Raw genomic sequence first — 288358 nt, 5'->3', positions numbered from 1 at the left:
AAAGGATTATCTTATCTTATCTTATCTTATTAAAATGCAGGTGAACTCTGTGATTGACCCTGTGTCTCGTGCCTCCTCCAGAGCTCCCCCTGGTGTCCTTCCTGCAGAAGTCTCCCTCGGCCCCCGTCACCTGCCACGCCACAGGCTTCTACCCCGACAGAGCCATGCTGTTCTGGACCAAAGACGGAGCCGAGCTGCACGAGGGCGTGGACCCCGGGGAGATGCTGCCCAACCACGACGGAACTTTCCACATGAGTGTGGACCTGGACGTGTCCTCTGTCCCACCTGAGGACTGGGGCCGCTACGAGTGCATGTTTCAGCTGTCCGGAGTGCCAGACATCCCCAACACGCTGCACCCGGACAAGATCAGGACCAACGGTGAGCACTTTAATGTCACACACAGGCTCCAATCATGCAGTCACAACAGAAGCTTTAGCTTGTAGTCAATTTAAATCTTTTCTGGCCCAAAATGATCAGATTCTAAACAATCGACAATGAAAAACAAAAACAATTGGTCCATCTCTAAATAGAAGGTACTTTATGACACAGAATAATAGTAGTTTCATGAATGTTACTTTGTGGTCTTATTCTAGTTGTGATAAAGCTCAAGAACATTCTAAAACTATTCAGGAAAGGTCTATTATGTGTTTTATTCTTTATTCTTTTTATCAGTATCGATACTTGCTCGATTGAGTATCTAGTTTCAAGCTGTAGTTTTTTATACTTTTGACATCTTTAACACAGTGACAAATCTTTTCTCATTAAATCATGAACAAATAAATGTGTTGTGACTAGATATTTAAGTGTGAATGACAGTTTAGTTTGATAGTTTGATTTTGTTCTTTATTTGAACAGCTAAGAAGCACACGGGCTTCATCGCAGGTGCAGCCACACTTCTTGGTGTTGCACTTTTGGGCGCTGTTGGATTTGCCGTGTACAGATGTCACAAAGGTAAGATGAAATGTAATTATTTATATGAAAATAGTTCAAAAGGCTCCAATTGAAAATACTTAACATGTCACTGTCTTCTTTTCCAGCCAAGACCGTCACGCCTCGTAAGTAACACATTCTAACGTCTTTTACATGGATGCGGCGTAATATTTCCACTGCCTGTTTTATCGTACATAAAGTCCCACACACGACACATTTAGCTTTAAAACCAGGCGACAGGAGCCGACCATCACAACTCTTTTTAATTCCCTCGCTCTGTTCATCTGTGTCGTCTTTGGAGCACTTTTTGCAGTGTTGGAGACGCTCTGGACCAGAAGCTCTCACGAGTCCAAACTCTTCAAATACTCGTCAATATCAAGTTCAGGACAAAATGTTCACTTCATGACAATAACAGAGGCTTGGATGAAGAGCTCGTTTGTACTTCACAACAGTGGTTATATTAATACGCCTCATCTGTATTTATTACTGACACAGAAATGTTGCTAGGATCAATGTAACGGTGTGAAATGTCCATCTTCATTTCAGCTCCCAGTGAAGCAGGGGCTGAAAGACAATTGGTTCAAGGTGAGAAAATATAAGCTGACGTTTCTCTGCTTTGTGTGACAGAGGAGCTGATGCTGTGATTAGATCAGGCTTTTGGACTTTAATTCAAACCTTTGAAATCCAACGTGACAAAGGGAAATGCAAAAGGAGAAACCTCTATAAATGTACACACAGAGGGCATCGCTCTTAGAATGAACTCAACATGAACTTTGGAGACAAACAGAAGTTGATTTGATGTTACACTTTTTTACTGAACCCAAATTGAGCCTTTAAAACATGAACATGACAAAACAGGCGCTTTATGTGAGCGTGTTCATGGGTTTGTGTGTTTTACTCCCGACATTGACGTGGGAAACACATATTTACTTTGCAATAGGATCATTATTGTAGTAAAGTAGTAGTGTAACTAACAAATATTTAGTGTATTTGTACAATGAGACTATTTTGATACATTATCAATCAAAAAAAGGTTGAAGAATTGTGACTGAAACTTCTAGAAAGATAATATTGTTTGTTTTATTGTTGAAAATCAAAGTTTTAGACATTTTGATGTAATCATGCCGTTCTAAACAGGTCTTTGTGTTTTAGAGTCTGTATAGTCCAGATAACGATTCACAAACACGACTATGATTTGACTAAAGTAGAGTTGTTGTTTTTGTTTTTCAGAGGTGGAACAACCACTGAATCCTAAACCAGAGTGACACGTGTGAGCCGCTTTCATCTGAAAAGAGGAGCATTTTGTCTCAAGGTTCAATGTTTTTGGCTTTTGTCCTGAACCGTTTGTGGCTTGTTTTCCACTTTTAACGTGAGTTTGTTTGACGAGAGTGGACCCCGGGGGCCCCTCCCCCACCAGGGAGGCTCCATTGTCTCCAAAAATTCTACTTTCAGCAAAGGCTGAAGCGAACATCTTCATCAAAGAATGCATAAGTCAACGGGCCTTGGACTCATCAAACTCTTCGAACCTGCACAAGGATCAGCACCACAGACAGCTCCAAGGACCCAAAGAGCTCCAAGGACCCAAAAAGCTCTGAGAAGGCCGTGATCCACACCGGAGCCTTCCTTGGACACGTGAGGGCTGATACTGGCAGAGTGGCATTAAAGTCAGGTTCCCTTGGATTATTCTACTAGAATTAATCAAAACTTAATTCATAATACCAGCATTTCTTTTAACTAAGTTGAGCCCAGGCACAGCCTGTGTAACAAAACATGTAATTAATTGCTTTTATATCTTCTATGCTATCTATTAAACCACACAAAATCATCTTGGTTTATTGGTACACCTTTGTATTGATCTTTATAGAATTATAATTGTCAGTCAATGAATCGTGTTCTCCCTTTCAGAGAATGAGACTGAGTAGGTATTAATGTTTTGCTGAACTAGCTTCAGCAAAACATTAATATATTAAGTATACAAGAGTGAAACATCAGCGTGAACTTTGAATCTGCAGCAAATTGTCTCGTTGGCTTTGATTTTAAGTTTTAGTGAGATACTAATCTGATTTTATACTTTAATTTGATTTGAGTACAACAAACATCTAAAAAAAAAAATAATTCATACAGTCCCACTAAAACCTAAACCAGATCAAGAACGATATATTCATTACAAAATATATAATAAATAAAACTCGATATTGCAACAAACTATAAAAGAATGGAAATTAAACAATTAAAAAACGGTACAAATCTTGATAAAATGTGAATACGACACCACCCTCATCGGGCTCATCTTGGACGGGGTTGAGTCTGTCTACAGGAGGGAGGTGGTCCGGCTGGTGTCCTGGTGCAGCGGTGACAACCTGGAGCTCAACGCCAAGAAAACAGTGGAGATGATCGTGGACTTCAGGAAAGTCAAAGCCCCCCAGACCCCCCTCACCATCTCAGACTCCCCCATCACCACCATGGACTCCCTTCACTTTCTCAGCATCATCATCACCCGGGACCTCAAATGGGGGCCCACCATCAGCTCCCTCACCGGGAAGGCCCAGCAGAGGATGTACTTCATGCGGCAGCTGAGGAAAGCCAGCGGAGATGATGGTGCAGTTCTACACAGCCATCATTGAGTCCATCCTCACCTCCTCCATCACCGTGTGGTACGCTGGAGTCACAGCCAGGGACAAACAGAGACTACAGCGCATTGTGTGCTCTGCTGAGAAGGTGACCGGCCGCAAACTCCCATCTCTCCAGAGCTCTGGGACGTGCAGGTCGGATCACAGCCGACCCTTCTCACCCTGCACACGGACTATTTGAGCCACTCCCCTCAGGCAGGAGGCCACTCCCCTCAGGCAGGAGGCCACTCCCCTTAGGCCCTCAGGAGGCTACGGTCCATCCGGACCAGAACCTCCCGTCATAAGAACAGTTTCTTTCCCTCTTCCGTTGGACTCATGAACACTGCCTAAGCACCTTGTACTCACTGCACTGTTCACTTCTATTGCACTACTTAACTTTATATTTTATACTTTATTTAGAATGTACATATCATGCCGTTTCTGTATAAAGTGTTCAATGTTTGTTGTCTGTGTTGCACCGAACCACCAGGACAAGTTCCTGTGTTTGTGAATTTTTGTTCATCGACAAATGGCAATAAACCTTATTCTGAATCTGATTCTGAATAGTTACAGTATGTAGTTATTTGTTCCTCAAATTGATTTACAAATTGAATACAAACTTATAATGTGTTTGGCTAATGCTATATTCATATCTCTGCTACTATCTGGAAACTCATTTGTCATTCATCACTTTTGGATCAATTAAATCAACGATGGAAAGATTTATCAGTATAATTTTGTGTTAAATTAAATTGTGAATGACACTACTGTACATGAAGTTATATTTTTATATTAATACCAATGTTTATTTATACTGTTAATTCTAACTTTCAATTTGTGTAAATAGTTTGTTTCTAAAGATGGGCTTTTATAATGCTTTTTCAGCTGCTTTAATGAATACTTCATAAATACTCTGAAGATGTACTTTGGATTTAATTTAATAATTTAAAGTTTCAAATGTTTTAATTGTAGCCGTTACTTGATTGTCCGCGTTATTGCCCACAATGTATTAGTTTAGAGGCCATTTAGAGGTTGTTTTTCTTTTGGATGTGACGAACAAGCACAGGATTAAAACTTAATGAAACTTTAACGTAATATCTAATTGTGTAATTGTTCTTCTGGAAATATTCAAAGTTAGAACATTGAGTATCGTCTATAGCTAAAAATAGAAAGAAATTGAGAGAAAAAGAGTGGATTAAATATAAGTGGAACTGAAACGCCCAAGTGTAATCACGAAATCAAGAGCATAAAGTGGTATTTTATTTATTTATTCTGCCGTTGTGTGGTTCTTTTACGTTTTGTGTAATATTTGAACCTCCGACAAGACATTTACAGGTACAGTTTACCACATTCCTAATGCAATTTTAAAATATAGTTTTAATATTGTTATCGAGTGCAAAAAAATATTAAGATTTTCCTTTTTGTCAATATTGCCCTCCTCTAATTCACACTTGCACAATCGCCACATCAAACTGGGACTAAAACTAAACCAGGACTAAACTAAATCTACATAAGGACTCAAACTGGACCAAAAAGTGTAAACGCAGGCAAAGTTAGTTTTATTGTTCAAATGGCCCGCTTTGCCTTTGTTCTAATACATCAGAATTCCTTTTTGTTGGATTGCAATGATCGTCTCATTTACATTTGAAAGTCATTTACATGAAGGATCCACTGCAGTCACACTCACACGTGTGTGTTTTGTTAGTGCACAGTAAAAGTACTTCTTTTAATACAGAGTTTAAGGTGAGTTCACACTTGTCATGCTTTGGTCCTGTTTTGAGCCCCCAATTTAGTCCTGATATAGACTTGGCCATGTTCTAGTCTCGGTTTAGCCCTGGTCTAGTCCTGGTTCAGATCCTGGTTTAGTCCCGGGTAAGAATCTTGTGTTTAGAAGGTAGCTTTTTAAAAAACAGGTTTTTCTTGTTCTTGTTGACTAATTGAAGTTATATAAAATTACATGATCACAAAATCATTGTAATACAATAAACCCATGATCATATGAAGAAGGGGGAATAAGATTACATTCTCAATATATTATTGTTCAATTACTAATCCAAAAATATGTCCAAAATGACTTGAATCCAGCAGTTTAGCATTTACTTGTCACAAAACATTTGTAATTTTGCATTTTCAGTATAAACCTTTTAACATATGTTAACAAAATAATATAAGCCTTTATTTGTCCCACAATGGGGAAATTCCACTGTTGCAACACAAAGTAGGCACAGAAGTAAACAATAAAGAACAGATAACTTATAAAAACACTCTTATAGAAAAACATCTTATACTATATAATAATAACAATGGTGACACTCTTATTTACAGCTGTTATATGGACAGAGAATATTGGGGGGGAAAGTATTGCAATGAATATGACAGTATTGCACATGATTATGAAGAGTGACACATGTTCACTGTAATAACATTAACATTGTGTGACTGAGGAAGAACAAATGATCTTTTACAATAAAGATGTAGCACACTTGAATTATGAGGCTCGAAGTGTAGTTTCAGTCACATTTATTTCTGTAACAAGACAAAACATCTCCCAATGTGCGTGTCATGCTCTGTTTTGATACAGGAAACAATTTTCTACTTTTTAACAACGAACATAGCCACAAATAATATGAAATTAAAAGAAAATATAATATACATAAATAAACCTGGGACATAAATGTGTTTGTTCTTTTAGGACGTTTTAGATTGAACAAAAGTGTAATTTTGTACTCTCCTTGTAAATCCCCTTGTTTCTACTAGCATACTACTGTTAGCATAGCACAAAGTTACTACAAAACAACAACCAGGCTTCAACATCATAATCTTAAAGACACTTTCGGCCTGAACTGTCACACTATTGCCCTCTCAAAGTTCACAGTTCTTAGCAGTGCTTAAGTTCATATCAAAAAATAAAATCCACATCACAGTTCCGCCGTAAGCGGTCAAAAAACGGTGTGTTGCCCGTATGACAACCTGATGGCAACTTGTCCCCAGCACCGAGGTTCACACCTAAATACCATTTCCACATGACGCCACAGCGCCCCTTTGTGGCCGCTCCCAACACTACATCAATAAGAGGTTTTGGAACTAAGTGCTAGCAGGAGTTAGCATGACTAAACTTATTACAGATCAAAACAAAAATAATGAAAGTCTAGCTTACACTTACAAATGTTTTAACGAAAGTCATAATATGTGGACTTTATATTTGTCAGTTTTATGTTTGGTGCGACTGTACCAACCTGAAATAACACAAAATGAGCTGCTGCAGATGAACAGAAGAAGAAGCCAGACTCCAAACAGTCTCACTGCGGCTGGCTCCACCAAGTGGCGAAAATCTGTATTACAAAAACACTATTACTACACATGAACAAATCACGTAAATAAAACTGTGAACACACATTGTGAGCTCACATTGTGGGAGTGACACACTTACACAGTTCTGGTGCTTCAGTCCTTTCCTCTTTAACAGCTTTTACCTCCTGCGTCATTATTTTGTTACATATTTTCTTACTGTTACTTTTCAATCACTAGCTGTTATTGAGACATAATCTTGTCATGATTTGTAAAATGTGCTCTAATTTCTATGTATTTTCATTTAATGTGTTCTTGTCTCAGCAGTGACACTGTTGTCTGAAGTTCAGGGGGTAATAATGTACAACTCTTCAATTCATACAGATTGTGATGTAATATAGTTCAGATGATGAGACATAATAATTGGAGATTGTAAATAAATTGCATTCTTGAGATTTGTGTTTTTATTCTTTATTCTCTAAACCTTTTCCCTCCACATATTTTCCATGTTTCTTGTCATGTTTCTTGTCTGATATTATTGTTTTGCCTGTAATCTTTTAGGTCTTTTATTTCAGATTTTAATATTTTAAAACAGATCACATTTTAGCTACCAGCATCATCATGTTTTTAGATCATTTTAATCATGACTGTTTTTAAGTGTGTAGTTGATATGGTGTTATGATCTAAACTGTTGCCTCACAGTGAAGCGTTCCTCCTCCACCCTCCAGCACTCGACTGGTGCTCCACTTCCAGCTCTAATCAATGTCTCATTCCACTGCTCTTCTTGGCACTTGATGCTGTTCTTTGGTGCTCAACACAAATCCGGCTTGAGTGTTTCAAATGTCTTTTTACAGTAGAAGAAATACCAGAAGGTGCATTACAAACAATATTCTCTGGTTTTCCCTCTACTGAAAAGACATTGTTTTAAAGAGCTATATTTGACTAAGAGGTGCTTTTATCACAGAGGTGTATTTCTTCCTTCTCAAGTCCCTGTGAGCACTTGCTAGGGTGAACTCTAGAGGGCAGCAAAGCCTTTTCAAAGTGTGATGTACAGACAAGCCACGCACTCTCACTTCCACCCAGTCCCCCAAGCGCTGTAAAACATTGCTGCATTTACATGTGTTGACCAGCAGAGGGGGACAGACCTGCTAAAGTCCTATGGGGAAAGTTGATGTGCAGTGCTGGTGTTGCTCCTACACACACTATGGTGCTCTCCTGGCACACTTGAGCTCTGCGTGGTGCTGTCATCTTTTAACGCAGAGTCAGAAAAGCCGACCTACAGATGCGTGTGACAAACATGGCGGCAAGTGCATTAGAGGATCAACACATTCATTCATATTTTTAATTAGGGCTGAGCAAAAAAAAAAAAAGAAGCAATTCAAGATTTCCCCCCCTCATATTGATCTACCACAATTTTTTAGTGGATTTTATTTTCTACACCAAACATAGATAAAAATGGCTTTCAATATTACTTACCGGAAACATAAACAATACAGACTTTTAATCAGTGCTTTTAAACACAAATTGATTGACATTTTTCTTCCTGAACTCTTGCTTTTACTGAGGATTGTAGACGTCTCAATTACAATTCCATCGATCGATTTCAAATGCTCAGCTCTACTTTTACTATGGGTTTGTCATCATCACCATAATGCACTTGCCTCTTGTTTATCTGTCGGTCTGTTTCAAAGCTTCTACTCCGACCGTGTGATTTCAAATGCTCTTGTGAGAACAGCTGTGACACTTTGTACTGAGATCAAGGGAAAGTTACTGTATGTTACGAAAGTCGGCGCCAAAAGGCAGTGAATCGTGTGTGTGTGTGTGTGTCTGTGTCTGTGTCTGTGTCTGTGTGTGTGTGTGTGTGTGTGTGTGTGTGTGTGTGTGTGTGTGTGTGTGTGTGTGTGTGTGTGTGTGTGTGTGTGTGTCTGTGTCTGTGTCTGTGTCTGTGTGTGTGTGTGTCTGTGTCTGTGTCTGTCTGTGTCTGTGTCTGTGTGTGTGTGTGTGTGTGTGTGTGTGTGTGTGTGTGTGTGTGTGTGTCTGTGTCTGTGTCTGTGTCTGTGTGTGTGTGTGTCTGTGTCTGTGTCTGTGTGTGTGTGTGTCTGTGTCTGTGTCTGTGTCTGTGTGTGTGTGTGTGTGTGTGTGTGTGTGTGTCTGTGTCTGTGTGTGTGTGTGTGTGTGTGTGTGTGTCTGTGTCTGTGTCTGTGTGTGTGTGTGTGTGTGTGCGTGTGCGTGTGCGTGTGCGTGTGTGTGTGAGCCTATGTGTTCAATCTAGTTTAGAGTCACTGCATTTTCTCATTTTCATTTTCAGACATACGTAGGACACTGTGCTTAAGTCTTCCAGGTCGTCAAAGAAGGATTTAAGACAAATGTTTAAAAATAGAATGAGATACAATGAAAAATCTATCAAAGCTGTAAGTAGATGTCTGTTAAGGCTCTTCTTCTATCACACAAGCGTAATGGCAGAAATTAAACTGTTAATTTGTACTTTTAGCAATCGGTTTTATTAAATTGTTATTAGATTTGAAATACATTTGAATTAAATTAAATTATCTTTAGTGAAGACAGTTAAGAGCGTGAGTTTGTTTGTGGGAAAGTATTAAAAAAGTCAGGTGATCTTTCAGGACGAACAGCTTTCTTTCCCCCAACGACTTCAACACGCTCTTGACCTTTGCACAGTGCAGTAGATATTGTTCTTGAACGTGAGAATGAGGAAGTTGCCGTGGACTCTTTGCTGTTGAAGGTTGTTTAGATCTCGCCCAATTGTTTTTTGTTGGTCCGGTCCGGGCACTTTGGGGTTTCCAGCGCTCTACCTCACGCTGTAGAGACACTGGTCACAATAATCACAGCTACTGACGCAAACCTTCTTTCAGTCATGTCCTCCAAATCGCCACACTCATTTGAAACTTTTATTTTTTAGTTTTTTTTTACTCTTTATTTATTATGACATGGTGATGATAATGATTGTCTTGTTATGTTTTTTCATTTTTATACAGCTAATACAAATTGTACATAGAAAAGATTTATAAAAGCACTTTTAATCTTGATTTTAATGGAAAATGAAAGAGCCGATATTTGACAACTTGAAGCCTATTTTTTTTGTTTTTGTTATTTCTGTTATTATTTTCTCAAGAGAGAGATACAAATGTAAATATTAAAATATTTAGGTAAGATTATTTAACTGGTGATGATAGTAACTAAACCATGAATAATTAGGGGTATTGGCAGCCGTTGACCATTATTAATAATTCTCTGTTTTTTATTGCACCCCTTGTCAGCATGACCACGCCCCCTTCACTGTCCTGATACAAAATGTGCCGCCCCATTCCTGTCACTGTAAAGGTCACTTATTATACTTCACAACTTTAATGCTTTTTAGTGATTTGTTTGTTTTGTACAATGTATTCAGTGGTAAAATGTAGAGATGATTGAGGTCGACAAAGTGCGGGCGCAATTTTCCACGGCTTTCTGTTTACAAAGGGTGTAAGAAACTGGTGCTTTTTCCTATTTCACTTTGGAACTAGACATGGGACAGTATTGAAATGTAGTTCCACGATTATCCAAAAATAACTGTGATAAATGATAATGTTCCGATTCATTATTAAAATTATGCTGGTTTACAAAAGGAAATGACTGTAACACATAAAGTACTTAAAGGAATAATAATGAATAAGTTCTGTGTATAGTTGAATTGTAAGTGAAAACGACTATGATCTAGTAGAGAACATGATGGATAAGTTGCTTTTTCTGCACTATCTGGTGGTATAAGTGTGATTATCTTTGTTGGTGAGTATCACGATTATAAAAAATGATTATTAACTTCCTTTTTAATCACAATTAACAATATTATTGTTTATTTGTGGTTGGTTAATCGGAATATAACAACCAGTAAATCCCACGTGCACCAGTAGCCATGTGATATCGTCCCACATTGCAGCTTTACGTCTTGGTTTGAAATTTAAGATGTAACAAAGTTGCAAAGAAATTTCATCAAAAGTATAACAGATGACCTTTACAACCATGCTCCATTATCAGACTTAATATACATTTTTAAACACATCTTCCGCTATCAATTGTTAACTTATTCGAGCTGATCTTTTTGCATCACATTCATACAACGTGCCAATTGTTTAATGAATCTGTTCTAGCTTCACAATTAACCAGAACTTTGGATATTTTCAACATAAACTCGACACTTTCCAATCATGCAAATTGAGCTCACGATGTTCAGTGACACTTGTTTTTACCCACAATGCATCAGTATACATTACAAAATCATGGGTGCTGATATTACTGATGAGGAAACGTTTCAAATCGTTCAATATTTGTTCTTACGTAGAAGGGTCTGGTGCTATATGACGCTACAGTTTAAAATTCACTGTGTATATTTCAAAAAGTAAGGAATAAATAACAACAACAAAATACCATAAATATTTTTCTGAGCGCTGAGAATGTCAGAAAATTATACTTTTTGGGCCAGTTTTCTGAACAGGAAGCTACGCCATGGTGCTGAATTTGTAAAAAGTCCTTTGTTACAACGCTACAAATCATCTTTTATTTGCATTTAAGGGGGATATCAGTAGAAAGATACTGTACTTGAAGACATTTAAACTAGGAAAATACATATATGAAGACTGTTATGTTTTGGATGGCTCTAGAAACCTCATTGCTCTGTTGTACATTGTCCCGCTCCCCAAATGCTATTTACAATAACATCAATACTGCCTCCCCAAGCTGTTTCCATAGAAATGCACTTGTACATTTTGCCTTTTTCACTCACTTTCACTGATCATTTTTGTATCTTAGATTAAATCTTTAAACTCTAAACCTGACTTGAGACCCATAAAAAGTGGTGAACGTAAACAACAGGCAGCTACATTTGTTTTTGAGTTTTAGGGTTTGTTTTTCATGTCAAGGATGCAGTATGTAAAAAAAAAGTGGTTCTGTTCAGTCTCTCTCTTTGTAGCTGTTTGGTGTAACATGTGAATACATAGTGTATGTGGTGAAAAGCCCACAATATTGTTTTATGTTGCAGGATAAATAAAAATGTTGAAGTGAAAACTGCTCTTGTGACTTTTTTTTTTTTACAGTAGATTTACATAATTTCAAACAAGTCCAAAATTATTGAAAGTTTCCTGTCTCTATTGAGATATTGTTTTCCCTGGAAGGTTTCAGTTTGATATTAAACTTCTCTCTCTTCCATTAATTCTAATAATATATATTTATTGCAGGGTTGCCACTCCACAGATCTGACCTGTAACTTCACCTGCTTGTCTTCATGGAGGTCACTTTTCATGGTAAAACAAAGACATCTCCATTGAGACAAGCAGGTCACAAACATCAGAAAAGTGACATAATGTAGCTTTAACAAATATGATTCAAAGTCGAGATAAGACAACATGAGTCAAATGCATTTAAAAGCAATTTGAAACCATTAGTACATCAATAATGTGCAAATGTGTGTCAGATTCTGCATTTTGTTTAAAGTAATATTGCGTCATTCAATATTTGTTTTGCTGACTTAGTTGTTTGTACAGAATATATGAGTCTTGTAAATGTAAGTGTCAGTGATGATGGACAGGGACTGAAAATTGCTGATGTGAAAAAGTGAATGTTCTGTAATAATAAGAGAAACAGAAGCTGATATTTGACCTCCACTGGTTTTGTTGTGACGCCACAAAGTGAAACAGCTTCAGGACGCCTAATAACACTGGAATAATGCTGACGACACACGCAGTTTACAGATCATTTTAGGCTGAATCTACAACAATAAGTGAAAGAAGAACATCAACATAAATGCAAGAATTTTACAAATAAGTCTATATTCTTAGTATGTATGAAACACCAGAGCCAAGCTTTTAAACTGCAAAAACTCCTACATTTATCATCTTTTTAATCAGCTGTCAAGTCTATATTTTGTTGGTAATACTATACATTTCTGTGGAGTTAGAGGGGAGTTTCTGGTGTTGATTAATCTGAATTATAGGATACAATTTAATTTATTGCTTTGTTACTTCGGTCTGTACTTAGATTTAACCTTGTTAGTATTCATGGAGTCAATTTTAGGCCCGTTTTAATTACATTTTAAACCTATTTTGGTCTAGATAAAGGCTAAATATAGTGTAAACTGTCCTACTACCTTGAAGCAGACCTCGGTTTAATTTAGTCAATAAGGAAGTGAAGTCGAAAGAAAGAACTAAAATGCAAGAAATACACGGGTTTAAGCTAATTGTGTGTATTCTGATGTGTTTCTTGTAGAGTTATGTTATATCTCTGGTATTTAATCACTTTATCATTAAAAAACAACATTATTCTTGTTTTGTGGCGATTTATTTTACTTTCGTTTTCGCTTCACAGCCTGTGTCACTTACGTTCACCTAATGACAAGTGACGCTCAAGCTCAGTCTGAATTCTCATTGGTTCAATGATCATCACGTGACCATCCCATCTAAAGGTCCAGCCCACTGACGAAAAGTCTGAGGAATAAAGTCTGGCGGTAATGCAACAATTGGATGCCAACCGCCATAAAACAACAACAACAACAACAACAACAACAACAACAACTGTGGTTTAAACACGTGCGTCTGTCACGCCCCTCGACATTACACTTCCTCCTTTCAGGAGATAAACACCTCTGAAAACTTCTTCTACAATGTTCGTCATAAACATTGTAGTTTTGGTCTCTCTTCTTGGAGCAGTCTTGATTATAAACGAGGCAGAATCAAGTGAGTAAACTCATTTATCTAGTGTTTTTGTTTTGTTTATAATGTGACAGATCCTACACAGGCCGAGTTAAATCATTCTGGACAACTTTCTCTTTCTATAATAAATGCTGTAATAATTGGACATATATTTGTAAACTGTTTGTCTTTATTCTTATTCACTGATCAACATGTTCAAACTCATATCAATGTTCGTTTTAATTGTTTATTTTGCCCTTGGTTCTTTTTCTTATAGTCGAATTCAACTGAAACAAGATAATTTCACACATTTTTGTCCTTGAAATACACAGATATATATATGTGACATGAGCGGTACATAGCAGTGCTTAAAATAGTGGAATCAACAACGCCACCCAGGGAATGGGGCCCTGGGACCACAAATGGAACTACAAATTGAACTAAAAGCCGCGCTGGTCTGGACAATGAGAGAGAGGTGGATTTATTTACAGAAAACAATTATTTTATTTAAATATTACAAAAGTTAAAATTTACAAGTTTAGACAAAGTAGTGAATGGGACAGGCACACATGTAAATCAACAAAACGAATTAAACAAAATTCAAATAAAGCAAATAAACACCATGCAAAACAGAACAAAATCAAACAAAGCAACAAAATTCATAATAAAACACATGCAACACACAGGCGGGACTTACCCAGATTGTTATTTGTGATTTCCCTTTTTGTTTAATGTGCGTGGTGCCTATGCCCATGAATTTATAACAGTCTAATTTGAGTGATTAAAACGGTGGTTAATGACAAGGGGTAAATGTATTTTAATAAAGGATAAAAACAACGGCCTCCCCACAGGAGGTGGCAGCCTGAAGGGCCTAAAATGACACACGGGCATTAATAAAAACAACACATAGGCTACTGTGTAGATTGGTCTTACCTGTCGGGCAGAGGAGTGCGCACCCACGAGCAGCAAAGGGGAAGAGCCGCATTACCTGCGGCGTGATCCAACAGCCCAGGGTCTGTGTCAGAGCAATTAATGAGCCGCGGCCCCTAAATCAACGCACCAGCGGGACAACTGTATACTCACCGGAAGAGAGCCCCAAGACCACCCAAGCGTGCCCAAGGCACACGCCCTCCCGACACGGAGGGGGAATGGGCGCAGTAGCGCCAGGCGGGCACAGCCCTGAGTGGGAGATGGAGTTCAACGGGGGCAAAACTTAAAACGCACGAGAAGCCATGGAGACCAACCTGGTTAACACTGCCAACGCGCACACCAGATTGGATACGTCTGCCCCAATCCGCTCCAGCTGTGGCACCACGCTGCCACCGCAAAGCCCACTAGAGAGAGACAGGTAGGTGTGCACGCTGCGCGTACCCTTATTTGAGGGTAGCGTGCACACCGCCCCCAACGAGGGGGGATGATGACGCGTGCCTGTGATAATGACGCGGTCTTGTGAACACCCCCGTCAGTTTGGAGATTCGAGGAAAGGCGATAGTCTGTACTATAGCTAAACACTGCGGGAATCAATCAAAAAAACTCCCTGGGTACATATATGAAGCACAAATAGCAATGTAAGAAGGTTAAAAGCTCTGAAAAGTCGATTTTGCATGTTATGGGACCTTTAAAGTGGCCACCACCTCGACTTGTCACATATATTTAAAGTAAAGGTCTGTGGAGAAGCAAACAAGCACATCGTTTTGTGACTTTCGTTTTCGCAGTTTTTTTAGTTTGTTTTTTCCTAACGACAGATGACGTCTTGATGTCTGATTGGTTTAAAGATTATATTAGACAACTTTGAGTAGAAAAAGCTTAACTATATTAAAATGACTTAGAATAACCAGTATTTATTTTGAGATCCACGTTTGAAGTAAGTTTAGGGACTGTTGCTGTTTCTCCTCGTGTTCTTCGTTTCTTTATTTCTCATTGGGACAAACAAATGTAATAACCTCTCTCAGATGTCTTCAGTCATTCTTTGTTTTTCACACTAAAGTCTGAGTCAGTTTCCCTCTCCAGTGTCACTGTGACCTCGGCCGACTCCAGAGCAGGACCAGACTCAGTTAGAAAAGATTTGAATTCAACTAAATGGACTTTTGACTTGGATTTGACTCAGACTTTATTTGAACTCAGATTTGCAGTGCTGAGGACACAACTCGGACTAGACTCACGTGACCTGGACTTGAACATTCAGTTTGATCACAATTCACTTATATCTTTATTTTAAGGCTAAATCCATTTGCTCAACAATGTTTTAGTTTGTAATCGCTCAGTGTTGCATTTTAAGCCGTTGTAGAGGATTTGAGCCTGATCACATTTAGGTTTAGGTCAAATTAAATAAAATAATAACATGTTTGTCAATCAGATTATATAATGAACATATTCTCCAGGAAAATGATCTGTTTCACTTTTATTTTCTCTGTTGTATTTTTGTCTGAGTCTTTACCTGACGACTCCTGACGCAGAGGCTCAGTCTGATTCTGACTGGTTTAAATGTCATTTTATAAACATGAATCAAATATTTAAAGAGAACAAAACTATCATTTCAGATCCACATTTGAAATAAGACATGGGACTTAACGCTCTTAATGTTTAGCCTTGTTTTTTTTCTTTTATTTCAATGGCAACTTTAAAAACATTAAAACAAATCTGTGTGTGATTCACTCAAATCCATAAAAGAGATTTTTATGGATTTGAGAAATAAACGTGCTTCGGAGCCGTTACTGCCAAGCACCTGTTTGTATTAAGACGCGTGAAGACAAATCTTTAATAAAAGAGATTTTTATGGATTTGGATTTTTTTTTTTAATTCAAAACGGAAAAACAAAAGAGTGAAATATTCATGATTTAAAACCATGTATTTCTTTAAATGTTTTAAAGTTGTTTTGAAATGATTTAAACTATTTTGTTGATTATTATTTAAATCTAATTGACTTAAAAAAAAAATTTTTATCAAAAGCAGCGTTCGGTTAATTTAAAGCAGAAAATTATAAAACTACATTTATTATTATTTGTTGTTGGAAAAATCTATTGTGTTCATTTGTGATGTGTAAGATTAGTTTTATTCATCATTTTCCACTAAAATTACAATGTTTTTCTTCCACAGTGACTCACTCTCTGATGTATTTTCGTACTTCTTCAAATGATGTGAAAAACTTCCCAGAGTACATTGATGTTGGTTATGTGAACGGGCTTGAGATCGTTCATTATGACAGTGACACAAAGAAATGTGAGCCCAAACAGAAGTGGATGGAGAAGATCACAGAGGACGACCCTCAGTTCTGGGACACACAGACTCAGATCAGTTTGAATCAAGAGCAGTTTGTCAAAGTCAACACTGACACAGTGAGACGGCGCCTCAACCAGACTGAAGGTTTGTCTGATCTCACTTTTTACTCCTCGTCTTGTGAAATTTCCTGTGAAAACACCACATTTATGTTTATTATATTCCTACAGTTTTATATGAGATATATTTTTTCAACTACATTTTGTACATGAGAAAACACATTTGTTCAGCTTGTGCTCTTTGACTAAATATTCATCATTTTAAAATAACTCTGAAGACATTATTAAACAAGACTTTATTATAGTTTTATGTCCAACAACAGAAAATGTTAAAATAAGATGTGAATATAAACCTCATGTTTCTGTTTCAGGCTCTCACATTCACCAGAGGATGGCCGGCTGTGAATGGAACGATGAGACAAATGAAATAAATGGATATTATCAGTTTGGTTTTGATGGAGAAGACTTTATCACCTTTGACCTGAAGACTGAGACTTTTGTGGCTCCAAGACCAGAAGCCGTCATCACCAAACACAAGTGGGAGAGGTTTGGAGAGGCTGCTCGATATAAACACTACATCACCCACAAGTGTGTTGAGTATCTGAAGAAATACCTGCGAAATGGACAGAGCGTTCTCCAGAGGAAAGGTGACATGTTTCAAATATCAACTTCAGACTAAAACAACTGTGGAGCAGGAATCTGTTCAATAGAAGAATCTGTTTTATTCACTATTAAAATTTACAATAATTACAAATATACAGTTAATTCTGGTCATTATGACACAGTATGTGCTTTAATCATATTTATAAAACGTGAGTTTAAATAATCTAATGTATTTTATTGCAAACACATTCAACACCAATGTTTTCTAAACTCTAGATTTGATCGTTTAATGATTGAGCTGCAGTTTAGAAGTGGCTGATATAAAAATTAAATGTTGAAATAGTTTTGTAAAATTAAGAACATTAATTATGTTTCATGTAATAATAACACTAAATCTGATATTTGTTTAAACTGTTGTTAATCTTATCTCTGCACTTTTGTGGTTAATTTAACATCTACTTTTACATTTAATAATTATTAATAATTTTATTTTGTGCAAATTTAACACATTTTTATTGTTAAAAAAATGAGATTATTTCTTAGATGAATGTTATCAACTCTTTTAAATTTATTATTGGTGTGAAATAAACTCTTAAATCAATTAACCTGAATAAAAAATAAATGTAATTATTGCTCAGTGGAGGTAGAAAAGAGCAATATAAATATTAAAAGTTTGTGAACAAAAACAGACTAAATTCAGTAATTGAGGCTAAAGTGATGACGCGTGCCTGTGGTTATGACGCGGTCTTGTACCCACCCCCCGTCAGTTTGGAGATTCGAGGAAAGGAGATTGTCTGTAATATAGCTAAAGACTGCGAGAATCAATCAAAAAACACTCTGGGTACATATATGAAGCACAAATAGCAATGTAAGAAGGTTAAAAGCTCTGAAAAGTCGATTTTGCATGTTATGGGACCTTTAAAATGCAGGTGAACTCTGTGATTGAACCTGTGTCTCGTGCCTCCTCCAGAGCTCCCCCTGGTGTCCTTCCTGCAGAAGTCTCCCTCGGCCCCCGTCACCTGCCACGCCACAGGCTTCTACCCCGACAGAGCCATGCTGTTCTGGACCAAAGACGGAGCCGAGCTGCACGAGGGCGTGGACCCCGGGGAGATGCTGCCCAACCACGACGGAACTTTCCAGATGAGTGTGGACCTGGACGTGTCCTCTGTCCCACCTGAGGACTGGGGCCGCTACGAGTGCATGTTTCAGCTGTCCGGAGTGCCAGACATCCCCAACACGCTGCACCCGGACAAGATCAGGACCAACGGTGAGCACTTTAATGTCACACACAGGCTCCAATCATGCAGTCACAACAGAAGCTTTAGCTTGTAGTCAATTTAAATCTTTTCTGGCCCAAAATGATCAGATTCTAAACAATCGACGATAAAAAACAAAAACATTGGTCCATCTCTAAATAGAAGGTACTTTTTGACACAGAATAATAGTAGTTTCATGAATGTTACTTTGTGGTCTTATTCTAGTTGTGATAAAGCTCAAGGACATTCTAAAACTATTCAGGAAAGGTCTATTATGTGTTTTATTCTTTATTCTTTTTATCAGTATCGATACTTGCTCGATTGAGTATCTAGTTTCGAGCTGTAGTTTTTTATACTTTTGACATCTTTAATACAGTGACAAATCTTTTCCCATTAAATCATGAACAAATAAATGTGTTGTGACTAGATATTTAAGTCTGAATGACAGTTTAGTTTGATAGTTTGATTTTGTTCTTTATTTGAACAGCTAAGAAGCACACGGGCTTCATCGCAGGTGCAGCCACACTTCTTGGTGTTGCTATCTTGGGCGCTGTCGCCTTTGCCGTGTACAGATGGCGCAAAGGTGAGATGAAATGTCATTATTTATATGAAAATAGTTTAAATTAGGCTCCAATTGATAAAACTTAACATTTCACGGTCTTCTTTTCCAGCCAAGACCGTCACGCCTCGTAAGTAACACATTCTAACGTCTTTTACATGGATGCGGCGTAATATTTCCACTGCCTGTTTTATCGTACATAAAGTCCCACACACGACACATTTAGCTTTAAAACCAGGCGACAGGAGCCGACCATCACAACTCTTTTTAATTCCCTCGCTCTGTTCATCTGTGTCGTCTTTGGAGCACTTTTTGCAGTGTTGGAGACGCTCTGGACCAGAAGCTCTCACGAGTCCAAACTCTTCAAATACTCGTCAATATCAAGTTCAGGACAAAATGTTCACTTCATGACAATAACAGAGGCTTGGATGAAGAGCTCGTTTGTACTTCACAACAGTGGTTATATTAATACGCCTCATCTGTATTTATTAATGACACAGAAATGTTGCTAGGATCAATGTAACGGTGTGAAATGTCCATCTTCATTTCAGCTCCCAGTGAAGCAGGGGCTGAAAGACAATTGGTTCAAGGTGAGAAAATATAAGCTGACGTTTCTCTGCTTTGTGTGACAGAGGAGCTGATGCTGTGATTAGATCAGGCTTTTGGACTTTAATCCAAACCTTTGAAATCCAAGGTGACAAAGGGAAATGCAAAAGGAGAAACCTCTATAAATGTACACACAGAGAAGATGATGTTACACTTTTTTACTGAACCCAAATCGAGCCTTTAAAACATGAACATGACAAAACAGGTGCTTTATGTGAGCGTGTTCATGGGTTTGTGTGTTTTACTCCCGACATTGACGTGGGAAACACATATTTACTTTGCAATAGGATCATTATTGTAGTAAAGTAGTAGTGTAACTAACAAATATTTAGTGTATTTGTACAATGAGACTATTTTAATACATTATCAATCAAAAAAAGGTTGAAGAATTGTGACTGAAACTTCTAGAAAGAGAATATTGTTTGTTTTATTGTTGAAAATCAAATAGTTTTAGACATGTTGATGTAATAATGCCGTTCTAAACAGGTCTTTGTGTTTTAGAGTCTGTATAGTCCAGATAACGATTCACAAACACGACTATGATTTGACTAAAGTAGAGTTGTTGTTTTTGTTTTTCAGAGGTGGAACAACCACTGAATCCTAAACCAGAGTGACACGTGTGAGCCGCTTTCATCTGAAAAGAGGAGCATTTTGTCTCAAGGTTCAATGTTTTTTGGCTTTTGTCCTGAACAGTTTGTGGCTTGTTTTCCACTTTTAACGTGAGTTTGTTTGACGAGAGTGAAACATCAGCGTGAACATTGAATCTGCAGCAAATTGTCTCGTTGGCTTTGATCACGTTTGTGTCTTTAAGATCGCTCTTCTTAAATCATGTGCTGCAAATGTTTGAAGAACTGAAGTCACTGAGTCGTCACATCAAGTCTTTGGTTCTTTTCTTGTTTTTAAAGTGACGCGTTTAAAAATCCACTTCAACGTGCATTATTTTAAGTATTAGTGAGATATTAATCTGATTTAATATTTTAATTGTATTTGAGCACAACAAACATCTAAAAAAAACTATTTTTTTTTCATTCAGTTCCACTAAAACTTAAAGGCGGTATCGACGATTTTTTGGCGATTTGAGAACGCAGGCGGAAGTGCGCATGCGCACTCCCCCGTGCGGACTGATACAACACACATGTGCGTTTGTTTATTAGCGCAACGGAGCGCATCGCATCTCTCGTCTCCCGTAGATTTCTGTCCACTTCTGCGTCAGCTCGAAATGTCTTTCTCCGTCTTCATTTTGCCCCGTACACTGAGGGAACTATATTATGATAGATCCATGCGCTTAGGCACGCGGAAACGTGGGGACGAGCCTGACGCGGCTGCAGGTGAGCGGTAGGTGCGTTTTATGATTGATACGTGGCAGGACAAATGATTTATCCACGCCACGAGGAAATATGATAAAAAATTTGTTGAAAAAAATCGTCCATACCACCTTTAATTCAGATCAAGAATGATATTTTCATGTGTTAATCTTTACTAAATAAATAATAAATAAATACAACTGGATATTGATCTTTCAGGAGCAACAAACTATAGAAACATTAAAAAAACAGCACAAATCTTGATAAAATGTGAAAAGTTATGAATTTGTTTCTCAAATTGATTCACAAATTCAGACTTCCTATAAGTGATCTGTTCTTCTGTATCTACCTCTGTATCTACCTGCGTTGCACCAATGAAATTTCCCCATGTGGGACAATAAAGGAATATCTTATCTTATCTTATAATGTGTTTGGCTAATGCTATATTCATATCTCTGCTACTATCTGGAAACTCATTTGTCATTTATCACTTTTGGATCAGTTAAATCAACGATGGAAATATTTATCAGTATAATTTTGTGTTAAATTAAATTGTGAATGACACTACTGTACATGAAGTTATATTTTTATGTTAACAATGTTTATTTATACTGTTGATTCCCACTTTCCAGTGTAAATAGTTTGTTTATAAAGATGGGCTTTTATAATGCTTTTTCAGCTGCTTTAAGGAATACTTCATTAATACTCTGAAGATGTACTTTGGATTTGCTTTAAATAAAAATGACATATAAAAATAGTAGTACTTGTATTTTTTACACATTTTATCTTGCGCTCACATTAGTTCAGGACAACTGGATCCACAGAGACTTTTGAGGATGAGAAAAGTGAAAAGTCGTTGGTTCAATTCTTGTTCACATCATTTGGCAAAGCACGACATTCACATTAACGTCCTGAATGTGTAACAGTTTTATGTCTGGATAAGTCTGATTGTAACTGTGACTTTTAAGTGTCTCAAAAAGCATTAAATATATAAAACAATCCTGTATTATTAAATGTAAACAGTACATACATAAACCATCAATATTTACCTCTTCAAAATCCATCTTTTAGGCCCATAATTGGCTGCAACATCTAGAAAATAACCTTTCATTTAGTTACATCAGTTTATAACAATATGTAAGTTTAGTAAATAAGCACTTTGTGTCAAACAGATAAATGAGTTCTTGAAATGTGTCCTTCCACTAGAGACTTGTTGCTTCCATGGTTTGTCAGATCGAAGCAAACTTTCTGAGAAACTTGACTTCCAGTTTGACTCGAGTCCCAAAACCGGGCTTGGACTTTGCCTTGGACCTTTGGAGTCTCTTCTGTGAACTGTGCAGTGACGCTGGCCGGAGCAGACACTGATTTCACTCCTAAAACACAAAAAGAACACGTTTTAAGATATTTTCTCACAGCGACGCTTTGGAACATGTCAAAAGCAGAATGACCAAATCGAGAAAACAATCAATGATCTCGACTGACTCAACTTTGTCATCATATTGAAGAGTAGTTGGACTAATCTTGTACTAAGTTTATGACATGAACACAATGTAAGTAGAAATGACATCACTAGTGAAGCCTAAATGTTTTATATACATTTAAAAACAGCGTCTTGTGGGATCTTAAAATATACTTTTGGTTTTGTTCTAATCCATTCCACATCCTTCATTTAGTCGTAAACCTGTCGTAACTTCTTTAGTGCTTTGGCAGCATCTAGAGGAGACTTTGAGAACTGCAGCTTTGTCAGGACGAACAGCTCAATTTGACTCTTTATACATTTATCCAGTTTCTTTGCACCGATGTTGGTTGTGTCAGTGTTAAACGTGGAGTCTTAGAAGGTGTTCCTCCACAAAGTGTGTTTAAAGTGTTTAACGCACAGATCCGAGTTGTTTAATGCGTTTATTCCACGGCCACAAACTGAAACATGTGTGAATCTGAAAAGCCTGTTCACCGTCTGTAAATGTGAGAGATATTAGTCATTTCAGTGTTTTACCTGAAGCTAGTCCCTCACAGCAGATGAGCATATGTTTACCCGTTGCTATGGTGATGGCCACAGTGCAGTGAGATAGAATGTGTTTTAACTGTCACAGAACTAGTACAACCTGAACGCAGGGCAGTTTGTGTCAGAATTCTCACTGAGCGTGGTGTAAAGAACATTTATGCTTCGTGGTTGTATTTTCTTTGTTGACGCTACATTTGACGTGATCGGTGAAAACCCAGAACAAATGTGGAGTTTCAGTGTTTCTCACCTCGATGCTTTTCAAGTTCAGCCAAACAGACCGACAGCGTCCAAAGTCGTGGCGTTATCAGCGAGTTGAATCCACAAAGAGCAGAGACGAGCCGCCGCAGAGAGAAGTCAGAGGAAGGCATCATGGGAAATGTGGGCCCCGTGAGCTCGACCTGCTTTGGCCCCAGCTTTACGTCTGTGGAAGGTGCAGTACAACCTGTGTTACTGAAGTACAAGTACAGACACAGGAGCAAGCAAACACTCACATACAAGTAAAAGTAGCACGTACAGAAATCTACTGCAGTAAAAGTATTGAAGGACATGTTTAAATGTACTTTAAGAGTAAAAAGTATTTCACACAGGTTATGAGAAATGAAGCCTGCGTAAGTTCACCTGGAAGACCTAACCTAAATCTGCATCGGCCTCCATGGAAGGACCCCTCTCCCCAGCGCCATCATCGCACTCAAGCGGGCGTCCGCCTGTCCGTCTGTGAGAGTCAGATCCCTCACTTCACCATGGACTCTTCCAGGTTTCTGCGCTTATCCCAAAGAGGTTATGCAGTTTTTCCCGGCCAAGAAGGATGGTAAAAGGACGGGGGACGTCCGCGTCATGGCCCCTACACCTGCTCCTCATCCCCAATCAACGCTCTCAGTCACTCCTCCCCGCTCCAATCAACGCAGAGGCGGCAGCATTTAAGCGCTCAGGTTGATGGCTCAGTCGCTTCAAACCGTATCTGCGACCCACCACCTCCCCTCCTCCTCCTCTGCATCCTAATCATCCTCTCTACCTTCTCTCCATATCTACCACCACCAGTCTCCAGGCTCCGGAGGGAAGGTATCTAATTCAATCAAATCATGGAGTGCCCATGATCGCTACGCCTTCCACCGGGGTCTGAGCGCCAAATAAACTTTGCAATAAAGTCCGCTAAAACATCTTTTCTGCTTTTGTGTCTGAGTCTCTCCAGGGTGAACTGTTAAAACGTTACATGTGTCGATTTAGATGAAGAATTGTGCTGATTTTTGGTTCCAACTCCAATCAATTTCTTAATTTGTCTTACTACTACTACGAACTACTCAAACCATATGGAGTACTTTTTACTTTTTGGTCCAGTTCAAACATGTAGTGCAGTAGAAAGTACAGATCCTGCTCTCAAATGTAGTAAAGTAAATGTAAAAAGTATCCGCTGTAAAATGTACTCGAGTAAAATACAGATACCTAAAAAGTTAACTTAAACACAGTATTTTCATTTGTTTGTACTTTTCTTTACTTTCCACCACTGGGAATGTTGAACGGACCAATTAACTTCATGATTTACTCCACCAGCAGCACAAAGACACTACAGGACAAAGCCAGCCTCACTTCCGCTCAGAGAGACAGATGAAGTGTCTCCGTGTGTCTTGTTTTTGGACAGTAGAGTCAGGACGCTCTCCCAGACGAGGCTCTGGTTTCGGGACGTAGCGGAGAGACCAATGTCCACCTCAACTCCTGCGCTCACGTCTCTGTAGACCAAGACTGAGGCCCGCACCCGGAACGGACCCTTCTTCAGCTCATCGATGGGCTGCAGAGTTCGAATGGACTGACGCACCCGAACCAGACCTCGGACAGAAATGATATCCCAGTGTTTGAATTGAAAATCACAATTGTCATTCTGGAGATATGCAAAGTTATATTGTTTAAATATTGTTTGGTGCAAAAATGATCAATATTGCCCTGCCCTAATTCACACTGCACAAGCACCGCATCAAAACCAGGACTAAACTCAGAACTAAACTAATTGGTGTTAAGAAGAGATGATTTTACCTGCAGGGCTGAGTTTAAAGTGTTTGTCGGTCAGGAGCGTCAGCAGCAGTTTGAAGCACAAGGTCTCGGGGAAGCACAAGGGTAAGTCTCTGTATTCACTGTCAGGATAATCCCAGCCGTAACCAGCCACAGAGCAGAACCTCCTCAACTGCTGAGCGTCCAGCCTGGAAAAACGCCAATCGTAATCTTAAGAAACACACACGTCAAGTCTAAACCAGGACAAAGCCAGGAAAACACCTCTAATAAAACATAAACTGTCATATTAGTCTTTTTCAAAAACAATAGTATCCTGTGTTGCTTATGTCACATATCATTAGAATAGTCCTCAGTGTCATGGATCATAAAGCAGTCGTCTGGTTTAAGGGGAAGGACTGTTCTGATATTTGAACAGTTTGTTTACATTAGCAACCAGAATCAAGATGGCCGCGGGAGCGTACAGGTCACGTGTCTGGCTGGAACCGATTATGCAGGTGAATTCATTACATATTCTAAACATACAGAAACTAGCCTTAATTTATTATTAAAAGTCATAAGTGTTGTCAAATGCATTGAGGTGCAACAAGGAGACATAGAGTACTTTATAAATCAACGCAATGAAGTTTGTGTTTACTGTGTCACTTGTAGACTCACCTGCAGCTGTGCACACTGTACTCCAGAGCCGTTTCATCCGTGCACGACCCACTCAAACACCGGGATAAATACCTGATGAGAAGGTAGGCAAAACTCGGCTGTCTGTTGCTATGAAACTCCTTAGTTCTTAATGAACAATACGAGCAGTAAATCTTTGCATAAAGTAAGTAAATCGTGCACAGAGAGAGCGACGCAGCCACGTGACTCTGCGTGTTCCCCATGACGTAAAACAGCCTAAAGTGAAATCGTATATTCAAGATAAAGGTACAAATCTACAAAATGAAAGCTACAATAGCGCCAAAAGCACACTGTCAAGTTTGTAAACACACTCTTCTTCACTTTGCTTATAACTTCAAAGCACATTACTGCCTCCTGGTGGTGAAGCAGTTGAAGTGAAGGCACATATTGAATACTCTGCCTCTTCTTTTAACTTCTCACAGTATTTTGGCCTTGAACTGGGATCTGCTCAACTACTGTAGCTCTTTTTAATTACTTATCATGTTTCCATAGACATAGATTGCCTCTTAACCAAGTTACAATTGACATTTGGGGTTCTGTTTGTGTCAAAAATATGCACCCTTTTGTCTATGGTCAGTTGTTTTTTTGTGTTTGGTCAGTTGCTTTTAAATAAATAAATCTGCTATGTGTCATGGTCACCGTCTGTCTGGTGATGTATAGTTTGTCTTGTTTTACTCACGGTGTTTCTGTCTCTGCTCCTCTTGGTTCTCCCCGTCCCTTCTTGTTCTTCTCCCTGGTTACCGCCCCTTTGTGTCTCAGCTCATCACAGGCTTCCACACCTGTGAGTGGGTTCAGAGCTGTATCTGCTTGTCAATCACTGGGTGTGGTATATACATGGATCTATTATATTATCGGCTTGGGTATATAAGAGTTTGGTTTCCTCTGTTCTGGGCGAGATTGTCTGCGTTACTTGGTCGGCCCCAGCTATCGAGCCCTTATCGAGGTTTTGAGACTGACTCTGTATTTTGCTTACTCCTCGTGATTCCTGTCTGCCGTCGTCGACCCTGGACCGTCCTAACATTACCCTTTCGCATATTCTCTGATATTGCCGTTTGCCCATGTACCGAACCTGGAAAGGATTTATGACTACGACTCGCCTGCTCTCTGACACCGCTGTATGCTGGACCTGACCACCGCTGGCAGTATCTCCGCTTGTCGTCTTGACACCAGTGACTTTATACTTACTGTTTGTACTATTAAAGTCTGTTATAGCTATATGGCTATTCACATACCTTCTTTCTTCCCCTCCCCTCTCCTTTCTCTCTGTCTTTCTCTCCCTTTTTATTTATTTTTTTACCGTATAGCGTTAAACACATATTTTGAAAACTTACAACTACAGTAGGTGATGGTAAATGCCCCTTTTCAGTTGTCTGCCAACCGCCATTAAAACTAACACAACAACAACAATCCATCAATGTGCCGAAATGGACATTTGTGGCGATAAAGTCTGGTGATTTAATTCTCATCCAATAAATTCCATAAGCAGTTAAATTAATTCAGTCTCCATCCAGTAATGCCTTTCACTGGCTGCACTTTAAGAGCTTGTCAAAGCCTCTCAAAGAGCTTCACAACAAGTCATGATTCATTGACTCCACACTGGGTGGTGGCAACAACAGAATTTGCTCTGAGCGGGACACCAACGTTCTAAGTTTCCTGTTTTTCTTTATTTTTCTGGCCTGAAGGCTGGACAGGACAGAGGGGGTTGAGGCATTCAGTAACACCACACATACGCAACAACACCTTAAACCATCTTAAACAACACCTTAAACCATCTTAAACAACACCCTAAACCACCTTAAACTACACCTTAAACCACCTTAAACTACACCTTAAACCACCTTAAACTACACCTTAAACCACTTTAAACAACACCTTAAACCACCTTAAACTACACCTTAAACCACTTTAAACAACACCTTAAACCATCTTAAACAACACCCTAAACCACCTTAAACTACACCTTAAACCACCTTAAACTACACCTTAAAACACCTTAAACTACACCTTAAACCACTTTAAACTACACCACCGGCGAGCACTGGTGGTTTAACTCTAATGCCATAGATTGCAACATGCCCAACGTTAAAAATGTAACACGGTGGGGCTTTAAACAACACTGTAAATTTGGTGCGTGATAAAATAGCTATTTAAATCATTACAAAACTATGCTGTTTCTGTACAATTTCCCTTGATATCAGCTTTTTTATTTCCCAGTTAGTGTCATCAATCAGTTTGAGTATGGACTTCATCAGTTTGTATCAGTATTGTCACAATGTTGAAACTTCCACAATATCCAAAACCACAATGATGAGCAACAAAAAATGATAGTAGATTACTTTCTTTATGTTCCCATACTGTCTTCTATCAGGATCTCATTTCAATACTAGTTTAGTTATAAATTAGTATCTGATCGGTTATACTTTGACATTCCTAGTTTGTTATCTGAACTATTTTGACAGCAGATGGCGCTCTCACCTCATGGATCTCACACTGTAAATCCATTGAGGGCCTGCTCTGGGGTTGACAGAAGTCTTCAGTTATAAATACTTAATGCTTTACCACTGTAGAAGCAGCGCCAACCAAATACAACAGCTCAATAGTGTCGGACACTGCTGTGGTGTTGGCTTTCTGTGATTAATGCGATCTATACAGCTGCGGCAACAACACTATCTGACATGGAAAGTACACCTAAAGTTCATTTCAATTTGTCAAAGTTATTAGGCTCATACCTTAAATGTAGGCTATAGTACCAACAATAGTTTAAGGTTTAAAACAATTACAGGGAGCATAGAAGTATGAAATTAAAGTATGGTAAATTGCTGTATAACCTTTCCCATACATTTATGCTCAGATAGTTATATATTTATTAAAATGGATAAGCCATACACCCATGTTAACATTCAGAAGAGATGTGTTTTTTGCGAATACCATAAAGAGCCATTGGTACCAGATCTGAAATGAATGGATGTCATTTTATATAACAAGCCTATAATGATTAGATTTTAATAACAGTCCTATTTCTTTCATGCATTCTTTAGTTCATTTGCAAATCTGGAAATATAGAAGTCATAAAAATAGGTGAAGTGTGTAAAGAAATATGTTTTTCTTCTACAGACATCACTTCATGAGTATTTATGCCATTTACATTTCCTTGTTATATCAAACAATGTCAAATATAACCTTTTTTATGCACCAAATTATGCACTCATTTTTCCCCAGTCTCTTCTTTTTCCTGTGCACACGCCCACCGCTCTTTACATGACTGCAGTGCTTCTGACTTTAGCGTTTGTGGGGGCATCTTACCCTTGGTGCAGTGTGCATCAGGCTTGGACACTCAGCATTATCCACACACTACGCTAGTGTCATGCGGTACTGGCCTCTCTGTTACACACACACACACACACAGTCACACATAATTGTCCACAAACGGGCCGGGTCAGACACATTTTTGGCTGAGTGTCTCGGCTGATGCTCCAGAACTGCAGGGCTGTGGGACATCTGCAATGCAGGAGTCTAAATATAGCGCAGGAATAAGAGGGGGACAGGGGGAGACACAGAGGGGTGGAAGGATGAGAGAGGACAAGAAAGACAAGCGATAACATGCATTGTTCATATGTGAATAGCATGTTTATAACTGTAGTTTACATGTAATTGTAGTAAAATGTTTCCCTTTTTTACTCAAGTTTTGCCCCATGTTATAAGTCTGTAGAGGTTACAAGAGCTCAAGCAGACATCGTAGGTCTGTGGGGTGGGGGATGTTGACAAAAATCATGATATTCAACAATGCATGAGGAATGTGCTAAAATGAGCTCATAAATGTCTTGATTAAGGTTCAAATCTAGTGCAAAATGTGAATGTATCATAAAATGAACCATAAAAGTGCAGCAATGTCACTTTATACCCTTTTTATGGGGGATTACACTTGAGGTTTCAGCTCATTTTATATTTTAATCTACTCTTTTTAATGTCATTTTAATAGTTTTATTTATAGACGACATACTTGATATTCTAAATGGGCATTTCTCCAGAATAACAATTGTGAGGTTGACCATTTTTCGATATATTCCCCACCTTTAGTAGACCTATATACATTTTTGCTCACATTAAAGGGGATCTCTATTTGAAAGTGTTTGATTATTACACAAATCTTTTTCAGTTCAGCATTACACATATTCCCATCTTGTTTTGTTTTTTACACTATCTTATCATTTCTATGTACCAGAAAACCTTTCTAACATACAAGCTCCCAAATCGCAGACCAAAATAGGCAACATGGCCAGAGGAGGGCAGTAGCGTGTCAGGGATTTGGCTTTTTTAAACAGAAACACGGACAAAACTGCACAACATAGACTTTGTAGAAGAGAGAAAACCACAGTGAATATATTTTCTTTGATCAAACCTTTTCTGTTTTTTGGGGATGTTCACACTTGAAAACTATTCCAGCAATTGGGGATTTTGACAGCTATCCACAAGATTGACTCTATCCATTATTCATCCCATCTCCAGTACATTCTACACTTGCTTCATTGCAGGTTGTACAGTAAATCAATGGTACATGCTAAAGTGTAAGTGGGAAAGGGTCTGATGCATGCGTAATCTATAGATTGGTTACAAATCCACATCGGAAGCTAAATATCTTGTAAGGGCAAAGTGTTACTACGGTTGGATACACTGAAGCAAAAAGGAACTCGCAGTGAAACTAGGATGCCAAGAGTTCCATCAGAATGTCACTGCCTCTTCAGTTTCAAACATATGACAAGGCCGTTAACCGCGCATTAGCATCCTTTCGTCGTATCCAATTAAAACGAGAGAATTTCATTACTCCGTCCCGGCAAAAACAAAGTCGGGAGGCTGTTAAAAGCTGCGATTGAGTAGTTATTGCTTTATCTCTGAGCGTCTCGCGGGGAAGCTCAATTATGTATGCGCCTCCACCACAACAACGCAATGTGCTGACAGTGGAGCTCAGCACTAATCCGAGCCAAGGACGCGTGGTGTGTGCTGCACAGGCCAAAGGCTGCAGAATGGGGGGGATTGATTGCGCACAGAATTTTCAATAAATCTGGCCCCTGACACCCGGGACGTCCGACAGCACAGCACAAGGCTCAGGTCCAGTCATAAGTCTCGCATGTCGAAGGCAGACTAAAAAGCATCCATCACAGAGAGCTCAGAGCTGCACCCATAAGGCTACAGGCGCGAGGACCTAGATGAGTTGTACTGAACATGTTCCGTGTGTTGTTATTGGGTGTGGCATATCATAATATAGACTGTTCTTTACTGTCTGCGCGCATCGTTTGACTCACCGCAATAATTATGTTTGAAAATTACCTGCGTTCACGTTATCGTTTGTCGCTCAAGTGCAGACATATTGAAGGAAGCGTTCAGTTAAGCTGCTCCCACAGCTTGGAACACTCTTCAAACTGAAATTAAACTTTGTGAGCAGGTTTCTTCGAAGGGTGTTTTTCAATAAAAAAAAAATCTTTAAGCTGACTGAGAATCATTTGAACCTAGCTTTTAAATGTAGTTTAAATGTTTTATTATTTTTTTTTTGTATAATGAGTGAATAGTATGAATAGTGTGCTGCAGTCCACTTTAGCTCAGGTCATCTGTGAAAAAGAGATTTCGATTTTGTTTTACTACCTAGTTAAAAGAGGTTAGTAAATAGAAATTAAATCAAATGTAAATACAATTTTACTTTTTTGAGCTCCGTCGTCAAACGTTATCTCTAATTTATGCATCTGTTAACGTCTGATGCCTCTTTGTGAGTCTAAGGATGTATAAACCTGGACAAGATGAGGATTAAACCAGGACTAGAAGAGATCCCCAAACAAGTCTACATCAGGACTAAACTGGACTCAGACCAGGACTAAACTTTGCCAAGTGTGAGCAGAACACATCCTTCCTTGTTCTTACTTCGCCCACTGTTCTCATCTCCACCTACTCCAGTAAACACTGACCAATCAGGACCAATCCTCTAACAGCGCGTTCACAGACTTGTCGTTATTCGGTTCTAAATTGAGTCCATTTTAGGGTTCGTTCACACATGTACTTGTCTGGTCCTGTTTGTTTAATTCTTATGTAGACTTGATTTAAAGATTAAAGATTTTGTTGCCTCTAGTCTTTATTGACAGGAAAGTTCTGTTTTAATCCTGGTTCAGCCCTGGTTTTGTCCATGTTTAGTTCCAGACTAAAGTTTAGTTTTGTTTAGCTGTGCTTATGACTGAAAGGATTTTCTTTGCACTCTTCTCTTTTATGCCTTAAACCTTTTTGTGATTTCTGTCATTTCTTTGTGATTTGAATGCATTGTGTTCTTGTTGTGTGAGGCTCTTTGAATTGCCTTGTGTATGAAATGTACACAAATAAACTTGCCTTGCCTAAAGTCAAATTTCTCATACGGTGTTAGTGCCAGTGTGAACGCAGCCTTAGCCCTGATGTGGACTTGGTTTGGTACAGTCCTAATCCTGGTTTAGTCCTGATAAAGGGGTGGAAAGTAACTAATCACAATATTCACGTACTGTAATTGAGTACATTTTTTGAGCAATTGTATTTTTTGGAATAGATTTTTAAACATGTTCTTGTACTCGAATAAAAGTTTATTATCAATTTGTAATTAGTTACCTTTCAAAACCACGTGAGTACTGCTGTATTTGCTCTTTCCACAGCGAACACACAGAACACTGCATCGACTCCTCTGTCTGTGAATTGTGATTTAATACAAATTAATTCAGTTTAAACATTTAATGTATTTTTAAAATACTGAAAAAGTAGTAACAAGGGCTCTGAGCAGTATTTTTCATGTGTACGTTTTACTTTTACTACAAATTTGGCAGCTTTTACTTGAGTACAAATTGTCAGTACTCTTTCCACCACAGTCTTGATTTAGTCCAGGTTTAGTTTCAGGTACTTTAACTGTACTGTACCATAAATCAGTTCTTTATTCATCTTAGCAATGTAAACCCTGTGAATGAGGATTGTTAGTCATACTGTATATATATATATATATATATATATATATATATATATATATATATATATATATATATATATTATTACAGTGCACAGTCTGGATTTGTAGTCTGCCCATGTTGCATATCCATGGGAGTGATGAAAAAACATTATTAGCCTTAGTTATTAAACTACTTAAAACAGGACATTATATCTTTTTGAATGGGAAAACGTTCTCAAGAGTTTGCAGGAAGCGGGGAAACCCACAAATACACTGGGATAAACATTGAATATTTTGTCAGTCCAATTCCTCACTCAATTCACACACTGCATTTAGTTTTGCCGTGTCACCCTCCACCTTCCTCCTCCAACTACAGTCGCTTTCTCATTTGGAGCAAACCGACATTTGTCTTGGGCCGGTTTCCTCCGCCTCCCTGACAGAGTTATTGATTGTGTGTTAGTGCTGATAATGTCTTTGCCACTGTGCTGCGTGCCCCCCCAAACACACACCGACAGAGAGAGGAGGGGCAGGGGCAGCAAAAACAAAACTGGCCCGGGCTGTGATGAAGCTCCTGTAGGTGGCTCGGCACTGGACACCCCTCATCCATCTTGTGCGGGGACCGTCGCTCACCTGGGACCAGCCTGACACGGGGCAAAGAGATGAGTCGATAACTACGGCCGCCAGCGATTACACAGGCCCGCAGCGAAGGGGCCCACACTGTTCTGCATATACTGCTACTACTACTGCAGCAGAGGGGCGCGGCTTGGGCTGGTCACTGTCCTATTTTGATAAGACGACTACAGAATTCAACTACATTTTGAACGCAAAAGGCTGCATACAGTTTAACAAACAGAAATACATGTGTTGGTCAGAATAGTTTGTATCTCTTTGCAATGGGTGTAGTAATATTGAGATGTCTTAAACAAACATTATTTATTTAGTATTGAACTATAACAAAAGTAGATCATAATTTTACATTTTAAACCGCAATATTGGTCTAAAACGGCTTGGTAGAAACAGTTTCATTGACTTCCTGTTCAAAACCGCAGAACTGATAATGACATTTCACTGAAACAAGCAGCAGATTTTAATTTACATTTTAATTTGACATTTTAGAACCCACATGTATCACTCGGAGTCTTCAGTTTTCAAATGATCGCAACTAAGTACAGGGTTGTGGGCAGGGGTAGGTGAAAAAAGAAACGCCATAAAAGTACATTTGAGCTGCTTGCATAGGTTTTGTAAATAAATTACTAGAAATTAAGAAAAGGAATAATAAATATGATTACCATAAAAAATAGCCTCAAAATATATTATTATTATTGTATTGGAATACTAGGGCTTTTAAATACCATACGTTAATATTTTTGCAGTATCTGCCTTTTATTTTGGACGTCGCAAGTGTAATCTTTCATGTCTTTTGATTTTCTTTTTAATTGTCACATTTATCTAGAAAACAGGTGAAAACACTGTTGTTGCTGGCAGTAAGTGCATTTTACTGAAATGATCAGGACAAATACGATAAAGGTGGATGGACTTTAAAAACACATATAACTGAACATGATCATAATCTTCAAATGGTCAATAACAATACAACCATTACAAGTGTTTCATCCGGACAGCAGAGATGAGGCTCAGAAATCCATATGTTGTAAATGTGTGTTTTTGCTGTGACACACTGTATTGCATCTTTACCCTTGGTATCTCTTTCTCGATGTAACTGTAACCCTTTCATAATCCCACCACCACAAAGCCACTCATGAAGCAGCTGAAATGATGCATGTGCCCTTTACTGTTCTGGGACGTCCTGCGCTTGCACAGACAAGCATTAAACGTCTTTTTATTCTTCCCTCGAGGCTGCGCTGGCAAGGCTGGGATATTACTTCATACATCAGCTCACTTAAATGCGCAGTAAGATGGAGTGCAGCCCGCTGCAGCGGAGCCTATTAAAGTACTGCATGTTGACATATGGAGGCCTTGTAAATCAGGTCTGAAATTATGTGAGAAACATAAACATTGTGTTTATTATATGATCTAAACACACACTTTGACAGTTTTTCCTCATTTACATGTATTTTACTGCCCATTTAACGCATCATTTGCTGCTTGCCTTACGCCGGGAGATTTCCATTGAATTAACCCACTCATGCAGCTGATATTATGCTGAATAATTATTATTCATTCAAATAAAAGCCATTAAGAGCTAAAAAGCTGATGCTGATTAAAAAACTGTATTGTTGGCATGGTTATCAGCTTATGGTGTATGGTTTCCATAGAGAGAACAGGTTTTGTCCATATCTGCACTAGACTGCATGTAAATTTGGCTTGTGTTATATTATATGTCAGTGTTTCCCCACCAGGGGTACGCAAGCTCTTACTGGGGGAACTTGAAATTATCTTTAAAAAGAAACTATAGAATGCTTTTTGCAGTGCTTTTCACATCCTTAAAGGTTGAATGGACAATTTTTTTGGCATAAATCTGAGTCTTATTTCCTTGTGGCGTGGACTGCCAATTAGCCCTGCTAAGTATCAATCATAAAACGCACCTACCGCTCACCTGCAGCCGCGTGCGGCTCGTCCCACATTTTCGCGTGTCTAAGCGCATTGATCTATCATAATATAGTTCCCTCAGTGTACGGGGCAAAATGAAGACGGAGAAAGACTGTTCGTGCTGACTCTGAAGAGACGGAACTCTACGGGGACGAGAGATGTGATGTGATCCGTTGCGCTAATAAACAAACGCACGTGTGTGTTGTATCAGTCCGCACGGGGAAGTGCACATGCGCACTTCAGCCTGCGTTCTCAAATCGCCGAAAAATCGTCCATTGCGCCTTTAAATAAGAACGTTTTAAAGGATAATATTAGTATATAAATAAAACAAGAAAATATAATGGTAATGATTGACAATGTAATAAACTGACATATTGTGTGCTTGTGATTCTTTAGTGAGTATAAGTCAAGAGTGTGAGAGGGTTCTTGTTGGGAACCACTGTTATATATCACTAAGCAGTTCATTTACGTGTTGTTTCATTCATACAATTCACACACGGGTCTCACAGGAGAGTGGATACACAAGCCTCAAGAAAAGCACTATTCAAGATTCATGTGTTTAAAGTACAATGATAATGAAGATTATTTAAAAATCTCATAGTTATTTGGTCTTGTGAGATCAATTCCCAGACTTTAAACATTTCCTGAATACTTCTCAGTGCTCGACACTCCCATTTCACACCATTTACTGTCCTGTGAAGTAATTTAAATAACGACAATAAAGTAGATCAAACAAGAAAATTGGCTACTTTTGCATCTGCCCCAGTGGCTTTTTAATATTTTAAAGTCTTACATTACATTCTATCATAACTTGAACATGCAAATGAAGACACCACGGCATGTATTTGGTTAATAAATGTCTTTATTTGGCTTTGAGACTCAGACTGCGTGATAGAGCAGCACAAACAGATCACAGTAGTTTTAGCAGGAATGGTTCAGTGTCAGTGCTCCTCGTCTACCTCTCCCCTTTTTTATTATTAAAACAACGGACGAAAACTTTGTGTAGTGGTCTTTGTCTGCAGCAAATGGTTAAGGCAAGATTTATAATTCACACAAGCAAAAATCTAGTCCATCCAAGAATCAGGCCATGCATTCAACGCCCGTCGACCGGTTCATTCGTCACCGTTAAAAGGGGGAGTGTTGTGTGTGTGTGTTGCGACGCGGTGAGCGCGATTAGCCCTTAGTTGTGACTCCATCTGTTATATTTAGCCGTGAACTTGGTGCATTTAGACCAACCTGACACAAACACATGATGGGCTCGTGTCAGTGTCACCGCCAGACGCTGCGACACTCACGGGCCGCGTTCTCCTTCACCTCCGGCCAAACGAGCAGCCTTGACTCCTTGCACAACACCGCCGTAGATCCTCTGCTATAATTTAACGGCACATTCTGACTCCGGCCGTAGCCGTCTTTTACGATATATTAAGATTTACAATCATTTAAATCAGTGTTTCATCTCTTTTCTTTATTTAGAGTCGGGTTTATTCATATTTCTTTCCTCTTTTGGGTAAAATCTTGGTTAGAGCTTCTGTAGAAATGATGTAGTCCTGTTATAGACCTGGTTTAGGGCTCATTTAGACCTGGAATAGTCCTAGTTTAGTCCTAGTTTAAATCTGGTGGTATTCAGAAACAGGGCCGTCTCTAGAGGGGTCTGGGGGGCCTTTGTCAAAGAGATGAATTATTTTAAAATGCTTGTTTTGTAGTGTAATTTAATATTTAAGAGGAAACATTGGCTTTTTATAACTGCTGTTTCTTTTCCAAGATGTTTGTTAAAGGCGTTCATGTCTTCTTGGGCCCTCGACGACTTGGGGCCCTTAGCAATTGCCTGGTTTGACACCTCATTGTGGCGGCACTGCTCGGAGTTTTTACAGTAAAACGTTTGAGAACGATGATTCAAACAAATAGGAAGTAGAAGTGAAATAGGTATTTTCATACTTCATATTTTCCTCAGTCAAATGTTTCGAGCATTTAATCTTTGTAACTGCAAGACTTCACAATATAAAATGCTTGAAATATTTCACTTTGATTAAATGTAATAATCCTCAAAATAAAACGGGTAAATTCTCCTCAATATTTCGCTTCTCCGCCCAGTCACTGACATTAGAAGTTGTTTTCCTTTTGCCTAAAAACCCTTTTATGTAACGTGATGCTAGTGGCTTATGCTAATGTACTGAAATGCAGCTTGTAGTGTTTAAATTTAAGTACATGGGAAAGTCACGGTGACAAATGAACCAATCAAGGGGAGGGATAATAATTCATTTTCCAAAAACATATACTATATTCAGCAGCAGCGATTTCTATTTAAACTCTTTATATTTGATCATTCCCAGAGATGCACCACCCGCGGTTTCCAGCCAATGAAAACCCCGCCCTCCCCGTTACAGTATATTTCCCCCGTCAGTATATATACATGAATCCGTCAACATTATTGCCGTGCCGTGACGCTACAGTGACAAATTAAAAAGTGCTCAAAATGGCAGCGTACATTACTCTTGTGTCGTGGTGGGACTGAAGCGTTCGCGAGAGAGAGAGAAAGCCGTTTCGAAAACCCCACTTGACCTCAGCTAAATATCAGGAATGAGCTGGTGCCTGTTACTCCCAAAACCCGTCTCGTGTGTAAAAATCAAAATAGCACCGTTCGAGTTGGCTGTGTCTTTTGTTGAGGAGTTTAAGTGTGCGTTTCTTTCTTTTTCTTCGTCTGTGCTGAATATTGGTGCTTTCAATGGTTGATTGTACAGTTCATGCTTGGCTCAATTTCAATGCAAGTAAGTGTCTGTGTGTGTGTGTGTGTTTGTGTGGGGGAAAGCAGTGACAAAATCATTTCTTGTACGTTAAGAAGATTTCTGAACAGGATTATAGTATTGCAGTTGTCCTCTGGAGTCAAAATGGCACCAGTCGTTATTTTTACGCAGTCTTAATTGTACGTTTTACTTTGATCCAACTTGTCCTTGATGTCTCCCACTTTACAAATCAAAACCTCAGAGAACAACTGGAATATTCACCCAGATCAAAAAACGGGATTTAAAACGTAGCAGGTATGAAAGGATTCAAACTCTTGCCGATTCTAAATTTCCACCAAAAACAAAAGACAAATCTAGTCTTAACTTTCAATAACTGCCTCTATAACGTCAATATTTCTGTGTTTAATGACGGGAAATGCATGTCAGTGTGTAGCTTTGGGACAGTGGATTGGTTGGGATAAGCTGTGGGCTGTGGTCGCCTGGGCAACAGCGGAACGGGACGAAAGAGCGAGTCGTTTTGATGGTTTCAAGGCTCTGATCGTGGGTAATTCTGTGTCTGCTACGATGAACACGAATGCGTTAGTGCTGAATGCGTTAGTCGTGATTTTCGTCAATATTTAAATGATACTGAAGCAATGTGTTCTGGCTGAGTAACTTTGTATTGCTGTTTTTGATGACGGTGACACACATTTTAGCAGTGCTGTAAATCCTTTGGTCGTTTAGTCAATTAATCGCCTTTGTCGAGTTTTATTTGATTCAGATTAAAAGGATTTCCGCGGGACGACAACAACAATGAGAAGATATGCCGTGAGATTTTGGATTTAATCTGAATTTCTATACATTTAACGTTTAAATACACTGTTTTCTAGTACGTTTCTGTATAAATAGTCGTTTTTGCGTGGTCTCCCGTGCAGTCTGGGTCAGATACACGGAGATATTCAATAGCTTTCTAGCTTTTTCCCCTTTTAGTCGACTACAGCCCTACATTTTAGTCTTTGAAATGCCATGAATGCTGAAATTCACCAATCTGGATGTTTAAAGCGACATTATGTAACACCTTAAACATGATTGATTTGGGAAAATGATAGAGGAGTAGTGCAATCCTTTACTAGCTTGAGCTTTGTTGCACTCAGGCCACAGCGTGAGTCTCAAGATATGTGTTCAAAAGGTGTTGTGTATTCATGAAGCCAAATGTGAATTGTGTTGTTACGTAATGTGGCGTTTCTTTGTATGTCTAATCCCTCCACTCTTTGGTCCCGCTCACATGCGCTGACCACCACAGCCTGAACATGTGTGACGTGGTCAGTTTAGTTTTTGCTGGTCTTGGAGCTGGCGCTATCCTTGGAACTATCCTTCTCATTTTTCTTCTCGTCCTTCTCCTTGTCTTGTTTGTCATCCCTATTCTTTCCTTTCTTATCCTGCTGCTGCTTCTCCTCATCCTCTTCCTCCTCATCGTCTCCTCCCTCATCGTCTCCTCCCTCCTCATCGTCTCCTCCCTCCTCGTCTCCTCCCTCCTCATCGTCTCCCTCTTCCTCCTCCTTCTCCTCGTCTTCCTCCGCCTCGTCGGCATCCTCCTCGGGTTTGGACCTCCTGTAGGCGCCCAGGGTGTAGCTGCGGGGCGACATGTAGGAGAAGCCGGCGTATCCCGCCTGCACCGCCGAGCTGCCCACCGAGCTGAGGCGGCACTCCTCGCCCTCCAGCAGCTTCCTGTTTCGACACACGCAAACGTTTTATTTAGTGCGACAGCAGATAACGGTTGATTTAGTAGTCAACCAGTCAAACCATTATTTTTTACCAAATAAGTGTTGAAATGTGGTGACTGAAGACTTAAAGATAGAGAACACACTGAGAAAACAAGTGAAAAAGTGCTTAGATTAAGTATTATGTATCAGAATTAGAGTATATTTTGCCAATGAAACAAGCATAAATAGTATTGTTTTACTAAAAATAAGGAAACAACAAGCATTTTCTCACTTGAAATGTGAGAAAAAAGCTCCTGCTCTTGAAATAAGACAAAAACAAAACTACTTTTTATTGGCAAATTGTGTTTTAAGACAGACAAAATATACTCAAACACAGACAAATATTACTGTACTTAATTCAAACACTTTTAATACCAGAACTTATTTAAGATTGTATTTCTTCCAGTGTATAATTATTGTAATAAAATGTATGTTCAAGTGAAAATGTTTGACATTTTGATTTACTAATGCTGCTGTCTTTGTTATAAAAAGGTATTTTCATGTGTGTTTAGAGTGTGTATCATCCACATAAGGATTAAGATAATCAAAATATGACTGATTACTTTTTATAGTCATAATTAGTCAATTAATCACTGTAACACAAACATTTAGCAAAGCATCTGATGTTGTATCATTCCAGACGTCAACACAAATCAGAAAATGTATCAGGAATAAAGGAGGTACTGGCCATGCCTTTTAAATATTATAGAGTAAATAATATAACAAGATACATCTGGAAAAGCAAATTTCACAAAATATCTAATGCTTAAAAATCATTATATTTATCCAATCAACAACCTGTGAGAAACTATATCTCCCAAGCAGAGCCATAAAGTCATAGATTATAAGCTACTAAACTCAACTAAATGGTTTACTGCTTTTCTTTTGTTTATATTTTCTTTGGTGAGTTCTATAAATGTATTTAACTGTAGTATTCTTGTCCCATGTTTGCTGTGTGTTCCGTGTCACCTGTAGGCTGCGATCTCGATGTCCAGAGCCATCTTGACGTTGAGCAGGTCCTGGTACTCGCGCAGGTGGTGGGACATCTCTCCTTTAGTGGTGCGCAGAGCCGACTCCAGGTGCTGGATTGTGTCCTGCACAAACCGGTAACACCAGGTAAGGAATCTGAAGAGAACTTTAACTCTGGGTTTAGAGCTTAACACACGTCATAACTTTGGCCAGACAGTTATTTCTTGATTAAACTTCATAGTTTCTAATATTCTAATTAGATTTAAGTCTATTTTCATTGGTTATTCATCTTGATCTGCTGTTCTACAACCTTGCATAGCAACACTGGAGTTTCATTGTTGGACAAAACATGGTTCTCTTATCTGAGGTTGAGGTCAGTCTTTCTCGTCCCCATAGGGAGATCTGTTCTCTGCATCTGACCCATCCCCCATCCTTCAACCAGTACAAAGTGTCAGGAGCGGTGAGCGCCCAGTGCAGCGCTGGGACCCCTCAGTGCTGGGACCCCTCAGCGCTGGGACCCCTCAGCGCTGGGACCTGGAGGTAGTGTTGGTCAGGACCACCTGCTGCATGTTTTGGGTTATTTTATCTTATTGCTCTGACCAATTGCAGGAAGAACTTAGTTAGAACTAACCAAATGTATCATTCATTTAGGGACGGAGTTACTTTGATTCTGATTCTGCTCCAAATTCAAAATGTGCTCCTCTGTGAGTTGTATGCCGTTATTACGCTTGATTAACATCTTCTTCTAACATCTTGATTAACATCTTCTTGCTCCCTGTGAGACCTGTTATTGAACTAAACTCTATAGTGTCTTGATTCTGTCTCCACGTATGGCCTCCTTCCCTCACCTGCAGGTCTCCGATCTCCTGGTTGTGGCGATCCTCCATCTCAGAGATCTGCCTCTCCAGCGCCTCATTGTGGCTCCTCAGAGCCTCGATCTCCAGGGTGCGTGCCTGGACCTGGCGGCGGTACTCGGTCAGCTCCTCTTTAGAGTGTTTGATGGCGTCCTGGTTACGGACCGCCGCCTCTGAGACCGTGGTGATCTTGGAGCGGTACCAGTCCTCGGCCTGGGCCTGGTTTCGGGCCGAGAGGTTCTCGTACTGAGAGCGGATGTCCTTCAGAGCAGCCGCCAGGTCCGGTTTGGCCATGTCCATCTCCACCGACACCTGCAGGGGGAAACAGAGAGCAGGAGAGCAGTTTAGGAGGGGAAGGTTCCAGGTTCAAGTCCTGGACTGGGAAAGGCCTTCTGTGAGGAGTTTGCATGTTCTCTGTGTCTCTTATCACTTAAAAAAGCATAAAAAGAAATGGAACCATAAACAATAATGTTGCTAATCATGATAAAAAAGGAAAATAATAAAAATAATCATTCGTGGTACATTTTGTATAATCGTGTATTGCCACCAAAGTGACTTATTCTCTTCTAGACCATTGTTGTTTTTATTTATAGTAAAGTATTAGTTGTTTAATAGGGAACTTATTAATTATAAGAAATAAGAAAGTACCTGGCTCGTGTGGCCATGTGAGTACAAAACCATCAGATCATTTGAGTAATTATCTGTAACCAACACATGTTATCATGTTGTACCTAAAGTCGATGTGATCCCTCATTAGTCCATGTGCAGTGATGAGCAGCTGCTTATGAGGCCTTTGAAGTTATAGTAGTGACACTGTATCACTGAGCAATACACTTCACCTGCCTTGTCCATTTCAGATTTATATTACGGTGTAGATTTGAAAAGACCTCATTAAAAACGTATATCATTGAAAATCCCTCTGACCACTTGACTTTATTGATCATTGCGTCTTACTGGCTCCATAACCTGAATCTGCAACTTCTCACGGCGAGGACTGCGGCCCATAAACATGAGTAAAGCGACACTCTTGACGGCTGAGAGGAACCATCTATTCCCCACGGCGTGCGCGTCCCTCCCCCTCGCTTCGATCGCCGTGCCGTTGCCGTTGCCGTTTGCATTTATGTATAAGGTGTGGCGTGTCCGGCCCTGATGATGATGAAGAAGAAGCAGCTGCTGAATCAGGCCTCCTGGTGCCGCTCTGTCAATCGCTTACAAGGCAATTCTAATCCCCGAAGGCGGACAAGCAAGAGGACGCCCGGGAGGAATCTACCCGGCAACCGCTGCTTTGTACAGCAATCACTTCTCACCGCACACAATTGATTTGATGTCCATCGGAGTTGCAGTTTTGTTTGTTTGTTTCCTTGTAAAAAGAGACGATGATTAGATATAAAACATTTGATATTGACTTTATGCCAGACTAAATTAGGCTTAAATTATTTGAGACGGCCAGAAAGGAAATGAGATCAAATAAAGAGTTACAAGGGTCAATAATGGGCCATATCATGTTATGTGTAGAAGGTTACACATCCAGGAAACTGTCATGACGGAGAATTGGGGGTACAAGCAGGTTCAGTGGGCTCGGGACAGCCACACCCTAAAGAGCTACACCCCGGGCCCCCTCTTTTTCAAGGTTCAAATGTGGCTTCATTTTCATGCTTTTGTGTGAAACTAAAAGTGCAACCTTCAATCCTGCCCTACAATCCTGGATATTGATTATCTAACTTTTTCACACTCGTATGATGTGACGCCTCCAGATTGTTCAAAAACACATGAGAAAAGTATTCAGCAGCAGCACAACAGCAGAGAATGTTGTGTTTAAAAGATCTAAAAAAATAAACCTTTGAGGTCGTTTCAATGGCGCATCAATAAAAAGCTCTCCATCTTCTCACTGTGAAATAAAGTTACAGCTCTGCAAAGACCACGCCCCTAATGCGCACCCCATATTCTCTGCCACATTAATAAACCAAGGGATTTTTAGCTGCGTCAAAGTTGCTCATCCATTGCGTATTGTTACCACGGCAACAGGCAGACGCAGAGCGAGTCTCACAACTTAATTTGACTAAAGATGCATAAGATGAGCTGTTGTTGAGAGCAGACTCAGGCTGGAGGCTGCGGGACGTGCGTGGGAGTGAGAGGCGCGCGCTGCCGCAGAGCAGGAGCACGAGGCGCTGCTGCAGTGCCATTCATTATCAGGCATTATCCGCGCGCAGCAGGAGCTCAGAGCCAGAGTCATGTAACTGCTACTTTGTTCATTTGTTTCTATTGGTTAACATTATTACTCTGCTAAAAAAGCCCATGTCTGCCCCTGGGACTGATCAGATAAGTTAGAATAACTTTGAAATAGCAGAGGAGAGTGACAGGTGCGTGTTTGTGCGCGTGCAGTACCTGCGTGGCCTGCAGTGACGCCTGCATCTCTAGCAGCTCCTCCTCGTGCACTTTCCTGAGGAAGGAGATCTCATCCAGCAGAGCCTCCACTTTCTTCTCCAGCTCCAGACGCGAGAGCGTGGCATCGTCCACGTCCTTCCGGTAGCCTTTGAGCACGTTCTCAGCCTCCTCGCGCAGCCGGTTCTCCTCATCCAGCTTCTCTCGCGAGCGCTCCAGCGCATCATTCATCTGCACGCAGTCCACGTGCATCTGGCTCTTCTCGTGCGTCAGCTCCTCCACACGCGCCCGGAGATCACGGATCTCCTGCTCGTAGAGCTCGTGCAGGCGCGAGGGCTCATTGTGGCGCTGCCGCAGCAGCGTCACCTCCGCCTCGAGCACGCGGTTGTGCTGCTCGAGGCTGTGCACCTTCTCGATGAACGTCACGAAGCGGTCGTTGAGCCCCTGCAGCTGCTCCTTCTCGTTGGTGCGGACGATTTTCAGCTCGTTGGTCACCGCCGTGGAGGCGCACAGCTCCAGAGGCTCGTGCATGGCCAGGTTCATGCGGGGAGCAGCGCTCCTGCGGACCCCGGAGGAGGAGGACATGGACGGAGAGCTGTACCGGTGATGGGAGCTGCGGAGTCCCGAGGAGTGAGCACGGGACGGGCTGGCCATCGACATGCGTCCGGAGCGCGGAGCATCGCCGAAGATCTTCCGGTACGAGCTGGAGCTGTACACGTCACTGGAGAAACTCATGGTCCTGAACGGGGCAGAGTGCGCGAGGAGCTGGACACGAGAAGAGTGAGGAGACAAAGTCAGATGCGCGTGCTCCCTGCCAGGACAGGTGCATTTATACAGCACGCGCCTCGCATCATCTGACGCAGGACCAACTCAGAGGGAGGGGGGGGGGGGGGGGACCTGCGGATTTGGCACAAACACCCCCAGCACCACACCCCCGCGTGAGGGGGACGAGCCCCTCATGCAGAACCTCTGTGTCCAATGGACCCAGCCCCACTCTGTCCCGCCTCACGACTCACAACAAGCCTTAGTTTAGGTGCAATAAGGACTGTCCACATCAGTGTTAAACCGCAGCATCCTTCACCGGGACAAGTCTGGAGCGTGTGTAAACTCCCGTGTCACTGCTGCAGCTGCACGAGGTCAATAAAACTGTGCACGTGCTGCTGCGGTTTGGGGCTCCGGGCTCCGCAGGATCTGAATAAACGTGATGGTGCAGTAATCACAGCTGAGGGCTGGTGCTTTTTCACGTCGTTCATAAACAACACAAACTGAACAGACCATTACAGTTTAGACCCTTCACTTTCCCCATGTTTGGAGCCGCGGCCCTGATCCTCGTGGGCGCCTCTGAAGGACGGGACAGGCGGGGGTCTGGAGCTGTGCCCGTCCCGGTGCAGCCTCCGCGGTTTGCAGCGGATTTAAGAGTGTGGCATCATCACTGTCTTTGTGCGACCAAAGTGCTGCAGTTACCAACCACAGTTTGACAGTCTGTAATCTCTCCTTATGGGTGTAACTATCTGTCTGAAGAGTCATTTACATGTTTTATGAAGCCCAGATTCCCAGGTTTTCACACGTTCACCTCTTTTATTTTGTATATACTTTACATACATTACTTGGATATTTGAACCACTGATTATGTGAGCATTACATTTGATTAAAACAAGCCTTTCCCCCCCGTATATTCTACTAATACAGGCCCACCCTTTTAGGCACAGTATTTACACAGAACTACCATTACTCTCCACCGGAGGGCGCTAAAGCCTCGACAAATCACCTGTTTCCGAAGCAGAACATTAGATCCACATTTTCTCTGCATCAATTTTTTTGAACATTTGTACAACAACAAAATGATTAGATCTGAGTAAAATATATACATTATACAACCAAATACAGGCAATGGCAATGAACATTGTTCTGACTTGGATCTATTATCTTCAATTAATCTCCTCAGGGTCGTTTTATTCCGTAACTCACGAATAAATTCCCCAGTAGACCTACACCATAAATAAATAAATAAGACCACATCAAAATGGTCATATTTAGGTGTAGTTTGCTCCTCATTAGCCTAAAGAGCAAAAGAAGTTTACAACAGGCTTTAGATATTTAACCGTACAAGCTTTGACCCACTGTGGACTTGGATATGAATCGTAAGACTAATAAAGAATAGTTTTATATGTATGGGTTTTAAAAAGACGTATAGGTCTAACTTATGCTTTAGAGTTTGAAAATAGCCAGTACCTTATTAAACATTCCTTTCTTTAATCATACATGCACAAAATACAGCATTTTCTACAGCTTAGAGTCCAACTGTGTGACTAAGTAAATACAATGTTGATCATGTGTTACACAGTGTGAATATATTTCTGCTCCTCACTCTTTCGGCCATTTTGTCTGCAGCAGCTATAAAAGAAGACAGCAAAATGTGACTCAGCAACTACAAAGTCACAGAGACACCAGTTTGTGTTGCCTTCTATTCTGCTACTTGTAACTGTAGAAATCAACAAGCATAAGATCTGCTTTTTTCATACATTCTGCGGTAGGCCAATACATTTTATTTTTATAGTTATTATCATTGAATTTTAGTGGTGGAAGAAGTAGCCTACTCAATTTTGTACTTAAGAAAAACTACAGCTACAGGAGCAAAAAGTCAAAGCATTGAAGTACATTTTGAAAAGTAGAGTAAGAGTAAAAAGTAAGCATATTTCACAAAGATCTTTGAAATCTATTTAAGGGTAAATGATGATGATCGGGATAAAGAATAGTCCTGATTTTTTTACTCAGTCAATTTGTCAGTGTTTCTAGACTTAAAAAAAAAAAAAAAAGACAAAGTATATTTTTTGTTTGCTCAAAGCCAGGACTTGAACTCAAAACCTTTAGTCCTCATGTCATCATGAAAGTGCAAAAAATAACCCCTCAAACAGAAACGACTTTTGACTTTTCAGTCCAGTCAAAAATGTAGTAGAAAGTGCAGATCCAGCTCTCAAATGAAGTCAAAGTCAAATAAATCAACAGCAAAATTTACTTAGGTAAAAAAAAACAGATACCAAAAATATTTACTTTTAAATTGGACAATTCACCAACTCATCACGGTCAGTAAAGTATCCTATGTATTGGTGTAAAGTAACAGTAATACAAATATTGTACTCCACTAAATTGTTTTAACTAGAAGTAAAGAGTACTTTCTATGGTATCTTATGGTTTGAGGTTTATTTCTTTTAGCACGTTCATGGTGACATCCTGACTAAAGGATTTGAGTTAAAGTTCCAGCTTCGAGCAATAATTAAAAATAAAATAAAAATGACTTGATAAATGATTCAATTTCTATGGTAGTCAAAAATCATCACAATTATTTAGATTAAAACACTATATTTAAATATAATACTTTAGTAAGTACTTATTTAAGTACTTCTTTACTTTTACTTTAGTAGACTTTTTTTGGTTTTTAAGACACATTTACTTTTCCTTGAGTTATTATTTTGCTCAAGTATCTGCATTTAGTAACACACTTCTCCACCACGGCCTAAATGTAGGGGGCCTATAATACTATTTTATTTTATTTTTTTGCAAGATTTGAATAGTGAACAAATCCTTAAGAAAAACATTGTGGTTGTCTATATCACTCTCCAATTCAAAACATACCAAACCGTTCCTGTACCAGATCTGACCACTAGAGGTTGTTATTGGCCTTTTATCCTGCAGAACTTCTCATCAATGGAAGAAAACCTAAATGAAGCAACAGTGGGAAAATACAAAGATCTTGAAGTCATTTTACAACTATTCATTTATAGCTCTCGTTAATCTCACAGCAAGAATGTCCTCTTTTTTTGTTAATATGTTCCCCAGTTTGTGTCCTGTCCTCCTGATGCTCTGCTGTCCTCCTTACATCCTCCTCATCCCTAGTAACACCCACAGGTAAGTTCTTCTGTTCTACTGCTTTCAACTGCACACAGAAATGGGACTCATTTAGGAAAAAGTCCACACTAAATTGGGATGAATTGCTGGACTAAACACTATAAATAAACCAGAGCTAAACTAAGACTAGCCTGGCCCTAAACCAGGTTCATACACACTGAATCCATGTGTGTGTGCTCTTGTTTGTTCAGTGGCAGGTGGCAGATGGCAGGAGGATTGTGGTCTCGGGGGGAAGTGCCCATCTCTTCTGATCACTTTATCCAAGAGGCAGAACAAAGAGAGCAGGAGAGGCCTGGGTGTGACACTGAGAGAGGGGCACCCAGGCTGGAGTAACACCCGTCAGATCAAAGAACCTCAGGCAAAAGAGGAGAGGAGAGGAGCAGCTTGTACGACACACACGAGGGAATGCATGAGTGATGGCATGAGGATGTGCAAAGACAACACTAGACACACTCAAGACAAAATGAAAAAAAAAGAACTCTTCAGGCATTACGCACTCAAGCAAGAGACCTGTAAAATATAAGCTCCTTCTCTGGTTGCAGATGCTCGGGGCTGACAAGTTTGACACCCAAGCCAAAACCATTGAACCACAGCCGTCTCCAACAGTGATGTCTGTAACCAAGTGCATGAGGCAGAGAATACATATCCACTCTGTGTCAAATCCAGTGTAGTGTTGTGGTTAATCAAATCATTTGCACTTTCATGAGAACTGAACTTCTGATGTGACGAAATATCAGCGGCGAGTAGTATTCAGTTACATTTACTTGAGTAACTTAATTTAAAAAAAGTACTTCCTGGAGTAACATTTAGGAGTAACACTGTACTTTCACTCCTACTAGAGTAATATTTTTTTGTCATTTCAGTTCCTCTTCACACTATGAGTAAATCTACAAGAGATGAAAGCTTTAAGTTGAGAACATGAAATGATTTGTAGATTTGAATTTCTTGCTCCTCCTTCAGACATGATTTACTTTAGCTCAGGAAAATTCCAGATTTTGTGCAGTATTTCATATTTTGTTCTTCAAATGTTACATCCAGACAGTTACTCTTCCTTGAGTACATGTTTTGGCTGCTCGACCTCTGACATGATCCGTTCCTGCTCCAACAGCAGTGGTGTGAGAGCAGGTCTGTAGAGGACATCGTGTCTAAGAGCGGACAATGAAAACATGATAGTGGTTGAGTTTCTTCTTTACATACATTACATATTAATAACGTTTGATAAAGCAATTGTCAAATGCTGGCCTACGTCCTTCAGGACTCCAGGTTTCTCCAGAGCATGAGCCTAGTTGAAGTTCAAGGGGACAGATCAGAGCACATGTCCCTACACTGTGCACCTTAACCCTGATGTTATTCTTCCTGTTAAAATGTTGATGGACAAGATGGCTGCCCTGATCAACCTGTTACACAGAAAGAGTCTTGGATCTTTCATGTCGGCACGCCCTTCCCCCTTCAGCTCCAGAGGATGCTTTCAAGACACCCAACCCCCTTTGCTGGTGCCTCTGTGTGCTGGTTATGGAGCTGAAGTCAGATGGCCATTTGATCGTATAAAACCAGGATTAGTCTGTAAAATACTGGCCAGGACTCATCCCCCGCTGAGGCTTTCCTTTATTTGATGTGTAGAAAGCAGCTATTACTATCTCTCCCTGCGCTGCATTATCAAATATAGCTCTTTTGTGTTAGACCAGTGGGCTGAAATTCCAGCTTAGAACCATCATTTGTCCTTAGCAAATGTAATTATAATGCAAACACAAATGACACAGGCGGCTGGTAAACAAGGGTTTCAAATGTTTATTTCTGTAATGTGACTGGCAAGTATATAAAATGCATTCTTTCTTGCATTCAACAATTTGTTTCCAATGTGTTTTAGTTCAACCCATGACATTTTTAGTTTAATCCGTTCTTAAAAAATAAGTGCTTAAAACGTCCACCTTTGAGTTATTATTGTTCAACAATAACATACAGACATTTGGATCATTGTGGTGCGTCTATGACGGTATTAGTGGTATGAAGCTGTGTAATGCACCACGCCTGAGACAAGATGAAAGCCATGTTCATACAAGCTCGATTTAAAAATAAATAAAGTTTAGACAATGTGTCCGATGTAAATAAACATTAGAAACTAACAGTAACATAGAAGTATATTTGATTTCCAAGAACAATAACGTTACATCAAATGTCGCAATATAAACTAAACTAATACTTTTATCGCCACATTATTGTTTTGTATCACGAATACATTTCTTTTCAATAATTCAATTCCAATGCCAGAAATGCTCATATTGTTCTGATAATGGGTAAATAAGAGTTTTTGACAAACATAAGCACAATTCAAACTTGTGTTCATAGGTTTTAAATTGGCTTAAGGCATTATAAACAGCCACTTTGTGTTATTACGGTATGCTACGCAAATAAAGAAAAGCTTTAAAAACACAAGATGCCCTGATGCTTAAGAAGTGCGTCTGTAAGTGCCTGTGTCTTAAGCTTGTTCGTTGTTAGAAGTTTCCACAAAGGGGCAGATGTTGACAGCTCGTCTGTGCAGTGGGGGCTAAACCCGGAGCAAAGTGGTACAGTTTGTAAGTCGGATTTGTTTTCCGTGCCTTTCCCACGGCTGAGAATATGAACTGCTGGTGAAACGCAGAACAAAACTAAAATAGGACATGGTTAATATGGCATTATTGGTTGATATTGTAGTGTTCAAATCCACCCAGAGGCCTGTTCGGAGTCTCTGTGACGTCAAGTGCTCCACGACGCTAAACTGTACCAGGTTGCTTGGCGAGAACCGGTCTTTTTTTAATTCTTATTTTTTTTCTAACGTCCCTATTTTGTGCCTGCGCTTTCGTAGCTCAGGCGGCACGAGTGGGAGGAACGACCACGCACACACGCTCAACACTTTCATTCACGCGGGCGGAAGACGAGACTGCAGATGGACAAACCGAAACCCCACGCACAGTGCTTTATACATGACGCAATAAGCTTTATACGTTTTTTTTTTGCATTTTCAAACCAAAAAAAAAAATCATAATATATTCTTGTTTAAATTTTTACCCTACCCTTTATTTTTCCACATTTTTCTCTTTTTTTTCCCACCCCTGAACGTATCTCTCTGAGGACAGTGACGAAACAGGCAAGAAATGTGATCTCTTTGAAGACACCTGCCCACTCGCATCAATACAGTTTCGCCTCTAGTGTTAGGCTACACACTTTAACAACAAAAAAGCAGCAAATTCACCCTAAACTAAACAATCCTATTTATATAGATTCTGATATAATAAATATTTTGTCTTTTTTTTTTTTGGCGTATCATCTTCATGCGCTTACAAAGACCGGCTAACGTTGGACATTTGAGGTCGACGTTGGAAGTCTACCTCCGACACAATCATAATATTTGAAGCACCTTCTCCGTCTGCGTCACCAGCTCGTCTCCTTCTCTTTTGTATTTTTTAAACTCACATTTTACAGCTTTTTTTTGTGTCTTGTTTTGTTTTTTGCCCCACTCGATTAGAGACAGGAGACGTTTCGAAAAAGAAAACCAATCAACCACAAAGAAAACAATATATTTCTTCTGTAAATAGGAGCACCATGTTGAATCGTGAACATATAGCAAAGCCAGGAGGCACAATTGTAGACTAAATAATCCACTTGGCTGTGCAAACATACAAAGAACATTTAGAAAAACCTCTCAACAACCACACAAGAACATAAGTTATAAGACTAATTAAATAGATATCTTCTATATATTTAGTGTTGCTAATAAATACATTTGTTGATAGACATAGAGATCTCTCTTTCTTCCAACTATTTACATTAAAAGTTTCTCTTTTGCTAAAACAATAAATAGCTATCATGAAGGCAAGTCATGGATGGATAGAATATGACATCCGCGGAGGCTTATTTTTTGTTGAAAAACGCAAAACGGATTATTTCACGGCGTCGTTTGCGCGTTCGCTCCGTAAAGCCCGGTTATTTGTCTGTCCCGCCGCTCGCCGACTCGCTTCAGGCAGAAAGTACATCCAACATGAGCGATAATGCACCTGCCTTCTACTATGAAACAAGCCAAAAGATTTGACAAGCGCTATGAGACGGCGCACTAGCATGGCATGGTTTAGTTTGTGTACGAGACGAGCGCAAAGTAAAGAGGACGCGATAAGACTTTTAGCATTCTCCCTCGCTTTTGTCTCATCCACATTAATTCGCGTTTTCCTTCGCCCATTGAAAGCGTCGATATCACCGCAGCCCGATGGCAGACAAACCCGTTGGCTTTCTGAATCGAGTCGTGCGTTGAATCGTACGCGACCGTTGGCGTCGGTTGCGTTCCACAAATCGCAGCTCGAGCGAGGGGGAAAACGATGCCACGCTAAACTGCGTCGCACTTGCGCTCTGAACCCCGGCTTTAGTGGAATGTTTCTCTTGACGTTTGTCGTACGCGCCGTCACCGCTAGAGGCCGAGAGGCGAGCGAGGACGTACGGTACACTCGGGGTTATCGGATGAGCGCCACAGTCTTCAGAGAGAGGAGAATACAATAAAATCTACCCCGAAAACCCAAGCCCCTTCACAATCTCATGCTGCACAACTATTTTTAAAACTTTTTCGTGGTTTTTTCGTAGTTTTTTTTTTTTTGCTTTTGAATAGCTGGTGTGGACATTTACAAGGAGGGTCAGGAGACACTTTGGGCGCCCGAGTTGCCGGGCTTTTGTACCCGGGGCGTATTGCTGTCAACAGTCTAGCTTATTGTCAACACGAGACTCACACAACGATGACGCCTGCGAATGCCGACAACATTTTGGGGCAGTAAAAGATGACGTTTTACAAAAGCTGAAGTGCAAAAGTCCCGCGCGGAGATGTTGTCTGCGAGTTAACTTTGGGAAAGCTGTCTCGGGGATCTGATCTCAATCAGCGTGTGTGTGTGTGTGTGTGTGTGTGCGCGTTTACGCTCCGGGGTGAATCTCATAAGTGCTTCCCACGGACGGCTCTTGAGGCGTAGAAAAAGAGGCAGTGGGACATTGTGTGGTAACATTCTCTGGCTGGAAAGTTGTGTTTTCGGACAAATAGACGGTTGGACGGACGCGGGGAGAGCGAGGGCGGGAGATGTGACCGACGTCTTTGAGCGAGCGGGCGACACCGTGCGAAACTTAACGTGGCAGGCGTTTCGAAAGTATGGATGGAAGTCTGTGTGCGGACTTGAGGGGTCGAGGGGCACACGTGGTCGGCCCTGGAGGGAGGCAGGGTACGAGACGAGGGCGAAAGAGCGGGACGTTGTTGTTGTTGGCTTTTTTTTGTCGTTTTATTTGTGGGAGGGGGGAGGAGCTCGGTTTGGGGGATTAGGAGGCGAGCAGGATCGGCTTGAGCCTCTCCTGAGCGTTCTGCAGGTGGGGCAGGCTGGCGCTGGAGTAGCCCTCGTCACTGCAGCTGCTCCGGAGGCTGCCCCGCTCGTCCCCTGAGTCACTCACGCTCGAGGTGCTCCACTCCAGGTCACCCAGCAGGAAGTCCGTGCCCTCCACGTCCACATCCAGGTCCTCTGCGCGGGGGGAGAACACACCGGGGTTAGAATCAGGGTCGTTTAATACATAGACCTGTCACTGTAATTACTGTATCGACTTATCGTACAATATATCAAATATTTATCGTTGGCAATGTTTTTTTGCACTTAAAAAAAAATAAACATTTGAGCTGTGGAGAGTAAAATAAGTAACTTCAATTATGGACAACTTATTATTGACTACCGTATTTTCCGGACTATAAATTGCACCCTTTTTCATAGTTTCGCCGGGGTGCGACTTATACTTATATTTATACTTATATATTTATACTTACACTCCGGAGCGACTTATATGTGATATTATTTGTTATTTTCACACTTGCAAACGCATGTTATACTCCAGTGTAACATGCGTTGTTTTTTTTCTTCTCTATTATGCATTTTTTGGTTAGTGCAACTTATAGTCCGGAAAATACGGTAACCACTTGTGGGTTTTATTGTGCTATTCACTCATTGCATGTTTTCATTACGATATGGTTCTTACTGTAATAATAGTGTGTCACTGGTATAAAGTAGTTTCAATATAATCGTTTATGGAGATATTTTCTGTAGCAATATATCGTGCTTCAAAATGTGTTCAATATCCTGATACTAATGGACTAAATTGGACAAAACTGGTCATGAAGTGTTATAGAATCATCTTGGCCAAGTATAGACCCCAATAGCTGTCATCAGAACGGTCGAAACACTCATCAAATCTAAATGTTAATGACTATGGGTTGGTGCTTACTAAAAAGTAAGCACCAATTTAGATTTTTCCAGGGTTGAAATGTCTGGTAAAAACAAGTAAATGTCGCTACCGGGCCAAACCTTTACTAGAATAGAGACTTGTGGTGACAGATAGTATATTTAATGAGCCGAAATGATGTGCTGAGATCAAGAATGAGCAAAAACCCACATGTAAATTGACTTTGACTCATGAATATCCCACAATGAGAGTACCAGCTCCACCCTTTCAACGCCTACGAGCTAAAAGAGGAACTGTGTGGGAGGAACCAGTGCCAGTGCATCTGTTTCAATGTTTAGATAACACAGAATGCCTGAGAATGCCTCGCCTCGTCTTGTCTTGAAATGTTTGGGTAACTGTGGTTAATGAAAAAGTCTTTTGTTTCCATAGTGACAGTTATGTAAAGTGACAGCTTCATTAAAGGACAAAAGGCTGTTTTTGAGCAACACTTTCTCCATCACTCTGGACCCCAAGGTGTTTCCATGGGAACCAAAGGTCTAAGTGTGAACAATTTGGGCTTTTCTTGTCTTAAAGTTACTCTTCAGTCTTTTAAAACCTGCCTTGGTTTGACCCTAAATACAATAAAGTCTAAATCCTTGAGTTTTTCCACCAGAACCTGTAAAATAGTTTATATAATAGTTAGTTCTTATTTATTTATCTAAACAAACTATACTCTTTTGAATAATATTTTAGAATTTCTGAAATGCCATATGGTTAAGCCTGAATCAGTTTCACCCTAGTAACTGGACTGTAGTCAATAGATTTGGTCAAGGGGGATAAAGATGTGACTGAGAAGGATTAACAGGTGGAATGTGTTAAAAGCAGAAACAAAAGCAAAGAGTCTGAAATCTAAAGTATTGTGACTGTAAAACGGAGCCATGAAACCTGTAAACTCCAGGATTAGCTGAGCGAGTTTAGAAACCTCCTTACTGGGGAATAACATGTTCTTCAGCCTCTTTCCCTCCCTCCCTGTGTGTGTGTGTACGCATGTGTGTGTGCGTGTGTGTGTGTACGCATGTGTGTGTGCGTGTGTAAGGGATTATTCCTCACATTGTGGAGACTAAAATCTGTGTACAAATTCAATTCATGGGAACCTTTTGCACATCTCGCTCCCATTAGGTAAATCCTTCATTATTAGATCAATAACTTGGTTTAAAGTTAAGAGAAATTAAAGTTTATGCTGGGGTTACGCATTATCATAGAAAATGATTCAAAGGTAGTCAGTGCTTTAAAATTCAAGATGTTTCGATTTCCATCCAAAAGGTTTAGGGTTCAAAGGCAGGTTAGTTTAAGGTGAGCCTCCTCCCTGAGGGCAGGGCTTTATCAGAGCAGCATAAAGTGCAGTTTCTTAGATCAGATTTGGAGATTGAATTGAAATGGAAGTCGAAACCTCTCAATGAGGATTTCTTCACAAACTGCCACTTGAGCGATGTAAAACTATGATATACATTTACCACAGAACTATCCCACCCAACGAATGAATAAATAGAAAAAACACGAGAACCCTGTCCTCTGCACTTAAGGTCAGTGTGTCTCACCCTGGTCGGAGTCGGACTTTTCGGAGGCCGGGGTGGAGCCGGTGCTGTCCATGCGTGTCCGCTCCACCCCCAGCTGCTCCAGGCGTCTCCTCAGGTGTCGCTGCTCTCGCTGGAGCTGCTCTAAAGTGTGCTGTGCTCGCCGATCGCTCTCCTCCAACCTCTGCACACACAGTTCAAACAGGATATTTACACTCAAGTCAAACCTAAAGCTTCATATGAAAAGAGTCATGTTTTGCTTTTTCAGGTCCTCAACATAAATAGCTCATCATTTTATATTTTGTTCATTGTAAACTGCAACATTGATGTAAAACGACAAGTAATGGAAACCGGTTCATTGACTTCCTGTTCAAAACGGCAGAATCTTCATAGTGATGAGCCCCGCCTTTTCATCGTAGCATTTCACTCTAACAAGCAGCAGATCTTCATTTACATGTTTTTATTTTTGAAAAGTGGCAGGATTATTTTCAGTACAGGGATGTAGGCGGGGACAGGAATACAGGAGTACTCAAACATTCAGGAATCAAAATTAAACGTAAAACATACGATGAAGAAACACCGTTGTAACATGATCAAAAGCTCATTAAAGTCAATTTAGCATTATATGTCCCCTTTAAAGCTGTTTTTAAAACTATTCCACTGCAATTACCATGAAAGGCACAGGCCACATGAAGTCACTGGCACATGAGGTAATTCCATCTCTCCCGTGACTGTAGGAATGGCACAGAAAACTGCAGCACAAATATGTAAAATGGGGAAAACTGAGTTTGTTTGCTTTGCTGTATAGACCCTGCAAAGGAACAGCCTGTGCGGTTCACACACCATGTCACGAAGCATGCCAAGCAAAGCAAGAGATTCTGATAAAGGATTGTGCTGTAGAAACTCCAATCAAGTGCTTAACCTTCCCTGTGAACTTTATGTATTTTTGATTGATTAAAGCTGGAGCTTGAACTCAAAACCTTTAGAATGAGTCAAAAATAACTTCTAAAACCATATGAAAAGTACTTTCTACTTTTCAGTCCAGTACAACAATATAGTGGAGTAGAAAGTACAGATACTTCCTGTCAAATGTCGTGAAGTAAAAGTGAAAAGTATCTCCTGTAAATTCTACTTAAGTAAATTACTTTTACGTTGTACTTTGTTACTTTCCATGTTATCGGAGAAAGTACATGGCAATTGTTCATAGTTTCTTCCTCCTTACAAACAAACAAATGTCCGATAAAGAACGCTCCGTGTCCAGATGCTTAACAGCTCTGACCACGTTCCAGACAGACTGATGACACTCATCACTCACACTTCCCACGCTCGGCCTGATATGGACGTGCCGTGGCGTGTCCAAGTGCGCTCCTCACCTTGATGTGGTCTTTGGCCTTCATGAGCAGGCTCAGCGTGGTGTGCCGGCTCGCGTCTGGTCCCAACGGAACGAGAGATTTCAATCTCTCTAAACACAGCCGTAGTTGTGCTCGTCTGTGGTGGGAATGAAAAGAGAGAGAGAATCAAAGCGTGAATTTAGGAGGCAATTTTGTGCTCGTCATTCACAATTGTCTCATAATATATTAATTTTCTTCTACTGCGTGTCCTGCTTCAGCATCTCTTCCATCTCCTCCCACAGTCCAAAGTCTAGTCTAAAGTCTGAATTTATTTTAGTTGTAACATTATTAAACAATTAAATGTCTTTTAATTGGTGTGGTGGTGAAAATGATGGAGATCGAATGTTTTCCCTCTTAATATGATTCATTATTATCAATGTTATTCTTATTTTATATATTTCTCCACACACATTGCACATACTCAACCACAAATCTCTACCCATTATGTTTTTTGTCTGATTGTGTTAAGTATTATTCACAATTATTGTTGCATGACACGGTTGTCTCGGTTTGTTTTGTACGGCATTGTTTAATTTTTAATAAAATAAATATACATATGAATTTACAGTATCAAGTTTTCAGCTGATATATTTTTATGTACTAATATAATAAAATAACTATTGAATAGGTAATAAATGGACTTTGCTTTGATAAACTGGCTCTGCTCTGCTCTGCACCTCAGCCTCAGCTGACCTTTGTTATCTTATTCAAATAAAGATCATTTGAATTTAAATAAACTGGAAGATACACACATGACATGGGAACTATCTGTGCTGACTTTCCAGATTTTTTCCAAACAACATTATTGAATCAGAGTTAGAACATTTCAATGTTGCCACACAACAATAAACTTTAAAGAGCAGGGACTTAGATACGGGCAAGAAACAGGTCCTAAACGTTTGTGAATATGGTATTATTAAGTGTGTACCGACAGAAATGAATATCTTGATATGTTTTTTGAGTATCTCAATAACAATAGTCAGATGATATTAAGTCAAACCAAGAGACATTTGTTAAAATTTGTCTTTAAACTTATTAATTGAGGTTTAATCATCAGAAGTAAATCACAGAAGTGCAGAAATATCACCTACACTGCTATATGAAAGTTTACAACATAACTTTTGTCAGCTCTTTTTGTAGCATTTCTAATATAAATACTCAATATTTAAAGTTGCAGATCTTCAAAACAACACAATATTATCTACATTTTCTCCCCCTCCAGTATTATCTAAAACAAAGCAAACATTAATAACAACTCATATGTTTTCTGTTAGCAGTCATCACGTCACAACCCTGAAGTGTTTAGTTCAATATTTAACGGGCCAGAGTTCTCTTCTCCTCTGGCCGTCCTCGTGCTGCAGGTTTATGGTAGCTTTGGCAGCTGTTTGGATTCGAGGTGGGCGTCTGTGAGCACTTGACCTGCTGTTACACAACACCCTCCTGGGCGGCTCGGTGCGTACGTGTCTGAGCCCGGGGAGGGTGGGCGTGTGCTTTCACTGGTTTTGGGGCCGGCAGCAGCAGCTTCAGCGTATTCTGTTCTGGTGCGGAAGTGATGCATTCAAATGTGTGGAGAGATTCATTTGACTGCGCTCATCCCTTTAGACGCGGCCAAAAGTTTTCAACAAGGCCAAAATCAGGACTTCATATTAACAGAATCAATAGGGATGTCACGATATAAAGTGTAGTGTAATCTTCGAAGCAAAGGTATGTTATTTAATTCAGGTTTTATGTCACTTGGATCTCGATAATGATGTTTACAGAAACGTTTAAACATATTTCAGATGGATTGTCAATATAAATATTATCAGAAAATTGTAAATCAGGGCACAATAAAAAAAAAAAAAAAACTGTTCCCAACCATCAGGACTAGGTCAAATCTAGGCCAAAAACTGAACTAACCTTTAACTAAACCAGGACTTCATCAACCCAGAGTATAGTGTAATACGTTGAACAAACATGCATCAATTATAACGATAATAACAAGGGCAAATGCAGGACTTAAAGTATATTTTGGCAAGATATTGTGTTTCCCTGATACAAATATCCTCTTCCAATTTGTATGTTTGAAGATCCCGCGATGCACGCACATATTCAAAGCAGTAACACGGCGCTCTAGCTCAGACAGTCCAAAGGGCATGCAGATTGTCATTACATAACATGGAAATGCCCAGGTCTGTTCTGGCATAATGAGGATCATTGGGGAGAGACGTTGTTTGTTAAACACTGAGGATGAACAAAGCAGGTCACATGAGGTTTGACCGATAAAACAGAAGCAAAGCAATCTAACGCTCCAGGTCAGACGTTGTATGTTTGTTCCTTGAGCGCGCTACAAGAGCCGCAGCACACGTCTTACAGTGTAACCCAGTTCACGTCTCCTGAGGAGACATAAGGCAGCCGCCCTGCTCCGCCCATTCCCCCCCGTTTCTACGCTGTCACTCAGCAGCTCGGGCATTCAAACTGAAAAAACATTTATTATTATGAAGCAAGTTTACTTCTGATTCTTGCTTTTTGTGCAGAGTAAGAGCATAAGGTGGAATGAGATAATTGTCTTTCTTTAAATTCTCTATAGGCCTAACATTAAATTAAATTAAATCAAATTCTAAATACATTTAATAGAAGGCAAAGAAAATGCATAAGCCTAAAATAAACCAATTGACAATAAACCCCAGTCAAACTAGGCTTTATAAATAGTAGGCATATACATTATGAGCTTCCACCAAAGCAGCACCTACTGCAGAATGTCATTAAAATCTACAAACTAAATTATAATATCATGCTGGTAGTTTAGGAGAGATGCAAAATAAGAATATTGAGAATACAGTCTCCCAAACAAGGGTAAAAAGTGACATTTCTGCCCTGTTAAACCTGCTCTTTAAAGACATTTAGAACCACATTTGGCACATTCCTGATACATCGTTACAATATCATCTGAATATTGTTCTGCATCAAGAACAATCGCAAACACCTCTGTAACAGGTTACTCAGGTCCAAGATCAGGTCAGTGCAGTGTCAACAGGGGCGTGTACTATCGCTTCAGCCTGTAAAACAACTGGGCCACATTTCACAGATTCTACATTTGTGTCAGCAGAAATGTCAAAAAAACACTCGTGACTCGTGTGTAACCTCCAGCGGCTCCTCTCTAGCCTCTCACCTACTAAAACATCCAAGGTCAGCAGACTAAGGGAGCAGCAGGCGGCCTCCTGCGTACCTCGGGACATGACCTTTGAACCCTGAGAGTAACAGTGTACAGCCAAAGCTAGCAGAAACACGGCAAAGGTGGGGCTCATTAGACAGACATGCACACGTACAAAGTAGTGATAAGGCGAGCTAAAAGTAGAACATTATTTAACTTGATGTGTATGTTTATTTTTTTTTAAACTTTAATATGTTCCTAGGGCGCCTTTTTACATCTGGCACGGCGACTACTGATGAAAATAAGCCCAAATCGGCAAACTCTGGCACATTTGCATTGATTGTGATGTTGATTGATTTGCACTGTCCTTTTTTAAATAAACAAATATATGCAAATACAGTATCACTGCACTGAAGAACACAGCAGAAATGTGACTATTTGACATTACTGAATAAGAGAGCAATGTAGAGAAATTCAGTTGTGCGTTTACAGCTGAATGGACGACATTTGGGGGGAACAAAACCTTACACTGAGCTTCTGCGACGTCATTCACTTTCAACAGTTTGTGGAGCTCAACGGCCATTTCAAAGTTTAGTTTAGTTTTTGCCATAGGCTTTCAGAAAAATGCATATATTAAAGGCGTGGCAGAGGCTGACTGGCTATGGTGACTAACACGGTTGTTTTTAGTCATAAAAAACACATGTAAAACTTGATAAACCGCTAAGTTATTAAAATATTTAGCAGAATTTTAAGTTTCTGAAACAGATTTTAAATAGTTTATAGCAGGGTATTCTCTTTGTTACCACATTTCTGGAAAGTGTAAGGGAAACATTTATTTAATTTACTTTTCATCGAGCGGTGGGCCGTCACAATTGAGCTCCAGTCCTTTCCAGCTTTGTTGTCAACAAATAACAACAACTAAGAGCTTTGGCGGTGCACAAACTGGACAATAGCCTAATGCTGACTAGAATTCTGGAGATACTTGTGAATATTTTCAAACGAACAAACACTAATCGCCTGTTCCAAATGTTTGAATTTGCCTTTGATCGCTGCTATTTTGCATTTTTTTGCATTTAGAGGGAACGGCTTCATAGCTTCAAGAAGAAAAATGGGTTATTCTAGACTTCAAAGCGAATAATTCATGCAGTATTAGTGAATGTATTTTATTTGAGATATATTGAAGAGTCCTTTGTGTAAATGCGATCGCTCTGAGGGCCGGAGTTTTCACAAATCTGCAATGTTTAATATTGGATTGGCGTCTTTATTACACAGCGACAAGCTACGTTTTCATTGAATATGGGAAATGGAGTTTCTTTGGGGACAGGAGGCTGTAAAATATGTATAATTACATACATTTACTTTAGTGTTTGACAGAGATGTCCCAGAAAAGCACTAAAAGTCATCTTCAAAGTTGTAAACAGGAAGTTGGATTTCTTCTGCTGTGTAGTGCAGTGCATCTTTAGAGAACACCACCATTATTATTATTATTTGGCTGTGGCTGATAAATAATTTGTTGCACGATTGCCTAAACCTACAGATATATATTTTTAGCCTAGTTGTTTAAAGTTGTTGAAAAAGACAAGTCTGGTGAGGACAAACATGCAAATGGGCACACAGAGACTGGACACACACAAAAAAAAACGTCTGTCATCCTAAAATCGTCCGGTATTTGCCCCTTACCAACACTATATATCGCAACATGCCCAAGTGTGTCCTGCCGCTTTTCACAGCTACGATGGTTTCACCTGATCATGTTACGTCCAAACGCAGATCAAATTTAGCGTGAATGCAACGTTTTCCTGACCAGTGTTGCTGTGTAAACAGAGTCCAACGCTGCTTTTTCTTGTGTTAAGTCGAGCAGAAGCGGGACGAGGGGGAGGGGTGGTTGCTGTTGGCTTTGCTGTGAATACTTTGGGTCTCCTCTGAGTCATTTACTACTACGCCATCGGACTTGGTGGTGGGAGAGAAACTGGCAGGAAAAGCGGGCGATGCGTCTGGAGTTGTGGCACGGCAGGTTCTGGACCAGAGTCGAGCTCTGAGGCTTTGTAAAGAAGTGTGATGCGCGCGGAGCTGGATCCCCCGGTGCCATGTATTATTCAAACAGGGCTAGTTTGGATCAGCTAGCACGGGGTGGTGGCTTCGAGCGGCAGGGAACAAAGACGAGAACGAATTTGACTTGTGGCACTTGAACCAGAGACTTATTAGAGACTGAAACATGTACAAGTCCAAGTAGAGGTGAGCAGAGGCCGGGAATCACCTTACGGCATCAAGATTTTGCTGTACGTGCGATAAACGATATATTGCACGTGATATTCTGTGATATGTCACTATTTTTTAAGATCCAAATGCATTTTACAAACAGTATTTCTTTTTAACAACAGTATTTATTTTTTAAATGACTACCTGCACAAACCTAATATGAAATACGCCCATTTAAATCATCAAAATCATCAATATGTCTAATATTTTGCATGAACACTTTTCCTTTCTGTAAAGATTCGACCAAATTGTAGTGCTGTCACAAAATAATGTAGTAAAATACACAACAACAAATAAAATACTCATGGCGATATATTGAAATAGCAGCAGATTATATCAATACTGTATCACAGAATTAAGTCTCACAATATAGCAATATTTTGATATTTTAGCAAAGGCCTAGTGGGCAATATTTCAAGATTTGGATAATCTTGTAAATGTTGTTTTGAAGCATATGGTTTATGGTAAAAATGCCACAAAAAGAGCTGACTGGGAAAAAAATGCTTTGTTATAAACGTTCACAGGAGTAAAAGGTGATATTTCTGCACTTTTGTGATTCATTTAAGAGACATTGCATTTGTCTGATACTTTCATCTCAACAAATACGTTCAAAGACATTTCTGTTGATCATCAATCATATTGTCTGAAACTCGTTATTGGGAGAACTATATCATCATTCATTTTTGTTTTATACGCCCATCCCCAGGTCCAAACTATTAACTGTAGCTGCCATGTTTATATGAAGTTTATATGTATCAGAACAAATGTAGTGAAGGTGTATGACTAGGGTCGGGCGATATTGACAAAAAACAATAACAATGCATGAGGGATGTGCCAAACTGTACTTGTCTTGGTAGAGGATCAAATATCGCACAAAACGTGAATCAACCATAACATGAAAAAAATTGCAGAAATATTACTTTAAATGTTCTTGATTTGAAGATTACACTAGACATTTTTGTTTTCTTTCTAATCAGCTCTACTTCCTGTGAATTTAACCATTTAAATCCTAGACGATACACTCAATGTTTGAATTTTGCAGAATAATTTTCATATTTTTTACACATCTAGGGCTGACAAAGCTGTGGCAGGTCAGTGTTTTAAGCTGTGCAGAGGGAGAAGGACTAAATATAAGAGGTCTTCAACAAAAACATGATTAAAATGAAGGTCAGAAATCCCATAAAGAGTCATTTAATCTCGGATTGGTGCTACAAAGTTCAACAGGGCACTTTTATATATCTGGATTAGCTCTCCATAGCAACCACTAAACTGTTGTTCTGATTGTTTTGGTGCGTTTCTTGACTTCTTCCTGGTAATTACTTCTTCCCCCTGAATTGTTTGAACGATGTGACGGTAGGAGCATTAAGTTTGACGCGTTACAGATTGCGCTCGCGTGTTTACACTTAGGACAACTCTATCAATCGTATTATTCACAGTGAAATGCCTGCACTGGTGTTTTGAAGCCGTTTTTGGCACAGATTACTTTTCCCGTGCCAAGTCGGATTTATCCCGTCAGATAATTCTGGTCCCTTCGACTCAAATTACAGCGAGTGGATTGACGTTGGTCTCGGTTATGTAATTATAATATCAGTGACACGAGCAGCTTGTAATCACTTGTCATTACTTCCTTACAGTAAAGCGTTTTTAAATTATTGTATAGATGGTTATGAACAGTGCACGTCATCTCCGCCCAGGCCTCCGGCGCTTTCTCTGTCCTTTTCCATCAACGTGTTACATTATCAATTTGTTAACTTTAGATTTCAAAGCAAGTTTTAATGTTGAACTGTGGAAAATAATGAAATAATTCCCCAAAGCTGACATTTATATTTTTTTCAAGTTTTAAGTTTCAAGTCATATTTTTTTTTACACAAGAGGAGGAACTGGACCTCCTCTGGACTTTGGATCTGGATTATACTTGGTCTTAACTTGGTTTGGACTTGGTCTGGACTGAACTTGATGAAAAGAAATAAAAATACGAAGGACTTAAAACTTTTCTCATTTTTTTGTGGTCATTTTTCAAAGATTATGGACCTTTTTGGCTACATACATTACATAAACTCAACAAAATAGTCTCTCTACAATGAGTATGGGCTTTGATCCACCATTGTTGTCATGCTTTCTTATAAAATGATGTATTATTTTCCCCAATAGAGATACTCATGTCACTACATACCTGTTTTTTTCCATTTCATTGTGCGAAGACCTGTGGAGACAAGCGAAAAACACATGTTAAGTTTAAAGGGCAAATAACATTTAATGATAGAGCACTGTACAAGGCATTAACAATGACAGGTCCCCAATGCCGCAGTCCAAGGCTCGACTGCAGGGGAAAAAACAGCGTGGGAGTGAGTGAACAGAAGGCCTGACCAAATGAAAATACACATTTTTACAAATATCATCGAAGCGAGAAGCAGCAATAGTCGAGCAGGAGGTGTGGGCTTTTTAAGAGCAGGAGGATCGTATGAGGCTTGTGCTCCAAGGGTAAACATAGTAACAGTAACTAGAAACAGCACAGGCGCCTCAAGTCCAGTCATTATCCACTGGACTTTATTCACATGTTCTTTCGTTCCAGTGCTTAGTGTCTTGGATTGACCCATAATGTCCAAATACAAGACATTCAGAACAAACTATGTAAAGGAAATGTCATCTGAAATGTAGACATTTAGTGTGTCTGTTTGAAGAATATAATACCATATAATGCCGTCAGTGACATAACACAGGCCTGAAGTGAAAAACTGGGTCAAGTGCAGTTTTTGGACGTTGGTTGTGTGTGAATCGGGGCAGGTGGGCTGTGGCCGGGGCAAAACCCAGAAAAGAGGATCCCCTCTCCTTCACCTCACTGTGACCGCCTCTAATCTTAGCTCCTGTCCGGATGGCTGTGCTCGGTCACCGTCTCGGCAGGACACGCCCCCTTTTCTGGACCACGACCCAAGCTCTTGTGCCATAACGTTATACGGTTATCAATACTAATTCTCTAGTCTAGACTAGAGATGTTCTGAATTATTTTTAAAACTTTAAAATCCAGCACAACAGACTTGCATGAAATTAGAACAGACTGATTCATTGATTGATTATTTGTTTCAAGCTAATTAACAAAATATATATTTTTTACAATAGCAAATTATTAGTTTTTACATTGTCAAATATGTATTAACCTTTATTTAAACTGAAAAAAATCCATTGAGATTAAAACCTTTTTCGAGAGTGCCCTGGAGGACAGTGGTAAAGGTTTCAAAGGGAGTGATCTTAACTCGGTTTAAAAAATGAAGATGTTCGACCTTGATCCAAAAGTCATTTTCAATCTGATGGAGTTGGTTTGAGCAGCAGCATTTATATCATACTCTCCGGAGCTCAGATTGGTCCTGCCCAAAGGGAGGAGTTATAACTGAACCCTGCCCTAAAATTAGGCATGGAAACTTTGGGACGGAAGTCGAAACGTCTTGATTTCTAAAACAGAGATGGCCATCTTTGGATCCTTTTCTACAGTGAACATGAGGGATTACTTTGACTTTGCATTGACAAATTACCAAATATTTTTGAATGAGTCATTTCTAATTCAGAAAACTCTCAGCACGTGCATTGAAGAATCCATATTACGTTCTGAATATTGTCTTCACTGGTGACAAATTTTGATTTAAGAAGTCACAAGTTAGTATAGAGTATTTGTGGTGGTCTCAAACCTGGACAAACTCAGACTTTAGGCTCCAGAAGAGCATTAGGCAGAGAGCAATTACTAGACAAGAGTCAGAGGCTTTAGTGTCCTGACCCCAAAGGGGAAAAGCCAAAAGTACAGAAGATTATCCTGGCAGATGTTCTTTGAAAGCTATGGTAAAGCTTCTGGCAAACTATTTTTGGAACTGAGCAGCCATTTGACAACCAAACTTTCCAGACACATTTTTGAAGCACTACTGCTAAAGAAGAACATTTATATTCCAACCTTTTTCAACATTATGGGAAGAACAGCAACCAGGAAATAAGAGAAGATTTTGACAAGATTTTCATTCTCAATAGTCCATAGAATAAATGTTGTAAATAGATTCTATGCAGATGTTGTTGTGTGTCTTGGGACGACCTGTTATTTTAGCCGTCTCTTGGAGGGCTCTGGAGCTGGGCACATTGAGCCCGGGTGCATTCCTGTTTGGGTCAGACACTGGTGACATAACAGAGCAGTGACATGATCCACTGGCCTGACTAAACCTCAGCCTGTGGTGCCAGAGTATGACTGATATGGTTAATGATAGGGAGGGTCTAATATGTTTACATTAAGCACAGATAATACATTTACTGTGAGATTAAGTATTCACACAAAAGCAAAGCACAATGTAGTAGTGCTTTGCTTTTGTGGAAAGGCCAAGTTGCAGAAAATAGGCTTTTAGGATGGACAGATTATAAACTAAAACTACTAAATGGAAAAATAATTTAAAAAAAACAACTCTTACTAATCATTTCTAACGTTACTGCATTTCACAAAAAACATAGTCATAATTTAGAGCTGGAGCTTATTTTCCTCAAACAAACATATTACAAACTATTGACATCTGTCCAGACGCTGTGGTCAAACAAACAGTTGCATGGAAACAGCAGAGGTCACCTGCTGCACTATTGTTTGACCATCTATTTAAGGAGATCTTTCTTCTGATTAAATCCAGTGAGTTACTTGGAAAAGGCTGTTGGTTGTAAAAGAGAGAGAACAACCATGTTATTAACTCTACCAGTGATGTAAACGCCTCTAAGTGCTTTAAGCCAATGAGTCTTTGATTAAACAGGAGGGTTGAGTCCTAATTGTGAGGGGCGGGAGCATTTTAACCTTGAATTAATTAAATGAATTAATTGAAATAATTGAATTTAATTGGTTGTTCTCCGTTTTTGTAGTTGCCGCTGTAAATTAACTAAGAATAATAGGAAGTTTGATGAATAATGAATAATAATAATAATGACCAACTAAGATAAACCTGGGTGCAATGGAGTCACGCAATATTGAAATTGAACAAAAGTAGATTTTAAACTATAAACGACACGGAGCTCAGCAATTATTCTAGAGGTACATTTCTTGTTAATTTAGGCCATAGAGATTTGGAACAATTCAAATATTAAGAGTGAAAAGGCACGGCGGAGCCCAGGACGCTCTGTGCTAACAAATGTCTATGACGTTGTTGTTTTCAGTCCAAAAAACACATATAAAGTTTTGCAAACAAATTTCAAACCAAATTACAGGTCTTACGGGTGTTTTTTCTAAATCTCAAGGAGAAAAAATAATGGAAAATTTACTTCCAGAAGCAAGATGTTAAGTCCTGCAAAGTAGATATTATTGTAATGTTTAAATATGCTTTTTGACAACATAATTTCAGCTTTATCGCACCAAAAATACAGCAATCCTGTCTCATAAATATTAGTCAAGTCAAAAATAAATTAAAGTAGGATAAACCAAGACAAAATCAATGCTAATTTAGTATGAATAAGGAAAATCATGAATACAATTAGCCTGTTTATTTGATTTTGTTCAGCAGCCAATGGCCTCTGAGAGCTGCAGGGGGCGCGTGGTGCAAAAGTGAACAAAACTGAGGCAAGAAGTCATTTTAGAATTATAATGAAAGTTTACCAGGGTGTCTGGGTGATACTAACCTTCATATCAATTTAATTTATTTCTCTCATTCAATCAGAGATGAAACCTTGATATTATTGAGTTGGGATGCAACCTATTTCCAACAGGTCACACTAACGGTTCACCTTGAAACAGACTTAATAAAAAATGCCTCATGGGAAATATAATTGAGCGGTTTTGTATGTGGTTTTACCAATTATATTAAAATTAACTTGAATCGACCAGGTAATTCCAGATGAGGAAGGTAGTGCAATTATGAAACTGTAGCCTGTTTATGATAGCCTCAGTAAAAGGCACAAGGCAGCCGCCTGGGGTTTGCAAAAAGGCACCTGAAGGACTCTATAGACCCAGAGAAACCCACAACTCTGTTCTGATGTAACAAAGATTGATCTCTTTGGCTTGAACAGCAAGCGTCATGACTGGAGGAAACCAGGCCCCGCTTATCACCTGACCAGCACCAACCTTACAGTGAAGCATGATGATGGTGGAGGCAGCATCATGTGTGGAGATGTTCTACAGCACCGGGAACTGGAAGACTAGTCAGGATCCGATAACAAATGAGTAGCTACAGAACAACTCTGTGAATGTCCTTGAGTGGCCCAGCCAGAGCCCAGACTTGAACCCAATTTTAACATCTCTGAAGAGATCAGAAAATGGCTGTGAACCAATGCTCATCATCCAACTTGAACGAGCTTGAGATGTTCAGCAAAGAAGAATGAGAGAAACTGCCCTTAAATAGGTGTGCCAAGCTTGTAGTGTCATACTCAAAAAGACTTGAGGCTGTGATTAGTGCCAAAGAAGCTTCAACAAAGTATTGAGCAAAGGCTGTGAATACTTATGTGCAAGTGCTTTGATCTTTTTATTCTAACTTTTAAAATAACTTAGCAAATAATTCAAACAGCCTTCTTTCACGTTGACAAAATGGGAAAAAAGTGAGTATACTTTCCGGAACAACAGAGCAGGTGTGGCGTGCGGCAGGTGAGCTACACTACACATATGGCTTTGTCACGGGGCCAGGACTGCACGATTCCTTATACATTTCATTACCGCTTTTGTTATCAGCTAAATCCATGAGTAAACACTGACAATACGACAACGTCCCAAGCCTGCTTCTTTGCCATTTGTCTGCCGCTTTGATGCATTGAAGTAAACAATGCAGTGAAGGCCTCCATTTTCCCTGCTCTACACATATGACAGGATGTGATTTCTGTGGAGCGCTGCCAGTACGAGCACGCACACGCATGCAGGAGCGAGTGGGGGAGGTCCCTTCATCTGTGTAATGGAGGAGCTGCTGGTTCTTCTCTCCAAACCATTGCCAAGAGCAGGAAGGGGGTGGAGGAGGGGGAAAAGAGCGAGGCGAGTAACACGGGGGAGGGGAGCGTCACTATAGCTCCACTGATGGCGTCGGTGCTGGCATCACGACGACTCAACCCGCCCCAAGAGCATCGCACGCTATTAGGGAAACACAGACCTCACACTTCATACTAGGAGACACACCACTGCCCCACATTTGAGGTTTACAGCTAAAGGAACAAGGGTCTGCAGCAAGTAATCGACTAATCTGGACTGATAGAAAATAAGAATCGTTATCTTATCCATATTTAAACCTCTTTTTGTGTCAGTGTACGATAGAAATAATTGTTTGACAAGTCGACCAATCGCAAAAAGAATCACTAAGTCTGTCACTAAAGATTATTTTAGTAGTCGACTAGTCAGTTATTCTTTTTAAATTAATGGTCGACTAGTCAATCGATCATTTCTCATTTCTGAGACTTTGTATTACTGCATTATCAACCAAATGAAGGTTGAAACATGAACTACTTTCGACTGCAGGTTAGATCTGATATTTCTTTCTTTTTTTTGCCCAATTGTGACCTGGATCTGATCTTTTTTAAGGGACAGTGTGAACAGCCCAGGCCACTTCCATAATGTGGTACCAAATCTGATTCCAATCTGATCTGTAGTACTGTGACTAAGTGACTGCAGTCTGAACGCAGGTCGCATAAATCTGACTTCTACTGCGCTGAAATGAAACAAGAGACACCCTTTTTTTCAATTAGAAAAGACGGGAATTAAACTTATTAAAATTTCTTTTCTTTTTTTTCTTTTTTTTTAAAGAGTATTCATGGCTTCATGGATTTCAGCTACATTTTGAGGACTTCTCACCATTCAGAAGATATTATATTTTCATTCAAATTGTTTATTTCTAAAGGCAACGGTCCTAATTTCTCATCATTCTTAAACTCATGGACAGAAGCGTTTGACTAGTTCTAAAATGTGTGCATGCATTTTGATTCATTTAAACACATTTGCGATTGGAAAAAAAAAAAAACATTTCCCCTTGATCTCGTGTTGGATCACAAAAGCTGAAAATGTGTCGATAAAATGCGGTCGCTGCATTTTTCACGAAGCGAGCAACATTGCAGAAGCACAAGCAGCACTAACCTTACGCTACTGTGGACATAACGGCTTACTATGAGGAAGTGTGGCTGCTGTCCGTGAATAGTAATGAGGAGGAAAGTGCGAGCGCGGCGTGAACGGCGGTGGAGTGGTCATTCAGTCAAACGGTGCATCAAACAAGGTCAATCTCACTGCGGTACGGTATTGGACAGTTTGCACGCACAGATCGGACCGCGCAGGTATAAACGCAGGTCGAAAACACAACACTGACTGAGCGTAAACATATATAACTTTAAGAGACGAACTGAGTGTAAGTGTGCGCGCTTACGGCAAGAAAGAAAATAGGTGAAGAATAAACATGGCGGCACTTCAAAGGCATTCAAAATTGTTCTATATATTTACACGGTTTAGACAATATGGTGAATGTTGTGTGCAAAATTTGAATGTCGAGTTTATCGCTTATAGGGAAAAAAGGCACAAAAAGAGCCAAAAATAAATGAAAACGCTATGTTGTAAACTTTCAGTAAAAGATGATATTTTACAGACATTTCACCTTTGTCTCATCACTAAACCTCTACCTAAAGCGGTTTAAAGTTGAATTGACATTGCTATTTACCTACCTGCGTTGCATAGATTAAATTTCCCCATGTGGGACAATAAAGGAATATCTTATCTTATCTATTATAATCGGGATACTAAAAAAAGTTACATTTAGGGTTAAATATATCAAATCGTGTTGTTATTGTCCTAGTTCAAACCCAATGCAATTTTAAATAGAGATTGGCCAAATGATCTGGGGTTGTATTTTGTGATGTTTATTTATTTTTATTTTTTTTCCCGGTCGTACGTAAAGATATTAAGGACATTTTAGCAATTTGCAAGATTTATCACTTGATTTTTGGACAGTGGATCTGTTTAATTTTTGATTTAATGTTTTTTTTTTTTATAGTGGCCAAATGTAGATAAGCCTTACATGAGATACAATTTTAGATGTATAGATATATTTGGTGTATAAGGGTGTGGTGAGTGGTGGCATTGGGAATACAAATTTAAAAAAACAGAATAGTAGAAAAAGGGTTCATGGGAAGGAAAGTCCAGTGGCTGGTTCGCTCTCCTTGACTTCACTTCCGTGTCCTTTACTCGACTGAGGTTTCCACGGGAATAAAGAACGTCACCCCCATCTCTTTGTATGATCTATTGTTTAGGCACATTTACATTGCATAATAACAAACGTGGGCGAGATCGACATCCTGACCAACCTGCTGGATGTGGCAGAGTGAACGATACTCGTGGAGCCGGCTTTATTAAAACAAATGAATGTCTCTGTGCCCGTGCCTTAACCACAAAGTCGCTCATATTTTCTGGCGGCACCACTCACTCACCCACGTAACGGCAAAAAACGGTTTTATTTCATTACCAATTGTGGAATTACGAATTTTAGCTGAAAAAACTGTTTGCTTTTGCTACTGAAAGCTGAAAAAGACGTTTTCGCCATCAATTCAACAGTAAATGGGAACGTCTCTTACTACAATCAGTAATAAGGATGGTAATACCTCATTATTGATATTATTTATGCAATATTCAAATGTATTGTTCATTATAGGCGTACTATGCAAGTTTTCGAATGATGGGTTAGGTATAAACTTATTTATTTATCTTGTATTTATTCAATTCAAGATTTTATGGTCAAAAATATACTTGATTTGATTGTTCCACCTGCTCTTCTCCTGGAAAATTGCTCAGTTTTATGAACTTCTGTTGACATTCCAGGCAAAACTATAAGGACTCCATGGAGAATAGACAGTTTCAGACCCTCAAACTAAAATCATGTAGAAGTCTGTATCAAAGCAGCGTTTTCAACCTTTTTTGAAGTCAAGGCCCATTATTTTGGTTGAAAATATATCATGACAAGCCACCACTAATACATTACCAAACCAGACCAAAAGAAACGTGCTATATAACGCAGCAAATACTGTCGTTGCCACTGTCTGGTTCTATAAATTCGACAATTGTGCGTTCTTATTTGGTACAAAAGTTTGCGCCGGGCACTCCAAAACGTCAAATTATTCAATAACTCCATGTGTGCATCCGTTAGTTCAAATTGGACACCATCTCAAGGCACGCTTTTTGAAAATCAGGTGTCGACAGGTAAAACTTGTGCATAATACATGTTAAGTATGTTCTGGTACAACATGCAGACGACGTCCTTGAGTGTCTATATTTACGTATGGGGCATATGTGAACATTGGGTGCTGCACACGGGGTAAGTCGAGGTAACCGACCTATATATAAAGCTATTTTAGGCAGGTTCACCTTAACTGCAAAATACATCCTGACTGACTAATCTCCAGAGCAGGCACGACCAGTCTAACAAACACCAACGTCTACTGGAGTGGTGGACTGTAGTGAATGATAGTTTAAGTGACACAAACTGGTTTGGATTATACGATAAAAGATAATTAGTGTTCTAGTTAAGTTCTATAGTCATCTGGTACATTTCCCCGCCCATGAATGAACAGGATATTTTTTTATCATCAATGACATTTTTATGACCTCCAATAATCCACCGCATACGATCATTAGTGATGCTAATCTTGACCCAGGGCACCAGCAACATGTGATTGTGGTTGTAGTTTTGGTTTCCTTTTTGGCCTTTATGATTCTTATGGAAATTGTCTTGATAGGGAGGGGGGTCGGGTTTGGCTGTGTGATAAATGAATTGTCACTCTAAAAGAACTTACTTATATTGTAATATGTATCTTTGTATTGATAATATGCTCTTGTTGTACAGTCCAGTCTTGCTAGAGGATGTATGCACTCGATACGCTGACGGAGTCTTGATGCAAAAATGCTCCAACCTGATGCTTATTTGCTGCACAAAACATAAAAGGTATCTCCAAACACACAAAGAATGTTTCAAAGTAAAAAAAAAGGAAAATGCATTAAAGAAATGTACCTGCTACTTGTGTTTTTCTTGCTTTTGCTTTTCCTTTTCAAGCTGTCCCTCTCTTGACTGCTGCTGAAGGGTGGGATTGAGGCATAGCCATGTTCCGCTGCAGACAGATAAACAACACACACAGCGGTCACATGTTGGCATGTTTAAATGTAAACCATGGGGAAAAAGGTGGTGACAGTGATCTTATGGAGTACGGTTATGCTCCGATCTAAGCGGGGCAGCGTCTGAACCGGTCTCTATACATTTATGCTGTAGTTCTCCCCTCTGCCTGGACAATGATGTCATCTTGAACTGAAATAAACCCGCTACGGAACCACAACAGAGGGGAAAGGAGGGGCTCCCATAAAACAATGTCTCCTGCAGCTAAAACATATGTGCATTATCGTTTTGTTTGAGGAAAACCTTCATAATTAGTTTGCATACGTGCAGTTATATGAGTTTTTTGCACATTTGGAAAGGGAAGTGCATTGTGCAGCACTATTGTGAAACCCCTTTAGTGCTATTTTTAATGCAAACCACACCAAATGAACAGAACAATCGTGCCAAATGTAGCCTTTGAACTGGAGGTGTCATGACACAGTAAGGAAGACTGTGCTGCAATTACAACACATCAATATTAATAGAGATGGGGTAAAGACTTAATTGAAGAGATGGGCAACCACAATGTAGTGTTCTATTCATCTCAAATCAAATTAAATGCTTTGAAATACAAAAGCAAAGGGCAAGATGCATTTTAGAAGGACCACAAACACTGGTGGACACGTTAAGAAAGTCTAGAAAATCCCCCATGGAGGAGAAAATGACAATATTGTAATAACCAAAGCAAAAACTAGTTATTAAACCTAGAATTGCACGGAAACGGTCAGGTATTCGGTGTGGTCTGCAGGCTTCCTACACACAAATGTCTGCCATATGTGCAGAAACTCACCTCTTTCCCTGCGGTCAAGGTATTCAGCTGCTTCAATCAACATCTGCAGCATTTCGACCGCCGCCATTTTCAACAATAACACTGATTATAATGAAACAATCCGAGGTGGAGGGGATCCCGTGGTGCGGACACAAGCTGCTCCGGCACTGGCTTCCCTCTGGCTTCCTCGACTCAGGTGGCTTGCTTTTTCTCGGCGTTTGCAGAGTCGAGGATGAGCACACAAAAAAACCGGGCTAGTATTTAAAAGTTCAATGCCTCCACAGACACAAGTGGTCTTCAAAAGCTCTCCTTCGAAAACAGACGCTTCGTGTGGGGCAGTCGCAAAATCCCAATTAGCACGGTTTGTTTTGACCCTTGACGACCAAAAAACAATATGAATCGTTTAGTGGCAGTGCGAGTTAGAGCTTGTCATGAAATAAAAATAGTTGTCAAAAAAGTAAGGATAGGCAAGGTTGAATTGGATGAACACAGTGGCGAGATTAACAGGAAAATTGTCACTGAGTCGGTTGTTTGTCAATAAAGCAGGCTTGCAAAGTAGTCAGGCTGTCTTTTTTCCGTTGACAAAGACTTGCCTTTAGTGAAACTGGTGGGTTAAAAAATGGCGAGAAATGAGGAACAGCGAGTGTTTATCAAACTGCTTCCAAATAGTGGCTTGTTGATCTGGACGATAGCAGCTAACTACTGTACCACAAAGCTCCTGGTAAGAGGGTTCCGATTGGATACTGGACATAACTACTCGAGCGCTCATTGGCTGGCCGTCGTGTCAATCACAAGCGGGGGGCTGAGTGTTGCTGCAACTGAAGTCCGCGGTCCACCATTTGGGATCCAGAAAAGTCGCGTTAAAATACACAATTCACGTCAAAACTTACAGAAATCGCGGGATGCGTGGGAATAGGCGATTGCACGTGACATGGTAACAATTCTAGAGACGTGTGTAAACGTTAGGTTTCAAGACTGCGCGTGCGGATTAAGAGTTTAGGGCTGGTTAGTAACATAATTAGGCAAAAGATGCAAACGGAGGCAGTAAAATAATAAAGACATTCGTTGCTTCTTGATTAATAAACCAGCCGTGTGTGTAAACGTGCGTAGTATACACATTTCAGCGTCGCGCCATTCAATCAAAGCGTTTTAATAATAACACAGTACACATTTATTGCAGTATAAGAAAATACTCGGTGCTGCGCGGACCCAAAATGGAGTCCCTTTTCTCTGCCACACGGTCGCACGCGCTGATTGGTTGCTTGCTCGTGACTTCCACAGCCATTGGTCACCAGTTCCACGAGCTTATGTGACAACGCCCGCTCGTGACAGCTGACACGCCCTCCTGGCCATGCTGCTTCGCGGTGTATGAGGGCGATTGGCTGCTGGGCTGTTGTTTGTCTGTTGTTTGCGCAGCGATTGGCCAAATTCACATGCTCGCTTCTCATTGGACGGTGGCTCACCCAATCATGCACATAACCCCGAAAACGCATGCGTCCCAAGCAAAGAGCCATGGGAAACGTGATACTTCTCCAGGTTTAGAAGTATTTTATGAAGACTATTTGAATATTGATGCAGATATGTGTTGTGGATTTATTTAAGTAGGTCTACAACTACTGAACTTGCTATAGTAGTTACAAGTTATGATTTGTTTAAATGTTAGGCTGCAGGAAGTGTATTATATTTGGGCCATTTGTCAGGCAATTATCAATTACAGCCCTGCCCAGGGACTACAGTTGCTCCAACCTGGTACAATGCATATTTCCTTTGACGGTAAATGCATAATGTGCACTGTGCCCAGCTCATTAAAATAATTTAACTCAACTATGTAGAAATGTGCAGCACAGCAGAATAATAAAGAAAAGCCATATTCAACTCAAAAAAACATGTTTATTTGAACATATTTGACATTTAACAGCTATGCACTACTTCAAACGGTAAATAACTCACTCAAGTTAGGACTGAAGTTAATTGCAAGCATCGTATTTACACCAAAAGCTTAGAACCAATGCATTAAAACACAAAACATATAATTAGAATAGTAGAACAATGTCCACACAAGTGAGGCTGAACATGGGTTTGTTAGTCCGGCCGCACGTGTTGTTGATGAAGTCTCATGCGATAAAGTCCAGTGGTCTGTTGAATCCCCCTTTCCTGTTCATGTACTGCCTGCAAAAAATATATATATATATAAGAAAACATTACATCACTGTTACCCTCGCAACACTTGCCGATTACATCACCGAGGGCCAATGGGAGCGCGAGGAAGCCTGCATAGAAACACCTGCAGAGGTGATTGGCTGCAATAACACAACTTAATGCATCAAGTGTCCTGTGTGAGATGACCGTTTTTCAGGGCTCGGTCCACACGTTCCATCAGCACCGTCACGCAGACGTCCGCCACAGAAAAAAGCATTTTGATTTCCACATCTGTCAAAAATACTTTAAAAAAATTGTCTAAAATAAGACGTCGACTAATGACTCAAAGCGAATGACACATGCATAGCCACATTGAGCCCAAACTGTGACAAAACCTGGAGTCACCGTAATCAGAAATAACAGGCAAAACTGAAAACTGAACATTTGAGTGACGCCAATAAGATCATTCATGTCGACTCATCGTCACGTCGTCTCTGCTCTGGTCTCAGGGTAATTAGGAGTTTAAAGCAGAAACAAAAGGCAGATATTTAACTAAAAGAAGGTGACACTGATCCTTACGAAGGTTTTAAAAGGATATTTTGGCATGAATACAATCCAAAACAATCCAATGATCGGCCCTCGCCACGCCGCAAGAGGAGGGGGCGCTAACGCGCCCCAATTGTCCTTTTATTACGCCTACTGCTGAATCTGTGACGCTGTCACATCTTCTCCCCTTTGTTTTACCATCAAAAAGCAATTTTATTTTGAATTCTTGGCAAAATGTGCGGCTTTGCCGCACAGACACCGTGACTCCTTGAATAAAAATGTGGATAACTTTTGATGGCCCACACCTGAAGATGAGTCTCACCAAATTTCCCATTGATAGGGCTGACGTCCTGGGAGGAGTTGGTGAAAGTATAAAGTGTAAACATGTTCTGGTGATTTCCCCATTGGAATAACATGGAAGGTTTCGGTCATCGTTACGGCAAAGCCATAACAATTATGACATGGGTCTCATTGATTTTTTTGATGGGGATGCCAAAATTGAGTTGTGTGTCAAATTTCATATAATTTCGCAAAACTAAACATTTAAACTCCATACAAAATCTGTAGGGGGCGCTGTGGCACCAAATTAATTTATTTCACTTCAAGTAGGTTTAGGGCAAAGAGTTTAACAACTGATTCTAATTTGACGCAATTTGGACTTTATCTGCGCAAACAGCAGAAATGTTAAATTTGGGAGATTTCTGAAATTCTAGCTAAAGTTTGCGGCTTCGCTGCTCAGAGACCGTGACAGGTATCAATGTAATTTGAATAACTTTTGATGTCCCACTCCTCAGTACCATTTTCACCAAATTTCAGCTTTTTAGGGCCAACGCCCTGGGAGGAGTTCGTAAAAGTAAGACGTTTGGAAAAACTCTGAGTCATGCTTAGCCATTTTTGAACCAATATGGCCGACATTTGGTTGGGCGGACGGCGTTGCCGTAATAATATTTTTTACTTCTCTTGTCACCATCTACCTCTGCGCCAAATTTCATGATGGGGTCAATTCCTATCTCTCAATGCATTTTTGGTACATTTGGGGGCGCTGACGTGCCAATTTGTTTTATTTTAGAAAAGGGAAATAGCTAGAATGTAGAGAGGTACGATTTTTAGAGGTGAGCAAATTTTTGTGACTTTTCGTCAATGTTCACTGGGTGAAAAATAGGGGGGTTGGTCCCGAGAAGAAAGAAGAAGAAAGAATAATATTCCGATGCGAAAACAATGTTTCCCATTTTTCAAATATCATAAACTATACATTTTCGGAAAGCGCTCGCGCTTTCCTACCTCATGGTGTGGGTCCCTGGTCACTGACGGGTACTTTCGTTAATTTTGAGTGGGCTCCGCCCACTTTGTGTTTTTGGCCATCAATACAGTAATAATGTTCAATTTTTGCATTACATGCTTATATGCACGGAACATGCAAGAGATGGGGAACGTATTCGTGAGCTACTTAGCGCAAATGAGTGCTTTATATGGATGACGACCGTCGTCATCCCAATTTAAAGTGCACGTTTAGTGCGCACTTTTGCACGGGCTTCGCCCGTTTACAACGGTAATGTTCCATTTTCCTACTACTAATTAGTATGCACGGGGCGTGCATGAGTGGAGGAGTGCGTTAGTGAGTGTTTGTAAGTGGGCGAGCGCGTCGCGCTCGATTTCGCAGCCGTGCTTCGCACGGCCTTACAAGATTAATAGGCCTCTCGCCAGCTTGTGGCGCTCGGGCCTAACAAGACCATATAATGGTAGTATAATGGTAAAGGGGCACTTAAACACAATATAGAGTGTGAAACAAAGCTCAGAGGATACGCAAGAGTAAAAAGGAATGACTGATTTCACTGTTGACGTGTACAACGATGTAAATAAAGCGTATTAGATGAAACCTGTCTGTGCATTGCTAAGTTTAGGCACAAATCTGTAATGGTTAAGGTTAGGAAAAGGGCACGGGCTCATCTTTAATGAACAAAATTTAAAAACGTTCGTGACGTTACGTAAAGAAACAGGAAATCACTTTTGGCAGTTGTTCTCTATCATTAGGGAACTGTGGATGTTTGGGTCAACAGGTTCAGACAGGGACGTTTTCAGGCACAGAGTCTGCATTTTCATGGCCGTGGCCATGGAATATAACAAGTATTCAAGTTACCAGAAGTATTTTCCTGCTCTTGGCCCCATTTCATGTTGTAATGTTCCGTTCAATAAAGGCAATAGACCAAAAATAAACTATCAACAAAATGGAATGAAAATGTCCCACCTGTATTTTCTCTTCATGGAGACATTCACAGCGAAAGCATTTACAGATGAATCCTTAAGCCTCTTGCCCTGTGAACACACAAAAAGAAAATAGTTTACATCCACTTGGCACAAAATTGCCTTTCGAGTTGGCAAAATTATCCAATCCAATAATAGAATGTCCTAAGCAAAGAACAAAATATCCCGTCTCATTAGAAGTGTTCTGAAATTGATCACACATTTGACTGCCATCCAGGCACAAGGAGTCTGCCCTCTAGTGGTCATCCGCATAGAGCCGCAGTTATATTCATACCTTTTGGTTTACACCGTGCAAAATCCAATTTAGTCATAATTAGGACCAGATTTAGGTCTAGTTTCAAAGACAAGCAAGGTTTATATGAATATGTTTAAACTTTTGTTGTTAATTTGGCTTTTATAAATTTTGGCTCATTCAGACGGTTGCAAGAAATGTTGTCTGTAACTGACAAAGTAATACAAACTTATCAGCCTGGATTTAGAAATGGGATTTAGTATGAACAGAACTAGAGATCCATTTCACTGGATATTTTTGACCTGGTGTACAATGTGTACAATAAGTTCAAGTTTGCAGTGCCCCCCCCCCTTGTGGACAATTGTCTTACTTTGGTGGAATCAAATGATCCAAAGCCCATCAATTTCATCATCTCGATCTCATCTTCGGTTTTACCTTCCATGTCCTCGGCTGTCGACAGACAAACAAATGCGTTTCAAACACAGGTCAAAGCAGTTCTGGATACAAACACAGACAGAGGCGCTGCACCTGAGATCTGAATGGGCTTGGGTTGTTTTTCCTTGGACTCTTTTTCTTTCTGTCTCGAAGGAGAGAGGGAGGCAGAGCGATGGCGTCGAGGAGGGCTCCTGCAGATGAGACCAGAGGTTTTAAAAAGAGCCTTTATGCATTCGAATACAATTTGGTAACAGAGGTCAGCTGTTTAAGTGTGGTCTGTGTAATACTGATGCTGCGGTCACCCGGAGCACTCTTCAATCCTGTAATTTAGCCATTTAATAGGGTTTCTTTCATTTTCTTCCTTTGTTCCACTACTGCACACTAACATTTTAGACAGCTTCAGGTTTCAGAGGTTACTTTAAAAGAGGTTTAGATTACTTAGGCCAAATTCATGCTGAAGAAGTGGGAACGGCACAAAATATCACCCACCAACAAGAATCGCACAAAATCAAAGCATCAGACAATAGCCCCTAAACACAAAGGAGCTTCACTAATTCATGCAGGAGATTATACTGCAGATCCGGTGAGACTTCTGCAGTCCCGAAAAGACGTGCTGTCCAGGTTTTGGTTAATGTATGAATGGAAAATCTATGCTTCTAGCCAGTTAATTTGAGCATTGTATAACTAAAAAGGAAAGTCTATGGCACTGGTATTGAGTACTGTATGTGCACTTGCAATGTGTCCAAACTGGCCAATCTTGACAAAAGTTTATATCCCGAGTACCCTGATAATGATAGTCAGAAAATGTTGTCAATAAGTTGAGATTTAATTATGAATGTGAAATCGATCACAAAAGTGCAGAATTATCCCCTTTTTGTTTACAGCACAACCCATTTTCTTTCATTTTTATTTTTAAATTAGTGCTTTTTGTAGCTAGAAACAATACACTCCATATTCAAATCTTCCAATTTACCTTCACGATATTATCTATATTTGTATACATTGCCCCCTCAATATATAACCACATCCTTTGAGGTTTTATTCTAATGTACTGGTCCTTTTCTCTTCTTTGAGCTGGATTGTTCTTTAAAGCTTAAATACGGCCTTGTGTTTACCTGGATCTCCTCCGGTGTGGGGACCGGGAGCGGCTCCTCCTCCGCTCTCGGTCTCTTGAGCGGGATCGTTCTCTCTCCCGCCGCCTTCTTTCTCTCTCCCGAGAGCCGGAGCGCGACCGTCTCCTCTCTGATGTTTAACAAGTAAAAAACAACACACATTATTATTATGGTCCCATTTAAGTCTGCAGTAACGCCAAAGAAAGCAAATATACAGTGATAATCCACTGGTTTAAAATATGGCGTTTCCGTTTCTTGACTTCACTTAGATTTGTGTGTTGAGGGAACAAGCCGCCATTAGCCCCTAATTTGAAATGAAACAACTTGCATTTTGGAATTAGTAGCCATTATCCCACTCTGAGTGAGATTGTCATGTGACCGTTGGCTGTGAGGGGCAAGACTGGGCAAACTGCTCTCCATCACCCACTCCATACGCATTTGCACACAACAGTATCAAGAACTAACTCCTTATAATCCCCCCAAAATATCTTTAAAAAATACTGTTATTCAGAGTTTTTGTTACTACTTATTAATTAGGAATACATTTTGTGGAGCTGGAGCTACAGAAAAAAAAAAACAATGTTTCTCATAAAGTAGTATTACATATGTACTTGTTTCATCAAAAGGTTCCTGGTCTGACTGAACGGTACAGTCTTCAGAACCAGTGCTAAAAAAAGTCACCGGAGTGTGGCCCCAGTCCCTAGTTCCAACTCACTCACTGGTTCTTTCAGTGTGAAAACCACCGGTAGAAGAGCAAGAGTGAAAGAGACAGCAGCACATTTCAACAGTACAACTCGCCCTTTTGAAACATCCCTTTTACGTACATTGCGTACATGTTTAAAAATTCCTACCGCTGGGGGATAAAAAAGAACAGGGCTTACGCATGGTCAAATCTCATATCATATAAGACTTTGAGGTATCTAATCGTCATCATATTTTCTTGGTGTTGTTTGCTGGAAGGATTCTTTTTGGAACAAAAGGCTTTCGGTGCCTTCATGACGACGACGAACAAACTGCTGTGAAGCTTTTCTCACCTCGTCTTGGCGGAGTTCGGCTCCTGCTTCTCCCCATGCTTCGTAAACGCGTCTCACGAACCTACAGTACGTCAAAAAGTCTTCAAAAATAACAGAGTTTATAGAGAAGGCGGCTCGCAGAGTTTTCTTCGCGTCAACGCCACAAAAAATCCTCTGTTGTCTTCACGGACGTAATATTTCCGGTGAATATATGTGAACTTCCGGTTCGTGGTTACTGAAACAGCGTGTCCTACCGGCCACAAGCCAGAACTGCTCATCCATATTCTGTATCCAGAAAAGTTTGAGAGCTTCTCAAACTTTTTCTGCTCTAAATTAAGCAACATAGTATAGTTACACAAACACATGTATTGCTTGCGAAAACTCGATTTATGTGTTTTTAATACATTTTTTAAAATACATTTTAAACATGTCAACACTACAGGAGTGTAATTTTATTATCGTGCATGTTTTGATTTTCTTTTATTCCAAAAAGTGGCCACTTTTATCCGACTTCACCCTATTTCATTTCTGCATTGAGATTGGTATTTTTATAATGCAAATTTTGTTTTATTGTTTTATCTGTTCTATTACCCACAAACTCGCTGACTGCATCACCAGACCACCTGCTGATTGGCCAGAGCTCAGAGAATAAATGGATTGTGGTGTACAAATTAATTCAATTTTCAAACACTTTTAAAATACTGATCTAAAATTGCATTAGAATCCAATATCCATAGACACTTAACTAAATCTATTTAAATACCACAATCCTGTCAATGAGATTTCTGACTCTAGTATTTTGAAATCAAACTTGAGCTTTAATGACTGGTACATGGAAACCTTCAACACTCCCATTAACATTGCTAACAAAAATAAATAAACTCATGAGCAAACATCACACTTCAGCATTTCATAAACAGACATTGGTAAAATAGATAAGAGGTATGAGAGGTATTTTGCACACAGACATTGGAAGTAAAATCAGTGGAATGTTTGGAACAGTGTGTAGTATCTTCTATTACCGTAACTGCATTGACAAGCGTCAAGATCTCTTCGCCGTACTTTTGGTTAGCACTGATAGCGTGAAGTGATTTAGTGAGAGTGTTATTTGTAGGCAAGGCAATCAGGCATAACATTAGGACCTCTAGTCTTTCCCCATCTCATCAAATTTAGACCACCGCGGACCCGGAACACTCCACAGACTGAGAGGATCTGTGTTGAGTCATAATTAGGGATGTCAAGAATATTCAGGTCACAATATAATCGCAAGAACTAAAACGTAATAATCAGTGACAATTTTGGGAGCAAAATGTTGTCTTTTTAATACAATCCATCGTCCAAAAGTGCTTTATATCTGGCTGTTTTTGTTGGATCAACTTTATTTTGTCATTCAGTAAGTGATATTTCATAAAGCTGAGCGAATAGTAACTTGTTAGACCACGGGAACGAAAGAAAACTTAAGATTTTACTGCTATTTGGTCATGATCTCAGTAGTGAAGATTGTTTCTCACAATAATCACACATTCAGAACCGCGACATCCCTGGTCGGAATATTAAACCTGATTTACCTTACATTTCCCTGCTGTAAAAACATCGATAGCTGAATTTTCCCACACAATTGGCGTTCAAATTGAAAAAAGCACAATCAGTAGCTAGGAGTCCAGGCAGTTACACACCTGCAACATCTATTATCGACCCAAATTATGACAAAGATGGAAATACAATGTCAATATACATTACGTGAGTGGTTATTCGTGTGTGAACGGGTGCATAATTCAATGTCGTCCTGGAGATTTGGTTAAAAAAAAAGAAAATGTGATAAGTGCACAGGATCATATTAGCAATCCCAAATTCTAAAACAAAAACACTAGTAATGGCTATACAGTGACCAAAGCAAGACTGACTGCGAGGTGAAGTGGTGCGTTGGATTAATGTACAGCCTTGGTCAAATACTATGAAATGAAACCGATTTATTTAGCGTCCAAGAGTGTTACAGTTAATTCTGCACGAGTGGATTTGGATGCAGCATCGGCTCGAACGGTAAATAAATGTTTCACACTCGTATTCGACCAAGTGGCCGCGTCAGACGCCATCTCAGCTCTCGGCTTTTTCCTTTTGCTTTTTGCTCTTTTTCAGGAAGGACGGCGGCTTGAACTTCTTCTTCTTCTTGGAGGGGGACTTGGACGGCGACCCCTCGGGCGTGTTGCCCTGCAGTTTGGCGGGTGGCGAGGCGGGTGCCGTGGACGTGTCGTTGGTCGTCAGCTCCTTCATGCCCTTCTCCAGCTCCTCCGTCGTCTGCTTCTCCTCCTCGCCGCCATTCTGGAGCACCGCGTCGTCGGTCTTGGGCTCTTCTGAAGGGGAACAGAGCACGGAGGTCAAATGTGCAGCAGCGTTTTAAATTTCATTACTTTGAAGGTTTTGAAAGCAATTTGTAGAGGCAAATAGATCAAATCAGCCTGATAGCTTTGAATTCAAACAGTAAAATAGATGAGAAACACATGCAACAAAAGGATGAATTTATAGACCCTTTAAAATTGTTAAAACATTCTGAAGTTTGGAAGAAAGGGGAGACAACTGGAGGCACAAGTGAAGAGGAACATAATGTGAATTTCAATAGGGAAACTGGGATTAAGCTCAGATTATCGAAAAATATGACAAATTAAGATACATGTGTAACATCAGAGCCTGGTCTAGACACATTTACTATTGAATTTTACATTTTTGTTAATTTTATAGATTATGATGCACACCATATTTGATAAAGGCAAAATACACAATTTTAAGTTTTACTGGGGAAAAAAAGTCTTTCATTGTATCTAAACTCTCTATACTAATACAACATAATCACAAATGACAAACACAAACTGACAAATACAAACTGATCCATAGAGAAACAACCTACTGCTAACTGACTTTGAAAATTCTAAATTTTTGATTATTTTTTATTATAAAGATTTCAAGCATTCGCATTTAGACCTGATGATCTGTGAAATGTTTTAAAGTCTATTTCACTTTTCCCCACAGTCGTCTTCAGTGGACGGATCATTTTAAAGGGTCTATTGTCTTTGTGTGAAGCAGTTATTTTGTCCATCACACTTCCAATAGTTTAAGATAATCACACAATACAAATATAATTAAAAAAGGGTTCAAATAGACTTGAGTTATCCTTGCTTGAAGGCATGCTGTAGAGACACATGCTGGCCAAAGGGGGCGCTCTGCCTGGCCTCACCTGACAGAGGGGAGTGGCTGGGGGAGAGCACCTTTGTGGGGGAAGTGGCAGGGGAAGACTCCACATCCTCCCCTGAACTCACACGGGACAGAGACAGACAGAGACAGACAGAGACAGTGACTGGACGTGAAAGTGGAAGTGAAAGGTTCACTGGGTTTGGGGTTAGTTTAGTGACAGAGACGATTGACAACACATGACGTGCACACAAACATAACCGAACCCTGATTTAGAAGACAAATAACACTGAACAGCAGACGAGTCAACAAACGAGACTGTTCCAGGCTCACTAGCACAAATAGACACTTGATATTTACTTCCACATGAATTAAAAGTAACCAAGGGCCAAAACCTCTTTTACGCCAGACAAATGTGACCAACTTTCCCGTCAAACTGATCCATTTTAAATTCATGTGTAGGGTATAATAGCAGTATAAAACATAAAGATATTTAACAGACAATAATCATTTCTGGGATAAGATAATACAGATAAACTATTATTACTACAGTGTATCTTATTACTTCACTTTATCTTATTATTGCTACAACAATAAGATAAGCTGTAGTAATAATTCAGATAAACTGTAGTAAAAGTACTAGTTTGTTTATTAGCAATTAGCACGCTGCAGCTACTGGGGACGTATACATCTTTAGTGGTAGTATTATTATTTGTGTTGTTGTTGTTGTTGTTGTCGTTGTCGTTACCGTTGGTGCCTGAGTGCTGCTTCTTCTGCACCTCTTGGCGATACTCCTCCAGCGCTGTATCTGTGAGCTCGTTAAAGGGGTTTGGAGGCTCAGGCTCAGGAGGAAGCACCGGCGGACTCACTGGAGACTACGACACGACAAGCAAACGTCATTAATGATGGCATTCTTTAACACACTTTTACACTGAAAGTAAAACATTTAATTTCATGTTGCACAGATTCAGTCTTTACGGTTCAACCTGTAAAACCCATCAATACCAATGTAAGGAATGAATTTCGATATTAAACTAAAATAATGTAGCCCACTCAGTTTCTGGAGCATGAACAGAATAGATTGAGGAAACGCAGAGCGTGCATTGACCACATTTAGTTTCTGTCCTCTGAGCAACACTAAAGAAAGGCAAAAGTACCTTTTCCTGAATATACAGGGGGTCACAAACATGGACTCATTCATCAAGGGGGTGACACGTCCCTTCCAATTTTGAAAATTAGTGATAATTTCTCACAGCAGCTGTTCGTCACAATTAAATCTGACCTTCTCTCAGCGGCTGCTGTTTCCCTGTCTGTCTGATACATTTGCTGATAGTGCAAACTGTCACCAAACTTTAAAGTTAACTCTGAGATCCCACTCTGCACACTTGCTCACATCAGTCTGACATGACCCTGTTCAGTGCAACATTTGCCTTTATCTCTCCTGAATCTCACTACGGCCAAAACATCACCCAATGCAATATGTTTCACGTTAGGTGCAAAACGTCTTTCCACCCAAGAGCAAGGAGAAACTTATTTTCTTATTGGTCTGTGCACTATTTATGTCTTTATTTTCTTATTGGTCTGTGCACTATTTATGTCTTTATTTTCTTATTGGTCTGTGCACTACTTATGTCTTATTTTCTCACATAAAAGACAACACGACTGATCCGGTCTAGACAGGACAACGCTCAAGTCCGCCTTTTTGGGACCTAGGTTATAGAACATTAGCAAATATTCTATATTTCTACATTTTAATATTATACATCTATTTGTCTTTTTCTTTCAGGTTTCTGAGTTTACCCTTTTGTAATAAATAATGCATGAGAAAAGGTTTTCTCTGATCCACAGGAGGATTTACCGGAGGACTGTTTTCATTTATGACGCCGGCGAGGACCAGGGACTGTGGGCCTGCTGTCTTCATGTCCTGACGATTCTGTTGTCGAATCTGTGGGAAATTGGAGGAAAGAGATAAATGGGACAGAATAGAACAAAACCTAAACACAATCATTTACTGACCTTGTTTCGTGTCTCAATCACCTCCCGTGGGTTAGTGAAAAGAGGCACAAATTGGTTGGGGTTTTCGATTTTGATGGACGTGCTTCCGGCTTGGTCAACCTCAACTGTTTTCATCCACTATGAAGAAGGATTTTGGATTAAGGCTACAAAAGTCATTGGAATTTCAACATACAGAGTAAAAAGATAATAAGGCTAAAAAGACTGATTGTGCATGTTATAATAGTATCCTGAAATATGATTTTGTGGTACATTTTTAAAGTATCTTGGTACAACAAGCATTACTGCCAATTACTTTATTGTTTATGACACTGTTATTGGAGTGCTGCTTTTGGCCAGTAGGGGGCAACAAGTGCACTGCAGTGTTGCACTGTGGGCTTCCCCTGCAATGCAGAGAGGAGAGTCTGGGCCCATCTGAAATTCAAAGGCAAAGTCAGGCCCTGCCTACTCATGTAGCTCAGTGTTTGTGACAGAGGAAACTCAGAGCAGCAAAAACAAGCACCTGTCTGTTTATGAATGTATAAAATATCACAGATTAGCAGTACTGGTATGCTTCAGAAGTACATTTGTACTTTTAGTCATACGTTAAACACTGATATGATTTTTACGTGTTTAAAAACAGATTGTAATGTGCTTGATTGTTAAAGGAAAATATGTAACAGTAATTATTTTACTAATAACAGGACTTGGACTATGGATCTCACAATTCAGGTACATTTAATAGTCAAATCAGGCCTCTGCTTCTCTGGAGGGATCAAATGTCCCTGATATTTCCCCCCCTGTCCCATGGGTCTATGGATGGAAACTAGCTATGCACTAAATCCGGTGTATTTACAGCATTAGCTGTTTTTTAATACATGCTGTCCCATAAAAGAAGGTTAAATGCAACTGTCACTCACTCAGCACATTAAAGCACGTGTTGTCTTCATCTAACAAAGTATTTTATCAATTCAATTCATTAAGCAGTGAAAGGATTGACAGCACTTCAGTGGGTCACTCGAATTTCACATTGTCATATGGAAAATCAATGTAATGTGAATATCAATGATGATGTTCCAAAGGGTTTGGAAGAGATAGGAAAATTTAGTTAAGATAAAGAGTGTCTGCAGAGCCGCAGCGCGCGGCCGAAAAAGCTGTTATTGAAGATGAATTAAAGATGTTATTTTTGTGCCGGCCGCGCCTGAAACTGCGCCGCTATTTGACCGCGTTTTAGCGCCGTTTTAGACCGCGCCGGGTTAAGGTTAGGGTTAAGGTTAAGGTTAGGGTTAGGGTTAGGGTTCGGGTTAGGGTTAGGGTTTGGGTTAGCCATGAGGCTATAACGGGCTATAAGGGAAATGCCGCGGTCCCTGAAACTGCGCGGCCATTTGCCCGCGCCTAGGCTCTACAGCCACGGCCTAAATTTAAACATTACTTTAACAGTAGAAGTGTGTGACACTACTGACTAGGTACAACATGTGTTAACAAACTGGAGACATCTGTAAATACTGTCTATTAGAACAGTGGTTCCCAAATTCGGGGTCACGAGGCATGAGCTGGGGGTCGCATAATGACTTGGAAGAAGACTGTATTTAATGTATTTTTTTTAATAAAAAAAACGTTTATTTTAGTCTAATTAAAGGCGCAATGGACGATTTTTTGGCAATTTGAGAACGCAGGCAGAAGTGCGCATGCGCACTTGGTAGGTGTGTTTTATGATTGATATGTGGCAGGACTAATCGGCAGTCCACGACACGAGGAAATAAGACTCAGATTTGGGTAAAAAAAATCGTCCATTCAACCTTTAAGTCAAATTACTTAATAAGCCTCTAAAAACAATTAAACCTGATTTGAAATGTTTTGCAAATTGAAATGATCACAGGCATCTATTGAGTTTAGCAGTGGGGGTCCCAGATTGGTTGCACGGTTATGTAGGTGGTCCCGGCCTGAAAAGTTTGTGAAGCCTTGCATTAGAACAGCAGCAGCCTCTGCGCCTCACCAGGGTGCGCTGGTGTCCGGGACTGGCCTGCTCCTGGTTGACCTTCTGGTAGGTGTTGGGAGTGTTGAGCCAGCGCGTCCTCTCCTGCTGCTGCTTGTTGATAAAAGGGTGCTGCCTCAAAGCAGGGTGGCCCCCATCTTCATCGAACGGGTAAAAAGCTGTGACTGTGGGGGGAACCTCCACGTCTCGGCGCATCCGGGACCGCTCCAGCAGCAGAGGGAAGCGGTAAGCGTAGCCTGTACGGTAGCCCTGGAGGAACACATGACAACAAACCATCATTTAGTGCAGAGGGTACCAAACAGGAGGCACGAGCTGGGGTTTTTATTATGACACAATATTTAATGCATTTTTAATACACCATAGTATGTTTTAGTGAAATCACGTCAAATAACAGGAAGAAGTGGGTAGTACCAGTTGCATTTACCTAACCCTAACCCTAACCCAATAATGTTTCTAAGAAATTGCACTTCTTGTAGTAAATTTCAAAACCCAATACTTGATTAAAATTTTCATTGACATCTTCCCTCTGAGTAAATCTACAAATGACACTTTGAAGTGAAATCAAGCTTTATATTGACAGTATGAGGGTTTGTGTTTCTTGCACAGAAATGATTTAATCAATCTGTTGAAAATACCATATTCTGAGCTTTATTCCACATTTGTCCTTCACATCACATAAACCTCAGGAGTTTCATCCAAACAATTACTCTTATTTAAATAATAGTTTCCTCAATACCTTTTTACTCTTGAGAATTTTTTTGGACACTGCTTTGTAATTTCAATTTAGTAAGATTATTTAAATGAAGTAACTTTATTCTTACTTGATAATAAGGCAGTCAAAAAGAATAATTAAACCTGATTTTAAATGTTTATCACAGATGACAATTTCAATTAGCAGTGGGGGTCCCGGCTCAGTTGCGCGGTTTTTGTTTTTGGAGTCCTGGCCTTTGGGAACCCCTGATATATTGTGCAGGGACCAAGCCACTTTGCTTTAATAGATCATGTACTGACAAAATATGCAGTGATGCGCAAACTGATTTAACATTACATCCATTAATCCAGGATTGGGACAGACAGAGTTTATTGCCCGTGGCTCCATTTTGGCTGGACTGATTTCTGAATTGTAATTTAATTTTAAGTATAATTCGGGTTTGTAAATGTTCGGATCAAGAAAAAACAAAATAATGGTTTTGCATTGTATTCTCTCTGTTCATTTCCTGCCGACGCCTTCACTCTACATCGTAACCACAGAAAGGCTTTTATGTGTTTAATGTGAAAGTCCAAATGGGAAACATCAGCTGATCTCTCTCAGGCCTGTGTGAGTCAGCAAACCCATTAAACCCCAGCCACGCAGGCCTGCCTCTAATGTGTGCCCCTCACGGTTTCCTTTTGAAAGCTGCAAAGTTCTATAGTGTTTTAACAGCTCCTTTTATAGTGTTAATGTATCAATGTGAACTATGTTGCAACATCACTTCAGATTGCACATATTTGACATAAAAATCTGAAAAGTTGATGGAGACAACTTCACATTTCTTGCTTCATGAAATTACTGAAACGTCTAAACTAAGGCTTGGAACTAGTTATCAACCAATCCTTCTGTACAATCTGCCAAAATTGTGTTAAGATTTTAAAGTTTGATGTGTAAGGGACTGAGAAAGATTAATTGAACAGTCTTTGAAGTTTACACTGTCCAATATACATAAATCTATGGATGCAAGTTGATCAAACAGTAAAACATCTTTAGCTGCAGATTGTTTCCCAGTGAAAGCTTATAAGTTCAGAGAGCAAAGTCAAGTTTTGTGTCTGGCTTTAAAGCTTCAATTATGCCTCACCAGGTTGTCCAGGGTCCTCATCAGGGCCTCAAACTCGTGCTCGCCAGTGCGACTCTTGCTCATGGGGCCAAAGGTGGACCCGGCCCAGCCCACGGTCCCGGCCGGAGCAGGTCTGTGGGTGCTCCGGTCCAACAGGATCAGGTTCTGCTCCCCGTTAGAGCAACACAACGCCGACACCTGCCAGAAGACAAGGCACAGAGGATGATGCCGTGGATGTGCTGTGGTACAAATGGACACCAAGGCATTTCTATGTCACGTAATAATTGTAGTGTTTTGTAGATATTATAAATAAGATTCCTTTTCCTGGTTGTACACATGATCGACTGTGGTTGAAACATGGTGTAGTGGTTGTAGTAGATTGTGTACAAACGTGTGTTTCAAGACAAACTGCAGAGAATATGCAAAGCTGACTGCGTGTCTCTAGTGAATACGGAGGATACTGTGACAATGATAAATGTTGGAGTGTGCAGCTCCCGATTCACTTTTTCTTTTAGACTGATGACTCCACATTTTGAATGAGCAATTTGGCGTTGGCCCTGGAGTTTCTCTGCAGTGCAGCCTTTTCCTCTGCAGTTCAGTCCAAACACACAATCTGAATTGACTTCATTTAACACGGACCACTCCTTCTCACACCGTCACATGCTCAACCACAGCACTTCACTTAAAGGGACTTTATATCTGACAGTGTCAATGCCAACTCAAACGGCATTGGGACGAACATTTCCTGCTTTTATTTATCAACCAAGCAGAAATAAATAAAATAAGGCATCAATTATTATAGATTAGCCATGAAATTTGTGTTAAAAATACATAAGGTTTAACTAAATTAAATGTAGAATAAACCTAAAGAAGACTTTTTGAAAGAGATTACACAAATCATTAAATACACCATGTACTCTCTCAGAATAAATATTATTCTTAGATCATTTGTCATGTTGTAAAGGTTGTACAAACAAATCAAATATAAAGCTGCTTATAATTTACTGTATGTAAAGTGACTTAAATATTATGTATTTGTCTGGTATATTTTATTTATGAAACTCGTGGAATGCAATTCTGATCTAAAACAAAAACGAGCCTGCTGATTTTATGGTTAAATTGTTTGAAGCTGATTTACTCCGGCCCCTTTAGAAAAACAGGCCAATGGCCCCGCTCAAGGAGAGCTGCATTTCATAGTAATAAGCAGTGGCTTCTTTTTCCATTTGGGCAAAAATGGGTTTGCACATTTTTCTTTTCTTGCATGTTTGTCACACTTAACAGTAACAACTGCTATCAAGCATTTACAATAACTTGAAATGAGTCTATTATAGCCGTGTGGAGGAATACTGGCCCACTCATCTCAGCATCTCAATAGGATTGAGGACAGGACTTTGTCTAGGATACTCTAAAGTCTTCATTTTGTTTTTTCTTCAGACATTCAGAAGTGGACTTGCTGGTGTTTTGGATCATTGTCCTGCTGCAGAATCCAAGTTTGCTTTAGGTCATGAACAGAGGACTGGACATTCCCCTTCAGGGTTATAAGATAAGATAAGATAAGATATTCCTTTATTGTCCCACATGGGGAAATTTCATTGGTGCAACGCAGGTAGATACAAAGGTAGATACAGAAGAACAGATCACTTATAGGAAGTCTGAAAAACACTTTCAGTAGAAGATCTCCTATAAATAAATAAAAACTCCCATAGACAAATAAATAAATAAATACCATTGCATGTGATCACGACAGTAATTGCACATGAATATGTGTCACGACAGCACATAGATTGCACATGAATTTCACAGTAATTGCACATGAATTCCAACAGCAATTGCACATGTGACAGAATTGCACATCAGTATTAGGTTAGGTCAGTATTGCGAGTGTTCAGTACTAACAGTTTTTGTTATAAAGTCTGACAGCAGCAGGAAGGAAAGACCTACGGAACCTTTCCTTCACACATCGAGGGTGGATCAGTCTCTCACTGAAGCTGCTCTCCAGAGCGGAGAGAGTGTCCTGCAGGGGGTGAGACTCATGGTCCAGCATAGATGTGAATCTAGCCAGGACCCTCCTGTCCCCCACCTCCTGCACCGAGTCCAGAGCACAGCCCAGGACGGAGCTGGACTTCTTGATGACTCTGTCCAGCCTCTTCCTCTCCCTCTCTGTGATGCTGCTGCTCCAGCAGGCCACACCATACAGGAGGGCCGATGCCACCACAGAGTCGTAGAAGGTCTTCAGGAGTGGCCCTGTCACTCCAAAAGACCTGAGTCTCCTCAGGAGGTAGAGCCGACTCTGGCTCTTCCTGTACAGTGCGTCTGTGTTATGAGTCCAGTCCAGTTTGTGGTTCAGATGAACACCCAGGTACTTGTATGAGTCCACTCTCTCAATGTCCCGTCCCTGGATGTTCACTGGTGAGGGGGCAGTGGGGTGGCGTCTGCGGAAATCCACCACCATCTCCTTGGTCTTCCCCGCGTTGATGAGGAGGTGGTTCCGCTGACACCAGTCCACAAAGTCCTGCTTCAGTCCTCTGTACTCCGCATCATCGTCGTCCGTGATGAGTCCGATGATGGCAGAGTCGTCAGAGAACTTCTGCAGGACACAGCTGTCCGTGTCATGTCTGAAGTCTGCAGTGTAAAGGGTGAAGAGAAAGGGCGCGAGGACAGTGCCCTGGGGCGCCCCCACACTGCAGGTCCGAGTGTCAGACACACAGTTCCGGGCTCTCACAAACTGGGGTCGGTCTGTGAGGTAGTCCAGGATCCACTCTGCCAGGTCATACTCCACACCAGCCGTCTCCAGCTTGTCCCTCAGGAGCAGCGGCTGGATGGTGTTGAAGGCGCTGGAAAGATCGAAGAACAGAATCCTCACAGAGCTGCCAGGCTTTTCCAGGTGAGAGAGAGCGCGGTGCAGCAGGGAGATGACGGCGTCCTCCACTCCGATGCCAGACCGATATGCAAACTGCAGCGGGTCCATGGCTGAACTCACGGTGGAGCGGAGGTGGTCCAGGACTAGCCGCTCCAGTGTCTTCATCAGGTGGGACGTGAGAGCCACTGGCCTGAAGCTGTTGAGGTCTTTGGGGCGCGGTGTCTTAGGCACAGGTACCAGACAGGAGGTCTTCCAGACCTGTGGTACCACCCTCAGCTTCAGGCTCATGTTGAAGACATGCTCCATAACTCCACACAGTTCATCTGCGCAGGACTTAAGGAGCCTGGGGCTGATGCCATCAGGTCCTGCTGCCTTCCTCACTTTAATCCTCTTCAGCTCACTCCTCACCTGTGCTGCTGTGACAGTCAGTGGTTGGCAGGGGGACCGTGTGCTGGGGGGATGGGTGAGTCCAGGCGAAGTGGGGAGCTGATGGTCCGGGGCAGATAAGCGAAGAGGAACAGATGCAGGGCATTGTCCAGCTGTGGAAGAGGGAGCATGCAGCTGTGCAGGGGGAGGGGCGGGTGACTGATCAAACCTCAAGAAGTGAGCATTTAAATCATTCACCCACTGTAGATCCCCCTCTGTCTGGGCAGGGGGGATTTTGAAGCCCGAGATGGTTTTCAGGCTCCTCCACACTCCCTGAATGTTCTTTTGCTGCAGCTGCTCCTTCATCCTCCTCTTGTAGCCGGCCTCAGCCTGCCTGATCTTCCTCCTCAGCTCCTTCTGCACAGTCCTCAGCTCCTCCTTGTTCCCTGACCTGAAGGCTCTCTTCTTCTCCTTCAGCAGAGCCTTCAGTTCACGGTTAATCCATGGATTGTTGTTTGGAAAACACCGCACCCTCCGGGAGGGAACAATGTTCTCAAAACAGAAGTTGATGTAGTCCGTGATGCACTCTGTGATGGTGTTGATGTCCTCCCCATGTGGGTCATAAAGCTCAGTCCAGACAGTGGTGCTGAAGCAGTCCCTCAGAGCCTCCTCGCTCTCAGCAGACCACATCCTCACCTCACGGGACACCACAGGCTGCCTGCGCACGATGGGTTCATACACAGGCCTCAGATGTACAAGGTTGTGGTCCGAGCTGCCCAGGGGAGGGAGGGGGGAAGAAGAATAAGCCTCCTTGGTGTTGGCAAAAAACAAGTCCAATGTTCTATTCTCTCTGGTGGGGCAGGTAACCGGCAAGGTTATCGTTTGGTCGACAGCAGAATTCATGGTTCCAGTTACCACAGCAGGTCCAGAGGCAGCAAAACAGCTCCAGACTATCACACCAGCCCCATCACCATATTTTACTGTTGGTATGATGATGTTGCTACTTTTAAATGTGTCACTTTTATGCCAGATGTAAGTCTTGGGGATCATCAAGAAAAATTGAGACGAGCCTTGAGTTATTTTTGCTCAGCAGTGATTTTCGTCTTGGAACTCTGCCATGCGGGCCATTTGCCCAGTGTCTTTCTTTTGGCAGAGTCATGAACAATGACCTAAGCTGAGGCAAGTGAGGCCTGCATTTCTCTGAACATTGTTGTGGGCTCTTTTGTGGCCTCTTGGATTAGTTGTCGATGTGCTCTTGGGGTAATTTTGGTCGGCCGGCCACTCCTGTGAAGGTTCACCACGGTTCCATGTTTTCACCATTTGTGGATAATGGCTCTCACTGTGGTTCGCCGGAGTCCCAAAGCTTTAGAAATGGCGTTATAATCGTTTCCAGATTGATGGCTCTCAATTACTTTCTTTTGGATTTGTTCCTGACATTTTTGGGGATCTAAGCATGAGATCAAGCATTTGAGGATCTTTTGGTCGTTTTGTCAGGCAGGTCCTATTTGAGTAATTTCTTAAGTGTGGCAGTAATCAGGTCTGGGTGTGGCTAGAGAAATTGAACTCTGGTGTGACAAACCACAGTTAATGTTTTAACACGCAATATATTTGATGATCTGAAATGTTTAAGTGTGACAAGCAAAACAATTAGAAATCAGAAGAAAAAACTAATGTAGTATGGGATGGTGGGAGAAAATGGAAATGTTTGCAATGACATCACTCCCACAGAATCAAGATTACTCAAACATGACATGACAAACATGAATCACTCCAAAGTTGTAACTAAAGTGGCATTTTGCATAATATGTCTCCCAGGGCATAAAGGTAAACTACGTCTATACCAAGTTTAACCTCTTTCTAACCTCTTCTACCAACACACACAGACACTTACTACTTTCACACATCGCATATTGTCTGCAAACGTGACATTCACTTCCATTCCATTAGCAATATGGATCATAACAAGTCTCACCTGTATTTGACACGCTGCCTGTATGTGATAGATAGAGTAGAACGCCTCCTCCACAGTCTCCCCCAGAGCCACGATACCATGGTTTCTCAGCACAAGCACCTAAAATACACCGTTGGAGCTGTGTAAATGAAACAAGTCTTATTTTAGCTACATACATTTTTTTGTACTCACTTTGCAGGTGGGTCCCAGGCTTTTCTGCAGCTCTACTCGTTCCTCCTCCTGCTCCATGATCCCATTGTAATCGTAATAAGCCACTTCCCCGACCAACAGGGCCTCGTGAGAAAGCGGCAGCAGCCCCGACTTCATGTTAGAAACCTGGACACATGTAACAATCGGGCGCTATAGTTTTGATATTTTAGTTCCATTATTGTGACACTTGTATCCTGTACTTTAAAATAATAATACAAGCAAATGAAATGTGACTAGGGAAAGATACATAGGACTTAATAGTTTAGTATTATCAAAGTTTTGTTGTAGTTAAAAAAAAATCAATAAGGGCATGTTCTCACTTGTGTTGCTAATCCGTCAAAAATAATGTTAAAGGGGTTGATAATACTTAAAAATGATTTGTTTCATTTGGTGCAATAACACATCTCCGCCAACAAGTAACCCTAACCCCCAAAGAGATACGAGATCCAGAAAAACACAACGGAGGTCAAGAAACGCATGCTACACTGAGAGAAAAGCGCATATTGTGTGTTCTGGGTTTGTTTGTGTGTTGCTCATCTTGGAAGTAATTGAGAGCTCATTTTTGCAAACCAAAGTGTCTTGGACTGGTGTGAACAAATAAGGATTCAAATTCCGACTATTCAAACTACAAATTTGACATTAGTTGTTTGCAATGAAATAGTCGGAATTTGAATTTATTACCAACAGGCAATCCTTAATACACAATTCTCGCTGCGTTTCTTCTGCAAATGTGTGGATCTTAACTCACGGCGGCTGTGGCTGGAGTCTGAAGGTGCAGCAGACAGCGGACGTCGGGTCGAGCCGAGTAAATAGCCGAGTGAAGGCTGAATTTCTCCAAATCCACATCAAGGTTTGTACTGCCCCTCTCCACCACCTCGCCCAAAAGGTTCACTTTCACCTAGGAACAACGTTAGATCTATTCATTGAAAACATCACATCATTTGAACACAATCCTATCAATACATGGATGAGTATGTTCTGTGAAAGGAGTGGCACTTACCAGACTGGAGCCGGTCACTTCACTGTAGGCGAGACCATCGGGGAGCACCAGGAAGTGTTCCTGCTCCTTACTTACACGCAGCTGGAATGACAAAGACAGACAGGTGATTTTTTTCTACATTGTTTCATTCAATCCAATAGCAGTGTTATATTAAAAAACATACAAAATCGTTCAAAAAACATACGTTTCGGTGACTCATGAGTGCTGCCTCTGCCTGTTACTGCTCTCACATAATCGTCCTACACGTTCTACTGCCCCTTCGCCACACACGCACTAAGCCAAGTATGTGTGTGTTGTGTTTTTCCACGTTTGATTTTTGCCGTTATTTCAGTCCAAATGGTATGAAAATGGTGTAGTACTGGAATAATATTATTAAGGTACATTCAAATATATAGTGCTCCAGTTGGACTGACTAAAGCAGGCTACAAATCTGAGCCCTTGGCCTTTTCAACCCTCACCACTAACTCACTCACATGCCACATTCATACTAGGCAAAGGGGAAAACGTGTCTTGCCTAAGGACACAACTGCAGTATGCAATTGTTTGAGCAGAAAGTGTTTTCCAGACACTGAGCTACTGCTGGCTCACTAAGAAGCTTGGTATTCTCTCCCACGGGTCTCCCCTCCAGGCCTAAACCTGCTCAGCTTCCAAGATCAGAGAGAGAACGTATGGATGGTTTTCTCAAATTCGGCAGTCCAAATACATTGACTTCTAAAAGTGAAAGGTTTAAAATCTCGGTTGCTTCTAAAGGAAGGATGATGACACTAACCGTGAGGCAGGTGTGGCGCAGCTGTGCCCAGCCGTAGAGGTCGAACAGTCGATGCACAGAAGCCAGTTTACACCTCATCAGTCGCTCCCCCTTCACCAGCCGCCCGGGCTCCCAGCTCTGCAGGTCGTTTACGGCCGTCACCATCATCATGTCTGAACAAAGATGACATATGTTAGAGAAGGTTTCCAAAGCAGCAGTGTGTAAGGTTCCTGGTTCCTGGTACGCACCACCTGCATGTCTCCATGGAGATAGAACATTAAACACAAACTTTGGAACATGGAGATGGATTGTTTGATGTAAATCTTCTGTAAATCTAAATAAGAACACCTCCATGGAAACAAGCAGCGGAGAATGAGTATGTTTTTTTTGCTTTAAAAACACCCATCATGACATAAATGCCCATTTCCATGCCAACGCCATTATTTCAGTCTATATTTTTGACTGACACCTTCCATGGTGGGGCTTTAAACCATACTGACTTGTTTTTAATAATAGCATTGCTCAAGAATTGACCTGAACCTGTATATCCAGTTCAAAACCACAAAAAACAGCACACCATGAAAACATAAACTGGGACTTTGGGATTTGCTTTAAATAAAGTTTGGGCCAGAATATTTAGAACATTTGACCCTGGAAAAATCTATGGAGCAGACAGTCCAGATAAAAGGGACTTTTTAACTTATCCAACTGGGATTAAAGAAGCATTCATAAACTCTATAGCAACTTTCCCCGATCAATTATAACCACCACAGAATATACCGTTTACATAACACAGTGGCTTTAATTGTGGCCATCATAACCTCTTTATGACAATCATGTAATTGAAAAATGCTCACTAATCTGTCAGATTTATGTCAGCTTTAACTTCATGAACTAAAGCAAAACAATTAGCTGTTTAATCCTAAACACAGGTAAAATAAAACATACATTTATGATAAGTTAGTAATAAAATTTGCCATGAATGAAAATGAATAACAAAAACGACTATTTAAGCCATATTAGTCTTTAGTTTTGTCACGCATAACCAAGCGAGCGCGAGCACATACGTGTAAAAAGTGTTGGGTTTGGGTGAGGCAAATCACATTGAAGATCATTTCAATCAGGGTTACTCTCTATGTGTCCGAATAATGAGATAATGCACTTTTACACTATAGATACTTTCAGCATCAGTATGAGTGCGTGACGTACTGTTGGGAGCCACAGGCAGACTGGAGGGAGATCCATGTGAGGACATGTAGTCTGCCAGTTGCTTCAGAGCCCAAAGGTTTGACGAGCTGCCCCCCTTCTTCATCTGCTCCTGGATCAGCCCATCCAACTCCTCTTTGAATGACTGTAGATGGGAAAAAGAGTGAATGATAGATACAAATCAGAAGGATTTTATTTGTGTTAGTAATTGCCTCTAACTGGAGCTATAGCAGGAATTAAGGGCCAGATTTACTCAAGGCTCACACAGAGACATAAAAGAGTTAGTTCTCTAGATAACAAGTGGATTAGTTGTCAGTGTAATCCCTCATTCGTCCAGGAGGGTTCCATTGTAGAAAAAGATTGAGTTGTAGTCATCTGGACTGTCGAAACGTTTTGTTTTTCCTAAAAACAGAGTCTAGATGACTACAACTCAATCTTTTTCTACGAGTGGATTAATTATCACATATTTACCCTCTATATGGAACAAAAAAAAATCAAATCACAATTACAGGTTAGATATTTTTCTCTAAATGGTTGAGCCTTGTAAGTGTAGTGTTCCACAAGTAAATTATATCACCTTTGATCTAATTAATTCTGAGGTCAATTTTTTTGGACATGTTTTTCATACTTAATGCCCTGTGAAGCCACTGCTTTGCCTTGTCTGCAACACTGAACTTACTGTGCCTTATAATTGACGATGTCCACATACTTCACAATGACATTAATGTATACAGTACAGAGCAGAGGGTAATAAATATGTCGACTCACTGGGCTCTGGAGCAGAGTGGACATACGTTTCTTCAGATGGGGGCCGGTGTCGGACTGTGGAGACTGTATAGCCTCGGGGACCCCATCACTGGGGCTCATCTGCACCGGAGTGCTCTTAGGCGTGGGAGACTTACTCATCTTCTACTGGTCTAAGTGAGCGTCTGATGCCGTAGAAAATGGGAGATCTACGGAGGAAAGACAGTCACGATTAGACAGAGAACAGGCAGGGAGAACAACCCAAACGGCTTTGCATTAAAGTGCCTCTATTGTAGGGCTGGGTTTCCTACTTCACGATACAATATGTATCTCAACACATGCAAATACCTAAAAAAATGTGTCCTAAAAGTTTACTAAATGTATGATTTTGTTATGTAGAATAGCAAGATTAATTTCAATTTTATATCAGAACACATTTGTTTTATGAATATAAGTCATTTTTTCAGCTCAGCAGGTTCAGACATAATGCAGTCGTCAGCAGGATAAAAAGTGTATTACTCATCAATTTATAATGAATTTATGTTGTTCAAAAGTCTCACAATACAGCGATTTGTATCTATACGTGTTTTGTCCATCGCAATATCAATATTAATGTCAGATCAATATTTTTAATAAAACCCTAGTATGTTATTAGTCTTACTTTTTTAAACTACTTTTGGCCCCTTGAGTCTAGGTATTTCCTGTACAGTATAACTATAATATAACTTGACCTTTAAAAGAAAAATGATAAAGCACTAAACACATGGCTTACACTAAAGCAATAAAACTAGCGTTCAAATTAAAATCAGAACTTGCAGAGAACAACAACATCATTACGTTGCACAGAAAGAAAAAGAAGAGACAACACAAACGGCCTTGCTTCAAACATGAGGTGAATATGAAATATAATCTTTTGACATCTACAATCTGACAACCAAACCACCCTTTAGTCCATGGTGTATCAAGTTGCACTGCATTTATTCACCTCCCAAAACAAGGACAGCATCCTTGTTTCACACAGACTCACATATCACCCATACCACCCATTTTATTTAAACTAAAATACATGTAGTCCTACCTCCCTTCACATTGTAGTCGCTGTGTCCTTCTGGTCCAGAGCAAACCTAATCAAAAGCATTGGTTCTAATGGCTACAAGCAAACAACTCAGACAGGAAGTTGTCCAGTGATCCGTGCTGGTAATAGGAGAAAGAAAACTGGGTTACCGTAAGCGCCTAAACCACTCCCAGAGAGACTCAAGACGACCACACGCACATGAACGTAACTGCAGCGTGAAGATAAGGGCCGTGAATGCGCCACGCCCTTCAATTTACATCGTATGAGCAGACGTATTGAACTAAGACGCAACAGAGAGAGCTCGTAGAATCAATACTGCTGTGCAGCCAGTTTCAGAAATGTTTAGTTCAAATGGAAAAGTATTTGCATTAAATTAAACTCTACTCATATGGCTTTGTGTGAATCTAACATGATGTCATTACTGAGTTAAAATGACAAAAATTTGGATTATCTTGATTTAATTTGACAAGTTTACTAGCCCTGGATCATTTGACTTGTTTATTGCATTCATTGTTTCTTATTCAAGGTAAAGTGATCAGTATTTTACCCTGGTGGATCATTTAGCTTGAATAAGGGGGGAAATGGACCTAGTCATCTATTGTTGGAGCTCTACTCCAACAATAAACTAGAATAGTCCCCTCAATTAAGAGCATCCCCCAGAGAGAAGGCCCTTCTCTGGGCTCGATGTCAGCAGCTGTGGCCCTGTCCTCCAGAGACACCCAGACCAATCCAAACCAAGACACAAGAATACTGCTGGTGTTTAACATAAATAAATGATTCTTATTTCTGTTTATTAGTTAGTCTACAAACATTAGCTTGCTTGGGCTGACTGATTCTTGTGTTTTTAATTTTGCACATTGTGGAAAGACTGCTGAACTGTAAGAATGAGTAGCAAAGGTGACAGAAGTTAGCAGCTGTTATTTAATCATTTGGTGCTGGTCTAAACTGAAGTAAACACTGTGCATGTGTAGTTAGCCATGACCACAGCCAGTTCAAAGTGAAACAGGGGAGAGTCTGTGTGCAGGAACTGAGGACAACAGGAAAGTGGAACTAAAGTGCATTGATTTTCTCTGGCTCCACTTTCATCCTTCGCTGTGTTCAGTATAGTTCATTTGAGGCTGAACAAGATTATATATTATATGTGATCTAAAAACTCAATATTTTCACACAGCAAATTTTGAATACAAATTTGACAGAAAATCAATCCTGAAATATATTTTTTTGCATATATTTGTAAACTATTTGGGCATAATGAAGCTTTTTTCAGATTTTCTGACCCAAACGGTTTAAAGGAGAGAGAGACATTCGGCAAATAGTTGAGGTCAGGAGGCACAAGGGTTTGCAAAGCCATTGTGCACTTTAATGCATTGTTGCCACAAAGCCTAAGTAGCAACAACCATGTGCAATGTCTAAAACCACAACAACCTCTGTCCGAAGAACAACTTTGTTAAAAAAAATAATGATATCATTTTAGAAAAATAATAATGACCTGATCAATTCATAAGCCTGGTTTAAGTCCCATTTAGACGCAGCAATAACCCTATGACAATCAATGAATGTTAGTCGTGCTTCTGCTCTGCCACATATGGTTTGGCTGCAGCCTGTAAACGAGACGCTGAGCTCTATTTACTGCCGCTAACACGATCACAAAACTCGGCATAGTGTTGTTTATTGTCAGGTGATAATGCACAGATCCAGCACTGTCCATTTCACCCTAAACGCCACATACGCGCTCGCGGCCCTCGAGCTCTGCCTGGCTGCCTAGCAACACTTGAACGCGCAGCAGCATCAGCACCAGCAGCGGCAGCGCGGGGCACATCGGCTCATGTCCACCCGCAAAACTGCACAGGCCATTTCATCATCACCAGCAGCACCATCACCAGCATCACCAGCATCACCAGCACCACCAGCACCACCAGCATCACCATCACCAGCAGCACCAGCAGCACCAGCATCACCAGCATCACCAGCACCACCAGCACCACCAGCATCACCATCACCAGCAGCACCAGCAGCACCAGCAGCACCAGCACCACCAGCACCACCAGCATCACCATCACCAGCAGCACCAGCAGCACCAGCAGCACCAGCAGCAGGAGGATAGCGCAGAACAATGCATCTATCCTCGGGCAAACGTTTACATAAAACCCACCCAACCACGACGCACAAAAGATGGCTTTTAAAAGGGGGGACGTCACAGTTGAGATGCTAACATTATATGCCACCAGCGACCGACAAAAGGCAGGATTATGATGGAAAGCTATAAATAGCTGCAGTCAACGTGAGCATATAAGGGTCCGTCCCTTTAAACAACCCAAAAATACTAGTCTAGGCATTATAAACCACCGCATCATCGCTCAAATGCATTAGTATCCTTAATAGAAAACAGAGATTTGCTCAAATGTATTGTGTCCAGGACAGGCGACACACACATGCGTGAGAGACGCGTCTTTGTCGTGTAGCATAGCCTGGTGGTGCTTTTCATGGTCAACGACAGCGCATACAAGCAGAAGCAGCTCTCACCTCAGCGCATCCCCGGGAGCGTGCCTTGTGTGCGGGGAGCACCACACCCACAGCCACCCCCTGACTCTGGTCCGGCCTCAACGAACGTCAACCGAAAAACACTTAGAGGGGCCAGTAGTCTTGGTTTGTTGTTTAATTTCGAAGGGCCAAACCAAAACACGTCAAGTGCCGTTTTGGTGCGTGCGCGTCTTTGGGTCGGCCCCCGCGAGGCAGGACCACGCCTGTCCGGAGAGGGAGCGGCACCACGAGCGGCAGATGATGGGGAGAGGACCATGGGAGAGGACCATGGGAGAGGACTGCTGATGCTAGCCCCGAGGAAAACAGGACTTCTTTAAGAATATGTTCGGTTTGAAGATTAGTGAAAAGAAAGACTGCTTTGCTGCTGGCGCCATTTTATGTTGCAATAAAGAAAGCCCTAGAAAATCCAGCAGAATGATGTGTTCTACGCGACCTATGGGCTCAGCTGTGTGTATAACAGCCACAAGCCTACATGTAATTAATATTTTGTATAATTGTATAATTTCAGCAGTAGTTTTAGCAAAACATTTCATACAAATGCTATATTTTTTATATATTTTTTAATATTTTTACAGACCCCTTCAAGCTCAGATTGAGTCCTCTACATAGGCACACATAGGCAATGTTTGTAGGCCTTCAAATAAAGTGTAGATCGTCAAAGTAGGCTACTTTTAGCACAGGGCATGGTAACACAACTTGTGACCAGTAGATGGCACTACATTACAACCTTTATAATGCCTGGATTTGGCAGACTACTCAAAATAATAATAATAATAATACCAATGTCAAACATATATACTTTTACGACTATCATAGGTTTATCATTTAATCGGAAAATTGGAGTGCCGAAGGAAACCTACTCAAAAACAAGGAGAAACATTAAAAACAGGGTTAGGGTTTGGGGTTGGGGTTAGGGGTTAGGGTTGGGGTTAGGGGTTAGGGGTTAGGGTTAGGGGTTAGGGTTAGGGTTGGGGTTGGGGTTTAGGGTTAGGGGTTGGGGTTAGAGGTTGGGGTTGGGGTTGGGGTTGGGGTTGGGGTTGGGGTTAGGGGTTAGGGGTTGGGGTTAGGGTTGGGGTTAGGGGTTAGGGGTTGGGGTTAGGGGTTTGGGTTAGGGGTTAGGGGTTAGGGGTTAGGGGTTGGGGTTGGGGTTAGGGTTAGGGGTTAGGGGTTAGGGGTTAGGGTTAGGGGTTAGGGTTAGGGGTTAGGGGTTGGGGTTTTTCATTATATGTATTTTCATTTATTTCAATAACAAATTACCATGATGACGATCAATAACAATGTTAGTGTCTCTAACTGCTGGGTGGTGGACGTTTTTTCGGAAGTCTAGTTTCTGGGCTCCAGAATTGAGGTAACGGTCTGTGTATAACTGCACATGCCACTCAGCTACCGTGTCACCTGTGCCCAGATATGTGCAAGCTCGAACTTCAACATGGGGACAGATGAAATCATGTGCATGGGATTTTTTACTTCCGATAACTGGAAATCCTTAAAAGTTAATAGTACTGGGGGAAAAAAAAACAAAAAAAAAAAACAGTACCCTCAAGGTAACCTGATGAATCAATGAACCACTTTGAAACTCTGGCTTCGGTGTGGAGTGTACTTTTGGTTGCAGTAAAAATGGCAATCTCAAACACATTAACGACAGGGAAGGAGCCAACGATCAAGGACTGGCCTGAAATCACTTTAGACATGAACTTACACAGGGACAAATTTGACATCTGTTGGCTCTGGCTTGAACACTTCCCCTGTGTGGAGCAGTGCAGGGTTCAAACTAAAGCTCATCAGAGAGAGAGCGGCGTGTTTTAAACTCACAAGTGTAACTGGGAAGAGTTTTGTTGTTTTGAGCTGTAACTCTGCAGTTGTTTCTGCTGCATTAGCGCGTGGTCCTTCGTGCTCTTTCACACGACAAACTCTGCTTCAAAGTCACAAAAAGAGTTTAAAATATGCCACTCGCTCCTTTGTTGTGCTTTGAAACAGCCAGAACATCCATGGAAACAGCACGGAGGACCACGATGGATGTGAAATAGACACAAATGAATTCATTCTGACAAGTTAATTAGTCCTTCTTTTATATTTTATATATTCTTTATATTCAGACATACAGGCATGAGTGCTTTCGACTCGAACACAAACAGCACATATTCAACTTTTATTCTACACATTTTATTTTGCCGTTATTTTTATCTTACAGTATTTAGCATTACCTATACTATTTTTTTTTAAATATTCTTTGTATACATTGTTATGTCATATTTAGTTAAAAACAAGCATATTCATCTTTGCTCTCTTAATGTTATCAATGTGGCTTTTGGTGGCAACGTTTTTTCATATTTTTTTTTTATGGAGCCTCTTTATACGTTTGAATCTTGCCACTTGTACCATTGACTTCCTCCAGCTGAATCTGAAACTTTTAACCTGGGGCTCTATGGATGATTTGCATAATTACCATGATGTATAATGGAGATAATTGACACAGATGCTCTGGCTCTTCAATGGAGCACAGTCGCACCAATTGTTGCTCTGACACACTCACCCTCTCTTATCCGTGCATATCTTCCCCGTTGATTGTTACTTTTCTCTTGTAGAAAAGCAGACGTCTCGATGACAGGAAATGTCAACTAAGATGTACAATACAATTCCATGAGTGAGGAATATCTTTCTGTTTGAGCAGTTAGGATTTCCCATTAAGGGCACAATTTACTGAACGTTTGCACAAATAGTGGAGTCCGTGCATAGAGTATTGATGACACAGGACGACGAAATGCCACCTACTGGAAGCCGCGAGGGAGGATGACTGGAAAGGCTAATTGAAGTGGAGGCACAAAACTTGACTATGGAGAATTTTACTGGTTTGAGGCGGTAACTGTGTGGGGCCGATTCCTGTCAGAGAATAAGGCTTTGGAGAAGGGATGCCTTGTGATGAAAATGATTGGTAATAAAACTCCATTATATGTGTTTGTATGTTGTCTGAAATAAAGAAAAAAAGAAACAATGTCTCATCTGTGGAACCTAAGCATCATTAATTGTATTCTCTTTTCTTATGTGGTAAAAAGAGTCAGGCACATGTTCCAGAGAAGATAAGTAAAACTCAAAGTATGTGTGAATAACACTAAACCACAGAGCACAGAAGTCCCACAAATACATGTATACTACTGCCTCAACCAGTTTAAATATCCGTAGGGTCAGTCAAACATTGTCTCCACTTCAGTTTTAGACCTTTGAACATGATATATTCTTTTGATTTCTTCAATCGTCATAATCATACTCTATCGAAAATAAATCTAAAATAAGGATTGATCATTTAGAAACCTTTTCCAACTATTTTGTACAAGCAGAGAAGCTCGCAGGTTTGACTTCCAGACTGGGCCTTCCTGTGTGCTTTCCCCCCTCATCAACCTAAAACATGCCCAATCATTTTCTTCCTCCAGCTACAGTAGTCCTCACACAGACTAGCACAAAGATCTGGGCATGGGGCGCTGTGACTCCCACTGCAGGAGATGCCCCAGCAGTATTGAAGGATGGGTCAGATTTTATGATTTATGTCTGTCTTTTTATATTGCAATGTTATGACTCACTATTAGTCTGAGACCTCTGGTATGCATTAAACATTTTGCATAATTAGTGAAATGTTTGCTGTTGTGAATATCAGATTGTAATGAATGTCAAGGTAGTCAAGGTCTTTGAACACATCTGGTAACTATCGCGAGACCGAGGTATGGGATGTTGACAGAACCTTCCGTTGTCGACTTCAGTTGCTGTGTAATAAAGACACCAGTGTTCGTGTATTGTTAACCCTTTATTTTGAGATGTCACACACACACAGAGCTGAACAACAAGTAATGTTAACTTGTGGTGGCTTTATGGATAAATGATCAGGTATGTCGGCTTGATAGAAATGTTGATCAGGCTTAATTCTGTCCTTGTCATGTCCTGGTGTCAAACAACAGTGAGTTTTCCTACTAATCTGAGCGGGACCACCGTGACCCTCTGTAGAGAAATGGACTTGACCAGAGCCAGAGATTCCTTCCCTCTGAGTTTGACAGAATCTTTGAATGGTTGCACCATGAAATCCTGAATGATTAAATAGATATTTTTAATATTAAGTTTTATCAGAAACTTCCTCTGCTATACAGATGACACACAGCTGCACATATCAATGACGCCTAATACGACCGTTCAAGTAGAGAGACTTAGTGCCTGCGTGAAAGATATATAAATGTTGACGTCAGTTTAATATCGGCTTCTTACCCCGGAAAAATCAGATGTTATTGTTTTAGGCCCTAAACATCTGCGAGACACTTAACAAACTAGCAAGATTCAAGTGGATTTACATGAAGATGGGTACGCGCTGGAGACCAGGACGGACATAGATGAGCTGGTAAGTAGCAGGCAGGCAAACGACTGGACTCGCTCAAGAAGTGACACGCAGACTGGCAAGGAGTTTCTGTGGAGCTGCTGCCGATTGTTGATTGCAGCCCGATGTGAGGAGCTTCTGGTGCCACAGGTTGCCACGCCCAGAAATGAGGGAACACAGACACAAAAGGGGAGGGGGAGAAAAGGGAGAGGGACTGCAGACTGTGAACAGTCCAACATCATGGAATTTATTAATTTATCCATTCGATTGAGGTCCACAGACAACCATAACAAAAACCTTTGTATGCAACCATTTTAAAAATCAAGAAGACATGTTAATTGTAAGAGAGAAAAGCCATATCTGAGTCTCTTCACTGTGAATAATTAAATTACAGAGGCAGTGGAGACAGGTCGACTGAATGAGCTAACATTTGATCAAATTGTTTGCTATTGATTGCTGTTTGTAATTATAGTGTTACATTCTGAATTTAAAAGCACTGATTGACCATTGTTCATTGGCACTGCTATGAATGTCAAGCCTCCTCTTTGTCAGAGGGGTAAACATGTTTTATTCTAATATGAACTGATTTGATCAGCTGCTCCACATTCTGCTTCTGTAAAACTAACTCGGATGCCGAGATTGTAAAAGAATATAGTTTTACAGAAAACATAACAATAAACAATAATGAAAATTCTAAAACAACTTTAAAATAGGCTAATCTAGCAAAAATATTCTAATGTAACTATCATAAAAAAATAAAGAGGGGAAAAAATGACACAATGAAAAATATATTTTTATTTCATTGTCTACAGGTCAAATATTTCTGAACTACAAAAAAGCTTTGTGAACACGTGAAGAAAATACACAATAAATATTGATCCCAAAAACTAGGTTGGTTTTGTATAGGTCTTGTATGTGTATTGTAAGTCAAAATAGCAATTGTCGGTTGTCAGGAATCAGTCTAAACTCTGGGTTCCCAGACGAAACATTTGTTGGTCAAATCTGTCTTCTTTTTTTTTTTTAAACTCAGGAGACAAGAATAAGATTCTTGTTTAAATCTCATTCTAGTTTGATTTTTTGTTCATGTGTTTCTCCTTTGTATGTCCTAAAAATGTTCTTTGATCAATAAGATGAGTAAGAAAGAAATCATACATTAGACACTTTAGAGAAACTATTGGCAGCATGGAGACAAAAACTACTGTGACTAGTGGCAGCTGGTGATGCAAAATATGTTTTGGGAATATTTCACATTGATTGTATAAATACATATTTTAAAAACACATTTACAACTGAATTTATTAAATAAACACACTTAATTCCACTTTTGGTAATGATAATACAATGATACCATTTGTGAGAAAATACATTTGACATAAAATTACATTTTACACTTTATAAAATATCAGATTGAAAAGAGCAAAACAAAAATCTCAGTGATACTGTAACTTATAGTGCATAATAACAATTACTACATTAAGAGGAAATAAAAACACAAACAATTGTTGGTGTTTCATAAAACAGCTTCTAAGTGGCATTAGTTACCCTGAACTACATGTGTAACATTTTACATTTTTATATTTAATCATCACAGACATTATTGCTATATGGAAAGTTGTTCTTAAAGACAAGTCATTTATAGCATTCTTTCATGAGTTTTCTAATAATCAAACCATATTTTTATTAATAGAAGCCTCATCCAGGTAATAAACTAAACACTCAAGTCAAGGTAACGGAGCACAGAGTTTGACACATCACATGTTTCATCGACTTGGATTGATAAGAAATCAGTTGCTTTCACTTCACCACGAACATAGCCAGCAAACAAGTCGAGATCGTCTGTAGAAGCAGTTTTAAAAAGTAACCACATACATAAACACATAAAATCATTACCCGAACGAAGGAAAACATAGGGGTCTCCGAAGAACACAGTTAGACGTAATAAAAATATAATAATACATACAAATATGGTGCAAAACAAACAAACAAGGACTTACATCATCCACTCTCTATAGGTCGTTGCTCAAGCCATGGCCTGATTGCCTTCTTTAGGAAATCAGTCCCGCTGACATCACCCTGCCCAACAAAGAAAATAGCACCAATCAGCATTTTCAAACAAGTGGTTGCAGAGGGCACTTGAGTTTGATAGAGACCTGACGAAGCGTGTACTTATACCATCAGTATCCTGCAGAACAGAGATAAGCAGTCAGATGTACTCTGTCGCCGCTTTCCTTACAATAAACACACTGTTTTGTGCAAGAATCTAAACATTTCATGTTCTTGTGTTCAAGCTGCTCTGGAAGCCTAGTTTGCAACAGCAGCAATATCAGCATTGAGAAGACTGTAATTCTTGAATCAGGTGCTTTCCCTATAAACAACAGTGATAAATATATTGCAACAATTAACCTACCAAGCTACAGTAAAGTATTCAGCCTTAGTCTGTAGAGTGAACCGTCATGGAAATGGAACCCTCATAGAAATGGACTCAACCAGAGCAGTGTTATTTACCAGTTATTTACCAGTTATTGTTATTTGCCAACCTCTGAGTTTGACACGTACATTTTTTACCTGTGTGTACAGCACAGACACAATGAAATATAAAATCAAATAGTGAAATTAATATATACCGGTACATATATTTTAATGAAACAAGTCAGTGTAATCCCTCATTCGTCCAGGAGTGTTCCATTGTACAAAAATATTCAGTTGTAGTCTTTTGGACATTTGGACTCTCATCCAAGAGAATGACTCGGTTTTTTTTCTCATCTTGTCCAGATGACTACAACAGAAGATTTCTCTACATATATTTCTTTAAATGTTTAATCTAAGTATGTATTGGAACATGTATATATGTGTTCGTATATTTAAATCTTTTTTGACACATTTAATGATTTAAGTCTACTTGTACTTGCTCATTCATAAAGCTGGAATAACTGGTTGTTTTGACCTTACCATGTTTTGGGGAGCATCTGTCACTTTCCTCAGAAGCGTCATCCAAATGCTTTGACTTGTGACTTATCATCCCTATTGACCTTATTCCACCCCGCCCGCTAAAATATGCTATAAAGTAGATTTATTTGTGTAAAATTTCCAACGCGACCATGTGACCAACAAGTCAACAATGCACAGATTCCCTGGGCGGCCTGAAAATGACTTAATACTCTATGTAGAACTTAATTTCTCTCAATGTTGGCAGCCCTATGAGTGTGGGCTTCCGGAACAAGGTGAATAGAGAAACAGTACGAGCAGTCCGTAAAACTACAACAGTCATTAAAGATGTCCATCATCCCTCTCATCGTACATTCTCTCTCATGCCCTCTGTAAAAGGTATCGGAGCATCTTTTTTCCACAAGCTGATCGACTTCCAAACAAACTATGTCCCCCTGTGTTTTCAAACACAGAAAAATGAACTCATAGAACTCTGAGTTCTATTTCATCTCTACTGACCGCCAGAGGTGGAACAGAAAGCACTGGATTATCATCCTTGCTCAAACACAGGTCGAGAATTAATAACAGTTAAAAGTAAGTGTGTGTCTTTTAGAATGTTATGTCATTCTGAGGTGAACTCGTCACTCCCCAGAGATTTATTGTTTTTTAGTCTTTTGATTGCACTTTGAATTTCAGTACTTGTTATTTCAGCAACTAAGTTTTTTGTTTTGCTCTATGGTCATGGTAAATTGAGAGTGTCCAAAAAAGGTTGCATTTCTTCTTCTTTGTTTCCTGATATGTTGGTAAAATGTTTTGTAGAAGGATCGTACAACAGACAAAGTAAGGGCCAACCCAAATTAAAAAAATGTGGGACACCACGAGAATAAACTCATAATTTTATGAGATTAAAATCGAAGCCAGAAAAAAGTCCTACATTTAAGAGATTAAACTTGTAATCTAACGAGAATAAACTCATAATTTAACAAGAATAAAGTCATACATTTATGAGAATAAAGTCGTAGTTAAGGGGCCGTTGTCAATGTGAAGTGAGCAGTTTGCTTTTGCAACCACGGCCAAGACGCAAAAGAACGGGCTTGGATGAGTTGACAGCTTAGAACTACATAAAAGCCTGCAATAGATGTTAAAGTGTTTCCTGGCCTTTAAAACGATGTCTTACGTGTGTGTTTATTACAAGACAAGACACTGTCATTTAGCAGCACCTTTCTTGTTACGCATCATTCACAAACTGTTGGATAAAGCCTTTACTTTCTCCATGGTGTAGCCGTAGTGCATCATCGGTTCAAACACGTGCCACAGCCGTCCACAGACAGGAGGAGGAGCCTTCACACATGTTCTGCTCCTCTTGTTTCTTTACGTGGGCACTTTGTGCACAATCACTTTTCTTACATGCTCATTGTGGATTTTACTACAGCCCCCGGAGCGGCCTTAGGAGCCGTGCGCTCTGGGAAGCTAAAGTTGTATGCACCGATTCTAACCTTTTTGTCATCCCTTGGACAAACTCAAGTAAAACACACAGAACACATAAGAGCTGTTTGGAGATTGCGCTCCCACTCAGCTCCTCCTGTCTGTTCCTTGGATCATGTTTGGCACAGCCAAAAAGCGATTTTTACGTACTTACCATCATCCATACAACTCATTCTACCTCTTACAACCGACTAACACAACTACAGCCTGACACACCCATGTAGCCCAGGCTGATGACTACAATGAGAGGCTCCTATAAAGACATATCGTGCTTATGGCCATGGCATGAGCGCAGCTCCAACAACACAAGTGCACCCAACACTGCGAGGCACTGGCTGCACAGTGCGCACAGCTTCACAAGAAGGATATGGGGGCACTGCATGGGAGAAATGATCGTTTGTGTCTAAAAGGCCCGCCTTATAAAGGTCAACATCTATTGTGGGCTTTTAACTTTTAACTCATCCAAGTCAAGCGCCATTTGCGTCCTGGCCATTATGCTGAAAGTGAAACACTTATTTTACACTGACTTTATTCTCATAATATTATGATTTTATTCTTGTAAAATTATGTTTTTTAATTTCATAAAATCATGACTTTAATCTTGTAATATTAATATTTCTATGACTTCGACTTTTGTCTAGAAAAATTACGACTTAAATGTCAAAATGTTATGAGTTTATTCTTGTAAATATAGGACTTTTTTCTAGCTTCGACATTAATCTCATAAGATTATGACTTTAATGTCTAAATTTTATTACTTTAATCTCGTAGTGCGCGCAATTTTTTTTCTTCGCGTTGGCCCTTATGTTCCGTTGTATGATCGTATTAAGTCTTGCTTGACTAAAATGACCTAAGTCTGCCTATCTCATATTTTATTTAGCTAATAATGTTGAACCGTTTTTCCCCCAATTTTTTTATTTAATCTTTTAAAAATCTTAAAACACATAACAAAAAACAACAACACATAAAATGGAAATGGAAAATTAATTAAATCAAAGCCACCCCAAGTAACTGCTAGTGCAGAGTTTGGCAAATGGATTAATTTGTTTTTTTTCATTTTTAAATAAACCATATTCAAAAAGTCATTTCTCAAACTTGTATGGAAAACTACACTACATTGAAGGACCATGAAAACTACTTTTGATCACACCTGACCATTTACGCCAGGGGTGTCCAAACTGTGGCCCGGGGGCCGAATGCAAAACTCAGACCAATTTTTGTTGGCCCTCAGACTTCCTCCTAAATTGGCCCAAACAACAAAAGTAGTACTTTTTACTGTAAAATTTGGAAAATTCAAACATGTTTATGTTATATTAACCTAATAATAATGTTCCAAGTCTTAATAAAGGTGTGGAGGCTCATCAAAACAATATCAAAAATTTCGAAGGGTTCACTTCATTGTCGGGTTGTCTGTGGCCCTCTGCTCCATACAAGTTTAAAAATGTGGTCCTTGGTGAAAAAAGTTTGGACATCCCTGATTTACGCAAACAGGGCTGTGGCACGTACGCACTGCAGCCAGTCTGCATTGAGAAACAATCTGATGTCACGCGTTCAATAGTGTGATTATGCATATCCGGAGGCTGCACTCTTGTGAACTGCACTTGGATGCCCCGCACTCAGACGCCCGTTCTTCTTTTGCTTGATGCTTAGTGATTAGTGATAAAACGTATCTTCAGGGCAGACGGCAATGTGTCAATGTCAGTGGGGTTAAATCTAGTCTGTGTTAGGACCACTGTGGCCTGCTATGTCTGCTGCCAGGGTGTCATCCACGTGTCTGCCAAAACCTCAACTCTGGCAAAACAGAGGTTGACACAGGCTCTGCTCAACATTCTTTTGATAACTATTTCAATGTATGCATTAATTATGAGACAAAATATTTAGGAGTCATAATTGATAGCAATCTAAAGTTTCAAAGCCAGGTCAAGAGTGTTCGCAAATAGGTTAAACTAAACTTGAACTATTTTGTTTTTCTCAGAAAGGAGCTGCTCTGTTACATCTACATGCCGTGATAGTCTCACATCTCTCTTCCTGTCTCACCTCATGGTCACAGACCTCGCCCTCGACACTTAAGTCATGTACATGAGGTGGCATCATTGTGATATCATCTTAAAACAGGATCTTTTCACAGCTGAAAATGTTGTAAATTTTAGCAAATTGAAACGTTTGACAAATCAGACACCAGAGCCTCTATCAGTGAAGACTGTGTAATCCCATAGTTTAGAACATCTTTTGGAGAGTCCGGTTTTTCTTTCATTTGATCCAGCCAGTGGAAATCTCTTCACTGACTTGAAACTGACCTGAACATCTTCAGCAGACGTCTGAAACTGCGGCTGAAATCAGGACAGATTTTTACACATGCAAATATGAGTGAAATTCATGTTGTTATATTGCATACCCACAGTACTCTTACTAATTGGGTGCCAGCAGATGTATCTGCAGGCACCATATGTTCTTGTTTATAATGTTTTTGTACTGAATTGTTTTAACAGCCTCCAGGTGGTAGACTGGTGTTGAAAATTAGCGTTTTTGCTATAACGCTTGAAACAATGCATCTGGTTCCACATGAACCACATGAACAGACTGCAGTGGATTGGAGTTTGTGTAACAGGCAATCTGCAAGTAACCCACACAGGTCCCAAACCACACCAGCACTGGAGTCAGTGTACACAAGAAATCTACTGCTCTGCACATGCACACGGCTCTGTCATACAGGTCATGGTCAGGACACGATCAGGACACGGGGCAATGTTCTGCTGAGGGAAATTTTAATTTCTCCAGGTTAATAGGTCAGGTCTACACAAATTAAAAACTGTAAGGGTCCATAAACCTATGTTTTAATAAGATGAAAGAAAATGCTATCAAAAATCAAGATGAATAAATTTGTGATCATGTTATTCCCCATATCGCCCAAATCTATTCCTATGGCCCAGCACTCTATCTAAGTGACTGAATACTTTGTAGAAATAGGCATATTAAGCCCAATGCATAACACATTTGTTATGTTGGTGGAGTAGAGGAAATACAGAAGCTTAGTAGGTACAAACCCATATGAGCTGTAATGGTGCCCTTTACAGATGAGGCGTATACCAGCGTTATAAAATGTCAGGTGTGTCAATAGTAAGTTTTTACATTTTTATTTACAGTTGTCTCCCTCAACACTCAATAAATATTACATCTCTTATAACAATTGAGAACATTTCTGTAAATAAGCACACCTGTATCACACTTCTTCTTAACTTAAGTTTAAATCAGCAGCTGGTAGTATCAAAATATCTAAAATATGTAACAGTTTTAACGATATTTGTTATTTTGACTCTTATGTTATTTAAATTCGGCTCATGACATGGGTAGTTACATTGCATTGTTCACTCTAGTACAGGTCTTTGTTGGTACAGCCAAATGCGGTGCCCTCTACAGATGAAGCACGTCGTCTGCTCCAGTTCTCTTGGTTCTCTCCCCCATGGTCTCTCCCCCTCCTCACTCCAGTATAAGAAGAGCAGCTCCACGGCCACTCATTGCTAGTTTGTCTGTGCTACGGTCAGTAATAGTTTTGGTCATTTAGTCATGGAGAGATGCAGCAAAGTATTATGTATATTACATATTTAAACTAATAATAATATAACATAATTCAGAACAAATTATATTGTTTTTAGGCAAACAATTATTGAATACATTTGACATAATTGACTGATTGCCAGCCCATAATGGACCAGACTCTGAAGTATAGTTAACCTGTATGTTTGCTGTTCAAAAGTGACAAATAAACCGGCTTATAATGCTTTTATAATGGTTTGGACATGTGTAAATTTGACTGCAAGGCCTAAACCTGGACAATGCCTCAGTGGCCTTTTGTTTAGTTTAAGTTAGTATGAGTTAGTTATGTTTGTTTTCTGGACAAATAGCCACTCCAGTTCATTTGAATGCTAATCCTTTCCCGCACCGAAATGCCAAACACAAATTTATTATATTTGTATTACATTCATACTGAACAAAACTTTTTCAGACGTATAAAGTCTAGAAACGCTCATGCGGGCGCCATGGAGACGCCCGGAAAGACCGAGGGGCGTCAGAGTGCGGGGCATCTCAGTGCGGCTCATGAGCGCGCAGGCTCCGGGTCTGCGCACTCTCCCTGCTCCACGCAGTGACGAACAACAGGAACTAGTGAAACTTTCCTGCTGCACAGTATTCCGCCTTTTTTGGACAACTTCGGCATATTTTTTATTTGATTTCAAAATTGACATTGATGTTATACACGGCGTGGAATACTCTTCTCCGATAGTCGTGAGGTAGTGAAGCGTAAACAGAAACTACATTTGCGATAGAAAATGTCATCCCCAGCTGCGTCCTGTCTCCTGGCTAACTACTCCATTGAGCTCCACGATGTGCAAGTTCATAAAGTGAGTGATCATTTACTGCATTTGAATATAAGGGAAAAGGCCTTGATGCTGTTATAATTGTTGTATATGTTTTGTCTTCAAACAAACAGAAGAGAAAGGCAGTCAACCTTCAGAGCTAGCATGGTGGTAATGTCATGTTTTTATACTAACACTGGGAAGTCTTCGCGTACGTGGGTCGTTTCATGCGAAAGGAACGATTCTGCTAAAAGTTGCGGAGTTGGATTAAAGTTGGATTAAAAGGTGTCGTTTGCTTGAGGTTGTGGCTAAAAGTACATAAAAATACACGCAATATACTCAAAAGTAAATATTGTGTCTCTCTTCCTCTCGTTTTAAAAGTAGGCCTAACAATATTAACAGATGAGTATCAGTGCGGTGTTTTTAGGCCTATGATAATGGCCAAGAAAATTACAAAATGAATAGTTTATGTCTAAAAAGGATCTCCAGCAAAATACCCGACTTCCTGGTTGGACAGTAGATGTGACATAGGTAATTCCATAACTATTACCTAGTAACCATAGTGTAGTATGTATTGCTGTCCTATTATTTGGTCTTTTTGACATATCCACTGTATTAATTGTTGTTTTGTTATTAATCCAATTTAACATTGCGCTTAGTGAAATCTGATCTGTTCAAAGCCCTTCCATGGCTATAAACATTGTGATACAGGTTGTATCTGTCCCTATCAAATAAACACTGAATAAATAAACAAAGTCCATATAAATAACACAATAGAAACAATTTGACAAAAATAATAATACATGATGATACCTGTAGCAGGTGGATGGCTTTGCGCTCACTTTGTGCATGCGTTAGAGGAGCTTCTTAACCCTTGTCATGCCAAAATCAAAAGTATAGTGTCTAGACCAGACTCGGAGAGACTTATCCATGCGTTTGTCTCCAGTAGATTAGACTGTAATGGCCTGCTCACTGGCCTCTCCAAACGAGCTGTAAAACAGCTGCAGTACATCCAGAACGCTGCTGCTCGGGTCCTGACTAGAACCAGGAAGTACCATCACATTAGTCCTGTTCTCAGGTCTCTGCACTGGCTCCTGTGGCTCAGAGAATAGACTTTAAAGCAGCTCTGGACCGGCCTCCTGCTGGTGCCAGAGTCAGGACTAAACATGGACCGGCCTCCTGCTGGTGCCAGAGTCAGGATTAAACATGGACCGGCCTCCTGCTGGTGCCAGAGTCAGGATTAAACATGGACCGGCCTCCTGCTGGTGCCAGAGTCAGGATTAAACATGGACCGGCCTCCTGATGGTGCCAGAGTCAGGACTAAACATGGACCGGCCTCTTGATGGTGCCAGAGTCAGGATTAAACATGGACCGGCCTCCTGCTGGTGCCAGAGTCAGGATTAAACATGGACCGGCCTCCTGCTGGTGCCAGAGTCAGGACTAAACATGGGGAATCTGCATTTCAGTTTTACACAGCTAAAATCTGGAAGTCTTTCTGAAGATGTGAGACAGGCCTCTACTCCGGCAATGTTCAAATCCAAGCAAAAAAATGTTTTGTATGTGTGCATATGACTGAAATTAAAGGCGGTATGGACGATTTTTCGGCGATTTGAGAACGCAGGCGGAAGTGCACATGCGCCCTGCCCCGTGTGGACCGATACAAAACACACGTGCGTTTGTTTATTAGCGCAACGGAGCGCATCGCATCGCTCGTCTCCCGTAGATTTCTGTCCACTTCTGCGTCAGCTCGAACTGTCTTTCTCCGTCTTCATTTTGCCCCGTACACTGAGGGAACTATATTATGATAGATCCATGCGCTTAGGCACGCGGAAACGTGGGGACGAGCCTGACGCGGCTGCAGGTGAGCGGTAGGTGCGTTTTATGATTGATACGTGGCAGGACAAATGATTTATCCACGCCACGAGGAAATATGATAAAAAATTTGCTGAAAAAAATCGTCCATACCACCTTTAATTAATTAGCGCTCTCCTCTTTTATGCCCTAAATATTTTAATGCATTTTTTTCTGTTGTGTGAAGTACTTTGAATTGTCTTGTGTGCAATTCAAATTTGAATTGTGCTATTCAAATAAACTTGCCTTGTTAGAACAATTTTATTTATTTATTAATATTAAAAATAATGTATTTAATTTTTTTCGTGAAAGGGTTCTTTTATTTTTATTTTTATAAATGACCAAAGATAAATAATACCTTTTGAATAGGGCTGCACAATAATATCGGTAATCGATAATTATCGGTAGGTAATGGTAAATTATGACGTCACACCGATAATTATATTTTCCACCGATAATTTGATCCTATAATTATAAACCCAAAATACATAGATTCAGCCACTTTTCCTCAAAGTTTTCTCTCCTTACAGTCTGAGCCCGGCTCCGTCCCCTTCACCAGCTACGTATACGTATACGTATGCATGTGTGCATGCATGCACGCATGCACGCACACATGCATGCACACAATGCACACACACATGCACACATGCACGCACGCACACTAGAGATGCACCGATTCCAAAATTCTTGGCCGATACCGATTTCCGGTTTTTAAGGAGGTCTGACCTGCCAAAACCGATTTTTCCGATACCGATTTTCTATCTAGCACTGATTTTCCCACAAACTACCCAGTATTATATGAAAAGGTTGCATGTATACAGGACACACGTTTTATAATATAAAATGTAATTTATTTTGTGGAAATCAAATGAACTATTTTCATATAGTAATTTATACATTTGTAATTTTACACATTCTTTTGAATGAGCTGGAACCTTCTGCAGGAGAGGAAGCAGGTGGAACATGAGGAGGGTCAGTCCCAGAGCGCTGCCAGGGGCAGGGGCAACAGGGGCAGGAGCAGGAGCAGCAGGGGCAGGGGCAGGGGCTACAGGAGCAGGGGCAACAGGGAGGGCTGAAGTCAAATCCAGATCTTAAAGAACAGCAGTTATATTTCGGCCCAGTACATTTACTGCAATATTATTCAAACTTTTACTATTATAAAAACAGTATAGTAAATGAGGCACATATGTTGCCAATATCATTTTCCAGTTTCATCAGCTCTTTGATAACTTCACACGCTCACTAGAAGCACAATGAGCTGTGCACTATAGATTCTAGAGCACAGCTGATTGTGTAAACATTTCTTTGAGGCTGTGGGACAGTTAAATAGTCCTGACATTAGATTGTAGTCACTCATTTCACTGTTCGAGTCAGTAATTTAAGTTTTGTATCCACGTAATGTGATCTCAAATGCATCAAAGTATTTTTAAAGTCTCATTTCAGGTGGATGAGATCTCTTGTTAGTATTAGCTTCTTCTGGCCCCTTCATGTAATGTGTCCCTACTCTTCTGTAGATAACTCTGAATTAACACATTAACTCGTCAAACACAAACCAGCGCAAATTATTTTGACCGCATCAACTATCAACACGTAGATTTTAATCGTCTCAAAGTTGTAATAACTTACCCCACAGTCCAGTCTCCTCTGATCCTCCTCCAGGCTCGCGCCTTCTTGTGTTCCACCAAAGTTGAACAAATCTGAACTTTTCTGCGACGAACAATTTTAACGCTTTGAAGCTTATGCCTGTCAAAGCGTCTAGAGCGGAAAACACCAAAACGCACCCGCGTTTCCCGCGGCGAAAAAGCAGGAATCGCGCCGCGGGAAACGCATGAAGTGTTCGACACACGTTTACATAGACTTTAATGTAAACTGGACACTTTGGCCGCCGCGCTCTGAAAGAGTCTTGTAGTTTTTAGCTGTTTTGCTCTGGGCGCGTTGAGCTGCTACGCACCGCGCATGCGCGCATGCGGGTCAGTTTGGATCGGCCGAAAACCGGCAATTACGACATGGACCGGCCGGTCACCGATTCTGGCCGATTCGACCTAAAACCGGCTTTTTTAATCGCCGGCCGATTGATCGGTGCATCTCTAATATATAGAAATAATATATATATACAGAACTATATACTAACTAATATGGCCTGGAGAAGAGTGGGGGACACATAGGAAAAAGGAGTCCATTTCTCCTGCAGAAGATGCAGCTCCAATGGTTCCAGATTGAAATCAAATGAACCATTTTCATATAGTAATTTATACATTTGTAATTTTACACATTCTTTTGAATGAGCTGGAACCCTCTGCAGGAGAGGAAGCAGATGGAACATGAGGAGGGTCAGCCCCAGAGCGCTGCCAGCACCTCCCTCTCAAAGCTGGAGGACTCTGGCTCCAGGACCTCTTCCTTGTGGGCCTACAAAAAAAAAAAACACACATTGCAATTTAGATGACACAGGCTAAAAAACAAATTGTAATCCAACCAAATGCTTTTACACACCTGTGGGTGCAGCAGAAGGGCCAGCATCCCCTGAAGGAGCAGGAGCAGCAGGGGCAGGAGCAACAGGGGCAGGAGCAGGAGCAACAGGAGCAGGAGCAGCAGGCAGGTCTGAAGGCAAATCCAGATCTTCAAAAAGAACATTATACAGCAGTTATATTTTAGCTCATTTACTGCAATATTATTCAAACTTTTACTATTATAATACAGTATATTAAATGAGGCACATATGTTGCCAATATCATTTTCCAGTTTCATCAGCTCTTTGATAACTTCACACACTCACTAGAAGCACAATGAGCTGAGCACTATAGATTCTAGAGCACGCATGCACGCACACATGCATGCACACAATACACACGCACGCATGCACGCACACATGCATGCACACAATACACACACACATGCACGCAGGCACACATGCATGCACACAATGCACACACACGTGCACACGTGCACGCACGCACACACGCACGCATACACGCACACATGCACGCACACATGCACGCACACATGCACGCACACATAGAACAGCCTAGAGAGGGACAAAAACATCAATGAAGACAACTGTGCAATTGTGACATTGTCAGAAAGTCTCATTGAAATGAATGAAATTAAATGAGTAATAATATAAAGATACCATTTGTGGGGGGAGGGGTGTTGTAGGCGGAAAGGCAGAAGGACAAATGTAGACTGAAAGCTGGGCTTACACTGTGCAATTTTAGATGATTTTAGATGATTCTAAATTACTTCAAATCTCATACTGTGTAAGAAACATGCAAACCCCACACAGAAAGGCTGGGTCCACCGTAAATCGAATTCTCGCTGTGAGTTTGAATCCATATTCATGCATTAGCATGCTTGGTGCATGAATATTCTGTAAATCAAGCCTTGAGGTTATGCTGGGGGGCTTTAAGACTTCCCTTGCTACTGCAATTTAGGTTGAGATGGGAGAGTTGCCTTTTTATTTGAGACATATACAAGTCATGTTGAGTACTGGACAAACATACAGGGACATGGGGAGTGCCATCCTACAGTTAAAACACTCTTGCCATGTTGGGAAAGTGGAAAGGCAAAGACATCCTGACCACCTATCACTGCAGTTTATACTGTACAAATGATGGCAATTTTGATGGCATTTTCAGTAGAGATCAACTGATATATGGAAAAAGTCCGCATATCGGCCATCGGCTGTAATTTTGTCACCAAGGCCGATTTTGATCAGGCACTTCTTGGGCGGCGATAGAAGGACCCCTCCTTCAGATCCATGCTTGGCTTCCGCACAGCGCAGTAGCGCCGTGGAGGTGTTGGAGAAGGCTGGGCTCGACAAACGGTAAGATCCCTTTCTCCCTTTAACTTTAAGCTAAAGTTTACAGCGTGGATTACAGCGTCTGACTATTACATACTGCTTTCCACTCATGACTCCTGAGATTGTAAACTTAAAAAGATGTTTCACTTATGTAATTGTGAAGCTGCCTTTATCAGCGTGTTGTATACTGTTAATGAATAAACATTTTAGGAATAAAATAGATATTAGGAATAAGTGCAAATGAATTAAATGCATAATATTGTTTTTACAATTTTACTAGTTTGTGTTCTCTTTGAAAGGGAAATACTGTTAAATGTTTGTTTTTGTCAATAATTAACATTTTATTATTTCTTGCAGGCAATGGCTGCACAAAAATCCAATATGGGACTACTTCAGCAGGCTACATCAGGGAATGCAAAGTGTAATATTTGTAAAAATGTTGTGGGGAATCAGACATGTAGAATTATTTAAACGTCCATAATCTTCAAATATTGCTAAAATAAGCATTTAATATTGTTTTTGTGATTTTATGTTATTTATAAAGTAGTGTTTTAGTTTGGATTAAAAAAAATGATTATACTAATGGTGAAGCTTAAACCAGGCAAGTACTTTGTTTGTTCTGAGTGATCTACCGCTGCTCAAAAATACATTTTTATGTGTCTTTAAATTGCACTGTCAAAATATATGTAATTTGCCTGCATCTTTTGTAATGTCATATTTTAATTGAACTTTGACATTTTAATACTTGTTACATTACAGTTGTTTATTTACTTACTATTTACTATTTACCAAAAAATCTGCTTCGGCCATAGAAAACCAATACCGGTCGACCTCTAGTTTTCAATGGGTAGAAGAGGAGAGAGTGGAGGAAGCCCTTATTTCATCGAAGTGTATAAAATTTGTTTGCTTACTTGCAAATATTTGTCAAATATATGTGGGTGTATCAGCGTAGCTGCGGCGCTGGGATGAAGGGCAGTTTTGGGCGCAACACAAGCAACCAATACAGTATTGAGAATGTACTGAATCTACTGATGTTATATTGTGAAACACACACTGTACCGCAGTTGTACTATATACGTAACTACTGTCAAACAACACAGCATTTATAATTGTGTGTAATATTAAACAAACTTTTAATAGGCTGGCTCAATAAACATATTCTAAAACTAAATAACCTATCCATCACACAACACCACATAAGAGATAGTCAAATACTGGATGTGTCAAATCATGTGTTTTCTTAGACCCATTGTTGGGTTAGGAGGATTATTCATGGGTGTTTATTTTTCACTTTTTTATTATTTAATTTTAATTTTATTTTTTTTTCAAAATGAATAAAAACATAAAACATCTAGAACAAAATAACAAACAGGGCAAGACCAGAAATAAACAAATGAATCAGAATTTAGGAGGGTGTGATATTGAGCTGAAATAAAGTATTTCTTTAGACCCCAACCACCTTTCTTTTGGTAGTTGTAGGGTCTTAAATCGGATATATATATATTATTTTACCATGCCATATAAATCTAGCGATTGTTATTCTACTTGCCAAATAGCCAGTTGAGAATAGAAATTGGAGTCTGGAATTGATAGAGAAATTTGGTTCATTTAAATTAATTAATCCTCTGTTTTAGACCAAAATATGGTGTAAGGTTCCATTTTTCTTTATAGAAGGTATAGTTTTTCTCTAAAATTGTTGACAGGCGTTTTTCTTTCTAAAAGTTCTGCTTGAACCCTTACTGTGTCAGTGAGAGCACCCAGTTTTAGAGAGAAGTAAGACATGCAGCAAATGATCAGAGCCGGGATTCAACCTCACAATGCTGTGGCAACACAGAGCCTGGCATTTGTGCTGCCACCTTAACTACTCAACAACATGACATTATTTTAACTCTCTATCAATCAACAGTTTTTGTGTGGGCCACAGCACTCCTGCACCGTGAAAGCTTATGGATCAACATTTTGATCAATCCCCACAACTGCAAGTCACAGTAAATAACTAGCCCTATTTAACAGGGCATTTGGACACCCATTAAGTTAATATTCATAGTAAGCATTTGACTATTATTTGTCAAGGCCTTGTCCTATACAGTTCCATTTCTAATCTAAATACATTGCAGTGTAACTCTTTGCTATTTCAGGTGGATGAGTACCTGCAGAACCTGCAGCTCACCGATGAGGCACTAATGGATTTGTCGATGCGTTTTCGCCGAGAGATGGACAAAGGGCTGTATCGAGATACTAACCCCACAGCGGCTGTCAAGATGCTGCCCACGTTCATTTGCTCCACACCCGATGGAACAGGTAATTAACCTTTCATTCTGAAAAATGTGTAGTCATCATGTTTTTTTTCTAAAACCGAAGCAGTGCTTGTAGATACTTAAGTCTTGCAGAAGGTATATGATGTGCCCTGGGCAACAGCAGGAGAGAGGAGACTAATAGTGTAGCTGTGCAGAGTGGGCCGTTTGAACATGGGAGTGTCGGCCGAAACTGCCAAGCTATTTCGTGCCGTGGCTCCTGAAACTGCTGGGCTATTTGACCACGCCGGGTTAGGGTCAGGGTTTGGGTTTGGGTTTGGGTTAGGGTTTGGGTTAGGGTTAGGGTTAAGATTAGGGTTAGGGTTAGCCATGAGGCTATGGCCGTGCCGCGGCTCCTGAACCTGTTGAGCTATTTCACCACGCCGCGGCTCTGTTGCCACGGCTTTTTAACACATTAAGTCTTAATGAAGATAAGTCTGTTATCTTAAGTTCGGGAGCAGGACCACACCCCCTTCCACGTCCCTTCCGGCGGCCACAGTATTTAAACAGGCCAATCAATTACACCTGCGTTCGTTACTTCATGCGTTGCAAGATTTACCCTCTGAAGCACCAAAACAAACTTTCGACTCACCATGGATCTACTGAGCCTTCTTCCTTCCGACGAGGACCTGATCAGCCCATCCCAGGCTTCGCCTCCACCATCCCAGGAGACCTCCACCGGGGCGCATTTCGGGCTACCACCTCGCCGCCCTCGGTCCCGGAGCCGTTCACCCAGGCGCAGTTCTCGTTTACGTTCCGTTATTTCTTTTCCCGTTTCGCCTTCCTCTCCTTTGTCCCAACCCAGTACACCCAGTAGATTCATTACCAGACTCCATCCTCGTTCAAAAGGCAAAGCACCAGCCAGTAGACGGGCGTCCCGACACGGATCCCCACCTACCAGCACCTACTCCAGATCCCTCCGCTCTCCCGGGTCCTCCACGCGGCCTCGCCGCTCTCCGGAGGCCCTTATCCGGCCCCGATCCTCGCCCCAAACACGTCCAATACGGACTCGGCGCTCCTCTCCGCCTAGACCATCCGAATGGACAGTGGCAGGTCTCCAGCGAGCGTTCAAAAATAAGGGCATCATATTCCACCGCACCGACAACAAGAGCACGCTATTTAACCTGCTCTTTGACCAGCACAACACTCCAGCGCACGCCCGCTCTAACCGCGCCGTTCCGAGGTCAGGAAGCGGTGCGCGCTCCGCTCCTCCAACTCACGGCAAAGGTGCCGCAGGTTCTTCCAGAAGAGTGAGTCTTTCTTTCACGTTTGCTTGTCCTGCACCGGGCTGCGCTTCAAAGTTCTATACTTTCCTTCATAGTTTAATAGTTCAACAATTTACTTTTCACCGTGCTCACTTCTAAAAGCACTAGTTGCCCGATCACCAATTTCTTATTTTTCTGCCCCGGGCACTCCTCTAAGGACACGTTTAATAATGGGTACTCGTCAATCGATCATATTAATATACCACATACGCATAATTGACGAGATTCCTCAACAAATAATAAATGATAAAAAATAAATAAATAAATAAATAAATAAATAATTAAATTAAAAAAAAAAAAAATTCTAATATACAAATAAATATTAAACTCCTCCCCTTTCCCCCTCATTCCTTTTCAACCCCGTCCTTTACCCTGGCTCTCGCTCACCCGCGCTCTCTTTCTCCCCCTCCCTCCTTCTCCCTCCCTCTCGCTGGATTCATGCGAGGCCCCACTCTTATCCAGCGAAAGGTTGCAATTTTCTCTTCCTGGATCACTAGGCCTCACTTTTTCTCTCATTTATTCCTAAACAAGTAAGTATGTCTCTTCTTCATGCCCCCTCTTTCTTGCTCGCTCTCTACCCCCTCATGCTCTCTCCCCCAGGCACCGGGATGCCAGATCTCCTCCTCGTCCCCCCCCTAACCGTGAACTCTACATTTACTAAATACCTCTCCCTCAGGCACCGGGATGCCAGATCTCCTTTTCGCCCTTCCCCCTAACAATGAACACTACCTTTTACTAAACATCTCTCTACCTCATGCCAGTTCTCCTATTTCCCCCATCTCTAATCCCCCCCTCGGCACCGGGATGCCAGGTCTACCTTCTTTCCCCCCTCGGCACCGGGATGCCAGGTCTACTTTCTTTCCCCCCTCGGCACCGGGATGCCAGGTCTACTTTCTTTCCCCCCTCGGCACCGGGATGCCAGGTCTACTTTCTTTCCCCCCCTCGGCACCGGGATGCCAGGTCTACTTTCTTTCCCCCCTCGGCACCGGGATGCCAGGTCTAACTTCTTTTCCCCCTCGGCACCGGGATGCCAGGTCTACTTTCTTTCCCCCCTCGGCACCGGGATGCCAGGTCTACTTTCTTTCCCCCCTCGGCACCGGGATGCCAGGTCTACTTTCTTTCCCCCCTCGGCACCGGGATGCCAGGTCTACCTTCTTTCCCCCCTCTGCACCGGGATGCCAGGTCTACTTTCTTTCCCCCCTCGGCACCGGGATGCCAGGTCTACTTTCTTTCCCCCCTCGGCACCGGGATGCCAGGTCTACTTTCTTTCCCCCCTCGGCACCGGGATGCCAGGTCTACTTTCTTTCCCCCCGCTTTACCGGGATGCCAGGTCTACCTTCTTTCCCCCCTCGGCACCGGGATGCCAGGTCTACTTTCTTTCCCCCCTCGGCACCGGGATGCCAGGTCTACTTTCTTTCCCCCCTCGGCACCGGGATGCCAGGTCTACTTTCTTTCCCCCCCTCGGCACCGGGATGCCAGGTCTACTTTCTTTCCCCCCTCGGCACCGGGATGCCAGGTCTAACTTCTTTTCCCCCTCGGCACCGGGATGCCAGGTCTACTTTCTTTCCCCCCTCGGCACCGGGATGCCAGGTCTACTTTCTTTCCCCCCTCGGCACCGGGATGCCAGGTCTACTTTCTTTCCCCCCTCGGCACCGGGATGCCAGGTCTACCTTCTTTCCCCCCTCTGCACCGGGATGCCAGGTCTACTTTCTTTCCCCCCTCGGCACCGGGATGCCAGGTCTACTTTCTTTCCCCCCTCGGCACCGGGATGCCAGGTCTACTTTCTTTCCCCCCTCGGCACCGGGATGCCAGGTCTACTTTCTTTCCCCCCGCGGCACCGGGATGCCAGGTCTACTTTCTTTCCCCCTTCGGCACCGGGATGCCAGGTCTACTTCATTTCCCCCTTCGGCACCGGGATGCCAGTTCTACTTCTTTCCCCCTTCGGCACCGGGATGCCAGTTCTACTTCTTTCCCCCTTCGGCACCGGGATGCCAGTTCTACTTTCTTTCCCCCCTCGGCACCGGGATGCCAGTTCTACTTTCTTCCCCCCTCGGCACCGGGATGCCATGTCTCCTCCTTCCTTCCCCCCACCCCATCCCCGGGCACCGAGATGCCAGCTCCCACACTTCCCTCCGGGCACTGGGACGTCCAATTCCTTTCATCCTTCCTAAACACCACCATGTCTCATTCGCAGACGCCCCACGCCCGTTCCCCAGGGAAGTCCGTCGCTCCAGACTCACCTACGCGAAATCGCTTTCCCGCTGGGACATCTACTTCCAGGAGGCCACCTTCCCATCCCCATGGTTCGAGTAGCCAGCCAGGAGTGGTTCCATTCCAACCTTCCCCGGCTCACGCTAAAAGTTCCCAAGAGCCTCTCATTCATCAGCATTCCACTTCCGGTACCATAGATTACTCAGTGGTCCCAACTTCCCAACCCCCCGCGCCGGATGCCCTACCCTCCGTGGCCGCGCCACAAACCACGTCATTTCCGGCTTGGGCTTTGCCCTCCGTGTCCTGGGCCCCACCTTCGACGTCGTCAGCCCGGCCCCACAGCACAGCCCAGGTCTCAGCTACGGTGTCGATCCCACCTTCGCAGCTAGCAAACTCATTCATGCCCCAGGTCAGCCACCAGCAAGCAACGCTCTCCTTTACATTTCCAAACCCCAGCTATCCCTTTCAGGGACTGATCGGCACAGTTCCCGGTCCAGCCCAATTCACTCTGGCATCAGCCATTCCTCCGACCTCCGTTCCAGCACCGAAACCTTCATCCATCCCCAGCAACATCAGACAGCAGATCATTGCAGGTAAATACGTGGACCTGGCTGAACTCCTTCGTCCTCCCTCCCTCAGGGCTGGCATGCCCCGCGTCATCGAAAGCCACGACGGGCTCTACGTCATGCGCGACCCTATCCCCTCGCGTTCTAAAGAACTCACCCCCCTCGAATTCGCGTTTGCCTTCAGCCTGTTTAGAGACATAATCTGCTCCATGTATCCCAATCGCCGTGAAGAATTCGACTCTTACATGACCCTGATCCTAGATCTGGCCATCAGATTCAGTGGCCCAGGGTTCTATCAGTATCACATCCTTTTCTCCTCCCAAGCCGCTGCCCGACTTCAGCAATTCAATCAAAACACATTCTGGGGGAGTCTTGATCAGGAACTTTATTGCAGGATTTTTGCATCTCGAGCTTCAGTTTGCTGCAGCTTCTGCGGCGCCCCATCCCACCCGGCCACCGCCTGCGTCTTCCCAGCCAGAAGGCCTCCAACCCAGGCTCAGGCCCCGGCTCCGGTCCGTCCAGCCACTCAACCAGTTCCGATCCCACCAATGTCTGCAAAAATTCCAATTCCCCAAGGCGTCGACAAGAGAGGCCGTCCCATCATGCTTCAGGGCGGCAAAGCGATATGCAACAATTTCAACGCCTCTCGTTGCACCCTATCCCAATGCAGACTCCTGCATACCTGCTCCTTCTGTGGCGGAGGGCACTCTCGTTCGGCGTGCCCCCACAACCCAACATCATGACTATGCAAAGTTTCCACACCCATTCAGATTCCCGCCTTGTCCAAGGCACTACAGGATCATCCAGACCCAGAATTTGTCAGATTCCTCATCACCGGATTCTCCGAGGGTTTCCGGCCCGGCCTTATTTCTCTTCCATCCACTTCCTTCACCTGCAAAAACCTGCAGTCAGCCCTGAAGGAACCAGGAGTCGTGGATTCTCTCCTCGCTAAAGAGGTAAAAGATGGCCACATGATTGGCCCCTTTACAAATCCTCCATTCTCACCCTTCAGGATCAGTCCCATCGGCATAGCAACTATAAAATACTCTGGCAAAAAAACGCTTAATAATTGATCTCTCAGCTCCCCACGGCTGTCACATCCCCAGCATCAATAGCCTCATTCCAAGCGACGAGTTTGCACTCAAGTACGCCACTATCGACCACGCCATATCTCTAATAAAACTGGCCGGCCACGCTGCCTGGCTATCCAAGGCCGACATCACAAACGCTTTCAAAGTGCTCCCCATCCACCCAGATTTCTGGCGTTTCTTCGGCGTCTGCTGGAAAGGTGCCTTTTACTTTGCTGTCCGTCTCACCTTCGGATGTAAAAGCAGCCCCAAACTGTTCGACTGCCTATCCGAAGCCCTCTGCTGGATCCTCCTTAACAAACATGATGTACCATTCCTGGTTCACCTTCTTGACGACTTTCTGCTCGTCTCGCCAATCTCGTCCCCTCCGGCACGCGACCTGTTGACTCTAAAAAACGTCTTCTCGTCCCTCGGGGTTCCCCTGTCGGAAGAGAAGACCCTGGGTCCTTCCACCTCCCTAGAGTTCCCCGGCATTACCCTCAACACAGTCAAATACCAAGCTTCCCTCCCAACAGAGAAGCTGAACCGGATCTCCCTCCTCCTCAGTAACTTCCTCGTCGCCATTTCATGCTCGAAACGGCAGCTCCTCTCACTCCTTGGTCATCTCAACTTCGCCATGCGCATCATTCCTCAAGGACGAGCATTCATTTCCCACCTGTTGACACTAGCATCTTCCGTTAAATCCCTCCACAGCGTAATCATCCTAAGCAAGTCGGTCAAGTCAGAGCTTCGATTCTGGCACTTGCTACTTTCCAACTGGAATGGTATCACGCTTTTCTATCGGGACATCATTTCAGCCCCATTAGACATCTCTCTCTTTACAGATGCTGCACCATCAGCAGGCTTTGGGGGTTATTACCTGGGCAGGTGGTTCTCAGCCCCCTGGCCCAATGAGTTTCTCGATTTCATTCATAAGTCCGGTCCATCCTCCTCCGCCTTATTCGAGATCTATCCCGTTGTCATTGCCACTCTTCTCTGGGGCCCCGAGTGGACTTCCACGTGCGTGGCTATTCAATCCGACAATCTCGCAGTCGTTGACATCATCAACAAAGGCAGAAGCAATGCACTTCCCATCATGCCTTTCGTCCGCCGCCTCACCTGGTTGTCCATCAAGCACCAATTCATCGTCAGAGCGAAATACATTCCCGGTTACCTTAATTCTGTTGCCGATTCTCTCTCCCGTTTTGCTTTTCAGAAATTCAGGACATTGGCTCCCGAGGCAGACCCCCTACCGATTCCTGTCCCTCCATTTTCAGCCACCACATTCCACACATGAACCCCGCTCTGGCCGACCTCCTCTTCATCTCCCGATCTGCTATCCTGCACAGCTTCACTCCCAGAACGTTGTCTTCCTACTGGACCGCCTGGAACAGCTTCTGTTCCTTTCACAACTACTTTAACCTGCCTTTCACCTCTCTTGACATTCTCTCATTAACCAATTACATCTCGTTTGCTTTCACCTATCTTACTCTAACCCCTGGTACCATCAAAGCTTACCTGAGCGGCATCAACTTCTTCTCCAGGTTGCTCTCAGGCTGCTCTCTTCCCGTTCCGGTTTTCACACAAGCCATGATGGTCATCAAAGGCTTGCAGAGTCGCCCAATGATCCGCAGGATGCTCCCCCTCACGTCAGATCTCCTTCTTCGATGTCTCGTCACCATCAGATCCAACCTCCTGCACCCTCACATCACCCGCACCCTAGAAGCGATGTTCCTTCTCGCTTTCTTTGGTTTTCTCCGTTGCTCAGAGTTCGCACCCTCTACCTCAATCCACGACCCTTCTCGTCACCCTTGCATCAAGGATCTCCAACTAGCATCCAGCGACTGCTTAGTTTTCCACCTCAAACAGAGCAAGACCAACCACAGCGGTAACTCAACCCCAATTTTCCTATTTAAACTCAACTCCGTCTTGAGCCCCTTCGAAGTCCTTCTAGACTTCATCTCGTACCAGTCTATGCACGGCGCCTCTCCTCACGACCCGCTCTTCACAACCGAACTTGGCCAAATCGCGACCAGGTCTTGGTTCATTCCATTCTTCAAACTTATTCTTACTAGGTCCAACATCTGCCCCAACTTCTTTTCCGGACATTCATTCCGCATCGATGCTGCTACTTCTGCCTCCAGTCGCGGAGTTCCCGACCGCTTCATCAAAACCATGGGACGTTGGTCCTCCACGGCGTTCGAAATCTACACCAGACATAACCTCAGCGACCTTCAGTCCGCTCAATCAGCGCTTCTTCCATAGGCTTCTTTTGGGGTTCAAAGGCCCGGGAGCCTACAGCCCTCATCTACCGAAGCCCCAAAACGGCATCCATTGCTTATACATACTTATTATTCATTTTCGTTCTTCAATAAATCTGTTGCATCAAACATGGGGTTGTGGTCCTTGCTAGTGAAATGAAGATAAGTCTGTTATCTTAAGTTCGGGAGCAGGACCACACCCCCTTCCACGTCCCTTCCGGCGGCCACAGTATTTAAACAGGCCAATCAATTACACCTGCGTTCGTTACTTCATGCCCCTCCCTCCCACCCCTTCTAAATCTTCTGCTTATCTTTCAGACAGGGGGTTCAAAGGCCCGGGAGCCTACAGCCATCATCTACCGAAGCCCCAAAACGGCATCCATTGCTTATACATACTTATTATTCATTTTCGTTCTTCAATAAATCTGTTGCATCAAACATGGGGTTGTGGTCCTTGCTAGTGAAATGAAGATAAGTCTGTTATCTTAAGTTCGGGAGCAGGACCACACCCCCTTCCACGTCCCTTCCGGCGGCCACAGTATTTAAACAGGCCAATCAATTACACCTGCGTTCGTTACTTCATGCCCCTCCCTCCCACCCCTTCTAAATCTTCTGCTTATCTTTCAGACAGGGGGTTCAAAGGCCCGGGAGCCTACAGCCCTCATCTACCGAAGCCCCAAAACGGCATCCATTGCTTATACATACTTATTATTCATTTTCGTTCTTCAATAAATGTGTTGCATCAAACATGGGGTTGTGGTCCTTGCTAGTGAAGTACATTTTGTTATATGGACAGGAAATATTGCACCAGTGATGATTGACAATATGTTACAGTATTGCACATGATTATGAGAGCTGAATGACACATGTTCAGGACACATGTTCTAACAGTGTACATTGTAGAGTCTGACAGCAGCAGGAAGGAAAGACCTGTGAAACCTCTCCTTCACACAGAGAGGGTGGATTAGTGTCAAGAAATTACACATGAATCAATGCTATTCCTTAACAGTCAGAGAACATAATTCAACTTAGAATATTAAACAACACAGAAACGTCAGTCTTTTGTGTGGCTTGCAAGGAAGAGGAAGGCTTAGCCGAGGCATTTTTATTAGAATCACACATAAAAAAGGCGGGTCACATTTCTCATTGGTCAGCTTCACATCAAGGCACTTGTCTTTTACGACTGTCTTTGGTATTGTCTTTAGAGATAAAAGCCTTGGTGAATGTTCTACCCATCTGGTCCCTGGGGACCATCTGGGAGGAACGTTCCTCACAGCTGCTTTTACAACATCTTCACACCTGTCATTAGAAATACATGCCTTTCCCTCCCCTCAGGCTAATGATGTAGATAACTTTTAACACACAAATATAATCATATATTTACATTTTATCACAATTAGTCTGTCACTGAAGCTGCTCTCCAAAGCGGCCCCTGCAGCTTGGAACCCCTTACAGTTGGAGTTGAGATTGCATGAAATGTTCACAATTAGGTTTTTTTGTTAGATTAAAAAAAACAAAGAGATCAAAATCTATAAAAAATTGTCTGCGCTTTTAAATGCATTTTTGTTACTTATAGTAATATAATGTTTTAAAATGTGTGTTCTGTTAAGTCTTTAGTTTGCATTAGGTAAAATCTAATATAAAGAAAAAAAATATTTCAATTTTAATGTGGTTTTCAACTCAGAAACTAAAATGTCCTGGCTCTTGTAGAGAGTATTGGGAGGATTTAGACAATGATTCATATAAGTGCACTATACTGAACATTTTCAGAGGCTCTGAAAATGTCTAAAGTGTAAGTGTCTCACAAATTGAAATTATTGTTGGTTTTTGACCGCAATAAGTATTAACTGCCCTGGTTAGAGGTAAGAAGTCTTCAGAGTGACCAGACTCAACGCGCCCATTCTGAAAAGCAAGTGAAATAAGATGGAAGTGGTCAGAGAGGGTTTAAGAAACTTAATTTATTAAAAGCAAACATTCTGTTTTTCTTAGGAACAGTTCAGAATATGAAAAATAATAATTAGATAAAGCTTTAGCTGTGCTGTTTGCAGCTGCAAGTCATTATATCAAAAGTATTTTATCTAATTTAAGCCACGTACTTTTGAGCCACATTTTATAAAAAAATATATAACCTCTTGCTTTAATTGAAAATCCAGATTTGCGAAACGTTTTAATTTGGAAATGTAAGCGTCCAGATTCTACATACACAATAATAAGGAAGAAGATAGTGAAACCTGTCCACACTGTCCACACACGGCCGGGCTCAGAAGCATGCGCCTCATGGAAGGCGCATGTAATGAAGCCTCTCTGAGTGAACTTTTACTGCGGTTTTAGAATGAATCTGTGAGCCTAAAACACGCTTCAGAAATACATCTCATACATTATCAAGAATATGGAAGCACTGAGCACATGGTCAGGGTGTTTTATTTGTTATAAACAGAGGGAGAGAGAGTGACATATCATTTGCATTGCACCAGCTCAGTGTGTGTGTGTGTGTGTGTGTGTGAGCAGCTGCTGGGCAAACATCTGAACATTTTGACATTCTTATTCAACAAAATATTGTTCGATATTGGATTCAAACGAAAAGTGGGTTTATAATACATACCAGATGATTGACAGGTGAGGCCCTGCCTCCCCTGAATGCAGGTCCCTGCACATAGTGTATGTGCAATACTGTACATATACAGTAATAACTAATAAAGGTTTTAGATGATACCCAGCTTGTATGGTGTGGTTCTATTTTTTTATTTTTTTTCCCAGAACAAGGCGAGTTTCTGTCACTGGATCTTGGAGGTGCAAACTTCAGAGTGTTGTTGGTCAAGGTGGTGTCGGGTGAAAATCGCAGAGTCGAGATGAAAAATGAGATTTTTGTCATTCCTGAAGATGTCATGAGAGGCACTGGCTCCGAGGTAACTCCAGTATCCGTGTTTTTAAACTTTCAGAATTTACCAAGTTTCAAGTCTCTGACTGCAAGTCCAAGTTAAGTCTCAAGTTAGGGGTTCCCAAACTTTTCAGTGCAATCAATCCGGGACCCTCACTGCAAAATGAAATTGCATCTGATTCAGTTTTTATTTATGCTTTTTAGATGACCTAACATACATTTGTGGTTTGTTCAATAGCTTTTTTAAATATTGGAGCACTGTTTCTATCTTAACATTGCCTAGGACACTCTTACACTCATTATTTTTTACAGCTTTTTTTTCCTTATTAATACTTGTTTTGACTTCCTTATTATGTGGGGATTATTTTTCTAAGAAATGTAAAATGTAATTTTTTCCACCACATTATTGATGCAAAGAGGTCAGTTAATCCGTTATTGTTTCAGTTGCTTCCTCCAGCTCGAGGCTGTGGAAAATGCTCTCAGTGTCGAGTGAACCTAAATTTATGGTTTTGGAGATAGTTTGATGGTTTTGAAAGCAAGTGAAGAAGAGCGCTGGATGTGAGCAGCCTGCCACATCATATGTTTGAGTGCTGGTCTCCACAGTTTCTGTCCTCTCTCTCATCCGTATTTCAAGCATGGCTTTTGTTCTATCCATTTGTGAGCTGGAACAAAGGATTCCATAGAAGGCAATGTTCTATCCACAATTAATTGTATTTATAGATGCTTTATAGAGGCTGGAGTTTCGAAATTTGGAGTTCTTAAAATTACTTACCGGTATAGCGATTTTAGGCCTGCAGAATCTGGGCTCCCTGAGAACCTACACCTGTTTGTGGGCAGTAGTTTTCCAATCTTTGGTTTGGATGCCCTTTTAGGATTATTATGGTTTGCTGTTGCAGTTACTTAATAAGGTATGAATAAAATGTTTAAATAAAATGTTAAAAAGGTAAAAGGTGCAAATGAACAAGTTTTCCATGCATATTAATTACCTGTGTTGCATGTTAACTATTTAACAACATTCATGTGGTTGTTCATGCTGATGTTATAAAAAAAAAAAGAAATGTAAGTATTTGCTGATTAATCACAATTGGCATGCCCTTAACGTCAGTGTTAGTATCGACTTTAAAAAACAGTATAACGGTATACAAATATGTTAATTTATCTTGCAGCAGATAAACAATTGTCAAATGCATTAAGTTAACTTTTTGTGTGAATGTATCCATCTCTTTAGTGAGTCTTGGTTTGTAATCCATATCTGATCATTTTTGTGCAGTTTTTTGACCACATTGCCTCCTGCCTGGCACAGTTCGTGGAGAAAATGGGCATAAAAGAAAAAAAGCTCCCTCTGGGCTTCACCTTTTCTTTTCCCTGCCAGCAAACTAAACTGGACGAGGTGAGTGAAACGGGCACACAGACTGCAGAAACATTAGGTGTGGCAGTATATTTGGTTGTTTGATTTACAGTACATGCTACTAACTTACTGCGTATTTGTCAGTGTTTGTCACGCTTAAGCCACCCACAAACATCACATTTCCATGAGGGGAAAGTCATCAAAAATAATACATTTGGTAATTTCCAGTTAAACCAATTTCCGTAGTGCAGCCGTTTAAGTTTTTTTTGTGGGAGATTTTAAGGCATTTAACTGTGAATGATGGATTGATATTTTACAATGAGTTAGGAGATGTGAAATTCAGTGGCGGCTGATGGTGCAAAATATAGGGGGGGCTATTTGACTTTATTTTTTTTTCATGTCCAAAATTGAATATTTTACATTGACTGTATAAATACATATTTTAAATACGAATTGTGTGTTTACGAATTACGTAAACACACTTTATTTTTTATATTGATGTTGGAATTCATGTGCAATTCATGTGCAATTACTGTGAAATTCATGTGCAATCTATGTGCTGTCGTGACTTTCTGTGGCTGTCTGTTCTTCTGTATCTACCTCTGTATCTACCTGCGTTGCACCAATGAAATTTACCCATGTCCAAACTAGGACCCGGGGCCACAAACAATTCATCGCAATCACAAGCATTTTATTCAGAGGAATATTCAATTTCTATAATGGTGATTGAAGAGTTCACTGCATTATGTAGAATATACAATAGAAGAAGAATATAAGGCACTATATGTTCTTGTATTTCACGTATTTTTTATTATTATACTTTCCATGATTTTCAATTTTGCCAGTTTCAACTCCAGTTTAGAGAGAGAGAGAGAGAGAGAGAGAGAGAGAGATGGGGAGATGGGGAGATGGGGAGAGGGAGAGACGCAGACACTCCAGCAATGGCTTCAGCCATTGCAGATTTTCTAGTTCTGACAATGTCTTGTTTTTGCAGGCCATCCTCATGTCATGGACAAAAGGCTTCAAACCAACTGGAGTGGAGGGGAAGGAGGTGGTCAGCCTACTGAGAAAAGCTATCAATAAAAGAGGAGTAAGTGCCAGTGATCCATTCATTCATTCATTCATTTATGTTGAATATTATTTGACCGGTTTAGAGAAGTGTTGTTTGATCCGAGTTTCCAGTGGCCACTTAGACCTAACCCCTCTGCAAGAATAAAATAAAAAACAAACAAACATAAATGCAACCACAAATAGTGACCTCAATGATTCACAGTGGCCTAATTGCTAAGCAAGATGGATGGACATTTGATAACTCTATAGTGTGCTATAGTGTGGCCATAGCTGCTTATGAATGCCCAATCTTGTCAGATCTTGTAGGCAGCACAGCAGGGTGCCACATGTAAACTGTAGTTGTGTCCTTAGGCCCACATTGCCTAGTATGAATCTAGTGTGTGTGGTCAGAGGGGTCAATGGCCTGGATTGGCAGCCTCGCTTCTGTCAGATTTCCCCAGCACAGATTTCCCACAGAAGCTTGTGCTTTGTGGATAAACATGAAATAGCATACATTTTCTTATCCAGAGTACCCATTTGGTCAATTTTTAAGACCCTTTTAAATTTTTTTTATTGGGATACATTTCGTAATGAGGGAATTGTAGCGGAATATATAAGTGTCGGTATACGTATCGTATCATAACCCCTGTATCGGGATACGTATCGTATCATGACCCCTGTATCGGGATACGTATCGTATCATAACCCCTGTATCGGGATACGTATCGTATCATGATCCCTGTATCGGGATACGTATCGTATCATGACCCCTGTATCGGGATACGTATCGTATCATGACCCCTGTATCGGGATACGTATCGTATCATGACCCCTGTATCGGGATACATATCGTATCATGACCCCTGTATCGGGATACGTATCGTATCATGTATCGGGATACGTATTGTATCATGACCCCTTGTATCATGACCCCTGTAAGACATTAGTTTGTAAAACATTGTGTGTGGGACAGTGATGCTGGTGTTTTGAGCGGTGGCTCTACATTTTGCATTTTGTCACTCCGTGTCATCGCGGACTTTCTGTTTCACATCAGATTATGATAACACGGTCGCGGCCCTCCTGCTGTTCCCATAGATGTATTGGCCGTTTCAAGGCACCACAGAGGAGCGTGTGTGGCATGTTTGAAACGTACGAGTGTGACTGGGATGCAGAGTGTGGAGCGGGGGTCCGCGGTGAGGACGCGGGTGCTGGGGCGGCGTGCGGAGCTCGTTGTGGTGGTTAGAGTGGCAGCTCGCGGCACCGAGCTCTTTACACAACAAAACTCTTCCCGGTCGCACCTATAATACATCCATGGGTCGCACTCATGAGTTGAAAACACGCCGCTCTCTCTGTTGTGCTTCAGCTGCTTCAGGAAGAAGCTCCGTGGGAAACAAAAGCGCCACTAGCCGTTCCGTGCGCTCCGCGCGCCACAGATTCACGTGTTTTTAATGAAATATGTAAATTAAACAAAGCATCAAAGCAATAAAATAATAATCAAAGCTTTTTTGTAATCGAATTATTCGATTAACTCGAATAATCGTTGCAGCCCTACACCACAAAGCTTCTTTCAGCCCATTTTCAAACCAACCCATCTTCTTGCTAAAAACTCTTCAATTAAGTGGTTTGTTTATGACTTTAAGGTAAAGGTGGACAGTCGATTGTAAACCCAAATCCGAGTGCCCTCTTTACTGATGCTGTCTTTTGTGGTATTGCGGTTTGGTTTCACCTTTGTAATGCTCCTTGCTCCTTGCTTTTTCACTACATGAATCGAATATGTACAACATACTCTGTTTTAATGTGTGACTCTTGTCCTTGGGATGTTTCTGCCTTGGTGTGTTTCTGTCTTGCCGTGTTTTATAGATTCATAGTACACAGGAAGGTCATTTTGGGATAGACCTTCCTTCTTGATTCTGTTTCCCTTTTGTCCTGTTTTGGCTCTTTTAGCATTTTAAGAGCCTATTTAGGACATTTAGTGACTTAGAGGGCATCGTGTTGTGATCTTTTTGCTTTCCTGTGAAAAAATATATTGTCAATGTAGAAACCAAGGGGAGGTGTACAGGATGGCCAGTATGGCCATTATTCAGGCTGAGAAATAGATTTTCAAAGTTAGGGGCCAGGGGGCCCCCTAGGTAAAAAAGTTAGGGGCCCCCCAGCAATTTCAGGGGCCCACAAGCACGCGCGGCATCGCGGCGTCATAAGAAGAAGATGAATTTGTTGTTTTAAACCTGGTAATTAGCATGTAAAACAATTTGAAGTACTTTTATCTTTTATTTGATATGAAGAGCACAAATACTGAATACAAAATAGACGGGCCCCCGTCTATTTCGCGGCCTGTTATTGTACAGTGTGTACAATGTAATATAATTAAGATTTAAGTTGCAATTACATTTTTTCACCATACAAGTAATGTGAAAAAAATGAATAAACCTACATTTGTTATTACCTTTATTATCGTTTGTTATTATCTTCACGTTTCTTAATTTAAAAAATAGCATAGAACACCACAGAACATAACACGACCAGAGAGTGAAAATAAAAATAATAATAAGTAGACTTCAACCAAACATGAATAGAAATGAAATCACGAGTCAATCAAGTCACGAGTGAATTTGCCACGCACATATTTAATTCAAATATATTTTAAGAACAACTTTGTAATTTATGGGTCCTTTGACTTAGAAAAAAGACTGGATTAAAGTTACAGCCTGTTCTTTTAGAATTTAGCAGCAGAAAGCCTCTTTCTTCCCGTTTCTGAAAAGGGATGGCAGAGTCAACTCTCAATATCAGCAGACTGCCATTGGTGCTTTTAGCTGATATCTATATTACTCATTGACTAGAATATCGGTCGATACTGAGTGTGCGGTCTTCGCCCCAAGCTACTGTCTTTGCAAGGCTAGACTGCGAGAAGATAATGATCTTTGATTGGTCTATGACAGGGGTATTCAATTAAAAGTCACTGAGGTCCAGTTATTAAATTCTGTTCAAGTAGAAGGTCCGAACCAAAGTAAAGCTTGTGTCGACATTTTCATCTGGTTTCAACAATACTTATTGTTCATTTCCAATGGAAATTAACTGGGTGCATAACTATCTCTTTTACCATAAATAAAAGTAGTCCCAGGCAAATAAATTCAAGGCCTTTATTTCAGATTAAAGAAAACAGAAACCTCAGAAAAAAAAGTGCAAAGTGGAATAACTAATTGTTCTCTTAAATAATACAAACTAAAATGTGCCAACAGAGCATTGACTTAACATTCTCTCATATTTGTTCTTAAAATAAGGAGGTCTCAGCCCCAAAAAAATGAAGGCCTACTTTTCCAGAAAAAAAGTCCACATCTTCAGAAAATAAGTGGCTTTTTAGGGGGAGAAATGCAAACAGAACTGAGTCTATTCTCTGAACTTTTCTCTTTTAATTCTTTTTCTTTTACTTTTCTTATAGGGTCCTGGACCCTACCTTTAATGAGAAAAATGAGCATGTGGCTGACCTGCCAGTAATTTAAATCTTGGTTGGAATGAAGTTAGTGCCATTCTCAGGCTCATATCTAGGTGTTCATTGTTGAGCCTAGAACGGTACTTGTTTTTGACAATGTTCATAGTGCAAAAAGCTGACTCACAGCTGTAAGTCCATCCAAACATAGTCAAGGTGTACAGTGCTACTTTGGTTAGACCAGGGAACACACTCTCAGAAACAGTCTGTTACCAGAAAGTAGCAGGTCAGTTGTCTCACAATGCTCTCTTAATGCAGCATTTCCCTCAGATCAATGAGCTCAAGCTGTAGAGATCCTGCATGTGCCACTTGAATGTCTGAGTCGCTTCCTTCCAAAATCCTGAATTAACAGGAGGAGGAGCTGCCCAAAACTTCATTAGTGATATTGCACGATTTACAATAATCAAAATGGTGAAGGTATATGTGGCAGATGAGTGCAGCAACCGGGAAGATAAACGGAGAGAAGTTCTATCGGAAACCAAGAAACCCGGAAAGAAGAGCGCAGGAGTAGTAGACCCTTTGTTGATCTGAAGTTCTATCGTTTGTCACTCACTCGCGCAGCAGAGGGAACTCTAGCCTTGCAAAGACAGTAGCTTGGGCCGAGGACAGCACACTGAGACTGGACAGATATATTGGTGAATCCCCTTTATAAAGTCTTACTTTTGTTACCAAGTATTGAACAGTTTGTCTCTGTTGGTGCAGGATTTTGACATTGACATTGTAGCAGTAATCAACGACACAGTGGGAACCATGATGACCTGTGGCTATGATGACCAACACTGTGAGATTGGGCTCATTGTAGGTAAGTGAACATCACAAGTCACTACACGAGCAATCAACACTTGCAATTTTGCCAAAGATAATTCAGGTACTCCATAATTACAAGTGCTAATCAAAAAGAAGCTCTTAACAGTTAGAAATAAAACCAAATGTAAACATAAAACCAATATGAAAAAGTTACTCTAAACAAAACCAGTCTCTAAACTAAGTCACAAAAGACTATGTGTGTCACTCAAATAAACGATCACACCACTAAATTTGAGAGACACAGCGCTCATGTGGCATGCTGTTCACTGATTCCAGGTGTGGCAGCTGCAGGTGGAGTGCTAGGGTTTCCCAGACTCTAGTACGCTGTCTCAATTCAGGGTCTGCAGGCTCCGGACCCAGCCGATGGAGGTTGGTCTTCCGAGTAGCCTCCGTAGATCGCAAAGGCCGTGTCGAAATGGGACAGGCCTAGCCCACGGACACGCTTCGTCACTTAGCAACCAAGACTCGCTGCTTATGTTAACGCCACGCAAATTATGCACATGGAGCTATTAAAAAGAGCACGCACCAAGAACCATCTCAATTAATCCTTCACTGTTTGTTTCATTGCAGCCATTTGCTAAAAATCAAAAAAGTTAATTTTATTTATCATTAATCTTTACTCAGAATCCCATCTTGACAGAAAATACAGAAATGTAAACATTTTTTTTTTACAAATGTATTAAAAGAGAAACACTGAAATATTACATGGTCATAAGTATTTAAGTCACATGCTGTCCATTTCTTCTGATCCTCCTTGAGATGGTTCTACTCCTTCATTGGAGTCGAGCTGTGTTTAATTAAACTGATTTGGTCTTGATTAGGAAAGGCACACACCTGTCTATACCTTAGAGCTCACAGTGCACGTCAGAGCAAATGAGAATCATGAGGTTGAAGGAACTGCCCAAGGAGCTCAGAAACAGAATTGTGGCAAGGCACAGAATTTCTGCAGCACTCAAGGTTCCTATGAACACAGTGCGGCTTCCATAACCCTTTAATGGAGGAAGTTTGGAACGACCAGTCTCTTTCTAGACCTGGCCTGCCAAACTGAGCAATCGTGGGAGAAGAGCCTTGGTGAGAGAGGTAAAGAAGAACTCAAAGATCACTGTGGCTGAGCTCCAGAGATGCATTAAGGAGATGTGAGAAAGTTTCACATATCAGCGATCACCCTCCACCAGTCGGGGCTTTATGGCAGACTGGCCGGACGAAAGCCTCTTCTCAGTGGGACTCCCAGACGTTGAGAAATAATATTCTCTGGTCTAATGAGACCAAGATTGAACCTTTTGTGTTAAGTCCAAGCGGTATGTGTGGAGAAAACCAGGCACTGCTCATCACTTGCCCAATACAATCCCAACAGTGAAACATGGTGGTGGCAGCATCATGCTCGGGGGTGTTTTTCAGCTGCAGGGACAGGATGACTGGTTGCAATTGAAGGAAAGCTTAATGCGGCCAAGAACAGAGATATCCTGGAAGAAAAGAAGCTCAGACTGGGTAGAAGGTCCACCTTTCAACAAGACAATGACCCTAAGCACACATCTAAAATAACAAACGAGTGGCTTGAGAACAACTCTGTGATCATTCTTGATTGGCACAGCCAGAGCCCTGACCTAAACCCAATTGAGCATCTCTGGAGAGACCTGAAAATGGCCTGAAAATCATCATCCGACCTGACGGAACTGGAGGGGATCTGCAAGGAAGAATGGCACAGGATCCCCAAATCCAAGTGTGAAAAACTTGTTGCATCATTCCCAAGAAGACTGGTGGCTGTACTAGCTCAAAAGGGTGACTCTACTCAATACTGAGCAAAGGGTCTGAATACTTATGACCATGTGATATTTCAGTTTTTCTGTGTGTACATTAATGAGAACAAAAATGCATTTTCTTCATTTCAGCAAATGGCTGCAGTGAAACAAAGGAGTGAACAATTGAAAGGGGTCTGATTACTTTCCGTGCCCACTGTACACTAATCCACTGGCTATGTGACTGAACTAAAATCAATAAATTAAAGATAGGCTTATGCACTTGGATTCTCTAAATGCTTATGAATGAAGGGTATTAAAGCAAAAGTAAACTTGAGATTGAATGTGATGTAAATTATTGTGTCTTATTGCTTTAAGGCACAGGGACCAATGCCTGTTACATGGAGCAGATGCGGCACCTGGAGGTTTTGGATGGAGATGAGGGCCGCATGTGCGTGAATACTGAGTGGGGAGCGTTCGGAGACGACGGGGTCCTGGACGACCTGAGGACTGACATTGACCGAGAGATCGACGCTGGGTCCCTCAACCCCGGACAACAGCTGTGAGCAGGGGCAGGCTGGGGATAAAAAGTTGCCTGGGACCAGGACTTGAATCAAGGTTCAATCAGAAAGGGCACAAACCTACACCAAATTATTATACAAATCCTTGCTCATAATATGCTCAAAAACCTAAATCAAAATTGAAAAAACCTTTTAAATAAGGCCAAAAAATAAAAACTTGTGTGTTTCCCGTAACATTGAAAAAAAAATCCAGGTAGGTAGGTCAGATTTTTTTTATTTATTTTGAATATATTTTAGAATTCTTGCACAGGTTTTGCAGACAGTTTTCTTTAATCAGAAGTGAGCGCTTCGCATTTGTGTGGCCGTATTGGTATGCAGATATTGAATAAAATTGTTCTCTACATCTATACTAGTTCAACCACAGGAAAATAGCCATTAGCAGACAACTTTTTAGTAATTACCTGTTGTGGTCCGCGCCGTAGTACGCGGCGCTAGGGTATTTTTCGACAGCTATTTTTCGACAGTCATGCTAAATAACTTCACCGCTGAAACACCGGGCGTGCATTTCGCCCCCGCCATGGCAGCCAGTCTGCACGCTGCCCAAATATGAGCGTCGGCAAACGGTTGCGCCCGTAGATAAAACGTAACCTATCAAAAGTGCGTTGATTTCCGATTTCCCACAGCTTTTGGATTCGCTCTCGCAATTTGACATTCTCAAAACGTATGGCCAGTAAATATGCAATAACATGTTTAAGGTCGGGTTTTCATTATTTTGACCACACAAACTATATTCTTCTTGGCCTAAGATGAACTATTCTAGGGCTGCAACGATTACTCAAGTAAATAGAGTAATTAATACACTTTTTAATTGTCATATTTTATTAAAAAGGGGTGAATCTTTTCACACGGAGCAGGTCCACGTGGGACCTGCAGAAACTAAAGCACACTATAGCGTGTTTTAAACTCACAAGTGTGACTGGGAAGAGTTTTGTTGTGTGAAAGAGCACAGTGTTTTGAGCTGAAACTACTACTACTGTAACTAACTCCGTGTGCCGTTCACTTTAGCCTCCGTGTCGTCACCCCGTCATCACGGATATGCTGTTTCATACAACAAACTCTGCAAAATGACTTCAGAGTTACAGCTCAAAACAACAGGCATCACTGGCCTCACTCAACATCAAGTTTTCCAAACAAGTTTCTTATTTTAAGTTATGTGACATACACGCAAATTAATTCATAGCTACTTTAACTGTTTACAAACAGTCTGCTGACAAGTTAATTAGTCCTTTTATATATTCTTTATATATTCTTTATATACAAACAGAACAGTTTGGACTGGTGAAGTGAAATGTTGCCGTCTTGGGGACATACTTTTTTTTTTATTTTAAGCAAAAACTCCTTATTTATTACTGTGAACTATAATGTTTATTAAAGATAATGATAATATGCTTTTCAATTGTTTTATGGAATGTACAAAAAAATTACCGATTACTTGATTAATCAATGAAAAGAATTGATGGATTACTTGATTACTAAAATAATAATAATCTTTTTGTGAACCTTCTTTTTGAGTTTTGTTTTTTGCTTTGAATGACCTTTGGAGGGTTTTTACTTGATTTAAGCACTCATACTGGCTGTGTGTATATATATATATATATATATATATATATATATATATATACACACATATACACACACTGGATTATAAGGCACACTGTAGTTTTTGAGAAAATTAAAGGCTTTTAAGTGCGCCTTATAGTGCGGAAAATACGGTAGTAGGTGGGTCTCTGCCAATGAAGAAACTGCCAGCCCATCCAATCATGGTCAGTTTACTAGAAAACAGTTGTTTGTTGTTTTTGTTATTAATCTGTTTAACAAAAAAATAAACGTGTTGTACTTTACAGTACATTACTATGACGGAGTTATAACCACCCCCCCCCCCAAAAAAATGCGGGGCGCTACGAGTATAAAGTCATAATCTTATGAGATTAAAGTCGAAGCCAGAAAAAAGTTGCAAATTAAAGAGAATAAATGTATAATTTAACAAGATCAAACTCGTAATCTAACGAGAATAAACTCTGTCTTTTTTTTGTCTTTTGTACACTAAATAAATACCCAGTATGCTTTATTTGTCAGGTTTGAGAAGATGATCAGTGGTATGTACATGGGGGAGCTGGTGCGCCTCATCCTGGTGAAAATGACCAGACAGGGGCTCCTGTTTCAGGGCAGAGGAACTCCAGAGCTCTTCACCATGGGAAACTTCAAAACCAGCTACGTGTACGCCATTGAGAATGAGTGGTCAGTGTGTTATTGATTTGCTTCAGATCAATGTAGTTTGATTCTTATAACTAAGTCTCATGGTGACACTAAGTTATAACGCTGTGTATCCCTTTTTATAAAAATGTGTTGATGACTCAACGATTATCAGATCGTTGTTTTGTTTTTGTTCAATTTAATATTGTGCATGTAGCCCTCAAATATTCTGTTATTGCAGATTTTAGATGATGTTTTAAGGAAATATACATGTATTTTTGTATTATTATTTTTATGGATCAGGGAAGTTCTTCCTTTGAAGTCAAGTCCAGGTTTTCTTCTCTCTCTGTGTCTCTTGCAGTGAGGAAGAGGGTCTGGCAGAGACAGAGAGGGTCTTGCGAGATTTTGGTTTGGACCCCACTGTTGAAGATTGCATTGGGACTCAGCGCGTCTGTGAGATTGTCTCCACACGAGCGGCACATTTGGTTGCTGCCACTCTGGCCTCCATCCTGCGGCAAATACGAGACAACAAGGCCGCAGAAAAACTGAGAACTACCGTTGGAGTGGATGGATCTGTGTACAAGAATCATCCGCAGTAAGAGACACTAATTAATATCGTGGAGACATAAACAATTGAATAATAAAGAATATAGCAAATAGTCCTGAATTTACAATTGCTGCTACAGGAGAAAAGTCATCCAGTCTATTATGAGGTAGTGATTCGGGCTCGATGAGATTTTTGACTGCAGTGGAACATAAATTTGCACGTCATCAGCAAAGCAATGGAACAAGATATTGCATTTTCTAAAGAGTTCATTCCACTATTCTACCACGAAAAAAACCAATACAATTGTCTTCAGTGGGACTTAATAACATCTGCCCAGCCAAGGGACTACAGGCGGAAACCAACACTTTAGCTATAACCTGGTACAATGTATCTCTCCTGAAAAGGTTAATGTATATGGTGCACTGAGTCGCTGTCTCAAATAAATAAACTAACTTAACAAATAAATGCCTAGGCCTAGGATGGAACCCTGAGGTACACCACGGTTCAGTGAACCAGTTAAGTTCCTAGCCTTTAACACCAACAGACAGTTCTAGTCGAGACAATAGAATATTCAATTCAGATTATTTTTGTAACGCTCGAAATCACAGCAGTTGCCTCAAAGGGGGACATTGAAAACAGATTAAACAATGTTCTTAGGAATTTAGCAATGTACCAAATCCCCCTGTCCATAGACCCTCCTTCTCACCAAAGAAAAACTACCAAACCTCCTTGGGGAAAAAGAAGGGGTTTGACAGTGAAGGAGTTTCACAGTGAAGGAGCAATCCATATGCGCAGGTTGGCATGTGGCTGAAACAGCTCAGAAGGAAGTGAAAGAAGGAGAAAATATTATGTGAACAGTAATGAACAGACTACAAGTAAAATATTAACTATTGTTGCTAGGAAAAGTAGTCTTTATCAGAGGATAGTGTTCAAGCTGCCATACTTCCTCCAGCATAGTTGCTCCTAGGGCAGCGTAGCTGGGAAACTGTAGGTTTTTATTTCTGTTCCTAACTGCCTGCCTGCCTCATAATCGATTTAAAAAAGGAACGTTTTTAAGCCTGGTCTTTAAATTAAGAGATTGTATCAGCCTCAGGAGAGGTGGGGGGTCGCATCCAGCTGCATGAGTGTTTAAATGGGGCAGGCTGTGCGCTGATTGGGAGCAGAGGAGGTGCGCCGTGCCGCGGGAAGGAGTAACTTGGGTGTGTTGATTGAGGTTTGAGCACAGGTGTGCCCTGGTGTAGCGCTGGACGAGGATTGGGTGGAGTTAGGTCTCCCAGGTTGAATTCATGCCGGCTTCATTGCAATTGGATCTTGAGACGATTCATGAATGTATATATATATATATATATATATATATATATATATGAAACCACTATATATATATATATATAGTGGTTTCAGCTTGTCTGAATATTGAATACTACAGTGTCTCTTGCAACCAATCTTTTTGAAATCCTGTTAAAACCCTGATTTGGTTCTGCCTGTATGATTTTAAAGGAGACTGTTGGTTTTGTGTTTAATTAGTCTCAGTATGTGAGTCTGCCATGGTTTATCCATTGGGAACATTTAGGAATCCGTAAAATCAGATCACTCACATCAGATGTAACAGTTTACACGCCATTTTAATAATCTGAGAAGTCAAGAAATCAGAAAATTACAACTGTTTAGTCTTGATTATTTTTCTTTCTTGGGGTTCAGACGATCTTATGGTATTTTTGCACAGTGGCATAATCAACATTCTAGTTTTTTTTCCCACCTGAGGTTTGCTAGACGACTCCACAAGATGGTCCGCCGACTCGTGCCTGATGTGGACATGCGTTTCCTCCAGTCCCAGGATGGCAGTGGTAAAGGGGCGGCGATGGTGACTGCTGTGGCGTACCGTTTGGCAGTACAGCAAGCCGAACGAAAACGCATCTTGGACAGTCTGCGTTTGAGCCACGAGCAGCTGCTGGAGGTGAAGGAGCGAATGAGTAACGCCATGTTGAAAGGACTGTCCAGAGAAACGCATCAACAAGCCAGTGTTAGGATGTTGCCCTCCTTTGTCCGCTCCACACCCAACGGGACAGGTGCAGACATGATTTAGGTCTTTCCTGGGATGCTTTATATTACGTCTAAAAATAAGTTCATTCAATGGATGTTGATATTGATATATTTATATATTGATATAATGGATGATATGTTATCTTCTATGTCTTCTTCAGAGCATGGTGATTTCTTGGCTTTGGATCTTGGCGGCTCTAGTTTTCGTGTATTGTTGATCCGAGTACGAGCAGGTGCAAAGCACAATGTCGAAATTAACCAAAAAATATACTGCATACCACAGGAGATCATGCAAGGCACTGGTGACGAGGTAACATGTTCATTATTCAGTCAAGCTAAATCAGGAGATTTGGTAAACCTTATGTTTTTTCATAATTGTTTTTAGCTTTTCAACCACATTGTATCTTGCATGGCTGACTTCCTGGAGTACAAGGGGATGAAGGGGGTGTCTTTGCCTCTTGGATTTACCTTCTCCTTTCCTTGTTATCAAAACAAATTGGATGAGGTAATTAAATACAATACATTACTAATGCTTTTGTAACCATTTATGAAAATATAGTTGAAGAAGTTTTTATACCAATTGTAGCAATCATTTGATACAGAGGAACTACTTTTCTTAACAGGTGTGTGTGCTTGTGTGTATACACACACACACACACACACACACACACACTTTATATAATATATATATAATGTATATAAAGGAACAAATTTCACAAACATAGGAATTTGCTTTTGCTTTGGTGATAAGGTGGTATGTATGAATGGAGTGACTTGTGTTGTATTCACCTTATACTTTTGGCCTGAAGAAGAACTTATTTTCTCTCATGGTCGACAGATTTATGTTAACCAATACAACCGGAATAAGGATTATGTAGAATGGCGGTGCCCAGGGGAGCTTCTGGAAAAAGCTGAATAGGGCCGTGCTTGCAGATAGTGTTCACATACTAAGCTGATGTTTGACCTTTCACTTATTTGAACAATACACTTTACTCAGCCCAATTCATTGTTTCCTCTGCTTCGACTTATTGTCCTTTTTTTCTCAGGGTATTCTTCTGAAATGGACAAAAGGGTTTAAAGCCAGTGGATGTGAGGGTCAAAATGTGGTTACATTACTGAAAGAAGCAGTTCGCCGGAGACGAGTATGTCAAACACTTTCTGTCTATATATTCTTAAAATGTTTGACCTCGAGGTCTGACTTTTTCTGTACAAAAATCTCATTAAATGTATCGTATTTTACTGATTGTACCAACGGTCCAAAAAATTAATGACCTAACTCACCTTAATGCTGTTTTTCAGTACCAGTCTGCCAAACCATGCCACCAAGGAAAACTAATTTTATAAAAGATTTATAAAAGAGAGAGCGCTGGAAAAACATATGTTCCTTGTAGACACATACAATTCAGCACATAAATTCTCCACATCATACTGAACAAAAAAGCCAATGATGATATATCTCTAAATCCGACCGTGCAGTTTGTGACAATGTCAGAAATTGTCTCACTGAAATGAGTGGAGTAGTTATCCATTGATACTGTTTTTGAGGGAAGGGGTGGGGTGTTTTTCCTGGAAAGATGCTCTTTGAGCACTGCACTGCTGCTGTTTCAGGGCTCAGATTCAGGATTTCACTTGTATAGCGGTGCTGCTAAACAATCCGTTAATTGCATAGCAAAACACGAAAATGACTAACAATATTTTCCAATATTATCATTTATTTAAATGTATTTGTAAACATTCTATTAAAGAAAACTCTTAACAAATTAACTTTTAAACACTTTTAAAACATTTTTTCTTTAAATAAAACTTGCAAATAAAATTAATTGTTGTTGTATCTGTGACGCTAACTTTACCGCACGTGGCTCCTCCCGCTTTCAGACTCGCGATCTGAGGCAGCAGCGGGACTTGTCATGTCAACACAGCGTCATGTGTCATGCCGTTATTGACGATCGATTGACGAGTGATCAGTACTTTTAGGCGCTTTGGTTATACAATTGAACACACATTTTTGTATTGCAAAAGCTGCGATACAAAAACACTTTTTTCTGACGAACGCATCGCATTTGAGAGAAATTGCGTCGCATTTTGCGATGCGATACCGCTTATTCTGAACCCTGTGTTTACACTCATGCTGATCTTCCTATAGTGAGGCTGAGCTACATCTTCCAGACACATCGAGATGAACCTCAAATTTAATTAATCGATTAAATTGATTTATCGCCCAGCCCTAGTAACGCAGATAGAGAAAAAATTAAGATGAGTGGACTGACAGTGGTAGGGATGCAACGATACCAGTATCAGACTTCTTCTTGTACTCATCAATTTGGTGGCAATATCAAGAACCGCTACCACTTAAACCAGGAGTGTCCAAACTTTTTTCAACAAGGGCCGCATTTTGAAACTTAAACGGGGCAGAGGGCCACAAACAACCTGACAATGTCGAATTTGTTGAATGACATAGTGAATCATTTGAAATTTTGCATTTGACGTAATTTCGATGAGCCTCCACACCTTTAATTAGACTTGGAACTTTAATATTAGATTGGTATAGCATCAATATGCCTGCATTTTCACAATTTTACAGTAAAAAGTACTACTTTTTGTTGTTTGGGCCAACATAGCAGCTGGAGGGCCAACAAAATTGGTCTGAGGGCCGCATTTGGCCCCCGGGCCCTAGTTTGGACATGCCTGACTTAAACGCTCCAAGCATAAAAAGTCAAGATTTCAAGTCTGTTTTTAAATCACATCATCATTAGACAACTTTCAAATACTTATACAGTAAATCTAAAACCAATTGACAATGTTGAGAAAGTCACAAATCTTGGAGTCATCCTAGACATTCATTTAACATTTGAAGTGCATTTGTATTAATATGTATATGGACTAATTTGAAATATTTCCGTTTTTGATAAGACAATGTATTTAAGACCATTTATGCTGTCATTGTCATTGTGGTTTGATCCAATGATCCTCTCCCACTACTAATACAGTATCAGGGTTTGGCCTCATGGCAGGCAGTCGACCACTAAAAGTGTAGCCTCTTTGTACAAACAAACTGTACAGGCCTTATTTTGCCCCTGGTCTTAGTGTTAACATGGGCGTTGTGGAGCTAATTTCCTGACATCTTGCATCGGCGCAATTGATGACAGCACAGGGCGTGGAATTGAGCGGTGAACATGCCAAAATATGCGAAAGGCCAGAATCATAATTAATCAACTTCAAAACTAGTGTACTGGAGTTATTTATACCCATACAGGCTGAGAAATAGATTTTCAAAGTTAGGGGCCAGGCCAGCCCTATCTAAAAAGTTAGGGGCCCCCCAGCAATTTCAGGGGCCCACAAGCGCGCGCGGCATCGCGGCGTCATAAGAACAAGATTAATTTGTTGTTTTAAACCTTGTTATTAGCATGTAAAACAATTTAAAATACTTTTATCTTTTATTTGATATGAAGGAAGAGCACAAATACTGAATTCCTATAAACCAGAGATCATGATCTTTCAATACTGATTAATTCAATATAATAATGTTTCTTAGATACAAAATAAATACTGTTTACAGCATTTGACACAAGGAGATCTTGTGGAATATATAAAATCACAGCCTACAAAATAGACTACTAACATATACATTGCCCCGATGCTAACAACTCCAATTGGGCGGGCCCTTGGATACTTCCACATTGATATTGTCCCTAATGTGCAAAACTACAGCTATTGTTGCAAACAACTTTAAAGGTCCCATAACATGCAAAATTGACTTTTCAGAGCTTTTATCCTTCTTACATTGCTATTTGTATTTGAGTGTTTTTTTTTATTGATTCCCGCAGTGTTTAGCTATATTACAGACTATCTCCTTTCCTCGAATCTCCAAACTGACAGGCGGTGGGGCAAGACCGCGTCATTATAGTTTATTCTACAGCGTGCGCAGAACAGATTTTTTTTTTTAGATAGATAGATAGATCCGTTCTGCGCACGCTGTAGAATAAACACCAGATTTATTTAGTCTCAAAGTAGTGTTGATCTGAAGTTCTATCGTTTCTCACTCAGTCGCGCGGAGCAGACAGCTGTGGGGCACACACTACGTCACGGGTGGGCGGGGCACACACGCGCTCTGAGACTACGTCACGGGTTGGGCAGGGGAGCCAGATCGCTCTTCGCAAGGGTGGGGGCGAATATCAAACCAAGCCGTTTGCATTTCCGGGTTGGTGAGGGGGTTCAAGGTCAGGGTGATATTTCTTAACTATTATGTTAAGGGTGTTGCACAACCCTTATTATTATTATTATCAATTATACACTTAGGATAGACTACGAAACGTGAAAAAAAGCATGTTATGGCACCTTTAAAAAGACTGAATTGTGGAGTAGATTGACGCCCGCCAACCTAGATATCACTTTTGGTGCAAAATTAGACCGGGCATTTCCGAGTACAACCGAACGCGACCGAACGCAGCGGCCAATCAGATGCCCGCTTCCATCGAAATTAGATCACGGACATCGCTCGGCCAATGAGAAACGAGAATACTGCGAAGTGGCGTGTCTGTCAAAACGAAACTTAAACAATGAAAATGCCCCAAATATGGCCAAATTACTAGTTAAATCTTGATTTTTTTTTTTCGAGAAATTTTGATACAGGGGCACGGCGGGCCCCCTCCTACTTCAAACCCCCGGGCCCGCCGGCGATTTGAGGGCTTACGGGCCCCGTCTATTTCGCAGCCTGCCATATGGACGAGATACGTTTTCTCCCACTCACGTAAACAGCTCTGTGCCGTGCCGTGATGCTCTCAGCTCTTAAAGTTATTTGCTGGAACGCTCCACCTTGAGTGTTGGACACCTGGTACTGTGCGGTCTGGACCAGACTGGACTGTGCAGACTTGTATGAGCTCAGAATAGCTAGGAATGTCTATTTGGGAAACTGGATAACTCCCCACCGTCACCATCACATTCACTTGACCCGCACACTTTATGAGCACATGTGCTCATAAAGTCTCATCATATTATGATGAGACCACAGTGGGTTGTGTCCACGCGCCCTCCGGACCACCTAGCATCCCACCGAGCACTCAGATCTCCAGCTTTGCATAACGGCGTGGTGCAAAGCACAGAATGCACCGAAGTCTGTGCACACATGGGATCATTCGCTCCCGTTGCTCTGCTGCTGCCTGCCCTCGTTTATGGATCAATTTTCAATTCAAGTCAATTTTATAAACAGAGACGTGCACCTGTGGGTTTTGGTTTAGTCTTGGTTTAGTCTAGACACCCCTCCTTTTTTTTTTTTTTTTTTTTTTTTTGTATTATTTATTACTTATTTGTTATTTTGCTTCTGTTTGTTTTGTACTCTGTGCAGCACTTTGGAGACTTTGTACAATAGCTTTAACCTACCACTCAGAGATGAGGCTAAATTGTTGAAAGTACATTCTACAGCCTACATTTACCAGCACACACTGTTGAGAGAGTGAAAGAGGTTAACCAGGAATAATAATTAGCTCTTAATTATAATTTTGTGAAACAACCGTCATTCTTATGAAAGACTTATGCATAAACAATTATCATAACACACAGCTTTGGTGGAGACACTGAATTGATTATTATTTGCCTGCTTTTATTGTTTTTTTTAGGAATTTGATTTGAGTTTTGTGGCAGTGGTGAATGACACAGTTGGGACAATGATGACCTGTGGCTATGAGGACCCCCAATGTGAAGTGGGGCTTATTGTGGGTAAGTCTCTCAGAAAACAATCCACATACAATACCACATGCAGCTATTAATTTATTTCCTGCCCGAGAAGGAGGGTCTAAGGGCAGGGGACCCTGGGACATTGCCAAATCTCTACGAACATTGTTTAATCCGTTTTTCACTGTCACCCTCCAAGACAACCACTGTTGTGATTTTGGGCGTTACAAAAATAATTTGAATTGAATTGAATTCAGCTAGTTTAGTATCTTACCTGTGTAGCCAACTGGGTAGCCGACTGGCAAACATCTGCACCGAGTTGTGTAAATGGATGAACTGAGTCACAGGCAGGGTTTGGAATTCAGGAAGAGATTAACTGTGAATTGAAACACAAAAATATCAGTCACCACAAGCCTCATATAGTCTCCCCTCTGCTTGAGTCATAGCAATGTGTGCTATTACGTGTCATTACATGTGTTATTAAGTTGTAATATTTATTCTATACCATATTCTATACTTAGTGTGATTGTATAGTTTACATTTTTAACTGGTAAATCCACCTTAAATACAATTTAATATTATCTAAATGACAATGTACAAAAAAAGATAGATACGAGGTATATGGATAACCACATATTATCAACAATATAATCCCCCCATGCCTGTCTGAATCACAAACATATCAGCATCAAGCCACTCTAGGAACACATTGTCTCACACATCTGCAGGAGAATAATAAAGCACGCCACCAGAGACCATACTTGCTAATACTAGCTCTATTTGCATATCATTTCACACATGCATTCACAAGGACAATGTGAAAGAGCCCATGGGAGGAAGCAAGATTTAGATGCATTTATATAAATATATATTATGCCTAATTAATATATTTGATTGGAGACAGATCCAACACAAAATCTTCCTCTGTTACATATTCCTTGTGTTCCAGGGAAGCATAAAGTGTGTGTGTGTGTGTGTGTGTCACTTGGGGTAATAATTAGTTCAGCATCGTTAAACAGTTAAATTGCCCATATCATGCAAAATCGACTTTTCAGAGCTTTTAACCTTCTTACAGTGCTATTGGTGCCTCATATATGTGCCCAAAGTGTTTTTTGGATTGATTCCTGCAATCTTTAACTAGAGAACAGTCTCTATCCTTCCCCTCGGATGAGCAGTTGAACAGGGCCTACTCACACCGGGTGAGTTGCGCAGCACGTTTCAGCCCCTCCTCCAGGAAGCACTCTGTACCTGTAACGGAGTGCTGTACCTGTGTGTGTGTGTGTGTGTGTGTATGTAATTATATATATATATATATATATATATATATATATATATATATATATATATATATATATATATATAAAAACATGATTAACATACATCAGGCTTAAAATAGTAGTGTGTATTGAAAACTGAGGACTGGAATGATAAAAACATGGCTGATGACGGTGTGAGGATTTATATACAGACATGAGCCATCGTGGATTACCACCCAAGGATGTCGAGTGCGGGATGTTGGGTGTTTTGTACTCTCAGGAGTCTAGAGTAGTTTTAACTTGGCTTAAAAAAATGATCTAGGACAGGTCTGATCTAATTTATTCCCCCTAAAATGTACCTAGATTTGACCATATATGCTCTCATACAGGTACAGGAACAAATGTCTGTTACATGGAGGAGATGAGGAACATTCAGCGCATTGAGGGAGACGAGGGCCTTATGTGTGTGAACATGGAGTGGGGCGCCTTCGGGGAAAATGGGGAGCTGGACGATTTTTGCACCGACTTTGATCGTATTGTAGATGAAACCTCGACCACACCTGGAAAACAGAGGTAAGCTTCCGGGACAGTACACTAATAATGACAAAAATAGCGTGCACACACACACACCCACTCACCCACACAGCAGCCCAAAGCTTCCTTAGTAACAGTTTTAAAACCTATACATGCACTGAAGTCTTAGGACTAAAGGCCAATTCATAGCAAGCAAGAAGTTTGTTTTTGTTCTCAAGGTAGCAAAAAACAAGAAAAGATTGCGAGGCACGGAAGGACAGCCGCAAGCAACTTCTCCTCCACATTGTCCCACTCACATAAACTTTAGATGAAGAATGGATACTTTGGTCCAGTCATTGCAGTTAGGACAGAATCAGAATGTGCTTGGCCTGGAGGAGGCGAGAGACACAGAGAGGAAGGGTATGTCGAAATGGTCAAGACGATGCACCATCCAGCCAAGTGGGAAGCACAAGAGCGAAAAGAGAGCAGGAGTCGCACTGCATGGCATTTTGTTCCTGTGACATTAAGGGTGTTACTCTATGCACATTTTTCAGATTCCCTGCTTTTAAAAGGGACAAAATAATAATTTAAATTTTCTTTAACCCCAATTGTTATTAAATCTGCATTACATTACGACAACAAAGAACTTATTGTTACAACATTGTGACAATTCATGTTTACAACTTTAACTTAAATAAGTTAGTTTTGAACATAGTTTTGAACAGATATAATAAAGTTCACAAGGCAGCATCATTTGGTTAGATATGTTTTAGTGACACATTAACACAAGGAAAAATAACTTTTGCGTAACCATTTGAAAGCAGGATGTCAGTTGTCAAAATGTATGTGTGTGGAGCACATACATTGAACAATGAACAATGAAACTAAATGATGATAAAAGTCTCATGCAATAATATATTACCCTTTGTTTACAGCACACATTGGCTATGCCATTATTTCAATAAGCTTCTGCACTGTCAAGAGAATAATTTCATTCCAGAGTTGCATTATTTCAAGCTCCTGTATTGATGATCATGTGATCACTATGTAAAGCCTTCTCCAGTTCATTCCAAAGATTCTCAATGCGGTTCAGATTCTTTGTAGATTAGTTTCTGCTTCTCCTTAGATCTCTTCTTTGTTGGGATGGGATATATTTTCCATGACCACAGGATTTGTCTTGCTATTTCAGAAATGAGAAGCCACTCACTGTATCAGTTGGGTTTAAACACCGTATTGCTGTAAGACCCATGCAGCAGTTATTTAACAGGTAACCCATACCAATTTGCTTAGTTGAATCCAGGTGTTGACTTTTTTTGTTTAGTTGGGACAGTCAGTATATCTTCATTGTTTGTAGAAGAGGACTATTCCAGATTTGGGAAACACAGGGTATCTTTGACCTTAAACTATTAAACTATTAATTAAAACATATTTCTTTCTATTTTATGGGTTTTCATTTTTTGGGGGGTTTATTAGAAGTCGCATTCTAGTCAGAACTTAAACAGTATGTATTGTTGTTATGTCCTCTTTCCCATCCGGCCCCTGTGGGCTTAGATCAGACTTCGTCAAACTACGGCCCGTGGGCTACATCCGCGTGAGGCCAATCATAAACTCATAAACAACATAAATTAAACGAACATATCTTTTTTTTAAACTTTTATTTTGAAATTTGAAGTTTGATTTTGAAAAGCGTTACGTCACGTTACATTTGTAAGCACATATGTGCATGTGAGAGTGACTGTAAACAGCGGCAATTGATCCTGTCTAGGTCACCCTCAAGATATCGGCTCACGCTAAGAAAAGAAAAGTTGATAACAAATGCCATGTTTTTAAGAAGACATGGACTGCGAAGTATTTCTTTAATACTTTCTTTTTTTTAGAAGTTAAAGGTAAAGCAGTGTGCTTGATCTGTGGCACAGAGGTCGCTGTGTTTAAAGGTTATAATTTGAATCGCCACTACACGGGCAAACATGAAGATAAATACAGAAATCTGTCTGATGAAGAGTGTGCAAGGGAGTCTGATGCATTGCTAGCAAAACTACAAACCCAACAAGGACTTTATACCAAACTTCATACCCCCAGAGATGCAGCCCTTAGGACAAATTATGTAATTTCTCACAAAATTGCCAGAAAAAGTAAGCCGTTTTCTGACGGAGAGTTTATTAAAGTGGTGTTTATTGGAGTCATCTGCGCTCATATGCCCGGAGAAAAAGGGAGAGCATTTGAGAGCGTTTCACTCTCCCAACGCACTGAAACGAGGCGGATTGAGGACACATTGCGGGAAACTTAGGGCTTCAGCTGAAGAACAGAGGGACCGACTTTGAGTTTTTCTCTGGCTTTGGATGAGAGCTGCGATGTACGTGACACTGCCCAGCTACTCATCTTCTTACGTGGGATAACAGCAGACTTTCAAATTCCGGAGGAGTTGGCAGCCATGCAGTCGATGAAAGAGACAACCACTGATAATGTTCAGATAATTCATAATTTGTTCAGAGAGGTAAATGCCTGTTTGGACTGAAATGGGACAAGCTTGCAGGTGTGACAATAGATGGTTGTTTGTTGTTTTTCATTGTTTGTCGAGATTAACAATTTAAAAATGGCTTATGGCTGTTTCAATAATTTATTTTGTTTTCTTATTTGACCTATACACCACAATTTCACATAACCTAATATAAATATTTACAGAGTACTTTATTCTTCTGATTATCAGTACCAGCTATTCAAAATATTTAATTTAGAGCATTTTACAATGGAAGACAGTTGGTGGCCCTCTGACACAATTCAGGTTTCTCATGTGGCCCCTGGTAGAAATTAATTGCCCACCCCTGACTTAGATGAACCCCGCCAGGGACTGGACTCTGCGCGGCTGCAGGTGGCCCCCCCCTCTGGTGCTGAGCTACCTTTTCGCATTGTTAGCTTGTATGGAGCAACGCCTCCCTGGCCTTGTTCCAGGTTTAGCAGCATGGGTCAGTGAAACTAGTCTGTCTGCACCATAACCGGAAGTCCGTTAGCAACTATTTAACATCTAAAATAAATTGCCAAAATCAGAGACATAGTGTCTAAAACATATTTGGAGAGACTTATCCATGCGTTTGTCTCCAGTAGATTAGACTACTGTAACGGCCTGCTCACTGGCCTCTCCAAACGAGCTGTAAAACAGCTGCAGTACATCCAGAACGCTGCTGCTCGGGTCCTGACTAGAACCAGGAAGTACCATCACATTAGTCCTATTCTCAGGTCTCTGCACTGGCTCCTGTGGCTCAGAGAATAGACTTTAAAGCAGCTCTGCTTGTGTACAAGTCTCTGCATGGCCTGCTGGTGCCCAGAGTCAGGACTAAACATGGACCGGCCTCCTGCTTGTGCCAGAGTCAGGACTAAACATGGACCGGCCTCCTGCTGGTGCCCAGAGTCAGGACTAAACATGGACCGGCCTCCTGCTGGTGCCCAGAGTCAGGACTAAACATGGACCGACCTCCTGCTGGCAGTGTTGGGAAAGTTCACTTTCTACATGAACTAGTTCAGTTCATAGTTCATACATTTTAAAATGAACCAGTTCAGTTCATAGTTCATAATTCAAAATTTCACAGCTCCAAAAATGAACTAGTTCAGTTCTTTTTTCAATATTATGCAATAATTGTTCTAAATTATTTCCACAGCCCATATACAACCACAGGCAGCAATTATTTTATTAGTTTATTGCTGAAAATATGTGTCAGATTTCATCTTCATATCCAATTTTGAACCCTTACACAACCAGGATTTACATTGACATTGAAGGGACATATGTAGGTGGTACCTACATATCATTGACCAGTTCACTCGATTTAGTGCAGGAAGTGTCCTGACCACCAAGAGATCCTCTGAGATCATTAAACATTTTATTCATGATTGGATCAGTGTGCACGGCCCACCACGAAAGTTGTTCAGTGACAATGGTGGGGAGTTTAATAATGAAGAAGTGAGAGACATGGCTGAAAACTTTAATATTGAAGTAAAAACCACACCAGCATACAGCCCCTGGAGTAATGGGCTGTTAGAACGGCACAACCAAACTTTAACAGAGATCATACTCAAGGTGAAAACTACTACTAGATGTGACTGGAGCACTGCCATGGACTGGGCTCTTATGGCAAAGAACTGTATGCAAAGTGTCCATGGTTACAGCCCACATCAGCTTGTGTTTGGGCAGAATCCTAACCTACCTTCGGTGTTGATTGACAGACCACCTGCTCTAGAGGGCACCACTGAAAGTGAGTGGGTTGCCAAACACATTTCAACTCTGCACACTGCAAGGAAGGCCTTTACAGAAGCAGAATGCTCCGAACGAATACGGAGAGCGAAGAAACAGATACGTCACAAAGAAACAGATATGTCACAACGATGAGAGGTATGAACAGGGAGACAAAGTGTTTTACAAACGTGTGGACTGTCCAGAGTGGAAAGGGCCTGCGGTGGTCATTGGGCAGGACGGTGCTGTTATTTTTGTTAGACACGGTGGCACCTGTGTCAGAGTTCACCGACTTAGGCTGAGGAAAGCCAATCAGGAACATGAGGAACCTCAGACCAGCTGTGATAAAGAAAACAATGAGGACGAACAACACTCATATGACATAAATGAGGATACCGAAGAGACAAATGCTGAAAACAATGACAATGATCCTCCACCCGCTCATGAATATGCTGGGGCAGAGAGACGGGGTGCTGAAAATATAAAGACTGGCCAAATTGTTACATTCAGAAACGCAGAGAGTGGTGTTTCACGTACTGCTAAAGTGTTAGGACGTGCTGGAAAAGCCACCGGAAAATATAAGGACTGGTATATCTTTGAGCTGCTTGAGCCTGCTGAGGTGGCGGGAAACAATGAAGCAGTGAATCTGTTACAGCTGGAAGATCTTCAAGTCCAGGTTCAGGCTCCTGGTGGTGACACATGCGAGGATGTTTTTGTCACTAAGGATTTGTCATTTGATGAAGCCAAGTTCAATGAAATGAAAAGTTGGATACAAAACGACGTGTTTGAGGAAGTTGAGGACAAAGGAGAAAAGTGCATTTCCACTCGGTGGGTGTGCACTCTAAAAGAGACTGAGAACGGATTACTACCAAAAGCCAGGCTTGTTGCGCGAGGATTTGAGGAGCTACAAGTTTCTGAGCAACAAAAGGACTCTCCAACCTGTGCTTCAGAGTCCCTGAGGCTCTTAGTGGCAGTTAGTTGTCAGAAACAATGGCAACTTCGTTCAATGGACATAAAATCTGCCTTCTTACTGACTGGACTGGAACTATCTAGAGACATTTTCATCAGACCTCCTCCAGAAGCTAATAGCACTGGTGTACTTTGGAAACTGCGAAAATGTGTGTATGGTCTAGCTGATGCCTCACTCTATTGGTATAACCGAGTGAAAAGCATAATGATTGAAGCAGGAGCTGTCATATCTAAAGTTGACCCTGCAGTTTTCTACTGGTTAGATGAGGACAAAAATGTAACTGGTGTACTAGCTTGTCATGTTGATGATTTCATTTGGGGAGGTACACAAACGTTTTCTATGACTGTCATGCCTCATCTCAGATCAAAGTTCAATGTTGGTCGTGAAGCTCAGGATAGCTTTTCTTATGTGGGTGTGGAGTTGGTTACTTTGGGTAAAAAAAGGTACAAATACACCAAGAGACATACATTCAACATTTACATCCCATACCTCTCACACCCTCACGGGCAGCAGAGACAGGCTCACCCCTCACTGAAGCAGAACAAGATCAGCTCAGATCTAAGATAGGGCAACTTCTGTGGGTTGCCAGACATAGCAGACCTGATGCCATGTTTGATGCAAGTAACTTAGCATCAAATCTTAACATTCTACTGTACAGACTATTAATGAAGCAAACAGAGTTGTGTGCAAACTGAAGGCTAAGTCTGTTGAGTTGAATTTCCAGCATCTTGGTAAAGACAGTAACTTAAAATTGGTTACTTTCACTGATGCATCTTTTGGTAATCTGTCAGATGGAGGAACTCAAGGTGGGCACTTTATTGTTTTGATGGGTGACAATGGATGTTTTTCTCCTATCTCATGGCAGTCAAAGAGAATCAAGAGAATTGTTAGAAGTACACTTGCAGGTGAAACTCTAGCAATGTCAGAGGGAATTGACAATGCTATTTTTCTTTCAACATTGTTCTCTGAACTTAATGCAGGTAGCACTGAACATCCTGTACCAATAATCTGTGTCACTGATAACTTTTCTCTTGTTGATGCACTGAAGTCTACCAAGTTTGTCACAGAAAAACGACTGCGTTTAGAAATCAGTTCAATCAAAGAACTGATTCAAACTGAAAAGGTCCTTCAAGTGTTGTGGTCTGAAACTAAAGAGCAGCTTGCAGACTGCCTTACTAAAAAGGGAGCTTCCTCGGCCATGCTTCTTAAAGGCGGTATGGACGATTTTTCGGCGATTTGAGAACGCAGGCGGAAGTGCGCATGCGCACTCCCCCGTGCGGACCGATACAACACACACGTGCGTTTGTTTATTAGCGCAACGGAGCGCATCGCATCGCTCGTCTCCCGTAGATTTCTGTCCACTTCTGCGTCAGCTCGAACTGTCTTTCTCCGTCTTCATTTTGCCCCGTACAGAGGGAACTATATTATGATAGATCCATGCGCTTAGGCACGCGGAAACGTGGGGACGAGCCTGACGCGGCTGCAGGTGAGCGGTAGGTGCGTTTTATGATTGATACGTGGCAGGACAAATGATTTATCCACGCCACGTGGAAATATGATAAAAAATTTGCTGAAAAGAATCGTCCATACCACCTTTAAGGCTCTCCATGAAGGACATTGGACTGTTAAATAACTGTTCAACAACACTTACACTCATGTTATGTTGTGTTGCTGTGTGTTTTTTTGTTTTTATAAAGAGAGTGAGTTTGTTAGTTTCTTAAGTTTCACTTCTCTAAGTTTCACGTCTCATGCCTGACAGCTAGGGGGCGATACTGTTCTGTTTACCTGTTATACGTGTCTGGGTGGGACCGAGGGAGACTTGGTTGTGTGGCTAACGTGAACGTGGTGTTCACGAAATAAAAAAACAAAAAAACAAAGTGGAGTTATTATTTGGAATAACAGGACAGACTTCCCCCATGTGCTGTCCATTCAGCCCACACATATTCAACCCCCCCATATTCTCAAAACATGAGGGAAAACTTGCTGGGCAAAGTTTGCACAGAAATGTTACATTGTTCCCATCCTCACCGACCTTATCATAAAACTCATGTAACTGGTCGTAGGGCAACTCCTGCTGCTCTGTTGACCACACGTTGCGGTCGCGTCAATGCTGCTTTTTGTTTTGATGCAAATGCGCAGTGCGGTGCGACACGTGAAATCTCTGTCTGCGCTATCGGCCTCTACAACTTCGGAGCTCTCACACTTGCCAGAAATAGCCTCTTTTTGGGCAACTTAACAGTGTGTTTTTCGCTTGGAAGTCTCTAGAAATCTGACACCTTATTGAACGAAAATAAAAAGAACAAATTTTGCCGTTCACAGACACCAGTTTCGTTCTTCACCAGTAATACCGTTCGTTCAGTTCACGTTCACCAAAATTAAGAATGCGTTCATGAACTTTCGTTCAATGAACGCGTTCAGGTACAACACTGCCTGCTGGTGCCAGTGTCAGGACTAAACATGGACCGGCCTCCTGCTGGTGCCAGAGTCAGGACTAAACATGGACCGGCCTCCTGCTGGTGCCAGAGTCAGGACTAAACATGGACCGGCCTCCTGCTGGTGCCAGACTCGGGACTAAACATGGGGAATCTGCGTTTGAGTTTTATACAGCTAAAATCTGGAACTGTCTTCCTGAAGATGTGAGACAGGCCTCTATTCCGACAATGTTCAAAGCTAAAAACTGTTTTTGTTTTGCTGTGCATATGACGGAAAGGAATTTATTCATACTCTTCTCTTTTATGTCTTTGTCTTGTGATTTTAATGATTTTTGTCATGTTGTGTGAAGCACTTTGAATTGCCTTGAGTACAAATTGCGCTCTACTGAGAAGCAACATATTTGGGTGGTTCTGTTTTACATTCTCCGTCTTTTTTTCTCATTTTATGAAAATTATAATGATACAATTTAAATGAATAAAACTAAGGTTGAAGTAAGTTGTAAACTTTTGATGGGAAATGTGAATTAAAAAAAATGCACTATATCAGCCATAATATGGTTGATATATATTCACCCAGACTTACTTCCTCTTTGGCTTCAGTGACATGACTTGCTGCCAGATTTTTCCTAAAGCTCTTGTCAGAATGTCCACATTTGCCAATGTTTGCACATTGGCAGGGCTTTGCTTTTGTCAACCCAGGGCTAATTCTTTGTTGATATTATGTTAAATAGGTCGGCGAGCCACACATTGGGCCTTGGGCATTTTGAATAAATGCTATAGTTCATGGTAATATAGTTCATGGTAATAGTTCATGCTGGACCATGAGTGTCACCCCCTGCAGCACACTCTGTCCGCTCTGGAGAGCAGCTTCAGTGACGGACTGATCCACCCTCGCTGTGTGAAGGAGACGTTTCCTTCCTGCTGCTGTCAGACTTTACAACAAACACTGTTAGCCCTGAACATGTGTCACTCAGCTCTGTGTGTTCATTCAGCACATGAATATGTGTCATATTCATGTGCAATACTTGGACATAATGTTAATCATCTTGGTGCAATATTCTCTGTCCATATAAACGGCTATAAATCAGAATGTTACTATTGTTATTATTATTTTTTATTAAGAGTTTTATAAGAGATTTTCTATAAGAGTGTTTTTTAAAGTTTTTTTTTATTATTTACTTCTGAACCTAATTTGTGTCGCATCATTGGAATTTCCCCACTGAGGGACAAATAAAGGCTTATCTTAATAAGCAAATAAAATATAAGGAGCTTCTACTAAAAATAACACCTTGTTCTTAATTTCAAGAACTTCAAGAACAATTATTTCATTTCTATAGACAGACACACCAATCCAAAACTCTATAGTGAGTGTATATGCCACATTAAGACTTAAAGATAATTTACACTTAATGAACTGCTGATGCAATGGGAAGGGATCTATGTTTGTAACTTAACAGTTACAAAAGAAACAAAAACAACTTTGCATTATTTTTTTTCAGATAGAATCTTAGAAATGTCTGTCTTGTAAATATTAGGGCAGGGGTGGCCAACCAGTCAGAGACTAAGAGCCACATTTTTTACTGTGTTACCGCAAAGAGCCACATCATACACATGGCACACATGAACATCACCCCATCCCTTCCTCTTACACACACCTCTGCTCAGCCAAATTATTATTATTATTAACAATATCATGTCACACACCAACATGATAATGACAGAAATTGACTCGTACAGTACTAAGACCACAAGCCAGTCATTTTCAACAATGAACATTGTGTGCACTGTCTCACACATACAAACTCTCAGTTCAACAAAGTCCACAAACAAAAACAATAATTTACAATAGTGTTTTCCACTTACTGTGCATGTTGCTTAGTGCGACTTCTGGCATTCCTTGCCTTGAACAATCCTCTTCAAATCTGGCTTGTATTCCGTTGTTGCCACTCGAAGCAATTCTTTCACATGGGTGTCAGTCAGAACAGATCGATGCTTTGATTTCAGGTGTTTCAGGGTAGAAAACATAGACTCGCAGACGTATGTCTACCCAAACATTGACAGTATCTTAAGAGCAGCCCGTTTGACATTGGGGTATTTTTCCATTGGCACACTTTTCCAGAACTCAATGGTCTCTTCCCTTAAAGCATTCCTCCTCACAAAGATCGATCATCTCCAACTCAGCCGCAGCCTCATCTATGACTAGCGGGGCTTTCAAACAGTCCGTCTCCGCATTAAATGGGTCGACGAGGAACGTAATCTGTGGCCTTTTCAGTTGTAGATCACGGAACCGGATGACAAAGTTTTCGTGCAGGTTTTCAACCAGTGTTGCATATCTGGCTATTTGCTCGGCGCTGGTGACTTGCCCACTGGCTTTTAGCAGAGTGGGAAAATGCGTTAAATCTCCCTTTTGAATATGCGCCTTGAACAGCTTCAGTTTGTTGATAAACGCAAACACACTTTGCACCAGGTCAGGCAGCATTTTTAACTTACCCTGCAGGGTCAGGTTCAGTCTGTCCAAGTGACACAGCATGTCGACCAAAAAGGCCAGATCCATAATCCACTCCACGTCCGAGAGCTGGGCATAGTCCTTGTCCTTCTCTTCCATGAACAGTTTCATTGCATCCAAGAGCTCAAAGAAGCGAGCGAGCACCTTGCCTTTTGACAGCCACCTCACAGTGCAGTGCAGCGGCAGGTCACCTGGAAGTCCTTGGTCCAGCTCAGCGATGAGATTCAATGATTTAGACGCGAGTTGCTCCCTGTGGATGATGCAGTGGAAATTCCAAAACTCTGGAAACGTTTGGTCAGCTTTGCACAGCCCCACAAGTCCGTTCACAGATCCGATCATGGCTGGCGCTCCATCCGTGGCTATTGCAGTTAGCTTCGGTATGGGTAGATTTGCTTTCGCAAATGCAGCTGTAACACTAATTTAGGAGCTTATTTATTAGGCTGAGTATGAGCATTAATTAGTATTTATAAGGCTAAGTATGAGCAAGAAGTATGAAACGCATGTGAATGTCAGATGAAACTAAGATCGCCCACAGGAGCTTGTGGGGAATGAAAAAGTAATAACACAGAAGGACGTTAAATTATAAATTGTATTAATATAAATAAATTACAAAAAGGTTTTTCCAGCAAAAGTTCAGTTCCTTTGTGTTAAAGTCTTAAGTTCAGTTTGTTCAGTTCGAAATTATATATTCCGAGTGAAAGGCAAAAAAATAATCCAACTTAGGGTGTCCGTATCCGGGGGGAAAATAAAGAATGATCCTACCAGATTCCAGTGGTGGGCCGTCAGGGCAAGCAAGGCCTTCTCTGCTGGCCTAAACATAATCAGAATATGATTAAAATATATATAATATATATATATATATATATATATATATTTTTTTTTTTTTCCCCCACAAATATGTATTACATTATCCCCCAAAGTAAGAGTTATACTCTTCATTTCATGGCTTTCCTCTTGGTTGCACTGCTTCTGCCCCAGGTTGAGATTTGGAGGCTGGTCTTTATGTTAGATCTTTTATCCAATCATATTCAGCCATCATGTGTTGCCAGGGTTCTAAAATCTGCAGAGGCCTTCATACTCAACATAGCTGTGCTTGTAGCTTAAAGCGAATGGAAATGAAAATGATGTGTCAACTAATCAGCTTCAGAGTTGGCTCTTATGCGTCTGCTGCTGTTGCTCAGGAGCCATCTAGCAGGTGCATCACCGCACGTCTTTTGATTGGATCATCAATATTGAGAAGCAGGTCCAATGGGCGGGGCAATGCGAAACCTCACAAACTCTGATGGAAGAAACTGCATTTGACAGACACATTAATCCGTGTATTACTAAGCTGTTTTTTCAACCCACAATGTGGAAGGAGGACAATATATCGATATAATTATAATGCCTTTCTCAAGACGAACTTTTCAAGAAAAGTTAGACATTGTAAGGAGAGGTCGTCCTACGCCGACGCTGTTACAGGCGGGTTTGTTCCCCACTTTCAGAGTTTGGACATGGCGCGTTGAAAACGCGGTGAAAACGAGCGGAGAACGGCGTGGAGAACGCGTGGACATTTGCTGGAAAATGCACGGACACCCGCGTGAAGAACGCACGGAGCGGACACCCGCGTGAAGAACGCGCGGAGCGGACACCCGCGTGAAGAACGCGCGGAGCGGACACCCGCGTGAAGAACGCGAAGAACGCGCGGAGCGGACACCCGCGTGAAGAACGCGAAGAACGCGCGGAGCGGACACCCGCTTAAAGAACGCGCGGAGCGGACACCCGCGTGAAGAACCCTCGGAGCGGACACCCGTGTTAAGCACGCGCGGAGCGGACACCCGCGTGAAGAACGCGCGGAGCGGACACCCGCGTGAAGAACGCGCGGAGCGGACACCCGCGTGAAGCACGCGCGGAGCGGAAAGCACGCGCGGAGCGGACATCCGCGTTAAGCACGCGCGGAGCGGACACCCGCGTTAAGCACTCACGGAGCGGACACCCGCGTTAAGCACTCACGGAGCGGACACCCGCGTTAAGCACTCACGGAGCGGACACCCGCGTTAAGCACTCACGGAGAACGATGTGGAGAACACACGGACATCGGCACAGAGAAGGTGCGGCAACACCTGTTAAAACTGCGTTTCTGTCTAAATGTAGTGTCTAGAGCCATGGCATCATAATGATGGTAATAAGAGGTGGATTTATTCGGGTGGGACTGTGTATGACCTCATTGAAGGCCCAAGCCCCAGACCCACGGCCTGCCACTGCCAGATTCCAGTTCAATTGGGTCGCTCGCCACCTCTTGCAGAGGTAAGAAATCAGGGGGTGTCAGGGGGGAAAAAAACCTGACCTACAAAAACTGCAAGAGGCCGCCTACCATCAAACCATGTGCATGAGCATGCTACAGCCCCGCTGCTACACGTGCGTTTGTTTATTAGCGCGACGGATTGCATCGCATCTCTCATCTCCGCAAATTTCCGTCTCTTCTGAGCTCAAACAGTCTTTCTCTGTGTCAGGGAATTAGACATACACCAGATGCTATTCCTTAACACATAGAGAACACAATTCAACTTAGAATATGAAACGACACAAAAATATCAGACATTTGTATGGCATGCATGGGAGAAAACGCGGGGACTGTGTCAGCCAAGCCGTTGTAAGGAGCCTGGCAGACCCTCCTGCGTCTCACCCCCGCGTCTCACTCTGTTTTTTCCCATGCTGGTTGGTTTTATTAGATATTCTGGAATAGGCGGGTCACATTTCTCATTGGTCAGCCTCACATCAAGGCACTTGGTATTTTTCCGTAGAGATCAAGCCTTGGGTAAACATTACCCAGACTCCTCTGGGTTATCACCCCCCCTAGGGTAAACATCCTTTGGACCATCTTTACGACCCCTTCACAAATGCAGTTTGTCAAACACCCGTTCTTCTCTTAGTCTAATGATGCAGATAAAATATCACTATTATGCAGATAAAATACATCACAGAAATATACTCATATATTCACATTTTATCACATTTCCCTCCTGTTTATCAAAGCATTAGTCTACTGTCTCATATGCCAAACACATTATTATTTTCAGTTTACAACATGTCTTTCATATTGGTGTTAAAATGACACTTTTACACACAAAAAGTGATGCACAGTTCTCAACATTGAACACACTTCTTTTCTCTCGGCCCACAACATTTCTACAGCATTACTGTCCTAAATTTTGAGTCAGATTGGTCAATTTCTGTAATTTGACAAACAGACAATTTATCTTATAGAAGTACAAGCGGAAGGCCCTCAAACCCGCTGCTCTCTGGTCAGTCAGTTCTCGTCAGGGACCTCTCTGGACACCCCAATAGAATCAAATACGTAGTATCAGGTGCTACTGGAACCAGATTGTCCACTAACCTCTCGACCTTGACCCTGCGGTATGGTTCTGGGTGATGCTGATCTTTGTTATGACCATGGCTGGCCACAAAAGGGATACATAGGCACAACGTCCCACAAGTGTCCCCACATCACCATACGTCCTCTCTTGGTTTCTTAAGAGACCTTCTTCCGCTGCTTGCTTCGGTCACACCTATGACACATATGAACTGGTACATTTCCCATCTCAATTCATACTCTCATTAACATTACATGTAGTTATGTTGTAGCAGATAAAAAAAACTCTCTTAGTTAGTGCAAACAACTGTGGCTGTATAATATGCCATTGTGTTTCTTCAGCTACTGTCATGTCAATTATACATTGTACATTAAACATTTCACATTACACATTTCATAACCTTTCATGTTGATCACTTATTTTCTTCCCTTTATTTTCCATTTACCGGTACACACAGTTGTGTATGTTGATCGATTGTCCCGATTGTCCCGATTGTCCCGATTGTCCCGATTGTCCGGTGCATAATACAGGTGTTCAGCACCCATATTACCGTCATCACTGTGATGATGATAACTGTTGATTCTTTTTCGCAGAGTATGGTACTCTGCGCACCGTAGCCTCTGGCTCTCGTTCATCGTAGCAGAGTATCGTACTCTACCGTAGACTCTGGACAAAACTCATACAAACGAAGTCCTGCGTTTGCGATGTTATGGATCTGCCGCTGTGTTGTCCAGACATTTCTCTCACTTTCCCATGAGAGCACCCATGTTCTCGTCCCTCCAATGGTCGGTGTGAGGACGACACGGTGTGGCTCCGTCCACTTTGCTCGTCCACCTGGCTCGTCTCTGTAAACACCACATCTCCAACACGTTCTCTGCTGCGGTGATAAACAAAGTCTTTTCGACAATTCAGTCTATTTCAAACAGTTTTCTTGTTTACATTTTGATTCGGAATATTTGTTTACACGTACATCCCCCTTTTGATAAATGGCCTTGCCCATTTCTCAAACTTCTACATTTAAACAAAATTCAATAATCCAGATAGTTTACAACGTTCACTAATCCAAGATGTAATCAAGGAGGAGATGGAATTGCGTCCGTCACTCCACTCCGCAATGTCACCTCTTGACCTTTCACAGTTCAGTGGTCACATCCCTGGCTGAGCCCCCCCTTCCACGGCGCTGGGCCCCCACCCTGTGTGTCTGTAATCCGACACTGCCAAACCTATCTGTTTTACCACCATTTGTTTCAAACTCTAAATGTTTCAAACTCTAAATGTTTCAAACTCTAAAAGTCTCAAACTCTAAATGTTTCAACCTCTAAAAGTCTGGTGTCCACGTGTGTGCGCGCATATGTATGTATGTATGTATGTATGTATGTGTGTGTGTGTGTGATTCAAATACATCAAACAATAATAATTATCTCAATAATTCCCCCGTTGAGCTGGCCATAAGGGTCAGTTCACAACTTAGAGTATTAACATCAAATTTCACATCTCCTCTGTGGGTGTGGCCTGAATAAAATCACCCATCTAATGTAATATGTCCTAATCTTCTATATGTGCTTCAGGTGAGTTTCAAACTCAATCTCTCACACCTGCTCATGTGGTGCTTTACAAACATTGTGTATTAGTTTGTTCTAGCAAGTCTATATGTGTATAACAATCAAAATTATTCTAAACCTTCCCCTTGTACATAAGGCACATCATTTTATCAGTCTAACCATCTCTTGCCTCCGTCCTGAGTCCTATAATGTTTAAGTCCTATTATCACTGGTTTTCATAACATCTATAGCGTCTAAATTTAGATGATATTGTCTAATTTAAATCTATTCAATTCTTGATTGAATCTCAACAATCCTTCAGGTATTTCAAATTCAAAACTCAAATTCTTTCCCTGTTAATGTTACTTTTCCTATTCATCATCATCATTCAACCCTCCCCCTGAGGTGTTGCTGTTAGTGTCCATGTGATCCGTAAAGATAACAACATCTGCTCCATCCTGAGTCCTCTCCAGATTATTTGCCAGTCAATAGCCCCTTATCTCTGACTATCTTTTATGACTTGGTGTCGTTTGCCTTTAGTTAATGACCCATTCATGTCTTTCCTGGGTGGGCATTGGACGTCACTATTTAACTTATTCCCTCACTTACGTCTACATCGCAATACGAGGTTTCCTCATGATAATACAAATAAATAAGTTACTGATATAACTTTTACTATCACTTTACTTACTGCCCGTTCTACTCCTATGTCCAAAAACATCAGTAGTCATTCATTTACCCACATTATCACTTCCAGGCCTGTGCCTGTATTTGATCCTAAATTTAAAAACACTTCTGTCTTTTCGCCCTGTACTTTCATCTAGTCATGCATTAAGTCCAAAAAGATAATTTTCGTCAAGTCCAATAATAAAACAAAACAAAACGTAGGTTTGTTCTGTGCACTCAAAAAACACGACTTTTGTCTTCTATGTCGGGGACAGGAAGTGTCCTGTCTGTGATCACATTCCCCAAAAATATTGGCCATCTATAAAAATCTGAATTCATCTTCATCTCCTATCAAGTTTAATACAATCTTTATAATTGATTGTTGTCAATCAAACAAAACCCTTAAAATTTGTTCTACAGAGCTCTCAATAACTAAAATTTAAAACCAGCTGAGTTTAGTTTTACTAATTTCATCAGTTCAGAGCGTCCTCTGAGCTGCTTTCTTCCCATTCTCCTGTCTTGTTGATCCCCCTTATCTCCCCCTCTCTGCCACGTCATCTGAGCATGCTGGAAGTCTCCCTCCAAAATCCTCTTATGACTTTTCCTTTGTCTTTTTACAGTTTGGGGTGATAATTTTGGCATTATTTGGTCTCGGTCGTCTGAGAGAAATGCTACTTGCTTTACAGTCACGGTCAATGTCAAGCTTCTAGAGAAATTCCTTATTAGATTCCTCCGAACATAAACGTGGTGTTTAAGATTCACCCATAACTGCAAATTTTAGATCTCTCAGAATAACGCCTTGTGACCCTTGTATGATTAATTGTGATTCTTACACTCGTTAGTGAATCACTTATTAATCCTCATTCACACATTCACACTTCTCTCTTACTTACTTCGCTCGTGCACAGCGCTTACATTCACACATATTTCCTCAGTAATATTAAACTGGGTATTTCCTCAGTAATACCTAAACTGGGTATTTCCTCAGTAATACCTAAACTGCGTATTTCCTCAGTAATATGAAACTGGGTATTTCCTCAGTAATACCTAACTGCCTTGCTTTATGTGAGAAACTTATCTCGTCCATAAGCCTACAATATTTTTCCAGTAAATATCAAACTAATGCATAAAAACGTTTTATGGCTAACTCTTTTTCACACACAAAATTTTGTCTGACCTTCTTTGTCGCCTGTGTTCTCCTGCTGCTTCGAAACGACGCGCTCTCCTCGCGGAGACTGAGGTGCGATGGGCGGCCACGGGAAAAGTGGACTTCTTTCTGCTGTGCACAGACTTCACCGATTCACCCGTCAATCTCCGCGAAGGGCAGCTTGTCGTCCGGCTCGATAGGACCAGAAAATGTCAGGGAATTAGACATACACCAGATGCTATTCCTTAACACATAGAGAACACAATTCAACTTAGAATATGAAACGACACAAAAATATCAGACATTTGTATGGCATGCATGGGAGAAAACGCGGGGACTGTGTCAGCCAGGCCGTTGTAAGGAGCCTGGCTGACCCTCCTGCGTCTCACCCCCGCGTCTCACCCTGTTTTTTCCCATGCTGGTTGGTTTTATTAGATATTCTGGAATAGGCGGGTCACATTTCTCATTGGTCAGCCTCACATCAAGGCACTTGGTATTTTTCCGTAGAGATCAAGCCTTGGGTAAACACTACCCAGACTCCTCTGGGTTATCACCCCCCCAGGGTAAACATCCTTTGGACCATCTTTACGACCCCTTCACAAATGCAGTTTGTCAAACACCCGTTCTTCTCTTAGACTAATGATGCAGATAAAATATCACTATTATGCAGATAAAATACATCACAGAAATATACTCATATATTCACATTTTATCACACTCTGTCGTCCCTCAGCCATTTTGGAGCTATGCTGAAGGAACTCGCTGCTAGCTTCGCTAAACACACACCGGCATATCACCCCCATGCGCAGCCAGGAAAACGTGCTGATATCCTGGGAACGTGGCTGCAGGTGTGCACGCAGCACGCAGCACGCAGGGAATAACTGACATGTGGGAGAACTACTCGGCTGTCCACACCACGAGGAAATGAGACTCTGATCAACCTTTAAACCTCTGGGCGAATTTAGTTTAATCATTGCGCTCCTCAGTGCTCTTCCACACAATAAAACTCCGTTCCATAGACACGTGAGAGTTTAAAACAGACGGCTTTTTCCTCTGTTGATCTTTAGTTGCTGCAGGCGCAGCATGAAAACAAGCCACAAGTAGTTCCATGCGCTCTGTGAACCACATATTCTGAGGCGCCACAGATTCAGATGCAGACTTTTAACACAAATTAATTTCAACATGTATGATTGTAGTAAGCATTTAAAAAAACAACATTTCATTGGAGTCTTTCACCCTACCAGCTGTTAACGGTCTGTGGACATCACAATAGCAATTGTGCACTGCTCCGTGCACAGAAAATTTGCACTGAGTACAAATTGAAAATGAATTAACAAAAACAGACATTACAAAAGGGATGTCAAGACTAAACATATTTTCTATTACCGTGATTATTATTAAATGTCTTCAGGCGCTAAGCGGGTCACTGGATGTGTGTGCGTACATGTGTGTGTATGAACAGAGGCCAGTGTGTTAACAAGACGTATGGAGTATGACGTATGACGCATGGGTACAGTTGTTTTATGCCCGCTGCTTTATGAGTTTATACAGAGCAGAGTGAGGCCCGTACCGCTGACAGAGCTGGCGCGCAAAGTGGCCGCGGAGCGTAAGCTGAAAGTGGAGCCACGGAACGCACAGGCTCAAAGGAGGAGGATAGAGAGGAGAAGAGGAGGAGGCAAGTAGTGCCAAAGTGTAATCTTACCTGTAAATGCTGTTTTCTTCTTCACAAACCTCTTTACGTAAGCCAAAGGAAAGTAACTTTCTCAATGTTTCAAGCCCCGCCCCTGAGTGTTACCATTGAGCTCATCTAAATAGGTACAACGAGGGAAGAGTTTTTTGTTTTTGTTTTTATTTTAGATTTTTAAATTATTACTGCAATTTGATTATTTTGATAAGCCATGTAAGTTGGATGCTGGCGTGACCATAGTGCACACGTCTGATGTTGCTCACAATGGTCCAAGGGATTGCTCAAGGAGTTTGTGTGTTTGCTCAGACACATGAAGAATTAGAGGGAACATCGGTCACATTAAGTACATGTGCATGGCTCGACTTGGCCCAGGGTGAAGAGGGTACTGAAAAAGTTTTGGGGTCGGAGGTGGTAGCGCCGAGTGGGAATGCGTGACAGCAGAGATGTATTACGCCTAGTGGAGCAAAGTACTGTAGTACTAATGGAAAGGGCTTTTAGCCGGCCCAGCGAAATTGACCGACAATCATAATTCTATAAAGATCAATACAAAGGCTCTATAAACCAGGATGATTTTGTGTGGTTTAATAAACAAAGATATAAAATCAATTAACCTGTTACCATCCACCTATTTCACCCTGTGCACAATGGTTGGACATACCCAAATGGCATTGCTTATTAAAAGAGGATCTTATGTTCCACATGCAAGTGTGATGCATCCTTAGAAAGCTTAGGCCTTCTAGTTTCTGCAGATGAACACTGTCAGGGCTTCAGAACTTACACTACAGAAGCCCAAACATAAACAAAAAATCCTTTTTTAGTCTCGCCTGAATATTGTCAATTTGTAATGGTCCTGATACCTATTATAACTGCTAAAAACAATATTTGTGAAAATGTGTAAATATAAGTTTACCCATGAATTTCCCATATAGAGGTTTAAAAAAAAAAACTAATATTTTTATTTTATTTTTGTATTGGTATCATAATACATATATCTAACAAAATGCACGTCCAAAAGGCTAATAAAATCAGAAAACGTTATGCGCAAAATCCTGCCGAGAAATCTGGCTCTTTACAGCCTTCCCGGAGCCTTACGCACGATAATACAGAAGATTCTGTGTCAATAAGACCTTTGTCCCGCCCACCATTCTAAAGTTATTCTTATTGGCTAGAATAATATGTCAATCAAAGTCTGCTACGTCACTAGCATGCGGCGCTATTTAGATGTAAACAGAGGAATCCATGTGCGTCGCAAGCGGCGCATTTATTTTTGCGGAGGCTGCAGCAAACAAAACCGTGAAAAATTGGATTGGAGACCGTGGATGGTCTCATTCTGTAGGTAACAGTCTGAAGAAAAAGATCGATGCCAAACATTATCTTATAAGTTAAACAGGTCATTTGTTATGGACGAAGAAAAGTTTGTTTACTTGACAATATCTCGAAATCGGATAACTTCAGGAAACATACAAGTGGATATTGTTTTTCAATGATTCCTTACGAACAGACGGACAGACTAGTACAAGGATGTACAGAATTAAAGCCTTTTCGTCCGTCATAAACAGCAAACAGGTAGTACATGCGTTTGTAAAAGTTGAGACTTTCTCACAAACTATTGACAATTGCTTCTTGGGGCATACTATTCAATGTAAATCAATGACATTATTCGTTTTGTTTTGCGAAAATAAGCTTTAAAATGGTGTACGGCTTGCTGGTATTGACCACGGAAATAAAAGTGATGATGTAAGAGAATATTTGAGATATAGAAAATGCTCGCCGGCGAGCAGGTGGGTGGTAACAGGTTAATGACACATTTGGTTTACAGGCTGTGCCTGGGCTCAACTTAGTTAAAAGAAATGCTGGTATTAAGAATTAGGTTTTGATTGGTTTTGGGGAATAATTCAAGGGGACCTGACTTTAATGCCACTCTGTAAATATCAGCCACTCTCAGGTCTCACGTGTCCAAGGAAGATGTGGAGCAAGGCCTCCCACGTCTTTGCGTCCTTGGAGCTGTCCGGGACGCTGATGCTTGAGCAGATTTAGCATTCGAAGAGTTTGATGAGTCCCGGGTCCGTTGAATTGTGCATTTTTCGATGAAGATGTTCAGTTTGTTTGGTGAAAGCAGAGTTTGTAAGACAATACAGCCTCCCTGGTGGGGGAGGGGCCCCTGCGGGGGTCCCCGACCTGGTGTGTCGTCCTGGCAGGTCACGTGCCGACGGGAGGAAGTGAGGGAGCAGAACTGAGTCTACTCTTTTATTGACCTGGGAGGAGTGGCCTTAGTGGGAGTGGCTTTAACTCTTGATCAAGTTATTCTCAGTTTGGGCAAATTTAACTCAGATCACACAGTCAGCATTAAGTCGGTTTAGATGTGAAATATAGTCATTAAGAAACTTAATCCTGAGCAATGTCTCTTATCAGATTCAGGGGGAAGACGGTGTCCTGTCCGTGGGGGGGTCGTTCCTTTACACCCAACACTATGCTTTGATTTCTGCAACAGTGTGTTGAGCTGTAAAAAGGTGCTGTCTTTCAAAGGTCTTTTGGGACATATGGGTCCCCTACTGTTGGGGCTGATGACCCAACAGTAATTAAAACACTGTAAACAAGGAAAGGAAGACAAGACAGATTAATATATTTTACTCGCGAGGAGAACGGTCAAGGATAAACGACTCAGTCACAATAAGCGACCAGGGTCAGATCCCTGCTCGTTCTGAGCTCCTTTGGCCGTTCTCACCGCATTTATTGAAACTTCTTCACGCCCATAGTTACATAAAACAAGTTGCCCGAGCCTGAGGGGAGGGGGGATAAACGCTAAGGCAACTTGGAACATAAGATTAAAAATAAAAGACATCAGACATATAATGAGCAAAAGGGAAAGGGAGTGAAACTTGGGATTCCCGTTTCCCGTTCACTCCTAAAACCGTGATTCCGCTGCAGATGTTCACATCACTCAGGGCAGGTCGACCTTGAGCGTTACTGGAGACAACTCTGTTTCTCAAAAAACACATCATTAATACAGTTCATTTCACGACACAGTATAATAAGAGTAAAATAATAGAAGATAATTATATACATTTTTCTAACATTTCCCTCCTGTTTATCGATATTATTTTGCTCATCTATTAACCACTTCTTGTTAGGATTTTCGGTTACAGAATCATCATGTCTTACACCCAGAGGTTACGTTAGTTTTAGACTGAAGGAGAGTTTTCTTCTTCAAACATGGCAATGAGGTCCTCCTCGAGGCCCTCAATGTCACCTGCTAGCAAAGGCATCAACGCCTGCCCACTTGTGGGGTCAGGAGTGATAGCAGTGGTGATTAATCTATTTAGCAAGGCTCGAATACACGGAATGCAACAACATCCACACAAGGTGAGCAGGGCCGCAAATATAGCGACAGACAAAAGCAGAGAAGTTATTACACTTTTCCATCTTCCGAACACGTTCAGCCAACCATCCCACATTGATGAATCAATTCCAGATTGGTCTTTCATGCGTCTGTTCATTGTACGCAGACCGTCAAGTGCCTGTGTGAGTTTTCCCCTTGGAGCAGTGTTGTTTGGGATAAACGTACAGCACTTGGTATTGAATAAAGCGCACACCCCATACCTTTCCGCTAGGATCATATCGAGCGCTATTCTGTTCTGAAAAGCCATCAGGGAAGTGGCGGCTAACTGTTCATGTACAGCCTGTAGACTGGCTTCGGTGTAGTTTCCCAGCTTTTGCACGTTGTAATGGATGAAGTTTATTCTATCAACATTCTTGTTAGGAGTTATAGGAAATAGAGCCGATATTATAGGAATATTCTCAAATCCTGCCGTTACTTGATCAGCTAATTTATATTCATCTGGGACACCTCGAGGAACACCTATTGCGTCTATATAAGTTGGATCATCGTCGCTGTGCCATGGCATGTAAGATACTGATCTTCTCTCTCTCTTCCAAGTTTCAGGAATGAAATTTTGATGCATCTCCCATATTTCTGCAGCCGAGGATGGGATAACTGATATCGGTAACAACAATGATATCAGTGCACACGTTCCAGTTGTGTTTCTAGGCAGTCTGTCATATATTTTATCTGCACCGCACCACCACCATACGTCAGCTCTGGATTTTGGTGAAAACCTGTGATGCGGTGATGTCCTTCTGGCACAGATGACCTCCCCTACCCCTAGCCTCCTCTACCCCATTGCCTACACTTCTACCCCCTGTTACATCCCCATCTTTTTCTCTCTACTTCTTCTGTCTTGTTCATTTTATCTGTATATTAATGTGTATTGTACGTGTTGTCCCCCCTGTCTGTAAATACCCCCCTTTTTTATTATGTTCAGCGTCTTTGGGTCACTAAAAAGCGCTATATAAATAAAAGTTATTATTATTATATTATTATTATTATTAGATAAACTGGTATATCTCCCAACTGGTGCTTTTGATCCATTCAATATATATATTGTCAAACAGCGGTTTTATCTTTTCTGGGGAGGTCAGCGGGTGAATTTTGTCCCATTTTGAGCAGTTTTTGCTTGGATTGTCATTAGTCAATGTGTACCATTATCAGATCTTATAATTTCAGGAATTCCATATCTTGGGATTATGTCTTTGCATATTGCTTCTGCTACCGTTAAAGCGTCTGTTTTTTTTGTTGGAAATATTTCTGTCCATTACAGAATACATCTATTATCACTAAAGCATATTTTATTCCTTCACTGTTATTTAGTTGTGTACATAGTCCATTTGAATTTCCTGGAATGGGTAGGTAGGTGGAGGAAATTTTCCTCTTTTTGGCCTTAGATTTCCTTGTGAGTTGTGTTTTGCACAAATTAAACAGCAAATTAAAATTTTGAGTAATTATTGAATCCATACGTAGTATATGTCTTCTTTATTGTAGATACCATCCCTCCTGTTGAGACATGTGACTTACCATGGCTCAATATAGCTGCGTATCTAAATACATTTTTTGGTAGTATTATTTCGTAGTTGTGATTGCGTAACCTGTTTGCGTTTTACTATATATATATATATATATATATATATATAATCACATGAGTCTGGATTCTTAACCTGTTACCACCCACCTGTCCGCCGGCGAGCATTTTCTATATCTCAAATATTCTCTTACATCACTTTTATTTCCGTGGTCAATACCAGCAAGCCATATATAATTTTAAAGCTTATTTTCTCAACAAAACGAATATGTCATTGATTCCATTGAATAATATGCCCCAAGAAGCAATTGCCAATAGTTTGTGAGAAAGTCTAAACTTTTACAAACGCATGTCCTACCTGTTTGCTGTTTATGACGGACGAAACGGCTTTAATTCTGTACATCCTTGTACTCAGTCTGTCCGTAAGGAATCATTGAAAAACAATATCCACTTGTATTTTTCCTGAAGTTATCCGATTTCGAGATATTGTCAAGTAAACAAACTTTTCTTCGTTCCTCGCGAGAATGCGCTTGTCCGGCACATTTCTCCGTCCATAACAAATGACCTGTTTGACCTATAAAATAATGTTGGGTATCCTTCTGTTCTTCAGGCTGTTACCTACAGAATGAGACCATCCACGATTTTTTCTGTCCACGGGTTTTGTTTGCTACAGCCTCCGCAAAAAAAAAATGCGCCCCTTGCGACGCACATGGATTAGTCTGTTTACATCTAAATTGCGCCGCATGCAAGTGACGTAGCAGACTTTGATTGACATATTATTCTAGCCAATAAGAATAGCTTTAGAATGGTGCGCGGGACAAAGGTCTTATTGACACAGAATCTTCTGTATTATCGTGCGTAAGGCTCCGGGAAGGCTGTAAAGAGCCAGATTTCTCGGCAGGATTTTGTTTTCTGATTTTATTAGCCTTTTGGACGTGCATTTTGTTAGATATATGTATTATTATACCAATACAAAAATAAAATAAAAATATTGTAATTTTTTTTTTTTTTTTTTTTTTTTTTAACCTCTATATGGGAAATTCATGGGTAAACTCATATTTACACATTTTCACATATATTGTTTTTAGCAGTTATAATTGCTATTAGTGGCCTACAAAACATCAAAATGTATGTTTTATGATCATAGAGGAGCTAAAATTGTAATAAAACAGTTTGGCACAGTTGGCACATATTTGGATCACTTGTTCCGAATATACTTTTTGATACAAAAAGGTCAACAGCACCAAAATGCCTGTTCCTAGAGATCTGAAACTTTACACAGTTGTTGTCAACAAGATAAACATAATGTACAGTGAACAGCATATGCACACAATGAAGTATGTCATGCCTAGGACCATTACAAATTAACAATATTCAGACTAAAAAAGGATGTTTTGTTTATGTTTGGGCTTCTGTAGTGTAAGTTCTGAAGCCCTGACAGTGTTCATCTGCAGAAACTAGAAGGCCTAAGCTTTCTAATGATGCATCACACTTGCATGTGGAACATAAGATCCTCTTTTAATAAGCAATGCCATTTGGGTATGTCCAACCATTGTGCACAGGGCGAAAATAGGTGGATGGTAACAGGTTCTTCTTTTTATTAAATAAATATTTATGTTTTATCTATTTATTCATGTATTTATTTGTTCATTTATTTTGAATCTTGTATTTATTTCAGTTGTTTGTTGTTTTATGTTGCACTGAATCATCAAAGTAAGTTCCTATGTTTGTGAATTCAATTCAATTTATTTACCTACAATGCCATTACCGGTAATTATTTGAACTATCAGAGTTGGGCAATACATTTTTTCATTTCGTATTTTCGTCTGCACTAAATATGGGGAAACCGCGTTTCATTTTTATGCAGATAAAATCTGAACATGTGAGACAGGCCTCTACTCTAACAAGGTTAAAATCCAGGCTAAAAATGATTTTGTTTAGCTGTGCATATGACTGAAAGGATTTTATTTACACTCTTCTCTTTCATATTTTTAACTGTTTTGTGATTTTAATGCATTTTCTCCTGCTATATGTAGCACTTTGAATTGCCTTGTGTACAAATTGTGCTCTACAAATAAACTTGCCATACCTTACTGCCCCCTAATAATACGGTATTACCAGTGGTGAACCGGGACCTGTGCCAACTGCTCCTATTTACAGATCTTTAGGCTGATAGATACCAAAGCATCTATATATATATATGGACACACATGACAATCCAATTAAATGCATTTAAAACATGCACAGTAGTGGCGCACAGTCAGGGAAAGCAGTGATTGACCAATAAAATAAAAAATTGTGTCACAACTATATTTAAAGTTCACAAACCGACTTAAAAAACTAGCTTTTAAAGACTAGTCTTTGTTTGTAGCTCTGTTCCTGTTTCTAATGATGAGACCAGTGCCTCTAAATCTTTTTCTGGTGTGCCCCCTCTTAGAGGATAGAGAAATTATCTATGGCCCCCACATCCTCGAGATATTATATTGGTATTATAACTACAATAGAAAATTATTTAATTTATTTTTTACCATACAAATACCTGAATTAAAGGCGGCAAAGGCTAAAGGAGACCTGCAGTACAAAGGCAAATGAGTCTTCTTCGCCATGGACGTTCCATATGAGATGCGTCAGCAGCGAGAAGAGTTTCGTCACATTTGTGAAGAATTCAGAAAGAGAAGGCTTGGACTGGTTTTCATTCCCAGGGACCCTTCTGGTAACTTTCGAAGGTAAAAAGTACATGCTCAGAATACCAGGAGAGTAAATGAAAACAGAAGAAAATGCAAAACACAGAGAACTAAACAGCGATAAGAGATGGAGCTACCAGCATGGGGTATGTTAGTTCACACTGTGGTCACATTGTGATACATTTCTGTTGATTTGAAGAGACTGATGATTGTGATGTGAAATGTTTGTTTTTGACATCAGACATTGTGCTCCATGTTGGCTGTTTGCTTTAGTGCATAAACTCTTTGACTTGTTGCATTCACTCATTTGAGTGCCAAATATGGGAGAGTGGATTCGTGAAAAAATTGAAACTAAATAATACATGTGGAGGGCAGCGGGGTGGACGTGGTTGTCAGGGGAGGCGGTGTGTTCAGTTCTCGGGCCCTTAATTAGGAATGGTCTTCTCCCAACTTCTCAATCATGTTTGTGATTGGGTTTTTGGTTCGGTGCACTTTTTTTCTTTTAGCATGAACCCCTTTGTTAGTCTTTTGTTTTATGTGTTTGTTTGTTTGTTTGTCGAAAAAATTATATGGCAAAATCAATACAATTAACCCAACGGCAAAAAAACACATGGGAAAGAGAGGGTATTTATGTTTTGGCTGACGATGAATGGGAGAATAAGTTTTTTATCCAAGTGGAAATTCCCTCTAAATGTTTGGGGGGAATTATGTTCTTCTTCGTAACACCATGTTCAAGTAACTGTTGGAGATCTGGTCATGTTCTGTTTGTTTTTGTATTTGTTTATTTTGAAAAACTTAAAAGGAAGTTGCCTAATTTTCTATAAATGTATAAATGCATTTTAGTGCCAGTGTCATTGTCAATGATATACGCTTTTGACTCTTTGAATCTTTCATTGGCTTGTGCATGAAGCCATGAACTTGCCATGAATGACATTTGCTCTGCAAACAGCCTCCCTCTCAGTGCCCTCTGCTCCTCTCCTCTACGCCCCCCTCCTAATGGTCACACCCCACACGTTGAAAAGCTCTGGATTAGATGCTTTAGTGTATTTTTCGCCTTCTCAGAAAGACTACCTCTTTCGTCAGACATATGGATGTGCAACGCGGACTTGTCTCTATAGTAACAAAGTCTGATGCTGTGGTCCTGTCAGAGGGTTTATAGTGGACCTAAAAATCAATATTGAACTATATATATATATATATATATATATATATATATATATATATATATATATATATATATATATATATATATATATATATATATATATATATATATATATATATATATATATATATATATATCAAGACATGATGTTACATGTCACAGTTGTCTTCCAACCACTGGGAGACACTGACCTCTGGAGTCTTAGTTGAGACATATAAACACATAGATGTCCCCAGGTGAGGTATTTACATGGTATGTAATGGTCTTAACATGCTTTCTGTGATTATCCATCTGTAACTCACTCTCCACTTTGTGTTAATTATTGATTTATTTTTGCGAGACTTGGCTGATTCCCCTTAAGGAATTAATGGAACAGGAAGTGGAGCCCTGCATTTTTAAGGCAAAAAGGGCTTGTTGTAGGCATATTTTTAGCCAAATTTTATTATTTTATTATTATGTTTTAGCAATTAATTTGTCATTGACATTCTAAAAATAAATATTTCTTTATGTCTTAAAGGCTATGGGCCTGTCTCTGAAAACATGCAGTTTGGTCTGTACATGGTCCCTGATCAGTGTTGTTTCCTAATAAGTCTATAATAGAAACAAAGGTGAAGATAACCATAGGTTGTAGGCTAACATTGTTGGCTGTTTATTGGGGATATTTAACTCTACACTTGTCAAACAAGACAAGAAAATGAGATTCTAAATGTGCCTCATTAGTGCTGCTCATGGATTGTCGCATCTGAGCTACACACTCATTGCCAAACCTGTCCCACCTCTGACTGACATTCTACTTGCAATGCTGGATGTCAACCACCTGTGCCAGACATAATGGATCCGGCCCATTCTGGTGTGCTATGTGGGTAAACTGTGTCAGTTCTATATTATGTCCAAACCAATCCCAACTCATGAAATGGCCACCTAGTGCAACTCTGAAAATGGTTTGTTCTTAACCTTCTCAAACTTTAAACCTATTTTGTCATTCTTTCACACAGGTATGAGAAGATGATCAGCGGCATGTACCTGGGAGAGATTGTGAGGAATGTTTTGATAGAGCTTACAACAAAAGGGTTGCTGTACCGCGGAAAGGTCTTGGAGCGGCTAAAGACACGTGGCATCTTTGAGACCAAGTTTCTGGCTCAGATTGAAAGGTACACAATATGTTTGAATTGTTGAAATGTTAGTAGCTTATTTCATAGCATTTAAATCCAGTGCTACCGCAGTCATTTCCATGAGTGGTCAGAGTGCAATGGAATCTGGAAGCTTTCAATAGGACATACCCTGAAAGTTTTAAAAGTTTAAGACTTTAATTTCAGGACATAACCGACCCAGCCAACTATGGACCTATATGTTTAATTAATGTAGATTGTAAAATACAAAATTACTGGCATCAAGATTTGAGATTGTGTTGCCACAAATTATTCACAATGATTAAGCATTTTTCAAAAACAGATTCTCAGCCAATAATATTAGACGACTGTTGCATCTTTGTTTGATGCAATTCAAGTCGGTGTAATGATCAATGTATATCAAATGCCAAGTATATTTTATATGTAAAACCAAGACCTTTAGGATATGGACTCTCTTTGTAATATGGATGTTGTTGATAATGGAATAATTATGAACTATGGAAGGTAAATTCAGTATATCTTTAATATTTACTTTGCAAATGTATATAATACCAGGCAGTACTTGCTACATCCAATTAGAGAGGGATACGGATCACTAGGCCTGTCACAATAATTACTATTTTGGCTCCTCATTTAATTGGGAAAAAAAAGGTACAATAAAATGTTGTGTTTAGCTTCACGTTTGATTTTGATTACGAAACAAAGGAAGCAAAGGAAGCCACTGAGCCACGGCTGAAGAAGGCTCACTGTGCGTCCTCGCATGTTATCACACCGTGTCGAACTGCTCTCTATTCACAAGTAAATCTAACTGGTAGAGAAAATGTGGTTGCCATGAGGCCCACCATTACCATGTCTATGGCTCTCTCTCTGTCTCTCTCTCTGTGTGTCTCTCTCTCTCTCTCTCTCTCTCTCTCTCCCTCTCTCCCTCTCTCCCTCTCTCTCTCTCTCTCCCTCTCCATTTTTAATAACAAAATGAAAGCCCATACCCTCCTTGGGTTTGCATGTTGAATATAGTCTGTATTGTGTGCAATCAATGCTCTGAATGCCCATTGTGTGCCTTTTTTGTGCATTTATGCAGCGATCGTTTGGCCATGCGACAGGTGCGCTCCATCCTGCAGCATCTGGGGCTGACCGGGTCTACCTGCGACGACAGTCTTCTGGTGAAAGAGGTGTGCACAGTTGTAGCTCGGAGGGCGGCTCAGCTCTGCGGCGCCGGACTTGCTGCCGTTGTTGAGAAAATACGAGAAAACAGAAACCTAAACCAACTTTCCGTCACCGTGGGAGTGGACGGCACGCTGTACAAGACACATCCACAGTAAGTGGAAGGGAATGGACCTGGACTGTCAGTATCTCATACAATTTGTACAAAAGTAAATGCTTCAGCACTAAGGACATTTTTGTAAGATGCTATTAGCTCAATGCATTTCCTATTATGATCTATAATTAGACCTATGCAGCTGGACAGACTGAGACAGAAGCAGGCGTCGGTTTGTCTGGCGGTCGGCTCCTTTGAGCGTGGTTGCAGATGCAGATCGTCATTTTATTAATTGTAAATTGCGGCCAGCTCGTCACAGGGTTAACACAGAGACAAACGTTCACTCTCACATTCATTCACTAGTTGCCAATTTTACCTAACACATGCATGTCTTTGGACGGTGGGAGGAAGCCGGAGAACCCAGAGAGAACCCATGGTAACACAGAACATGCAGACTCCAGTGAACTGACCGCTCCGTCTTCTGGGCTCTACCACAGCTTTAATCGCTTTAACCGCAGCCGTGGCATGAGGTGTGTGACTCGCTGAGCCGAATTTGAGAACACAGGCGATTTGAGAACACAGGCGGAAGTGCGCATGCGCACTCCCCCGTGCGGACTGATACAACACACACGTGTTTGTTTATTAGCGCGATGGATCGCATCTCTCGTCTCCCGTAGATTTCAGTCCACTTCTGCGTCAGCTTGAACAGTCTTTCTCCGTCTTAATTTTGTCCCGTACACTGAGGGAACTATATTATGATAGATCAATGCGCTTAGACACCAGGAAACGTGGGACGAGCCACACGCAGCTGCAGGTGAGCGGTAGGTGCGTTTTATGATTGATATGATTGCGTTTTAAACTCCACGAGGAAATAAGACTCAGATTTGGAACAAAAAAATCGTCCATTCAACCTTTAATAGCAACTCTGACTATTTACATCAAATTTATGCATTAAACAAAACAAATGGGCAATATATAACGATAGCAAGAGCATGGAAGTCATCTGCAAAAATCAAATTAGCTAAATAAATGTTTTTGTTTTATTTCGCCTACAATTTACTATTGAACATTGAATAAAAACGGCATATGCCTTTGCCATTTCTGCTCTTAATTTATTGGTGTGATAAAATGTGAATATATGAGTATATTTCTGTGATGTATTTTATCTGCATAATAGTGATATTTTATCTGCATCATTAGTCTAAGAGAAGAACGGGTGTGTGACAAACTGCATTTGTTTGTGAAGGTATCATAAAGATGGGCCAAAGAATGTTGCCCCGGGGGGGGGGGAGTTGCACCCCCCTTGCAGGCTTTATCTCTACGGAAAAATACCAAGTGCCTTGATGTGAGGCTGACCAATGAGAAATGTGACCCGCCTATTCCAGAATATCTAATAAAACCAACTAGCATGGGAAAAAACGGTGTGAGACGCGGGGGTGAGACGCAGGAGGGTCAGCCAGGCTCCTTACAACGGCCTGGCTGACACAGTCCCCGCGTTTTCTCCCATGCATGCCACACAAATGTCTGATGTTTCTGTGTCGTTTAATATTCTAAGTTGAATTGTGTTCTCAATGTGTTAAGGAATAGCATCGGTGTATGTCTCCATCCCAGGACATTTTCTGGTCCTATCGAGCCGGACGACAAGCTGCCCTTCGCGGAGATTGACGGGTGAATCGGTGAAGTCTGTGCACAGCAGAAAGAAGTCCACTTTTCCCGTGGCCGCCCATCGCACCTCAGTCTCCGCGAGGAGAGCACGTCGTTTCGAAGCAGCAGGAGAACACAGGCGACAAAGAAGGTCAGACAAAAATTTTGTGTGTGAAAAAGAGTTAGCCATAAAACGTTTTTATGCATTAGTTTGATATTTACTGGAAAAATATTGTAGGCTTATGGACGAGATAAGTTTCTCACATAAAGCAAGGCAGTTAGGTATTACTGAGGAAATACCCAGTTTCATATTACTGAGGAAATACGCAGTTTAGGTATTACTGAGGAAATACCCAGTTTAGGTATTACTGAGGAAATACCCAGTTTAATATTACTGAGGAAATATGTGTGAATGTAAGCGCTGTGCACGAGCAAAGTAAGTAAGAGGGAAGTGTGAATGTGTGAATGAGGATTAATAGTGATTAACTAACGAGTGTGAGAATCACAATTAATCATACAAGGGTCACAAGGCGTTATTCTGAGAGATCTAAAATTTGCAGTCACGGGTGAATCTTAAACACCACGTTTATGTCCGGAGGAATCTAATAAGGAATTTTCTCTAGAAGCTTGACATTGACCGTGACTGTAAAGCAAGTAGCATTTCTCTCAGACGACCGAGACCACATAATGCCAGAATTATCACCCCAAACTGTAAAAAGACAAAGGAAAAGTCATAAGAGGATTTTGGAGGGAGAATTCCAGTGTGCTCAGATGACGTGGCAGAGAGGGGGAGATAAGGGGGATCAACAAGACAGGAGAATGGGAAGAAAGCAGCTCAGAGGACGCTCTGAACTGATGAAATAAGTAAAACTAAACTCAGCTGGTTTTAAATTTTAGTATTTGAACAAATTTAAGGGTTTTGTTTGATTGACAACAATCAATTATAAAGATTGTATTAAACTTGATAAGAGATGAAGATTAATTCAGATTTTCATAGATGGCCAATTTTTTGGGGAATGTGATCACAGACAGGACACTTCCTGTCCCCGACATAGAAGACAAAAGTTGTGTTTTTACGGTATTGTGTTTTTTGTGTGCACCAAACAAAGCCACGTTTTGTTTTGTTTTATTTTTGGACTTGACAAAATTATCTTTTGGACTTATTATGTAACCATAATGCATGACTAGATGAAAGTACAGGACGAAAAGACAGAAGTGTTTTTAAATTTAGGATCAAATACAGGCACAGGCCTGGGAAGTGATAATATGGGTAAATGGGTGACTACTGATGTTTTTGGACATAGGAGTAGAATGAGTAGTAAGTAAAGTGATAGTAAAAGTTATATCAGTAACTTATTTATTTGTATTATCATGAGGAAACCTCGTATTGCATGTAAACGTAAGTGAGGGAATAAGTTAAATAGTGACGTCCGATGTCCTCCTTGGAAAGACATGAATGGGTCATTAACTAAAGGCAAACGACACCAAGTCATAAAGGATAGATTTAAATAAGACAATATCATCTAAATTTAGACGCTATAGAAGTTATGAAAACCAGTGATAACAGGAACTTAACATTACAGGACTCAGGACGGAGTCAGGACGGACCCGGGGGGAGGAGTGTAATGCAGAAGAATACATTTTATGAGACCCGCAGATTACCTGAAGATAGTGAAAACTAAACAGGGGGATGGGTAATCAATGCATGAGTTTAGAAGCAGAATGACAGGGATATTTTAAAGATAACTAACTGGAATCCCAGGGGATGCAGCGTCTGATACTTATATCAGCAGCAAAGAGAAAGTAAAAGCAGGTTACAAGTGAGGGTAAGAGTAAGTGAAAAGAGAGAAAGAAAAAGCAGGTTTAGAAATTTGGAAATGGGTGTTTCCTCCGTTGCGAGAGGAAGATAGAGAGAGAGACAAGGGGAAAAAAGGGTTGATACAAAATGATGTGCCTTATAACCAAGGGGAAGGTTTAGGATCGTTTTGATTGTTAATACACATATAGACTTGTTAGAACAAACTAATACACAATGTTTGTAAAGCACCACATGAGCAGGTGTGAGAGATTGAGTTTGAAACTCACCTGAAGCACATATAGAAGATTAGAACATATTACATTAGATGGGTGACTTTATTCAGGCCACACCCACAGAGGAGATGTGAAATTTGATGTTAATTATGTGAAGGATTCAAAGTTGTGAACTGACCCTTATGGCCGGCTCAACGGGGGAATTATTGAGATAATTATTATTGTTTGATGTATTTGAATCACACACACACACACACACACACACACATACGCGCGCACACGTGGAGACCAAACATTTAAATGTAGACATTTGGAGTTTGAAACAAATGGTGGTAAAACAGATTTACAAGTTACAGATCGCAGAGGCAGTGTCGGATTACAGAGACACAGGGTGGGGGCCCAGCGCCGTGTAAGGGGGGGCTCAGCCAGGGATGTGACCACTGAACTGTGAAAGGTCAAGAGGTGCCATTGCGGAGTGGAAGACAGACGCAATTCCATCTCTTCCTTGATTACATACTGGATTAGTGAACGTTGTAAACTATCTGGATTATGAATTTTGGTTAAATGTAGAATTGTATAGAAGTTTGAGAAATGGGCAAAGCCATATCTCAAAAAGGAGGGATATGTACGTGTAAACAAATATTCCGAATCAATAATTACAAAAAAAAAAAAAAAAATTGTAAACAAGAAAACTGTTTGAAATACACTGAATTGTCGAAAAGACTTTGTTTATCACCACAGCAGAACGTGTTGGAGATGTGGTGTTTACAGAGACGAGCCAGGTGGACGAGCAAAGTGGACGGAGCCACACCGTGTCGTTCTCACACCGACCAGGGGAGGACGAGAACATGGGTGCTCTCATGGGAAAGTGAGAGAAATGTCTGGACAACACAGCGGCAGATCCATAACATCGCAGACGCAGGACTTCGTTTGTATGAGTTTTGTCCAGAGTCTACGGTAGAGTACGATACTCTGCTACGATGAACGAGAGACAGAGGCTACGGTGCGCAGAGTACCATACTCTGTGGAAAAAGAATCAACAGTTATCATCATCACAAGCGATGACGATAATATGGGTGCTGAACACCTGTATTATGCACCGGACAATCGGGACAATCGGGACAATCGATCAACATACACAACTGTGTATACCGGTTAATGGAATATAGAGGGAAGAAAATAAGTGATCAACTTGAAAGGTTATGAAATGCATAATGTATAATGTACAATGTATAATTGACATGACAGTAGCTGAAGAAACACAATGGCATATTATACAGCCACAGTTGTTTACACTAACTAAGAGAGTTTTTAATCTGCTACAACATAACTACATGTAATGTTAATGAGATTATGAATTGAGATGGGAAATGTACCAGTTCATATGTGTCATAGGTGTGACCGAAGCAAGCAGCGGAAGAAGGTCTCTTAAGAAACCAAGCGAGGACGTATGGTGGTGTGGGGACACTTGTGGGACGTTGTGCCTATGTATCCCTTTTGTGGCCAGCCATGGTCATAACAAAGATCAGCATCACCCAGAACCATACCGCAGGGTCAAGGTCGAGAGGTTAGTGGACAGTCTGGTCCCAGTAGCACCTGATACTACGTATTTGATTCTATTGGGGTGTCCAGAGAGGTCCCTGACGAGAACTGACTGACCAGAGAGCAGCGGGTTTGAGGGCCTTCCGCTTGTACTTCTATATTTCCCATCACACCGCACAAAATTATAGACAAGATAAATTGTCTGTTTGTCAAATTACAGAAATTGACCAATCTGACTCAAAATTTAGGACAGTAATGCTGTAGAAATGTTGTGGGCCGAGAGAAAAGAAGTGTGTTCAATGTTTGAGAAATGTGCATAATTTTTTAAGTGTAAAAGTGTCATTTTAACACCAATATGAAAGACATGTTGAAAACTGAAAAGAATAATGTGTTTGGCATATGAGACAGTAGACTAATGCTTTGATAAACAGGAGGGAAATGTGATAAAATGTGAATATATGAGTATATTTCTGTGATGTATTTTATCTGCATAATAGTGATATTTTATCTGCATCATTAGTCTAAGAGAAGAACGGGTGTGTGACAAACTGCATTTGTTTGTGAAGGTATCATAAAGAGTTGCACCCCCCTTGCAGGCTTTATCTCTACGGAAAAATACCAAGTGCCTTGATGTGAGGCTGACCAATGAGAAATGTGACCCGCCTATTCCAGAATATCTAATAAAACCAACCAGCATGGGAAAAAACGGTGTGAGACGCGGGGGTGAGACGCAGGAGGGTCAGCCAGGCTCCTTACAACGGCCTGGCTGACACAGTCCCCGCGTTTTCTCCCATGCATGCCACACAAATGTCTGATGTTTCTGTGTCGTTTAATATTCTAAGTTGAATTGTGTTCTCAATGTGTTAAGGAATAGCATCGGTGTATGTCTAATTCCATGACAATTGGTTATTGCAGAAATTAACATTATCAATGGATGAATACCAATGATAGAGATAGAAAAAATGTCAAATTCTGTGTGTGGACAGAGAGATTTTTTTAAATCAAATGAAGTATCGGTTTGTATAAATATCTAAGTATGTGCTGGGGGGTCATATTTAACCTAATTGGTGAACTAACTCCTATTAGCACACTTTGATTAGCCCTATTGTTTTAGGTCGGAGGAAACTAACACAAAAACAACGACAAGATTAATCAGAGTATGCTAATAGAAGTTTGACGCTCACTGTCCTTTTTTTACATAAATCAAGAAATAGATCAAATATAGTAATGACAGCCGTTGCATTTGTATATGGCTACAGTTTAAAACTACATGTATGATTGCTAATACCAATTACCAAGCCTGGTATTGCATTGTCGACTGAACTTGCTCTTTTTAAAAGTGTTCTTCTTGTCTTTCCAGTTTTTCGAGCATTATGCAGGAGACGCTGCAGGATTTGGCCCCTCAGTGTAAAGTGTCTTTCCACAAGTCTGAAGACGGCAGCGGAAAGGGAGCGGCGCTGATCACTGCTGTGGCCTGCAGAGTTCGACAAGAGCAGCTCGAACACTGACACGCGTGAATATGGTCTACAGGGAAGTGATGTTAATGAATCTGACTCTTACTATGTGTGATTTATTGGAAACTGACACTAAAAAGGAGTGGAATTACAATGAGAAGGATAAATTAATTTTTAAGATACAAAACTTTGATTATTGAAACTTGGACTTAGACCTGGACAATTGATCCACAAATGAATTTACTTTGGTACAATAGCTAAAAATACAATATTAACATGTTAAAAAGTAATCATTACAATGTACACACCAGATGCCATATTTGGAAGAATGTCTAAATCTGAGCTTTTCTTCTGATCCTTACGTGCCTCATGTTAAATTGTGAAAATAGCTCATATTCACAACTCATTATTTTAGTAATTACAAGAACCAAAGCTGTTTTAAATTAACCATGAGATAAATATTGAGCCTCAACATATCAATTTGGTACACCGTCATTTTTCTACAAGCTCATTGCTACAAATGGAATAAAATTAAATGGGTTTTAGCAAATTTGCACAAACATTGAGTGATTGAAATGTTACATTGGAATAAGATTAAATTAGCACAACTTATACCATAGTCCCACAACCTGCAATTGCCAATCAGTGAATATAAAAAAAACAATTTGCTGTCCAAAAGATGTTTTCTATTTTGTTTCAGCTAGTCCTTCTTAACAGTAGCTCATTGTTCACCTGTTGCTATGGTGATGTCCACAGTGTAGTAATATAGAATGTGATTGAAGTGTTGCTGGAACTGTCTGTGTGGTTACACAAAAACTACACACAGCTGTTTGCATTACAATTCCCACGTACCATGATATAAAATATTATAAACCTCAAAGCCTTTATAAAAAACTGTTTTTGAAAATGGTTTTAATGCGTGAAGTTACAATTAAAACAACTATTTTTGAGGCAGTTCATTAACGTTCTTGTAATTTTCCTGTGCTAGAAATAATTACAGTCGCTGAAGCCTCGTCTTAAGGCACACACTAATTAGTGCATGACGCAGACATTTTCAATATGAACCTAGGCTGCACACTTATCCTAGCTTAGTTTTGTGCTGATGAAAATTTGGTCTGGTCCTGGTCCAGCTCTGGTTTAGTCTCGTAGTCTTTTTCTTTATTTTTCTTTTTGTAATTATAGTCTATTTTTATTTGTATCCAATAGCAGATTTTAATTGTTTTACTTTTTGACTTATATAGGTTGTTTTATCATTCTTCGTTGTTATATGTCGCACCAAATCACCAAACCAAGTTCCTATGTTTGTGAATTCTGTTCATTGATTGGCAATGAACCTTTTCTGATTCTGATTCTGATTCTTGCCCAGCTTCAGTTCTGGGTTTAGTCCCAGTTTACTGGTTGTTAACATTTTGGTGTGGCGTGTGTACACTTGCACAAACACCACATTCAAATGGGACTAAGCTAGGACAAAATCTAGACCTAAACATGGACTAGGTGAGGAAAAAAACAGGACTAAATTGTACCAAACAAATTCAAGTGTGAATTGACCCTGACAAACATAAGGAGGTGGATGTAGAGCTTTTCGAGCTCTGATGCTGATGCTGCTTTTTGTTAAACTTTTGAAAATGTCATCAAAGCCACTCCCACAACGCTAAGGATTATTATAGCCGTTATAAAAGCCTAATAATATGTGTGTGTTTTGGTGGCCCAGTGGACAGCACATATGTCAGGCTCCATGTGCACTAGCGTTGTGAGTTTGATTCCTGCTCTGGCTGTGTCCGTCTCTCATCCCCATTTTTTGCTACTGTGAACTGTCTATTGAAGCCTTTTTCTTTTTAATACAACAAAAACAAAAAAAAAGCTTTATGAAATAATCAGCAAACCCAAAATATAAAATGTACAGTAGTCATATTTCTTTATTTGAGCCTCTTCTTCATAGGCTACAGAGCCTTACAGTTTAATTGGTCAAAAGAAGTTTTTAGTGTTGCATGCAACTTTGCTCCAGTATAATGATGCTAGAGATGCTATGGCTATCTTTTATTTATTTTTTTAAATTTAAATAATGTCCAATGTGGTTCTGGTCTAGTGCTACCTGCAGTCTCTCGCAGGACAATCTAGAATCGAAACGTCTTGATTTACACAACAGGGTCCAGATGACTACCATTCAAACCTTTTCTACTAATTGATTAAATAGTCTGATTTTGTAATCTAGATTATTTCTCATTTGTTTCAATGCAGTAGCCAAGCAAATGAAATCATGCGTTCTAGGTTTAAATTAAAACTAGTCACACTGAGATTATTATTCTGTCAATCGAGCTGACCTCGAAATCACTCCAACAGCTTCATTATTCTGTTAAAAGCACTTTGTGTCGTTGATGTATTGGCTCTCGACTCAGCTCTTGAAGCTCGCTCTTTTTTACTGACAGTGATATTTGAAGTTGTTGAAGCATCGGTTAATTTAAGTGGAAACTGTAAAGCATTTTTAGACTTGTTACTTAAGACTGTTACACAATCACACTCCAAAAGGTTTGCCATGTATAACATTGAAACAAAAGAATATGTATTTTAGGTAAATTGACTTGTGTTCCAAATATATATTTATATTTTGTTTTGTGTCTTTATGTTTTAACTTGTTTGAAAGTGTGGCTGCTTCATTTTATTTTTGCCATCCAAAATATTTCACAAATGAATCTTGTGGCAAAATTTGAAAACCGCTGTTCAAAAACACTTTTAGGTCGTGACGTCACAAAATGTAAAGTTAAAAAAAAAATGTAAAGTTCCAGGAGTACAAATACTATTTTTCCATATCTAGTCCAATTTTCAAGTGTTCAGCTGTATTGTTTTGGTAATTGAAAGGTATTTGCAGAATCTCTGGCAAAGCATAGCTCAAGCTTTATGTTATTTCATGTATTTCTACAGTTCTTCAATGTAACCTGGATAAAAGCGTATTGTCAGCTTTGCAGCGCAGTAAATAGAAAAGTTCAAACATAAGTCGTTCTTGGCTTGTTTGTGTGACTTGTCTTTTTACATTCATTTATGTAACATCCATGTACAAATCTGACAAACACTGGATGCTATTCTTCTCATTTACTTGACAGAACAATACATTTAAATCCTCGATCCACATGCTGCATACCTAGTGCATCGTTTTAGTGGTATTTGACTTGCATGAACACACTGTGCTTGCTTGAGTTGGCACCTGGGATTTGGACCAGACACATTATATTTGCTTCCTGCATCACACAGTGGCACAGATTAATATTCCTACTGTTCTCTGTAGAGTTAGCAGGCTCAGACCCTTTGCCCTTCATTTTATAAATACACTTAAAGTTAAGAGAGGATATAGAAACTGTTATCTTTTTATTGAATATAGACTTCTCAGTAATATGATATTATTTAAAGAAGATATGTCTGCTGCTTTCCTCTGGGACTCCCTAAAAGTTTGGCATTTCATTCCAGGGGCGGAGCTAAGCGTTGTTTTCTAAGCACATTTTTATCTTTTACAATATATTATTCCACGTTTGGTAAAGGTTTGGGTTAAGTTTACTAACTGTTAGTTGCTTAAAATGAGGACTTTTGAACATTGAGCGCTCCTGCCCCACAACGAAAAGCCGAACATTTAGGGAGTTTCTTCTTAGCACATTAATTTGTTTATTGTGATTTGTTGATATATTTTTTTTGCAGCCAGTTTTAAATTACAGTCAAAATATGTTGTATGGACTATCTGTGATGGTTTTTTCAAATATACTGTACCTAATGCATGCATTTTCTGCAAAGTGAATGAGAACTCAGGCGGAAGTGCGCATGCGCACTCCCCCGTGCGGACTGATGCAACACACTCGTGCGTTTGTTTATTAGCGCGACGGATCACATCTCTCGTCCCCGTAGAGTTCCGTTTCTTCAGAGACAGCTCGAACTGTCTTTCTCCGTCTTCATTTTGTCCCGTACACTGAGGGAACTATATTATGATAGATCAATGCGCTTAGACACGCTGAAATGTGGGACGAGCCGCACCCGGCTGCAGGTGAGCGGTAGGTGCGTTTTATGATTGATACGTGGCAGGACAAATCGGCAGTCCACGCCACGAGGAAATAAGACTCAGATTTGGGCCAAAAAAAATCGTCCATTCAATCTTTAAGTTTTCAGCTGTGATAGTGTCCAAAAAATGTATATGAGGCTTTTTCTGTCCGTCTGCAACAAGTCCTCCCAGTCAAAACGGCATATTTGGTCGTTCTGTCACATCCCAAAATACGCAAAATGGAGTTGTATCTCTTGTGCCAAAACTGGCATACTCGAGATGTCTGATGTTTTTCCTGGAATCTTCTCAAGGATCGAGTTGTGAGTTCAATTCCGACTAATTACTGCATGACCTCTCTTCACTCTCACCTCCCATTTCACAGTACTCTCCTGTCAATGAAGCCCACGGGCACAAAATCTTTCAAATCATGCTTGTCCTGATGTAATTTTCATTCAGGTATAAATTGGATTAACGCTACAACATATAGCCTCAGTATCAAGAAAAAACAGCTGTCTATGCGGATATAAATTGTGGCAAAATATATATAAACATATATGTTGAGTATTCCCAAAGACAAGAAAATCCAAGGCACAAAATATTTTAAAAGCCTTTATTGTAGCATAGCTTTAAGCTTAAAATACACACCAATAAGTTTCAGCCCCTTGTGGCCTTCATCAGGGTGCAAACAGATGTGTTTAAACATTTTAAACAGAATATTTACAATGTGTTCTCAATAGTAATTTATGTAAGTGCTCTTACTTGACAATAATACAATCATGAAAATTACAAAAATACAATGTAGTCGCTCAGATGGGCGTCCCCTCCAGGTGGGCATCCTCTTACACAGCTAAAGTTTGTGTTCATCAGGAGAGAAGTCAATGTCATTTAGGTCTGGAAAATCAGTAGCTTTTAAATTCACAATCCAAAAAGTTTTGCCTTGGAATGAAGTGAGAGAGCCTATCCTCCTTGCACTGATTTTGGAACAGATTCAATTATCATGACTCTTAATTTGTTGTTGTTTGTGTGGCCAGCCAATTGGAAGTGAACGGCCATGGGGTGTGGCTGTTTTGAATCACTTGTGCATCAGAAGGTGCTTTAGCATATAGAATCACATCCTCTGCATACATGAGCATGCAACTGTGTTTTAGATCATGCCCAATTGAGCTAGCCATCAGCAGAAAGAGCTTGAGCTCTATTTGTGGGTCATCTGCAAACAGCTTTTTATATTAAACCCAAAAGCATCCAGACGTCCAAGAGAATATAGTGATCCACTCAAAGGCTTTTGATAGATCAACAAACCAGCAGCACATTCTTCATGATTGTCTTATTCAACAGCAATATCATGTATAACTGTGGCAGCAGCTGTAATAGTGCTATGCCCTGGTCTAAATCCAGACTGGTAGTGATTTAAAATTGAATATTTGGTAAAGAAAGCACGCACCTGGTTACTTATTAGCTTCTTCAAGAGTTTTTTAGGCAGGATAATTTTGAGATTGGACGGAAATTATCTCATGTATTCGGGTAACAGCAACAGATGGAACAGCATCAAAAATATTTCCATAGTCAGCAAAGTGCTGATTAAACGCACCACAAATATCTTTTCTTTGTTGTCAGACTAATAGAATCTTTAGTAATTTAATGTGGTGAAGAGGGAGAAGAATTTTTTAACCATTTGCCAACATTTTGCAGAATTGCCCTGTGATTGAGTGAAAGTATTGACGTAGTAAGATGTGTTTGGCTTTACAAAAAGTAGAAACATATTTATTGCATTTGTGACGAAACTGCTCCGAATCTGCTGCTGATTTGGTTTCCTTGGCTTCTGCCCAGGCTTTGTCACGCTCTCGAGATAATGCTGCGATGTTTGGACAGAACCAGGGATTATTCTTAGTTTTGACCCTGACTATTTTAAGAAGCGCATGTTTACCAGTAATATCATTCAATGTTTTAATAAAAAAAAGTCCAGTGCTGTGTTGGGTTCTGGAATACTAGTGGTAAAACCAATGTCACTATAGAACAGATCAGACAGAAATGCTTGTTCATTGAAACGCTTATAGGACATTTGAACAGTTATATTTGATTTGGATTTAAAACATATAGTGTTCCGCACACACCCAATAGGACTGTGGTCACAAAAATCTAGAGGAAAGACACCACTACTTTGGTAATTCTGAGGCTTGTTGCTTAAGATAATGTCCAGTAATATTGCTTTCAGTGGGTTTTTAGGGTCAGGTCAGGTGGGAGCAGTAATGTTGCGTGAAGTTGAACTCATTTCAGTAGTTTTGGATAACCAATCTATATTTGTGTCACCTAAAACGAGTAATTTAGAATGATACAAATGGAGAGGAAGTTAAAGAAGTCCTCTAGCTCAGGGGTCCCCAACCACCGGGCCGGGGACCGGTACCGGTCCGCAACGCGTTTGCTACCGGGCCGCACAAGAACTGGAAATAATCTATCAGTGACAGCATCTTCTCTGACTTAACTTTGGCCTGTCCCTCATGACACTAATAAGCTCGTCTGTGGATATATCATGAAAAGCCTTATAGGAAATTGCCAATGAAATCCATTAAATATAATGGCAAGTATATTATATATCTGCTCTTGTGTTGCGTGAGAACCATTATGTGAGAATATAACTGATACGTGCATTATACATGATACGTCATCGCGGATGCGTCGCATCAAACACGCTGGCCAAAAGTAGACCCACAAGCCAGCGAAAATGAGTAAAAAACAAAAGTCTTTAGAGAGCATTTTTGCAAAGGGGAAAAGGCCAAGTGAGGAGCAGACGAGGAGTCCGCGGGGATTTTGGAGGACACGTCTCCTGAGCCAGAATTCTGCAACTGCTGCGCAATCACCTGTTTTTACTTTTACCAGAGTTTGAGCGCTATTTCCCGCGCCGTACAAGACAAAACTACGGAGCAGAGTGGACGTAAACACACTGCGGGTGTCATTGTCTCCATCACTCCTAGATGGGACCGTCTCATTGCACAGAAACACGCGCAGGGCCCCCACAGCGTGTGGTGAATGTAATTTTTATGCACTTATTTTGCCATATTTCTCTGATGAGCTTCCACGTGTCAGAAGAACAGTGAGAACACGTGTAACTACGTTATGTTACTCCAATTCAGATCTTTTGGTATGGAACACTTATTAATGTACAAACGCGTCTTTTCCGAGTTGAATCGAATGGAAGCCTAAGCCCCGCCCACTTCCGAGCAAGTTAACCTGACCGCGACATAAACTGGCACACCGGTCCGTGAAAATAAAACCTACATTATTCCGGTCCGTGGTGCAAAAAGGTTGGGGACCCCTGATCTAGCTCACGCACAGGTGCAGACAGAGGACAATAAAAAACTGCTATTATTTTACCAAAATTATTTTTATCCAAACCCATATCAAGAGCTATGTTTTCAAAACTCTTTGACTTGGTGACTTTGGTATTTGCAGATTCAGTGAAACAAGATTTTATAAATATTACTCCACCTCTTTTGACATATTTAAATGAGTGTTTTGAACATTATTTAATTGGGTATTTGCCACAGACAAGCGTTTAGTAGGTTTAATGTTGATTAAATATGATGTGTTGTTTTGCCGGTCTGCTTTGACTCTTTGCCTTTTATTATTCTCTACACACATTTTATGAGGCTTGACTGAGCTGATTCCTGTCCCGTTTGACACGGGGCAAGAAAGTGTTGGGCAGGTTGAGGCCCTGACACTACTATTCTCCCAGTGAATCTGACTGGCCTTACAAGGGCCATTTGAAGTCATCATACCTGATTGTCACACATTCACTGCTGCAGACGCAAGAGTGAGCTCAATGTTAAAAGATAGAAGATGAGATCCGTACATATTGATGAAGGCGATCACGTTCAAACAGTTCAAGTCTTTCAAAAAAAGCACAGAAATTGTCTACACATGGAATTTGATGGCAACCCCAGTAATAATGCTTGAGTCTCTGGTCTTGTTCAAATTTTGCAGCAACCTCTTTTTGTCTGCATTGTGTATCTGCAAATGAGACGGAGCATTGGCACATATCAAATTATTTCTAGAAATATGTAGGTATCAGGTAAAGGTGTGTTGTGTGTAACACTGGTTAAGTGTTCCGGAGGTGCGAGTCTGCTTTAATAACAAAGCAAGCCAGTCAGTGTGGGTCAAACAGCCTTAAGGCAGCTTTTATTTACAACAGAATATAAAAAGGTTTGATTAAGAATTGGGGAGGGAGAGGCATACTACAAGTGACAAAACAATTTTTATTTATTTATTTGACAGGGTCAATGCATCATACATAGCTACAAACAAAGCTTGCAGCCGATGCAGCTAATTTTCAACTTCTGGCCCTGGTTGGGCTTTTCTAAATCCCCCCACAGATATAAAAGGCATTAAAACACATTTCCATTAAAATAAATCAGTCATAAATATACACATCTACACAACTCATTCGTCTTCACTCATGCACGTCACTCATACACGTTCATAACACTTACAGGTGGGGACAGTTTTGATTCTCTTTCAGCCCTTCAGTCTGGAGGTGAACATATTTGCTTCTGTGATGCACTTTATTTCAGGGGGTAATGAATTCCAGAGTTTACCGCTCTTAAAAGAGAAGGATGATTGACCACAAACAAGATTAAAGCAACCAAATCCATAAACATAACATAAAACACCCAACAACAAGTGCCACCATCACCAATAACTATAAATAAAGTGAGCCCCAATCCTCCCCAGCAACCTCAGGACCGACACCAACTACTGTTAAAAGTTGTTTAAAATAAGCAATATAAAACTTGTGCACTTTGGATATTGATCAAATTATTGTCATGTCTGTGTCCTATTTATCATGAGTCAAGACGATCTTTCTGCATATGGGTCACAATGAACTATTCTGTGTATTTTAACTATTCTGTGTATTTTCTGATCATCTGTGGACTAGTCTAAACAATCTTAAAGCGGACGTCATAGCGAAGGTCAGGCCATTTTTATCGGACCCAAGCAACAGCACAGCTAAATCTTGTGAAGAGTCGAATCTCAGCTGCAAGACGAACAACATGCCGCTGTTTTGCCTGTTTTTCCCCGTTTTCTTTGAGAACTATCCTCGCCTCTCGCAGTCTGTATAGACTAAACTTCGACAACACTTAGCCTGTAAGCACAATGCGGTTGCAATGCATTAAAAAGTTTCATTAAATTAATAATAAAATCAAATATAAAAGCGTACCTTTAAAAACACAGGACTGTTGAAACACTTTAAAATGCATTACACAATTTACAAACATAAAGGTTAAAATATCAAGATCAGTCGTTTGCTCACCAGTCACCACCATGTGCTCAGGCCTGCCCAGGAAGAGGAAGTGACATGTTGTTGTTGTTGTTGTTGTTGTTTTATGGCGGTTGGCATCCAAGTGTTGCATTACCGCCAGACTTTATTCCTCAGACTTTGTCGTATTCTTTGAAAGTTCTTCTTCTTCTTAACCCCTGACCTTTATGATCTCATGTGACTTTGTCACATGACTGAGCTAGACCTGCCACTTTATGTGAAGAGGTGAAGAGCAAGTAAAGAATGACTGCCATAAGTTTCAAGACCTGAATGTAGCGCAGAGGTGGAGAAGGCTGAAGCTGTATGATGAGACAATAGAGGAGGGAATGTCTGTCACAGGTGCAGGGATGCGCATGCACAAAGTCACCACACTCACCCCCCACCCTCCTGTTCTTTCCAAGACTTCGCCTACCATCAAACCTCGTCCAGAAGCACGCAACTGTTTTCGCAGATTTACATCTCTTCTGAGCTCGAACACAGTCTTTCTCTGTTGTCATTTTGTACTGTACACTGAAGGAACTCGCTAAACACACACCAGCATATCAACCACACATGCGCAGCCAGGGAAACATGCTGATATCCTGGGAACGAGGCTGCAGGTGTACAGTAGCAGGCAGGGAATGATTGACAACTACTCGGCTGTCCACACCACGAGGAAATGAGTCAGTCAAACCGTACATGACACTGATACTGAAATGAAATAGTAATTAAATGTATTCTGAATTCTGTTTACTCAGGGAATAAGACTTATATATGATCATATCATTCCTCTTGATGCTATTACTTATGTGAGAGTTACCTATAAAGAACAGCAGGTGGCATCAGCATATTTAAAATGTATTTAATTGTTGGTAATTTAGGTCTTTATATATTTATATTAATTTAGGCTATTAACATTAAGGCTGTATTAATAATGTATGTATTAATGTAAATTAATGTAATGTTAATGTATTAATGGTGTTTCATGCACACATAATCACAGACGGCAGAGATTTTGAATGAGTTTTTATTTGAACCATTACATCAATAAAGAAACACATAGCCACAAGACGTATAGCACACAGTCCATGAAGCGTGACAGGCATCTTCAGTGACCAGCTCAGGGCACTTTTATGTGCTAAACACACGTGCTTTGTTCAACATTTACATTCATTACTTCACATTTTTCTCTATGCAATAAAACCATTTTGAGATGCGCTTCCATTCAATATAAAGCAACCATGCTCACAAACTAAGCTTAAAATAAAACTAAAAAGTGAAACATTTTGGTTCTTTAAAAATTTCCATGTAACATTCAAAAACATTAAAGTATTTGGTACTTTCTCCAAATCTTCTTTTAACTCCTGTTCTGAATGCAAGTTTAACGCACACTTAAATATTTACTATAACATTTGAAACTTTAACACAGCATTAGTATGAAACAAACACAAAGCTCAAGCAGAAGGCTATTGGTCCTTTCTGGTTATTTTGATCCTCATTCTCAGTTAATTTACTCCTTCTTGACTTTATCTTCTGGAGTTATCAAGTTGAGTTGCGCTAATGAAACTCGTTTTGAGGACTGTACCCACTTCTGTTGCCTCCTTTATTTTACCATCTTCCTCCGTGCTGGTTTAATGTGAACTACAAAACACCTGTGTTACAATTTTCTCTCCTGAGGCACACTTTATTTAAGCATTTTGAGTTGGACATTTTGAGTTGGATTGATACTCAAAAGTGTTGCATAATAAGTACACTTAAGCCTGCACAACAATCAAGAGTTTTCAAAAACGACAGATTAAACCAAAAGCATTATTCTTTTTTGTCTTCAGAATTCAGCCACAATATTTGTTCTGCCTGTTGTCACCTGCGCCAGAACACAACAAATGGCACACACAAAAGCTATAACGCAATAAGGCATGTACCGGTACTCTGGTAAGGACGTAGTGGTTTTGAATAGATGCAATAAGAGTCATCAGAATGTTCCAAATATGAATCAAAATGGAGAAAAAAAGTGAAGTAAACCATAAGACATTTTCAGCGATTAACTGAGATCAGATCTACAGTAAATGCTCTTGGTTTAAGTCTTTAAAACAATAAATAAGCAACAGTTTTTAATTTACATTGTAGCGAGGTCAGATAGTTTGCTTTTCATGACAAAGGATAAATAAATACTACGTGTTATATCAGAAGATAGAAGTAAACTATTTGTATTTATCCAGTAAGACAGAAAAATATGTATTTTTGCTTCAGTACCTGTCATAATATCAAATTACATAAACAAGGTAAACGACAATAGTAAATGTTTTTAATCCAGCTCCTGATAACACATTTACTGGAGTGGTTTTCATTTTGTATATTACGGTATGTGGTTATTCCCTGTTTCTCAATTGAAATCACAGTATGCTCTACTTTACTTTTCCCTCCATTCCAGAATTCAGAATGCATTTTTTTTCCCCACAAACTTACAAGGGTCTATACTGATCCAAGCGGAGGGACGCGTGGAAATCCAGGCTACAAACACACCACTTGCTCATAATCCCGCAGCACATCCATTTCAAGATCTGCCTGTCGCTCAAAGCCCTTCACATCTCACTGAACTTCCCCAGCCCCAAACCTCTTCAATCCCACTGACAAATCCAAGCCTTCTGGGCCCGAGCCTTTGCAATTATTGTTAAAAAACGGATCCCCATATAATCTTATGATCGTGAGCACTGAAAAATTATGATCTGGACTATTTTAGAAGCAAACATTTTGTATTATTAATTCAATCTATAATCTGGAATATACATGTAAATGTAAAGTAGCAGATGTTTTTTTTTTTTTTTTGTCACATTAACTATTTTGTCATCAGCAAGTTCAGTTTCCTAAAGTTGGTCACAAATTAAAAAAAAAGGGATAGTATTAGTGTAAAGACTGACTTTGTTTGCTTTATTCTTTTATTCTCTTTGCTCTATTCAAAGCATATTTGAGTCTGTTGAAATGTGCTGTATAAAAGATATGTTATTTTTTTTTATTATTATCAGTTTTATCATTATAGCCCACCATCTGGTTTGTCATCGCATTGCGACACACCACTATTGCTGGGTAAGTAGTGAATCCCCCTCCTTTCCACTCTGTGCCTCCACCGCCCACAGACCCTAATACTGGGCACATGGAAATTCATGCTCAGTCGAACAGAAATCTATTCTCGGAAAATTCTAATCCAAATTATAAGTTTACTAGACATATACGCAATTTAGGCACACATAAAGAAAGTCACTTAGCCCCGGGTCTCACAACTGGTGAACCTAAATATTGTGGCTGGGATTGTGTCCCTAAGTCATTCCCTACAAAGTGCTAGAGATAACATATGGCTGCTTTACACTTTTGCACAAACAGAAAGTCCACGAGAGACACCTTTGATCACCAAACACATGACCTGGCAGTCCATGGCATGATAAGAGTAGACAGAGGTAGTACAGATACAGAGGTCGGGAGGTAGATCTCTATTGCTAAGGTCAACGAGTGCTTTTTTTTCTCTTTTTTTACACAAATAACCCTGTATTCATAGTGGTCAAACAACGCAAACAACAACCACATTTTGTAGCATTAATATCTAATGTGCATCCCAATGTTACAGATCCTTTAATTTTCTTTTCTGCAGTATATAAAATTAAATAAATTCATATCTAATTGAATACCGTATTTAGTTTTAGACTAGAAAAAACTGTCAAAAATAAAAACAACAGACAGTAATTCAAATAATGATAACTGGAATTAAGCATTTTTATAATTACATAAATCTCAGATTCATGTTCTGGATTCAAATCACTTTTGCAGCAAAGGTGGGGAATTCTCTTTGCTGAATGTGCTGGGAGTTCCCTATGGCAGCCCTGTGGGGACAGAATACTGCAATGGCGGTTTGATAGATTAATAATAAATGGAGCAAAATCAGGAGCATGGGAGGAAAATCCGATCATACTCACTTAAAATCATCATTAAAATAGCCCTGTAAACAAGGTTGATCTTTCCCTCAAAAGCACAACCAAGAGAATGTTTTTAATCACCGTTCAATACACATAGTCCAGTAAAAAAACAACCACACATGACAAACGTTGCCAAAAATGTGTTTGTTCAACCTTTAAACAGCATGATATGAATTAAAAACTTAAAACTAATTTTTTAAAAATTAAAAAGCGTCAGATTTTTCACAGCTAAACAATAAGTGCATCTTAATTAGCCAACAAGAAAAAAATAACTTGATGGTAATTGAAATGAACAGAAGTGTGAAGTAATAATCAAGCGTTTAGCTTAGGAATGGGTTGTGGGTATAAATAAAGCCTTTGTAACAAGTCCAAGATGAGAACGTGAGCATGAGACTGTAGGAGGAGTGAACAGCGTTAACCCGCAACAGGTTTGAGTGGCAGCTAGTACAGTCGTTGCTAAGTGCCTGTCATTACCTGATTTGGAACACTGGTCCGATTTGGCACTTCGTTTAATGCCTTATATATGTGTTTATTCTGTGTTATGTTTGCTGCAACGTTATATGAAAATTTGACAATTTAATCTTAACTCAGCTCTGCTTCAGTTGTATGTTTATCCGCGGTTCAAATGTGTATTTTTTTACGGTTTTACTGTTTTAGCAAAGAAAACAAGTTATATTCAAACAGTAATTTCAATTGAACGAATCTCAAAAATTAGGTTTGCCCCAAGTATGGTTAGTATAGCAGTTTCAGTTTTTGAAAAACTGTACCAGATCGGGTAGAGTTCCCAATCGCCCTGTTCATGGAGCTATTATAGTTCCATGGTCCTGTGGAAACCAGTGGCGCCATTGCCACAGGGTCAATAAACGGAGCGATAAAAATCATAGGTTTGAATTAACATATAATGGTATTTGTTGTTCTACACACTGCACTGGTTTGTATTTTATTTCAGAATTCTACTACGTTTGTGCATCAATAACACCATATGGTCAATGATCATTCTTCTGTTTACCTCTCAACCATTACTATAAATCAAGAATGTATAGCTTAAAATTAAAAATATGTTTTTTGATGGATTGATTGATGGATTGAATTTGATTGAATTGTTTCATTGATTGTTGATTTATTTTCTTTTGGGGGGGACGTTCTCTCTTGCCTATATTATAACTCAATGGGAAGGCGCATGTACCTTCAAACTACGGAATTCCACTATTATCTGGACGCCGTAATTGGCTTCAATCGCCTGGAGCCAGAGTCACATCGTCTTCTCCCTCCACAGTCCATGTTACAGCCATGACAATCCCCACATGATGGCACTGTAAAAACAATTAGAATGTCTTTCATTTTCCAGTTGGTTAACCTTTATTTCAAGAAACAATTTCTGAGTCTCTATAGCATAGTCTCAAGTACAGTGTAGACTGTTTTAAATAGTAGAGTAGTATATGCTGCGTGTATGTATAAACATATGCAGTGTTTGTCAGAGTGTGGCAATTGCTTTTTAAATCATGAAAGCATCCGGAAAGTCACATTTTGTTATGTTACAGCCTTATGCTGCATTCAGACTGCAGCAACCAAGTTGGCGTCAGACGCCAGAGTTGGTCACTTGTACATTTGAAGGCAGACGCTTTGGACAGGGTTAAAAAATAAACACATCAGTGGACGTCAAAGGCGTCCAACACACAAGCACAGTTCTGCAATGGCAGACCAGGTTGAGAGAGTGGCTTTGGTGTCCAACAACGGAGGCGATCAGCTCAGCGGCGGGTCTGGGTCCACTATATTCTTCAGAGGTGAGCAGAGTTTGGTGAATATATCATCATTTGCTCCAAGAGCTGCATCTTTTATGGTTATTTTTTACCGGTGCAGGTAGGGCTGGGCGATGTGGAAAACAATATAATGTATATATATATATATATATATATATATATATATATATATATATATATATATATATATATATATATATATATATATATATATATATATGTTCTTTTATTGATCAATCTTAATTTTCAATTCAATTGTATTTGTTCTTTCTAAAAACAAAGTAAAATGGCTTTTAGTAATGATTTCATGAACATAACCTATACAGACTTTTACGTTCTTCAAAGACTCTTCTCAAAACCACGTTTTTACTGACAGAGGTTTGACTGTGGACTCTCAATTCAAAAAACCCTCCCAAATAATTGACGATTTCACATGATTCGTTCTAAATTAGTTGATTTTTAAATTTATTGCCCAGTCATAGGTGCAAGGTTTGTTTTGGTCCTTCTTCTGGATAACAAACTGCATAGGTTCGTCACTGGAGCATAATCTCTGATTGGTTGCCACGCTGCATTAGCTGCCAAAAGTTCAACTATGTTCAACTTCTGCATTTGGACGTCCAGGGAGTCTGACACTTAAATTGCCAAAACTCGCAGTGTCAATTGCTCAAAATCCGGGATTCGCAGCACTCTAATGTACTGGACGTGCCGCAAAAATACTGGACGCCATAGATGCGTGTCCACATAGACTTTGATTATAAACTCGACACCTTGACGCTACTGTGTGAACACCAAAATGGATTATATTAATGACTTACTCATAATGACGACATGAAAGAAGGTTGTTTGAATTCTTTACAAATGTATTAAAAATAAGAAAAAACAACACCGAGGAGTGGCTTCCGTCTGGCCACTCTACCAGGCCTGATTAGTGGACAGCTGCAAAGATGGTTGTTCTTCTGGTTCCAAAATTTTTCCAATTACAGATGATGGAGGCCACTATGCTCATGGGACCCTTCAATACTGCAGAGATGCTTCTGTCCCCTTCTCCAGATCTGTGCCTTGATACAATCCTGTCTCGCAGCTCTACAGAGAAATCCTTGGACTTCATGATTTGGTTTGTGCTCTGACATCACTGTTTAACTTTGTATAGACAGGTACTTGAGCTCAATGTTTTGTGTCATGGCGACATACTTATGCAAAAGTGCTTTCAAGTTGTCATTATGGGGTATTGTTTGTACGATTTTGAGGCAAATAATGAATTTAAATCATTTTTGGAATAAGGCTGTAACAAAACAAAATGTGTAAAAAGTATGAATACATTCCGGATGCACTGTATGTGTAATTGTGTGAGATGTGCGTCAGGCTTCGATTTAGCAAGGCCAGGGACTATATAGAAGGAAATTATAGCCTTGGTCTGCATATTGTAAATACTGTATAGGTACACTCTTTAACAAATAAATCAATTACAGACTTGCTCCTTGAAAAGAAATTAACCCACCAATGTTAAGCCTGGATATATTCGGGAGGCCATGCAATGCAAATCAAAACACATAAATATACAACTCCAATATCCAAATTGCAGGCCACATGACAAAGCAAAGATCACATAATAACATTAGGATCACAATACATTTCCATTCAGTAGCCTAACTAATATTTACACATAAATGTGATTAAAATTGATCAACTCAACATTGTGATTTCCTGATGTTCCTTTTGCTTGCAGGTGAGCTCCTCTGAGCCCATAAAAGCAAACCCAATATCCTGTAGAAGAAAAGCATTCTAACACAGAGAACCTTTACACTACTCTAACCTTTGACTGAACGTACTGTAATGATAAATGCACCCCCCCATTTAGTGATATTAAGTAAATATGTTATGAAGCTTTGGTAATTTGGTCATTATCTCATTGTTTTCTTGTCGCTGACGTCTATAACACTTGTCCACCCAGCTCCACTCATTAACACTGATATAATTAGCTCATTTATTACAGCCTATTAAACTCACAATAGGACTGGCTCTGTGCCAGAAAAAGCTGTGGATTGATTTTCAGACTCAAAATTTCACGGATATAATAGCACAGCTGGAGAAACACCGACTGCTCTAAATCTTGCCTCATTCTCACAGCCATTTTGTCAATTTCTACATATGCATTTTTCGTTCCCATGTTATGCTGATCCTGGTAAATACTAGATGAGGACACACTACACCACTTTCTCAGTTGTGAGGGATTTAGAATGTCAGAGTAGCTTCACTTCAAATGGAGAGTGACAAAGCAGAGACCGTGGGTACAACTGTCAAGAGAAAGTGCTGTCAGTAATTCACAATAGGTCAGTGTTCACTGACTTTTCAGTGGTTAAGCAGCGTCATGTGAATCCTACTAATTCACTCAGGATTTTCTGAAATTAAAACATTAAACATTAAAAGTGGCGACAAAGGTGAGGAAGTTGGGCATGATTCCTATGTGGATTTTATCAGAGGAAAACCTGGAGCACTATCTATATAGTCACAGCTGGCTCTAGCCCCCCAGACTGGTTCCTTTAGACCGGTTTGGGATGGTAAGTTTCATGGTGGAATGCATCACCATGCCTTCACTAAAAGAAGTTCAGTATTTTCCTATTTTGTGGCGCTGTGAGACGTGGCTAAAACTACAGTAAACACACAACTACTTCCGGTTTAGCGCCAGCTTTTTCTGCATTTATTTAACTTCTCTGCACCTCTCATGTTTTAAAATGATAATATTTTCTATCATGACCTTTACAAACATGCGTTTGCTTTGATTTGTCTGTCTGTTCATTAAAGTTACCACCACTGTATGAAACAGCGGCCACAAGATCAAGTTAGCATTTGGTGAGATATCTTTTTTCTCTTTTTATCTGGTTTGGGCATCTCGTATCGCTGAAGTCTGCGTTCTTTCTTGTCCAATGATCTCATTCAAAACATTCAGGGAGCCAAAAGTGAGCCAAGCAGGTGCCGCAAGTGGTTCAAATGAATGTGCTGTGTTACACTAACAGCTGAGCACTGACGGGTCCAGGAGCTGCACGGGTCTGCGGAAAGAATACCCAAGAAGTCTATCTTTGCCGTAAGTGTTCTCGCACGAAACCACGTGAATTTGTCAAAAACGGACCGCAGTGCACCAAAGCTGGTGGATAAAACAGGCAATATGCAAATGACCTGCACAGGTCCTGAACTGCACCAGCACTGGAATCAGTGTACATGAGGTGCAGACCATGTAGAAATATTTTACATTTTACCTAAATAGTGCACATGGGCAAAAGTAGTTAGAAAACCCCAAATACATTCTAAATTCAGAAATGAAGGCAAAAGTGAAGTGGAACATCATGCCCTTTGAATGGAGAAACTGGATTAGCCACAGAATACCACAAAGACAGACACATTAATGTAGTTTGGGCAAATGAAAACAAGTCACATACATGTGTGATATCAAGGCTGGTTTAAAGAAATGTACTTATTTAATTATAGGTTGCACATGTCAATAATACATTTATCTCCTGTTTGATGAAGGCACAGTGCTGATTTTTAGGTTTTACGGGAAATACAGAAATATTGAATCCTCTGTATTTTTTGTATTTTTTCAAGGCTAGAAAATTAGATGTTTTCATCCTTTTTAATAGCGAAGCAAACAAAATAAATGAATTGTTGCTTTATTTAGTTTGAATGGTTAGATCAGATGCCATTTAATGATTTAAAATGTATTCTGGTCTTCTTCATTTTGCCTCCATTTCTGACTTATCGACATTTTAAAGGGTCGATCACTTGATGTGGACTTTAAAACATCTGAGGAGTCCTCCCTGGAGAAAGAGAGGAGGTCATTTTTCAGCTCTCGATGGAGCGAGAGCCTAAGCTAAGGATTACTCAAACTCCAGGTAGTTTTTACATTTAGACAGCAACATAACTTTACCAAAAACAAATCCGCCTGGCAAAATATGGAACATCCAATGGCTAAATCTCATAACAACAGTATATGTTCTTAGTTGTCCCAGGCCTGATAGACTGACAACCCGAGCGAGCTTTTTGGGATTTGGGATTCTGTGGGCTCTTGACTGTTGACTGCGACTTGCTTGTGCAACGCCCCCAATTCCAAACTGCTTTTGTCCGAGTGGACCACCACGCAATCCACCCGCACGCTCCTGTTCGATTCGGCCGAGTCTGTCAGCTTATCGTCATTGTGCACCCTGTTTCGTGTGCCCATGACGAGGTGATTGTGCGTCCCGTCTTTTGAGTTGGCGCTCCCTCCATTAGTTTGCTCGGCTTTTTTGTTCTTCCTCCTCCCCCAGCATCCCACTCTCCTCCACAATCCACAGACTCTGCACTGTACCCAGCAGCAAAACGATTTGGACTTGCACACAGCTTGAAAGCCTCTTTTGAAGTTTTCATTGTAATAGCCGTAAATAATGGGGTTAACGCTGGAGTTGGCGAAGGCTAGCCAGTGTGCAAAAGGGAAAATGTAGCTGGTAAGTAAATCTATTTGGTCCCTGTCCAATCCTGCATAATCGGCCATCATTAATAACGTCCACAGTGGCAACCAAGACAGAAGAAACAGCAGTGCCACGACAATTAGCATTTTAATCACTCTAATTTTCTTCTGAGAGATCATATGTTGTCCGTTTCGTCTACAGCGGACCTGGGCGTTGTGGTTAGCAAGCTGCGGTTCACGGTGAGCCACAACGGAAGAGTACAACTTCACACCAATGCTACCGTACATTAGCGTGATGAAAGTGAGCGGCAGCAAGTATATGTGCGTGAACAGGACAGCGGTGTAGACTTTCCTCATTTTGGGGTTGGTGAAGTTTTCGTAGCAGGAGAAGAGGGGGATGGTGTTGTTGAAGTCGTTGTTGAGAATCATGTAGTGGTTTGGGACTTGCTCCACAGTGAGAGCCATCGCTGTGGGAATCATGATGGCCACAGCAAGAACCCAGATCAGGACTATGGCCACTTTTGAGATCAGGATGCTGGGTTTTGGCAACAGAGGGTACACTATACAACGAAACCTGCAACACACACAAAAAAAAGTAATTTAGGCTAAAATTCTGTATTTTGTTTTGCGAGAAAGAGATACGGGCTATTGTATTTCAGTTTACCAAACTTCCTTTCTTCTATGATTTTCTTAATCAAGAAAAATAATGAGGTAAATAAATTAATAAACGGATGGATGTTGTCTTGGCAAAACCAAATCATTCACACACAAAAAAAAAACAAAAAAAAGCAAAAAAAAATCCCCCCAAATGTTTTTTTGTACTTAATTGTGTCAAATTAAATATTTCACATCCACACAACAGGTAAAGACAATATTTATGGTTTTGTTTAGTTTCACCCCTTTTTTCCACCACCAAAAAAAGACATCCAGCAAATCATAAAAAGAGAAAGAATAAAATGTATGGCATAGCCATAGGCCACAGGCAGCCCTGAGCAAAAGTCCCAATTTGAAGTCCCATTTTGTCCAAAGTCCGAATGTATTTTTTTCCGTATTATGAATGCCCAATATAATATCAGTCCAGTCCTTGGTCGTCGGGGAATTTTGTGTCATCCATTTTTGTAAGAGCTTTTTTTGCTGCAGCCATGAAAATGCTCTAGAGAAAGCTGCCAATTGTGGAGTCCTGAGGCCCATTGGAATGGTGATGTCATACATTGTCTTTAAGGCTTTGTTGATCTCAATCACACATGATAGTGATTTGCATCCAGGCTGCCTGCCACATCCACTCCAACATTCTGCATTTCCCTGTGAGTAATAAGCACCTTGACATGGTGTTTGACAGCGAGACACAGTTTTCCAACAGAATTCTCTCCAAATATTGGATTTTGTGGTTTTCCACTGAGATGTACATATACTTTCCCACTCTTCATCATCCAGAAAAAAGTTACCATCTCAATCCCATTTACCCTTAATGTAATCAGAGTGGCTGCTCAAATTGTTAATACATATGTACAATTTCCACTTGAAAGTTCTGATGTATAGGCTTTAAAACCTGTTACTATTTCGCCCTGTGCGCAATGGTTGGACCCAAATGGCATTGCTTATTAAAAGAGGATCTTATGTTCCACATGCAAGTGTGATGCATCATTAGAAAGCTTAGGCCTTCTAGTTTCTGCAGATGAACACTGTCAGGGCTTCAGAACTTACACTACAGAAGCCCAAACATAAACAAAACATCCTTTTTTAGTCTGAATATTGTTAATTTGTAATGGTCCTAAGCATGACATACTTCATTGTGTGCATATGCTGTTCACTGTACATGATGTTTATCTTGTTGACAACAACTGTGTAAAGTTTCAGATCTCTAGGAACAGGCATTTTGGTGCTGTTGACCTTTTTGTATCAAAAAGTATATTCGGAACAAGTGATCCAAATATGTGCCAACTGTGCCAAACTGTTTTATTACAATTTTAGCTCCTCTATGATCATAAAACATACATTTTGATGTTTTGTAGGCCACTAATACCTATTATAACTGCTAAAAACAATGTATTTGAAAATGTGTAAAAAAAAAATGTGGCATTGACCACGAAAATAAAAGTGATGATGTAAGAGAACTTTTCTCATTTGGAAAATTCATTCTTTTTGATTTATTGATGATTGATATCTCGTCATCGTAGCGTTGGCTCCACGCCCCCAGGGCCTGTGCTTGTCTACACAAAGGAACAGCTGCTGGAGCTTCAGAGCGCGGTAGTTTTCCCCCAGGACTGACACGAGATCCCAGCAGAGGCGCTTCACAAGACAAGCAGAGGCTTGAAAGCAGAACGTACACTACGGGAAAAGATGCTTCAGACCTGTTCTCCCCGCCATCGTCATGGGAAACGTGAGATCTCTCCAGAATAAGACGGCTGAGCTGGTGGGACCGTGGGGGAGGCGCTGCTGTGGCATCAGGCTGCACACAGAAACCCACAGTACTCGTCTACTAGTACTAGGGCTACATCTCCTATCATCCTGGTGCCCTCGTGCAGGACATAAACACCACTGCTGCAATCATCCTGGATCATCACCCGTTTGTGTCCTCTGTGGTCGTTCATGTTGGCACAAACAATTTAAAATTACAGCAATCAGAGAAATTAAAAGATCTCCCAGATCAACACTGTGAAAAGCACTGGAAAACTGTGTGTAATCTCAGGTCCACTGCCAGCGCCCGCTTTGGAGACGTGAAGTTCAGTCACCTCAGACAGTTGCATGTTTGGCTTAAGTTATACTGTGGTGCCAAGCAAATTCCATATGTGGACAATTTTGCGGCTTTTTTCAAACGACTTTCACTGTTCAAACGTGATTGACTTCATTCAAATATGTATGGATCTTGTCTTCTCTCTTAACATCGACCTCACTCTTGCATCTGCAACAGTCAATCAGGTGTGACAATCAGGTATTGTGACTTCAAATACTCATGGACCTCTGAAGATACCAGTCAGGATTACAAGCAGAACATTAGTGTCAGGGACTCAACCTGCCCAACACTCTATTGCACCTATGCAAATGGGAAAGGAAAGAACTCAAGAAACAATGTGTTGTGAATAATAAATGGAACAGAGTCAAAACAGACCGAAAAAAACTCCAAATCATATTTTATCAGCATTAAACCTGTTAAAAACCAGCCCATGTCAAATACTCAATCTGATAATGTTCTAAACACTTTCTTCAATTTATCAACATTTAAATTTAAAAAATGTCTTTGAATTATTCACATGAAAGTGCAAAGTCTTCAATCAAAAATAGATTTTATTAGAGTGGGCAAAACAAGCAAATCCTGATATATTTGTATTCTCTGAAACGTGGTTAACCCCCAGGATCTCAGACGCTGATATTTCATTGGACAATTATAAATTATTCCATTGTGATGTACCCAATAAAGGAGGTGGATTAGCAATATTTATAAAATCTTGTTTTACTGTAAATTCCAAAGTCTCTAAGTCATAAAGTTTTGAATACATAGTTCTAGAGGTGGGTTTGGGTAAAAATAATACAGGTAAAATGACAGTTGAAGGTTTAATCGTCCTCCATCTGCACCTTTCGGTGAGCGAGAGGACTTTTTTTTAGTCTTCCTCTCCACTTTTGATAATTCTTGTTTTAGGTGACATGAACATGGATTGGTTGTCCAAAACTTCTGACAGTCTAAAAAAAACTATTGTAATGAATTAAACCTCACACAACTTATTACTGCTCCCTCCGACCGGACCCTAAAGATCCACTTAAAGCAACGTTACTGGACATTATCTTAAGCAACAAGCCTCAGAATTACCGATGTAGTGGTGTCTTTCTTCTTGATTTTAGTGACCACAGTCCTATTGGGTGTGTGCGGAACACTATATGTTTTAAATCCAAATCAAATATAACTGTTCAAATGTCCTATAAGCGTTTCAATGAACAAGCATTTCTGTCTGATCTGTTCTATAGTGACATTGGTTTTACCACTAGTATTCCAGAACCCAACACAGTACTGGACTTTTTTTTATTAAAACATTGAATGATATTACTGGTAAACATGCGCTTCTTAAAATAGTCAGGGTCAAAACTAAGAATAATCCCTGGTTCTGTCCAAACATCGCAGCATTATCTCGAGAGCGTGACAAAGCCTGGGCAGAAGCCAAGGAAACCAAATCAGCAGCAGATTCGGAGCAGTTTCGTCACAAATGCAATAAATATGTTTCTACTTTTTGTAAAGCCAAACATATCTTACTATGTCAATACTTTCACCGAATCACAGGGCAATTCTGCAAAATGTTGGCAAACGGTTAAATCCTTATCGTAAAATTCTACTCCCTCTTTAATCAGCTTGATGACAAAAAAAGATATTTGTGATGTGTTTAATCAGCACTTTTCTGACACTAAAAATATCTTTGATGCTGCTGCTCCATCTGTTGCTGTTACCCAAATACATGAGAATAGACCTGTTGATCAAGTATTTCCCTTAAGCCCTTTACACAGTTTGAAGTAGTAAATATGTTGCTCTCCATAGATCCAAAAAAGTCCATTGGAGCTGACGCCCTCGAACATAGGTTACTTTTGTTATCAGCCCCATGAATAGTAAATTGTTTAACTCATGTTTTTAATCTCACAATTCACACTGAAAGTATCCCATTACTATGAAAAACTGCTTTTGTTCTCCTTTGCACAAAGAAGGCCAGAAAAATGATTGGAATAATTTCCGTCCAATCTCAAAATTATCCTGCCTAAAAAACTGTTGAAGAAGCTAATAAGTAACCAGGTGCGTGCTTTCTTTACCAAATATTCAATTTTAAATCACTACCAGTCTGGATTTAGACCTGGGCATAGCACTATTACAGCTGCTGCCACAGTTATACATGATATTGCTGTTGAATAAGACAATCATGAAGAATGTGCTGCTGGTTTGTTGATTGGTCAAAGGCCTTTGATTGAGTGGATCACTGTATTCTCTTGGACCGTCTGGATGCTTTTGGGTTTGATACAAATTCTAAAAAATGGTTTACAGATTACTTCACAAAGAGAGTAGAAAAAGCTTCAGTTGTAGTCATCTGGACTCAGTTTGAAAAAAAAGACGTTTCGACTCTCATCCAAGAGTCATTGTCAATAAAAGAATTTAGATCGAGAACTCCGATATTAATACTGTTCTGTGGTAAGACCCGCCCATTGGGAGGAGCCTCCTGAAGTAGAAAGAGTTGTTTGTTTCAACAGAAACTCCCCCCTTGTATCTACCGAGCTAGCCTATTCAGAATCTTAATGGGCTATTAGAATCCTCTTTGTCTTTGTGAGACCCTGGCTCAACCACCCTGAGTACCTGATTAGCATCTAAATGTCCTTGTCCTGGTCCTCTACCTTTCCAAAGCTGTAAAGAACGTTACATAGGTGAGACTAAACAGCCTCTACACAAGAGGCTCTATCAGCACAGAAGAAATACAAGTTCAGGACCTCAGAGCGCCGTGCATCTCCATCTTGAAGCCTCTAATCACTCGTTTGAAGACGGTGAGGTGAAGGTTTTAAGCAGGGAGAAAAGATGGTTTGAAAGAGGAGTCAAGGAAGCTATTTTTGTTATAAAAGAAAGACCTTCTTTAAACAGAAATGGAGGGTTAAGATTCAATCTTCCTGGTATCTATAATGGAATACTGAACCCCTGGAAAGGTAGAGGACCAGGGCCAGGACATTTAGATGCTAATCAGGTACTCAGGGTGGTTGAGCCAGGGTCTCACAAAGACAAAGAGGATTCTAATAGCCCATTAAAATTCTGAATAGGCTCGGTAGATACAAGGGGGGAGTTTCTGTTGAAACAAACAACTCTTTCTACTTCAGGAAGGCTCCGCCCAATGGGCGGGTCTTACCACAGAACAGTATTAATATCGGAGTTCTCGATCTAAATTCTTTTATTGACAATGACTCTTGGATGAGAGTCGAAACGTCTTTTTTTTCAAACTGAGTCCAGATGACTAAAACTGAAGCTTTTTCTACTATGGAACATGCCTGGACGAATGAGGGATTACACCGACATATTCACAAAGAGAGCTCAAGCTGTTTCTGCTGATGGCTTTCAATCTGAAAAGTGTTCCTTGAAAAAACTACCACATCGTTTTAAATTGTCAATAATGTGTTTGCCTGTCATTTGAACTGCTCTCATGCCGAAAAGAGGGTCCAAACGCTTTCGGGAGTGAAACTGATGAAACTGATGAAAACACTACGTTTACTCCTGTGGATCGGAAAATGTTGCACGATATGGCTCAAAAACATGTGCGCTAATTCAGGTTGATGAAAAAACATTTGACCATACTTACCACGTCTCAAAATTGAAAAGGACAGGGAAAAGAACAAAAAGGCCGCCTTGCAGTAGATAAACTTATATAACTATATGAATCAAGAGTTGTAGATGCATGATGAACAGTAATAAAGACGCTTGATGAGCCATAACAGTGTTGTCATGGTAACGACTGGACATTGACAGAAATATTGGTAATATCCGGAAGATCCAGGAAATAATTGAGAATTACAATCTAGAAAAGGCATTTGATAAGATAAGTTTGGATTTTATTTATTAAAGCCTTTCTTATTTTAATTTTGGTGATTCCTTGATAAAGTGGGTTGAAACACTGTATAATAAAACAGACTGTAGAATCATCAAAAATAAATATATTTCTGAGTCATTACCTCCTGTTAAGAGGCCTAAAACAAGGTGGCCCAATGTCCCCATATTTATTCATTGTTGCAATGGACAAATTAACTATTAAAGTTAGACTGAATAAGAGTATTGAAGGTTTTATCAAAAATTATTTTGAAACTAAAATGTCAATGTATTACAACAGTTTAAGGGCCAACCTAAATTCAAAACAATTGCGGGCACTACGACATTTTGACATTAAAGTCATGATTTTACGAGATTGAAGTCAAAGCCAGAAAAAAGTCCTTCATACGAGTCATAACATTTTGACATTTAAGTTGCAATCTTATGAGAAAAATTCAAAGTCAGAAAAATCTTTGAAAGTAATAATTTTTCAAGATTAAAAGTCATAATTGTAATATTATGAGAATAAAGTCGTCACAGGCCAATTTTTTTTGTGTAAGAACACTTCATGAATGAGGTCCATTTTATTTGACCTTGGATGTCCTTCTCAACTGACTTTGACATGTGATGGAGTAATAAAAAATAACCTCATAAGATAATTCTTATAACCAGCACTCACCTTTCAATTGCAATAGCCACCAGAGTGAAGACAGAGGCAGACACAGAGACGCCCTGCATGAAGCCATTCATTTTACACACCGAACTGGAGAAGGGCCAGCCTGAAAAACACAACACACAAAATAAAACAACTGACCATAGCCTATGTGAGCCACATGGGACACTAGACTCTAAACTAAAGCAAGATCAGGATATTTGACCTGTTTTATGTTGCTTCATTCATCTCTTTGTGCTTGTAATTCTCTGACTAAGAGGTAGACTGACAAAAAGCCCATGGGTTGCAATTTTGTATGATTTTAAGTTGTTCCAAATGACTGCCAAACTCAAACAATTGAATCTTATACGAGGAGGGTCCGAGCTCACAATGGGTGTGTGCGCACTGTACGGACTGTACGGAGTGATGAATGTTGACCTGTTCACACTGTACGGACTGTACGGAGTGATGAATGTTGACCTGTTCACACTGTACGGACTGTACGGAGTGATGAATGTTGACCTGTTCACACTGTACAGACTGTACGGAGTGATGAATGTTGACCTGTTCACACTGTACAGACTGTACGGAGTGATGAATGTTGACCTGTTCACACTGTACAGACTGTACGGAGTGATGAATGTTGACCTGTTCACACTGTACAGACTGTACGGAGTGATGAATGTTGACCTGTTCACACTGTACTGACTGTACGGAGTGATGAATGTTGACCTGCGCGATCATACTACAGTCGGGCGATCACACTGCAGTCGGGCGATCACACTGCAGTCGGGCGATCACACTGCAGTCGGGCGATCACACTGCAGTCGCGCGATCGTACTGCAGTCGCGCGTTCGTACTTCAGTCGCGCAATCGTACTGCAGTCGCGCGATCACAGCAGTCGGGCGATCACACTGCAGTCGGGCGATCACACTGCAGTCGCGCGTTCGTACTTCAGTCGCGCGATCGTACTGCAGTCGCGCGATCACAGCAGTCGGGCGATCACAGCAGTCGGGTGATCACAGCAGTCGGGCGATCACAGCAGTCGGGCGATCACACTGCAGTCGGGCGATCACAGCAGTCGGGCGATCACACTGCAGTCGGGCGATCACAATGCAGTCGGGCGATCACACTGCAGTCGCGCGATCACAGCAGTCGGGCGATCACACTGCAGTCGGGCGATCACAGCAGTCGGGCGATCACACTGCAGTCGCGCGATCACAGCAGTCGGGCGATCACACTGCAGTCGCGCGATCACACTGCAGTCGCGCGATCACAGCAGTCGGGCGATCACAGCAGTCGGGCGATCACACTGCAGTCGCGCGATCACAGCAGTCGGGCGATCACAGCAGTCGGGCGATCACAGCAGTCGGGCGATCACACTGCAGTCGGGCGATCACAGCAGTCGGGCGATCACACTGCAGTCGCGCGATCATACAAATCGTGCAGTCTGATTTGTTTTTTACCAAATTAACAAAGAATGTGACATCTGAATGTGAAGAGGATTCAGTTGGCATATAGCGTTTGGATTAGAACTGGTAGTATTTATATTTGGGCAGTTGAACTTTCTAACCTAACCATGACGTTCTGAAGGACATTTCACCCTTTCATCCAATCAGTTTCGCAGGTCTTTCCTTCCTGCTGCTGTCAGACTTTATAACAAACACTGTTAGTCCTGAACACTCGCAATACTGACCTAACCATGTGCAATTCTGTCATATGTGCAATTACTGTGAAATTCATGTGCAATCCATGTGTCGTCGTGACACATATTCATGTGCAATTACTGTCGGGATCACATGCAATGGTATTTATGTATTTATTCATTTATTTATTTATTTATTTATTTTTATCTTTATTATTTTTCCCCTCCATCCCTTGTTGGGTAACGGGAGGTTTTGTCTATGGGAGTTTTTGTTAATAGATCTTCTACTGAGAGTGTTTTTCAAACTTCCTGTAAGTGATCTGTTCTTTTCTTCTGTATCTACCTCTGTATCTACCTGTGTTGCATCAATGAAATTTCCCCATGTGGGACAATAAAGGAATATCTTATCTTATACTGCAGCCACGCGATCATACTGCACATGGAGGAGTTTGGCACGATTTAGACATTGTCATGCAACAAAATAAAATCTTCATGTGCACAAACAAGTCAACAATGCATGTTTCACTGAGTGGCTTACAGACCAAGGACAACAACAGACATTTGGCAGACAGACCAACGCAGAGGATGGACAGATGCTTCTATGTGTATCCATATGTATATTGAACATTGAGCAGCTCTGGCAATCACAAAGCAGATTGTTCAAGCTTTTATTCCTCAAGGTGATTCTCTTGTTCTCATCTATATCACACCAGAGGGAAAGGCTTGAGACCGCAATGCCATGTACATTTCAACGAGCTTGAACAATATAGAAGGATAAGAAAGATAAGATAGCCTATATTTGTCCACACAATGGGGACATTCTGGTGTTGCACGCAAGTAGATACAAAAGTAAGTAAGAACCGAAAAAGCTTTAAAAAACACTCTTAATAGAAAAACTCTTATAAACAAAACTCTTAAAAACAAAAACCTCTCATATTCTTAATAAGGAATAGAAATAAAAAATAAAATAACATAAGACAAAAATAATAACAACAATAGTGGCAAAAGTAAACACTCTTATTTAGTATTGCACTTGAATATGACATTATTGCACATGAATATGACAGTATTGCACATGAATATGACATTATTGCACATGAATATGACAGTATTGCACATGAATATGACAGTATTGCGTATGAATATGTCAGTATTGCGTATGAATATGACAGTATTGCACATGAATGTCTTATTTGACCAACAGAAGATTTGGTCATGATTGGGGACCTGTCCTCCTCTGCTGCCTCGCTGGTCTGTGGAGTGCCCCAGGGCTCTATTTTGGGCCCCATGTTTTTTTCGCTATATATGTTGCCACTGGGGTCAATTATAGCCAGGCACCGTTTATCGTTTCACTGTTATGCAGACGATCTGCAGATTTACCTTCCTCTCCTTCCTGACAAAAGTGATGCTCTTCAATCTTTGACTGATTGTATCACAGACATAAAGACATGGTTAGGGCAGAATTTCCTTTATTTAAATGAAAAGAAGACCGAGTACATTTTATTTGGTGATTCTGTGCTGTCTAATTCCGATAACTTGTCTTCCATGATGAAATCGACCGTAAAGAATCTCGGGGTTGTTTTTGACAACAATTTTAAAATGCAAAAACAAATTGACAGTGTGGTTAGAGCAAGTTTATATCAGCTAAAGTCGAGCCTTTTTTTAAATCGCACCAACCTTGAGAGGACTATTCATGCTTCAGCTCAAGAATAGATTATTGCAACGCACTTTATGTCGGTGTCGCCCTCAGCCGCCTTTCAATTTGTACAAAACGCTGCGGCGCGTTTTTTAACCAACAAACCCAGACGTCACCACATCACCCCGGTTCTTTTTACTCTTCACTGGCTTCTTGTTTCTTTTAGAATTGATTTTTAAATTTTACTTTTTGTTTTTAAAGCTTTAAATGGCCTGGCACCACTTTATCTGGCTGAGCTCCTGTCTGTCTGAAACCCAAGCAGGGCTCTATGGTCATCAAATCATATACTGGACGTCCCCAGAGCCAGACTTAAACACTGGGGTGATTGAGTCTTCTCTGTTGCTGGTCCCAGACCCAAACTGCCCCCCCGACATGCACCATCACAGATTTAACCTTTTTAAATCTAGGCTAAAAACGTATTTATTCAGACTGGCTTTTAACACTGTAATGTAATGACACTTTATTTTGTACAGTTTGTTTTTATTTAGTTCTGTATTTTGTATTACCTTGATTTTATTGTGAAGCACTTTGGTCACTTTGTGTTGTAAAAGGCTCTATAAATAAAGGTTGATTGATTGTTTATTGATTGATTAATTGATTGATTGATTGATTGATTGATTCATTCATTCATTCATTTATTGATTCATTCATTCATTGATTCATTGATGATTAAGTCAGTATTGGACATAGTTAAGTCATGATTGCACAGTATACACGCGTTCAGGGCTAACAGTGATTATTGTAAAGTCTGACAGCAGCAGAAGGAAAGACCTGTGAAACGTCTCCTTCACACAGCGAGGGTGGATCAGTCTCTCACTGAAGCTGCTCTCCAGAGCGGACAGAGTGTCCTGCAGGGGGCGACACTCATGGTCCAGCATAGATGTGAATCTAGCCAGGATCCTTCTGTCCCCCACCTCCTGCACCGAGTCCAGAGCACAGCCCAGGACGGAGCTGGACTTCTTGATGACTTTGTCCAGTCTCTTCCTCTCCCTCTCTGTGATGCTGCTGCTCCAGCAGGCCACACCGTACAGGAGCTGATGCCACCACAGAGTCGTAGAAGGTCTTCAGGAGTGGCCCTGTCACTCCAAAAGACCTGAGTCTCCTCAGGAGGTAGAGCCGACTCTGGCTCTTCCTGTACAGTGCGTCTGTGTTATGAGTCCAGTCCAGTTTGTGGTTCAGATGAACACCCAGGTACTTGTATGAGTCCACTCTCTCAATGTCCCGTCCCTGGATGTTCACTGGTGAGGGGGCAGTGGGGTGGCGTCTGCGGAAATCCACCACCATCTCCTTGGTCTTCCCCGCGTTGATGAGGAGGTGGTTCCGCTGACACCAGTCCACAAAGTCCTGCGCCAGTCCTTTGTACTCCGCGTCATCGTCGTCCCTGATGAGTCCGATGATGGCAGAGTCGTCAGAGAACTTCTGCAGGACACAGCTGTCCGTGTCGTGTCTGAAGTCTGAAGTCTGCAAATACAATTGGCATCTGCAAAAGACTTGAGACTGGGGCGGAGGTTCCCCTTCAGCAGGACAATGACCCCATACGTCAAGCCAGAGCTATATTTAAATGGTTTAAAACGAAACATCTTCATTTGTTAGAATTGCCCAATCAAAGTCCAAACCAAATTCCAATTGAGAATCCGTGGAAATATCTGAAAAATAACTGTTTGCTCTCCACCAATTTGACTGAGCTTGAGCTGTTTTGCAATGAATAATGGGAATGAACATACCCCAAAAGACACTCAATAGTAATTACAGAGAAATGCAGTTCCATAAAATATTCACCGGGACGAAATACTTTTGCACGCAAAACTTGTGTTAAAGTTCAAATGTTTTGATGTTAAAGAGGCTAATACAGACTCTTCATTTAAGACCAGGCTTAAAACGTTCCTCTTTGAAATTGCTTATAGTCAGGCCAGTTAGGAACAGAAAGACCTACAGATTCCCAGCTACGCTGCCCTAAGTAGGGACAACTATGCTGGGGGAAGTATGGCAGCGTGAGCTCTATCTTCTGATAAAGACTACTTTCCCTATCAACAATAGTTCATATTTGAGTTCACCTGTGTTTGTTCATTGCTGTTCACATGTTTTTCTCCTTCTTCCACTCCTCTCTGGGAGTGCTACTGTTTCAGACACTGTTGATGCTGCTCCAGTGCCAACTGCACCTTAGATGCACCATCTCACGGCCCTGACCCTTAGAGCCTGATGATCCTCAACTGTCTGAGGAACTCTCTACTCCAGAAGAACGACTCTTCATCTGCCTGGATGAACTGACTTGCTAGTCAAACCACCTCTTGTCCTGAGTGGTTCTGGCTTCACAGTCTATCTGCAAATGAAAGTGTGTCAGTGCTGGATAGGGCTGGGTGTGTCAGTGCTGGACGGTAATTGAATTTGGTGATCATTTTGATTTGCCTGGAATAAAATCCATTTTATTTCCCCCACATCCCTGTAACGTGTTCCTCTGGCCTTGTGTAGGTCCACCTACAGGAAGTTCACCTTTCTCAAAAAAACATGAATTGGATTATGTTTGTAGTGGCAGACACAGGATTACACTTTTAAAGAGCATGCACAGCATGAAAGCTCCTTCGTCTCTGTTCATTGTTGTTGTGCCTCTATTGCTTCCGAATCCAGCATTGGAACAAAAGGACATAAGTACAAACTATTTTCTAGTTGTCTGATATTGTTAGTCTTGTAGAAGTCTGTTTTTCACGTTCCTTCTAATGTTCCTTTTTCCTTGTACTGAAACGCCTTCCTTTTTCTCCGATGAGTTGTTGGTATTTTGTGTATTGCTTTGCCTTTTTGACCAGGTTGTATTTTGTCCTTGGTGTTCACAAGCAGCTATATTAACTTTGTATGTGGTTTCACTATGGTGTTGATGTTTTGTATTGGTTGTGACTTTAAACTGATTTTCCAGTCCAACCCTGTTTTGTTTTGTTGTTTTGGTCCTTTTTGTTTTAATCTAGTGTTTACGTTTTACTTGTTGTTTTCCCTTCTCTACTGCCCACTTTAGGTATAAACAGGTTTTTAGTGCCTGTGTGATGTGCTCTTCCTCCCTCTGCCGGTCCTTCTCCTCTGCCGGATGCTTGTGCAGTCTAATACTGTTCTGACTGCAGAGACGTTGTGAAGTGGGATGTTCTGAAGTCCAAAAGAGGTATTGATCTGTGTGTGTTAGTGTCCTATAAACTGTAGTTGTGAGTTTTCCATAATTTTTGTGTTCAATGTTTATGTCTAGAAAGGCTATTCTCACTCTTTTTCCTCCCCCGGTTTTGTCTATTCCTTTTCCACTGGGTGGGTTTGATGTGTGGTGGTGCGGTTTTTATGGCCTTTTCCTCAAGATATTCCATGAAAAAAATAGCTCATAATGGTTGAGTGGATTCACATTACAGCAGTTGGTGACACATTACAGCAGTCGGGGGACACTTCTGAGGAAGGTTACATGTTACATGCTCACTGAAACATGTCATTGTAAAAACAACCTTATTTGTCTTTACAAACAAAACAAACAAAAGAATAATTAAAAGACAATGATGAATTTCATTGACAACAATAGAAGGTTTCAGACCCCCATCAGCCACTAAAGTAAATTGTCATATGAAACATTTAAGAATTCACCTTTTAGAAATTTCACTGCAAAGCACAATGTAATCAATAGGGGATTCACTGAAAGTCACTGAAAAATATCTGAATGTTTGCTTTACCTGTGATGAGGTTGTCCACTAATGTTGTGGGCACACAGAAAATGCCCACCAGCAGGTCCGAGATGGCCAGGTTCAAAATAAATAGGTTGGTTACCGTCCTCATCCTGCGATTCTCCAGTACTATCAGACAAACCAGGATGTTTCCCACCATGCACAGCACGAAGATGAAGAAATAGGCCAAGATGTAGGTGGCTGCCACGTACATGGTGTGCTGGTAATAGGGAAAGAAGGTGACATTGGTGATGTTGATAATTGAATCAAAGCTGGAGTTGATCAGTGCTGGGGAGGAGGCTGAACCGTCCAAATCCAATGTTTGCTCTTCCATCGTGTCCAATGTTTCCATGATCCACAGCAATTCAGCTGCAGATAGAAATAAATAGCAACAATTAGTAATTAAATATGTTCTTAAAGATGGCTATCCTAGCCATAGGGCTGAATAACTATAGAAATATTGAATTGCAATTGTTTTACGTATTGCAATTGTGATTCAGTTAATACATTTTTTGTTATAGAGATTTAGTTTATTGTATTTGATTCCCCAATTGCGAGATGACTGAAAAAGGTACTGCTTAGTAATACAGCAATGACAGTGGCGCACTTAGAAATTTAGGGGTCCAAGGCAAAATTGAATTGAATTGTTTTTGATTCATCCTGGATAAGATTTTTTACCAGTGGCCTTGATCCACCTGTGATCTGCTCCTAAACCCAGCTCGCTCTCATTGTGCAGGTGAAGAAGCACTTGAGGACCGTTACGCATCAGTGATCAATATTTGCAGTGAGTAAACTAAATCCAGCCGCACTTCTATTGTTACGGCGTAGCCCCATAGACCTCTTTGCCTCGCTCTTTTTATGAATCCACTATGTTAATGTTTAAGTTTATAAAGCACAAATGAAAGTTTCAATGCTGCATGTGAACCTGCACGCGCGGTGTATGGTTGTTTTCACAAGCACCTGCTCGTGCGTGTACCCTGCCCATACTCCGCACTGTCATCACTGTCAACACTAAAGAGAACAAATCACCTTTCAGATATTTCTTTTGAAAATACAATGTAATCATTAGGGACAGGGCTCTTTATCCCATCTGGGTGTAGGACAAACTGTACATTTTAGAATATGAAAACCACCAAATAAATATATTTTCATATGCAGGTTCTGTAGAGCTCAACCCAAATCTGAGTAATTCTCTGCATGTTGGACTTGGCCCAACCTCAACCTGCATATTAAGTAAACTTACAGTGGCCCTGGAAACCGTGTCCTGCAGTGCTGTGTGTCTGACTCGCATCACATTTATAATTAGCTCTGGAGATAATGTCAGAAAATCCCAACACAGGTGGAGATCGGGTGCCCTGGGCTTAATTTACAAACAGCTAAAGCAAAAAATCCCATTTTAGCCCCAGGTGAAGCTTTACCTTAAACTCGGCTAACACCTGTGGACAAAACTGACCTATAAAGGCTCATTGTGACGCAAATGCTCAACACAACACACAGCCAACAGGCTCTTTCTGTCTGGTATGGACCAAGCAGAGCACAATTACCCTGCTGTGTCTTGAGGACTGTCAATTAAATAAGTAAATTTAAAATGTAAATGTTACACTAACATTTGGTCATTTATATTCTCTACAGGATTTTCATGCTTATGTAGCATTATGGGGGGTGCTATATGTTAAATAGAGAAAAGAAAAGAACCAACAACGCCACCGGGCTTGCACCCAGAAAAGTAACTAAAAGGACACACAGGTTCATTCTTGATTACACAGAGGCAGATTCCAGTTCCAAGACATGTAATTTAACTATCAATTTAATAAATACTTTTACAACACAAGCTCATTCAGTAGAGGTAATCACCGTTCGTATCACAGTTCATTATGCGTGGATGTAGAAGGAGTTCGGAGTTCAGTGGACCTGGACAACACAGGGCACAGACGTCCATAATAAACAGAGGGCAGGGCAAGGCAACGGCTCCAGCTCACACCGCAGCGCCAGAGAGTTTATGCACTCGGTTACATCTGGGAAGAGATCTGGTTAACGCTAACCTGAACACTAGGCTACCGACATATCAAGCTCAGGACGTACCACGTTAGCTGCACAGGACCATGCGTTGTGGGGCTATGACAGCGAGACCACAACAATCCCGAGTCAGGAGAGATCACATCGGAGCGTTAATAAAAGTGGCGCCAGGCAACAGGCCACAGCACTAAACCACAGAAATTATGAGCAAAACTACATGATCAGATCTTATAATCGAAAGGCGAATAGCTACCTGGAGAGCGGAGGTACATGGAGCAACACCCAAGGACCCAGGAAGTGCGTAGGTCAGAGGATGAATGACAAAACTGAAGCGCTTTTTATTGGTCAACGGCCATAGTGATTAGCCAATAGGAAGAGCCCCAAGTGGCATACAGACCATACTGCCACACTTACAATAAAATGGTAAAAAATTTCCCCTACTCACTCGCTTTGTTGCTGTAGGTTGCTTTGTACAATGGTTGAAGGATGTTCATTATTATACATCTCTTATTGATACAACCTTTTGTGAACAGTACTCATTGTAGGTATTTGGCTATTGTTGGGTTCTTTGTTACCTCTTCAAGGTTTCCAATACCCTGTGGTATTCCAAGGCACTTGTAATCATCATCGATGCCCCATCCCTGTCTGTATTCTTGCTAGTCTTGTTGATCATTTGGCTGAGGAGGTTCAGAACAGTAGTGGAGACAGGGCGACTCAGTGGTATATGCCTCATTTGATGGACACTTGTGCAAATGGTTTACCGTTGGTCTCTAGGGTGGTTTTCCACAGCTTCATCGAGTTTGCTACAAAGGCTCTTAAAGTCTTATTGATGTTGTACATCTCCTAGCATTTAGCGATCCGTGTGTGTGGCATATATGCTTTCTTGAAATCAAACCAGGCAGTACACAGATTGGTGTGTCCGGTTCTGTAGTCTTGAGCGACTGTTCTGTAAACCAGGAGTTGGCGTTTGGCTCCTCTGGTGTATTTTCCAATGACCTTCTCTGTGCTTTTCTCCTGTATTGATCCATGTGCCAACTTATCTTAGAGAATGAAACCAGGTGAATGGACAGGTTGTTCTCGTATCAACCGGCAAAAGTGTACGCTCAATGGCAGGGTAATAATAGCAGAGCAGACAAGGCTGGAAACTGAACAGTACTGAAAAGGCATATGGGAAAGGGAGGCATCCCACAACTGAGATGCACAGTGGCTGATGGCTCTGAGAGAGGACCACAACATCCCTGAGCAGAATCCAGTTACCATCACTGTGGCAGACATATAGGAAAGAGTCTCAGGCATGAAATACTGGAAAGCACCGGGCCCTGACATGATACATGCATACTGGCTTAAGAATCTCACTTCACTCCACGAGCGCCTAGCAGCCCAAATGAACACACTGCAAATTAACTCACCCTGAATGGCTAACCGAAGGGGGGACGATCCCGATCCAGAAGGATCCTTCAAGGGGCACAGTCCCATCCAACTATCGGCCAATAACCTGTCTCTCCACAACGTGGAAGCTCCTGTCGGGCATAATGGCGGCTAAGATAAGTGGACACATGGCTCAATACATGAGCACTGTTCATAAAGGAATCTGCAAAAATATCAGCGGTGCGAAACATCAGCTCCTGGTGGACAGAACAGTCGCACAGGACTGTAGAACCCGACACACCAATCTGAGCACTGTCTGGATTGATTACAAGAAAGCATACGACTCAATGCCACATACTGATATATATTTAAATATAAATAAATATATATATATATATATATATATATATATATATATATATATATATATATATATATATATATATAACTAACTCCCCAATAAATTACCCACAATCCCAAATTCTATGCAACACCACTTGATTAAGGTCCAGGAAACCCAACTAAAATTTAGCCCACTATAAGGACTGACTGGTCAGAGACAGGAAGTATGAAAATTACATTATTTATTTTCTCAGACCAATATTAATAGCGCTTTCCACTGATTGACTGGCAGAAATTAAACACATTTTAATTACCATCCATCCATCCATTTTCTACCGCTTATTCCCTTTCAGGGTCGCGATTTTAATTACCAATATTCTAAAATCAGACCATAAACCATGCACTCTCTCATTCACACATAAAACCTGGCCGTTAATAGAAAAATATTTGAGAACTTTTGATGCACAGGTGAAAGGACAGTCCAATATCAGGGTACTTTGTGCGCGTTAGCGACCCAACTAGTTCGCAGGGCGCCGCGTAACGCGCCTGGATGCCCTTTAAACTGCGCCAACAATGCGGAGGAGCGTAATGAGCGGAGAGAAGATCGGAAGTAAAGGGGAGACAAAGGGGGCAAAAAGGGGAGTGCGAAGGGGAGGCCGATTCTGTAGCACTCTAGAGGCGAAACACCGCATAGCAGTGGTCCGAACGGTCCATGCGCAGGGCGCAGTGCAGGATAATTAACTGAACGATCGTACGCGCCAGGAGTAATGCAGATTGCGCATGCAGAGATGAGGATGCCAGTGATCTACACGCAAAAAGTGGAGCGCATGTTACTGGGTGTTAAGCCGTTTGGGCAGCAATTTGGTGTTTGAAACCATTTTAACACGTTTTTGAACTGGCGGCTCTGCTTCGAAGTTCCCACTTGTGTGCCAACATCAGAGGTGAAAGCCAAGAGAGAGACGCAGGTGAGGAGACTTCCCTACATTAGCTTTGTGTCAACGTGATTGGCCAGCACGCGCGCCACAAAATATATATAAAAACTCAAAGAGAGAGTGAGAGTTTATATATATATATATATATATATATATATATATATATAAATACAAATACAAATACAAATACAATAATATTATTAATAATGTGTGTGTGTGTGTGTGTGTGATAAACTTGGTCAAATTGGACTGGTCCCCACATAGTTGAAGCCCATGCATATTTCAGTGTGTGGACAATGGTTCGCAACGTTGATAAATGAGGGATCAATTTGTCATATATCAGTCCACAAGACACATAGAAAGATTTTATTTGATTTTTTTAAGACAATGCAAAGTTGTTAAAACGCTCTGACACTGAGCACTCAAGAGCAGAGAGGCCTGTGTCTGGTCAGAGGCTTCTGACAAAGGAAGAGGTCGTGCCGCCAAAACATGTGAACAGGTACATAAGCTATCGCTTGTATACTCACTGTCTTATTATAAGAAAAGTTAAATTCACATATCATGAAATATTTGAGATCTAAAATTCAAAGTCAATCAGTGGAAAGCGCTATTAATATTGGTCTGAGAAAAGAAAAAATTGCTTCCTCAACGCGTATCCTCAATCCCAGACTTTCATACACACAAACATCCACGTTACAGGAGCAAGTTTGGCTTGAAAGATGTGATTTGAATATTTGATTAAAATTTGACCAAGTAAATACAGAGCAGGGGGGAGGGATACGTATAGGGATATGAAAGCTTTTAAATTAAAAGAGACGTATTTTAATATACCAACTTACAGTGCATCCGGAACATATTCACTCATCAAAACCTTCAATGCTGCAGAAATGTTTCTGTCCCGTCTCCAGAGCTGTGCCGTGATACAATCTGTCTCTACAGACAGTCCTTGAACTGCATGGCTTGGTTTGTGCTCTGACATCACTGTTTAACTGTGGGACCTTATATAGACTATTAGATCCATTTTCTACCGCTTGTTCCCTTTCGGGGTTGCGGGTGACTGGAGCCTATCCCAGTGACTTTGGGCCTTAGGCGGGGTACACCCTGGACAGTGGCCAACTCGCCGCAGGAGGGATATAACATTTTAGAGTTACGATTGGATTGTTGTGAGAAGAAACATCACAGTTCAATGATTATTCACAATTACTGAGACTGTGACCAATCAACAGTGAAATCTTTAATTTCCTTTTATTCCCGTGGTCTAACATGTTATTATTTATAGTGTTTGTGATCAGCGTTACAAAACTAAACTTTCTGAAAGACAAGTTGAAAAACTGAAAAAAGTAATTTACATGTCCAATCAACTGAATTTACAACAGGTGGACTCCAATCAAGTGGTAGAAGCGTCTCAAGGACGATCAGTGGACAAACGATGAGGTTTGACGACGCTGTGAATACACTTAAACATACTTTGTTTTTTAATAAATCTGGAAATATTTCTTACAACCTTCTTTCAAGTTGTCATGGGAATTTTGAGGCAACTGATGAATTCAATCAATTTTGTAGTAGTAGTTTGTAGTTTGTAGTTAGTAGTAGTAGTTCAATTCAATTCAATTCAATTTATTTTTGTAAGGCCCAGAGTCACAACAACAGTCCCGCAGTGAGAAATGAGGGCCGCGGTAAGAAATGAGGGCCGCAGTAAGAAATGAGGGCCGCAGTGAGAAATGAGGGCTGCAGTAGGAAATGAGTAGTAGTAGTACGTTGTTCTAAAAAAACGTGTCCACCAGGGAGTGCATATCACAAATACTATGTCCAGGGTATATTAAAATTACTTACTAGAGCCTAATTGAAGTGAAAAATATTTAAAAAAAAACAAGCTGAAATCTTCACACGCTGGTGATGCTAATAACATAAGTATTATAATCATTAAAGCCTCTTACCAGTGCCTCTTGAGTCAGTGTACTTATTGGTATTTGAATTTTCTTTTCAGAATTTGTAATCGAAAACCCAATAATGCAAAATACAGAAGAAAATAAGTGAAATTCCATGTATTTTTGTTTTAGTAAATCAATGTTTTGGGAGTTTAAACTCAAAAAGAGAAGTAAAAAGCTGTTATGAATAATATGACAAACCTCCTGAGTGATCTTGCTCGTGACCCCTGCCCCACGCCCCAGCGTGGGGCAGAGTGACTCTACACCTACTCACCGCTCCTGTTACTACTAGAAACATTTCTCCTCATTCTACCATTCCACAACTATTATTCCTTCAAGTAATGTTCTTGCCACTACTACTACTTCTCCATCTTACAGAGGCACCTGCAGAGGTCTGGCTCCAGGGTAGAAAAGCCCATCCTTGGGCCTGGCACAATTATTATAGTAGTGTTCAGAAGTATACAGACAATTTAGCACTAGGGCTTTCCAATGCAGTTTATAGTTGAACATTATTGTTTGCCACAGAGGGCGCTTTCTTCCCTTTGACCAAACCAGATTTCAGAAAACAAAAAGTAAAGTATTTTTTAATTTGTGGCTCTGTGTTTTTGCTTATTTGTATGTCGAATAAAAATCTAAATTCAAGTTTAAATAATGATATGAAGCACTTTAACATTAAAACAAAATGTACAAAAATCAGAAATGTAATACTTAATAGGCTAATAGACTTGATATTTGATTTTATTGATTTCAATAATGAAAATCCAAATATCCATAAATATACTGACCAAAGTACATCCAAAACATGTCTAAATGCAGCATTACGCATGAAAGCATCAAGATTTTTCTACATGTCCACGAGCGAAAAATGTTTAATGGATCAATGATGACACAGTCAGGGTTTTTCAATACCGTTCAAGACATACCGGTGATTGTTATACCACCCAACCTGTCCCCTGTTCCTTTAATGTGCATTTTTAAAAAGCATAGGAAATGCATTCTACAACAAGGTTGAAGCCTTGAAACAAAACCTACTTGAGTTGAGCCATGATCATGAATGAGTATGTCAGCCAATAAATTCACGTATAAAGGAGAATACAATATATGGATTTTCTGAGAAACAATGCAAAGAGTAAATCTGAACCAAGAGCACTTTGGTCTGCAATTTTATTTTCTTAAATAGTGAGCTACATACAGCTTTTACATTTTGTGCGATGTATTGTGTGATTTTTGAACCTCAGCTTTGATCACATTTCTTTTTTTTTTTAAGATTTTGTGCCCGCGGGATTTATTGACTGGAAAGCAGTGTGAAGTGGGGGATGAGAGGGAAGGGAGGAGGACATGCAGTAAATACCACCAGGCAGCACTTTCACATTTCTAGCTGAACACATGAATATTGTTCAAATATCATTACCAGGATGACCCCAAAACAGATATATATTATTTGATATTCATGTCAATATCACAGTAGCATGTGGTGACATTTATGGATAGGCAAGCAGACTCGGGGTGTTCATCAACATTAAATCAATAACATTTGTGCGCAGAAGTGAAAACTATTTTACGAACGTACATGCAAAAGCTAACTCTGGGGTTTTTATGTCACTTGTTGATACTTGGCGCTGCTGTTGCTTCTCCTCTGCACATGCTCAGTTAGGCAGAACCTGCAAACACCCCAGATTTCCACACAGGATTATTCAGTGTGGTTTTGAGGCTGTGTTGTCCTCAGAGCGCATGTATAGACCTCTAAAACAAGCTGCTGCCCGCTCTGGTTCTTAAAGCTCATGTTAGAAAGTGGAACATGAACGGACATCTGAACACGGTAAGAGGATGAAAAGGGGCGGAAGAAGAAGAAAAGAGCTTTCCGCGAGTTGCCCATACAGAACAAATGTAACAACAATGCACAACAAATTAGCCTGGTTGACTGTCAAAAGCAGGCTCAAGTACTATTTATTCACATTTATTAGAAATGTCATTATAAGTTTTGTTTATAAGAGATCTTCTGCTGAGAGTGTTTTTCAAACTTCCTATAAGTGATCTGTTCTTTTCTTCTGTATTTACCTCTGTATCTACCTCTGTTGCATCAATGAAATTTCCCCATGTGGGACAATAAAGGATTATCTTATCTTATCTTATAACCAAAATTCCAGCAGTAATTTATTCCAAACTGACTTTTTTCTCAGATACTCATAATTATGGAACACGACAAAGTAGTAATATAAACTGTGTGCTGCCTGTTTGCAGAACGAATCAAATGCAACGCGCTGTTGTTTATCGGGCCATGGTTGCATGGAATCCATTGCCTGTTTTTTTTGTTGCTCGAAAATAACAAAAAGTTGTTTCAAAAGAAGTTAAAGCTTTTTGTTTTTACACAATAATACGCTTTAGGGATAGAGTCGAGATTTGATTATTAATTATGATAATGATAGTGGTAGTAGAACTAATTAACTAACTAACTAACTAATTTTTCTTGTTATTTTTCAGTTTTAATGAATGAATTGTTTACTGATGTTTTCTTTTTATTCTGTATGTATATGTATATGTATGTATGTATATGTATATGTATGTGTATGTGTGTGTATATATATATATATATATATATATATATATATATATATAATAATAATAGAGGGCATAGAAGTCTGGTAGTCTGATCTATCGGAGCGTGGTGCACTACAAAAGTTCTAAATAGAAGGAATATGGGGCTGTTTAAACAGCAGAACCCTAACCCAATTTTCAACCATCCACTATAGAATATACAGTGCGTGCTAATCCGATGGTCAAGTGGTCAAGGCCACAGCACATATGCCAGGCTCGGTTCAGCAAGCTGCAGTGTTGTGGGTTTGAATCTCCACTGACAATTTGTTTAACGTCCTCACTTCTCTCATCCTCATTTCACACTAAAACTATACAGTAAAATAAAGCCTTAAAAAAAAAAAAACTGAACTCAATTACAAAACAAATTACAAAATTGAAAGAAAAGGAGAATGACACTTTTGTCTGAATACAGTGAGCCCATCAACATCTGGAAGGTTTTAATCATCAAACGCTTTTGTGTCACCGTCTGGCTTGATAAAGTGCGACAGTGGCTCTGTGGTGAGAGCACTCGTCCAACAACAAGTTCTATCGTTGTGTATATGGGCAAGTCACTTCACCCACCTTCATGAATCTGGTGAGTGTGTAAATGGTCGACGGTAGTTGTAGAAGCCGATGGCACGGATTGGCCGCCTTGGTTCTGTCAGTCTAGCTCAGGGCGGTTTTGGCTACGATAGTGGCTTACATCACCATTATTATTAACGCCTGTCGTTGCAGTTCAAAGGGCTTCGTTATGACTTGTGACCATCTGAGCACTGGACGCTGCCTCACACGCGCAATCGACTGTGAATCACTGTATTTGTGACGTCTGTCTTTCAAAACCAACAGCAGTTTGAGCTACAGTAGTTCATCTGTTGTTGTAGACTAATGGAGCTACGTGGATATGCAATGTGGCAGCCTCAGATGCTGTCAAGAAGGTCCTAATCCCCCCCGCCCGCTCTGCATCCATCCTTTCTGCTTCTCATTGGGGGGCATGTGCATTTTTACAAAAACAGACCAGTCAATCTCGGCCATTTGAAATAGTGGTGACAGAATGTGGTTGTTGTTATACACCCGAATGTATTGTAAAGTACAATTTGTGAAGCGTGTGGTCTTGGCTGGTCAGGCGAGCATAGTCCATACTCGTTCAGCGGCTCATGTGGCTAAACTATATGAAAAATGTATTTCTGTAATACATATTGATCAAATCCGACGGGCACATGAAGTATTTCTGGAGTAATATAAATCACACACATTTTATCAACGGAAATCAGTCTTAAGGTAAGAAGCTAGTTAATTTACTCTTATTACCAATTTTAGTATTGATTAGTACATGCATGATCCAACCTTGATCTACAACGACAGCTCTGTCATTTCAAAGACATTTCAAAGTGTCAATACTAAAAAAGAAAACATAAATGGGGCAGAGTTTATGTAGTATTAGACTGTATTTGATCTACTGTCAGGAGACCGCATAGTTATTCATAATCAATAATATAACTATTAATATATCATGATATGTATATTTTGTTACTATGGTGATTTTCTTCCGCATAATAGCCTTATTACCTTGATTAACAGTGACAATCTTTTATGATGATGATCACTTTTCTCCCCCCAAAAATAACAACGTATAATTCTCCACTGCTCCTTCATGTGATTGAACAGATGTTTTGATTCCGCCATCGCAACTTTGCAATTGTCTCATTTTGATTTTGTTCAGTTCAAAGTTACTGACCCGATGTCCCTCTCTCTCCAAACCGGTCTGAACCCAGGTAACGCTTGAAAAAGAGAGTTTGTGTGCAGCCCGGTGGTCGAGTGGTTGAGGCACAGCACATGTACGCCAGGCTCCAAGTGAAGCCGGTTTGATTCCCAACTTTGACAATTAACTGCATGTCGTCCCTTCTCTCTTCTCTCTTATCCCCCATTTCACACGGTACTTTCCTATCAATAAAGCCTATGGGCAACAAAACAAAAAATGAGAGTTTGATCTCAATTTTTACCTGGTGAAATAAAGTTAATATACAGAAAATGTATATTCAGAATACTAATTTTGAGTAACAGTATTCAGGTACATACATATTCAGGAGCAAAATGAGCAAAAGAACATTCCAAATAAGAAAGTTGAAATGACAACAAAGTAGCACTTACCTCTTGTCTATTGATGTGTCAAGTTTGTGCTCAGTGTCAGAAAATTAAATGTGGGTTGCACAGTGGCCAAGAAAGAGGAAAAATAAAGCATGACTCACACAGGCACAGCAGGAACATCAGCAACAGTTCGTGGATATGTGGCTTTCAGTGGCTTCTGGCGTCCTGACATAAGATGCTGAGAGGGAGAGGGAAGAGAGAGAGAGCAAGGAGAGGGAGGGAGGAAGAGGGAAGAGAGAGAGAGAGAGTGAGAGGGGGAAGAGCAAGAGAGGTGAGAGAGAGGGAGGAAGAGGGAAGAGCGAGAGACATGAGAGAGAGAGAGAGAGAGCAAGGAGAGGGAGGGGGAAGAGCGAGAGAGGTGAGAGAGAGGGAGGGAGGAAGAGCAAAGAGCGAGAGACATGAGAGAGACAAGAGAGAGGGAGCAAGGAGAGGGAGGGGGAAGAGCAAGAGAGGTGAGAGAGAGGGTGGAAGAGGGAAGAGAGAGAGAGAGAGAGCAAGGAGAGGGAGGGGGAAGAGCGAGAGAGGTGAGAGAGAGGGAGGAAGAGGGAAGAGAGAGAGAGAGCAAGGAGAGGGAGGGGGAAGAGTGAGAGAGGTGAGAGAGAGGGAGGAAGAGGGAAGAGAGAGAGAGAGCAAGGAGAGGGAGGGGGAAGAGTGAGAGAGGTGAGAGAGAGGGAGGAAGAGGGAAGAGCGAGAGACATGAGAGAGACAAGAGAGAGAGCGAGAGAGAGAGAGCGAGGAGAGGGAGGGGGAAGAGCGAGAGAGGTGAGAGAGAGGGAGGAAGAGACAAGAGAGAGAGAGAGAGCAAGGAGAGGGAGGGGGAAGAGCGAGAGAGGTGAGAGAGAGGGAGGAAGAGTGAGAGAGGTGAGAGAGAGGGGGAAGAGCGAGAGAGCAAGGAGAGGGAGGGGGAAGAGCAAGAGAGGTGAGAGAGAGGGAGGAAGAGGGAAGAGCGAGAGACATGAGAGAGACAAGAGAGAGAGAGCAAGGAGAGGGAGGGGGAAGAGCAAGAGAGGTGAGAGAGAGAGCAAGGAGAGGGAGGGGGAAGAGCAAGATGGTGAGAGAGAGGGAGGAAGAGGGAAGAGAGAGAGACATGAGAGAGAGAGAAAGAGAGCAAGGAGAGGGAGGGGGAAGAGCGAGAGAGGAGAGAGATAGAGAGGAGAGGGAGGGGGAAGAGCGAGAGAGGAGAGAGAGAGAGAGAGAGCAAGGAGAGGGAGGGGGAAGAGCGAGAGAGGAGAGAGAGAGAGAGCAAGGAGAGGAAGGGGGAAGAGCGAGAGAGGTGAGAGAGAGGGAGGAAGAGGGAAGAGAGAGACATGAGAGAGAGAGAGAGAGAGAGCAAGGAGAGGGAGGGGGAAGAGCGAGATGGTGAGAGAGAGGGAGGAAGAGGGAAGAGAGAGAGACATGAGAGAGAGAGAAAGAGAGCAAGGAGAGGGAGGGGGAAGAGCGAGAGAGGAGAGAGATAGAGAGGAGAGGGAGGGGGAAGAGCGAGAGAGGAGAGAGAGAGAGAGAGAGAGAGCAAGGAGAGGGAGGGGGAAGAGCGAGAGAGGAGAGAGAGAGAGAGCAAGGAGAGGAAGGGGGAAGAGCGAGAGAGGTGAGAGAGAGGGAGGAAGAGGGAAGAGAGAGACATGAGAGAGAGAGAGAGAGAGAGAGAGAGAGAGCAAGGAGAGGGAGGGGGAAGAGCGAGAGAGGTGAGAGAGAGGGTGGAAGAGGGAAGAGAGAGAGAGAGAGAGCAAGGAGAGGGAGGGGGAAGAGCGAGAGAGGTGAGAGAGAGGGAGGAAGAGGGAAGAGAGAGAGAGAGCAAGGAGAGGGAGGGGGAAGAGTGAGAGAGGTGAGAGAGAGGGAGGAAGAGGGAAGAGAGAGAGAGAGCAAGGAGAGGGAGGGGGAAGAGTGAGAGAGGTGAGAGAGAGGGAGGAAGAGGGAAGAGCGAGAGACATGAGAGAGACAAGAGAGAGAGCGAGAGAGAGAGAGCGAGGAGAGGGAGGGGGAAGAGCGAGAGAGGTGAGAGAGAGGGAGGAAGAGTGAGAGAGGTGAGAGAGAGGGGGAAGAGCGAGAGAGCAAGGAGAGGGAGGGGGAAGAGCAGGAGAGGTGAGAGAGAGGGAGGAAGAGGGAAGAGCGAGAGACATGAGAGAGACAAGAGAGAGAGAGCAAGGAGAGGGAGGGGGAAGAGCAAGAGAGGTGAGAGAGAGAGCAAGGAGAGGGAGGGGGAAGAGCAAGATGGTGAGAGAGAGGGAGGAAGAGGGAAGAGAGAGAGACATGAGAGAGAGAGAAAGAGAGCAAGGAGAGGGAGGGGGAAGAGCGAGAGAGGAGAGAGATAGAGAGGAGAGGGAGGGGGAAGAGCGAGAGAGGAGAGAGAGAGAGAGAGAGCAAGGAGAGGGAGGGGGAAGAGCGAGAGAGGAGAGAGAGAGAGAGCAAGGAGAGGAAGGGGGAAGAGCGAGAGAGGTGAGAGAGAGGGAGGAAGAGGGAAGAGAGAGACATGAGAGAGAGAGAGAGAGAGAGAGCAAGGAGAGGGAGGGGGAAGAGCGAGAGAGGTGAGAGAGAGGGAGGAAGAGTGAGAGAGGTGAGAGAGAGGGAGGAAGAGGGAAGAGAGAGAGACATGAGAGAGAGAGAGAGCAAGGAGAGGGAGGGGGAAGAGCGAGAGAGGTGAGAGAGAGGGAGGAAGAGGGAAGAGAGAGAGACATGAGAGAGAGAGAGAGAGAGAGAGAGAGAGAGAGAGAGAGAGAGAGCAAGGAGAGGGAGGGGGAAGAGCAAGAGAGGTGAGAGAGAGGGAGGAAGAGGGAAGAGCGAGAGACATGAGAGAGAGAGAGAGAGAGAGAGGGGGACGAGCGAGAGAGGTGAGAGAGAGAGGAAAGAGAAAAGAGCGAGAGACATGAGAGAGAGAGAGAGAGAGAGAGAGAGAGAGAGAGAGAGATGGACGAGCGAGAGAGGTGAGAGAGAGGGAGAAAGAGGGAAAAGCGAGAGACATGAGAGAGAGAGAGGGAGGGGGAAGAGCGAGAGAGGTGAGAGCGAGAAGGAGACATGAGAGAGAGAGGGAGGGGGAGAGCGAAAGACGTGAGAGAGAGAGAGAGGGAAGAGAGAGGGAGGGGGAAGAGCGAGACATGAGATGGAGAGGGAGGGGGAAGCGCAAGAGGGAAGAGCGAGAGGTGAGCGTGAGAAACGTGAGAGAGAGATAAAACCAAGGGGAGAGGGAGAGAGAGAGAGAGAGAGAGAGAGGGGGGGGAGGAGAGAGAGAGGAGAAAAAGAGGGGCGAGGGAGGAGATAGATAGAGGAAAGAGAGAGAGAGCGAAGAGCAAGGGGAGGCAGGGAGGAGGATGGAGGGAGAGGGATAAAGGGGGGGAAGGGGGAGAGAGAGATAGCTGAGAGAGGGGCAGCGTTTCTCAAACTGGTGCGCGAGCTTCTTCAGGTGGTACGTGGATTCCTCAGTTGCACTAGTAGTTCAGTAGAATTGTTGTGGTACTCGCCAGGCCAAATATTTCTTTAGGTGGTACTTGGAGTGAGCCACCAGGGGGTGCTGCTGTGGAGTTGTGAATATGATTTATGCTCAAAAGAACATTCAAAAGAACACATTTTGTGACTTGGGAGTGTCACAGCAAAATTAAATAGACGTCTGAAATAATTTCAAGTTGTAAATCTTTTCAAATGAGTTATTTGTAATGATATTCTTATTTGGTTTGTAGTTTACTGTGTCATCTGACCCAGTTTCACACTGTGATGTACTGTGATGTACATACAATTCTGTGAAATTTAACCTGAAAATGATTTGAATTAGTATTACCGACTAAATCACTCAATGTAATGCTTTAACAACAACAGAGATACTTTTACTCTCAAAGTAGATTTTTGGATGTGCTTCTTTTACCTGTGTACTTTTTTTTGGACATCTATCTGCACTTTTACTTCAGTACAAAATTGAGTACTTCTTCCACCACTGTCCTGATGAAGTTATTTTAGAATGACATGCAAACATGGCCACCTTAACCAAAGATTACAGGGAATATTTTTACCTGTTGCTATTGCAGTTTTTTGGCAAACTTTTTATTTAATACAACTGGTAAATTATATATTTCTTTCTCACTTTTTTAAATATATTTATTAATTGTTATTATTATTATTTTAAATTTTTCAGGTCAGTTTGTGTCCATGTTTTCGGTGATGGCATTCTTTCCTGCTGCCAAAAGTATGTTCCAAAGATATCCATTCATTGTGTTCTGAAGCGTTATGTCAATGCCAGAAACAATTTGCAACACTCTGTCCAATATTTCTGAACAGGCTGTCGGCGTGCTCGTTTATGAAGACGCAAGAATCAGAAAATTAAAATCAATCAGATGTTTAATGCCATTTACAAGACTAATACAGATAAACGGAGCGCTTACCTTAATGTCCCTATCAAATATGTGGCGTCTTACTCGGGCGGTCCGGACGCGCCTTGTCCCTGTGCGCTCAAACAATTTATACATTTTCATATGGGGCGTGATATGAATGTTGACGCCTTCTGTCAGTTTTCTTCCATGGAGTTGTCTTTGGGTCTGCAGCTTTCTCCTTATCGAGGAATGTGGTCTGTGTGAGGCCACTTTCAGCACAACTTAGAGTGACTAAGTTAATATAGTTGGAATTCCCTTATTATATCAAAGTACAGTTTTAATACAATTAAGTGAAGTTAATCAAATCAAATCAATTTATTTTTGTAAGGCCCAAAATCACAACAACAGTTGCCTCTGAGGGCCACAGGGAGAAATGAATCAACAATGTCTGTGGTGGCGATGGAATAATATTTGGTATTCCCTTCAAGCCGAATAGTCCCAAAACACATAATAGTGGGTTTCTCCGGATTTTTGAATTCCCTGTGAATTGTGAGCACTTTGACATGATGTTAAAATATATACACAATATATACAACACCAGGACGACACCAGCACGACACCAGCACGACACCAGCACGACACCAGGACGACACCAGGACGACACCAGGACGACACCAGCACGACACCAGGACGACACCAGGGCGACACCAGGGCGACACCAGGACGACACCAGGACGACACCAGCACGACACCAGCACGACACCAGGACGACACCAGCACGACACCAGGACGACACCAGGACGACACCAGACGACACCAGGACGACACCAGGACGACACCAGCACGACACCAGGACGACACCAGGACGACACCAGGACGACACCAGGACGACACCAGACGACACCAGGACGACACCAGGACGACACCAGCACGACACCAGGACGACACCAGCACGACATCACCAGCAGGACACCAGGACGACACCAGCAGGACACCAGGACGACACCAGCAGGACACCAGCAGGACACCAGGACGACACCAGCAGGACACCAGCAGGACACCAGGACGACACCAGCAGGACACCAGGACGACACCAGGACGACACCAGCACGACACCAGGACGACACCAGGACGACACCAGGACGACACCAGCACGACACCAGGACGACACCAGGACGACACCAGCACGACACCAGGACGACACCAGGACGACACCAGCAGGACACCAGGACGACACCAGGACGACACCAGCACGACACCAGGACGACACCAGGACGACACCAGGACGACACCAGGACGACACCAGACGACACCAGGACGACACCAGGACGACACCAGGACGACACCAGCACGACATCACCAGCAGGACACCAGGACGACACCAGCAGGACACCAGGACGACACCAGCAGGACACCAGCAGGACACCAGGACGACACCAGCAGGACACCAGCAGGACACCAGGACGACACCAGCAGGACACCAGGACGACACCAGGACGACACCAGCACGACACCAGGACGACACCAGGACGACACCAGGACGACACCAGCACGACACCAGGACGACACCAGGACGACACCAGGACGACACCAGGACGACACCAGGACGACACCAGCACGACACCAGGACGACACCAGGACGACACCAGGACGACACCAGGACGACACCAGGACGACACCAGCACGACACCAGGACGACACCAGCACGACACCAGGACGACACCAGCAGGACACCAGGACGACACCAGGACGACACCAGCACGACACCAGGACGACACCAGGACGACACCAGGACGACACCAGCACGACACCAGGACGACACCAGGACGACACCAGGACGACACCAGCACGACACCAGGACGACACCAGGACGACACCAGCACGACACCAGGACGACACCAGCACGACATCAGAACGACACCAGCACGACACCAGGACGACACCAGCAGGACACCAGGACGACACCAGCAGGACACCAGCAGGACACCAGCAGGACACCAGGACGACACCAGCACGACACCAGGACGACACCAGCACGACACCAGGACGACACCAGCAGGACACCAGGACGACACCAGGACGACACCAGCACGACATCAGAACGACACCAGCACGACACCAGGACGACACCAGCAGGACACCAGGACGACACCAGCACGACACCAGGACGACACCAGCACGACACCAGGACGACACCAGCAGGACACCAGGACGACACCAGGACGACACCAGCACGACACCAGGACGACACCAGGACGACACCAGGACGACACCAGCACGACACCAGGACGACACCAGGACGACACCAGGACGACACCAGCACGACACCAGGACGACACCAGGACGACACCAGCACGACACCAGGACGACACCAGGACGACACCAGGACGACACCAGCACGACACCAGGACGACACCAGGACGACACCAGCACGACACCAGGACGACACCAGCACGACACCAGGACGACACCAGCACGACACCAGGACGACACCAGGACGACACCAGGACGACACCAGCACGACACCAGGACGACACCAGGACGACACCAGCACGACACCAGGACGACACCAGCACGACATCAGAACGACACCAGCACGACACCAGGACGACACCAGCAGGACACCAGGACGACACCAGCAGGACACCAGCAGGACACCAGGACGACACCAGGACGACACCAGGACGACACCAGCAGGACACCAGGACGACACCAGCAGGACACCAGGACGACACCAGGACGACACCAGGACGACACCAGAACGACACAACCACTCAAATTTCCTTGCTTATAGTTATACTTTACACAGAAATACTCAAAATCAGAAACAATTCTATGCCAAAACTTGGCAAAGTAAAAAGGAGAATATACAGTAACAACTGTGTTCAAATTAGTCATAGTCTATTCGTTCACGAGGAAAGGGCCACAGACATCGCATTCCATATTTTCTCTGGCATCGAGGGAAACATCTCCTTGCATGGCGTATCCAGCCCTGACATTCTTCAGCAGCTATTTCCTGGGCCACAGCAACCATGGCATCTAGCAAGGGCATCTAGTCATAGGGGCGGTGATCGTACACTTTCCACCTCCGAGCGCTGAAAAATTCCACAATTGCATTTAGAGAGGGTGAATGCGTTGGGCGGAACAACGATCAACATGCGTGGCTGTGCTGCAAATCCTTCATTGACTAAACGAGAATGGTGGAAGACCACATTGTCCCAAATGATGACAAACAGAGGCATGCCAGGCCTCAGCACCCAACCTGTTGAGGTGGTATCAGTCGATGACGTAGTGCATCAAGAAAAGTGATCAGACGTTCAGTGTTGCAAGGGCCGATTTTAGGAATGTGGCACAGGACACCATCATTAGAGAAGGCAGCACACATAGTTATATTGGCACCCCTCTGTCCTGGCACCGTGACAGTGGCCCTGTGCCCAATGATGTTCCTTCCTTATTTGGATAGGTTGAAGCCAGCTTCATCCACATAAATAAATGTATGTGTTCCCTCTGCTTCAAGCTCCATTATTCTCTTCAATGTGAAAATACAAAATCAGGAAATATGATTGCAGTTGATTGTAAGTGTAGCATATGCAAGGCATTACATACAGGAACATGTCGTAGCCGGCTATGATGCGGTCAGCCATCACCCGTCAAGGGTGCGTGTTCACGAGCCGTTACAGGAAGTAGGTGCTGCTCCGGTACCAAGAATGACAATAATATGTGTGTTTGAGCTAATTCTACCTTCTTTATTCAGACTTCGGGGTTGAGCCACCAGCCCGTCGCTGCCTTGCCTTTACTCCTTTACTGCAATGCCGCTTTACTGCATTGCCTCTTTTCTTTGTTGTCACTGTGTCCCTTCTGTGTGCTCCCTGCCCTGTGCCGTGGGCCGTTGTCATGTGTGGACAGCGACGCTGAAAAGATTCTAACTCAAAGGACTTGCGTGTGTTACATCTACCACAAAAGTTAATATATATATCCATAATAAATCAATGTAACTTAACTGAATGGCCTCCTTTTTAATCAATGGAATGAACCTGTGCGCCTTTAATGTTTGAAATATGGTCCTGGGCCCATTAATGTCCAGGTGGCGTTGTTGGTCTTTTAAAATGTGTATCAGAAAGCGTCTTCAGCGGGCACCTCACCGCTCGTCATGCCACACATCGTTTGCCACAACCATGTCTACAATGGCAGCCTCCTGTTCGACACTAAATATTTTCCCTCTGTGTGGTAGTGTGTGGACTCTATAAAGTATAATGAGAATGAACAATTACTGTAAGAAAAATTTGGACAATGGATACCACAGTGCTCTGTCTCAAAACTGGTTGTACTCTTTGACCAGCTTCTGTATAGGACAAACATGGTTTATTACGTGGTCAATGATAGTCGCCCGAATTTTATCTGACACTTGAATTCTTTCTACTATACCTCCACCACGGATACGGACTAGTAATTACTAATACGGACGAATTAGTAATTACTAATGGCTGAACTATTTCTGAATTATGGACTAATGATGAAAGAAAAACTTAAGTGTTATTTGAATCTTCACACGTCTTCACACAAATGTTCAAACCTGAGTTGTGAAATTTTCAGCCAACTAATTGTGTCTGAATCCTGGATCTGGGTGAATTGTTTGACCTTTGGATCAAACCTGAGGTTGATGTTCAATGTAATTAATAGGGCTGCATCTCCTCTGTGCACTGGTCAGTAATATAGTGTAACTATCCTTAGTTTAAATGAAAAAATGCTTTAAAAAATATATACATTTCACTCAAAATACTGATAGATTGCCAGGACTAATGACCTGCGGACAGAGCCAAAATCAATAATTCCAAGCAGCTGATTGACGAGCATCTGATTATGGAATAGAAAGCTGTGATTATTGAGAGAGAAAATATTTGTGAAGATTTCGTTTATTTTTTACAGTGTTCCTTCATTGTGATGTTGTACATTGCAATTTACCAGAATAATTGTAACACTGAAAATATATACTCATACAAATAATTTTCAAGGCTGAATGTGGATCTAAACGAGAAGCTGAAACCTATGAATTGGTTTGGAAACTACATTGCAATCATAATCCCTTGTATCAGTCATACATCCGACATAAAGACATATTATACCTCACAGCACAGAACCTTTTCTCTCTCTTTTGATTGACGTGCCTTACAGCTGCCCAGAGATGTGCCAGCAGGCATTTCTGCTCAAAGAAGGCAAGGTAGATGTGCCTTCCCCAAGGATCCAATGATCATGTGAAATGGTCAGAAATCTACTGCTCACTAAATATTTATACAAAAAACAGACATTAAAATGATTCCTGCGACATATATTCTCTTCTTTCAATCGCATGCATTCATGAATATTCATGTGCAGATTCCTTGTGACCTTGTTCTGTTGCCCCGTATTTCATTTGACATCTAATCTTTGCCAGATTATTAGCTCTAAATGCACTTTGAGAGGCCACATGCCATTTACAGAGGCTTGTTATGGAAATTAAATTGACCTATAGTAAGTTTCCGACATCAACTTTATGCATGGAGTGTCCACAGACACTGCAGAATGTGGGAGCATGCAACTGATCATCACAAGCCTATAACTGTATATATGACTATAACTGTAATTTCCCAAGTATTATTTTACCCAAACCCACCGCTATGTATTCAAAACTTTGGAATTTAGAATTGCATTTAAACAAGATTTATAAATATCACTACTCCACCTCCTTTACTGGGTCTATCACAATAGAGTAAATTATAATTGTCCAATGAAATGTCGGCATCTGTTTCAGAGAACACTTGCTTGCCCACACTATAATGGAATACATTATATTATTATTATTATGATATTTTTCATTGAAGACCCCCCTAGGAAGAAGAAAACACTTTGCGCCCCCCTTCTCTCCGCTGCGACTATAAATACGGTGAGCGTATAATCTCTGCATCACTGATATGTTAGCGAAGCAAAGTGTGTGTTTTATTGATGTGTAATTTATTTTGCGTCATGCTGTCGCTGCCAACATTTGAAGACAACAGTAAACATGGTGGTCTAGCTTGGTCTAGCCACGGTGGTGGCCAAGTGCTACATACGCTTCGTCATAATATAATATTATTTACTCGTCTTATTAGCTTTTGGGTGACTTTTGTTTGTTTCGTTATTAGGGATGTCACAATATTTATTATAGTCACAATTATCATGAGGAGAAATATCACGATTTTACGATTATTCACAATTATCAGAAAAAAGTAAGGAAACATTTATATTGTTTTTTTTTTAAATAACAATTAACTTGTCTACTCTTCAATACAGCGAATTAATTTAAAAAAAATAATTAAAAGCTCTTTTAAGCATTCATTTATTAGTGAGATCAGCTCAGTGGAGGGGCTTGAAACTTTGAGAAAGTCACTTTCCTTTGGCTAACGCCAACAAGAAACAGATTTGAAGAAAGCAAAGCTGCCAGCGGAGATGACGGCGCAGTTCTACACGGCCATCATCGAGTCCATCTTCACCTCCTCCATCACCGTGTGGTACACAAACAGAGACTACAGCGCATTGTGCCTCTGCTGAGAAGGTGATTGGCTTTGGACTTCCATCAGCAGGACCTGTACGTCTCCAGGGCTCTGGCACGTGCAGGTCGGATCACAGCCGACCCTTCTCACCCTGGACATGGGACTATTTGAGCCACTCCCCTCAGGCAAGAGGCCACTCCCCTCAGGCAGGAGGCCACTCCCCTCAGGCAAGAGGCCACTCCCCTCAGGCAAGAGGCCACTCCTCTCAGGCAGGAGGCCACTCCCCTCAGGCAGGAGGCCACTCCCCTCAGGCAGGAGGCCACTCCCCTCAGGCAGGAGGCTACAGTCCATCAGGACCAGAACATCCTGCCACAAGAACAGTTTATTTCCCTCTGCCATTTGACTCATGAACACTTCTTAAACACTGTCACTTTAACCATAATTTAATCACTCACTGCACTGTTCACTTTCTGCACTACATATGTATATCTGTACAACTGTACATTTGTGTACCTTTAAGCCTATTTTTTATCTGATTGCGTATTGTTATGACTTTTTTATTGTTACATCGAATCACCAAGACAAGTTCCTATGTTTGTGTCTATTGACAATAAACCTTTCCTGATTCTGATTCTGATTCTGACGTACGAGGTTGGCAACAGGGAATAAGTCTGGGGAAATCCACTGGAAAGTCAGGCATAATACAAGAACACTCTGGTACTGAAGGGGAAACAGGAGCAGGCTAAAATGCAGTCAGAGCTGTCACGTGTGGAGAGTTGGCCTGATGAGGAGGCGTGGCTAACAGGTAGAGTGGAGCAGAGACAGGTGTAGGGAGTGGCAGAGTGGAACGATACCAGCAGACAGGAGATGAGCAGACTGTGACACACATGACTTTACATACAAATTCTTACTTTGTGGGAGGACAGTACTGGAGAAAGTCCTCTGTCATGAGCCTTACATAAATTACTCAGATATAATATTGTGCATGCTCAACCCACTGACTTACGTAACCTGCTACAACTGCAGCTTAACTTATTTAAGGGATCCATCTTATGTCACTACATGGCCGGAAAAAGGATCAAGATGAGGAAATGGTTGAGATGTTGGCTAAGACTGTCACAACTTCAGCCAGGCTTTAGTTGTTTTTTCATTGGTCTATCCCCTTCAGTGCCACGCCAACCAATCAGAGAGCAGACTCTGCCACCCTCTCCTGCTCTCCACTATTTACTGATCACATTCACCTGGCCTGCCCCACCTCAGTATATGTACCGGTCCATTTCCCTCTGTTCTTTGCCAGATTGTCTTGTGTGTTACCGTAACGCCCAGCCAGCTATTATCCTGATTCTTATCCTGCCTGTTCCTGTTTTGACCTGCCTTTTTGGACTTTGTACCATCTCTTTTGCCTGCCCCATTCTGGATTTGTCTGCCACGCTTTACAACCTTGTTTTCATCTCTGCTGGTAATAAATACCCTAAACCTGAACTGTTGTCGTGCATTTGGGTTCTTGCCTGTGCATTTGGGTTCTTGCCTGCCATTTTGTGACTCCTGACAAGACATTGGTAAAAAAAAGTGATGAATTAACTGATAAAGCGAGTGAACAGACAATAGTTGAGGAAGTACAGGCATACCAAGGCCAAGACCAAGTCATCGAAGGTTAGGTAAATATAACCGCCGCCCAAGAAAACCAATTGAATGCTATCAGTGCGGGGGAATAGGACATATTGCAAAACTATGTCCATTCCCTCCAAAAAATGTCTCCGTATGGAGTCTGGCCTCAATATGCACCAATGTTTGTTCAACCGCAACAGCAGATGGCGCCAATGTAAGAACTGTCTGGCATAAATAATCCAGTGCTATATTGGCTGAACTTTTGGCAAGTGGGGTAAATATATAGCTGCAATGGGTTTGACTATAATAATTTACATATTTTTACTTTGTATGTGTGGATGCTGTTGTATCCCCCTATTTATATCTTTAATCTTATATCTTTAAAGGCGGTATGGACGATTTTTCCGCGATTTGAGAACGCAGGCGGAAGTGGGCATGCCACTCCCCTGTGCGGACTGATACAACACACACGTGCGTTTGTTTATTAGCGCAACGGAGCGCATCGCATCGCTCGTCTCCCGTAGATTTCTGTCCACTTCTGAGTCAGCTCGAACTGTCTTTCTCCGTCTTCATTTTGCCCCGTACACTGAGGGAACCATATTATGATAGATCCATGCGCTTAGGCACGCGGAAACGTGGGGACGAGCCTGATCCCAGCGGCTGCAGGTGAGCGGTAGGTGCGTTTTATGATTGATATGTGGCAGAACAAATGATTTATCCACGCCACGAGGAAATATGATAAAAAATTTGCTGAAAAAAATCGTCCATACCACCTTTAATTAAACAGACAATTTAGAGAGCTATAGGTCCAATTGACAGAAAACCACCACCTTTCATAGCTTATCAAGAAGTGATTCCACTCGCGGAGAATGACGGCTACAACGAAGAGGATGGAGAAGTCTTGAGTGTATAAATATCAGATTATGTCCACGATATATACACCTTACAATGTTATACACTGCATTTTTATTTTTCTACATTTTTCAGGTTGATAAAAGAACAAGTGCCTTATGAACAGGGGGAAGGTTTAGTATTTTTTTTTTATTAAACATATAGGGAAAAAAATGAATACTCAATGTTTGAAAAGCACCACATGACCGTGTGTGGGGGGACCTGGAACTCACTTCTTGCAAGCACATATAGAAGAAAGGTATATAAATTGTCAACAATGGTAGAAATGGAGGTGTCCTTGTTAAAACTATGCATGAGATGGACATTTCTACAACAAACAGGGCTCTCTGGGAGTCTGCATCTCTTATTTGGTCGATATGGCAGGCTCTCTCTATTATGAGGTGGGGGCGTAGTGACCTGGGGCCCTGGATTTAGGACATTAATAAGCTTGTAAAATTTTCACCTCAGCTCGTACCTCTTTCAACTCATCCGGGCTCCGTTGTGCTGGAAGAATTTAGATTTTCGTCAGCAGCGACATCTTAGAAATTAGTTTTGACTTGCATTTGAGAACTTTATCTTTTCCATGGGGTCAAAAGGTCAAATTTAATCAAATTAATGGAGTATAGAAACTTTTTAATTGATTATTTAAAGACAAGTTGATACTAGTTTATCAAGGACACAAGTGTCTTCACTGCCATGAACTTGATGATAAAATAGAAATAACAGTTGCCTTTTACCACACACAAAACCACTACAACTACAAAATCTAAAGATTAAAACATTTGAGGTAAAATATAGCTATGCAGTTTTTGATTGTATAGAAGCTTTTTTTTTTGTTCCAGCACATTTGAATCTTTGATAAAGTGACTACATTCCAGCCAAATTGACAGAGCATATACAAACTCACCTGATATGTTGTGCTTATGTAACTGTTTAATGCATTAAAGCCTATTTATTTCAGGGATTTTGGAAATGTAAATTTCATGCAGATCAATGTTTTTCACTACGCTTAAAAAAATCTAAATTCACACTGAGCCAGGACCCAATGTACTGCACTGGTGGTCAGGAGGTCAAAATGTCATGTCCATGAAGGGAATATTTATGGGTTCTCTGCTACAGTGCCTGTCTATATTCTGATACAGAATGATATACTGTGGAGGAAAAACACCTCATGAGATATTCTCTATATAGATTTTTCAACACAAACATTTCAAATTTTCTTATTTATTAAAAAGTGTTTTGGACATTTCTAAGTCAACAGTGCCCTGTATTGTAAGATTGATAAGATTAGTAGTTTTGGAGATTATTTGTCCCCAAAGACCCAAGTAAATTCAATAGTTCTCCAGTAGAGATTCATGGGGATTTAAACCCACTGGACCCTCCCGACGGCACAAAAGAACATGGTGTGCTTTTCAATGTAAATGGTAAATGGTGACATTTACATAAGCACCCTAAGCACTATACATCAAGGAACCAATTACCCATTGACACACATTCAGAGAGTATGCAGACACTGGGGATGAGGTGGGTTAAGTGTGCTGCCCAAGCATACACTCAGTGCATTTACATGCAAAGGAAAAAAACTAATTATTGCTTTAATCCGATACAATCAAACATCTTCGTGTGCATGTAAACACCTTACTCCGATAGAATTTGGCGTCCAAAATCTCCAATTGAGAGACCAGATTATGCGAATGCGAATGCGTAATCGGACTGAGACTAGACAAGTGTTACCAGCCTGGCTGGCCCCCTTTGAGAGAGGCATTGTGGATAACCGGTTTGTTTTCGGTGCACGCGTGGGTCTGCTGCCACTGCTCCGTACGTCCTGCATTCTGTTTCCTGAATCCCAAATAAAATCGTGTTGCAACAAGTATTATGCCTGCTCAGCCTCTGTACCACAGTTGGGATGTACTGGACAGGGGAAGAAAGTAACACAAGGCTTGTGCGCATGCTCCACGACCCACGCTGACGTATGACCCCGGAACAAAACCATACAAGGAAGAACACAACCGCATTCACTCACACAGCACTTTATCTGCACAATAACGCGGACATTACATACGAGATGAACAAAGCTGTACGACTGCTGTTGTTCGAAAATGCGCATGACAGTTGTTTATATGAGACGCAAAAGGTCAACTGGAATGGGGGGTTGTACTAGTCCGCCGAAACGACGCATATCGCCACGTAGTGTTAGGAGGACGACACGTTCTTGTGAGGAATTCGACTTTCTCGTCTGCCTCGTCTGCATGTATACTTGGACAAGGACAGAGCTTGTCCAAGACCTCAAAACCGAATTTTGTAAAAAACAATTTATTGTCAATGTATTGCTAACAGGAACATGTAACATGCAAAATTACATGCATTTAAACAGTACGTTAAACAAATTCTTACTCTGTGAAAGAGGAATCTGATATAAATCTGTGTGCAAATGCATTTTTTCTCATCGAAGTGATTTATTATCTAAGTATAGAACTCATGCACCTAATTTGTAGGGGACACCATTACACCATGTAGTGATATGCTCCGTAGGAACCTTTGTCTTGGTAGGTTCCTGGGGGAGGACACATTAAAAATCATGGTCCGTCTCAGTGACGTGCGGTGAGGTTCAGGGCAAGTGAGGCACCAAAAAGATATAATTTTAGATTTTTTGCGTTTTTAGATATATACCGCCTAAAGCAACCCGTTCAACTCTGGTGTAGGTCTTTCTTTAGTTTGAACCTCTTGCTTTGATTGAAAATCCAGATTTGCGAAACGTTTTAACTTGAAAATGTAATCGTCCAGATTCTACATACACAATAATAAGGAAGAAGATAGTGAAACCTGTCCAAACTGTCCACACACGGCCGGGCTCAGGAGCATGCGCATGCGCCTCATGGAAGGCGCATGTAATGAAGCCTCTCTGAGTGAACTTTTACTGCGGTTTTAGAATGAATCTGTGAGCCTAAAACACGCTTCAGAAATACATTTCATACATTATCAAGAATATGGAAGCACTGAGTACATCGTGTTTTATTTGTGTGTGTGTGTGTGTGTGTGTGTGTGTGTGTGTGTGCGTGTGTGCGTGTGCTCCAGAGGCTGAGCAGCTGCTGCCTCCTCCCTGTATCTGAACGGCAAACATCTGAACATTTTGACATTCTTATTTGACAAAATATTGTTAGATATTGGATTCAAACAGAAAGTGGGTTTACAATAACAAATTATTATTATTATTTTTTTTTTTTATTTAAAAAAAATATATATATTTTTATATATATCAAATATATATATTTTTTTTTCCCCCAAGATTGACAGGTGAGGCCCTGCCTCCCCTGCCTCCCCTGAATGCATGTCCCTGGTCTGTCTTGTCCTGAACATAGCTGTGCCTCGTCTCTACCATGTCAGAAGTGGTACAGTCGGCGGGAGCTAACGATAACTAGCTTGTAACAGCACTGTGATTATGCTTTGACAGATTCCGGATCGCATCAGGACTAGATACACAAGCCAATTAAATTAAACCAAGTAAATGCACTGATTTACAGTATGGAAGATGAAACTGAAGACATATGAGTCTCCCTACATGTCAATCCAGAACAAGCAAGTGAGTACGAGACAGTCAAACAAAGGCTTGAGGCTCACTTTGTAGATCACAGAAATATAATTTTTGAGAGAGCTAAGTTTAATCAGCGGCAACAGGAGATGGGCGAGTCGGCCGACAGTGTTATCACCGCGCTGCATTGTTTAGCCGAACACAGTGGATACGGCCCACTACATGACGAGATGGTCAGACTCCGAGACATGTGTTTATCAGGACAGTTGCAAATGATCTGAGTTTAGTCATTATTTTAGTCAGTGTCCAGACCCAAAATGGTGCGCGCCAATGGTGGTGGTACCCAAACGCAGGCATGAACGGGTGCGAATATGTTCTGACCTCACTCAACTAAACGAATCAGTGCTAAGAGTGAGACTAACAGCTAACTTCAGTTGAGAACACACTAGGGCAGCTCTCCGTTGCTAAGGTTTTTTCAAAGCTAGATGCCAATGCAGGTTTCTGGCAAATTCCTCTCTCTTAAGAATCATCTCTGCTCAAAACTTTTATAACTCCCTTTGGTCATAATTGTTACAATTGTTTGTGCTTTGGACTCTCTTCAGCACCAGAACACTTCCAGAAGCGTATGCAGCAGATTCTGGAGGGCTTGGAGGGCGTTGTGGGTCAAATGGATGATGTTCTCATCTGGGAGCGGATCAAAAAGAGCATGACGAGAGTAGAGCTCACACGTCTTCAGGATGGGTGTGACGCTAAACGACAAGTGTGAATTTTCAAAGACAAAATCAAGTTCTTGGGTCAAGTTACTGAGGCAACTCGGGTCAGCCCAGACCCAGAGAAAGTCACTGCAGTAAGAGACATTAAAGAGCCAAACAACGTTTCCGAGGTGAGATGTTTGTGTGAGATTAGTTTTGAGTTCAACTAGGAAAGTTGTTTACAAATTTGAGCCAAAGGGTTCAATGTGTTGTTAATCTGAAATGTTTTGTTCCTGATAAGAAAGGGGACAGTACCTCTGGATTGGCAGACATGGAGCTCGTCTGATCTGGTCCGATCTGCGGCGAGCTGTCTGGCCGTATTACCCTTCACGCGGGAGACCGAGGTTTCAAACCCACCTTTGCGTGTTGTTTGTTCCCCCCACTTTTTTATTATTACTATTGCAACAACACATCATTACTAGGTTAAAACTATATATTTATTTTTTGTTCGTATTTTCAGTTTGTTGATGTCGCAGGGTTCAATACTTGGTGCAATTCTGTTTACTCTTTATATGCTGCCGTTATGTAACATTATCAGAAAGCATGGCATTAACTTCCACTGCGATGCAGATGACACACAGCTGTATTTATCAATGAAACTTGATCCGACCGATCAAGTAGACAGACTTAGTGCTTGTGTGAAGGATATAAAAACCTGGATGACACTTAATTATCTGCTTCTTAACCCTGAAATAACCGAAGTCATTGTACAAGGCCTTAAACATCTGCAAGACGCTTTGTATAAGCAGATAGTCACATTGGACAATGTCAGTGTTGCCTCCAGTTCTACTGTAAGTATCCTTAGAGTCTTATTTGACCAGGAGCTCTCATTCAAAGCTCATATAAATCAAGACTGTAAAACAGCCTCTTGTAGTGGCCAAACTGAACCTCTGCCACTGAGATGTGCACACACACCGGTCGCTATGGCTGACTACTAAATGGCTATTGTGTCTAATTACCCTTCTTCAGACAATCCCTTGGATGTAGATAAAAGGTCACTTTATTCCCATCACATTAAAAAAGGCAAAAGAGCAGACATAACACAAGGGGCCACACAGTAGCTAATCAGTTTGGCTCTAACAAGCCGATTTCCATCTGCGTGATCGAGCTAAAATGAGAAAAATCGTGCCTATAAAATATGCTGAAAAACATATAACATACTGTCATTCCTTGCTCGCAGCGTGTCCTAAAAGCTCCGGAAAAAGCTTTCAACTGGTTCGAAATGCAGCAGATTACTAACAGGAACTAAAAGAAGAGAGCATTATGCCGGTGCTGGAGTCTCTTCACTGGCTCCCTGTTGAGTTTAGAATGAAATTTAAAATCCTACTCCTGACTTACAAAGCCATAAATGACATGGCCCCAACCTACCTCAAAGATGCTATAGAACCATATCCCACTCCCATACTCCCACTTCCCCGCTGGGAGTGGAACAGGCACATCGATGACATGTGGATCCAGATACTCCTCGACTCCGTGGACAAACGGCCTCTACTCCATATGAACGGTTCTTCCTCTGCCTGGAAGAACTGGTTCTCCTCCTGAGTGGATCCAGCTCCACTGTCTATCTCGCGTACGCCTGTCCATCTGAAGGAGCTTGGGACATTTGTCGAAGGACACAAGATTCTGGGACATTGCCGGGTCCCTATGAACAGTGTTTAATCTGTTGTTGTTGTTTTTTCTCACTGTTGCCACTGTCTATCCGGACCCTTTTCATTAATTTGTCAATACACAAATATTAAGCCAAAACTTATCCCATTGAAAAGATCAAAGTATTTTTCAGTTGCTATATTGCCGGATAGTGATAGGTTGTGGTCGCATGGGGGGTCGGTCCAGTCCCAGGCTGATTTTTTTCCTCCCAGTCCAGCCCTAAATACAGTTGTTTTTTTCCCATCCACTCCACATTTTCCAATTGGAGAATAAAGTACAGTTCATCCTACTGCAAACATTATTCATCTGCACTTATCATACATTAATATCAGTCTTGGTTTAAAGCTCAAAATAAAGGAAAAAGAGGTAAATGACCTAACTTACCTATTCAGAATCCGAATTGCATCGCAATCACCCATTTTGAGACATTGAGCAATACAATCATTTCTGGACTTGTTGTGTGTCATTACGAGGTGGTCACAGGCCTCAAGATTTATATTTGTAACACATTTGCACCTCCAGCAGAGAGGCAGCCAGAACCACATTTCAGTGGTGGTGTGAAGTGAACATAAATATATACAACATCATAATACTTATTTTCTTATACCAGGTGCTGTTAACACCACATTTATAATCCACACATTTTAAAAAACGTATACAATGATTGGTATTTCACATAAATATCCATCAAATACCTCTCACTGATAAACTTCTAAAGTTTTTAAGTTTTGTGACATTTTCCAACGTTACAAAAATGTTATTTATTAATAATTATATATTATATAATCATATATAATAATTATTTTCTGACCCTATACCACCACACAATTTTTGACATGTATTTATTTTTAGTTATTAGATTACAAATGGATAGTTTGTTCTTACACAACAACTATTTTTCAAATGTGAATGATTGAATAAATTCATGTATTTATTTGATCAGGAACAATGCACAAAAACAATAACCTTAAGGAAATATGTCATACTTTCCACCCGTAGATTTTGGACAGGATAATGTCACAATTAGATTTTAATTTAAATCTGCAATACCAACTTGTCAACGCCCAATTTTGTCAGATCTCAGAACCTAAGCAGGGAATGGGATGGGCCTGGTTAGTGTACCAGATGCCACAGGGGGGGCGGTAGTGCGTACTGTTGTTGTGTCCTTGGGCAAGACACTTCTCCCACTTTGCCTCCAGTGTCCATGTATGCTGGTCGAGATGCTGGTGTATGAATGAGTGGGACAACTGATGGAAACTAGCCATGGTTTACATGGTGTAACTTCATGCAATTTGGTGGGTTTTAAATGTGTTTTTAATAGATTCAGTTGGCATGAAGTGAATATTGGCCTATTTTAATGCTGTAATAATAATTGGCTGATAAAAGTTGTGCCATGTTCTATTTGATTGTAAATGATTGACACCAGGACCAAAAAACAACAAAAAACTGTCAATTTACACACAAAAAAATTCAAACAAGCTCAAGAAACTGTACAGCACTTTAACTCCATATGACCCATTTTGGACCCACTTCCACAGTTTTCTAAAAAAAAAAAAAAAAATGTTCCAAAGTTTAAAAAAAAAAAGTACTTGGGGAATCTATTACTCAGGCAAGAGTAACTGTGAGAGTGACTGTCTAGACATAACATCTGATTCATCATTTGAAGTTGATGTAATGTGAAGGACAAAAACATTAATAATGCACTATGTTTGGAATTTTCCGAGGACGGACACAAAAATGAGGAACTAAATCATATCTGAAGGAGTAGTTAGTTCAAGAAACACAAATGTTCAAATAATTTAATATCACACTGAGAAGAGAGACCATCACTTTTACACAAGGAAGAGACTGTTACTGCAAACTAAATATGACTCAAGTAGGAGTAAAAGTATGATGTCCGATAACTACTAGGCTACTACCACCGCTGCTCATGTTCATAGACCAAATACATCCACAGAATTTACTTTGAGCAACGCACAGTTTTCTCACAACCTCTGCACAAATGAATCTCTCTTCGTGACAGAAATATGTGCTTTAAATGTGCGTTTATTCATTAAGCAAAGTGCCAAAGTGTCTCTCACCTCAGCAAGATCTGACAGACCAATAATGAGTCTCACTCACTTCATGCAGTCGACTGAGGACAGGGGCTTCATAATGGACCAAAACTTTCCAAAATATCTAAACTTTTTGTGTTTAAGGCCTATATTGTGTGTTTGAAAATACTTTGAAAACACAAAGGCTCTGGATCAATGCATACTCTAGGGTTTCGGTTTTGCTTTTGTACTACCACGATACTGAGGATCCAATATGTGCTATAGCTAACTGCTGTGATAAAACCTCTGTGCTCAAGATCCTGAAGCTCCTCATTCAGCAGCTTCATCGTGACGACTAGAACACGTCAATTTGCGAGTTGCACTGGCTTCACACTTTTGTCTTCATCAATTTTGTATTCCCTTTTAGACAGCCATCTTCTGAGAAAACATCTTAAAATTCCATCTCAGGCTGTTCAAATGTACTTTTGTGTTTTTCTCTGCTGTCACAATGCTGTCAATAGCCACAGTGTTTTCATAATACACCATAATACTCCCTGGCTCTCTTACCAATAAGTGGTACAGTGCACTTGTTGTTACCACGTGGAGCTCTAACTGGTAGGGTTTATGGTTTCTGGGATTTCTCAGATTCACTTAACGCCCAGTGGCTTCACTCTGTTCCCATTGTACATCAAGTTCTACATCACAGTTTAACAAATTAATAGGTAACACATTAATATTGATAGGTTACATGTAGCGCCACAATCAATCTGTAATCTGAACACAGCGCAGCGTGATCTGGTCTCCCGTTCCCTTCAATGATCGGTTGCTCTGACTGTCTGTGGGAATCATTTGTATCTTCAAAAGAGATCTCACTCCAATCGTGCTTGAAAATACCACAAATGCCTCTGGATGTCTCATTCTCTGTAACCTTTAAGTATCTACTATCTTTATCTTTAAAGTGTGTATGACAGCTTTTTTTTAATGTCAAATTCTGACTTTATTTGGTGTCTTTATACCTGTTGTACACCTAAATTATAGTTTTTCCCCAATCAAGCAGGTATTTGTGGAGACAACTTGTAGAAAATGACAAGACAACATCACACCAGGAATACTCATTCCAGTCAAAGATGCAGAATTTACACACACAAAAAACATTTTCTGACCCTCTTAACATTATTTCAACAAAATCCAGTCGCTCATATATTTTTATTTGTCGAATAAAGAAAAATTGTGACATTAGAGGAGTTTTTTCCAGCGTTTACCGGGTAATTTCCTAGTGTGATGTCATCAATTACAAACAGGAAGTGAAATTATCAACTTTAAAAATTTGCTTTTCTGGGATATCAGCAACCAAAGTAGTACTATCCTTAGTCTGCAATAGTCTTGATATTAAAAGGTACAGACCAAAGTCAAACACACCTTTTTAGTTAATTTCTTTTTGCAACAGTAACACATTCCATCAACTCTATTTTTTCAATAATTTTACATTTTATAGCCGTTTTTACAAATTAATATAGGCTTACGTAAAATGTAAAAAAAGCGTAAAAGTAGGTCTACTGCTGCTTGACAAACTTTAAACAAGAATGATTAGACGGTGTGAGTCAGAGTTGGAATGGCGGACCTGGTTGAAAACAAATTTAACCTTTTTATGGAAATAGCTGTACCATCAGAACCGTTGCAGCATCTGAAGAGACTATGTGCATGCAGAGCAGATAAACTGTTTTTCTGTGGTGACAATGGAGTCAACACATGTCTCTTTGCTCTGGACTGAGCTGGGATCTCCTGAGGACGACACACAGTTGGGCAGATGGACGTAGGGCTAAAGTGAGTCCTGGACTAAATACTGAAAACAAGAGCCAAAATCCTTAAAAAAAATAGTAAGATTTGAAAAGTGCGTCAATTGAGTGTAAAAATGTCTGTGTTTTCAATGGGCACGTCGCACACCACACGTCTCTTTGCTCTGGACTGAGCTGGGATCTTCTGAGGACGACACACAGTTGGGCAGATGGACGTAGGGCTAAAGTGAGGCCTGGACCAGATCTGAGCTGAGCCTGGGCTGATGAGGACAAGTGTAAGAGGAATTACCTCACAGCTGCCTATGCACAGGAATGTTTGCCTGACCAGCCGAGACCACACGCTTTGAAAATACTTTACAGATAAGTTTTGGTCTGGAATCCAACCCTGTCGCTCCAATTTCCGTTCGTGTCTAAACAACGAGGAAAAAAATAAAAAATAACACAGATTGAGAAACGTTGGCAACATCTGCTGAGTCAACAAGCGACGCACTAAACTCTGTAAATCTGAGGTAAATGAAGTTATATATTTTGTGCTGAATGTTCCGAACATATTTGAGAGATGTCGTCCGCATTTGAGTGACACGTGACACAAATTAGGGGCGGGGGTTGGACCGGTTCATGCTTGGAGAGTTTTTCGAAACCCCCAATGGTCCGATTCCAGACCCTTCTGCACTTGAACAGAATGTAGGAGGGACTGGCTGGTCAGGCAACAGGAAAATAGCCTACTACAGTATACACCAAGACGGTTTCCACAACATGACAATTATTCTTTATTTTACTTGGAAAAACCATTGAAGACATATTGTACTTTTGTCTGACATATAGTATTATCTTTGACACCCTTGGATTTTATAATTTGGACATCTTAAAACAGAATAATGACGTAAAATAAAAAGATCTGAAAGAAATGGGACAGCTGTCTTCCGGGTTGAAAATTGCTGTGCTGATGGTTTTGCAACTTCTTGTTATTGACCGTGCAGATGTATTTATTTATTTAATTATTGAACTTTATTTATAACTTTGCTTCCCTAACAAACATATTGCTGTCATTAAAAGGTCGAGCACAACCGGGTAAAGTAGTGCGTAGAGGCAATTTTATTATTTATTTTAACCAATATTTTATTACGCTATACAACAGTTTCTCCTGTTTTTCTAATTAATTAATAAGACTTAGTTCAGTAGGATAGAAGTGGTAAATATTTATTATAGTTTTACTTCCGTTATGTTGCAGTTTGTGAAGACATCTTGAAAACTAAAACTTTAAAATGACAGGAATCCCTCTGTGATGTCATCAATGTGCGACGTGCCAATGAAAACACAGACAATTTACACTGAACTGACACACTTTTCTCATAGGTTAAACGATCATTCAACTAAAAGCTGTGACTAGTATTATTGTTTGTCAAATCTTTTTCCCGTCATTTTTATAGATTTTAGCGCTTGCTTTTAATATGGTTGCTAGGTAACAGTTGTGGAATTACCTCTAACTATGTCATATTTGCTGCACTTTACGAAATGTCAAACTGGGGACAAATGGGCTAAATTTGAGTGAAATGTGTGGTTGTAAAGGCTTTACTGAACTCAAAACCATATTTTATTTCACATGCGTGATGTGTGCGCTGCACTCTCATGAGGAAATTGTGTCACGACGACTTCCTTTCCTCAATTCCTCAATTTTTCTGCTCAATTGAACCAAATGCCTTCTGAAATCAATGCATTGTCTGAAATAGCTTAAGTATAGTCCTCACATCAGGGTCATTTTTGTCAGAGCAGCTCCTGAGGAAAGTCTGATTGGCAATCAGTTTGTGTCTCCTCCAGCCTCGTGTGTGTGTGTGTGTGTGTGTGTGTGTGTGTGTGTGTGTGTGTGTGTGTGTGTGTGTGTGTGTGTGTGTGTGTGCGTGCGTGCGTGCGTGAAAGGGAGGGAAGGGAGTGAAAGTTCTCCTTAAATAAAACAAAGCAGCAACTATTTGGTGCCAGAAAACGAGCAGCACACTTCTCCTGTGCTGGCCTCTTTGCACTGGCTCCCTGCCAGCAAATGATGATCCTAGAAGTTCCGAGGTCACGGTTAAAAAACAGAGGGGTCCGGGCTTTTGCAGTAGCAGATTCCAGACTCTGAAATAGTCCTCAATCTCAATCTTTGTTGAGAACCTTTTTGTTTGCACAGCTTTTTAACAGAGCATTTTTATAACGTTATTTTAGCTTGTTTTTGCATGTCTTGTATGATTTATGGCATTTTGTATTGCCTTTGTATAGCACTTTGGCCCATTTCACCATTTGTGAAAACAGCCAGGGTTGACTACCTTCTCCATACTGGTTGTGGCCAAAACTCTAGATCTTATTTATTCCTTTTTGCCCATTCCATAGTTATTCATGACCTCCCCATGACAGTTGTCTGGAGCTGCCACTGTTTAGGAAAGAGCACACTGTCCTCACATCACAATACTGACAATAGAAATGGGGTTATATTGTTTTTGCTCATTTACGCTGTTCGAAATTCCCATAACATCTAAACCTTACATCTACACACTCCTCAAAATAAGACACAGTGCCTCAACTACCAGGGCACTCACCACTCCACCATGCGTTCTTATTCTCCATCTATGTAATTTAAACATCAAAGCTATAAGCGCTTCGGAGCTGGTGAGACAAGAGAGCAGAGCGACGAGGAGCCAAGGTGTAATTTCGAGTAATTGGTTAGACTCCTATTCGAGGCTAATGACGGGTCTGTGATGAAAGAACCCCCAACGAGGTAACACTAATCAGGCAACTGCAAGGCCCCCTGGGTGTTGGAAGTATTCACCATCTGTTACTGCCTTGATTTTCAGTATGTCGTGAAGTGGCCATTATATATCTGATAAAACTGATGGACAAGGGGGGAAACAACAACACACAATCCAAAAGAGATCAGATACAGTTGCATGGAGTTAAATGGGGCCAGCAAAACTCTTTTGAGAGTTATCTGACCTGTATCTTCACCTGTGACATCACCTGTCTTATCTCCATGGAAATTATACGTTTAATGTCATGGCGTGCAACAATAACATCTCCGAGTGCCTACACCAGAAAATGTTTAACCTTTGCGTGTTTAGTATTGTTATTGAGTGTGTCTTTAGGTTCGATCGTGGCACAGGAAACGGCAGTGATCAACTTTATATTGATCACAGGTCGACACAAAAGCGTAACGCATTGAGAGTTAAGTATTAAGTGTATTGCCCAAGACACAACAATCAATAGCAGGAGGATTGACTGACTTGAATAATCGACTATCATCAGGACAATAGGGCTTTTTGTCTGGATCATATGGACCTTGTCCTTGCAATGCCTTCAAATACTGCCATTTTGTTCTAACATTAAAAAGTGAGAGGCCTTTTTTGCTCAATGATACACTTTTAGTTCAATAAAATCACATTCCTTTTGCTCAGCTACAATTGTAACTTTTCCGGTGAGGTGTTAAGATTAATGATAACTGATGTAACTGTTTAATTATTAAGTCTAGTTATATTTTATTGCGCCCTTGTGTGTGATATTCATTGTGAATTAATTATGTTCCCAAAATCTGCAACTTTCCCATGGAATGGCCCCATAGGTTTGGGAGAATGGAATATTAATTCACTCTGGAGAGACTCAAAGAAACACAGAAAGGACCGTTTAGCAAGCTTTATTACGTGGGTTATTTGGCGCTCAGACCCCGGCAGAAGACATCGCGATTATGGGCGCTTCATAATCTAATTGTATTAGATGTCTCCCCCCGGGGTCTGGAGACTGGTGGTGGTAGATATGAGAAGAGGGTAGAGAGGATGGAGATGATAAGATAAAATAAGATAATCCTTTAATGTCCACACAAGGGGAAATTTTGTTGTTACAACACAGTAGATACAGGAGGAAAGGACAGATTATAGGAAGTTTCAAAAAAACACTCTTAATAGAAGACTCTTATTAACAAAACTCCTCTCCTATCTTAATAGGGAATGGAGGGGGGGAATTAAATAGATAAATGAAAATGAAAAGATAAAGATATAAGTAAGATAATAATAAAATAATAATAATAGAATAAAATAAAAATAAAGTAGAGTAAAAATAGATAGCACAAAACTAGGTAATACTAATAGTAAGTAAGTAAACAAAATAAAACAAAATAGAACACTCTTATGGAGATGATGTAAGACCTCCTGTCTGGTAAGACAGACACGTGGCTCTCACGTCCCACCTGATGAAGACACTGGAGCGGCTAGTCCTGGACCACCTCCGCTCCACCGTGAGCTCAGCCATGGACCCGCTGCAGTTTGCATATTGGCCTGGCATCGGAGTGGAGGACGCCGTCATCTCCCTGCTGCACCGCTCTCTCTCTCACCTGGAAAAGCCTGGCAGCTCTGTGAGGATCCTGTTCTTTGATCTCTCCAGCGCCTTCAACACCATCCAGCCGCTGCTCCTGAGGGACAAGCTGGAGACGGCTGGTGTGGAGTATGACCTGGCAGAGTGGATCCTGGACTACCTCACAGACCGACCCCAGTTTGTGAGAGCACGGGACTGTGTGTCTGACACTCGGACCTGCAGTGTGGGGGCGCCCCAGGGCACTGTCCTCGCGCCCTTTCTCTTCACCCTTTACACTGCAGACTTCAGACACGACACGGACATCTGTGTCCTGCAGAAGTTCTCTGACGACTCTGCCATCATCGGACTCATCAGGGACGACGATGACGCGGAGTACAGAGGACTGGCGCAGGACTTTGTGGACTGGTGTCAGCGGAACCACCTCCTCATCAACGCGGGGAAGACCAAGGAGATGGTGGTGGATTTCCGCAGACGCCACCCCACTGCCCCCTCACCAGTGAACATCCAGGGACGGGACATTGAGAGAGTGGACTCATACAAGTACCTGGGTGTTCATCTGAACCACAAACTGGACTGGACTCATAACACAGACGCACTGTACAGGAAGAGCCAGAGTCGGCTCTACCTCCTGAGGAGACTCAGGTCTTTTGGAGTGACAGGGCCACTCCTGAAGACCTTCTATGACTCTGTGGTGGCATCAGCCCTCCTGTACGGTGTGGCCTGCTGGAGCAGCAGCATCACAGAGAGGGAGAGGAGGAGGCTGGACAGAGTCATCAAGAAGTCCAGCTCCGTCCTGGGCTGCGCTCTGGACTCGGTGCAAGAGGTGGGGGACAGAAGGGTCCTGGCTAGATTCACATCTATGCTGGACCATGAGTGTCGCCCCCTGCAGGACACTCTCTCCGCTCTGGAGAGCAGCTTCAGTGAGAGACTGATCCACCCTCGCTGTGTGAAGGAAAGGTTTCGCAGGTCTTTCCTTCCTGCTGCTGTCAGACTTTACAACAAACACTGTTAGTTCCTACTGTGCAATTACTGTTGTGATTCATGTGCAATTACGGTGCAATTCATGTGCAATTCATGTGCAATTACTGTCGTGACACATATTCCTGTGCAATTACTGTCGTGATCACCTGCAATGGTATTTATTTATTTTTATCTTTATTATTTTTCCCCTGCATCCCTTGTTGGGAAATGGGAGTTTTTGTCTATAGGAGTTTTTGTTTATAAGAGTTCTTCTATTAAGATTGTTTTTCAAACTTCCTATAAGTTATCTGTTCTTTTCCTCTGTATCTACCTCTGTATCCACCTGCGTTGCAACAATGAAATTTCCCCATGTGTGGACAATAAAGGATTATCTTATCTTAAGGATGCAGAGGAGGAAAGGGGAGGTGGGGGGTCTCAGTACGGACTGAAGCGGCCCAGCCAGCTGTATGAATGTTTAAATGGGGCAGGCTGTGTGCTGACTGGGAGCACAGATGTGCCCTGGTGTAGCACTGGATGTGGATCGGGTGGAGTTAGGTCTTCCAGGCTGAATTTACGCAGGCTTCATTTCTGCTATTCATGAGTTCAAAGTGACATTGCTCTTGTTGCTACTGCCATCTTGAGGACGAAAGCTGCATGCTCACTGTCGGTGGAGCCAACAGAAAGTCTCAAACAAAGGATTCTTCTACTGTAACATCCCCAAAGACCCCGTTTGTGGCCAGAAATGTATAACTGTATAACTGTGGTCCAGTGGACTTACAGAAATCACTCTAAACTGAGACTGAGCTGTTTGTGTCAGGTAGTGTCAGCACACAGCTTTGAGGAGTGAAACTATCAAAATGAGTTTTATGTTTTGGCCAGATGTCTCTACATATTCCAGACAGTAATATTTACAATAATAAATTATAGTTTTGTGAGATTTTGTTGTTTTTTTTAAAGGGAAAAAAGTGATCCATACCCAGGGAATGGATAGAAGGTGCTGCATAATTTGAGGAAAAAAATATATAATTTGTTTTGACGCAAATTGCACAAAGATACAAAACTTTTTAAAACTTTCTTAAAGTGTATTTCTTTAGTTTTATTTGAAATGCAATGTTTGGTAAAGTTCTGTGCTTGTTAATTTCCTGACTGGATCCCCAATAGAATTTTCATCTTGGAGCAAATTATATTTGACGCTAAAATATCTGGCGTTCATGTTTGTACAGTTTTTGTTTGTCAGGTTTATGAAGAAGCAGTTTCACTTTGACTTTGACTTTGGGAGACTGGGGTCAATGGCTTTCATTGCATGAACTCTGTAAAGGAGTTAAAACATAACATAAGTTTGTTTCCATCAAAGCAGAGAAGAAAGAACATGTTCCAGATATTCATTGTGTGAGAAATTGTGACTAAAACAGATTATCCAAGATAGAGGACATTGTTTAGGAAATTTGCGTAAACTGTATGTAATTTGGACAAGCAGAAGTTCAGCATCATTCATAAAGATAAAGTAGGAGGATCAAGACAGGGATGTTGCTTATTACCACTTTTGTTCCCATCAAAGTACTAACCAAGCCCATCACTGCTTAGCCTTTGAGAGCAGACGAAATTGGGCAAATTGAATGACCAATCATGAAGCAGCACTTGACTGTAGAATTTATTAGGCATTTGGTGACATCTAGTGGTGACACTGCAGATCACATTTTTAAAACTTACTCATGCGCCAAATCACACCCTATTTACAATACCCAAACAGGTACTAGAAGTAAGAAGGCAAGGCAAGTTTATTTGTAGGGCACATTTCATACACAAGGCAATTCAAAGTGCTTCACACAGCAGGAAAAATGCATTAAAATCACAAAGAAATTACAGAAACAGAAATACAGTAAAATTGACTAAATTAAAAATTATCAATCCAACTGATTGTCTAAACTAATAAAATCACAAACAAAAGAGAAGAGTGCAAAGGAAAATCCTTTCAGTCATATGCGCAGCTAAACAAAACTGTTTTTAGCTTAGATTTGAACATTGTCAGAGTAGAAGCCTGTCTCACATCTTCAGGAAGACTGTTCCAGATTTTAGCTGCATAAAACTGAAACGCAGATTCCCCATGTTTAGTCCTGACTCTGGGCACCAGCAGGAGGCCGGTCCATGTTTAGTCCTGACTCTGGGCACCAGCAGGAGGCCGGTCCATGTTTAGTCCTGACTCTGGGCACCAGCAGGAGGCCGGTCCATGTTTAGTCCTGACTCTGGCACCAGCAGGAGGCCGGTCCATGTTTTGTCCTGACTCTGGCACCATCAGGAGGCCGGTCCATGTTTAGTCCTGACTCTGGCACCAGCAGGAGGCCGATCCATGTTTAGTCCTGACTCTGGCACCAGCAGGAGGCCGGTCCATGTTTAGTCCTGACTCTGGCACCAGCAGGAGACCGGTCCATGTTTAGTCCTGACTAGGCACCAGCAGGAGGCCGGTCCATGTTTAGTCCTGACTCTGGCACCAGCAGGAGGCCGGTCCATGTTTAGTCCTGACTCTGGCACCAGCAGGAGGCCGGTCCATGTTTAGTCCTGACTCTGGCACCAGCAGGAGGCCGGTCCATGTTTAGTCCTGACTCTGGCACCAGCAGGAGGCCGGTCCATGTTTAGTCCTGACTCTGGCACCAGCAGGAGGCCGGTCCATGTTTAGTCCTGACTCTGGCACCAGCAGGAGGCCGGTCCATGTTTAGTCCTGACTCTGGCACCAGCAGGAGGCCGGTCCATGTTTAGTCCTGACTCTGGCACCAGCAGGAGACCGGTCCATGTTTAATCCTGACTCTGGCACCAGCAGGAGGCCGGTCCCTGAGGTCCTCAGAGTCCGAGATGGTTCATATGGCACTAACATATCTAAGATGTACTTTGGTGCTAGGCCATGGAGAGACTTGTGCACAAGCAGAGCTGCTTTAAAGTCTATTCTCTGAGCCACAGGAGCCAGTGCAGAGACCTGAGCACAGGACTAATGTGATGATACTTCCTGGTTCTAGTCAGGACCCGAGCAGCAGCGTTCTGGATGTACTGCAGCTGTTTTACAGCTCGTTTGGAGAGGCCAGTGAACAGGCCGTTACAGTCTAATCTACTGGAGACAAACGCATGGATAAGTCTCTCTAAATCTGGTTTTGACACTATATTTTTTTTATTTTGGCAATGTTTTTTAGATGGTAAAAAGCTGCTGATGTTATTGATTTGACGTGGCTATTAAAGTTCAAGTCTGAGTCCATTATTACCCCCAGATTTCTAAATTGATTTATAGGTTTTAGAGCGAGACTCTGGAGGTGTTAAGAAGTTGAAGTAGAAGTACTTTTCAGGGAATTTGAATATACATTTAAAAAGATGTATCAGAGAGGACTTTTCTTTTAAGTAAAATGGTATTTGAGACAGGAATTGATGTAAGTTACAAAATGACAGTTACCGTACATAGACAGTAGTTTGTTTATTCCATGTCTAAGGAGTAATAAGCTCTGCAGCTGGTAATGAAAGCAGTAGAGTGAATCTCAGTGTGACTCCAATCACCGGACCTTCCCATGATCGACCCCCTCCCTTTCGCTCTGTTCTCTTTCTCTCTCTCTCTCTCTCCTCTCTCTTCTTTATTCCACTTTTTTGAGAGCAGATAGACGATCCCCAAAAACACTTCATGACGAGTAATGTGATCTACATTATCAAAACTTTGGGGGAAAACACATCTCCTGGCGCTGCATAAGGTAAGAATGGTTATTGTGGCTGGGTCGTTCCTTTGTTTGAGTGGAGAAATAAATTGCCAGGAGATAGTTTTGAAAAGTCATTTTTCATAAACAATATGTATAACCATCTATACAAACAGCCGCCTGCGTTAAATGTTTTAACGTCTTGCAGTTTATGGTTTATTTAATGTGCCCTAAATTCAGCCTGTTCTAGCCCTGATGTGGATGGACCTCGGTTTAGTCTAGGGTTTAGTCCTGCTTTAGTCCCAATAGAAAACTGGTGGCGTGGCAGCAAAATGTGGGGGCGTAATTACTACATTTTGTCATAGACTCCCATAACCCTAACTGCTTGAACTAACACATCCCTCATTATACTTGGTATCTGGTTGGACAGTAAGCTATCTTTCCAAACACACATTTCTTTATCGAATTAAAGCCTGTTTTTCGTATAATTACAGGAAACTTCAGTCTATAATTCTTGCTGTACTGGATTACGGTGACATTTAAGACCTGCAAATAGCACTTCTTATCGTTACTATACTGTGATATATTCAGAAATATTTACACAACTAAATTGTCAAAACTTCTACACTATCTCCCTTCTCTGGTCTAATCCTTCTCATTACCACACGGCCCAAGAAAGACTGACCTTAGTAAAAACAAATTCATGCTGAACAAGGGAAAACTGGCTTTAGATGATGTGCTGTTCGTTTACGGAGAACTCAACTGAACCTAAACACTGAAAAGAAATAACATGAGTCACTAGATTCTGAAATAGGCTGAAAAAATAATAAAATAAATACTTCACAGTTGCCGCAAATGCAGAAAAATAACTTTAATGTTAGCAAAGACAGCCAGGAGGTTCAAGGGTTCAATAAACTGATTGAGTGATAGAATTAACACTTCATTTTTTTAATATATTCTTTTTACTGTCCTCTTTGCCTCTGACCCCATACTATCTTAGACTCCACCCGACAACAACATGAATGATGGAATAATAATCTCTACTTAACTGATAAAGGATAAAAGATTACAGAAGGTCCAGCCATTTAACCAAAACTCAAATAGTGTAACATGCATTTCATTTCTCATTACACTTCAGACAAAACTACGCCCACTCATATATTTTTCATCCTTTGTGCCCGGGACAGGAGTGGTCGCCTCTGACGCGTACATCAGTCTCCATTATTAATTTATACAGTCCCGATTCTGTCAGGCTTTCTACTCAGTCAAGTGGAAGAGGGTCAGCCTGCACCGGCACACCGCACTTCAAATGACCAAAGAAATCCAGGGCAGTAATGCGAAAGTAACTTACATTTGTGAAAAGTGTCTAGCAAGCTGATATTGTTTCTTTGTCAACCACAATGTCATTAATTATAAAAACTGCTTCTACAATGTAAGGGTTTGTGTCTCTTGTCGCACACCATAGTCCTGTTTTAATCTCCTGTGTTAGTCCTGCTCCAAATGGTCTGTCCTGATCAATGGTCCTGATTTAGATCTAGATTAGATTTACTTCTGAACTGATTTATAATGCATATGACAGGTCGGATTATATATTTCACAAAGACACAGTGAACATGATTTCATTCAAGTTGTTACTCAAATGTTGCCCATTTCTCAACAGTTTGATAACTTGGAAGTGAAGTTTATAATGTTACTTCCTGGTTGAACCCTGACCCTGACTCTGACCCTAACCCTAAGCGAACAGCATCAGATGTGACATAGATAGAGATCATTTCATACCTAGCAATCATATCGAAAATATGGGCCAAAATCTAAATTACACAGTAGTTTTAATCAAAAAATATTTTTACATGATAACACCTTTATTTTGTTAAATGGTTATTTAAACTGTCAGACAGAAAAGTCTGTTGCATACTGCATTAACATCTCGCTGCTCAGACTCACTTGGCTACAGCCGATGCTACTCGGACCTTTGTCATATCGAAGGATACTTCACATACAAATTAATGGTGACGCCAATCTCCAAACTAGAGTTGGCAATATAAAACTTGTATTTCATGATATTCATGTCATTCATCTGGTCTCCTCACTAGTGACACATGAAACAGGATGTTCAGTGGACACTGCATGCTCACAAGAACCACACAAGATCAGAAAGCTCAACTTAAAGTCAGTTAACCTTTGGGTCAGATGCCAGTTTTATACGCACATTTTCATCTCAAATGATTTTGAAGGACTGCTAATGCTACTTAAAGGCTATAGTAGCAGGAACTTCAAAATGATTACAGGAAGGATCCCTCCCTTTTTCCAACACAAAACATCTGACTGGGATACATTTGACATCCTGCTTTCTAAGAGCTACTGTTCCAGGACCTCTCCTTGTTATTCTTTGGTTTTCAAGATGTTGTGCCCATAGGCTTCATTGACAGGAATGTTGTGTGAAATGGGGGATGAGAGAGAAGGGAGGACATGCAGTAAATAGTTGGAGTCAGGAATCAAACTCACATTGCGTTGTTCTTTGTTTTGTTTTTCAGTCCCACCTCTGGTCACTTAAACACATAAAACATCTCGCTCCATCTCTCCAATAAAATCTCCACCTTTATGAGGTCTTTGAAAACACAGTCTTCTTGTCTCAAAACCATAACAACCAAGAGAGATTTCACAATACTGGAAGTAGATGATTAATTTTTCCTTTTCTTTATATAGTCCTTTATCTAATCCCCATCCTGAGTAGAGTTTGTACTTATCATTTGTTTAGCTGTTGCTATGGCATATGTAGAACAGTAATTAATTGTTGCCAGAACTATCTCTGAGGCTGTTCAAAGACCATCAGTAACTCACCCCAGTTGGCATAAGTCAGTCTTTGTAATTAACATTATGGTTGCTATAGGTAACAGTTATGGAATTAGCTCTACATACATATCACATCTGCTGTTCCTGTACAATCAGCAAGTAATATAATTGAAATCCCTGACTTTCAAAGGACTAATGGCAACCTCGTTCTTTGTTGAGAGCACTTGACTTCCTCCGGGGACCTTCAGTTATTCTCTGCATCTTTGAAGAGTTCTTTTATTTATCCACAACGTGTTCCTAACTATACCGCGTGTGCCACATCTTCTGGAGTTAAAACACTTGGCTTTGAATATTTGAACAGTCTAAATGCAGTGAGTGGTGTCACGGTGTATTACAACTGAGTCAAATAGAAGGAGCGTGACTTTAGTAATGTGCCTGTGTACGTTCTCAACAAGATATCTGTCCAAAAGAAGGTAAGTTACAGATTTTCTCCCTTTCTCTAAAAATGAGTGCACTGAGTTGGATCATGACGCTGCAAAAGGATTTCTGTCGACTATAGATTTGGAGCTTGTGTTTTCTGGAGGGACCGGCTACGAGCACTTTCATCAGATTCTTTTCAGAGTTTCACTTGTTTAGGGTGCTTTTGTTTTAAATACCTTTATGAGGCCAGCTCACTCACTGTTAAAACAAATAATGTCCCACAATCATTCCATGCAGAAAAGAAAAACATAAATTATATTCAAAATGATAAGCCAGATTGATCAGAGTGAGGAGTTCTTAAAACGCAGATTTAATAAGGTTGGTAATTATGAATTTTGTGAGAGGAGGCCTGAGGATTTGGATCTTTACCTTTATGTGTGATTTTGTTGGTTTTTGGTTTTTATTTTTAATTAAATTCTTGGTTTAGCACTAGTTCAGACCTGGTTGGTTCTAGTCTAGTCTTAGTTTAATTCTGAACTGAATGGGCAATTTGGAAAATCAATGCTGGTAAAGCATTTTGGATGTTATTTCTCACAAAAATCTAATCTCTCAGTAGTTATATTATTGTATTGAATCAATTTATTGAAATAGTGTTGGGGACATTTTGTGTGACCCAAAATGTTGTTACAGTAGTGGCGTGTTTTTTCACACACAAGATACTTTACCTTAATTTGAACCATTGTAATGTGTACCTGATTTCAAATTCAAATGTCGATAATTATTCTTTTTTTACCTTGTGTTCTTTGTAAACTATACTATTGACCACTTCATAGTAGAATTTCACCAGATTTCAGCCGATTTTCATTTATGTGTTTACAGCTCTGAAAAATAATGTGCATTTTTTAGCCCTATGCATATGACTAAATAATTGCAAGTCATTACAGAGAAGTGGGCGGAGATAGGGGGTAGGTGAAACAATCAAGCCTTGAATGCTGGTCAAAACAAGATTTCACCCTGGAGAGACTCAGACTCAAAAGCAGAAAAGATGTTTTAGTGAACTTTATTGCAAAGTTTATTTGGCCTCGGTGGAAGGCGTAGCGATCATGGGCACTCCATGATCTGATTGAATTAGATACCTTCCCCCCGGAGCCTGGAGACTGGTGGTGGTAGATATGGAGAGAAGGTAGAGAGGATGATTAGGATGCAGAGGAGGAGGAGGGGAGGTGGTGGGTCGCAGATACGGTTTGAAGCGACCGAGCCATCAGCCTGAGCGCTTAAATGCCACCGCCTGTGCGTTGATTGGGAGCGGGGAGGAGTGACTGAGAGCGTTGATTGGGGATGAGGAGCAGGTGTAGGGGCCATGACAGACGTCCCCTGACCTTTCACCCTCCTTCTTGGCCGGGAAAAACTGCATAACCTCTTTGGGATAAGCGCAGAAACCTGGAAGAGTCCATGGTGAAGTGAGGGATCTGACTCTCACAGACGGACAGGCGGGCGCCCGCTTGAGTGCGATGATGGCGCTGGGGAGAGGGGTCCTTCCATAGAGGCCGACGCAGATTTAAGTTAGGTCTTCCAGGTGAACTTACGCAGGCTTCATTTCTCAAACATGCATGAATCAATCCAAATATTACTGGTGAGGGAGAACCAAACTACAAGGTTCAAGTACATTTTGCATTTTACGTTGATGCCACTGGCTGTCGTTGCTACGGCTGCAACCAGTGACAAATTATGATTAGTCGACAAAAAATGATGATGATTATTATTATAGTTGTTGTTCTCTCTCTTCCAGAATAATCCCAGATGAAGAAGCGATCCAAGGACTGCACCGAGACCCTCCCCTTGTCCTCTCCCACGGGCAGCAGCGGCGTTCAGGTGGACCATGATTTCCAAAAAGTGTCCTTCAAATCTTTCCACGCAAACGGTCATGCTGCGGACCAGAACCCCTCCGACTGTCCTGACATGAAAGTCAAAGACAAGAATACACTCGACGACCACCTCAAGAACACGACATGGGTTTTGGACATGAGCAGTCCGGCAGAAGACAACTCCACAGACCCACCCGAAACTATGACGGAGACTTCTACACTGACTTTTGTGGACGCTCAGATCTTAGAGGAGACTGTCCCGTGCACTGGTGGAGTTTACTTGAAAGAGTTTGTTCTGATTGACGATGAGGATGATGGGGACATGTCTCTGAGGGAGAAGACGGTCACAGATATTTCGGTGATGGACAGCAGAGCAGCTGAACTTGTGTGCGGTCGAATAGTGTCCACCTCCAGCGGGTCCTTGACAGAGTCCAAAGAGGGAACGCCTGTCTCTCCTGAAGCGCCACCTGCTGACCTAACACAGACACTGCATGCAAGGAGGCGCTGCTGTCACTGCACAATATTATGACGTACATTTCACGGACACATTTTATCCCAACGGTCTTTATTTGTAATGGAGTTTGATGTGCACAATTACAGATCATCAAAATAAAACAAGCTCACTGATGTATTTTGAATGAGGTTTTTGTATTGAGTGCATGTTGCTGTGATTGGACCTGTTTGATCTGTATGAAAGACTGTATTGTAAAAGATGCAGGATGTCTGGATAAAGATCAGCAAATGAATAAAATTCAGCAATGATTTTCCAAACTCTAGTGTTTTTGTATAATATAATTTACTTTTAAAGCTGAGTATGTTGTAAAAGCCGTACTTTGTGACAAAAATTAGGCTGCTGCACGCTGTCTGTATATAAAAATAAAGTATTTTATTCCTTGTCAACCCGGAAGTAGGAGCTTAAAGCAGCGCTCTGATTGGCTGCGCTTGCATGATCCACTTCAATTTCACTTCACTGTCATGTGCCTAAGATGAATGCATGTGAATATTAACGCGCTAAAGGGTTTGTAAGAGATGGGAACTATTTTGAGAGATTTAAATACATCTGATACCCCACTATGAAAATTCTCTATGCCCATGACCCATCTTCCAAATATATGTATGTATATATATATATATATATATATATATATATATATATATATATATATTAGAAGACCCAGATAAATTACTTTGGGTCGGCTAACAAATAATAATCTACATTTACCCCTGTATTTGAAAATGTTTCCTTCATTTGGAGGCATAATGATTTGCCACGGCTAGGTGAAGGCGGAGGGAGAGAAAGGAGGGATTTTTTAAATTGATAAAATAATGTGTCTTATTAGGCTTACATGTTATTTAGGTGTAATCGCTGTATAAGACATATTTTTAAGAATGCAGCATGTGTGTGATGCTTGTTGTAATGAGTGACATTGAGCCCACTCTGGACATGGAGATAAACTCTTATCTCTGTCCCCCGGACAACTGCCAGACCCAAGACCCAAGACAACACAAGAGGCCACATGGGCCACACAACTATGACTTTAACAACACTGCCATAAAGTAAGGTTCTGCTTTTAGGGGAATTCACTTTGACCACCAGTAAAGTAGTTTGTTTAGACCTAATATGCCTCTAATTAGGTTTCAAAAGGTTCATCTGCACATGTTGCCAATGTCATCAAACAATAGCAGAGCGAAAGCTTATATTGCAAACATTGAATTCAATGGCAAATTAATATTCAATTAAACAAAACAAAACATGTTATGAGTGAATACGTGTTGCAACTCCTGAACAAAACAATAGAGTTCTCTATTGTTTAATAAATATGTTGATGTCATAGAAATGAATGGCAATAAAAGAGAACATATGGCTTCATCAGAAAAACATTCATGTCTTAGATATTTACAATCGTGGTTATCATTTTGTACTGTGCGATTGTATAAGTTTAGACCTGATGTTCCTCATTAGACAAAGGGGAGGTCAGTGGGCCAAAAATAGCTTTTATCAGCAGCCACAGCTCTTACTATGACCAGTGTGACGTATAACTGAACGTGTCAATGCAGAAAACCACAGAAACCACCGGATATTATCACCACTACCACTGATGCTATTGAGAAAAAGGCCACGTCCGAAATTGTGTATCAAACTCAACATGAGACTGAAGGAGAGCAGAGTGAGCAGAGCCGGAGGAGCAGAAGAAGTGAAGTGTGGACTCTGAGAAGGAAAAGACAAAAAGAATGAAGTCCAAAACGGGAGCTGTGGTATTTGTGCTGTCGGTCATGGCAGGTGAGATTTTGACTTTAACCATGTAGTGACACATTAGGTTCAGACACGCACAAGAAGAGCTGTTATAAATTATAGTTGCAAAGTTTTGGCAGATTTTACTACCACATCTTTCATAAGTGCTATATCAAAATACATACTATTATAATAGCATCCCTTGATTTTAGTAGTTTGTTACTTAGAAAAAAAGTAACGTATTTGGCTACTTTTACTGTAGCTTGCACACTCATCTCACAGCCAGATGGTGGTTGGAGTCACAGGATACGTTGGGCCTTTCTGTGTGGAGTTTGCATGTTCTCCTCATTTCTCTGTGAATTTCCTCTGTGTTTTAGGCTATTGTCCCCCATTAACCTAAATTAAACCTACACAAAAGCCCCAACGATCAGGATCTGGAGATGCGTTCTGCATTGCACTCATTCACTGCTCCTGACTTGGGGCCCCAACAGCATTATAAGATCAGAGGACAAATATTCCTCTGGGGACAACAAAGTACACCCAGGCTTGAAGGACACATATGCGAAATTGACTCTTTGAGCCAACAAAAAAATACGGGTATCTGGTTATAGTTAGCGTCATTCCTCCGTTTCAAATTTACCCAGCTTGTGATGTCAAAGGTAGAATTTGGTCTCCTGTGCTGTTTTATGTCCATAAATCTTCAACAGTTCTGAGCATTTCTGCTGTCTACTCACATTCATCACTGCAGACGTACATTAGCATGCCAAAGCACGGTGTTTGATGGCTGGCTTTTTTTTCCCCACGGTCCCCTACTTCTGCTGCCAGTAGATAGTGATGACTGATGACCGTTTCTGAATAAAACTCCCCCATGTTTCAGTGATGCAGACTCCTGGTCACTCTCTGGACGTGTGCTCCTCGTGCCACGCCAACGCCACGTGCGACGACAAAACAGACGGATCGGGCAAAGTCTGCAACTGCAAGTACGGCTTTGTGGGCAACGGACGCACATTCTGTCAAGGTAAAAACAGGGAGAAAGGTGGTGAGATGTTTTATTTTAAGGGCAGTTGCATTGAGGTAAAGACAGGAGCAGCAGGGGATGTTGACGTTTTGGAGTGACAAGCAGTTCCGGACATCAGAACAATTGCATAAATCTGCATGTAAAGTTGTTTTTTAAAGTGTAGGAGGCAAACATTTGATTGTGTTTGCACAGAGAAAGAACAGTGTATGGATTTTGGTATTGAACTATTAAGCTGCATTAGATATGACCTTGTTGTTTAATAAATCAGCAATAAATTGGCACAAAAAGAAAAATCATACTAATGTTGTAGAAAATGACCACTGTGCGTTTTAATGTGCAGTTTAAGCGTTTTAGTGTCTTTGAGCTTGTGCTTTTGCCGATTGCGACCTGGTTCAGCCTCACCGCTCCCCTCTGTATCAGCACTGTTTCAGGTCAGTGCTCAGTTTTCATCAACACAATTTCAAAAACGGCCAAGAACAGCCCATTCTGAAATGACTTGTTTGTTCAAACAGCAAACCATTATAAGCTTTGTTACCCTCAGTTGATGTTCAATCTTAGGCACACGTTCAAAGATCTTGTTCGTCTTTTACTTTTGGTTGCTAAGACGTGGTGGAAGGAGAACTCAATTTGATACACGTGCAAATTACTCAAGTCAAAGTACTTGTTTAAACATGTATTTGTGTGTGTAAAAGGTATTTCACACAGATTTGGAGAACTGTTAAAGGATTAAATGTGGTGATTTTGATGAATATTTGTGCGGCTATTTGGTCAAAAAAGGTCAATTCAAATCAATGTCCTAATTTTTCTACTTAATTTTATGTGCATAAAATGTAAAGTACTTTTCATTTGGAAGTAAGTAATTCACTGTAAAAACTACTTAAAATACATATGAGAAGTTCTCTAATTATGATGTTGTAGATCGTTAAAGTTTGTGATTATTCACAAAAGATGTGAATAACAGGAAGTAGAGCTTCTTCTTCTTTTGTGTTTAATGGCGGTTGTATCCAAGTGTTACATTACCGCCTTCTATTGTAATTGTACATCTTAGACTTTATTCTTTAGACTTCTTCGCTCTTTAGACTTCTTCGCTCTTTAGACTTCTACAACAGAATACCTCCACCTCTGTGATGTCATCGAAAAGCGCCATTCTATCAAAAGTGACAAGAAAAATTGCACCCAACGTATACCTTTTTATGACAGTTTGAACAATCATTTAAGAAAATAAATACATTGGCAGGTGTAATTATTTGTCACATCATAACTGTTGTATGATTTAAATGTATTTACAGTCTGGATGTTAAGTAACAGTTGTGGAGTTACCTCTAACTATGTCATGTTTGCTGGAAACATCAAACCAGGAAGTGACATACAAATATAGACTAATGTGTCACATGGACTTTAAATAAAGTACAGATACCTAAAAATGTTGCTTAATGTGCGTAAGAGCGTTTTGTATGATTTCCCAGTCTTGACTTTATTTGGTGATATGGTTGCTAGGAAACAAGAACAGAATTTCTCAAGGCCCGTTCAGCGTCCAGTTTACATTCAAAGTCTTAGGGGTCCAGCGCGTTTTGAGCGTTTTTCGGGCGTTCCGGCGCGAGTTTGGACGCAGTGGTGTGAACTCAGCTTAAGTGTGGTCATTATTTACAACCAGGAAGTCAAATTTGAAACTTAAAAAAACTGCCAAGCTAGGGCTATTGGAAATTTAAATCTAACCTTTTAAACCATGAAACATTTTGTCAATATGTAAAAAGAACAATTCGGGGTGTAACTAACAATGCCTCATTATAAAACGATATAAATAAATGGGAATATCTTAATCATAAAATACATCAAATTTCTAGCTCATATAGTAAATCAATCAACTGAGCCAACAAATAAAAGGAAATAGAAAATTATATCTGTTATAACTTTATTAAAGGTGCCATAACATGCTTTTTTTCACGTTTCGTAGTCTATCCTAAGTGTATAATTGATAATAATAAGGATTGTGCAACACCCTTAACATAATAGTTAAGAAATATCACCCAGACCTTGGACCCCTCACCAACCCGGAAATGCAAACGGCTTGGTTTGATATTCGCCCCCACCCTTGCGAAGAGCGATGAGGTGAGGGGGGATGATGACGCGTGCCTGTGATTATGACGCGGTCGTGTGAACACCCCCGTCAGTTTGGAGATTCGAGGAAAGGCGACAGTCTGTAATATAGCTAAACACTGCGGGAATCAATCAAAAAAACACTCTGGGTACATATATGAAGCACAAATAGCAATGTAAGAAGGTTAAAAGCTCTGAAAAGTTGATTTTGCATGTTATGGGACCTTTAAGTGATGATGATAAACAAAAGCTAATCCTATTGCACTCTTTACTGGACACAATGTATAAGGCCAAGGGAGCATATCGGCTAAAGGGCAAAGTGGATAGAGGAGAGAGAAAGAAGTTCAGCATATTTTTGCAGACTAGAAAAGAGGAGACAAGAACAAAATACAATAAAGACACTGATAATTGACAAACAGGAATGTGCTGATGATGTAAAGATCTCAAATTACGTTCATATTTTCTATAGCAGGCTATACTCCTCCTCATATCCACACACTGATGCAGAAGCTCTCTTTGAGTCTACATACCGTCAGTCTCCAGGCACAGATGGCCTGACAAGCAACTTCGATCTGAAAGATTCAATATTCCATAAATATTCCTATACTAAGCAAAGACCCGAACGTAATTGACACTCACCGACCAATTACTTTGCTCAACAACGACAGTAAAATGACTCATTATTTGCAAATAGACTGATATAATTTCAGACACAGAATCAGGGTTTATCAAAGGATGTTCAATACACAACAACATCAGACTCATCTTTGACTTAATGGACAACAATCATCTAATAGAAGATAAAGGTTTCATCCTATTTTTAGATTTCTTTTAAAGCTTTCAACATGATTTAACAGACTTAAGACTTTTTTGGATTTGGTGAAATATGTTTTTAATATTGTTAAATTAATAAGATACCAATAAGTAATATTACCTCAAGGTACTTCCCTTTGGAAGTATTTATTCTCATTGAAAAGTTCATTATTAGCCATTATATTTACTACAAACGGTGAACAACTCCCCAAAATCCTCCTTTTCAAAAGCATCTGGTTTAACATCAAATCTGTGCGAGCTATTTCCAATCCTTGACCTGTCAGCCATTCATCATTCAACATTCATCATTCATTCATTTTCTACCTCTTGTACCCGTTCGGGGTCGCAGGTGACTGGAGCCTATCCCAGTGACTTTGGGCCTTAGGCGGGGCACACCCTGGACAGGGGCCAGCCCGTCGCAGGGTTACCTTTTCATAATTACCCATTTTGTTTTTTAACCAAACCACAATAAATGAAAATAAATAAATAAATACTCCTGTTGAAATACTGTTAAGTATCTGGGCATGCACATTAATAAAGATGTGGACCAACTAAATAAACTGAATATTGGAAATAATTTAGTGAAATCACCTAAACTCTTGGTCTAAGAGGGATATTTCTATCATTGGTTGCACATTTCTTTCAAAAATGGAATGCATCTCTCGATTTAAAGCTTTTCATCACATTTTAACTACATCTGGAAAGGGAAAACTCATTACACTAAAACCACGATACAAGAATATGAGGCAATAGATTTCAAATGTCTTAATGGTACCATAAAAACAAATTGGTTGAGGAAATTTATAAACCAACAAACATATTCCTAATGAAATATTTATTCAATTTGGAGGTGATGACTTTTTACTCAGATGCGACTCACACCTAAAAAAAGCTCCCCCAAAACTGTCCCCATTTCATCAACAAGTATTACTCTATTGGAAAATGGTTTACAAATACAATTTCAGTCCCCACAAAACCCAAAATATGGAACTGTAGATATATACTAGATAAAAGAGCCATATTTTTACAAAACTGGCTAGAAAATGGAATATGGTCGGTATTACATTTATTAGATAATACTGTTTTATAGAAATATTTTACCTTTTCAAAACATAAGCTCTAAATTCAACATAACTGATGAAAATCAATACAATATAATTTGTTATGCAATACCTCACGCTGTGATATTGATAGCTAGACATTTTTACCAAAATAAAGTTTATTCAAACTTCCATCACTTGTGCTGAATGATTATAATCTTTCTGACACTATATTATCCAACTGTTTTATTCGATATATTTTCATTTACTTTATCCATTCCTATCTTCCCGAAATATATTTTTTTTCTTTTTCTGGATAGAGATCACATTTTTTCAAACTTCCAATTGCATCAAAACAAAAGAGATGTATTTTAAGATTATTAACCTCTGCTGACTTCTTAAGCAAACGATTTGGTATTGAGAGTAACAATTGTTCTTTCTGTAAATAGTGAAACTGACCATAATATTATGTACAACGCTTTTACTTTTGTACTTTGTACTTTCCCTCACCGTGAATCACATTGTCCTCTTTCTTTGCCATATTCATACCTTCATGTCCTATGTTACCTTCTATCATCTCATCATCCTTTATCACCATGGTAACGCATCAAAACCTCTTTATTTATTTCAGACAAAGACGAGTGTCAGATAGGGTCAGTGAAGATTTGCGGGCAGCACACGACCTGCCACAACACTTACGGGAGCTTCTACTGCACCTGTTTGTCCGGATACAGGCCGTCCAACAACATGGCCACCTTCATCCCCAACGACGGGACAAACTGCCAGGGTGAGTCACAGCACAATCACTCAATAACATACCAAAGCGTGAATCATATGCTTTGCCTGTGATAATAACAATAATAACAACTACCTAACAAGCCAAACGCTGGAGCTTCACTTTGGACCTATAATTAGGGCACTTATAGATAATGCCGGAACTAAATTTGTCCTAAGTGTTAATGTGTACTTTAACAAATGAAAAACTACAACTAAACATGGTGTTGCTGTAGTGTTTTTATATACATAACTTCACTGGCACATTAAATTATAGTGTAAAAATGTGACAGAATTTTAAAAAAAAAGTTTGTTTCACTGTTTGCTATGCATTTATTTGATGAGAGAAGTGAACATTCAGTTTTTCTCACTAATTCAAAGCCTAAATTGTGTGATCAAGTACCACCAAGTACTGGATGGATAGTGAGTCGCAGTTTGTGAAGAAAAACTAACAAGATAAAAGTTGTTGTACTACATTTGATGGCAGTTGGCAGCCAACTGTAAAGGTGCATTTACCACCACCTACTGTAGTTGTACGTCTTCAAAGTATGTGTTTTACGCTATACCGTAAGGAAAAAAAATGAGAGAAGGAGAGAGAGAGAGAAAGAGGGATACAGGAAGTAGAGCCGAGTGCTAGAATCATTCTGTGATGTCATCAAAAAGGAAGAGACAGAGACACACAACTTACATTATTTTCTGAATAAGGGGGCTCTCTTTCTCTCCTTCTTTCTCTTTCTTTCTCTCTCTCTCTCTCTCTCATTTTTTATTATTATTTATTTTTATTTATTTCTGACTGTATAGCGTAAAACACATACGTTAAAGACGTACAACTACAGTAGTTGGCGGTGAATCCACCTTTTCTGTTGGCAGCGAACCACCATTAAAAGTAACACAACAACAACAACAAAACATTATTTTCGTAATGTTTTATGTTTGTTTTCAAACTGCCAAACTGGAGAAAATTTGCAAAATGTTTAGTAATATCTTAAATATATTCATATTCCTGTGTTTTACTGGAAAGTGCAGTCCAATCTGTCGCGTTTGTCTGAATACATATTTTTGTTTTTTGTATTTAGGTACATCTCATTCAATCTCCTCACACTTAAGTAATAAGTAACAATAATAAGAAATAAGTTACACTTTAAAAGAATCAGTACCTAATAATATGTTTTTCTTTTCCAGACATGGATGAGTGCCAGATCGATGACGTGTGTGGAGAGGGAGCTGTGTGTCAGAACATGGAGGGCAGTTTTGACTGTCGCTGTCAAATGGGATACAGAGTCAATAAGGGAGCAGAGCCCTTTCATCCACACAGAGACACGGCTTCATGCCAAGGTATAACAACCACTGGATGAAATCCATGCATTTATGAATCATTTTTGACATCAAAGCCAAGCAGGGCACAGTCGGACACAAATCTATCCACGTTGATTTACCCCAGATTTGCACAGGTCAATATCTCAAATGCACCCACAGGCAGACGTAATTCCACAACTGTTGCCTAGCAACCATATTCTAAACCTGGGCCATAATCCATATAAATGACACAAAAGTTTGACACATAATAAAGTGATAACACCTATATCTTGTTAAATGATTGTCAGTCAGACAAATATGTCCATTGCACAAAAATTGCTTCTGCATTTTGGATGAAATGTTGCTTATTGATAACATCATAGAAGGATTCTCTTTTACACTCAGCTCTACTTCCTGTAATTTTAAACTTTTATTTCAAACATTTTCTTGACAAACTGCAACTTACTGATGTGAAACTATGTTAAATAACCACCACAGGTCCCTTCTCACCGAACAAAGTAACAATTACAAATAAAGAGAGAAATGTCTTATGCACTTTAAGACCTCCACAGGAGCCAGACATTCAGCCTCTCTATCTCCTCTCACATAACAAATAGCTAAGTATTACGATTGGTTGGCCCTTATACTCCGTCGTAAAGTATAAATGTTCAGGTCCATTCAACTATTCATTTCACCTCGCACATTTCCTGCATTGCTTATGTTAAATGCTTTAACTGTAGTTTGCGTATCTTTCTCTAGTTGTTGATTGTGGGCTGCCTGTTTATCCTGAGGACACAGTGCTAGTCTCTGTCACAAAACACACTTTCGGAGGTGTGGCCAACTTTAAATGTGATGTGGGCTTTGTTTGGAGAAGAGGAGGAAACTCTTCTGTTTGTGAAGCAAGTGGACGGTGGACAGCGCTCTCTACAGTCTGTGAAGGTAACAACAAGAGCATAGTTTTAACCTTACAGTTTATTATGCTGGCTTTTGGTGGTGTTCAATGCTTTTAACTAACAAGACAAATGAAGCCAAAACTGTACAATTGCCCAAGATTTTTCGCCAAGCATAAATTATAAACTAAAACAAAACATATACGCCTCTAAATTACATGATTGGATTTTTTTCCATGTATAAATACAAATATAATTTCACTTTCAAAAGATGTTTTCTTCCGGATTTGCCCAAAACGCACCACGGGAGGAGAGGGGCAGCGTGTTTTAGACGGACAGAACTGACGCTTAAGTGTGCACCCTCCCCCACCCACCCAGTCACGGCAAAACGCGCTGAAGAAAATGTGGTAAACAGGTTTAAAATGTGTATATGCGAAATAAAGGTGCACAGCAGACAGAGAGACGAGCGTGCGGTCCCGGGGAGAGCGCGCGCGCCCGTCACAGCAGCAGGAGCAGCTCCGTCACAGACTTCCGCAGGAGTTTGGCGAGAAATGGCTTCACGCGCTCTTGTCTTTTGACTTAATACCGCTTTTTACATTTAATTTAATGCTATTTTGCTTTGTCGGCGGTACACTATTAAAAAAAAATGATAATAATTTATTTTATTTATATTGTATAAATCAATAATCTAAGTGCAGCGGATCCGTAAACCAAGTGATAAAATAACTGAGGCCTCACACACACTTTATGGTTTTTCAATAACAACCAATAACTACGAAACTTCCGCCTGTCCTGAGATCTTGACTGGACAGATTTTGTGTTTTGGCCTCAGAGGTGGACTGCGGCCCGCCTCCTGTCCGGCTTTACTCACAAACGGTCTGGGCCAGTGGCTCCGAAATGGGATCGCACGTGGTTTATCGCTGTAACTCTGGATATCGAAATGTGGAGATGAGGGATGTGTTTTACTGTAACGCTACTGGACACTGGGACGTCCCACCTGTCGTCTGCCGAGGTATCTACAGACGCCTACAGCTCTGGAAGGAAAAAAAGATCAGGAAATAATTGAATTGTTTTTAAAAAGTTAAGTGGCTCGTAACATTTCACACCACGTACCTGGATAATATGTGGAAAATAAGTCATCAGAATCTCATTTAATAGCGTTAATAATTGACTGACTAGTAGACTTTAAAAAAATCATTGGATTTTCATAATCTGGACAATGCAGATTCTAAAACACATACAAAAAGACCTTTTATAACAAAGACAGCGACATAAATTAAAATCTCAAATAGGGATAACCTATTCCTGACTTTCATCAATAGTACTAGTAGTAATAGTAAATTTGTAAATATTCTCTATCCAAAAGTCTTCAATCACCTTATCTCTACATTTATTTGGTTGTATTTAAGGAGTCTCTGAATATCAATTAAAATGAACAACAAAGAAGACTAGTTGACAACTAAAATTATCATTATATGCAGTCCTGAGACATTACCAACTTTTCTCTTGCAAACTAGTGTATCATAAAAGCTGTACTTCTCAACAAATGTAGACCTCTCTGAAATACCTTCAGGTCAAGGTATTACACATGAGATGAAGGGCTGAGTGCATTTGTGGTCCAGCCTGCTGCTGCTGCTGCTGCATTTGAAAAAAGCTGTCTGAAAGGGTGTTGTGAGAGCTTTGAACATTAGGCTGATTCAAATAGCTATTTCCCTCTTTGGCAGTTTGAACAACAGGGGCTGCAGCACTACAGCGGCACTACATTTAGAGTTACACTAATGTAGATCACTTCAAAAGACAGTAAACACTTGAAAAATATGATGTCATTGGGGGGAAATAAATAAAAATGAATGTGGAACTCAAGCAAACCAACTAATGTATTATTATCATTATGTCTTTACAAAGTCTAAAGTAAACAACTAAACCTGAATAAGCAAGCAAGTGACTTATAGGGAATTAGAGTTACTTTTACTAAAATGCAGAAGACCGTGGGATGAGGTGAGAGCTCAGTAGACTTGGATGTTACCAGTCCATTAAAGACATCTAGTGATTATTATTATCATTTGCTTATCTTTCCAGGGCTGTAGGCCAAACACCATAACATTAGTGACTCTGGATTTGAACACTGACACTGTTTTGGTTCTGTAGAGATTCTGTGTGGAAATATCCCTTTAGTTGAGAACACGGTTCAAGTGTGGGATGGAAAACGGACTCCTGGAAGCGCTGCCCAGTATCGCTGTAAATACGGCTTTTCTGACAATGGAGGTCGAAACTCATCGGTTTGTAATGAAAACGGTGAATGGACACAACCAACTATGTCATGCAAAGGTAATTTGAGCAGTAATTTGAACAATACTTTGATTTTGCATGGCGTTAAGTGAGGTATCATTATTGCAATAGACATCTAGAACACTTATTCTTGGCTTGTACCTGAAAGCACACGTGCACATAATGATTACACAATGAATTGTAGCCATCAGCCAAACTATTGTAGTATTTTGCAATTAGATGGAATTTTGTTGACTGTGTAAATGGCTGAGAAGAAGAATTAACAATAATATTACAATAACTGGCACTAATTAACATGTCATATAAAACAAGCAAAGTTGCGGTGGAGAAAAATGCTACTTTTGTTTCTCATATATTTGCTTCATGTTTTATTTCTGTCCGGATCTCACAGCCCAGTGCAGCAGATGCTTAGGGCTGGAGAAGGAATCAGTTTGTTGTGTTGAGCTTTCACAAATATGACACAAACTAACATTGGTCTAGACCAGGGGTGACCAATACGTCGATCGCGATCTACCAGTCAATCTCAGAGGCAGTGAGAATGTGTGTGTAATGTATGCTGTCAAAGGAAGGAGGTGTGTGTGTGTGTGTGTTTGTGTGTGTGTGTGTGTGTGTGCATATAAAAACAAACAAAAAAAACAAGAGGTCTCTATTCATCCCCCTTCAAGCGGGTCCTCTACCAGAGGCCTGGGAGCTTGAGGGTTCAGCGCAGTATCTTTGCTGTTCCCAGCACTACACTTTTCTAGACCGAGATTTCTGATATTTTTCCTGGGATTTGCTCAAGCCATTCCTCCAGTTTAGGGGTCACTGCCCCAAGTGCTCCGATCACTACGGGCACCACCGATGTCTTCAGGCTCCAGGCCTTCTCCAGCTCCTCTCTGAGGCCTTGGTGTTTCTCTCTGAAACTGAAAGTGATACTGGCTGATTTTATTTAAGCACCATTGGCAGCTCTACGCTTCTGTATGGCCCAAATACATATTCATATAAAAACTATTTTCACCTTGCGTATTACACTATTTTGTCTCAGAGATTTTGTGCAGTGACCCCCCTTTGCTGCCCCACACTGGCCGAATGTGGAACAGCAGCTCAACTCCAGGGAGCGCTGTTGCTTACTTTTGCAAACCTGGATTTCTTTACCTCAAGGGCACTACTATATCTAAATGTACAATTAATGGTTATTGGACTAAGGCAACAATCTTGTGTAAAGGTAATTTCAAATCACTACATTAAAACCCTGACATTCAGT

The 288358-nt window shown here is 40.9% G+C and overlaps 10 protein-coding genes and 1 pseudogene across 12 annotated transcripts in view; 5 read left to right on the top strand and 6 right to left on the bottom strand.

Annotated features, from left to right (window-relative positions):
- LOC140347346 (class I histocompatibility antigen, F10 alpha chain-like) overlaps nt 1–2271 on the top strand; it is a 12652-nt pseudogene extending 10381 nt beyond the window's left edge.
- Nucleotides 2272–13417: 11146 nt separating this feature from the next.
- Nucleotides 13418–20713, top strand: LOC140347347 (class I histocompatibility antigen, F10 alpha chain-like). The gene is made up of 8 exons (XM_072433761.1): nt 13418–13549; nt 16601–16867; nt 17151–17426; nt 18353–18649; nt 19126–19221; nt 19310–19327; nt 19749–19787; nt 20383–20713. Exons 1-8 carry the CDS (start codon nt 13477–13479, stop codon nt 20415–20417), a joined length of 1101 nt encoding a protein of 366 aa, XP_072289862.1. The 5' UTR covers nt 13418–13476; the 3' UTR covers nt 20418–20713.
- A 1381-nt stretch (nt 20714–22094) lies between these two features.
- LOC140347348 (3-hydroxyacyl-thioester dehydratase X) lies at nt 22095–26018 on the bottom strand. Of its 2 annotated transcripts, none has more exons than XM_072433762.1 (5): nt 25765–26018; nt 25135–25298; nt 24680–24930; nt 23357–23522; nt 22095–22480 (listed from the first exon to the last, which is right to left on the bottom strand). In XM_072433762.1, the coding sequence occupies exons 1-5, from the start codon at nt 25983–25985 to the stop codon at nt 22272–22274; spliced, it is 1011 nt and encodes a 336-aa protein (XP_072289863.1). In that variant the 5' UTR covers nt 25986–26018; the 3' UTR covers nt 22095–22271. The 2 variants fall into 2 exon arrangements, with proteins under 2 accessions (XP_072289863.1, XP_072289865.1); XM_072433764.1 differs by having other exon boundaries at nt 23357–23530; nt 24694–24930.
- A 10101-nt stretch (nt 26019–36119) lies between these two features.
- neff1 (neuronal intermediate filament family member 1) lies at nt 36120–44820 on the bottom strand. The gene is made up of 4 exons (XM_072432563.1): nt 43967–44820; nt 41576–41893; nt 40728–40852; nt 36120–39723 (listed from the first exon to the last, which is right to left on the bottom strand). The coding sequence occupies exons 1-4, from the start codon at nt 44696–44698 to the stop codon at nt 39324–39326; spliced, it is 1575 nt and encodes a 524-aa protein (XP_072288664.1). The 5' UTR covers nt 44699–44820; the 3' UTR covers nt 36120–39323.
- A 4811-nt stretch (nt 44821–49631) lies between these two features.
- mxd1 (MAX dimerization protein 1) lies at nt 49632–74703 on the bottom strand. Its single transcript, XM_072432805.1, has 6 exons — nt 74317–74703; nt 73389–73485; nt 64604–64633; nt 57021–57135; nt 55672–55831; nt 49632–53385 (listed from the first exon to the last, which is right to left on the bottom strand). Exons 1-6 carry the CDS (start codon nt 74381–74383, stop codon nt 53189–53191), a joined length of 666 nt encoding a protein of 221 aa, XP_072288906.1. The 5' UTR covers nt 74384–74703; the 3' UTR covers nt 49632–53188.
- A 1462-nt stretch (nt 74704–76165) lies between these two features.
- On the bottom strand, nt 76166–82202 carry snrnp27 (small nuclear ribonucleoprotein 27 (U4/U6.U5)). Its single transcript, XM_072432806.1, has 6 exons — nt 82056–82202; nt 81025–81151; nt 80003–80100; nt 79845–79924; nt 79226–79293; nt 76166–76464 (listed from the first exon to the last, which is right to left on the bottom strand). Exons 1-6 carry the CDS (start codon nt 82090–82092, stop codon nt 76410–76412), a joined length of 465 nt encoding a protein of 154 aa, XP_072288907.1. The 5' UTR covers nt 82093–82202; the 3' UTR covers nt 76166–76409.
- A 629-nt stretch (nt 82203–82831) lies between these two features.
- add2 (adducin 2 (beta)) lies at nt 82832–103896 on the bottom strand. Of its 2 annotated transcripts, XM_072432795.1 has the most exons (15): nt 103700–103896; nt 100126–100310; nt 99361–99502; nt 98173–98324; nt 97404–97484; nt 97152–97301; nt 96386–96529; nt 96215–96313; nt 91038–91214; nt 89206–89454; nt 87234–87350; nt 87076–87162; nt 85966–86092; nt 85264–85335; nt 82832–84385 (listed from the first exon to the last, which is right to left on the bottom strand). In XM_072432795.1, exons 2-15 carry the CDS (start codon nt 100261–100263, stop codon nt 84129–84131), a joined length of 1992 nt encoding a protein of 663 aa, XP_072288896.1. In that variant the 5' UTR covers nt 100264–100310; nt 103700–103896; the 3' UTR covers nt 82832–84128. The 2 variants fall into 2 exon arrangements, with proteins under 2 accessions (XP_072288896.1, XP_072288897.1); XM_072432796.1 differs by lacking the exon at nt 85264–85335 and having other exon boundaries at nt 103700–103894.
- Nucleotides 103897–116626: 12730 nt separating this feature from the next.
- On the top strand, nt 116627–192772 carry hk2 (hexokinase 2). Its single transcript, XM_072432793.1, has 18 exons — nt 116627–116878; nt 124619–124781; nt 134902–135050; nt 136293–136412; nt 137365–137460; nt 141607–141706; nt 143826–144009; nt 146105–146266; nt 146583–146816; nt 148530–148834; nt 148970–149118; nt 149194–149313; nt 149855–149950; nt 154421–154520; nt 156121–156304; nt 184532–184687; nt 185745–185981; nt 192499–192772. Exons 1-18 carry the CDS (start codon nt 116807–116809, stop codon nt 192644–192646), a joined length of 2775 nt encoding a protein of 924 aa, XP_072288894.1. The 5' UTR covers nt 116627–116806; the 3' UTR covers nt 192647–192772.
- Nucleotides 192773–211602: 18830 nt separating this feature from the next.
- On the bottom strand, nt 211603–226636 carry npffr1l2 (neuropeptide FF receptor 1 like 2). Its single transcript, XM_072432988.1, has 3 exons — nt 226281–226636; nt 219275–219374; nt 211603–212637 (listed from the first exon to the last, which is right to left on the bottom strand). Exons 1-3 carry the CDS (start codon nt 226621–226623, stop codon nt 211617–211619), a joined length of 1464 nt encoding a protein of 487 aa, XP_072289089.1. The 5' UTR covers nt 226624–226636; the 3' UTR covers nt 211603–211616.
- A 42893-nt stretch (nt 226637–269529) lies between these two features.
- On the top strand, nt 269530–275432 carry LOC140347000 (uncharacterized). The gene is made up of 2 exons (XM_072433302.1): nt 269530–269644; nt 274590–275432. Exon 2 carries the CDS (start codon nt 274601–274603, stop codon nt 275192–275194), a length of 594 nt encoding a protein of 197 aa, XP_072289403.1. The 5' UTR covers nt 269530–269644; nt 274590–274600; the 3' UTR covers nt 275195–275432.
- Nucleotides 275433–276655: 1223 nt separating this feature from the next.
- The window catches only part of susd1 (sushi domain containing 1), a 19662-nt gene continuing 7959 nt past the window's right edge, over nt 276656–288358 (top strand). The window contains exons 1-8 of the mRNA XM_072433858.1: nt 276656–276946; nt 277776–277916; nt 282498–282653; nt 283823–283975; nt 284696–284875; nt 285659–285838; nt 286975–287154; nt 288140–288319. Coding sequence (XP_072289959.1) covers nt 276898–276946; nt 277776–277916; nt 282498–282653; nt 283823–283975; nt 284696–284875; nt 285659–285838; nt 286975–287154; nt 288140–288319 — 1219 coding nt within the window. The 5' untranslated portion in view covers nt 276656–276897. The remainder of the gene's footprint in view (nt 276947–277775; nt 277917–282497; nt 282654–283822; nt 283976–284695; nt 284876–285658; nt 285839–286974; nt 287155–288139; nt 288320–288358) is intronic.

The sequence above is a fragment of the Eucyclogobius newberryi genome, unplaced genomic scaffold (assembly GCF_026437365.1).
Source record: "Eucyclogobius newberryi isolate DKJ021-1_F unplaced genomic scaffold, fEucNew1.0.hap1 SCAF_6, whole genome shotgun sequence".
NCBI lineage: Eukaryota > Metazoa > Chordata > Actinopteri > Gobiiformes > Gobiidae > Eucyclogobius > Eucyclogobius newberryi.
The sequence above is the reverse complement of the archived record's forward strand: the minus strand, read 5'-3'. Positions and strand labels throughout refer to the sequence as shown.

Coding starts and splice junctions, on each gene's coding strand:
- LOC140347347 (XM_072433761.1), top strand. CDS start 13,477: ATGTTCGTCATAAACATTGTAGTTTTGGTCTCTCTTCTTGGAGCAGTC. Junction 16,868..17,150: donor GCGCCTCAACCAGACTGAAG/GTTTGTCTGATC, acceptor TTTCTGTTTCAG/GCTCTCACATTCACCAGAGG. Junction 18,650..19,125: donor GGACAAGATCAGGACCAACG/GTGAGCACTTTA, acceptor TTATTTGAACAG/CTAAGAAGCACACGGGCTTC.
- LOC140347348 (XM_072433762.1), bottom strand. CDS start 25,985: ATGGGGAACACGCAGAGTCACGTGGCTGCGTCGCTCTCTCTGTGCACG. Junction 25,299..25,764: donor TACAGTGTGCACAGCTGCAG/GTGAGTCTACAA, acceptor GCGTTTTTCCAG/GCTGGACGCTCAGCAGTTGA. Junction 22,481..23,356: donor TGAACTTGAAAAGCATCGAG/GTGAGAAACACT, acceptor TTTGTGTTTTAG/GAGTGAAATCAGTGTCTGCT.
- neff1 (XM_072432563.1), bottom strand. CDS start 44,698: ATGAGTTTCTCCAGTGACGTGTACAGCTCCAGCTCGTACCGGAAGATC. Junction 41,894..43,966: donor CGTCACTGCAGGCCACGCAG/GTACTGCACGCG, acceptor TTCCCCCTGCAG/GTGTCGGTGGAGATGGACAT. Junction 39,724..40,727: donor ATCGAGATCGCAGCCTACAG/GTGACACGGAAC, acceptor GTGTCGAAACAG/GAAGCTGCTGGAGGGCGAGG.
- mxd1 (XM_072432805.1), bottom strand. CDS start 74,383: ATGGCGGCGGTCGAAATGCTGCAGATGTTGATTGAAGCAGCTGAATAC. Junction 73,486..74,316: donor CCTTGACCGCAGGGAAAGAG/GTGAGTTTCTGC, acceptor ATCTGTCTGCAG/CGGAACATGGCTATGCCTCA. Junction 64,634..73,388: donor AAGAAAAACACAAGTAGCAG/GTACATTTCTTT, acceptor TTGTCTCCACAG/GTCTTCGCACAATGAAATGG.
- snrnp27 (XM_072432806.1), bottom strand. CDS start 82,092: ATGGGGAGAAGCAGGAGCCGAACTCCGCCAAGACGAG. Junction 81,152..82,055: donor CCGAACTCCGCCAAGACGAG/GTGAGAAAAGCT, acceptor GTTAAACATCAG/AGAGGAGACGGTCGCGCTCC. Junction 80,101..81,024: donor CCACACCGGAGGAGATCCAG/GTAAACACAAGG, acceptor TCTCATCTGCAG/GAGCCCTCCTCGACGCCATC.
- add2 (XM_072432795.1), bottom strand. CDS start 100,263: ATGAGTAAGTCTCCCACGCCTAAGAGCACTCCGGTGCAGATGAGCCCC. Junction 91,215..96,214: donor AGGCAGCGTGTCAAATACAG/GTGAGACTTGTT, acceptor GTCTTCTGGCAG/GTGTCGGCGTTGTGTTGCTC. Junction 87,351..89,205: donor CCGGACACCAGCGCACCCTG/GTGAGGCGCAGA, acceptor CCTTCTTCATAG/TGGATGAAAACAGTTGAGGT.
- hk2 (XM_072432793.1), top strand. CDS start 116,807: ATGTCATCCCCAGCTGCGTCCTGTCTCCTGGCTAACTACTCCATTGAG. Junction 148,835..148,969: donor CTCCACACCCAACGGGACAG/GTGCAGACATGA, acceptor TGTCTTCTTCAG/AGCATGGTGATTTCTTGGCT. Junction 149,119..149,193: donor TGCAAGGCACTGGTGACGAG/GTAACATGTTCA, acceptor AATTGTTTTTAG/CTTTTCAACCACATTGTATC.
- npffr1l2 (XM_072432988.1), bottom strand. CDS start 226,623: ATGGAAACATTGGACACGATGGAAGAGCAAACATTGGATTTGGACGGT. Junction 219,375..226,280: donor AGTGGACAACCTCATCACAG/GTAAAGCAAACA, acceptor TGTGTTTTTCAG/GCTGGCCCTTCTCCAGTTCG. Junction 212,638..219,274: donor GTGGCTATTGCAATTGAAAG/GTGAGTGCTGGT, acceptor TGTGTGTTGCAG/GTTTCGTTGTATAGTGTACC.
- LOC140347000 (XM_072433302.1), top strand. CDS start 274,601: ATGAAGAAGCGATCCAAGGACTGCACCGAGACCCTCCCCTTGTCCTCT.